This window comes from Manis pentadactyla, chromosome 9 (assembly GCF_030020395.1).
Source record: "Manis pentadactyla isolate mManPen7 chromosome 9, mManPen7.hap1, whole genome shotgun sequence".
Classification (NCBI taxonomy): Eukaryota; Metazoa; Chordata; class Mammalia; order Pholidota; family Manidae; genus Manis; species Manis pentadactyla.
In genome coordinates this window covers 22850192-23131278 of record NC_080027.1, presented here as the reverse complement: position 1 = coordinate 23131278, position 281087 = coordinate 22850192, and the positions used below count along the sequence as shown (strand labels likewise).

The 281087-nt window shown below is 42.3% G+C and overlaps 3 protein-coding genes and 1 long non-coding RNA gene across 7 annotated transcripts; 3 read left to right on the top strand and 1 right to left on the bottom strand.

Annotated features, from left to right (window-relative positions):
* Positions 1-47515: 47515 nt before the first annotated feature.
* LOC130684857 (uncharacterized) lies at positions 47516-181682 on the bottom strand. The gene is made up of 3 exons (XR_008999176.1): positions 181120-181682; positions 160787-160908; positions 47516-47833 (listed from the first exon to the last, which is right to left on the bottom strand). It is a non-coding gene; the product is annotated as an uncharacterized LOC130684857 (long non-coding RNA).
* HEPHL1 (hephaestin like 1) lies at positions 94240-171901 on the top strand. Of its 3 annotated transcripts, XM_036923303.2 has the most exons (20): positions 94240-94431; positions 113973-114217; positions 125561-125773; positions 126437-126616; positions 127656-127910; positions 130398-130566; positions 132804-132943; positions 133096-133227; positions 134779-134990; positions 140257-140407; positions 144366-144578; positions 146804-147026; positions 151622-151761; positions 154258-154398; positions 157691-157797; positions 163337-163559; positions 164797-164936; positions 169171-169333; positions 169804-169872; positions 169968-171901. In XM_036923303.2, the coding sequence occupies exons 1-20, from the start codon at positions 94262-94264 to the stop codon at positions 170168-170170; spliced, it is 3489 nt and encodes a 1162-aa protein (XP_036779198.2). In that variant the 5' UTR covers positions 94240-94261; the 3' UTR covers positions 170171-171901. The 3 variants fall into 3 exon arrangements, with proteins under 3 accessions (XP_036779198.2, XP_057363092.1, XP_057363091.1); XM_057507109.1 differs by lacking the exons at positions 94240-94431; positions 113973-114217 and adding an exon at positions 114943-115150; XM_057507108.1 differs by lacking the exons at positions 94240-94431; positions 113973-114217 and adding an exon at positions 120119-120143.
* A 119-nt stretch (positions 181683-181801) lies between the features above and the next one.
* Positions 181802-217330, top strand: PANX1 (pannexin 1). 2 transcript variants are annotated; one of them, XM_036923305.2, is made up of 6 exons: positions 182128-182240; positions 201372-201430; positions 203318-203457; positions 211183-211406; positions 212452-213110; positions 213667-217330. In XM_036923305.2, exons 2-6 carry the CDS (start codon positions 201400-201402, stop codon positions 213744-213746), a joined length of 1134 nt encoding a protein of 377 aa, XP_036779200.1. In that variant the 5' UTR covers positions 182128-182240; positions 201372-201399; the 3' UTR covers positions 213747-217330. The 2 variants fall into 2 exon arrangements, with proteins under 2 accessions (XP_036779199.1, XP_036779200.1); XM_036923304.2 differs by lacking the exon at positions 201372-201430 and having other exon boundaries at positions 181802-182240.
* Positions 217331-268894: 51564 nt separating this feature from the next.
* On the top strand, positions 268895-273493 carry IZUMO1R (IZUMO1 receptor, JUNO). The gene is made up of 6 exons (XM_057508187.1): positions 268895-268967; positions 270291-270586; positions 271049-271189; positions 271944-272132; positions 272567-272699; positions 272840-273493. The coding sequence occupies exons 1-6, from the start codon at positions 268895-268897 to the stop codon at positions 273106-273108; spliced, it is 1101 nt and encodes a 366-aa protein (XP_057364170.1). The 3' UTR covers positions 273109-273493.
* Positions 273494-281087: the final 7594 nt, after the last annotated feature.

Here is a 281087-nt window from a genome sequence, read left to right as displayed (position 1 = left end):
GGGGCCAATGTGAGGTAAACGTCCGGGTGAGAGACAAGGCAATAAAACTTGACACCTGGGCGGATGAGTGAGGGCCCTCCAGCCTCTGTTCTGCTGAGAGCAGAGTCAGGCAGTCCCCCAGCCCAGGCAGCGTGGCCAGCAAGAAAGGCATACAGAGCCAGGTGTGACCCCAGAGGGGCTGCATGCGAGGGAAGGAGGAGAACGAAATGGGTGGAAGTGGAGAGGCCCCCAAACCACACCATGCTGATTCATTTTACCCACTGTTGGTCCTGTTCATGCTCCCTGCATGATGCAAAAAGTTCTCCCATTGGGAACTTTTATTACATCCATACCTTCTCAGGCTTATGAATTTCATGGAACTCTAAAATTTTTAGAAATTAGGTAACATAAGGTCAGCAATATTTTATTTTGCTGAGAAAGGACAAAACAACAACAAAGCATCAAACCCTAACATCCAGAAGAGTTTTAAGGACTTCTAACACCAATAGCTGGGAAGGAGTGATAACAAAATAGCCACACACATTGACTGTATTTAGCTGAATGGACATTAATGCAGTGTCCTTATTTTCCTCATATTTTTGTGGATCGGTGGAGACTCCTGTGAATGGGTGTTTGGGAGTCTCTGCATGAGATGATTTCCCTTAGAAAGATTACTGAGCTCCACTTTAAACGGTCCATGCAATCCATTCATTTGATTGACACATGATGTGATTTAAACATGGAAGACACTTAGGCTAAAAAGGATCCTTCCAGAACATGTGCAGTTAAAGGCAAGTCCTTCTTTTGGGTAACACCTCCACTCAGCTCCGCCATGGAAAAGTGGTGGAGACAAGTAACATTTATCACATTTCCCAGATGATGAACACCACCCATTCTGCTCCCAGGTGCAGCTTTAAAACATGAAAGATTCCAGAACAAGCTTAAGAAAAAATACACTCAAACAAATGTGACTGAAGCTTTTTTAATGGCCCCCATAATCCGAGGCCTGGACTTGCGATTAAAGTAGGCGGATTGAGCACACCTATTCATGTCTGCTCCCTCTTGAAAAATCTACTTAATGGGGTTTCCCAGTAAAGAGGGGAAGGAGCCTCCTGCTTGCTCCCTGTTGCTTATTGTAAAATGTGGGAGGATGGTTAAGCAAAAAGAAGCCAAGATTGTTTGGAATATTTCGTCTCCCCAGATGGCAAACTGTGCTAAAATTAAGAAATGGCTTCCAAGCCAAAAATCCAGGACACTGCCAGGAAACCCGAAGACAAAGCCAAGGGTGTGATGTAAAACCTTTTGTTAAGATCTTGGAAATACCAACGACGCTGCCTCCGAGCACCTCGAGTCTCCATCTGCAGCCCAGACTCTGACCTCCGGAGCCCCGTCCCCGAGGCCCCCGGAGCCTCCGCGCGGTGCCCTGCACGCGTCTCAGCGTTAACAGGGCTCAGCTGAGCTGTCTCGTTTCACCCACTGGTCTCCTCCCAGGCTTTCAGAACACAAACTATCCCAAAAATAAGGACTGGATTGTGCTTTTCCACAGCTCCCCGCTCTGCAATGCTGTCCTTCTGTAAAATTCTTTACCTTGGCTCTTCCCGCTCACGCGGTCCGGGTGCTGTCCGTAAGGAGCTCCCTGCGTCCGCACACACACACCGTCTCCCCTCTGGACTCCGTGCTGAAATACTCCCTCCTCCTTCCCTCTGCTGGCGCTCTCATGCCCTTCCTTAGGGCTCCCCCAGGTCCCCAAGACTAGGTCAGACATCCTAGCTACGTGCACCTGCGGGCCGGGCACTGGGGAAGGGAGAGCAGTAGGCAAAGGGGACACACTTGGAGAAGACGGAGAGGTGGTTGGTCATAGGGAGGACCCGCCGCCGCCCAGATTGACTTTAAGACTCGACAGTGCGACTGTTGAAAGGAGGGTCTTGGTCAGGGCCCAGGGAGGCTGATCACAGCCTCAGTCATCCTGAACATCTCCCTCTGTCACTGGCCACATCTGTCCTAAGGCACGATGCCCAGGGCATGAGATATTCTGCCTTCATGCTTTCTGTACAGAGAAAGCATACTTTTTTCTATTTTTAAGATCCTGGGCTAAGAGTATCAGTTCCAATGGCCCCTAGAGGCGGATCACATCAGCATCTTTGCCTCTCCCAGAGCCCAGTATTTCAGAGAGAAGTGCCGACAGGAAGAGCAACCCTGGCGCCGGGACCCGGGGGGCAGGAATTGCTTGCTCTGCCACTGGCTTATGTGTGGCCCCAGATAATTCACTTCTCCTCCCCTGGTAGTCCTTTATTCACCTATAAAATGGGCATAATAGTTTTTTACCTACCTTAGAGGTGTGTTGGGAGGCATAATTAATGGTGGTTAAAATACTTTGAAAGGCATAGATGAAAGGCCTCGTACAAGTATACCTCATTATTATGATTAATGGTATTTTTCTTCTTCGAACACACTGGGAGACAGCCCTCCTAATGTAAGTCATTTAACTGCGTCTCAGCTCCCCATTCAGACAGGAGACAGTACACCCTCCAGGCTGGCCACACAAGACAACTTTAATGCTTTGGAAATCTACAGACTTTGGAAATCCCCCAAATAATTTGAATCTCTCTTATCTACCATCTTTTGATAATCCCCTGAAATGATCTGACTTGAAAGGTGGCAGTTTTATGCATCATGGATATTCTCTTTAACCCAAAACATTTCACCAAGTGTGAAGAGAAGAGGGGAAATGCTCACCATTGTTAATTAATAAGCCCTGATCAACCCAGCATTGGCTCAAGCTTTTCCCAGACCACAGGGGAAACCCAGACGTCTGTGAGCCAGCGAGGGGCCAGTTTCCCAGGGTGGGAACAAAAGTCACATATTAGGAGGACTCTGCTAGGTGCTCCTGGGGTTCTGCAATTTGGGACCCCTGCTTTGTGGTCCCCCCCAGACGTCCAGCCCACCCTGCAGAGCATGATGTTTACTGGTGGGACTGTCAGAGGGCCGTGCAGGCTGGGCAGCCAGGCCTGGATTCTCATTCCCCCACCTGCTGCGAATTAGCGGCATGGCCTCGGGCCGGTTCCACAACCACCCCATGCTCTTGAGGACGACCCACGTCCCTCAGAAGGTGGTGAGGGGACAAAGAGAGAGGAGGCATGTGAAACACCTGGTGCCTGGCACTTAATAGGTGCTCAACACGTTCCCCTTCCCCTCAGGGGGCCTCAAGAGGGCTGAATCTGCTTTTAGGAAGCAGCTGGGCAAAGGCCCAGGATATCTGGCCGCAAGGCAGGCTTCCAGGAGAGGCTGAGTCCTGCTGCTGCCCTATCTGTGCAAGGACTGTGTATCACGATGCAGGGCAGGTCTACCTCCAACCGTAACCCAGTGCAGAGGAACATCTTTTTTGTGTGTCCAAGCTTGGACACAGGGGCAACTCTTGCAGTGGCCCTTAGACCCAGTTTGAACTGCTGCAGCATTCGTAGCACTAAGTGAAATGGAAGGCACAGAGGAGTTCAGGAGGGTAAGGATCAGCCATGTGTTTTTTGAGTATTTAAAAATGCTTTTCATCATTTAACAGACTTATAAACATCCAGTAGATATTTATAGGCACATATTCAGACATGAACTCAGCAACTGTACCCACGAAGATACATCGAGATGGCATTAGCTGTATTTGTAACCCAGTCCATAACTGGGAGGGATTCATTTTGCTCCTCTTTTTTCTAGGCCAGAACATGTCCTGGAATGCAGGGCTCGGCTCTAGATGGCACACTTTTAAGAGGAACACAGATAAAATTGTAATGAGTTTGGAGGTGACGCTCACCTGGTAGAAGGAATCACACAGCTGAGAGCTTGAAGGCAGGCAGGCTGGGGAAGACATGATCATTGTCTTCAAGCATCTGAAGGTGAAGATAAAGGCAGACAAAACCCAGGGGTCAAACCCGGAGCCCGCAGAGAGAGCTCTTGGCTCTTTGGAAGGAGATCTTTCTGTTTGGCTGCCTGACATGGAATGGATGGCCTTGGAGACGGATACCCATCAATTACTGTCTCAGTGAATAACTGATGGATGGTGAGCAAAGGTTCCAAGCAGTGGGGAGGTGTGACTTAAATCCAAAGGTCTCTTTCAGATGTCCAAAATTTATGTTTCTGATTCTCGAATTTGTCTAAATTAACAATCCGTGTACAGAACATAGGGCAGCTTTCTATTAACCAGAATATTTGCTTAGTGGGAGCAGTCCTTTTCAATACTTTGTTATGTAAGGTTTGCTGTAATTTTTAAAGTTCTGAAAACATAGTTTCTGCCTTGTACTAAATACTACTGAACATGGGAGCATCAGCTTTAGTAGAAGCTACCCCACCAGGCCCTACAAAGTTGGGAAATGGGGCCACCATGGAAACTCTTTAGCAATCCACAGTCCCCTTGACTACTTTGGTCAGTGTAGGTGGGAAATGCTGAAATAATTTGACCAAATTACTTGGTTTAGTGATGCTGGCAACATTACCTCTGAGGGTTCACAGGCTCCTGGGGAAATGCTTTAGAAGCGAGTACACCCAGCAAGCCACAAGCCAGTGGAAGCCCAGGGATGGGTGTGGACACTGGAGAACACCTCAGGCCATGGTAGGGTCCCGTCGGCCTTCAGGGCCAAGGGGCAAGCAGCTTGTACATTAAGAGATGGGACCCACACAGGCAGTAGCACGGTTGGGAATGTGACTCTGGGGCCAGGTTCCATGGCAGATGACTTCACTTCTTTGCATCTCAGTTTCCTGATCTGTGAAATGGATGATAATAGTACTTGATTTATGGGATTACTGTAAGGGTAAAAGGAGTTGATTGGGATGTTCCAAATATCTTAATGTGGTTTTAAGCCATATTGTCTCCAGAAAGATAAATGTTACAAACTTACAAAAAACATCATTTTAAATGAAATCAAATGAATGTCATTAAAGCACTGTAGAACTAGAGTGCCTGGTATATAGTAAGTGGGATTCACACTTGGGAAAACCCTAGTTTGCTGAGAAGCCAACCCTGAAATCTCAGAGATGGTTTTCATTGCATTTGCTAGATGGTTTAAAGGTGCATGAGGAAAAAGAAAAGAAAACTGGGGTTCCAGGAGCTAGTTTCTCACAGCACCTGAATTTTCCCTTCTCAGATGTTTTCAGGTGATGTGGGTACTGCTGATCTTGGGACCCCATTTTGAGAACCACTGTTCTGGAGGACTAGGTAGAGGAAACTGATCTAATCTTCAGTTTACCTCATCTTTCCTGGGGAAGGAGAGGATCAGGCCAGGCCAGGGCAGGTTTTTCCCCATACATAGCAATCTGTGGGTGGGTGATAAGACACCATGGGAAATTCCTAAAGGCATGACATGAACATTGGTGGCTGAGGCTGGAATGAGCACCCAGAGGTGGACTTAGCAGGGGAAATGGTGACCACCTAAGGCAAATTCTGGTAACAAATCTGAGAAACACACTTGCGAAGGTTAATTTTATGTGTCAACTTGGCTAGGCTATAGTACACAGATATTTGGTCAAACATTACTCTAGATGTTTCTGTGAAGATCTTTTTTAGATGAGACTGACATTTAAACCAGTAGATTTTGAGTAAAGCAGATTACCCTCCATAATGTGGGTGGGCCTCATCCGATCAGGTGAAGGCCTTAATAGAAAAGAGTGATTTCCCTGAGAGAAGGGGAAATTCTGCCAGCAGGTGGCCTTTGGGCCTGAACCATAACTCTTCTCTGGTTCTTCAGCCTGACAGCCTACCCTACAGATTTTGGATTTACCAAACCTCTATAATCACATGAGCCAATTCTCTTTCAATATATGTATCGGGTTGGTTCTGTCTCTCTGGAGAATGCCGACTTAATACAACACTCACTGGGATGTAGCCCCTGGCATGTTAGGAATATATATGTAATCTCTTACTATTGTCAAGAATTTGAAAGCACATTTTGTCAAAATAGTTGTTTGAAATGTTCTTTTCCTCCCTGGGCTGGAGGTAGGGGTGGGTGGCAGTGTGTCATCTATTGTGGTGTAATTTGAACTGACCTCACTCAGCATGAGTCAAAGAAGGGAAGCTGGTGCTGTGGGGGCCACATCCCTGGTAAAGGGGCAGGCACTGTTTTTCTTCTAACAAATGATTTCCCTTTTATTTTCTATTTTGGGAAACTTACTCAGCACTTTCAGCTTCAAAGGGCTCTGCAGAGAGTAATTAATACATCCTTACAACAGTCCTTGGAAACAGTGGGTGTTATTCCCATTTTATGTCTGGTAAGACTGAGGTAGTAAGATTGCAACACATCTGAAGATGTGGACAGAGATGAAACTTGGGACTCCCTGATATCCAGGTCTGTGTTTTCTTTCTCTCTAAAGAGAGTCACAGTTTGGGGATCAAAATTATTCCTATTAACAATAACAGCAGCCATGTATTGACAGCTATCATGTGGCAAGTGCCATATGAAATACTCTGCATACACCACTTCATTCACTTTTCTCAGCAGCTCCTTGTAGCTTCTGAGATGACCATTCATACTTCACAGATGAGAAGCCAAGACTCAGGTCAAGACATTTGTTCAAGGTAGCTCAGTCAGGGAGCGGAAGTGCTGGGGTGGGCACTAAGATCTCATTGGCTCCAAGTCCCACACCTATGCCACCACACCCTAATGCCTTGTATGAATCCTGAGGACGTGCTGGAGACCAAGAGCTTTGAGGCCAGTGATTTGAGCATCGAGATTCTGAGCACCATGGGACTGTAAACAACACAAGAGTGGGGTTGGCTTTTTCACTACTGCGACCCCAGGGCTGAGCATAGATGCTGATACCCAGTGGGCACTCAGGAAACGTTTGTGGAATGAACAAATGAACAGTAGATGGCTTTGGGAATTTTCTGGAGACACGCATTGAAAATAAATAAGGCAGCTTCTTCAAGCTCTGTTAGAAGTTGCAAATATCATTTTGGTGCCCCAAGAATGAGGGAACCCCCAGAGATATCCATGGAGGTTTAATGTGGGAAAAGGGACGGCACGCAAGGACTTATGTTGACTACATCTGGGAATTCTCACATAGCCTGTTTCAGTTTTCTGGTGGCTCAGTAACCCAAATATCTTTTCCTAAACTCAACACCAGCTTAAAAGGATGAGAGGGCATTGAGTGGGCTGTGGACAAGTGGGAAAGTGTATAGATGTTGTCAGTTGGCCAGCTTCTGCTCGTCCACCTCGGTCCTTCAACAGAAGGCTCTGATGCGCCTTCTCATGCTTCCTTTTGGATTGGATGTGGCGCATGGTGTTTATGACTTCTTCTGGACAATCTTTTGGTTGGAGGGATTACCATGTTTTATCTCCCAGAAGAGCTGGAGGAAATGTATTGGGATTCAAGATGTCATGCCACTAGGACGGGATGATGTCACAGCAGTCTGTGACAAAGAATTAGACTCTTTTAATAGTGCTTCTCCCCTGTTTCTGTCCATCAGAGCAAAACCAGCTGTGCACCTGCCCCCACTTCCCATCAGCTTGTTCTCTAGAATTCAGCAGCTCGTCTCCCATTGCCTTATTCCTTCCTAAGACCCAGGGACTGGACAGGAGGTCTAATCATTATTGGCTCAACCAGTTACTTTACTAGGTAGGGATGAATTGACTACAATTATTTTAAATGAATGAAGTACTTGAATTAACAATATATTTTTAATTATGCACTTTTGTTATTGTGGTAAAATATACATAACATGCTATTTCCCACTTTAAGTGTACAGTTCAGTGAGACTAAGTGCTTGCACACTGGTGTGCAAGCATCTCCACCATCCATGTCCAGAACTTCTTCACCATCCCAAACTGAAAATCCGTACTTATTAAGCAATAAGCCCCATAACTGCCTCTCCCCAACCTCTGATAAACACTATTCTACCTTCGGTCTCCATGCATTTGTCTTTAGTTAATTTTCTCTCTCTTTTATCTTTGAATGGAAACTAGGAAGTGCCAGCCCCAGGTGACTGATCATGAAGATCACCCATCCTGCAGAGACATGGGATGATGTTTTTCTCCTGTTATCTGGGAGGAAAGAGTGAGATGACAGAGGAGGGAAAGGAGAAAATAAGACACACCAAGCAACTTCCCTAGCCTGGGGTATCCAGCCCCCACAGAGGGACTAGTGCCAGCTTCATCTTACGAGGGAGAACTAGGGCTCAGAATGGTGGGGTGACTTGCCCAAGGTCCTAAGTGCAGAGCTGGGATCTGAGCTCAGGTCTGATGCTTAGTCTAGTGCCTTTTCCTGATATCTTTTTTTTTTTTCAAAACAGCTTTGCTATATAGCATAAAAAATATCCTTTAAAATATAAAATCACTATATTGTATACTCACAGTGTGCAATTATCACTAATTTTAGAATACTTTTATCACTCTAAAAAGAAACCCCGTACCTATTAGAATGGTGGTGTGTCAATCCCCACTCCTCTCTCCCCACTAGTGTCTGACAAACACTAACCTACTTTGTCTCTAAAGATTTTTCTTTTCTGAACATTTTATATAAATGGAATCATACAATATGTGGTGTTGGTGACGGGCTTCTTTCACCTAACATGTTTTCAAGATTCATCCATGTTGTAGCACATATCAGTATTTCATTCCTTTTTATTGCTGAATAATATTTAATTATATGGATAGATCACATTAAAAAATTTATTAATTGGACATTTGAGTTGTTTCCACTTTTTGGCCATTAGGAATAATGCTGCATTTATGCACAAGTTTCTGTGTGGGCATGTCTTTATTTCTCTTGGTTATACACCTAGGAGTAGAATTGCCATGTGTCATATTTGTGGAACTGCCAAACTGTTTTCCAGAATTTCTCACCTGCAGTGTATGGAGGTTCCAATCTCTCCACCTTCCTGTGAATGCTTGTTATTATTTGTCATTTCGACGTTAGCCATCCTAGAGGCTGTGAAGTGGTTTTGTTTTGCATTTTCCCTAATAGTTGATGGCACTGAACATCTTTTAATGTGCCTTTTTTGAGAACTGTCTATGCAAATCCTTCGCACATTTTAAAACTAGATTATTTGTCTTTTTATTGTTGTGTTGTAAGGTTCTTTACATATTCTGGATACAAGTTCCTTATCACGTATGGTTTGCAAATATTTTCTCCCATTCTGAGGGCTTTCTTTTCACTTTCTTGACAGTGTCCTTTGAAGCACAAAACTTTTTAATTTTGAATGAGTTCAATTTATCTATTTTTTTTTTGTTGTTTCCCACGCTTTTGGTGTCATATCTAGTTAACCATTCTTTAACTCAAGACTACAAAATTAGCTTCTGTGTCTTTTTCTAGTAGTTTTTTTTAGTTCTATTTCTTGTATTTAGGTCTATGATCCATTTTGGATTTTTTAAAATGTATTGTGTGAGGTAGGGGCCTGGCTTTACTCTTTTGCATGTGGATGGCGCCATTTGTTGAAATAGGGCTATTCCATTGTCCCAGCACCATTTACTGAAAAGAATATTCTTTCCTCATTGAATCATCTTAGCACCCTTGTTGAAAATTAACTGACCATACATGTAAGAGGTTAATTCTGAATTGCCAATTTTGTTCCACTGATCTGTGTATATGGCAGTACTACAATGTCTTGATAATTATAGTTTTTATAGTAAGTTTTGAAATTGGGAAGTGAGTTCTCCAGCTTTGTTCTTTTTCAAGATTGCCTTGTCTATTCTGGGTTCCTTGCATTTCTGTGTGAATTTGAGGGCCAGCTTGCCTATTTCTGCAAAAAACACAGCTGGGATTTTGATAGGGATTGTGTTGGATCTGCAAATCAATTTTGGTTATATGACTGTACCAACATTAAGTCTTCTAATCCATGAACATGGACTATCTTTCCATTTATCTAGACCTTTAATTTCTTTTAACAATGTTTTGTAGTTTACAGTGTACAAGTTTTATGCTTCTTTTGTTAAATTCATTATTTTATATTTTTTGATGCTAGTGTAGATGAAATTACTTTCTTAATTTTATTTTTGATCGTTCATTACTAGTGTGTAGAAATTCAATTAGATTCTAATGATTGATCTTGTACCCTCCAATCTGCTGAATTCACTTATTAGTTCTAATAGTTTATTAATGAATTCTTTAGGATTTTCTAAATATAATATCATGTCACTAGCTAATAGAGAGTTTAACTTCTTCCTTTCTAATCTGGAAGTGTTAATTTTTTTCTCTAATTAGCTTGGCTAGAAGCTAATACAATGTTGAACAGAAGTAGAGAGAATGGATATCCTTGTCCTGACCTTAGGCGGACAGCTTTCAGTCTTTCACCATTAAGTGTGATGTTAACTGTGGGTTTTTGGTAGATGCTTCTTATCAGGTTGAGGAAGTTCTCTTCTATTTCTATTTTGTTGAGTGTCTTTATAATGAAAGGGTGTTGCTTTTTTGTCAAATGTTTTTTCTCTATTGAGATGAGCATATGGGTTTTTTCCTTTATTTTATGAATATGGAATGTTACATCAACTGATTTTAGAAACAAAACTAACCCTGCCTTCCTGGGATAAGTCCCACTTGGTTAAGGTGTAGAATCCTTTGTGCATGTTTCTGGAGTCACCAGAAGCTGGTGGTCTTCCATCGACCACAGCCGCATCTCTCTTACAGGCCCCTTCTCCTTCTCAAGCTAACCTCCTGCGTTGGTGCTGGGTCACATCTCTGATCTTCAACACTGTTGAACAGCAAATGCCAACCTGCATGCTGGACACTAGTCAGCTGGATTCCTCGGGGGACCCCTGGGCTTGATGAGACCAGCCACCCGGAGCCCGGGAAGCACTGCAGTGCTGCTGTCTTCTTTTTTGGGCATGTGGGAGAGGCATGCTGGTGAACTAACTGTCTGTGTGTTTAGGGAGCAGATGGACCAGATCTCCTGTGATTACCTCATTTTCAAATATTCTGCAGTCTGGCATCAGACCACATGTCCAACCATTTGGCCTGGAAAGCATGGCTTCTGTTTGCCATTATAGCCAAGCCTCCAGATCTCAAGCCCAGACGGCAGCACTGTTCTGTAATGTGGACCAAATCACCCAGGGCTACAATGTGGGAAAGGGTCTCGCTCCAAGCAGATGTTCCTCCATCTCAGACTCTCAATTTTCATACTTGGTCAAGCTTTTTAATTTTGTTTGCTTTTTAAATCCTACAAAAATTTTAAAAGACTCTGAAACTAAGAGATGAACAATTATTATAGCCAGAAGCTGGTGGCATATTTAGCTAATTACATCACACAACCCAAAATATACTCGCAGTAAAGAAAAAATAGTAAACCATCTTGGAGCAAACTAATAGATGTAATCATAGGAGAAAAATAGCTTTAGATTTGGAATTAAATCATGCTGAGTCCTCTGGGCTTTCTGTGCTAAGCACCATTATTATTATTATTATTTTTAAATTTTTTATTAAGGTATGATTGATATACACTCTTATGAAGGTTTCACATGAAAAAACAATGTGGTTACTACATCCACCCATATTATCAAGTCTCCACCCATACCCCAATGCAGTCGCTGTCCATCAGGCTAAGCACCATTATTATGCATTATTTTTATTTGCTAGATAAAGGCAGAAGGATACAAATCCTGAGTCCTGCATGGAATTTATGGGCCTTGAGGCTCTCGTCCCAGCGCCCTGGCGCCTCTTCACTCCTCTAGGAGTGTCCAAGAGGCTGGTTTTAGGTGACAGGTTTTATCCATCTTCCTGATGAGCTTTGAAGATAGCTTCACATCTGGTCATAAAACGGTGTTGTGAATACTCTTCTCTTGACAGTCTGAGCTGATCCTGCCCCAGTGTTCGAAGAAAAAATCCAAATGGCTGCAGGATGTCCAGAACTTGCCATGCCCATCGGTAAATGGGCTCTCCCCAAGCCTTCCCGGGTCAATGTGGTGTGGGAGGCGGGGTGGGCAAGGCCACAGTTACACGTTCCCTGCCCCCTACCAGGTGGTGACTTTGGTTGGTTTACCTTAGTGAGAGACTGAACTTCTGTTTTCTTCTCTGTAAAATTAAACGTGCCCCTCTGGAGTGTTGTGATGATTAAATTAATATATGCAAGACACAGAAGGAGTTCTGGGAAGGTTGATTTGCTGCTTTTTCTCCTTTGGTTGGGATAAGAACACGTTCTGCAGCTATAGACCCAGAAAAGAGTCAATAGTGCCTGGTGGCTGTGGGGCTGGAGCCATGAAACCAGGCACAGCCGTGTCATGACGAGGTAAGGGTCCTGGCTCTGCTACTTACCAATTATGTGGCTTCATGCAGGTCACCTAACCCCTCTGCTCCCCAGTCTCCTCATTGTACTAAAGGGGTGATGGTAAGATTTCAGGCCGAGGCACTTGTTCACTTGCTGTTGCTTTGATACTTACATATGAGGCTTGAGTTTCATGCCTGGGCCACCCAAGTCTTCCGACCTTTACTTCTCCATCTCTGCTCTGCCCAGAGTGCTCCTGTGCGCTTCTGCCACATGGCCGGGTGGGGATGGTGACCACGAGCCCCTGGTTGTGGCTGTGACCCACCCCACACTTGGCGGAGGTTACCAGCACAGGGTGTGTTTCAGGAACACCTCCTTTGAGTCTGGGCTCTGCTACTTAAAATTGGTGACCTTGGTAAATGCCTTTATTTCTGCATCTTCACTTCTTCATTTATAAGAATGATGTCTAATACTAGTTTTGTGAGGGAGTGGTGAACTTTAACATTGGCTAATATTTCCCGAGCATTTAATCTGTGCAGGGCATGTGCTACGTGCTTCACATGAGTTTCCTCATCTAAGTTTCACAATGACTCTGTGAGGCTGATACTATTATGATCATTCCCATATTAAAGATGGGGAAACTGAGGCTCCAAGGGTACTTTCTCTTGTTCGAGGTCACATAGTTATGTGACAAACATGGATCTACACCCACATCTTTCTGATTCCGGAGGTACTCTCTTGGCCAGATGATGAGATGATGTGTGTAAAGCTCGAGAACACAGCGGACACTCAAAATAAGCTACTTGCTGTGATAAATAGAATATACAGAATGTGAGGAGCTTCTTTAGCATTTGGGGGTGACCAAAGAACAGAAGCCAGGGACGCCGCTCAAGCCCACCATCCTCTCTGGCTGCGTCTGCTCTCCCAGTGCTCATCCTACACACCTTAGAAGGAAGGAGGCCGCCCTGCAGCACCACAGCTGTGTCCTCTAAAGACCGCACCTAGCTAGCTCCCTGAATGCTGAGTGAAAGAAGTAAGGGAGTAAAGCAAAATGGTTAATTCATCGGACCCTACTAGAGAAAGGGGACTGTGTGAGGCTAGGCTGGAAGAGACAGAGGTCGAGTTCAGCTTCTGGTGAACTTGGCTTTCCCATCCACTGCCTGTGGAATGAGGCTGGGCCTAATGAATGTTTGCAAAGGGTCTTTGAAATTTCCGAGATGAAAGGCCGTGCCCTATTTTCCAAGGAGCTTTGCTAGTTCTCATTGATGTATTTGTTTTTTTAGTGGGGATGGAGGGCAATTAAACAATCTGTGATCATGAAAGATGCATTACACCATTTTGCATCCCCATCACCTAACTCAGTGGCCCCTGGATACAATGGGAGTGCTATAAATGTCTTCTTTCATTAATGAAGATGCTGGCCCTCTGGCTTCCTTACTGGCTGTGGTTTTCTCCCCTCGGCTGATCCCCTCTTCTGTTAATTGGGTATGCAGTTATCAGGTGTTCCGTATGCTTATGTAAGGAGTGGGAGGGATGGAGGTGACAAAAGGGAGAGAAATGGAATATTCTTTTCCTTTTCTGCATGCCAATCAAAGCATATAATGGTCAATGCATGAGTGTGCCTCACACTAGGGGTATGTGTGTGTATTGTCAGGGTATGTAATTAACACCAAATGCAAAGCAACAATATAATTCCCAACTCTGAAGAAAGCAGAATGCACTGTAATAGTGAAAGCTTGCTAGAAAGGCCTATGAAGCTGAGCTAGGCATTGGGACCACAGTGGTATTCTCAAGAGCCCAGGTCTGGGGATGGGTCTGTCCCTCTGAGGCAGGGCCTGGGAAGCTTCCATGCTCCTCTCAGAAGCCATGGCATTTATCCACCCAAGGTAGGCCCCAGGTTAGGCTAATTATAAGTCATTGTCATTATTTCTACTGTTTCTAACACTGAGCAATGTCATCGTTGATAGAAAGAATCCCGGTGTTCCAAGCTCTCATTTCTGGCAGTTCTCAGACCTGTTTTATCGTGAACATTCATGAGGCTCTCCATTGTCCTTTTGCTGTTGTCAGGCCGCCCAGCGTGTCCTCCTGGCAGTGTTCCAGGCGAGATGCTGTCTGTGTTCCGTCAAGTGAGATGACTGAGCTGGTTGGGTGTAATGATGTGGGGCTACAGGTGATCTGTGCCTGCTTAGAGACAGTATGGAATAATTTCTGAATTTTCCCCAGAAGGTCGATACCACCAGCCAGTCTGGTAAACTAATCCATGCAGAGGATATCCTGGTGTGGAGGGCAGAGCCCTGGATTTTAAATTAGAAGACTTGGGTGCTAATAATGGCTCAGCTACTTACAAAGCTGTGTGTAAACTGGTTACCTCTCTGACTCTTTCTCTCTTCACTTAGTGACATGGGTATATTCATAACTCTCTCTGTGTCCTCAGGTTTGGAGATCAGTGGGACAATGAATGCTGAGTGGTAAGAGACCACATGGAGGAAGGGTTTGTGAGTGGTGTTGAGGGAGGGTTAGAGGACTAACCACCATGCCAGGGCACATCTACATTTTGATCATGTTTTCTGGAGAAAATACTCTTTCCTACATTGTCCAGCTCAGAGAAACTCCATTCAGGTGACTCTCGAATCACATAGCTAAGAATCTAGGCACTCAAACATTAGTTGACTGAGTGACAGAATAACTGGATGTGTAATGGAATGTGATATGTAGATACCTTCTGGGTATTGTGGGAGCATTTATTCACAGGCCTTAAAAGCATACCTTTAAGTATAGGAACTCAGATTCATTTTAAAAAAAGGAAGCTCTACCTTGCTAAATAGAGAACTATAAAAATACTGCATTATGTATTACAGGTTAAAAAACCAGTATTGTTTCAAGCAGTTTCAAATAGCTGAGAGTGTCAGTTATTAAACTGTCCATCAGCTTCAAATTCACCCTTCTGTGCTTGGGTCTGGAGCTTGGAGCTCTGCTTTGCCAGCTCTCCCTGGTAGTGCCAGCAGGGGGAGCCAGAGGAACGTGGAAGAGGAAAAAGGGGCATGGACATGGCCTTACCTGCTGGCTTAGTGCTTCTCAGCATCACCCCGGCAATACCTTGGCAGGCGTATAACCAGTAGTCTGTGTATCATCTCCTTCCCCAGGGATGCCAATCAGAAACTTGGCATAGACATTCCTGAAACCAAACTTTTCATCTCCCCCATGCCCCCAATTCCTAAGCTTGGTTGTTGTTCCCCAGGGTTCTCCATCTCTGAAAATAGTACCATAATTCACCTAGCTGATCATGTCAGAAAATCTAGGAATCATCCTTGATTCTTCTCTTTCCTTCACCTACACATATAATTCATAGGCAAACTCTATGGATTCTACCTTCAAAATATATCCAGAGTCTAACTTCTCGCTTCCTCCATTGCTCCACCCTACCCTTACCCAGACTACTTTAGTAGTCTCCTAATTGGTCTCATGTTTCCAGTTTTGCTCTTTTTCAGTCTTTTAAGTGTCTGTTCAAATACTGCCTCCTCAGAGAAGCCTTCCCCGATATACAAAATTTTCCTTGCTGCCAATCTCAATTCCCCCATCCTGCTATTTTTTCTGATTCATAGCATTTGGTCATTACATTATATGTCTTATATTCTGATATGTCTTTGTCTTGAAAAGTCTTGTATAAAGTATATACTCAATAAACACATTGAACGATTGAATGAATGAATATAATATTTTAGTTCCCTTTGGATAAGGCTAGGTTTCCAGTAAATGCCACCAGGATTTTCTATTTTATATATAGTCTGGCTTTACCTAGTTAAATTTGTACAACCTTATGAAGGTAGTATTATTAAATTCATTTACAAATACTGCTGATTATTTATTCAACAAGCATTTATTGAGTGCCTACTGTGTAACATATGCAGATATAGATAGAGTAATATGCACAGTGTGGCAAGCTAAGGTCGGGCCTACTACCTTGAAAGCTTGCTTTCATGTAATAATGGCTTCTTAGAACCGTGGTGCAGTGAGACACTGCAAACCCAACATGCAGACATCCGGCCCAGTGATGGGATCTTGCATGGCACTTATCCTTGCCCTAAAATTATATTAAAGGCAGCAAATTCTCATTTATGGGATTTCTTAACCTAGTGAATTTCTCCCTCCTCACAGTCTGCTCAGACTCTGGAACTTTCAACTGAATTGATCTTTTCTCACAGACTTCTATTTTCTGGGTCACCCCTGGTTAGTGTCACCTCCAGCCAACTCCTTCCTCAGCCTTGCTCCCACATTCTTCCGCCTTACATTCTCTCAGATCTCTCCCGTTCTCTCCAAGCCACAGCTGCGGCCTTAGTTTAGGCTGTTATACTCTCTCACCTAGGAAATTAACCTCTTATTCCTCTAACTCATCTCCTGACTTTGGTCTCACTCCTTATCATCAGTTCTGACCCTCTAATTGTGTGTGCAAAACTGCTAACTTCACTGTCCCTTCCTACAAGTATTCTCTCTTTAGAATAAAGGCAAAAGTCCTTAGCATCACTGAGCAGAGGATGGCACTGCGTTGCACTTTCTCTGCATTGTTAGCTGGCTGAAGTGCTGGGAAATCAGAATAAAAGCACAACTCCTTGTGAGTCTAGGCTGCCATTCTCTCTAGTCCTTGAATCTGGGCTCATTCCTGTGGTCTGGTTAAACTAAACTGTCTAGAGGGGAGGATTGCCAGGCAAACAATGACAGCACAAAGCAGTAAATGCCCTCACAAAAGCTGATGCTAAATGTTTGTAGGAAGCAAAGAAGATGCTTGACTATATGAGACTGGCTGGAGGAGGTCTGAGAAAATGATACTTTAGCTGAATCTTAAGGGATGAGTCGGAGTGTTACAGGTGGTCAAGATGAGAAAGGGCATTAGGCTGACATACAGCACGGCCCAGGGCCAAGGGGTCCAATGATAAAGGGTTTGATAGGTCTGCTTGTGAGTCTGGACATACCCTGGCAGAGGAATCACTGGAGGGTTTTAGAATCAGATCTGTGTGTTTGGCAACAATGTGTAGGATGCATTTAGGTGGGGACTGGAGGCTGGAAACCAGCTAACATACCACTGCAATAGTCCAGGCAAGAGATAGGGGTAGAAATAACACCACTCACTCACATCTTTTCAGTGCTTACTGCGTTCCAGGCACACAGGAGGCTCTCATCTTACCTCATTTTATCCTAACAACATTCCTATGAGGTGGGGAAACTGTGGCAGTTTTCCCAGGGTCACACATTCAGTGGCAAAGCAGAGAGACAGACACACAGCGGCCCCAGAGCTCATTTCTACAACAGAGGGGATGCGCTCTAAGAGTCTTTTAGGATATTGAGTAATTAAGGGATAAGTTCCCATTTTTCTCCAGTAACAGTCCAACTCGTAGTGCTTGGTTTGGCCTGTGGGAGGGTCACAAGAGGCCAGCCCCAAGTGCCCTGGGCACGGAGGATGTGAGTCAGGCCATGCCGCCTGGCAGCCGAGCAGGTTTGTATTTCCTCTGAGCTTTGCTTGCTCTGCATCTGTCTCATCACATGATGCTACTGGATTTGAGTTACGAGACTTACCATGGCCGCCTGGTGCTAGCATGATGCCTGACACACACGCTTTCCAAACGGTAAGGAATGTTTCCTGTGGGCTGAGTTTAGGGCACGTGTGGCTCACCTCATCAGAAGGTCCAGAAAAGGCCAGCATTTGAGATTTGTCAGCAGCCTCTGTAAGGGAAGGCAGACGTCTCTGTGAAGGACTAACAGAAGTTCACGAATTCCCAACACTTACTGCTCACCAACAAGGGAGATTTTGAAGACCAAAGTGACAGAAAGTGTTTAGGTTTGTATTTCCCAGACCATTTCTACCTCACAGAAATGGGAGTTAATTTCTAAGATTTGAAATCAGACATACTCACCATCTGTCAGTGATGACTATGTTGTCATGCATCTTTTGCCAAAATAGACCTCTTTTGGATCCTGGCACTTAGAGGAAATAGAGCCAGCAGGAAACTTGCCTCGAGACTCTCTGAGTGTGTGAGAGAAACTCCATCAGCTCTGGGGCACCCACGACTGGCTGGCAAGTCTCTTTGATGTGTTCCCGGGCACTTTGAACCTACTGGACTCTCTGCATCTTGCGGTCTCAGTACACCGCTATAAAATAAGCAAAAAGGTTTAAAAATTTAAATATTAATAAGTTAAAATTTTACAATTTCATCAGGTTTAAACTTGTAGATCTCACAGAATCATGCCTTTACTTCCATGAGGTCTCTGATCTAAGTCACCTTGTCTGAGAGGTCTTCCTGACCACTGATGGGAAGGAGGAAAAACGTTCCTCTCCCGGTCAAGGTTCTTCCAGCTGGTCTGAGAATCAAACCGACATCACGCAGATTAACAGGAGAAAAAAGTCAAAGTTGAATTATGTGTGCACAGAGTCCCAATAATGAAATTGAGTCCCAAAGAAATGATCGACACAGGTTTGTAAAAAACTAGATTTGTTTGTGCAGCCATCCTGATAAGGATGTCTCTCTACCTCTTGGTACAGGGAAGGTACCTATCACCCGGGGGATTTATTTCCTCCTTTCAGGGGGTGACACAAGAGGGTCAAAACACCCCTCTTGCACTGTTTCTCCAGCTGCTTTACTACAAAGTAATAATTTGTCAAAGTGGCACATTTTGGGGAGGCGTGCCCTTGGCCCCTACAGCCCTGACTATAAATACCAACATTCCTTTGCCCTGCATATACCAATTCCCCTAACCCGGTCGCCCTGACTTATTTTCCTCCATGAAGCTTATCAGCACGCAGTATCGTTTGCCATGCATTTCTCATTACTAACAAAAGGCTCTGTGAGGACTTGTTTCTGTTCACGGCTCTCTCTCTGGAAGAGTTCTGGGCACATAGTCTTTGGGCTCAGCAAATATGTACAGAATGACTGGATACATGACATCTAGCCTACTTTTAATTACATCAGCCTAACCCTTATTCGGAGTTCCTGCTGATCTGCAAGCTGGGTCCACTAAAACTTTCAACATCCCTTTTCCTCATATTTTCCTGGCTGCTATACATTTGCAGTTTAATACTCCTCACACGTGGCAGAATTTTCTTGGATTTGAGAATCATTCCTATTGTCAAAGGCCTCAGTCATTAGAAAGTGCAATATTATTATCATTTTTTGCCCCCTTTTAAATCTCGACTTTTTTTCTCACTGAAAGGGTGCTCCTTTTTAAAATAATCTTAGTAAAGCCTTAAAACTATCTGAGCATAACCAGGTGCCCCCGCAACACTGTTGGAGGGCAAAATGCCAGGAACACCATGTCTGGTCAAGGGCATTTGCGCTCTGGAGCTCAGCTTTGGTTTTGTGTGAAAGTTCATATACCACAAGTTCATAAACAGAAGGGCTTCTTTATTCCCAGTTAGGCAGAGCATTGTGCCTCTGTCCCTGTCGTCTGCGTCTCGAGGCCCTGAGAAGCCCTGCTTCCATCCTTTGCTCCTTCTGGGCCCCATGGCCCGGAATGGCCTCTCCTTTCCGCCTGCCCAGGGCAAGCTCCTCTCCTCCCAAGGCCTCCCTTCCTGCTCCAGCCCAGAGCACGATGTCTTCTGGTTCTTTGCTCTGCACTGGCCTTCTCTCTCCCCTGAGCTATGAGGAGCTAGAGTCCATGGAAAAAATCCTTGGACTCGGAGTCAGAAGTTCAGCTTTGGGGCTCAGATCTGCTTCATCTCGGGCAGCCACCTCTGAGTTTCCTCCTTAGTAAAATGCTGGTAACCATCTGTCCCTGGACAATGTATGACATGACTTTTTTTGGGTCAGATACAATCATGTATAAAAAGAGCTTTGGAAATGATTCAACCTTTGCCAAGATCCCACACATTATTGTTATAGGATGCAACTCAATTCTGATGCTGTTAACCTGGCGACAGCATCACATCCCACAGGTCTTCAAGAGCTTAGTCTCACAAGAGTGCTCCCCCTCCCCACTTCAGTCACCAATTTCAAGTCCATGCTGCTAGCTCTGCATTTGGCTGACTGGCTGTAAACTGGAGGTTCCCACGACCACATCCTCTGATTCAGTAAATTTACCAGATTGCCTCACGAATTCAGGTAACAAGTTTACTTACTGGATAACCAGTTTATTATAGAGGCTCTAACTCAGGAGCAGCCAGATGCAAGATATCTGTAGGGCAAAAGTATGGGGGAAGTACTGGGAACACCACCCGCCCAGTACTTTCATGAGGTCACCAACCCAGAAGCTCTTCCAACCCCATCCTTTAGGGTTTTTAATGGAGGCTTCATTACAGGCACAATTGATTAAATGATTGATCACTGACCATTACTCTCAATCTCCAGACCCTCTCCCTTCCCCAGAGGCAGGGGTAGGGTAGTAGGTCTGAAAGTTCCAAAGCTTTAATCACAAAGGGTGTGTTCTCCTGGCAATCAGCCCTCCAGCCTTAGGGGCTTTCCAAAAGCCACCTCATCAATGTAAATCCCAGGGTGGTTTGGAAGGGGCTTGCTGTGAATAATAACAGACATGTGATCTCTCTTATCTCTTAGGAAATTCCAAGGGTTTTAGGAGCTCTAGATAAAGACCAAAATATGTATTTCTAGTTATAAACCACAATAGCATACATAATGCTGCATCTAGAAATTTTGGCCCATCCTAAGAACTTCATATAAACCTCAGCTGATGGTGGTGGCAAGTGACAGAGCATATTTTAACTACAGTTGTAAAATGGTACTCTGCTCGGAACTGGCTTTGTTTCTTCTAGGAACTTCCACCTTTGGGCAGGGATGATGAAAGGGAGAAAGAGTCAAAGAAGAAAGCTGACTCTTTAAAGAGCTGTACATTCACTCTGTACAAACTACTTTGTATAATTACATTTCCTGCACCCTTTTGCATGTTTGGAACATGCCCATATTCATTTTTACATTTATTCATTCACTAAGCATTTATTGAGAGCCTATTATGCCCTGGGCAAGGGAGACAGAGATGAATAAGGTATATCCTCATCACAGCTCTGTGTCGAGGGATCTGGCATGTTAACATGACAGGTGCAGTGAAGGAAACATGTCCAGGGAATGGAGGGGTCACCTGGCTAAACCAGGAGGCTACAGATTATTCTCAGAGTATTGTTTGCATGGAGGGGAAGAGCATACGATGTGCATGTGACAGCACATGGTGGTGGGGCAAGGAAACCTCCTAAATACAAAGGAATCACCCAGCTGTATTGTATTAACTCATGTTTTCAGTTACTTCAAGGCCTGAACTTGAAGTATTTCAGGACCAGGTGGATTGGGTGTTGCAGACCCACTCTCAGCATACTGCCTTGGAGGAAGAGGTCAAATCAGGGTGCCTAGGTAAGAGGCCCCATATCTCTCAACTGTGTTTACTCATGTTAACCACCTGTGGGTAAGGCCGCTGCTCAGGCAATCATACTCAGGCACAAGAAGAACTAGTTGAGTCCATCTCTAATTTCAGATAATTTGGGATTTTTCTAGACTGATGCTTGGGTAGATTGGGAAATCAATTTTCCTCTTCCTCTTTTCTTTTTAATAACTCAACAAATTTAATAAAATTTTAAATTTAAAACAGTAAGTTATTTAAAAATAAATAAAAATGAGCACTGGTGAAACCATGCAGGTATGTATCTCCCCTTGGAGAGGCCCCACAGACTTCTCAAGTCCCTCAATTATGTCCTGATTAATTAAGCAGAGATTCAGGAATGTGGAGGTTGCTATAACAAGGTAAAGCAAACATGAGAGACATAAATTAGTCACGGGACTCCTGGTTCTCCCCACCAAAGGTGCAGATAAACTCTTAACATGTGTATCCACGAGATATCTTACAGGAACTTAGACCCCTCCCCTCCCCATCAGACGGACCACCTGCTGACCACAGCCAGAGACGGGAGAAAGTAAGAGCCAGAAGACAGAGAGGTAAGATTCCTGAAATAAGCCCCATAACCTCACCACCAACCAGTGAGAAGACTGTGTGTGAGCTGATCGTGCACTTTGCAACACTTACTCATAATTTTGCCCTTAAAAACCCTTGCTCGTAACCCAGTGGGGAGTTAAGAACTTAGTGCATTACCTGCCAGATTTCCTTCCTTGGTATCTTGAAATAAAACAGCCCCCTTTCCCTCACTACACCCTGGTGTCAGTGTTCGGCTTGCTGCTCACCCGGTGAGCAGACCCAAGACTTGGTTTGATTAATACTGGTGTAGTCATTGCTCCTGGCGGGCCATTGCTTCTAACTCTCTGAGCCGACATCCCTGGGAAACATGTATACACAGCAACCGTACATAAAACACAGCTGTATTTCTCTGCATATCTATCTGCATCCATATTAAGTGAAATATGAGTTTATACTGCTGTCTCTTTTTATTTTAGAATAGTTTTAGAATTCCAGAAAAATTGCATGGACAGTACAGAGAGTTCCCATATACTCCTCACGTGGTTTCCCCTATTGTGAACATTTTACATTTCCATGGTACATTTGTCACAGTTAAGAAATCGATGTTGGTACGTTTCTATTCACCAATCTCTACATTTTATTCAAATTCCACTCCTTTTCCCACTGATGTTCTTTTCCTCTTCCAGGATCCCATCCAGGGTCCTACATTACATTTAGTCGTCATGTCTCCTTCAGCTCCTCTTGGCTGTGACAGGTTCTTAGATTTTTCTTGTTTTTGATGACCTTGACAGTTTTGAGGAGGGTCAGTCAGATGTTTTGTAGAATGTCCCTCAGTTTGAGTTTGTTGGATATTTTCTCAGTATTACAATTGGCTTATGGGTCTTTGGGAGGAAGAGACGAAGTGCCCTTCTCATCAGTCATATCAGGAGGGCATGCCAGCAATGTGACTGATGATAGTAACCTTGATCACCTGGCAAAAGAAGCATCCTCTAGTTTTCTCCCCTGTAGAATTACTTCCTCCTCCATACTTCCATACTCCCTACTTTGGAAGCACTCAAAGGGGTGGAGGATTAAATTCTATTTCCTAGAGAGAGGAGTATCTGCATAAATTTCTCGCCATTCTTCTCTACGGGAAATTTGTCTCTTCTTTTATTTATTTGTGTATGCAGTCATGCACATGTATCAGTGCAGACTTGGGGATTTTTATTTTACGCTTGGGTTCTAATCCAATACTATGTTATTAATTTTGTTTTGCTTAAATTGTTTCTGTTTTGGCCACTGGGAGCCATTTCAGGTGAGTTCCCATGTCCCTTTTTTTTTTGCTTGTTTTCATATCCTTATCCTTTTGCTTTTTGAGCACTTTACTTCCTGGTACAAGAATGTGTTCCAGGTTCAGCTTTATTTTTCAGCCCCATGCCTAGGGTCAGTCATTTCTTCAAGGAGCCCTAGCAGCATTAGAAACCAAGACCTTGACACTGGGTGTGCTCATTGCTCCTGGGGTGTCACTGCTTCTAGCTCTCAGCAGAGTCAGGAGATATGTATATGAATAATAAAACATGCATGTGCACATATTTACACTTTGGTATCTGTTGGTCTGTGTCTGTATTAAACTAACCACAAATTTATACTGACGTCCTCAATTCTAATCTAGTACCATATGGATCATTCTAGCTTTCCCTCTTTGCTTATCTGTAACTTCTTCCTCCAATGGTGCCTCCCACCACCCACCACTGTGTGTAGCAGTTTCAAAATTGTTAACTCATACCTCTGTGAGAAAAAACTTTAGAGAATAGTATATATGTACAATTTTCTTTGTCTCCAGCCTTGACAGTTTCTAGCCAAAACAACTTTTCCCCAATTTCCCAAGCTATTTAGGTTAGCTTCATTCCATCCCCTGCCCTTACCCCACCTCACAAAGTGCACCTCCCTTTTAAAATTTATTTTCTGCACATTTGACTTGGGAGAAGTACTGGATATTGGTTTGTCAGTGAACCTTTGAATCATGACATTTGTGTAAAATCAGTGTTAGGACTTCAAGTGCAGTTTCACCAGACATGACAGACAGGTGAGTCTTTTAGATGGTTTTACAAATGGTAAAATCAATTTTCCACATGTATTTATAAGAGTTACCCTTGCTTATTCTGGAAAATGTGAAAACTTTTATACTATAGCAAAATGTAAAGAATTAAAATGGAAACAATTTCTAAACTCACTATGGAGAGCTATTTTCTTCATATTTCCAATAACATGTGCATCATATTATAAAAATGTATGTTGAAGTAAAAACTATTGTAAACATCCAGAATATGAGTCTGAAAAAAAGAAGTCAGTCAACTGTGGTCAGGAAAACATGTGGCTTCTCTTGAGAGAGTAAGGAGTTTTAAAAGATGAGCTATGCTTTAACACAGAGCTTCATCTAAAAATTACAGCCTCCCCATTTCTGTCTCACATCTGGGTGGTTTGCACTGACATTTTTTCCCCTCTGCTTACTTAAGCCATTTCTTCCAGAACTAAGAGCCCTTCCATCCTCTTTTCTGCAGACATTTTTGCTTTGCACATGGTAGGATCTCAGGAAATAACTGTGGAGTAGCTGAAGAGGGACCTAAGTCGGCCTTAGGAAATCAACTGTTTCTACTTAATTTTGGAGAGCTATTTTCTATTTGGCAATAAACACTTTTTTTAGTGGATAAATTAGGAATTACTTTATGGTTGGCCCCACATTTAAACTGGTGGTACTCCCCACCCTCCAAAGCTCTAGAGGAAGGAGATTAGCAGGGCCCTGCAGGCCCTTACAAGCTGGGGCCCCGCCTAAGGAAGGCTCATTGACCACTCTGCCCACTTTATGTTTGTACTTTGGTGTCTTTGCCAGCAAGTTCTTTTTACTGGCCAAAGGAAGAACCACAAGAGGGACTTTTGTCAGAGGCAGAAAATCCTTCTCCTCCCTTGCTTCAAATCCATCATTTTACACAGAGGGAGTTTTAATGAGGAAAAGCTAATACAGTTTTTGCTTTGGATTATTTTTCCTCCTGCCAGGGAAACAGTGTTCAGCCCATCTAGAGCCATTCTATCTGGAGGACCAACTCTCCTACAGACTTCCCCTCCCTAAGCCCAGTTTCCTCGCCAAGGATGATAACCTCCCAGAGTTCTCAGGGCTAAGGGAACAACCTCAGTGCTGGCCAGTGCCAGGCTCACTGCAGGGGGCTTAGTGCCTCTCCTGGAGCTTGCGCGTAGGGCTTGGTGTCACTGGGAGAGCCAACAGGAAGCTGAAGGGGCAGCCTGGTCAGCAGGGCAGCCGTATGCTCACAGCATCAGGAGGGTCACCCTGCTCAGCTGAGTAAGTAGGTTGCTTCTGCACAAGGGAGCCTGTCCAGGTGATGAGTGAGCCACTGAGATCCTGCCTGCATCCTGCTCGCAGGTGCTTGGTTTGGGGCTATATACGTGTTCCCCAGCCTTACCAGACTACCATCAACTGGGTGGCTTAAAACAACAGAAACTTATTCTCTTGCACATCTGAAGGCCAGAAGCCTGAAATCAAGATGTCAGCTGGCTTCTGGAGGCTCAGAAAGAGCATCCGTTCCTTAGCTCTCTCCTCGCTTCTGATGGTTGCCGGCAATCTTTGGCTTTCCTTGGTTTGTGGCAATGTAACTGAAACCTCTGCTTCATCTTCACATGGCCTTCTTTGTGTGTGTGTTTCTTATTTTCTTGTAAGGACACTGGTCATATTGGACTTAGGGTCCACCCAGTATGACCTCATCTTAACTAACTACATCTACAAAGACTCTATTTCTAAATAAGTTCCTGTTAAACATGAATTTTGAGGGGACAATATTCAACCAAGGATAAACTATATCCACCAGGAGGAGAAGGTGCCTTTTAAAAATTTGCTGTTGTCCCTGTCTTCTTGCTAAGCTGTATCCTTTGCCCTTTTTCTAATGTGTACAAAGGTGCCATATGGGCTAACAGGGGTCCTGGCTATTGTCTGTGGAAGCCAGTCAGCTATGCATGATCCATCAGTTTGCAAGCTTCCTGAAGCAGAGCCCCCATCCGATGCCTCTCTGGGAACTGCCATGGCTGGTATGGTAGACTGAGTTCTCAAAAATGTTTGTGGTAATGACCGGAAAGAAGACTGAAAAGAAAACTTCTGATTTCAGCTATTAAACACAGTTGAGTAATCCTTAACCTCTTTCATTCATCCCATGTTCCTCTGCTTCTCTGGTTATTTGGAAAAGTCCCTTGGATTCTAATGGGTTAAGTGAGGTAGGTGCTACCTCAGCACTGAGTTATGCAGTATTTCTCAAAGTGTGCTCTGTAGAATATTATCTCATAAAATTGTTACAGGTGAAAAGGGATTTGTGGTCAAATAAGACTGGGGAATTGTGCATTAGCTATGCTCTTTCTGGAATTTAGCAATGCACACTGGCTTAGTAAGGGTCCTGACAAGTCTTTTAGTAGAGAACCCTATTAAATTTTGTTTAATCCAGTGTATCTCAAATTAATTTGACCACAGAGTCCCTCCACCCCTAGTTTATGAATGAGTAACACCTATTACAATCCGTGGAACTAAGTGTCTAAACAGTAAACTCAGAACCACCGGAGAGTGGTCAAGAACATAAGTGTTATTATATACAATGGAGTATTACTCAGCCATAAAAAAAGATGAGATGTTGCCATTTGCAACAACATGGATGGACCTAGAGGGTATTGTGCTAAGTCAAGTAAGTCACTTAGAGAAAGACAAATACATCATGATTTCACCTATATGAAGAATCTAAAAAAATTAAGCAGATGAATGAATGAACAAACAGAAATAGATTCATAAACACAGAGAACAAACAGGTAGTTGCCATAGGGGAGGAGGAAGGAGGAGTAGGTAAAACAGGTGAAGGAGATAAAGAGGCACAAACTTCCAATTATAAAATAAATATATCACAGGATGAAAGTAGAGCATAGTCAATAATGTAATAACTTTTTATGGTGACATGGTAACTACACTTATCATGGGGAGCATTTTATAATCAATCTAATTGTCAAATCACTATATTGTATACCTGAAACTAATATAATATTGTATATCAACTATACTTCAATTAAAAAAAAGAGAATGTGAGTGTTGGAAGCAGACTTTCAAAACTTAGATTCATTGACTTTGGACAAATAACTGAACCTCTCTGAGCCTGAGTTTTCTCATCTTAAAATAGCATTATAATCTCACTTGCTTTATAGGATTAATTGAAATAATGGAGGTGAACTGCTCAGCACAGGGCCTGGGATATAGTAACAACTGAATAAATTTAAGCATCTATTATGATTATATTATTTGTTTATTCCTGTTATTGTACAGCCCTATGTCTTCTTATGTCATTCTTAGAGATCAGTTGGGGGAAATGACAATCTTGATTTTAACAAAGAAGATGAAGTTTTCAAAACTATGGTCCTTTTATAAAAACCTACTCTGGTAAGAAGGTTGAGGGCTTTTTCCAAAGACTCTCAGAACTCTGGGGGATTATCCTTCCATTTTAGAAAAACCTACTCTGTCATCCAGTGGTGACTTGGCTAAGGCAAAGCACAGCTTCAACGACACTGATCCCCAGGAGCATGGAGAGCAAAACCACGTTCCAGAGGACGATATGCTCAGGCTCTTGGCAGGCGGCCCAAGTGGACTGGCTGAATAAGTAGCTGTGCTGTCTCTGCCACGACAGAGGAGAAAGCTAGTCTGCTCCGAGAGACAGTAAATGGAGGGAGCTTTCCAGGCATGCCTGATAACGCTAGTATAACAGGAGATTACAAAGCTTAGGGTCTTCATTGCTCTCATCCTCATAGAGACAGAGTTATTACTGCCCGTTGGTGGCAGGGCTGACCACACCATCTTGCCCTCTAATAGCGCAACATCTGAGCAAGGCACTGGGGATACAGACAGAGCTGCACAAGAGAACAAATGAAGAAGTGGGGAAGTCACGTGATTATAAGATTTTAATTGCTGTACGTATCTCAGAGGCAGTAAGGGGTGATTAAGAGTTTGAGCTCCAAAGACTTACAGACCCATGTCCTAATTCCAGCTCCCTCATTAAGAGGTTCTGGATAACTTTCCTAAATGTTTCTGCCCATCAGACTCTTTTTTGTGTACCATGGGGTTAAAAAGAGCGTCCACAACAGACAGTGGTTGGGAGGATTAGATATTAGCACAGAGCTTGCCATGCACAGGCAATATATTTTAGTTCTGGCATAATTATTATTATAGAAAGGGAAGATCTGAGTGATCTAGAGTGTCTGGAAAAGCCTTTATGGGGAAAGCTGGAGTCACCTGGCCTTGAAGGAGGAAGCAACAGAGAAGAAAGCCATGAACTGCAAGAAGAAATAGCATGTAAGCAAAAATTGTAAGGGGGATTTAGAATCAGAGAGTACTAGCTAGACAAAGAGAAATGGAATAGGTTTTCAGGCCATATTTGATAGGGCTGTATATTATTTGATATCTGCCTCTATCTCTGTCTTTACCATTGTCCATATCCATATGAGTATCTGAGTTCCCAATGAGATTGCAAGGTTCTTAAGTGTAAGGATTTCTGGGCCTTATCAGCACTTTTACATTTTACAAAGACTTCCTTGACTATTATATGGCAAAAAGATGGACGGTCAAAATGGAACTGGGATACCTGTTGGTGGGCTCTCATAGGAGCAGATGCAAGGCGTGATGGAGATTTGGGATGGGGTGACACCAGGTGAAGAGTGATGGTCTGATTCAAGATGTGCTGTGTGGGAAGAACTGACAGGAGTCGGTGGTTGATTGCATGTGGGCAGTGAGGAGGGAGAATGAAGCTGACTCACAGGTTTGAGGTGCCATCTAATTGGCTGGAGATGACTGAGAAAGGAGGTTTTTGGGGGAACATCAAAGGTTTTGCACATATTAAAATTGAAATGCTATGAGATGTTCAAGGAAACTTTAAGAAGGTATTTAGATATTTGGGTTAGGAATTCAGAAGAAAGATCTAGACAAGAGATAGAAATTTGGGGATTGTTTACATATATAGGATGGATGGATGAGATTTGCTGGTGAGAGAACATGAAATGAGAAGAGCAAGAGGATCTTTTTCAATCACTGGTGTTGGGTTTCTTTCCATATCTCTTTAGGTATTATTTTCAAATGTGCATCAGAGGGTCCAGTCACTGCAGGATATTCGTACAGCCCAGATTTGGTAACACAGTCTCCCCAATTAGACTGTGAGCTCATGCAAACGGGCAAGCTGTCTTACCGCTCCTTTGCACTCCCTTCTCTTATCCTGGTGCCTGGCCAGTACGGCAGCAGGGCCTCAGCACATCCTCAGCTGGGGATGATCAAGTCAAGATCTTGTATTGAATACTGTGTCGGCTGCTTGGTTCATGGGCACAGCAGGGCTCCTTGCCTTGGCCAATCACCGCCTAGAGACTGTTGATTTGGGAGCAGGTGTGGAGAGAGGAACAAGACACAGGTATGAAGGGAATTCCCTGGCCACATTACTGGATAGTTGATTCTGAGGGTACTCGCTCTTTGTAGGCATCAGCTGTATCCTCTCTAGATGTTTGACACTGACCCATGAATTTACTCACTTGAGAGTGTTATTCCTGAAAGGGTAGGTGTAGTTTCCACGGTTCATGTCACATATGGGGCCACCGAGCAAACCCAGTGAAGAAATGACCATGCAGTATATGGCCCCCATAGTGCCTAGTATGGCCAGAAGTAAAGGCAACAACATCTGCAATGGAACAGAGACAGAAATTCAGGTCCACAATGGGGAGGGAGGTGGTGGTGCTTTTTAAAGATGCGTCCCTTGAGTTTCCTGACCAATGGAAGAGGGTCCCAATCTTCTTTGAGAGATGCCAGACCAGGTAGGTGTCCTCATTTTGCTTCCCAAATGCACAAAAATGGGGCCTTAGGGCTGAGAAGCCCTCACCCCTTCTTCTGCCCCAGCTGCAATTCTAAGGAATGGAATCATCCATTACAAATGGTGAGTGGGAAATGGGACTTTTTTGCCATTGAACTCCCAGTGCCTACATGCTGCCTGGCACATAAAGTAAGAACGCTGCCAGGCTCCTCTTTCACACTCACGGCAGACATCAGTAATCGATCTCAGCACTCTTCCCCCACAACCCCAGATGAAGCCTCCCGATCCTCAAAACAAGTGACCAATACACTGGCACTGGAACTCTGAATGAAACCTATTCACCATGCTGGAGGCGGGTGTTCAGTGAAGGTTTGTCATACAATTGGTGAGCAAATGAATAATTATTTTTCTTATGTTTGAGTCAGTGACCCACACAGGGCTCATCCTGCATACAAACTCCGTAAACATGTGTGGACTGGATGGGTGGGTGAGTGTGACAGTGAGGTAAGTGTCAAGGAAAGGTGACCTCCTGGCATGTTAGTGTATTCCCGAATTGGGGCAAAGATGGTTTGTTTGCTTCAAGCATGAGCTTTTATTCTGGATACACCCATGAAGCCTTTCCTACCACAGTGACTGAGGGAGGGGACAGACGGAGCTGAATGGACTGACTCAGGGGGTGACCTGAAGATGGCTCTCGGGCCACGCCAGGGCTAAGTTCCCTGCGGAAGGTCTCCCTGGGGGCTGCAAGGGTATGGGAGAGACTTTGGAGCAGAAAAGAGAAGAGAGGAATTAGGAATAAAAGAGTGGCAGACAGCTTGCTGTGCTCAGGGATGTTGGCAAGCAGTTTTGTAGGTGGGAAAGACTGTGATTCTGAGTCAGGAGACAGACTGATTGGCCAGTCCCAGCCCGGCCAGCCTGGCCTTCACTCGGCACGTCCCGAGAGCCAGCTGTGTGTCGGGCACCTGGGGGATATAAACGACAAGACATGGGCTTTGTCCTGAAGAAAGGAGCATCCACTCTATTTGGGTTTAGATAAGCAGTCTTAAACATCCTTTCTGGCTTTAAAATTACAGCTATGCAAGTCTGGGCAGGCCACTCAGCCTCTCTGGGCTTTTCCTTTCCTATTCATCAAGTGGGAACAAGTTTATAAAACTTGTGGTGACATTTCCATGGGTTTCTTCTAGCCATGTTGGATAGGAGAAAGGGCAGTGGTATAAGAGGGCTGTGGGTCAGGAACAGGGCCTAAATTCATAATGGATGGACTTATAGAGGGTCAGCCTCCTGTCTGTGAAGGTTTTTGAGAATACGATGACCAATGTCCCTTCTTGCTGGAATCCCAGTCCTACAATGTGTTACTCCATTGACTGCTGGGGAAATACAAAAACCAGAGGATGGGAAGTTCCTAAACCTTCCCACAAATGGACAGATGGATAGAAACAAACAGCCAGCCAAACCCAGCAGGCTGGTCCCCAGAGCTGGTAGACTCCGTGTCTGACACAGGTAGCTCTCCTCACGCCCTCTCTCCAGGCCCATTTTTCCAAGGATCTTGCACAGCAGTCCCTTACCCCCCCCATCTCTGTTGGCTCGAGCCCTGTACAATGTCACTGTGCTTTCAAAGGAGGGGTTACAAGTACTAGACATTGGCCACAGAGAGAGACGTGCACATCCTTGGGAATAAGCCCTTTTGGGTTGGGATGGGTGAGAAGTTAACCCTTCCGTGGACCCCTCAGTACTCACCCCACATCGGTGGGCCCAGCAGTCCCCTCCACGGCCTCTCAGAAGCATTAGTGCTGGCACCACAACCTGTGGCAAAACCAGGAAGGAAATGTTAACGTTTTGGAACAAAGTCTTGACCATGTCTCTGTTAGGCAGGAAAACAGATATGAACTAGGTGGAAAGAGAATAAGGCCAGGAAAGCCCAGAAGAAGGGACTCAAAGAATTAACCAGTTAAAACCAGAAATCCAGAGAAGAATCAGAGTTAAAGAGTTAATCAATTAAAGCTCAACTGCCAGGAGCAATTTGGCTTGGAATGTTTGAATACTCCTCAGATAAAGAAAAGTATCTCAGCATAGCCTATGTTTCATTGTGTCAATTAGATCATGCCATTGCAAGATTTACTTTGGCCTGCTAAAAGGCTCAGCTTATTCAGGAAGAATTCCATTTTAAAGCTAAGATTGTATTTTAAACAAATAACTCAGCCTGCCTTGGAGACAGGGCAGGTGGTCTTAATTGGTATGCTCCCTGACAGAAACTGCTATCCTGGGAAGGAATCAGAGCAGTAAATTTGTTTTAAGTTAAGAGAAGAAACTTAATATCTTATCAAAGATAAACATTTTGGGACCACTTAACAAATCTACATCCCCAGCCCTTTGTCATATTCCTAAAAATCCTTAACCACCTATAAAACCCCAGACCCTAAACCCTTAGGGGCGCACCTCTCTCTGAAGTTGCCCACACTTTCTAAGCACATAGCCTTTTCCCAACCTTTCAGTGCACCTCTTCTCTGAGGTAGCTCACGCTCCCCTTTCTCCAAATGTGCACCTTTTTGCTTTAGATAAACTTCTCACTGCTCAAATTATAACGTTTTATTTCTGCACTTTGCCAGTGGTAAGTGTCTTTGTTACTTTTCTTTGTCATTCTAATTCTCCAGATTTAAGCTCAAACCTTCACTCCCTCTGTTCTATTTCAGATAAGCAAGCAGGGCCTGCTGAGAGCTCAGATCTGGGTTTGCAAATTACCATCGCCTGAGTGACCTGGATGGAACTGCAGCTGACGGTCATGCTCTTTAGTAGCCTGCCTGAAAGTCTCCTTTCTTTGTCTCTAGGAAGTTCACAGAACATAACCTCACTCCATCCAGTGTTCTGAGGATCCCCCAAATCCTGGGGTGGTAGGGACTCAGTTCCCACACCATGCAGATCCAAGCGGACAGTGGATGCCAGGTGATGCTGGCTTAAGGAGTTAGCAGGGGATGTGCCCCATGCTGAGTAGCAGTTCAATGAACTTTATTATTCTGATCTGTCATTCCCTGACACTCCCGCTTTAATAAACTCCTTCCTTACCTTGTACTCCGACTTCCCTGCGGAAAATAAACAAGGCTCTCCTATCATCTCTAGCTATTTAAACGTGTCTAATGATTGATTCCTCATTGACTGCAGGACACAAACAGGCCCTGGACATTGTACCTGAGCCCTTCATGGCCCGATCTTTCCCTGCTACCTGAGCCTCACCTCTGCTCCATCACTGAGAGCTCCTGACACACCAGCTCATGGGTTCCCAGGACAGACCAGGACTTTCCTGCCTCTGCATCTCAGAACATGCCCTTCACCCTCTGCCACCAGGTAAGCTTCTGTTCACCCTCCAAGGGCCAGTTCAAATGTCAGCACCTGTGGCAGGCAGAACAAATGCCCCCCAAAGATATATTCACTTCCTAATCCCAGGATCTGTGACTATTACCTTATGACAAAAGATGTAATTAAGTTGGTGCAATATAATGAGTCATAAGAAATACATATTTGGTCATTCAAATAACCAAATATGTATTTCCCAGGTATATCAGGTCCCAGGAACACACAGTTCCTGAAACACTGCAGAGCCTCAGAGGTGAAATGGGTGTTTTGTCATATTAATGAGAGACAGCTGGACACCACCCAAGGGCAGGGGTTGGAGGTTGAATCAGCCGATGGCCAGTGATTTAGTCAATCATGACTGTGCAATGAAGCCCTCACAAGACCCCAAGAGAAGAGCACCTCTCTCTTGGATCCTGCCTCTCTGTCGGACAGAGCTTCCATGCTTGGGGAACCAGAAAACTTCCACATGTCACGGAGCCAGGCCCCCAGCTCCATGAGGAAAGAAGCTCCATTATATGGGACCTTGCTCTACATATCTCTTCATCTGGCTGTTCACTTGTATCCTTTACTAAACTGGTAAAAGTGTTTTCCTGAGTTCTGTGAGCCGCTCTAGCAAATGAATACAACCTAAGGGGGAGGTCATGGGAATCTGCAATCTGTGGGTGGTAGGTCAGAAGCACAGGTAAGCCTGGGGCTTGCAACTGGCATCTGGAATTGGGGATGGGGGGCAGTCTGGTAGGACTGGGCCCTTAACTTGGGGAATCTAGTGCTGTCTCTGGCAGATAGCATCAGAATTGAGTTGAGTTCTCAGCACCCTGCTGGTGTTTGAGAATTGCTTGGTGTTGTGTGTGTGGGAATTGGGTCCAGGAACCCGGAAGAAGTAGCACTAATACTGCTGTGTATACTATTCTTGTCGTATATGAAAAAATGCAGTTGGGATCATAATAGGAGGAGTTTGGTCTGGGTAATCTGAGTGGGTCCTAAATATAATGACACGCATCCATGTAAGAGAGGCAGTAGGAATTTTGAGAGACAGACATGAGGAGGCAAAGGCAATGTGGAGATGGAGGCGGAGATGGGAGTCCCACGGTCACAAGCCAAAGACGCCAACAGCCACCAGGAGCTGGATGAGGCCGGGAATGGATTTTCCCTTAAAGCCCAGAACACGGGGCCCTGCCAACACATTTACTTAGAGCTTCTGGCCTCTAAAACTGTGAGAGCATGAATTTCTGGTGTTTTCAGCCACCAAGTTTATGGTAATACATTATAGCAGCTTTGGGAAACCTTACATCTCCTCTTTGTGCTTTCCAGTGACCCCTGCCAGGCAAAAACGAATGATCCTTTCCTTCCTGCCTCCCAGTCCGTCCTGCGGCACTCAGCACACTGCATTCCCCTTCCACCAGGCACGGAGCCGTGGGTCAGCGGCTCTTACCACAGTGCTCAACACAGATTCAGGACCCAAGGATATGGTGGAAATATTTGTGATGCCATTTCTCTGTTTCTTCTGGCACTGTGGAGTAGGAGAAAGAACAGTGGCACGATAGAGCCACGGGCCAGAAACGGGAAATAAATGCACTGTGGGTGAACTTAACTTTATCAGAAAAATCACCTTACTCTGAGAGATGGCTGGTAAATATGTTTGCTGATGTAAGCACCTGGGAAATCCCCACTGGGCCACCAAGGTGACTGAGATGTCCCCTGGGGAATGTATGATTGATATGCAGCCATTGCTCAAGATGTTGTTACCTACTACATGTATTCTTTCACCTGATTGTCTGAGCTAGGGGGTGCAAGCTCATGTGCCTTTAGAGGCTAGGCAGGTAATTTTAGGCAAGAAAATATGTCTTGATAAAGCATAGTAGGTAGTAGTGGGGACTGCAATCTTTATGCTCCTGCTCAAGCCCCTGAGTGATTGATCCCAAACTACACCACTAACTAATCTTAAGCTGTCCCTCCAAATGGTCTTTGTGCCTGTGAATAATATTGCTGGAAAAAATTACCAGTAGTTACATATGAAAAGAAAAGAAACCAGGACTCTTGTTTCTCAACTCCTAGAGGACCCGACTCCATTTATTTTATGCTTGCTTTAAGAGCCCCGTTGAACACAGAAGCCTGCCAGTTCTGCACTGGCCTGCAGCTCCATGAAAACAGCTTTTATTCTTGATTTTGGCTGAGACAACAACCTTGCGGGTATCACGACCTGCCTTCCAGCAATAATAGGGAGAGGCTGCAGGGAATGTCCCTCCCAAGGAGCTGGTGCGTTGCTGGACACGGCCATGTCTGACTGATGGGGGGACTCAGCCCCCTCATGTCTGCCTCCCTGGCCAGGAGGGTGGGGGGTTGGTGACTCACAAGACCCTATTTTTCTGTTTCATCTGAAACGCAGCATGGTCTTGAGCAGCCCTCCCGGGCACCAAAAGTCCTGTTTCACCAGGAGCTGGCGTGGAAAAGGACCTCTGCTGGCCTGTCCTCATGCATGCCCTCTTTCTCTGTGTCCTGTGTTGTGTGTGCACATGTACAGCAGATGGTGGAGAAATGGAGAGATAACAGGCTGGGGACCCAGATGGGTGTTTAAGTCCCATTTCTGCCCTAAGCCAGCTGTGTAGCCATATCAAATGGTTTAATCTGCTTGGGTCTCATTTCCTCACCTGTAAGACAAAGTTGTGGGAGCAAGTGAAATAATACATGTGCAAGTATTTAATAACTCTAACCTTCATGCAAATGCCTGTCAGAATTATCATCAAGGCGCAGGAACTGTGAATTCTGGTTTTATCCCCTACAAATCCGTAAGCAGTGTTCTTCATGGAGCTGATGCCTAGTTAGTGGCTGTGCTTGTTACACTGCCAGCAGTGTCCCTTGTGGCCCCTGAGGTCTTGTTCAGGCCTTCCCTGCACCAGGAAGACAGCTCAGCCTCCTGCCCTCCCTTCCCCCGTCCTGGGTTCCTCTCCTGCACTCATTCCTCAGCACTCTGCAGTCTGGAGTCCCCACGCGGCCCCAGGCCTGCTCTAGCCAAGGACCACTGGGCACCTTGCTATGCATGGGACGTTTCTGAGGTCCCGCCTTAGGTCCTTCCACTACAGCCGACCCTGAGGTTTTCTTCTTCACTTTCCTCCTTCCTGCTCTGCCCCTGGCTTCCGGGCTGTTACTTCTCCATCCCCTTCCATGCTTCCTTCCTCTGCATGCCTCTCAGTGTGCAGGGATCCCTGACATTTTGACCTCAGTTCCTTTCTTCTCTCCTGTTCACAAACCCTGGACAAAGCCAGTGAGCCCAGGATCTCACATCACCTCTCCACAGTGGTTTTCAGTGTTGTCTCTCTCCTGATCTCTGGTCCCTCTGATCCCTCAGCGGGGACTGGAATACAGCCCAACCTCTGCCCCCCTCCCCACCCCACCCCTGAGGCCCCTGCCCCAGGGAATGCCAGCACCGTCTCCCCAGGTTCCCCCAGGAGAGGATGCCGGAGCCAACCTGACTGCTCCTTGCTGCCTCCCGCCCCACCCACCTCATCTGCCTTCACATCCTGCCACTCAACCTTTAATACGGCTCAGTTGCACCCCCTCTCTCCAATGCCATGGCCACTGACAGACAGGCACATGTGAGGCAGAGAGTGGACGCCAAAGCTTGACTGAACAAGGGAAGATTGTAGAAAAAGGAAGAGACAAGGAAAAGAAGAGGAAAGAAAAGAAAAAGTAGGACTGGCTCATTAGTTTTTACTTTGTCTAACTTCCTGGACAAAGTCCTGTTTGTTTTGTCCCCACTTCACTGTGAGTATACACAAATGTAACCATCTTTCTAGGAGGCCCCTGGAGGTTTTGCTGGGAAGCTAGAGGGAGTGTTGGGCAAGCTGGCTGGCAGGGAGGGACGCTATGGAGACAGTGTCTGGGCCCGAAGAGCCGGGCTCGGCTCTGCTTCCCTGGGGGCCATGGTGTACTTCCCTCTGGGTCCCACTTTTTCAATAACCATTCTGAGACTTTGCTATTAGGAAAACTCAACTTCCACAAGCTGCTCTACTCCTTTCAATAGTCACTGCATTTGCTCATTTATATTTGGTGAAAAGTTGGGTGTTGATGTTCCTATGTATTCTGTAGAGGAGGAGAGTGAGGCCAAGGGGGAGTTTAGTGATTGCTTGGCAGTGGAGCTGAGAAGTGCAAATCTGTGCTGCAGAAATAAGCAAGGTGCACCAGAGGCAGCAGCAAGGTGCTTGGCTGGGTCCTCGGAGGAGGAGGTGTGGTGGAGGAGCCAGTAATCTGAGCCAGGGAACAGGACAGATTGCATTTTACTGGCTGCCAGGCTTGTGCGGGGCCTCTGTGTACCTTAGCTCATCCTGTTCTCCACCTCCCCTTGAGATGCTGTGATTCTTTTTTCACTGAAGCTCAGGGAGGTTGCAGGGCAACTTAGGGCGGACTTGGGATTTGAGCAAGCTCTGTTAGAAGCCTAGGTCTGTGCTACCTCTTAGGAAGTGCTCTGAGCAAGGACACAGACCACCTTGGCTGAGGGACTGCTGATTTAAATGTTCTCTTGTGCAGGAAGGCCCAGCCTCTGCCATGATGGGAGGGGTGGGGGTGGGTCACTAGATGCAACTTGAGACACCACATCTCCTACTTCTGTGTGGGGAGAAGCCGCAGGAAGCTAGGCAGTCACCTTTTTCTGAGAGTTCTTTATGCCCCATGCGTTCATCCAGCCATTTGCTGAGTACCTACTCAATGCCTGACACTGGGGTCTCACATAAACAAATGGTCTTTTCATAAGGGGACACTGGATACTTGGGAAAGGACGAACCAAATGAAAACAAAGGTGGAAAGGAAGGAAACGCTCCATGTCAGGGGCAACAGACTACAACCTACGGGCTAAATCCAGCAGGTTCCCTGTTCATAAATAAGACTTCACTGGAACATAGCTACACCTGTGTTGTCTGTGGCTGCTTTTGCTCTATGACTGCAGAGTTGAGGAGTTAAGACAAGAGGCCACCTGGGTGCAAAGCTTGAAATATTTACTACCTGGCTTTTTACAGAAAAAGTTGTCAAACCCATAATTTTTCCTAAGGAAGCCTTGATGGCAGCTACATGATTTATTTTTCAAGATAGTCATCTTGAAACCTGATGAACCTGACCAATACTCAGTTACTGTGCTTTTTATAGTGTATCTTTTGTGCAATTAACAACCATGTACTAAGCTCCAGTCTAAGCCAGCACTTTGCTAGGCAGGCCCTTAGAGGGCAAAGGTGAATGAGGCTTGGGCTTTGTTCCTGAGGAGCTCACAGCCTAAGGGGGAGGAGGGCCTATAAACACATGCCTGCGGAATGATGTGGAGAGCGTTTATGTATTACATATTGTGGGGTGCCTACGAGGAGCAGCTGGCCATGTTCTGGGGGTCCGGGGAAGGTGGTTGCAATGGGAGATGATTTGTCTGTGACTTGAAGATGCTTAGGGGCACCCTTCAGCTGGAGGAGGTAAGGTAGCTGAATCTCATTCTTATCAAGAGTCCAGCTCCAAGAAAGCCCTGGAAAAACCAGACCAGGTCTGTGATCTTGGCAGGCTCCAGCACCTGCCCGTTAGGAAAGTACAGCAGGAGGTTGGCAATGATGGCTGTGGTGGCCAAGGCCCAGAGCAGGATGCCCGTGTACCTGGAGCCTGTCTCAGAGCACATGGTGAGGCCTTCCTGGAAGAGAGAGCGAACAGCCAATACCAGGAAGCCACCTCCTCCAGCCACGAGCGATCGGGAGACAGCGCGTCAGCCTTGGAGCCCCAAACAAGGTGCCCACCTCTGCCGCTGGTGCGTGATGGGGAACTGGGGAGCCACCTCACCTCTCCGAGCCTCAGTTTCCCAGTAAAGCAGAGAAAATACTGACCTCATAGACAATGTATAAACTAAAGGAAATAAATGTGAAAGCACCTGGCTCATGGTAGGTGTCCAACAGACTTTCTTTAAAGGTTTGGGGGAACTGAGGTCACATTTAGGAAGCTGCTGTGACCTGTTCTGGTTCTTTTATCCATGTTTGGGGGGATTCCCTGGTGATTATGAACTGGGTCCTGGGGCCAAACCCTGGCTCTGTCACTGAACAGCTGCACAAACGTAGGCAAGTTATTTTACATCTCTCACCTCGATTTCCCCATCTGCAAAATGGGGCTGACGACAGCACTTGCTCTGTGAGATTGCTGAAAGGATGAAAATAAGAGTACATTCAAAATACTCTCAGATGAGGCTCTCAATGTGTGACAGCCAGAGAATAAACAATTACGAGGATCTGAATTACCTTGGCCTCTCATTTATGGGGAAAATTTTTCTTGCTTTCTTGGCCAGCCGCGTTTCCTGAGGCTGGAGGTTTGAGAAGCCAGGATGGAGGACGTGTTAGGAGCGAGAGGTTTTGCCCCTTGTTTTTCTTCTCTGCACTTGCTACTCCAGGGCATAAACGAGATGGGCAGGAACTCAGTATCCCTTTGGCTGAGCCAGGTTGGCTGGAGAAGCACACGACACTGGTGCTTGGCGCTGAGGCCACTCCTCCGACCCTGGGAACTGGGAACGGGCCTCTGCACCCCAGGGAGGGTTCCTGTTCCAATTACAGGCACTCTCCTAACATCTCCGTGTCCATTCTGGGCGCAGATTCATGCTGAGATTGTTAACTGGCTCATGACTAGCTGCTCATTCATTCCCTCATCCCCAGGCCTGATGCCGAGACTGGCCCTTCCCACAGGGACAACCTGGAGCAATTTGCAGAACCAGGGCCCTCTCTTTGGGGATAAAACTGAGAACCGTCCCATCTTAGCTTTCTACTCCCATGAAGAGCCAAAGTTATTAATGAACAATGGCTTAAGCAGGATGATAATGCCTGGGGTCTTATTTCTACCTGATACCCAAATTCAGGGCTGCAGAAAGCTGATGCCTGAATGGGGTGCTGCCTCTGGCTCCTTTGTTGGGATGAAGGAGACTGAAACTGCTGACCTCACTCTCCATTATGGTCACTAACAGGAGTGATAATGAAAATTTCACCCTCAAGGGGAAACAGCACTTTACCATCAGCAACAACGACTTGTACAACACTGCTCCTCGCTCTCAGTGCGTTCTGGACAGGATCTCATTTAATCCTCAGAACATCCCCATGAAGTAAAGGCCCCAGAGCTCCATGAGGAAACGGGTTTACAGAAGTTAAACAAGATCCCAGGCTCTCCCAGCTTGTGAGTGACAGATCCGATACTCAACTGTTAGGTCTGCTTGTTTCCACCTGCAGCTATTCCCAGTTAGGTTACAGAGCAGGGACTGGGAGCATGGGGAGTTCAGGCTGCTGAGCCTTCTTCCATCCCATACAAGGGTACAAAGCCAACAGCCCATGTGCTCCATAACACCTGGAGGCCAGAGCTCTTGCTGCAATGTACCTAGTTGTGCTCACTCTCCAGGAAATTTGCATATCTTCTTAAGAGAGAAGGGAGGATGGGTGGAGACAGGGCCACATTTGGAAGGGAGGACCACGTAGCATTCAAGGCAGGCACTGAATTAGACTGTGAGAAATGGATCATCCTCTTGGGACATGGCAGAGAATGCTGGAGCTGCTTAGGACTCTTGGAAATCCAGTCCCTTCATTTCCGAGGAAGCGTAGCCCCAGGGAACTGAAATCAGTTATTCAAGGCTGTACAGCTAGGCTGTTTGGAAATAACAGCAAAAAGTCTCAGTCATGTTCACAGGCATTATGCATTCAATTCTTCAATAGTAGAGTGACAGGGATATCAATATTATACCTATTGTATTTCTATGCTGCTGGACATTCCGAGGCTCAGAGAGGCTAAGAAACTTGCCTGAGGTCAGACAGCTTGTAATGGGGCAGCTTGTCTTCTTAGTCTATCTAGTTCCCACAGCTCTTGACCTCAATATGCTCAGCAGGCACATAGAAATCAGAAATCCTTCAGTCCTGTGAGCACAGATGTCATATCAAATAATTTGCTCCCCATATATTCATATTCATACTTGCCAGACAATTACACCCTAAATTTGGGTTTGGCCAGCAAGGTTGCTGCACTGAGGCTTTTAGACCCAGGCTGTGGGGTTGCTTTTAACACCAGTCCCACCTGCCCTCAAGCACAAACACACAGACATATCCCTCAACACAGTACCTGGTCAGTGAGGGCACACCAGGTCGCCTCCCCTGGACAAGGCACCCTGAGCCCAGCCAGGCCAGTGGCAGAGAAGGGGCCCTTAGGCCGAGTTGCAGGTCAGAGAATCTTCTAGCTCAGCCGCTGGACCCTTCCACCTTTCGGGAGGCACAAGGTGAACACTCAACAGATGTTGGACAGCAGTAAGTCCCGTCCCCCCCCTTCGCTGTACTGTGTAGGCTTCTAACCACAGCTGTCTACTCTTCCTGAAGCTCCTCAGTGGCAAAGCCCCTCGTCTCTGTGGCCGCTGAAGCCCAGGCCTTTCCAGGCCTCTGTGAGGCTGCTCAGTACAGGGCCCTGCTGGACTCTGAGGCATGGGGCCCCCCCGCTTCCTGTCTGGCCCCACCTCTCTCCTGCTCCCCCGAGGCCGGGCAGAGTGGCTGAGAGCCCCCGTAAGAGCCATCACTGCCTCCCCTGCCAGGTGGTGCCCTGGGAAGGGGCCGGGCACCTTGCTGCAAAGGCACTTGGGCTTACTGTGCCGCTCCTCTCAGGATCACTCCTGATAACCTCTGAAGTTTCCCTGGCGGATGTGTTTCCACCGAGCAGAGAGCAAGGAGGGTGTGGGGGGATGTGGCTGCTCTGTACATTCCTGATATGAATGTATGTGGGAAAGGCCCAGGCTGCTGGTGAGGGGTTGGAGCATCACTGGCCACTTCGTCCTCTCTCAGCTGCCCGGCTCAGGTCCCTGGGACTCCTGACTAGTCACGCCTCACGTAATGGGCAATAGGGCCTCCTGGCTGTGCTTAGGTTTTGTAGCTGGACTTACCTCTCAGCCAGCCAAGGAAGGGACATAGAGTGTCAAGAGGGCCCTCTCTCCCATCTCACCATCCCTTCCAGCCCCCGATGCAGTGAGGTCAATGTGACAAGAGAAGGATGCAGTGCACCCCCCTGGGGCATGGGGCCAGGCATTGGGTCACCAGTCACTGGCCGGGATGGGCCCCGGGTGGCTCTGCTCTGCATCTCCCTCAGCTTTCCCAGAATTCCCTCTTTGTCTGTGGTCTCACTGCCACCCCTTCCTGCCCATGGAACACATTTTCCTTCAGTGATCTGCCGAGTGTTATTTTTCCTACACAGTGACAAAGAGTGTGTTGCTGAACCTCTGAGAAAGTAGAACCAAATGATTCTATAATCAGACAGCTGGCTCCCAGGGCCTAACTGTATCATAATTTGTAACCTATGCTGTGCTTAGACTGTCTTCTCAGCAACCCCAAGCAGCTGTCAGGATGATGTTGTTTATTCCTTATTATCCAGAAGGGGAAACAAGATTCTCCCATTGATGCCATATAGGTTCAGTTCTAGGTAGTAGCATTTGAGTAGAGAGAATAGACTTAATGTGGAACCGGACTGGCTGATTTCTTATCTCAGCTCTGTTACTTCATTGCTGAGTGATCAGGGTCAGTTACAAGCCTCTCTGGGACTCAGTTTTCTCATCTGTAAAATGGGGATGATAATAATAATATCTACCTCACAAGGATTCTATGGATTAAATGAGTTTATATATATATAAAGTACTTAAAACCATGTCAGGCACAGAATAAACAATGTGCAAACACTATGCAATTCATATTAAACACACAAAGTAAGCCCCCAGAGAAGTTATGGTTTATGACTATGAAGGATCTACTATTCAGTGAGCACCCTGTAACAGGGCACTGGGAAGGTATAACTGAAACGAAAGTGATACGTTCCTCGTTCCTCGCTTGAGCTTTGTAACTTGCTCCATCAATCAGAAGGGTTTTAGCCTGTGCTGAAACTGCTGTGTGATCACTAAATCCTGTTCCCTTTTCCTTCTGGACACAGACCTAGACTACCTTTCTCAGACTCCTTTGCAGGTAGGTGTGGCCACATGATTCCACTCTGGCCAGTGGCATACAGGCTGGTGTGATGTGTGTGGCCCATGGGACTTTCTCATGTGTGACTTTCCATCCTTGCATCCTTGTCTGCTGGGTGGCTGCAGAGATCCTAGGGTATTCTTGAACCACAAGATGTTTTCAGCTCTATCCTGTACCTCCACTTTCCAAACCAGAGAACTCTAGTTGCTGAGTCTCTCCCGGTTGGAGGGCTGCACTCCATGGGATTCATGGGGTCCTACTCTGCAGACATGCGGAGTTCAGTTTCCTGCCTCCTGATTATATTAGGTACCACATTTGCATTTGCTTTCTATCTTCCCAAAATACATTGACATTTTCTACTCTGTGATCTCATCTCCTATTCTTTTGTCCTTTTCAATTACTTTACTGCATTTTTTGGTGGTGGCAGAGACAAACACAGGCACAATTCTTCATGATTAAACACCAGTCCTGTATGGGCATCTTCAGAATTGACCCTGGAGATACAAAATTTAAAATAACTTCAGAAATAGTGATTTTGCTTTTCTTTGTTATTGTTTGGGATTTTAAAGCATAAGCCACACATCTGTAATTCATTTGCCTTTAATAAACTAGATAACTAGCTAAACAGGAAATTAAGAATACATACAGTTCCTTTTCTTTTTTCCTTGTTGAAAAGGCTAATGGGATCTTTCTCTCCAGTTGTGTCCCATGAACAGCAGAGGAAAAATTTTCCTCTATCCTTCAAGGTTCTTAGAGTTGATCTGAGAATCAAACTGACATGAGACAGATTAACAGGAGAAAAAAAAAACCAGAACTTCATTACTTATGTTTGAAGGCCTGATAATGAAACTGAGACCCAAAGAAATGACCTAGGCAGGTAGATTTTATCCATTTTAGTCAGAGACAATAAATCTGTGAAGAATTAGGACAAAAGAAACTATGTTTGGGAGCTTCAATTAGTAAGGAATTCTAAACAGCATTCGGGCTGGGGTAGTGAATTAGTAAAACCATAACAGTATTTGTTTCTGAAGCCTTCTTGGCTCAGAATTCCCTGTCTCTGGTGATAAGAATGTCGCTCTAGTCGCTCTACGTTTTGGTACAAAGAGGGTATTCTTCATCTGGGAGATTTATTTCCTGGGCTCAGGAAGGGCAACAAAGGGGGTCAGAGTAATTCTCCTGCGCCAGTCACTTTAATTCAAAGTAATCCGTATGCCAAAGTGGCACATTTTGGTGGCCTACCCTTGGCCCCTTTGGCAGCCAGCTTGTTTACTGTCCTCACCACTTGGACCTATACCTAGCTGGGTCCAAGAGGCTGGCATGCTTCCTTGGCAGGATGTAGTAGAGGAAATGGAAGATCAAGTGGAAAGTTGAACTAGGTGAATGTCAGACTCTCTTATACCTCTGAGTCTAACATCTGACATCCATTTGTAATTTCATGGCTTTTCCGATTCAAGCATGAAAGTCTTATCATTTCAACATTTGTACTGAAGTTACTGAAAAGCTTTCATGTGTGTTTTAAAATTTTATTTTAGCTCCCTTTCCAAAGATCCATCAAGAGAAATTTGAATTGAGCTTTACCTTTTTTGGGCTTTATTGTTCACAAATATCAGAAGGCACCACAGAATCAGAGAAGCCACATCCTATTGCTTGCTGCCCTATGTCCCACGAGAGGACAGATCAGACCAGGTTTCTATGTGAACTTGAGGAACTCCTTTGTAACCAAGTATGACCATTAGGGGGAGTCTAAACCTTGTGAGAGCATAAAACTCGTGAGGAAAGGAGAAACTGTATGAAAAGAGTAGCAGAGCACAGATTCTCTTCTTCAGGGTTTAATTTTGCTAATTAAAAAAAATGTTATGCCCAGGAAACGATACGCCTATTTCCTGAGAGTTCATGGAATTAGCCCTACGGGGGTTCCTATGAAACATAGTTAAACTGACTCCTCTAAGTAATGACTATATTTATGCTGATTTTAATAACATAGTTAGAATGAGTAGATCACTTACTAGTAATAACTCAGTTATTATCAGTAATATCAATCATGTTTCTATGAAAGCAGAGAGATATGTGCAACAGGCTATGTCTGGGGACACCAGGAGAACAGGGTGTGCTTTGCAGAAGAGACAGGAGGTGATTCTGAGGAGTCAAGCCAACCTGGGCTCAGCTGCCCTCTCTGGGCTCCCTGGGTTTGAGGGGGCTGGGGGCTGCGCCCCAGTGCTCATCAAAGGCTCTGCATGGGCTGCAGGTCTGCTGATTTTTACTTAGCTTTGTCTTGAGTGATGAGGAGAGTGTTTCTGAGTTTAGCTCGTTACCCTTAAATGAATGGACAGAACGGGCATGGAGAAGCTGGGGAAGCCGACAGCTTTGAGGACTGGCCCAGCATAGAGAACCCACTGAGTTATGTTGCATCACATGCCACCTATTGCTCTTGTTCCAGAAAAAGAGAGAGCAGGGACCCATTTCCTTTCAATAAAACAATGCAGTTGAAAAAATGACTGTTCAAGCCATTCCTCACCTTACTTTCCCCTAAGACCTTATTTCACTTGCTGTTCTGTTTCTACCTCCCAGTGCAGGCTCGTTTCCATATGTTTCAACATGCATATTTAGGAATCCAAGTAAATGATAAACTACTGATCAGTGGGCATTAATTCTATTCTTCCTTGAATTCCTCCAGGCATCAAGCATAGAACTCAGAACCTAGCAAGGGGCATTGTAAATACTATGTGATCTATTTAGTGAATGGCAATTCTCTGCCCACAATGAACTAGGTCTTTCTTTCTCATTTCTCCCCATCCTCACCCATTCTCTGTGACTTCCTTCCTCCTCCCATGGCTCTACCCTTCCTTCGCCCCAGGCCAAAAGAGGGAAAAGAGGAAGCTCATGATTTAGCCCACTTCCAAGTGTTTTCAGAAAGAACCCTCTTTAAGACTTTAAAAAACCAGGTTAAAATCTCCCAGAATCCTTTACAAGGGTCCTGAGGCTCAACAAAATTATCCCCTTAATTTTGAGTGATAGAACCAACCTAGCAGGTTGGTTATGAGAGCTCTTTGCCTCAGTTTCCCCATATGTATAATGGGGTGAAGAGCACCTGCCTCAAAACTTCTCCACAGTAATATGGTGAGATAATGTTGTAGCATGCACTGCAGTCCTCAGATGAAAGGTACCATATAAATGACAAATGCTATTAAAATCCCTTGACTTATGCAAGGTCATGGAAGCTTCATTGCTTGCGATGTTCAAAGCAAGATAGGTGAAAGGACAGGGGGCTGCACCTAAGGGCTTCTTGGCACTGGGACCTGGCAGCTGCTCATGAGAATTCAGATCTGTATGTGAAGCAAGGTCCTAAAAGTAATTCAGCACTGGTCCCAGAGGATGTTTTAAAATGCTTTAAAAATCAAAAAAATAAATTTATAAAATAATGGACCTTGGTCACTAAATCCAATAGTATAGAACTCTGGTAATAAGGCCACATTCTTGCCTCACCCGTTCCTAACTCCTGTCCCTTTTTCCTAGGGCAGCCACTTGTAATCTTTTTACTGTTTCTTTTGGGGTTACTTCTCATATCTCTAAATAAAATGTTCCTTCTCCTGTTTTTTGATTGATTAATCTTAGAAATCAGTTATGGAATTCCTGCCTTCAATCAATTATAATTTTATCACCCTCCATCCCCATTCCCTGAACCTTTCGATTTTGCCATACTGCCATTCCATTTCTTTGATCCTTTGAAACTTAGCCATAAATTCACGACTCTACTTCTGGTGCAGTCAGAGACACTTTGTCCACCTGGCAAATGGGACATCTGCATCCTGGACTCTTCCTTTCCACTCTCTTTCCTGCCTCCCACTTCCAGGCTTCTATCATTTGAACTTCTACATTGTCAAGATTGATAACACGTTCTGCTCTGAAACTATAACTGTATTCTGTGCTTTGGTTATGGGCTTAGTTTAAGAGTGGAAGATCATTTTAACTGTCGAGTGCAGAGTCTGATTTTGTACTTTGATTATATATATTTTCTCCTTGGCCTTTTCCTATAGTCTCTGATTCTTTTCTTTTTCTGATGCTGTTTGCTTTCATTACATCTTCAGTCGTTTTTAAATACTTGATCCGAATAGGTATTCTATTAAACACACTCCATCGGTGTCCCCTCCTGGGCCCTCCATCCTCTGACTCAATGCTCTCCGGATGCTGCCCAGTCATCCCCCGGGATGGCTCACTGCTTTGGTGAGCCCATCTCTCTCTGGTTCTTGGTTTACACTTGTTTGCTGGAGCATAGCTTCAATAGCTCCCCGCAAAAGACATATTAAAAATACTTAAATGCCTAGAAATGTTTTTATTTTATCAACGTAAGTGATACTTTGGGTAGAGAATTCAAGGTTGAATACGTGTTTCCTAAAACTTTGAGGGCATTATTGCACTGTCTTCTAGTTCCAACATAACTAGTATCCTTATGTAAAAAGGAAATTTGGACACACACAGAGACACACCAGAGATGCGCGCACAGAAGAAAGACTGTGTGAGGACCCGGTGAGAAGGCAGCCATCCGCCAGCTGAGCCCAGCCTCGGGAGAAACCGATCCTGCCAACATCTCAATCTTGGGTTTCTGGCCTCCAGAACTGTAAGAGAATAAAATTTTTTTTTTTTTTTAGATAATTATTTTTTATTGAAGGGTAGTTGACACACAGTATTACATTACATTAGTTTCAGGTGTACAACACAGTGATTCAACATTTATATACATGATAATTCTAAGTACCAGCTATCACCATACCAAGTTGTTACAATATTTTGACTATATTCCTTATGCTATACATTACATCCCGGTTGCTTATTTATTTTACAATTGGAAGTGTGTACTTTTTCTTGGTTGTTGTTGTTAGGGCATCTCTCATATTTATTGATCAAATGGTTGTTAACAACAATAAAATTCTGTATAGGGGAGTCAATGCTCAATGCACAATCATTAATCCACCCCAAGCCTAATTTTCGTCAGTCTCCAATCTTCTGAAGCATAACGAACAAGTTCTTACATGGAGAACAAATTCTTACATAGTGAATAAGTTACATGGTGAACAGTACAAGGGCAGTCATCACAGAAACTTTTGGTTTTGCTCATGCATTATGAACTATAAACAGTCAGTTCAAATATGAATACACATTTGATTTTTATACTTGATTTATATGTGGATACCACATTTCTCTCTTTATTATTTTTAATAAGATGCTGAAGTGGTAGGTAGATACAAGATAAAGGTAGAAAACATAGTTTAGTGTTGTAAGAGAGCAAATGTAGATGATCAGGTGTGTGCCTGTAGACTATGTGTTAATCCAAGCTAGACAAGGGCAATAAAACATCCACATATGCAGAAGATTTCTCTCAGAACAGGGGGGGTGAGGTTCTAAGCCTCACCTCTGTTGATCCCCAATTTCTCACCTGATGACCCCCCTGCGACTGTGCCTGTCTTAGGTTGTTCCTCCCTTGAGGAATCTTACCCGTCTCTGACTAACCAGTCATCTTCCAGGGCCATACAGGGAAATGTAAAGTTGGTAAGTGAGAGAGAAGCCTTATTGTTTGAAATGGTTAGCTTTTTATTTCTTTGCATATTTATGCCCTGTGGCTTCTATGCCCAGCATTTGTCTTGAGGTATCTTTACCACTTGGAGGAGTTATGATACTCGGTAAATTTGATATGAGGCACGAATTCTATTTAAGAATTCGTTGTAATTAGGAAGAAAGAAGAAAAGCTATAGAAGTAGCAGGCGGGAGAAAACATGGGAAGATTGATTATTTCTTTGACATATCTTCTTGTAGAGTAACTTCAGCATGTATAGATTTTAAGCTACTACTTAAATTGCGCACACACATTAACGTAATAGGAGTATAGTTACATAACCAAAGCATACCTGTAATTACCAGCCATCTCCAGTGAAACCAAGAAAACCAGTTAGGCACCCTAGGCATTTGTGAAAACTTATCAATGATATGATGGTTATTATCTAACTGAATTTGAGTAGTTTGAGAAAAATCAGACAAATTAAAACAACCCATTCCTGGGCACTGTTCACATCCCATATGTTCTTTTAACAGTAAATAGTCTGTAGTTGTAAGATTTTGGAGCGCTACAATTTGCACTTCTCCTAATTCTTGGTTGAGTTCCAACAGTATTGATCCAGTCAAATTTGTTGTTTTACTGTATGCACAGGCCAGCTTAGATATCTCCTTCATTCCCATGGCAAGTCCAGGAGCTGGTGGGATGAGTGCATCTACAGCTGTAGCAGTGCGTGGATCTTTGTTGGGGTTTTTTGATGATCATCTTCTGGCATGAGTCTTCCCGAGAGTGCTGATGTTGGAAGTTCTCTTTCATATCGTTTCTTAGTTCATTTTCGGGGTAGCCAAATTAGGCTTTGATCCTCTGTATAAACACAAACAGACCCTTTGCCTACACTTTTATATGCCCTTTATACCCTTGTGTAGAACTCGTTGGAGGTTACCACACAGGAACTGCCCTTTTTTTTTTTTTTTTTTTTTTTGCTATCACTAATCTACACTTACATGATGAATATTATGTTTACTAGGCTCTCCCCTATACCAGGTCTCCCCTATAAACCCCTTTACAGTCACTGTCCATCAGCATAGCAAAATGTTGTAGAATCACTACTTGCCTTCTCTGTGTTGTACAGCCCTCCCTTTTCTCCTACCCCCCCATGCATGTTAATCTTAATACCCCCCTACTTCTCCCCCCCTTATCCCTCCCTACCCACCCATCCTCCCCAGTCCCTTTCCCTTTGGTACCTGTTAGTCCATTCTTGAGTTCTGTGATTCTGCTGCTGTTTTGTTCCTTCAGTTTTTCCTTTGTTCTTATATTCCACAGATGAGTGAAATCATTTGGTATTTCTCTTTCTCTGCTTGGCTTGTTTCACTGAGCAAAATACCCTCCAGCTCCATCCATGTTGCTGCAAATGGTTGGATTTGCCCTTTTCTTATGGCTGAGTAGTATTCCATTGTGTATATGTACCCCATCTTCTTTATCCATTCATCTATCGATGGACATTTAGGTTGCTTCCAATTCTTGGCTATTGTAAATAGTGCTGCGATAAACATAGGGGTGCACTGATCTTTCTCATACTTGATTGCTGCATTCTTAGGGTAAATTCCTAGGAGTGCAATTCCTGGGTCAAATGGTAAGTCTGTTTTGAGCATTTTGATGTACCTCCATACTGCTTTCCACAATGGTTGAACAAGTTTACATTCCCACCAGCAGTGTAGGAGGATTCCCCTTTCTCCACAGCCTCGCCAACATTTGTTGTTGTTTGTCTTTTGGATGGCAGCCATCCTTACTGGTGTGAGGTGATACCTCATTGTAGTTTTAATTTGCATTTCTCTGATAATTAGCGATGTGGAGCATCTTTTCATGTGTCTGTTGGCCATCTGTATTTCTTTTTTGGAGAACCGTCTGTTCAGTTCCTTTGCCCATTTTTTAATTGGGTTATTTGTTTTTTGTTTGTTGAGGCGTGTGAGCTCTTTATATATTCTGGACGTCAAGCCTTTATCGGATGTGTCATTTTCAAAGATATTCTCCCATACTGTAGGGTTTCTTTTTGTTCTATTGATGGTGTCTTTTGCTGTACAGAAGCTTTTCAGCTTAATATAGTCCCACTTGCTCATTTTTGCTGTTGTTTTCCTTGCCCGGGGAGATATGTTCAAGAAGAGGTCACTCATGTTTATGTCTAAGAGGTTTGTGCCTATGTTTTCTTCCAAGAGTTTAATGGTTTCATGACTTACATTCAGGTCTTTGATCCATTTTGAGTTTACTTTTGTATATGGGGTTAGACGATGGTCCAGTTTCATTCTCCTACATGTAGCTGTCCAGTTTTGCCAGCACCATCTGTTGAAGAGACTGTCATTTCGCCATTGTATGTCCATGGCTCCTTTATCAAATATTAATTGACCATATATGTCTGAGTTAATGTCTGGATTCTCTAGTCTGTTCCATTGGTCTGTGGCTCTGTTCTTGTGCCAGTACCAAATTGTCTTGATTACTATGGCTTTATAATAGAGCTTGAAGTTGGGGAGTGAGATCCCCCCTACTTTATTCTTCTTTCTCAGGATTGCTTTGGCTATTCGGGGTCTTTGGTGGTTCCATATGAATTTTTGAATTATTTGATCCAGTTCATTGAAGAATGTTGCTGGTAGTTTCATAGGGATTGCATCAAATCTGTATATTGCTTTGGGCAGGATGGCCATTTTGACGATATTAATTCTTCCTAGCCATGAGCATGGGATGCGTTTCCATCTGTTAGTGTCCCCTTTAATTTCTTTTAAGAGTGACTTGTAGTTTTCAGAATATAAGTCTTTCACTTCTTTGGTTAGGTTTATTCCTAGGTATTTTATTTTTTTTGATGCAATTGTGAATGGAGTTGTTTTCCTGATTTCTCTTTCTGTTGGTTCATTGTTGGTATATAGGAAAGCCACAGATTTCTGTGTGTTGATTTTGTATCCTGCAACTTTGCTGTATTCTGATATCAGTTCTAGTAGTTCTGGGGTGGAGTCTTTAGGGTTTTTTATGTACAGTATCATGTCATCTGCAAATAGTGACAGTTTGACTTCTTCTTTGCCAATCTGGATTCCTTGTATTTTTTTGTTTTGTCTGATTGCCGTGGCTAGGACCTCTAGTACAATGTTAAATAACAGTGGGGAGAGTGGGCATCCCTGTCTAGTTCCCGATCTCAGCGGAAATGCTTTCAGCTTCTCGCTATTCAATATAATGTTGGCTGTGGGTTTTTCATAGATGGCCTTTATTATGTTGAGGTACTTGCCCTCTATTCCCATTTTGCTGAGAGTTTTTATCATGAATGGATGTTGAACTTTGTCAAATGCTTTTTCAGCATCTATGGAGATGATCATGTGGTTTTTGTCTTTCTTTTTGTTGATGTGGTGGATGATATTGATGGACTTTCGAATGTTGTGCCATCCTTGCATCCCTGGGATGAATCCCACTTGGTCATGGTGTACGATGGTTTTGATGTATTTTTGAATTCGGTTTGCTAAAATTTTGTTGAGTATTTTTGCGTCTACGTTCATCAGGGATATTGGTCTATAGTTTTCTTTTTTGGTGGTGTCTTTGCCTGGTTTTGGTATTAGGGTGATGTTAGCTTCATAGAATGAGTTTGGGAGTATCCCCTCCTCTTCTATTTCTTGGAAAACTTTAAGGAGAATGGGTATTATGTCTTCCCTGTATGTCTGATAAAATTCCGAGGTAAATCCATCTGGCCCGGGGGTTTTGTTCTTTGGTAGTTTTTTGATTACCGCTTCAATTTCGTTGCTGGTAATTGGTCTGTTTAGATTTTCTGTTTCTTTTTGGGTCAGTCTTGGAAGGTTGTATTTTTCTAGGAAGTTGTCCATTTCTCCTAGGTTTCCCAGCTTGTTAGCATATAGGTTTTCATAGTAGTCTCTAATAATTCTTTGTATTTCTGCGGGATCTGTTCTGATTTTTCCTTTCTCATTTCTGATACTGTTGATTTGTGTTGACTCTCTTTTCCTCTTAATAAGTCTGGCTAGAGGCTTATCTATTTTGTTTATTTTCTCGAAGAACCAGCTCTTGGTTTCATTGATTTTTGCTATTGTTTTATTCTTCTCAATTTTATTTATTTCTTCTCTGATCTTTATTATGTCCCTCCTTCTGCTGACCTTAGGCCTCATTTGTTCTTCTTTTTCCAATTTTGATCGTTGTGACATTAGACCGTTCATTTGGGATTGCTCTTCCTTTTTTAAATATGCTTGGAGTGCTATATACTTTCCTCTTAAGACTGCTTTCGCTGCGTCCCACAGAAGTTGGGGCTTAGTGTTGTTGTTGTCATTTGTTTCCATATATTGCTGGATCTCCATTTTGATTTGGTCATTGATCCATTGATTATTTAGGAGCGTGTTGTTTAGCCTCCATGTGTTTGTGAGCCTTTTTGCTTTCTTTGAACAGTTTATTTCTAGTTTAATGCCTTTGTGGTCTGAAAAGTTGGTTGGTAGGATTTCAATCTTTTGGAATTTACTGAGGCTCTTTTTGTGTCCTAGTATGTGGTCTATTCTGGAGAATGTTCCATGTGCACTTGAGAAGAACGTGTATCCTGTTGCTTTTGGATGTAGAGTTCTGTAGATGTCTATTAGGTCCATCTGTTCTAGTGTGTTGTTCAGTGCCTCTGTGTCCTTACTTATTTTCTGTCTGGTGGATCTATCCTTTGGAGTGAGTGGTGTGTTGAAGTCTCCTAGAATGAATGCATTGCATTCTATTTCCTCCTTTAGTTCTGTTAATATTTGTTTCAGGTATGTTGGTGCTCCTGTATTGGGTGCATATATATTTATAATGGTTATATCCTCTTGATGGACTGAGCCCTTTATCATTATGTAATGTCCTTCTTTGTCTTTTGTTACTTTCTTTATTTTGAAGTCTGTTTTGTCTGATACCAGAATTGCAACACCTGCTTTCTTCTCTCTGTTGTTTGCTTGAAATATCTTTTTCCATCCCTTGACTTTAAGTCTGTGCGCGTCTTTGGGTTTGAGGTGAGTCTCTTGTAAGCAGCATATGGATGGATCTTGCTTTTTTATCCATTCTATTACTCTGTGTCTTTTGATTGGTGCATTCAGTCCATTTACATTTAGGGTGATTATTGAAAGGTATGAATTTATTGCCATTGCAGGCTTTAAGTTTGTGGTTACCAAAGGTTTAGGGTTAGCTTCTTTACTGTCTTACTGTCTAACTTAACTCGCTTGTTGAGCTATTATAAACACAATCTGATGATTCTTTATTTCTCTCCCTTCTTATTCCTCCTCCTCCCTTCTTCATATGTTGGGTGTTTTGTTGTGTGCTCTTTTTAGGAGTGCTCCCATCTAGAGCAGTCCCTGTAGGATGCCCTGTAGAGGTGGTTTGTGGGAGGCAAATTCCCTCAACTTTTGCTTGTCTGGGAATTGTTTAATCCCTCCTTCATATTTAAATGATATTCGTGCTGGATACAGTAGTCTTGGTTCGAGGCCCTTCTGTTTCATTGCATTAAGTATATCATGCCATTCTCTTCTGGCCTGTAGGGTTTCTGTTGAGAAGTCTGATGATAGCCTGATGGGTTTTCCTTTGTAGGTAACCTTTTTTTTCTCTCTGGCTGCTTGTAATACTTTGTCCTTGTCTTTGATCTTTGCCATTTTAATTATTATGTGTCTTGGTGTTGCCCTCCTTGGATCCCTTGTCATGGGAGTTCTGTGTACCTCTGTGGTCTGAGAGGCCATTTCTTCCCCTAGTTTGGGGAAATTTTCAGCAATTATTTCTTCAAAGACATTTTCTATCCCCTTTTCTCTCTCTACTTCTTCTGGAATGCCTATGATTCTTATATTATTCCTTTTAGATTGATCACTCAGCTCTCTTAAAATTCTTTCATTCCTGGAGATCCTTTTATCTCTCTCTGCATCAGCTTCTCTGCATTCCTGTTCTCTGTTTTCTAGTCCATTAATGGTCTCTTGCATCTCGTCCATTCTGTTTTGAAGTCCTTCCAGAGCTTGTTTTATTTCTGAATTCTCCTTCCTTAGTTCTTGCATATTTCTCTGCAAGTCCATCAGCATGGTTATGACTTTTGTTTTGAATTCTTTTTCAGGAAGAGTGGCTAAATCTATCTCCCCAGATTCCTTCTCAGGGGAAGATGTAGCAGATGCCAAAGCTGTCTGGGTTAGTCTTGTCTGGATCATATTTTTTTGCCTTTTCATGTTGACAGGTGCTATTGACTGTCAGCTGGGAGGGCCAAAATTTTCACTTACTACTGGCCTTTCTTTACTGGGGCAACTGCGACCCCTAGTGGCTTGTGTTGGGTAATTGCGTGTAGAGTGGGTCTTTGTGTCTTGCCCGGCCGGGAGGGAGAGATTTCCCTTTCTGTGGGCGGAATTTGTCTCAGGCTGCTTCTCTGCTTTCGCAGCGCCCGGTGGGGTGATGGATGGGGGGGCTGCTTGACTGTTTGCCTCCGTGAGGGGTCTCAGAGCTGTTGCCCAGGGGGTTAGTGCGCCCGGTTTTCCCTGTAATTTCCAGCTGCTGTACTGTGACCTGGGTTTTTTCCGTCAAGCTGTTAAGTCCCTGTCCCTTTAAGACTTTCAAAAAGCCCCCGCTTTTCTTTGTCACAGGGGCATCAGCTTCGGCACCCGCTCAGAGGTCTTACTCCCTGTTCTCCCAGTATCCAGGGCCCCCTGGGCCTGTACTGTGTCTGCGCTCTGGCCCGGATGGCTGGGGCTGGGTGTTCGGCAGTCCTGGGCTCCGTCTCCCTCCCGCTCTGCCTATTGTTCTCCCGCCGGGAGCTGGGGGGAGGGGCGCTCGGGTCCCGCCGGGCCGGGGCTTGTATCTCACCCCTTTCACCAGTCGCTGGGTTCTCGCTGGTGTAGCTGCAGTCTGGCCACTGTCCTGCGTCTTCTGGTCTCTCTTTTAGGGCTAGTTGTGTTTGTTGTATTTTCAAAAGTATATATGTTTTTGGGAGGAGATTCCCACTGTCCTACTCACGCCGCCATGTTGGCTCCGCCTCCGAGAATAAAATTTTTACTGTTTAAGCCACCTAGTGTGTTACAACAGCCCTAGCAGACTAATACACTGGTCCAGTTCAAGGGCCAAATATAGAAATAAACAAATTTGAATTGGCTCCTTTTACTAAGGAGAATTTATGGGATCACTTAACTAACAGTCAAGGGCGGTAGGCTGCCTTTGGCCACGGCTGAATTCAGGGAGCCAGCTCTAGAAAAAGTCTTCTTGTTCTTTATTGGCCTCCTTTGAATGACATGTTCTGAGGCAGTCGGTGAGGCTAGGGACATGTGGTGCTCTGATAATCTAGTCCTGTTATCATATCCCCCAAATTGCATGAGTAAGGAGGGAAAAGGGGTGATTGTCTCCTCAGAGGTAATAAATGTGGGGGAGCTAAATGACAGCAAAGGTTTATACATGCTAGGTTAAATTGTAAATTTTGATTCTGTGTCTGGCAGCAGAGGCCTAGCCATTCTGTTAACATAATTTAATAGCGGGATAGTGGTGAGCGGCAGTAGGATTTAATCTAATTCATATTTAATGAGCATTTATTATGTACCTTGAAGATACATAATGATGACAAGGACCATTTTTTATCTTTAGTGAGTGTGTAAGTGGTCAGTGACGAGGGCAGAGTTTTGATCTGTGGCTGGGCGGGTCATCCTAGAGCACTTTTCCCTGAGCTCTGTCTTTGTTGTGGGAAGGGGGGTTATGGCTCCTCTTGTTCATCAGCCCTCCAAGGCTCCATGAGAAAGCTCTGGGAAGAGAAACTCATTTCAGAGAGTTTATTCATCACTAGTCCTCATAGCCTTAACATTTTGATTCTAATACCACTATAGTCAGTGGACATGCCCATATGTTTTCCTTTGGTGGCTCTCAAACTGATAGAGAGGGCAGAGAAAGTGGGACCCTTTCTTGTTCCAAAATCTCCTAAGACTTGAGGTCTGAACACCCTTTCTAACTATCCTCAGGAAACCCATTTCTGGGTGTGGTTCCAGGTTCTACTGCTGACTGACTGCATAGCCTCTGGTCTGCAATTCCGTGGCTCAGTGTCTCCGTTTCCCCATTTGAGAAGCCCCAACAAGACCTATTTCCTTCTCTAAGATGTTGAGAAATATAATTAGAGTCTTACTTGTCATCTTCTCCTAAATTAATTTTTTTCCCACAAGCTGTCCTCACTGATCTCAGTTAGAAGGGAGGTGACAAGAATAACAAGAACAAGGATAATAAGAAAATACCAACAATAACAACAGTAATAATAACACACCTATTGAATGCTTTTTTCATATCAAAAACTCTAAGTGATCATGTGTAGTATGCACAGCCCTTTGTAGTAAGTGTTCTCATTACATGATCCTCATGTAACCTATGAGGAAACTGAGACATAGAGGGGCTATTCTGGGTTTGCCTCACTCTGGAGCCACTGTTTGCACCTGTCAGATGCCACTGCCTTCCTCAACAGCATGGAGTCAAAGGGCTTATGGACCAACATTTTGCTCTAGCCCAGGACTGCCCAACTTCAGCAGCCAGAGAACCAGAACTACTTGGGGGGTTAAGAAAGAACTTTGAGGTCCTGGAGCCTAACACTCAGTCCACAGAGGAGGAAATCAAGATAAAGAAATGGAGTGACTTGCTCAAGTTCACCCCTAACAGGACCTCTTTGTCAACAATGATTTCAAAACACCTTTCAAGTCAGTATCAGAACTCACTCATTGTTGGTTAACAAAACGTTCTGCTTCCATGACATTGGTTTTCAGTGACAAATAGAAAAGCTGCAAGCACTTCTTTCTGATATGGGTGCTTCCCATTTCAAACACCAAGTCATACCCTTCATGCCAGTATGTTTCATCCAACACTTAAGCAGAATTTCCACTGGTTTGCACACAGCCTGGTCACTGCTCTTGCATGGTGGATGTTGTTTATGTCACCTGATGCCAACAGTGTCATCTGATGTAGGAATTTTGTCATTAGCTCCTCGACTTTCTCGTTAAGTGTCATATTGTTTTTCTGAACTTTGGGGTTGGTTTTAGAAGCTTTTGGAAATACCTAGTTTATTGATTTATCTTTGTCATGAGGAGCACAAGTTTGAGCCTTCTCTGTAGGCTTTTTCTCTTCTCTGATGACTAGGTCAATCAATTTATTTAAAAACAAGACCACTGGGCTTTGCTTGAGCATGGAACAAGAGCATCAGATGGCTTTGTATTTGAGAAGTTGCATAACAGATCAGTGGATTGCCCATCATTAAATCAACTTTTCAGGTTGGTGATGCTGGTATTTCACATGGGTCATTTTTCACCTGCTGTGGAAAATCATCCCATTCAGAGATCCACTTATCACAGTCTCTATTTATACTGGCTTCCTTTTCACTCTCTATACTGATGATTTTATTTTGAAAGGTAGTACTGCTTTTGCTATTTTGATCAGGACTTATACTTCAGTGAATTATATTTGAGGTCTCAATTCAATTTTCAAATTGGCAAAATATAACACCATAGTTAAAGTAAAAAATACTAAAAATTTAACAATCATGAACAATGACATGCAAATGGAAAATACTGAAACAAACCAATTTCTCTTAATTGAATGCTGGTCCAGACAGGGCAATACAGTCCCTGAAGAGCATGAACAAACTTGAAAAATGTAACTGTTATTGGAAATGATGTGAGATTTCTGTGACAATAATGATCAATCCTGAATTTTCAAGTCTGCAAAATTATAAACATTTTAAAATTCATTGATTTCTCCCTGAAATTACCAAGGCACCTGAAGCCAGCTTGACACGGCACTGGCCAACCCCTGTGGCTGGGGGGACCCACTTGGAGAAACAATACTCAGAGGGTTTATTCTGGGAGAATCTTTTGTCTTCTGGGAATTCAACCATAAAAGTTAGGTTCACACAAAACATTCTTGTGGTCTTTCACAAAGCCATCTGAATTCAAGTAGAAACTGAAATCACCCCTTTCACAGCAAGATGGCCTTTGGTACCCATGTGGACCAGTATAGCCCAAAGGAGAACAAAACACTCTTGCATCTGGCTGGCTTGGGTCCTGAAGATTCCACAGGATGTGCATCGCTTTCACCATTGGCTATGGGCTGATCTGTGTCACCCCAAAGCTCATATGTTGAAGTCCTAACTCTGAGTACCTCAGCATGTATCTGGAGACAGAGGCTTTAGAGAAGTAACTGAGTTGAAATGAGGTCATGAGGGTGGGTCTTAATCCAATATGACTGGTGACCTTATCAAGGAGGAGATTAGGACACAGACATACAGAGGGAAGACCATGGGAAGCTCCAGAGAGAAGACAGCCCTCAACAAGCTAAAAAGAGGCATCAGAAGAGAGCAGCCCTGCTGACTCCTTGTGTTTAGACCTCTAGGCTCCTGAATGGGGAGAAAATTAATTTCTGTTGTTTAAGCCACCCAGTCTGTGGTACTTTGTTATGGCAGCCTGAGCAAACTAATACACCCTTCAAGGATTTCACTTTGCAGTGGACCTGATGCCTAGAGGAAAACGGCAGTGTCTGGCCAAGGGGCTCATTGTTGAGCCCTGGAAATGTGGATGAGGTGCCTTCATGCAGCTTCTAAGGTACCAGGACCTCAGAAGTTGACATCAGCAAAGCACAGGCTAGGGAGAAAGACGGATAGAACAGAGGATTTATGCAGTAGCTGGACAGGGCATGCTCATGAGCATGGAGGAGACATAATCTGGGAACCCCCAGATACTTGGTGAGGGCTTTGTGGGAGGCTGGGACCCTGTATTTGCACATGTGAATAGGATACTGTAAAGCTCAGTATAAAATCATGACTAATATGATACATTAGGAAAAGTGGCATCTCATAATTGTTAAAATTTGCATTTATTTGGTAATTGGATTTGTAGTTTTTCTTTTTTCCAAACTGCTTCCTAATTATGGCTTGCATTTTGTGTGGCTTTTTGAGTAAAGTATCACATATTTTTAGGAATCTGCTTATTTTATTTCTTTGCCTTTATGCTTATTGTATTCTTTTGTTTAATAGTTACACACACACACACACACACACACAATGAACACTTACTAAACTTTGATTCTGCTTAACACTTTTATATACAACATCTTAGAAACTGGCATAATATAATAATAAATTATTATTTATTATAACAAATATAATAGGCTCTCTTCACTCCTTTTCCCTAAGTCAAACTATTACTTCCTTCAAGATACAGCTCATGCACTACTTCCTCTACCAGGTATCAGTGGTGATAGTTATTCATCGAGCATTTATTGTGCTAAGTGTCTCTTACCCTGAGGTATACATTTTCCACCCTTTCACAAATGAGGGAACTCAAAGATAGACTGACTATAAATTGTTAAGATTACACTGCCGTAACCAACTCTCCATTGTTGTGCTTTTAGATACTTTGCTAATTTTTCCAAACTGGTAAGTAATAAAATTAGGATTAAAAAAATAACATATATTAAGCACTTACTCTGTGCCAGGGATTGTGCTAAATGCTTTACAAGGATTATTTCATGTAATTCTCACAACCCAATAAAATATTGTATCTCTTTTACGGATGAGGAGACTAAGGTTCAGAAAGCTTAAATAAATTGCCTAAGATGGTGGAATTGGGATCAAACTCTGATCTCTCCTTGACCATGTCCCCTCACTCTAACCTGAAACGATTATTTTCTTTATTCTGAAGTCCTGTGTCATTTGCATACCTACCATCTGATTTCATCCTATATGTGTGTGTTTCATTTTCTCATCTAGATTGTAAACTGTTTAAAGCTAAAGTATACAAGTGTTTTGTTCTGTCCCCAGCAGGATGCCTAACAAAGAGCTGGTGGACACCTATCTCTTGGTCAGTTGCATTGGATGGATGAATGGTGGGTGGATGGGTGCATGGATCGGTGGCTAGAGCACTTTTCGTTAGTAGATTTGGCAATAGTAGGCAGTTCAGTGGAATCCCTGAAGTGCCCATGGCTCCTGCAGAAAATTTAGGTCATTTTCACAAAACAGAGCAAGAGGCCGAGAACCTTGGGGAAGTTTTATGACAATAGAATTAAATCTTAGTGAATGTTCCATGTGTACTTGGAAAGAACGTATACTCGGCAGCTGTTAGGTGTAGAGTCCTGCAACTATCAGTTAATTGTAGTGGGTTGCTAGGGTTGTTCACAATTTTGTATGCTTACTGATTCTTGTCTCCTTATTCTACAGTTACTGAGAATAAAATAATGTATTTATTTATTTTATGATAAGAACTCCAACTATGATTATGGGTTTGTCTATTTTCCCTTTTAGTTTTGTCAGTTTTTACTTTATTTTGAAGCTTTTCTATTACATGCATATACATTTATACATTTTTCAGTTGATGTGATGTGTCTTCCTGATGAATTGGCCCTTGTATTATTATGAAAATCCTCTTCATTTATGTGATACTTTTTGCCCTGCAGTCTATTTTGTTTGAAAGTAATACAGCCACACCAGCTTCCTAAACATTTACTGGTTGCATGTTATGTTTTTCCCATTCTTTTATTTTTAACCTACTTATGTATTTATTTTTAAAGTGCATTTCAAGAAAATAAAGGGAATTTCTTGTAGAATTCCTAGAGTTGGGTTGTGCTTTAAAAAAAAAAATCCTGACAATCTAATTTAATCAAAGTTAATTGTTTCATTTACATTTAATGTAATTATCCATAGTTTATAGTCTTCCAGCTTGTTATTTGTGTTCTATTTTCCCTTCTGTTTTTTGTTCTTCTATTGCTCATTTCCTGTCTTCTTTTGAGTTAATGGAGTATTTTTTGTATTCCATTTAATTTCCTCTTTTGGCTTCTTAGCTGTACCTAATTTAATTTACTTCATTTCACTTTCTGTGGCTGCTCTAGCAGAAGTACTATGTATCATTAACTTATCAAGACTGTTAAAGTCAATATTTCACACCTTCACATTTCCTGCTTTTTCTTTACTCTTTGCATTTCAGTACTTCACTTCTTTCCTGACACTTTTTACTACACAAATATAATTATTATATCTGTATTATTTGATTTACTTGCTCTCATCCTTTGCTTTATTTTTGTCCTGACTTTCAGTTGCATATGTATTATAACGTTATTATTTTCACTTTTAATAGTTGTCTTTTAAGGAAATGATAAGAGAAAAACCTATAGTATTTTATATTTATTCCCCAATTTGTGGTGTTCTTATTTCCTTTCTGTAGAATCAAGTTTCTATCTGATATTATCTCCCTTAGCCTGAGGAACATCCTTTAGCATTTTTTGTAGTGTGGTACACTGGTGACAAATTCTCTCAGCTAACTTTTATCCCGAAGTTTCTTTATTTCATCCTTATCTTTGAAGGCTATATTTATTGTTTGTGTGCAATAGAGGTTGGGAAGAATGTTTCTGGACAGAAATTTACAGGGAAATTTTCTTCTAAGATTCTATTAGTTCAATACTTGTGTTCAAAAGCAAATTACTAAAACTCTCAATAGTGAGAACCAGTGATTTTGACAGAGCACTAGGGCTATCTAGTAAAAGGTCACTTTTGACATTGAGAAATGTTAAGTAATCTTTTAAATAGAATACTAACAACTCTGCCTATACAATGCCTGCTTTAAAACGCAGTGGCCTTTATTGTAAAACGCTTTGGTCAGATGAAGCCTTTGATGAAGGTGTGTCCCTTCCACAAATGACATGAAAGGTGGCATACCAGATGTGGTCTCACACCACATAAAACACATCTGTGAGAAGAAGTATCAGTACATGAAAACCCTATTCTCTGTCAATACGCCTCTTTCATTAGGGTTTATTACAGTGTAAGCTGTTCATTCATAAGCACTTATTAAACACTGCAGAAGGTGTTGTTGGGGGATATAAAACTGAGGAAGCATAGCTTCTATTCTGCAGAAACTCGTTGAATAGCTGGGGACACAAGTCATGGACACAGGGTGGTTTGCACAAGAACTACAGCTCAGCAGTCAGAATCCCTGGCAAGAGCACCCTGCTGTGGCAGGACGTAAAGGCTCAAGTGATCTCAGATGTGAGGCAAACGGAAAAGGGCTGATGTTACTATGGGAAATATTTCTGGAGGAGCTGGATTTTGATATATACCTTGAAGGAGATGGGCGTGGTGGCTTAAAGAGAAATAATGGTATTTGAGGAAAGGGATATTGGGGAAAGGAATAAAAGTGTCAAAACACTAAAATGGACTTGGTAAAACATTTTTTTGGTGAGACCATAGACATGCCTTGACAACAAACAGAGAGGTTATAATTTGATACGGCAGGTAACCTGAAGGCACTAAATGGAAAACTGCCATACGAAAAATACAGTTTGGGAAGGGACTTTATGGCACAGAGAGATGAAAGAGCAAAGCTTGGAGTCCCTGGAAGTTGGAGTCAAACTAGGGCTGAATCATTTTAGAGCAGTGCCATCCAGTAGAAATGTGATGTGCATCACATCTCATAGACACATTGATAAAGTTAAAAAGTGAAATTAACTTCAATAATATACTTATTACCCTGATATATCAAAATTTGACAGTTCAACATATAATCAGTATATGAATTATTTACTAACTATTTAATAGTTTTTTTCACACTGCATCTTTGAATTCTAGTGTGTATTTTTACTTATGGCACATCTCAGTTTGGATGTTAAATTTGCATTGGAAATATTTGATCTGTACTTGGATTTTATAAGAGTTTCAGTTTTAAAAGTTGATTCACATACTCAAGTTGTTCCAAACATATAAACACTTCCCAATAACTGACCTGAACACTGGTTATTAAATTAAATTAAAATTAAAGTAAAAGTTCCTCCATTGTACCAGACATGTTTTAAGTGCTTGGTGGCCTCCAGTGGGTAGTGGCCACTCTTCTGGTCAGCACTGGTGTAGAGGCTTGTCCTGGGGAGACAGGAGGACTAGAAGCTTGAGTGGAGAGGGTTTTCATCAGAACTGTGCTTATCTTGATGCACCAAAGAGCACAGGCGCAAATCAATTTCTTTCTTCCAAAAGACAGAATAGAGAGGACCTCCTTGTGTCTCAAAATGGTACACTGTGAAATCCCTGAACACAGGGACACACAGTTCTGCTCACTTTTCTTTTTATTCTCACCTAGTTCAGCAATACAAGATAAATGCTCGTTAAATACTCACTGAAGAAACCACTTCAACCTAAATCCTGAATTCTTTTAGCCTTCTCAGAACATGATGATTTGTTCCTATTTGCCTGAATTTACAAGCCCCTATTCACCTTCCAGTCATTATCAGCATCTGGTTGCAGAGAGGGGACACAGAAGCATGTTTCTGCCTGCCTCGCAGGGGCTCTGAGTTAGCGAGCACTGAGCAGCAATTCAGAAAAGCAAGCTGAGCAGGGTACGATCTCGGTATTAGTTCCTTTTTTCTTCTTTTCTAGCCCTTCTTCCCTCCCCACCACTGTTTTTAATGCCTGCATAAGGATTAATCTCCGAAATGAACACAGAAAGTTGTTCCATAGCATTATACAAATCTGGGGACTTCTGACCTCGTCCTGTGATTTTTGTGGAAAGCCTTAGTGAACATTCTGTGAAGGGGTCTGAAATCGAGGTGCCCTGACTCTCATTTCAGTGAAGACAGTGTGAGTGGGTAGCAGTGATACTACCTGCAAGGCTATTCCCATCACTGTTGGGACCAACTGAATCCCTCTGCTACCTGAGGACGAGGACTCACTAGCTGGTTTCCAAAGCAGCCTTTGGGGGTGAGACATGTATATTTTTGTAGACCTTTTTCTTTTAGTATGGTTTTGGGTTCACAGAATAATTGAACAGATAGTACACAGAGTTCCATCCATCCACCTCCCTGACTCATCACTGTGGGTACAATGTCTTCTGTACACATTGGATTAGTGTTATACACCTGCTAAAATTAATAAACTAGTGTGAATACATTTTTATTCACAAACATTCATAGTTTACCTTGGGGTTTACTTTTTGTATTGTACACTCTATGGGCTGTGAGGAATGCATAATGATGTGTAGCTACCATTACAATATCATACAGAAGAGTGTCACTGCCCTATAAGTTCCCTGTGCTTCATTTATTTAAGATACTAAAAGGACAATAATATTCTGTGACATAAAATTATGTGAAAGTCAAATTGCAATGTCCATAAATAAAGTCTTATTGTGACTTGATCACACTCGGTTGCTTACCTATTATTTGTGGCTGTTTTTGCTCTACAGCAGAGATGAGTAGTTGCCACAGGGACATCTGACCTGCAAAGCTGACAATATTTACTATCTGGCTCTTTACAGAAAATGTTGGGTGACCCCTCATCTAGGTGATAAATATTGGTTGTTATGCTTTGAATAAAACTATGCCTCTCGCTAGAAATGATGTGTTTCAGATCTGAAAAGTGCCCTTTAGAGAATCTACACGCATTTTTTTTAAGTGACAGAAAAAGTATTAACATTCACTAAAATGCAGCCCCAAGATGATAGGGATCCTGTCTTTTGTTAATGGGATCCTCACTTTATTCATAGCGTCTATCCTAGAATAGACTTGGGCACAAGATAGGCACTAAGTGTGTATATGAATGAGTGAATAGTAGTACTTATGATATACTGAGCATAGACTCCTTTCACAAATTATGTCATTTCTTCCTCACAATAAGATGGGAGTACTCATTAATTCCTATCCTGCTGGTGGCTCATCTGATGCTTAAATAACTTGCTAGGCTAACAGACTTACATGGTAAAGCTTAGGCTAACACTTTCCTTGTACCTTCTTGTGGCCAGTTGTCATTCTTGCCTGTACTCTGGAGGCTTTAGGGTGTGTGGGCATTTGACAGGCTTGTCTTTCTTGGCACAGGAGGGCAACTGGACAAGGGCAGGCAAAGGTCCATGCAGGAAATAGTCAAAGGCTGAAGAGTCTTTGTAGCAGCACTGAGCCCACATGCACTCCACGGGGACCATTTGTAAGAATGCCACAGGTATTTAGCATAGTAACACAGCTGGGCGATTCTCTACTTACTCTCAGACCCATCCTCTACATTTCACAAACTCTCTTGTCGACTGGCTTCTGGGTGGTGAGGCCAACAGGATGCATTAGCAGAGAGCAAAAGCCAAGATAATTCTGCCTTTGCTGATCTGCTTGGTGGCACTTCCGGCAGTGGCTGTCTCCTCTGAATCCCAGCTTCTGCAAGACTGCCTCTTCCCTTGTGGTCCTACCTCTCGCTGGCAGCAACCCCGGTGGTTCTAACTCCAGCCACATCCAGCAGCATCCTGTTGTCACTAATCATGGGCTTGCCTCACCATCTCTTGTTTGCTTCTGAGCTCTTACACCTTTTGTGTAACCAATTCCTTATAATAAATTCTCTCTGTTGAAAGACGTAAGAGTTTTTTCTGTTCCCAGATTGGATGGACCTGTCTGAAATGCAGTTAAATCTCCATGTTTTGAAGACTTACAGATTCATTTTTTTTATGTGTTTAAAATTCAATTTGATGTTCACTGGACAGCCTTCTACATAGCTGAGGGTCCAGGGTCCATCTCCTTTGTGACTCTGCCTTTCCTGAGGGCCTTGGAGATCTCTTTTGGGTGCTCTGACAGCAGAGGGGAGAGTCAAGAATCACACATGGGAGGGTTTAGGGCCAATCTTGGAAGTGGCAGATAATACTACTGTCCACGTTCCACTGGCCAGAACTTCAGAGGAAATCCTCTGGTTGAGGGTCCAGGAGGAGAAGGAGACAGGTTAGATGATCAGTTAGTCAGCCTTTACTCTATGGGATGCAGAGAAGACTTTCTGAATATCTGGTTGAGTTGGCCTGTGTGTGTGTTCAGACGGCTCGCCACTGCTTCTCTCCCCATTCACTCTTCTCTTGTTCATACACAGTTCATTTCATACATAGTTCAGGTGAAAGACCCTTATTGAAATATAGCACAAGGTGATGCCTGCTCTCTGGGGGTAAGGATGAAGTGTGTATAAGCCAACCAGTCAGACCACAACATGCCCCTTCAGGTCCCAGAAATTGGTGCCAGGAAATAGCCTTGGGCAGACTGGTGGTAGCCAAACATTATTTCATATACACTCCACTGATGAGGGCAAAACTTTGCTCCCCTGTGCATTAGTGTGGTGTACACTTTGCTACTTACAGAGTGGATCCCACCCATCAAAAGCATCAGCAGCCTCTGGGAGTTTGTGAGAAATGCAGAATTTCAGGCTCCTGCCCAGCTTTACTGAATCAGAACCTGCAATTTAACAAGATCCCCAGGTGATTCGTATGCACATTAAATTTGGGAAGCACCAGTGTAATTCATAAAGTTAATACTTTGCTCAGCTGGTATCACAGGCTTCGGTGTGGGACTTCTACATGTGGGACACATTCAGCTGTGCTCGTCCCTGGCTTAGGGATGTCTCGTCTGAGCAACCTGGAGTGAGTTCATCTTGCTTTACCTCTCAGGCAAGCTAAGACATTGGACAGAAAGGAGGAAAGGAAGGAAGAGAGGGAGGAAGATGGGAGGGAAGAAAGGCCAAGTTTACCTAGCCTGAGTGGGATCTGGGCCATAAACGCCCAGACTGCCCTGGGGTAGAACTCATTGGGCAGCTGCTCAGCTCTGAGATCAGCCGTTCCCCTAAAGCTAGTGTGGGCTCTGAGCCATGTGCAACAGCAGTGTAAAACTGCCTCTCTCATCAGATTTGGGCAGTGGGCAACAGGCCAACTCTTAGCAATCTCTGAAACAGTCAAATTTTGATTTTAATTCCTTCTTGCCTTCCCTGTCTGAATGTGAAGTCCTATTTATCCTTAAAACTGAGCTTAAATGCCATCTCTTCTGTAACTCCCTGAAGCCAAAGCTTAACCCAGGCCTTTGATAATCCTTCTAGATGGACCTTCTAGGGCATGAAACTATGATAACTCTGCCACTGCCAGCTTCCTTTGCACATTCTTATGATCCAGGCTGGCCTCCTACCCTCTCCTCTCTTCCCAAGGAACATCGTGCCAACTAGATCATCGTGTAAATATATCCTGATTAGCTGCTGTGCGGAGAGCATAAGTGTGATCCAGGGGTTTTAACAGAGAACTTCTGGAGTCCTTAATGAAGTCCAGTAAGTTCTTGAAGGAAGGCTTCTGTCCAGGTAGAAAGAAACAGTAAGAAGAGAAGCAAAGGACTCCATTTTTTTTTTTTGCTGCTGGGGCAGCCACATTGCTGCCTGCATGCAAGATTTGGCTGTGCAAAATTAATTCGGCAAAGATGGTACTTTCTTGCTGGGTCTTTCCCAGGCAACTCAGGGCAATAATACATTTATCCTGTAGCTTGGTGCATCAAGGGTGGGGACAGTTCTGTGTAGCTCTCAACCCAGGGGCTGGGGTGGAGTTGAGACAGCTCTGTGTGTGTTTGTGTGTGTGTGTACAAATCTAATGGGCTGGGCAGAAGGACTTAAGCGTTTGTATGTTTTTAGAAAGATTCCTTGGTATTTCTAAATCATTTACCCATTGTTAACTGCCTGAAATAAATCAGTTTTTCTCATTCATTGATTCATTCATATGGTGAACATTATGAGCTGCTGCACATACAGAGATCAATAATGCAGTCCCCCCCTGTAAGTGCTCACACTCCTGCTTGCTCTGATTTCACCTCTTTGTAAATGAATCCAATCCTTGCCTGTCCCGCCTCCATCCCACTTATACTCTGTTAAGATTCTACAGCCCCCTTTCCTTCTTTTTTAATTGATAGACTTTTTTTTGAGTACTTTTAGATTAACAGAAAAATTGAGAAGTGTAGATTTCCCATATACCCCTCATTCCACCCAGTCTTTCCTATTATTAACATCTAGCATTATTGCAGTACATTTGTTATACAAGTGATAAGCCAATATTAATACTCATTATTAACTAAAGTCCCCTTACAAGAAGGGTTCAATCTTGGTTTCATTTCAAGGGTTCATTCTATGGGTTTGGACTCATGTTAAACGACATGTATCCACCATTATAATCTCATACAGAATAGTTTCACTGCCCTAAAAATACCCTCATCTGTAGCCCCTTTGCTCATCCGTCTTACCCTTCTTGGGGTCTGTCCCCATGTGTCCTCTGCCCTTGCAACAAGGTAAGCTTATGCTCACTTGGGTTGAAATCGAGGTGCCATATTTATCAGGTTACCTTGCCCCACCCCAGGACCTTGGCTGACTAACCACCCACATACCTGTAAATCTCCACATAACATGACAGGAAATTCCCCCGGCCTAACCCAGTGGAAAGGTGCAAAATGAGATTAGAAGAGGCTGTGTCCCTAGGCTTAGGCAATTAAAGAACCCATCTGGCTAGCAGGGCAAATTTAATTTCCTGCTAGGGAGCCTTAGGGAATTTTCTAAGAAACACCAGGATTTTAGAAATGGCTTTTCTTTAATCTTAATGGCTCTTTCCTCATGAGTCAGACCAGCCCTTAAATGGAAATTTTTGCAGATATAATTTTAGTGGTACGACAATGTGTCTAATGAAGTGATAATTTATGGATGCGCAGGGTATAGGATGCAGCAGTGGGACTAGTTTGGAGGGCATGGAAGCCTAGGAATCAATCCGACTGAGAAGCTGCTCATTTCCCAGGCCCCACTGGCTGTGGCACCTTGAGTGCTGGGAAACTTGTGCTTGGGAAGGACTCTGACAATGCATTTTATGTTTTATCTTCAAAATCATTGTTCCAGGAAGGCATCAGGGCAGACGGTAGTCATTCCATTTTGCAAGATTATATATCCATCTGCTGGTGACAGCTTCTGCAGCGGCTGGGAGCTGTGAAGTTCCCCCTTAGAAGGACCCTGACTTTGGAAGGCAATAATGAAATAAGTCTCCTTATGGTCTGCAGGCCACCCCATGCCACAGTCTAGGAGGCCAGGACTGTCCCCGGCTCTCTTCCAAGTGCTCCTCATGATGTTGCTCCCCATTCCAGATTCCAGGGAGCTGCCATCTGACCCTGCCTGGTAGCTCTGCCACATGCTCCTCCACCCCACCCCACCCCTGCCTTCTAAGGAACTCGTTATCAACTATTGTCACTGTCTCCTTATTGTCCATAAGCCTCACTGGACAGTAAAATCCTTATTTACTCACTGAGGTCTGGACAGCAAGGTCAGCACAGTACACAGGTTAGTTGAATAAATGGGTGAATTGAAGCGATGTGGTGGCTCTTTACCTCCACTAATGGCATCTCTGTGTTATAAAACAGAGGTTTGTTCATTAAGAAAGGAGGTGGAACTGAAATAAAAGAAAAGTACCTCTTTGGGGCCTCAGAATTGCAATTTGGGGAACACAGATTCCAGTATCAACCCAAACTGTTCTCCCACTAGGGAACAAAAGTTAGGGTTCTTACAATGAAAGGGAATGTTTATATACATTTTTTACAAAAAATTTCTGTTGGTGTGGGGAGCGGAAGCTGATCTGGACTGAGTAGAACTGGTTGCTGAGGCTGTCGCTAAGCAAAGTCTCTTACTGTAGCAACTTGCAGGGGTTTGGACTGAGCGAGTCCTTGGAATATTTGTGGTTTGGCCCAGTTCACAAGTTCACGGTTCCACCTGGTGAGGACGTGCACAGGGCCCACGTCCTTAATGGGCTCTTGCCTCTGTTTAAAAACCTCTTTATATGAGTGTCTTGATTTTTATTTCACCTTCACAAGCCTCAGTACTATTTTCACTTCCTTTTTCAGCCTGTGCTCATTCCATTTGGTGACCAAGTCCTATCAGTTTTAATCCTAAAACATCTCTGGAATCCTCTTCGTTTCTTTGTCCCTACCTGAGCATCTCCTGATGGGGCTGCCACATAAAATATAGGATGCCCAGTTACATTTGAATGTCAGAAAAACAACAAATAATTTTTTTTAAGTATGACCCAAATATTGCATGTGACATACTTATGCCAAAATATTATGCATTATCTATGTGAATTTCAAGTGTAATTGGGTGACCTTGTATTTTTAAAAAATGTATCGTGATAAAATGTACATAAAATTCTCCCTTTTAGCCATTTTCAAATATACAGTTCAGTGGCATTAAGTACATTCACTACGTGCAACCATCCCCACTGTGCATTTCCAGAACGTTTTCAACCTCCCAAACAGAAACTGTATCCATTATGAAATAACTCCTCACTCCTTCCTCCCCATATTCCCTAGTAATATCTATTGTACTTACTGTCTCTACAAATTTGTCTATTCTAGGACATTACATAAGTGATTCATACAATGTTTGTCATTTTGTGTCTTATTTCACTGAGCATAATATTTTCAAGGTTCATCTACATTGTATCATATACCAGAGTTTCATTCCTTTTAAGGCTGAATAATATTTCATTGTATGTACTATCACATTTTGTTTACCCATTCATTCATCTGTTGAACATTTGCGATTTTCCATCTTTTCTCTATTGTTAATAATGCTGCAAAGGAACATTGGTGTATAAGTGTGTGTGAGTCCCTGCTTTCAGTACTCTTGGGCTTGTACCCACAAGAGGAATTGCTAGATCATAGGGTAATTCTGTGTTTAACTTTGTGAGGAACCATGAAACTATTTCCACAGCAGCCACATCAGTCTATAGTCCCACCAGCAATACACAAGAATTCTACTTTCTTCATATCTTTAGCAACACTTGTTCTTTTCTAGCCATCCTAGTGAGTGTGAAGTAATGTCTCACTGTGTTTTTTTCTGTTTTATTATTGTCTAAATTGTAGTAAGAACAATTAACATGAGATCTACTGTCTTAACAAATTTCTAAGTGCAAAGTACAGTGCTGTTAACAATGGGCACAAGTTGTACAGCAAATCTGTAGAACTTACTCCTCTTGCAAAGCTGAAACTTTACACTTGTTGAACAGCAACTCCCCATTTCCCCCTCCTTCTAGCCCCTGGGAATCACCATTCTACTCTCTGCTTCTGTGAATTTGACTATTTTGAATTCCTCATATAAGTGAATCATGCAGGATCCATCCTTCTGTGACTGGCTCATTCTCATTTTTACATGACGTTCTCAAGGTTCATTCACATTGGTATATATTGCAGAATTTACTTCTTTTGTAAAGACTAACATTCTGTGTTATGTATATACCATATTTTCTTTATACATTCATCCATCATAGATTTTTCAGTTATTTTTACATCTTGGCTGTTGTGAATAATGCCACAATGAACACGGGAGTGCTACTATCTCAAGATCCTGATTTCAAGTCTTTGGATAAATGCCTCTAAGTGGGATTTCTGGGTCACATGGTAGTTCTATTTTTATTTTTTGGAGGAATCTCCATAACGTTTTCCACTAGGAGCTACATTTTACATTTCCACCAATAGTGTACAGGGGTTCTGATTTCTTTATGCCTTTGCCAACATTTATTGATTGATTGATAGTGGTCATCCTAACAGGTGTGAGGTGATACCTTGTAGTTTTGATTTGCATTTCCCTGATGATTAATGGTTTTGAGTATCTTTTCATATAACTGTTGGCCATTTGTATGTCTTCTTTGAAGAAATGTCTATTCAAGTCGTTTACTCATTTTTTAATTGAGTTATTTGTTTCTTTGCTATTGAATTGTTGGATTTCCTTACTATTTTGGCTATTACCCCTTATCAGATACATGGCTTGAAAATATTTTCTCTCATTCCAATGATTGTCTTTTTATGCTTCATTGTGGTTTTGATTTGCAATTCCCTAATGAATCATGATGCTGAACAGATTTTTTAATGTCCTTATTGGCCATTTATATGTGTTCTTTGGAGAAATGTCCTTTTCAAGTCCTTTGCATTTTTGAATTGGGGTTTTTTGTTGTTGAGTTGTAGAAGTGCTTTATATATTCAGGAAATTAATCCCTGATATATATATCAGATGAATGATTTGCAAATATTTTCTCCCACTTTGTGGGTGGTCTTTTCAGGGATCCTGTAGTTTTATTTGCTAAATCTGGCAACTCTATGTGTGTAAGAGTTCCTATATACCAGTTGTTTGCAACAAGGGGTGATTTTGCCCCACATGAACATCTGGAAGTATCCAGAGACATTTTTGGATGTCAAAACTGGGGGAGGAGTGCTATTAGCATCTAGTGGATTGAGGCCAGGGATGTTGCTAAATAGCTTATACCACCCAAGATAGCCCCCAGTAACTGTCCAAGGTATCCAGTCCAAGATGTCAATGGGGCCATGGTTGAGAAACTGAATGCTGCTGTTTTTCAGGCTCATCACCTTCCAGGACACTTGGAAGTAGAAGCTCCAATGATGACACCACTCTTGGAGCCTTTCTCAGGGTCCTCTGAGACTTAGTTCTGTCGTTATTGGTAGAGAAGGAGAAACTGGCAGTGAAGGGAACCAGATCATAGCTATGAACTAATTTCCTTAACTCTCACGGACCAGATCAAGTCCAATTCCTGATACAAAGCATCCCAGACAAAATAAGTACAGTAGATCCCTCTTATCTAAGGAGGATACATTTTAAGACCCCCAGTGGATGCCTAAAATCACAGATAGTACCAAATCCTATATATAGTGTGTTTTCTTAAACATACATACCTATGATAAAATTTATGAATTAGGCACAGTAAGAGATTAACAACAGACAGTAATAAAATAGAACACTTATAATATACTGTAATAAAAATTACATGAATGTTGTCTCAAAATATCTTACTGTGCTGTACTCTCCCTTCTCCTTGTGATGATGTGAGCTGATAAAACGCCTACATGACGAGATGAAGTGAAGGGAATGATGTAGGCACTGTGATGTGGTGTTGGGCTACTACTGACCTTCTGACAATACATCAGAAGGAGAATCATGATCTGCTTCTGCACTGGAGTTGATTGAAACTGTGGTAAATGAAACCACAGATAAGGCCAGGCCAGGGAGTCTACTGTATTTCCTGAGCACCTATTTCATGCACCAGGTACTGTCCTAGGCATTTTGACAGAATTATTTAGTTTAATCCTCACAATGATCTTGGGAAATAGGTGTCATTTCCATTTATATATGAATAAATTAAGTTTTGGAAAGGTTCTATCTTTGTTAAGTGCACCTTAGGTTGGATTGTATTTTTTTCATTTGTGTATCCCCCATTTCTAGCTCATAGATTGAAGAATAATAGAAACATAATAAATATTTGTCAAATAGGTGAAAATTAAGCAGAGGAGCGAGGATTTGCCTTTCTAGCTTAATTGTAGGAACTCTGAGAGCTGGGATCATTTGCTATAATCTTTAAATATACTTTGAATACCTAGCATACTGCTAAGAATATAATGAATATTCTATAAATGCTTCTTTGAGAAAGTCTGAACGCTGCTGCTTTTCAGCTCATCACTTCCCAGAATACTTGGAAGTGGAATCTTTGAACTAAAGTGAACTGAGTACCATTTATGGAGCAAATGCATCTCTTTGGAACCTGAATGTTTGTTTTGTATGGGGCTTCCATAGATTCATAGGTTCTCAGAGCTGGAAAACACCTTGGAAATCACCTAGTATAACATCCAGTCCAACGGCACAATTTCTCTTTAATAGGGTTTCTTCAAGTGTGCTCCCTGGATTAGCAACACAAGCAGCCTTGGGAATTTGTTAGAAAAGCAAATTATCTGGCCCCACCCTTGACCTGCTGAATCAGAAGTTCTGGGATGGAGGTGAGCAATTTGTGGTCTAACAAGATTTCCAGGTGTTTCTGATGCACAGAAAGTTTGAGAACTGCTCTATTGCAATCCTGGAGGTGTGATCTGCTCCTTTCTTGGACATGCCCACTAATGGGTTTCCCCACATTACCAGGTTGTCCACTCCATATTTGTATTACTTTGATTGTAGAAACTTTCTCCTTTTTTTGAGTCAAAATCTGCCGCAGTTACAACATATTGGCCTGCTTCTGTATTATGGAGCTAGACTGAATAAGGTTTACTATACTAAAATTTTCTATATATAAAGATAGGCCTTTTTTATGAAATACAAATGTGGCAGTAGAGAGATGGGTGTGGTGTGGCCAGCGAGGGCTTAAGTTGCAGCTCCTTACGGATGATTTGGAAATTGGTCCAGTCCCCTGAGGACCACCAAGGACTAGATCAAGGCTCCACAATCACAGCCATGAATAAATTACCAGCCTCATAGCCTCTTCTTTATCATCCTACTCCACCTGACTTAGGTCTCTCTAACCAAGCAGTTGGTAAGGATCTCTCAAGGGGATTTCCTCACCACTGGCCACAAACATAATACAACTGACATAACCTTTCAAGGATGGGGGCTTCAACTTCAAGCAGTCCAGAGAAACTCATCTTGATGCTCTTTGCCTCTGGATTTTATAGAATCTTGTATTCATAATGCTGGCAAGAATCTTAGGAGTCATCAAATACATCTTACAAATATAAAAACAGAGGCTGAGGTTACCAAACTAGCAATTTATCCTGGGATCTCTGGTTCTGACTGGTTTTATTTCTCACTATGAAGGCTAACACTTACTATTAAGATTTTTAAAAACAGCCATAGTAAGATATAATTCACTTACTTAAAATGCATAATTCAATGGTTTTTGACATATTACATCATTAATTTTTTTAAATTGTAGTAAACATACATAACAAAACTTGCCATTTTAACCATTTTAAGTGTATAATTCAATGGCATTAATTACATTACAATGTGTGCAACCATAACCACTATTTCTAAAACAATTCTATGGCACCAAACAGACACTGTAACTGTTAAATAGTAACTCCCCATTAGCTTTCCCTCAAGCTTTGATAACCTTTAATCTAATTTTTGTCTCTATGAATTTGCCTGTTCTAGATATTTCATATAAATGGATCATACAGTATTTGTCCTTTTGTGTCTGGCTTGTTTAACTTTGTATAATATTTTCAAGGTTTATGTATGTTGCATAATGAATCAAAACTTCATTTTTGCTGGCTGAATAATATTCCACTGTATTTTAGTGCCATATTTAAAAAACGCAACCCCAAATTACTTCTATTATTATTATTATTATTTCAGTCAATCAATGCCTGATCAGATTTATCCATTTTTTCTTTTACTTTGAGTCTTACATCACATTCCTTCTATCTGAATTAAATTCCTTTATTGCTGAAATACATATGTTAGTAGTTCTTATTTATCTGAGTATGTTTTAACTTTATCCTTATATAATAATTTATCTGGGGCTAGTATACTAGGTTGACAAGTATTTTCTCTCAGTATTTTGAAGGTATAATTTTTCTAGCTTCTATTATTGTTTTTAGGAAGTATGCTTTCAGTCTAATTACCATTCCTTTGTGGTGATCTGTCTGTTTTCTCTGGCTAATTTTAAAATCTTTATGAATTTGATGTTTGGTTTCAATACAATATGCCAAGATGTGGAGTTTTAAAATTCTATTTGGGTATGTCATACTCTTTGTGGATTTATGTCTTTCATTAGTTATGGAAAATTTCAACTTTTATAATTCAAATATTTTTATTTCTTTCCTTCTGGAATGTCCATTAGATATATATTAGATCTTATCTTTCTATCCCAACCACTTTTTCATATTTTTCATTTCACTGTCTCTTTGTATTTTGCTCATTATTTGTTAATTATTTTTATTTCTAACTTTCTTATTCCTTTAATATCTTCACAAAAAGACTCTCCAAAGGTCAAAAAACCTTTGAAAAATAATAGTTTCATATTATTTATATTTCACATGGGTACTAGTTTTAATATAATACTATGTAAGAAACATAGCATGAGGGTATGACGCAAATCACTACCTCCTAAATAGCAAAGGGTAATGGATATTCTCTTATAGTCCAACTATCTGTGTTGCTATCCTGATACATAACTATTAGGACCCTAAGAGATGGAGAACTTTACTGAACATCAACATCAATACCTTCTGTTTTATGTTTGATATTATTTATTTTCAAAATTTGCTGCATTTTAAATCTCTTTATAGATTTTCTTTATTCATAGCTAAACTTCCTTTATTCTGTCATTATCCTAAGCAATCACATATTAACCATATGTGCTATTAATGTCCACATATGTAAAAATCAAGCATAAAACTGTTTAGTCAAGTTGTGTGGGATATATATTTAAGCTGCAAATTTCCCTATTGCATTGTGAACGATTTAAACTCTGCTTAAAGAAAGGTGATAATTTCAATTTCCAGGCTCTGGACTATTATTTTTTAGAAAAATGTATTTTAAAATGATTGACAATAATCAGAATAATTGTTATCTTGTAAATTAATCAAGAACCACAAAATTTTTAAAAACCCTCTATGCTCTGGTTCTATTTGTATTTAAAAATATATTGGAAATTGTGCAAATGCCCATGAGAAAGTTTATTTTCAATCCACACTACTTCAATTTTGATGACATGGTTTGTACTGACAGGTCCTTTTTCAAGCTAAACACCAAAATGGAAAACTCCTACTAATTTCCAACTAGCTCTGGTGCCAGTGATGTGGACTGCTTCTTCCCTAATCATGATGGATGATTTTCATCTACATTTTTTCACCTGAGCAGCATTCTGACCACAATGATATAGTGACTGGAAGCTGATGCAGTATGCTGCAAGATGTGAAACACCACAGTATCTGAAGATAAATACTGTCAGCATAACTGAAAACCAGACCTGCCAGGGAAGCTGCCACCAAGATTAACTGGACTGCTCTGTTCACCTTGCTAATGAATGTTGGTTTTAATTTCACAGTGGCCCAGCAAGGATTGAAATACTTAGTAAGTGTTCTCAGTGTTGGAAGACTTCAATACCTGATGTAAAAATGGTAGCAATCAACATTACATTTTTTGGAATTATCCTATAAATAAGTGCAACTGGAGTAAGATCTGCATAGGTCAAACTAATATCTAAGGCACTGATAGGTATGTGATCAGCAAGTGGACCAAGAACACTTCCCAAAGCTGATTTAAATCATCCTGATTTCAAGCAATAAATCCATCCAACAAATTGGTTATCCCAGTACACCTCGCCAGTGTGGATGCTTGAACTCATTCTCCCAGGATCCCTGCTGCTTGAGAGACCCGGGCCCTGCCACTGCTTCACCTGCAAGGGACGCCAGTTTGGAAGGAAGAGTGTGAGCAGACGGTATAGCTCCAACCGCCTGGCAAGCTTGAGGCAGAGGCTTCCAGCTCTTTGGAGGCAGGAGCAGAGTGTCGGATGCCCAGGACATGCATTGCCTGGAGACTCTAGGGTCTGACCAGGCTAAGTGGTGGTGACTGTAGTGTTTTCTAGAGCAGCCTCTGATGCCCCCATGATGTATGGGCCATTATCCCTCGATGCGTGGCTTCCCAGCCCCTTCTGTCTCACACCCCAGAGGTTCTGTAAGTTTCCTAATGTCCTTTAATAAATTTCCTCCCTACCTAAATTTACCAAAGTGGATTCTGTTGTTTCCACTAAAAATAACATAGATTATTTCCTCATGGTATAAAAAACAAAGATTACGATCTCAAAGAATATGTTACTTAAATAGAGGCTCTGCTACATATTTTCACATTTTCTTTCAAAAGGGTTAGGCCAATTGATAATATTACCAGAAATATATCATGCTAAATTTAATACCATTTTCTAACATAGATTTTCAGTAATTCTTTCTAATTTAATAGATATGAAACAATGTCCCACTGTCATTTTAACTCATACTGACTTCCTTATTTCTTCAACTCTACAAGATTTTCCTTTCAGCTCTCTCTTTTCCTTTATATCCTTGTGGTCTTCCTTCCCCCTACTTCCCTCTCCAAAACATGTTCTCCATTCCTCTCCCTCCTCAGCAACTGGAAAAGCATAAAATAGGAGTTGTTTAAAAGCAAATGATCTTCTGCTAATAAGGTATTCCCTAATAGGAGTCTTTAATGTTATTTAATCTGACAAAATAGAAACTGCTTCTCAATAGAACTTTAGTGATATCATCCTTTTTTCTATTGCTATGAATTTTATTTCCATAAATACAAAATTACAGAAATTTGCCAATGAGTAAATTTCATCATAGAAAATATAACTTTCATTATGTGGTAATATTCACCTGAGAATCTCAAAATACATGCCTGGTCACTACAAGAAAATCCTTAATATGTGTGAACCTGGGGGACATTATGCTCAGTGAAATAAGCCAGCCACAGAAGGACAAATTCTGCATGATTCCACATATATGAGGTGTCTGAAAATATCTAAAATCAAACCCATAGAAACAGGGAGTAGAATGGCGGGTTGCCAAGGTTGTGGGAAGGTGCAGATGGGAGTTGCTGCTTAGTGGGTACAGAGTTTCAGTTACGTAAGATGAGGAAGTTCTAGAGATCTGCTCTACCACATTGTGCATAGTTTTATCTAGAAATTTAATTTGATGAGCAACACTTACCATTTACTTTAGAAAGTGATCGTTTCCTTCACATCTTATACCTTATTCTTGTCTAATATTTATTGACCATTTTTATAATACTTCATTAGACAGGACTGGTAATAATGGTTAGGTCAGTTGAAACTGACTTATAAGGTAAATCTTAAAAATTCTTTGTCCAGTAAGTAAAATGCAACTTCTCTAAATAAATATTATTTATTTGGCAGCAAACAGTTTAGCGGCAGTATCTCAGGTTATCAAGTAAAATCTTGACTTATCAGGCATCCTTCAAAATGAATATAGATGGATACTGCTTAACAATTTTAGGTAATTCCAGTGACCTGGCTCTACCTATAATTTAGAGAGCAGGGCACTTTTACAACTAAGATTCTCACCTGACAGTGAGTTCTATCTGAATGGGAATGGCAGATACTGGAGGCAAGGACTAAATACAGGTGAAAGCAGGCTGAGCAGCCTTACTTAGTGCCTTTGTTAATTAAGGCCAAGTTAAAACAGAAACCAGCTTAGGGTGGGCATCAGCATGGCTGGCCCTTTAACAGATCCTGCAACTAGGAAACTAGTGATAAGGGGCTGTCACAAGAATGTGGTCAGGTGCTTCAGGAATGGCAAGCAGGAATGTGGGCCCTTTTTAAGTGTGGCTTGGTGTGCTTATATGTACAGCATGGCTCCTGGGCACTAGGCATGCATATACTCATATTTAATGGATTTCAGTCAATAATCAGTGAATCCCTGCTATGGGCCAAGCACTGTGCAATGGGGTGGGGATACCAAGATCACCAAGAGTCCTCTCCTGATCTCAGAGACCACAATGTCATCACTGACCCTGCTAGTGGCTGGAAACAGAGTGTTGCTCAAGTAAAAGACTTCTCCTAGTGGGCAATGGTTCCAAGATCCTTCATGTGATCCTTTCAATAGCCTGATGAGATACATTATTATTCCCATCTTGCAACTAAAAAACACCAACACATATTTTATGCCAGGGGTTGCAAGCTCAAATGACTCCAGGTGTCAGGCAAGGAACAAAAATGAGATAAGCCGGCCAAGTACAAAATGGCAGGAACTAGCGGATTGTAGAGAACTGGTGTAAGTGTGCTTTACCTGAAGACATTTGAAGTTGAAACAAACCAAAATAAAAGCAGCCGTATCAGCTAAATGGAACAAGACTGTAGGGGCAGGTGGGGCAGCCAGTTTCTGAGGCCTGCTCTGTACCAGCCCAGCCATCCAAATTCTGAGGATAGGAAAGAAACGGAAGGCTCCCTGACCACTCCAGTTCCCAGGAAGAAATGGGGGCAAAAGCATCAAAGCCATTTTAGATGAGTGATGACATGTCACTCATGTTAATAATAGATCGTACAGTGTGCTATAAAGTAACAGTGATTGAAACCATATAACTGGGGTTTAAAAGATTCCTCAGTGCAGTAGAACAAACATTTCAGAAATTCAGAATTGTGGAGAAATATGTAACATCCCAGAAACAGTATCAAAATAGGGAAAAGAATGAACTCAGAGTTGCATGCTTGAATAGATTCTCTTTAAGTCAAAGAATGAACTATTTAAAGATAACCTGTCAAAAAAAAGGAGCTTGAAGTAAATGGTCAGCATAATCTAATACCCTCAAAGACTGTCATGGGACACCTGGAGTGTCAGTATCAGTATCACTGGGGTGACTGACTCCAGGGGCGCTATTCATGTACAGAACTGTGGTAGCAGAAGGTGTTGTAAAATATCTATTTAAGAGAAGAGGCATAGACTGGGGAAATTTTATATATGAAGAAGTATAAATATTTGATAGAAATATGTATGTTTTTATTTGGATTCCACTTTGAATGCTGTAAAAAATGAATAGATGTTTTGTGGGTGATGGGAAAAAACACAGTATTTCACCATATGATAAAATGCCCATCCTTGCTAGTGATTAAAAACAGGCAAATAAAAACAACTCAGAAATACTATTATACCCCCATTAAAGTAGCACTAAATTCAGTGCTAACAAGTTTAGGGAAAAATACGTTCATGAGAAATTATATATTAGCCTGGTGTCTTTGGAGGTCAGTTTGGTGATTACTCTCAAGGGCTATAAAAGTGTTGATATGTTTTGGCCAAATAATTGCTGCCACAAGGAAATATTTGTTTTTGAATGTCAAAGATGTTTATAAAAAATCAATTTTAAAATATAGGAAAATAAAGACACATATATATGGCTATTAACAAGGGCAAAGCATGGATAATGTAAAGTGAAAGACCAGAATGTGGAATATTGTTCTCTCTTGACTATTATGATATAGAGCTATATATATATGTACACTGATAGATAATAGAATTTTGAGTGCTATCAACAGTTACTTCAGTTTATAGAGTGCTTGCTAACAACCAGGAGGTCTGCTAAGTTCTTGGAGACAAAGAAAAAAAGACAAAGTTATAGATACCCAGATAAATGCACAGATATTTTCCCTGAGCTAAGTGCTACCACAGTAAATATAACAGCTAGCATGTAGGAGGTGACTGATCTGTCCCAGGCATTATTCTAAGCATTTTACATAAATCTCAACACTGTGAGGTTGAAACATGATTATTCTATTTTACAGGCGAAGAAACTGAGATGAGAGAGGTCAGGTCCTGTGCTCAGGGTCTGATAGAGGGCAGCCTAAGGTTCCAAGGGAGCTTCAAGGTGAAGCAGCCGACTCAGGCTGAGGAAGAGCAGAGCGTTCTCAGAGAAGGTGACGTCCACTCTGAGTACGGCAGGAAGAGGAAGGAGTTGGATGGGGCGAGGTCACTCCCGGAAGAGAACTGAGTGAGAGCAGAGACAAGAGACAGTGTGGCACGATGCATCCAAGGGATCCCCAGCAAGGTAAGTGCTGGAACACAGTGTCACAGGGAGAGCGGCAGGTTTCAGATGCGCGCAGGGGTCAGATCAGTGGGGCTTTAAAGTCATGCTGGCAACGCTGGACTTAGTTTTGTCAAGTTTGACTGTAATGATGGAGGGAGAAGAACTAGCACTGTTCACTACCATGTGACGACCCTCTTTTAGGTGCTTGACATGGATTACATCAACAGATTATCTTTCTATAAAATTTCCTCTATTAAAAAAGAACTAGGGATCACAGGTTACTTTAATCAGCCAACAGGCTCCATGACAGCCTATCCCATTTTATGCTGACACTATAAGATGCTACCAGATGCACCCTCACATTAAACCCGGATCCTAACTCTAACTGTAACCCTGATGGTGCAGAGAAGTACTGTTTTTAATGAGGAGGTGATGAGAATTATATCCATGCATTATTATACTAGATAAAGACTTTGTAAGTATCACATTATTAACCTTAAAGTGACAGAACCAATTAACCATAAACCAGTTTATTAGAATCACACAGCATCTCAATCTCCCCCTGTGACTCCATTTTAAGGAGAAACAAGCAAAAAACAAGAAAATGGTTGCTATTAAATGTATATTAAAAGGAAAAACAACTTATAGGTCAAGTTCTAAGGTTATGAACATCGAATAACCATGAAAAGCATTTTGCAATCTGGTCCCTGTGGACCAAGCAGCCTCACCACTTCACACACCTCTTGCCAATTTTATCCTCCACCAGGATGAACTTGTATGTCTTCAAACCTGCCATGCACAGAGACCTCAGGGCCTTTGCACATGGGGTTTGTGGTTAACCATAACTAATGGTATGAACATTCATTCCAGCTTACTGTCTCTAACCTGCAGAGTGTACAATGAGGGCTGGTGTCTGCTGACCTGGCAGGAAGGCAACTGTCAATTCAAGTCATTATGCTATGCTTAATAAGGCAGGGAAATTTAACAGAATCACAAAATGATTTTTTCAAATAATGGATTAATTGGTTTACTTTAAGAAACATTTATTGTGTGATTATTTTTGTACAGGGCCTTTCCAGGAGCCCAGGTTTCCTCCAAAAGGGAGTTCTTGAGCTGAGACTTGAGGTATGGAGTTTGTCAAGTAGACAAGCAGGAAGTATATTGCAGAGAAGGAACTCCAAACCACATGTGCAAAGACCCTGAGGTCCTACTGTGCAAGGCCAGTGTGGAGACATACAATAAATTCTCCATGGTGGAGGATAAAGTTGGCAAGAGGTGTGTGAAGTGGTGAGGCTGCTTGGTCCACAGGAGCCAGATTACAAAGAGCTTTTTATGCTACAAAGAAGGCTGAGCAGGATGGATCACGGTCAGGTTTGCACAGTTCAAAGGTTAGTCTGGAGGCAGTGTGGAGCTACTGTGGATGGGACACACAGGGCCCTGAGACTGGTGAAGACATGAGGGCCATCTCGAAGCATGAGATAATGACTGTCTCAGCAGTGAAGAGGAATGGTACAGGAATTCTTCAAGGAGATGGCAATGGTCAGGGTGCCTGAAAACTAGAGGAGAGGGCCTAAGGGGCATCCAGGTTTCTGGCCAAAAGCTCCTGGTGATGGTGGTGTGTGTCACTAAGACGGAAGGAGAAGCAGGTTTGGGGACTGAGATATAAATCCATAATTCAGCAGCCCTAAGTTCATACCTTGATACCCACAGGGCCAGGGTTATTCCTCTCAGTGTTCAGTGGTGGAATTGCTCGAGTTGGATTGATTCTTGACATAAATGAAGGAGTCGTGGGGCCAACCACACTGCAATTTTCCTATTTCCAATTTTTAAGAAGCAAAAATAGAGAAGCTATTCAGTTTTTCCTTTTTAAAAAAATTTTATACAACTTACATGTGATGTCTGTTGGAAAAATTCAAGTATTATACTTTACCTTCACTAGGGTTTATCAGATTCGATCAGCAGTCCTCAAAGTTTTGAACTCAGGGACTCTATTTGCTTAAAAATTATTGAAGACCCCCAAAACTATAGTTTATGTGAATTATATGTACTGGTATTTACCACACTAGAAATTAAAGTTGAGAAATTTTAAAACTATTTAGTAATTCATTTTAAAGAATAATAGATGTCCACACAAAACCCATTAACTGTTAATGCAAGTGACATATTTTTAAATAAAAATATATTTTCCAAAATAATACTCAGTGAGAAGACTGGCATAGTTACACAGTTATGCAAATCTGTTCAATGACAGGCTTAATATTCTCCTATCTGTTTCCGCCTTCAACCTGTTACAATTGCCACATAGCATATACCTCCACCAAACTGCAATATATTTTTAAGAGAGAATGAAAGTAACAAAAGCAAATAATAGCTTTGTGTCTCAGATCTCCTGAAAGCATTCTGGGACCCCAGAGGCCCCTAGATTACACTTTGAGAATCACTGAACTTGGCACACAAGAGGAGTGTCACCATCAGAGTGTAATTGGATTTCAGTGAGGTGCTTGACAGGCTCAGGTGAGACAGCCACACAGGGCCACCCAGCTTGTCAATAAATGCAGCTCTGCCTTGGAGCAGCTCTGTGGTGTGATGCAAGTCACGCAGCTCTCTGGACCTCATTCTCAATTGCATCACCTGTGAAATGAACTGGTGAGACTAGAACATCTCCAAGGACTCGTCCTGCTCTAAGATTCTATGCCTTTATAAGCCTGCTTGTAGTAGGTGCTCAGTACCTATTTTTTGAATGAATATATGAAGAAATGGAAGAACAAAAGCACACAACGTTGTTGAAGAGGTTTTTGCATTGAGTGGAAAATTGGACTAGAATTCAGAGGTCACAAATACACATATCTGGGGGCCAAGTGTTCTGAACAGACAATAAACAGATGGGAGACAGTGAGGAGGGGTGGTGGGGTTTATGATGAACTGGAGGGCTCATATCCTGCTTAAAGATTTCTGTATTAGACACTATTCTAGATCCACAACACAGGTTGCACTTCACCTGCGGGCTGTGAGTTGGGCCTTGTGAATCAGACAGTCACTTGGGTTTCTGTTGACTCAAACCAGAGCCTTACTGGACCACTTCCTGGAAGACCAAGTGCTTCATCTTCTCTTCCTCCTCCCAATGTAAACCTATTCATGAGAAAGGATCTAATAAATTCACTCATTGAAGGCAACCGCAACCAGCGAGACTAACACCATGAGATTTTTGCATTTTTACAGGGTGAGTCTTCAGCCCAGATCAGGAAGCTGATTGTGGAATCTGTGCATCAGTGATCAGGCCAGAGCAGGGAGCCATGGCTGTGAGCCTGAATCCACGCCACACGTGTCTACGTGCCCAAACCTGGAAGCGGAAGCACTATCTATAAAGACCTTTATGGAATCACCAGAGTGATTCCATAGATCATCAGAAGCACTTCTCCTGAGAATCTACGTCCCAGGGAGGTCTTAGCTGTGGCAGAACCCACCTGGTACCTGGGCTCTCCTTTCTAACAGGAATTCCTTTCCTGTAGCCACCCACACCCAGAAACTTGCTACAGTTAACCAGCATCCTTGCTGCCATGAAACAGGGCTTCCTGGAGAGCTCTGCCCCTCAGGTGGGGTTTTATTTAGAAGTGGTGAGATGAGCAGCCTGGTACCCTCTCAGGGAGCAGGTTGGGAAGTTGGGAAACCCCTTTCCTAGTGCCCTGCCCTGCTCCTCTGCATTCCACAGGTCCGGGTCATGGGGGTATACTAAGGACAGTCCTGTTGAGCCATTACAGAAAGAACCACACAAGCACGGGATAAGGAGGAGAGACCCTTCCATCTCCTAAGAAGTGGGGCATCTAGAGTCTGGATTGACCTTCAACCAACCAGCCTTATACTGTACTGTCCTGATTTGCCAAATACTACACATGGGTGTCACTCTGAAACCCTGGGGCCTCAGACAAGAGAACTCTAAATCTCTGAGACTTCTGGTCACTAATAGTAAAGGGAAATGAAGCTTTCTCCACTAGTGCACATCAGTGCTATTAGAACCAAGGTCATTACAAAACAAGCTTCAAGGATCAGGCGGGACCCACCTATTTTGAGTATTTTGGATACATACAAAAAATTCTAGGTTCCACATAAGAACCCTGAGAGTTCTGTTGCAATGGAATCTAATTTTCACTGACCACTCTCAGACCATTGCCTTCTTTGCTTCTGAACTATGAACACACAGGGAGTCTCAAGAACATTTAGTGACTGGGTTTAGAAGTTACAGTCATATGCCATGACTCCAAGTTACGACTCAGCCGGCTGTGAGATTTGAGCATGGAAGAGAGAAAGGCATAGTTAGGATGTGACAGAGATTGTGAAGGGTAATCCCTGTCCTATGAGGTGTGAATGAATGCCTTACCCTTTAGTTATGGAAACAGATAGGGGTGGGGTGGGTCTCTTCCAGCTCTTTGCTCTGATTTCTCTCTTTGAGAAACAGAGTATTACCCTAAAGGGTCTAGAAGTAACACTAAGGAGTTGCATGGAAAAACCCTATGTGCAATAGGCAGATTGTTCCCCTCCACACACACACATACGCACACACTGGAGCTGGAAGGACAGCTGAACCCAGGACTGTCCTTAGACCTGGGCAACGGGGCCCCTGCTCTGAGCCCTAGCCCTTAGGAGACCCACATGTTTGGAGTGATTTCCTCAAAAATGGTTCCCCTTTGGTGTCTGGGCCTATCTGAGCCTAGAAGTACCATCTGGACAGGCTATCTTGAACCCAGACAGGAACCTGCACTGGCTTTGGTCTCTGGTCCCATTTGTCCCCTTCAGGGCATCCTCCAGCTGTCTAGCTGGTGTGTGGGGTTGACTAGGTGCCTGTAGGAGCTTTAGGACTTGTGCTTCTGTGGCTGTCCCAGGGCCACGTAGTCAGTTCCGGTTCTGGGAGGGTGACCTGGTGGGCGTATTGTTCCTGTGAGCAGGCATGATGTTTCTTATGCGGGATTGTGTAAGACTGGCTTCTAGAATGTTGCTAACACTCTGACGGTTTATCCTGACCTCCTCCCTACCCTGCCACATACACCCAAGGGGTGGCTCTACCTGAGCCCATCAAGACCCATACATCAACAAGGTCTCAGGGGCTTGAATCACCTCGCACAGCCTTGTTGGTCTGTGTGGAAGGAGGAGAAGACAGAGGAATTGGAGGGAGTCCATTTCCTCTGCTCTTCCTTTTACTACATCTGATTGAAGGCTGCTCTCTTGAGTCTCTGGCACTGGGTTTGCCTCAGGCGTGTGGGTAGTGAGGCACTGCCAGGCTCTTGTCCAGTGGGGGAGCAAATGAGCTTGAAAGTGGAAGTCCCCACTGCGCAGGGAATTGGCCCATTAACTTTCCGCACAGAACTCAACCGGTGTCTCTCAGCCCAATCTTAGTTTCTCTTTTTATTTATTTTTGTTTTCTGATGGGCAGTGGATGGGGTTTCAAGGGATGGGACTTTAAGATGCTCTATTTCACTCCATAAATTATAAGCAGAACAAGTTTCTGCTTCAGAACAAGTTGCTGGGCCACCTCCCCAAACACCTCAGACATTTCCTGGGTGTGGTCCTGACGTTCTACCCACGCCAGTCACATTGGGTTTAACTTGAACGTCACTGAACTCATCACGCTGTTCAGTTAATATTTTTGACTAATATTGTAAAACTTGTTTATTGTTTGCAATCCATTTCCCTCACTAGAATACACCTTCTTTGAGGGCAGGACCATGTGTGTCTCATTCTCAAATGACAAGAACAGTTAATAAGGTAGATGGTCAGCTACCATCTACCAAATATTTTCAAATGGTTGAATGAATGATTTATCACTGGATTTTTGTTTGCTGGGCTGATTGCCCATGTGCAGCCTACATTCTGTTGCTTTTAAATTCTTAGGTCATGCTTATGTTTGAAGGAACTTCTTGTTTCCTTCCTTTACATCATTTCCTACTCTGCCCTTGGCTTTCAATTTAGATAATCTACCAATATCTATTGAATGTGGCAGCTTGGAATGTAGGATTGCAAATCAGACAGACCTGGTCTTGAATCCTGACTTCATTATTTGCTAGCTGTGTGACCATGGGGAAGTTATTAACCTTCCCAAACCTTAGCTGCCCCAACTGCAATTCAAAGACAAAAAATATATACCTCATACAGTATTACAGTTGCAAGGAGTAAGAGATGGTGTAAAATAGTACACTGCTAGGCATATCGTAAATGCTTCAGCTGTTAATGTTGCCTTTTCTCCAGTGCCTACTGCTAACTACTGGCTCTGCATTAACCACTGAGGATACAGAGGAGAATAAGATGCTTTCCAAATCTCCCAATCCAGATGAGACATGGCCTAAACACCAGATCTGGGCATGAAGATGAGGCAGGACTGGATCTCAGAGCTCAGACCTTGGAGCAGAGTAAAATACAGGAAGGCAGGAGGGAGGAAAGGAAGGGTGCCAGGGGACCAAAACCTCAAGCCAGGTGAGTGGATGGTCCAAAAAAGGATGGGCAGGAGTGAGACCCTTGGAAGAGGGAGAGTCCAGAGACTGGGGACCCAAGGGAGGCAAGTAAGTAAAGCCTGGAGCAGTCCCTGAGCTGCAGGTTCTTTTAATAAAGACTCAGGACCTCAGAGGTGTTGGGGGCTGGCCAGACACTGTTTCTAAGGAGTTTAGAGTTCAGCAAGGGAGACTGACATGTAAGAGACAATAATATAAACAGGGGTAAGTGTGTGGGCAAAATCCAGAGGAAGCACAGAGGGGCGGCCACTGCTGTGGTGTGGTGAGTGTGCAGGAACCAAGGAAGGCTTTGGCCAGAAAGATAACCTTTGAGGATTTGGGAGGATGAGAAGGAATTTAGTGGTGAAGAGGCTTAGGGTGGGTGGGCAGTCAGGACTCAGAATGGAGGAATGAAACAGAATGGGGTGTTTGGGTGTTTCCAGGGTTCTGTAATGATTAGGGCTTTACCTGGGTACTCAAGGATGTATGGGCTGGGCTGGGGGGTGAGTTCTGGGATCCTCGCCCAATGGACAGGTCCTTGAACAGCCCTGGCTCCTATTTCTTTACAGAGAGTGGGTCCCACTCAGCATAAAGCAGGCAACCGTGACCTCTGGGGCCATCATTTCCTGCAGTTCAGGTGGGCTGGGTAGGAATGTTGGCTTCAGAGTCTCACAGAAGTCTACCACTTACCAGTGGTGGGGCACAAAGAAAATCATCTAACCTCTCTAAACTTACAGTATCCTCATCTGTAAAACAGGGATGAAAATGACACACACTTGAGAGGGTTGTGGTAATAATTGTGATAATGCATAAAGGGCTTAGCATAGAAACCACTACATAATATGCAGTTGGTACATATTGGTCAACACCTAATACCAATTCATGCACTCATTCACACATACATTGGCTCACCATTCAACGTCAGACACTGGGAACACAGGGAGGAACAAGGCCCAGGCCCTGCCCATCAGAAGCCTGTGTTGAGTGTTTGTGTGGGAGGGCAGACAAACCAACAGGGGGCTCCTGAGCCCTGTGGTAAGTGTTATAGCGAAGGTGCACACAAAGGGATGACGGGAGCGCAGACAAAGGGCGTCCTGGTTGCTAGGATAATGATGAGGGTCAGAGCATGGACTAAATGCTGAGGAGAGGTCCTCAGTCCCCAGGACACAGATCAGGACCAGGCTTGAAAGTCAAGCCACAGCTGTCAGCTCTTCTCCTACAGCCCGTGGGGAACTACTGAAATATCTCAAGCAGCAGAGAGACCTAGTCCTATCTGTGGTCAGAAACTGCGCCTGGCCCAGTGTGAATCCTGTAGGACTCCAGGTGAGAAACAACAGGTACCATCAAGGAACTCATGGGTCCCAGGGAAGTCAGGAGCCATGACCTACTGCAGCAGGGCAGTGAGAGAGCTGGACTGACGGGAATTTTTAATCAGAGTTTACGATGTCAAGAATCTCTTAAGGAATGTTTAATATATCTCTTAAAACTCACAAAAAAGTGTAAAGACTGAAACAGCTAATTTCATCATTATTTATAATGACACCTCAGGTAAGGTTAGCTAGAATACTATTTCTCTGAATTGGCTTCTTCCACTACAAATTTTATTGTTTGAATATCCTGTACTATGTTTCAGAGAAATATGATTGGATCTAAGATTATCTTTCTCTTGTCTTGACACATGACATCAAATTTAGCACATGTCAGACCTGGTGAATACATTGAGGAGATAATGGAGTGAATATCTTGGACCGTCCATCCCACATAGTAGGTGCTCTATAAATGTTGGACTTCTCTGCTTATTTGTCTGAATCATGTCCAGTGGGTTTGAAAGTATTCATGTTATTCCTCAAAGATTCCCTGATACAATTTTAGATCTTGTCAGTCATGTCTTGTAGTGAACTGTGGGCTTTCAGGAATGACTGTCATAGAAACACCACATGTACTTGCACCAGTTTCTTTTCTTTTCTTTGGCTTTTATGTAATTCAGATGTTTGTGGAACATTTTTATTGTCCTAGAGTAAGGAAGATTTTCAGAGAGTTTTCCAGAACACTATTTCGTTACTTTTAGTAAGCTCTGTCCCCAACACTTGGGTCCCTCAACAGCCACATTCTCAGCTCCGAATGGACTGAAGGCACTGATCTCATTTCTGCAGCCCATGTGGTTCTTTTGGTCTCTCTCCTCCTGTGGGCCTCGGTTTGAACAGAGGGTTCAGAGATTCCTTCCTTAGGGTTCTGTTATATGCATTTGATCTCCTGGGTTAGGAAAGTCTCTTCTATGTTTTTGACCTGTGCCATTTATACCTTGGTTTCTCCAATCCAAAAGAATTTGGGCAAAATACATCCTAATGAATTTTTGATACCACATCACTCCTGTTTGGTGCCAAATAGCCTGCTTCTCTGGGGTGTTAACCAAATGCTGTTTGGTCTGGGATATTTCCAAATTCCAAAAGCTCTTAAAGGCCTACTTCTTTTGAGGCCATGCTCAGGTTCACCCTGTGAGCTCTTCCTTTCACAAACTCACACAAAGCTTCCAAACCCATGTTGAAGAGGTTTGAGTTAAAGGGAAATGTGCTACGGCAGTTACCCTACAAGTGTCCTGACATAAACGCAAATTGATAAATCAAAGATGTTAAGTGCCTGGCTATGAGGCAGGGTATTCAAGCATGTATTTTATTAGCCAAGATGGGCACAAATTCAAAACTCATGTTATGGCACATCTTTAGAGTATCTACAATTTAAAGAAAAAGAACTCTTACTAGAGGCTGGTGGGAGGTGTGGTAGATGGGACTTTGGGAAGAAAAGCCGGAGAATGTGGTAGGGAGGCAAGCCTGCCATCACACAGTTGGTGGAGAGTCTGTCTTACAGGGTACAGATGGGGAAGGAGGATTTAATGTCTATTGCACACCTACTCTGTGTTGGGAGCTATGGTAGGCATTTTGCAGACATTGTCTTTTTAAATCTTTCTTCAAAATAGATGTACTTTTTAGAGCAGTTTTAGGTTCAGAGCAGATATTATTGAGCAGAAGGTAGTTTTTCCACACAGACCTCCTGCTCCCCTATTATCAACCTCCCCAACCAGAGTGGTAATGTATTACAATCAATGAACCTACATTGATACATCATTGCCACCCAAAGCCACAGTTTGCATTAGGGTTCACTCTTGGTGTTGTATATCCTGTGGGTTTGGACAAACATATAATGACATATATCCAACATAAAAATCCTCTATGCTCTGCCTATTCATCCTTGCCTCCTCACAAAGCCCTGATAACCCCTGATCTTTTTACTACCTCCAGAGTTTTGTCTTTTCCAACATGTCATTTAGTTGGAATCATACAATATGCAGATTTTCAGACTGGCCTCTTTTATTTAGTAATATGCATTCAAGTTTCCTCCATGTCTTTTCATTGCTTGATAGCTCATTTCCTTTCTGTGCTACTATTTCATTATCTGGATATACCACAGTTTATTTACTAATTAACCTACTGAAGGACATTTGGTGGCTTCCAAATTTCAGCAATTAAAAATAAAGCTGCTATAGCACTATTTACAATAGCCAAGATATGGAAGCAACCTAAGTGTCCATCAGTAGATGAATGGATAAAGAAGATGTGGTACTATTGGTACACAATGGAATACTATTCAGCCATAAGAGAGAAACAAATTCTGCCATTTGCAACAACATGGATGGAGCTGGAGGATATCATGCTCAGTGAAGTAAGTCAGGCAGAGAAAGAGAAATACCAAATGATTTCCCTCATTTGTGGAGTATAACAACAAGGCAAAATTGAAGGAACAAAATAGCAGCAGACTCAGAGACTCCAAGAAGGGACTAGCAGTTACCAAAGCGCAGGGGTTAGGGAGGGAGAAGGGGATTGTGGAGTATCATGATTAGTGCACACGGTGTGTGTGGGGTCATGGGGAAGACAGTGTAGCACAGAGAAGACAAGTAGGGACTCTGTGGCTACACTGATAGACAGTGACTGCAATGGGGCATGGGGGGGACTCAATAATAAGGGTGAATGTAGTAACCACATTGTTTTTCATGTGAAACCTTCATAAGAGTGTATGTCAATGGTACCTTAATTAAAAAAAAAAAGAAAAAGAGCTGCTATAAGCATCCATGTGGGGACATGTTTTCAAGTCCTTTGGGTAAATACCAAAGAACATGATTGCTATATCATATAGTAAAAGTATGTGGTTTTTCTTAGTTTTATTGAGGTATATATATATATAACTATTACATTGTAAGATGATTAACATATATGGTATGTTTAGTTTTGAAAGAAACTGCAAATTTGTCTGCCAAAACAGCCACTGCCATTCTGCATTCCCACCAGCAATGAATGAAAGTTCCCACTGCTACATTCCCTCACCAGCATTTGGTGTTGGCAGTGTTCCAGATTTTGGTCATTCTAGTAGGTGTGTAGTGGTATCTCACTGTGGTTTTAATTTGCATTTCCCTGATGACATATGATGTGGAGCATCTTTTCATAAGCTTATTTTCCATCTGTGTATCTTCTTTGATGAGGTGTCAGTTTTGGTCTTTTGCCCATTTTTAAATCACGTTGTTTATTTTCTTATTTTTGAGTTTTACGAGTTCTTTGTATATTCTGGATAACAGTCCTTTACCAGATGAGTCTTGTGCAAGTATTTTCTCCCAGTCTGTGGCTTCTCTTCTCATTCTCTTGACATTGCTTTTCACAGAGCAGAAAATTTTAACGTTTTTGAAGTCCAACTTATCGAGTAGTTCTTTCACAGATTGTGTCTTTGGTGTTGTATCTAAAAAGTTATCATCAAATCCAGAGTCATCTAGATTTACTCCTACACCATCTTTCACATCCTCACAATCCCTCCATCCCTGGCTTCCAGACCCAGGCACAGAGAGGTCCTGAGATTCCTCAATGCCACGAAGTTAGTAAGTGATGGGACTGGATTCAAGCACCTATCTGTCCGACCTCAAAGCTCAGGCAGTAGGCTGTTTCCTTCATTCCACAGCTGTTGCCTTAAAAGCAACCCTGCCTGGAAATGAGACTGGCTGTCTTTCAGGGTTGCATGAGGTCTCTTTCAACACCAAGATTCTAGGTCACAGATTAGAGCACACAGAAGACTGGCGCTCCCTTCACCTTCATGACCCAAAGACCTGCTACTGAATTTTATCTTCATGAGCCTGCAGGGCTCCTCCTGTGTCTTCCTCATCCATCCTCAGAAAGGCAGCTCGCTGGGGGTGGTGACCTCTAAAATTCTGGCTGGACTATGCCGTTGAGCTCATTCTTGCTGGTAGGATTAGAGAGAATTTAGGGAGGTTGGTGCATGAGCAACTAGAGAATTAGTGTGGCTTTACAATGTTATTATGAACTTTATGATGTGAGTTGATTGTTTCATGTAGCCTCATAAAACAAGCTGGAGATGGCGGAGGGTGATTAAATCACTCCCTCTGCCCTCCCAACCAAGACGAAGCCTTCTTTAACACTTGGAATATTTCCTGGTGCCCCCGGTCAGGCCAGCCAAGTTTTTGGATTTTCATATGTTTCAGTAATAGGTGGGGAGAAAAAAAGAGGAAGAAAGGAGAAAATCCATCAGCCCAACTTACTGCATTGCCATTCTTGGCAAAGATGAATAACTAATGCGAGAACAGAGCACCAGAACTTAGAGACACACGCCTGTTTGGCTTGGGCAGTACATAAATAAGACAGTTACACATTTCTTAGATGGCCGGCAAAAGTTTTGTTGTCATAGCAACTCCCCATCGAAGTTGCTGTGCTTCCAAGCTGTCAGCCTCTGTCCCAACCCCAGGCTACCTGAGGAGGAGGAGCTGGGCCTTGTTCATTCCTTATTCATAACTGGCTCTGAGTGAGGGGGAGGGACAGGCAGGGCTGCCTCCTGCGCAGGCTGCTTGCCTGAGTTAGATCCACAAATGCCTCGGAAGCAGCACGTTGACCACATCCTTCTCTTCACTTTCCTGGGTCTGTCTGGGCTGGCTGGCGCAGTTACCAGAACATACCACATAGGGATTGTGGAGGAGTACTGGAACTATGTACCCCAAGGGAAGAACGTTATTACTGGGAAAAGTTTTGAAGGAGACAAGTGAGTAAACGCGGGGTCCCCACAGACTCCCAGGTTCAGCTTCCTGTCAACTTTGCATGGGGAAGATTGTATTTCTTGGGTGGTTATAATGTGGGCGAGTTGATTGAAATCCACAGGAGGGGTTCTGTGTTTGTTTGGAGGACCCGAGCAAGGGTGGGTGTGCAATTTGAAAAAGACATTCTTAACTTTTCCTATTCATTGAGCCACCTCTTCACCGCCTTGTATGGGAAGGGCCATATACACAACCAGGTGTTTTGAATAATGGCTTACTCTACAAAGGACACTTTTCACTAGGTACCACCAGGAATTTCCAGGGAGTTCTGGATTCAGTTTGTTAAAAAAAAACTAAAATAATGGCAACCCTTGGGAAGAACATTGAACGTTTTCAAGAATTCTTCACTGTTAAAACAGTATTTTGTTAGTTTTTATTTTTGGAATCAAACATCATAATAGGAGATACATATGCTGTAGGTAGTTATGTTTTGTTTTGTTTTGCAATGTTTAAAAAAGACAGGCAGTTACAATAGATTGGGCTTGTATTTTAAGAATTTCCTTGAGTTACTTAGAAATGGCCTTTGCACTGGTGAGAGGTTTGTTTCAGCCCCGACGCATGCAGTCTGAGGGCAAATCCTAGCTCCAGAGCCCATGGCATAGCTGGGTGAGATGGTGACAGAATGTTCTATGCCTCTGATTTTTTATTTTGGCTGAATAACACTTGTTCCCCTTCTCCCCCTCGGGGTCCAGTATCTTATATCTCTTACTTGTTACCTGGAGCTCCATCCAAAGTCCAGAAGCTTCCATGCATATTTTCAACTCTGTGGTTCTTAGAAGATTATTTGAGATGTTCCAGCAACCACTCGTGGATATTTGGATACCGGCTTCTTTTCTGAAAGGCAGAACCCAGTACATTCAACATCCGAGTTCCATTTTCTAAAGATGAGGCAAATTGCTAAGATGCAGGAACACCACAGGGTCTGCCAACAAGTTGGTAAGAGCCAGGTCCCCCTGCCCTGGGGACGGACCAAGACCCAGTTGGCTTGGACACACAGCTTCTGGGTTTTCTAACAACACAAAGGTGGCATAGTCATGGTTTGTTTATTAAAGAAAGGTAGTGCTTGTGCCAGCCAGGCTGCCAAGAAAGATGTTTCCTTAAGCTTTGTACTAGGAAATTAAATGTCCAGGGGGCTGTTTCCAAAGAAAGTTCTTGACATCTTTCAATCTCACATCTGCTGACCATTGGTGATGGTAGTTTTTACTGTGACAAACCGATGTGGGATTGAAAGGCTGCTCTAACTGCAAGGAACTCTCCCTAAAAATAGAGCTCTGCTGTCCTCAGCAAAGGCTCAAGACAAAATGGTCATTATGAGCAGCAATTGGAGGGGAGACTATTCAAGATGTGTACATGAAGTGTAGTGAGTTTTGTCTTTAATCTCAATGATATTGGACTGCATTTCCATATGGCTGAGTAAGAAGCACAGAATTTTATCTTTCTCCTAAAATGCCTATATCAGTGCAGCTGTTTGTGAGCATTTATTCTGACCCAGTAATCCCACTTTCAATTTGATACTGCTTGCAGAAGTTACCCTCATTTTACAAACCCAGAACTGAGGTTCTGAGTTGAAGTACCTATCAGGGTTTATCAAGAAAAAGCAGCACCAAATGCGGTGCTTGGCTCCAGAGCCCATATTTTTTCACCACACAACTTGTTTCTTGGCAAAGGTGAGCCTTTCCCACTGAATTAAACTCAGATTTGATAGAAACCAGGGATTCCAGTAATAAGAACTCTCTAGAAAGTTCCAATTTTTACCAAAGACAGGTTTAGTCTCAGTTGTCATGCTTCTCAGAAAAACACTGACAATGATCACTGGTGTCAGCGACCAAACCAGTTACCTAGGATCATTAAAAAACCCGAAGTACTTTAAATACCCCAAAACTAGAATGCTCTTTCAACAAAGCTGGATGTAGGAAGAAGTAAGGGGTTCTTTATTAATCATTTCATCCAGAAGATGATGCTTTGAAGGATGTATAATAAAATGTATAAGAACAGTTATGGTAAAAAAAAAAAAAGCGTGGTGATGGAAAGAAAGCAGGTGTGAGTGAAACAGAGTTTGGTATCAGATTCAAGTGAAGTGGTTTAACATATGGTAGGACTCTTGCTCTGTAGGAGCAGCTGGCATCCTAGATGTGCCTGGAATGCCCAGGTCCCCAAATGGTTCCTCCTGATGTGTAAAGAGATAGCATGTGTGCAGGGCTGAACTGACTCTTGAAAAGGGGAGCATGGATGAGTACACAATGCATATTGGTTCTTATCAGCAATCCCATCAGGATGTACTACTGGTGTGGCAGGTGGCTCAGGGCACATCCTAGGAAGGCACAGTTGTGGTATCCTGCTGACCCTTGTTTGAAGACCACAGAACACATATCACAGGTGCTATGATTCACATGTGAAGATGTCACAGCTGTGGGACATATATGGACTTCAATATGTGTATTCTGCATTGTGCTATTTTCCCAGTAGCAAGAGTCATCTTGGATGATGTGACCATGCCTCTCACTTAGCTTCCTGTATTTCTGAGGACAGGCTGCTGTTTAGGATATTCAGACCAGACAAATGCCTGACATGCAGAGGTCCAAGAGAGCCAAGTGGATAGTCCTCCACTATGAGTGGAAAGAGCCTGAAACGGGAATCAGGACACCTGACTTCTCATCCTTGCTCTGCCCCCAATTTGCTGTGTAAACTTGAACATAATGTGTTACATAATCTTTCTGCACATTAATTTCCTTAATATAACCACAGAGTTGAAATATAATTCCTAAAGTCACTTGCGAAGTATAATTCAAGGTATCAGAAGTCATTTCTGAAACTGAATGAAAAACATCTTAACTCGACTTGCCAGTTCTGTAAAAATTTTTGTAATGGTGAATGAAAGGAGAGAGATGATGTGTAAAGTTCAGTCTAGGAATCAGAGTCAAAGAGGGCTGGAGAGTGAGGATATGTGAATATTTTTTAAGTATTCTCTATATTTATTCACCTATCCACTCTTTCCCCCCTGTTCTTTAAGAACTCTCGCTAATTCTTTAGTTCATGCACAAAGCTTTTTCCCATAACCCTGGCCTGTTCTGACCTGTTTCCTGGAGCTTGGTATCTTTCCCAGGCTTTGGACACAGCATTTTCTTCTACTTGCATTGCTCCCTAGTTGTTTGATGTAGACCAGGAACCTCTGCAGCTGGAGGATAAATGTCATGATGACAGAGAGGAAGGCCCAGCATTATATATTTAATAATCCTCTTTCCTTACACAGAGCGACAATAATCCATATAAGACGGAGCACAAGGCTATTCATTTAGAATCACTAAAATAAAAACCAATCACTTTGTCAACTTCATTCCAGTTGCTTTACATTGAATAAGGGGAATAGGCAAGAATGAGGGGAACAGAATAGTGGATGCTGAAGTTTTAGTGATGGAAAAACCTTCGAAGTCAAAATTAGGCAGTGCCAAGAGCCTAATAAATCCTGATTCATAAGAATGAGGTAGGAAATAAATTGAAGTCATTTTGCCAAGACTCTACAGCAGTCAGATGGTGCAATACAATTTTCCAACTTGGTATCTCTCCTTGATCATAGGATTCCAGAGATACAATTCAGACTATAAGCACTAACATTTCCTAGAAAATATAGGACTTAGGAATTCTATTTAGAAATAGCCTCTCTAGATGTATACATTCTTCCTTTATTCCACTGGGCTTAATGGGGACACTGGGCTTCTTTGATTTGCCTGGGGATGGTGTCAGCATTTGATCCATTCATGCCTGTCCTGCTCAGGCTCATAAAGCACTTAATTAACATGAGCCTGTGCTTCCCTGGTAGAGCCTGGTCTTTAATGGAACCAGAGTGGGGTCACCTTGTTGAAAGCCACAATTCTCACCAAAGACCTCATTAGGCAACCAAGACATATACACACATACAGGTTATTTCTTCCCAGTGAAATGTGGGGATTTTTGTGCATGCTAACTTACAGGCAGAACGACCTTTGGATATAAGTGAGGCCAACCACTGCCCAAACCCCAAAGTTGTAGGATCTGAAAGGGTATTTATCTGACCACATCACTGTGTCAGCCCCACTGATGGCAAAGGGTTTTGAGTGCCCCTTAGGAGCAGGTGCTTGGGTAGGTGTGAGGGAGAGACATATCTGAAAAAAGGGCCCCAGAACTGAAGCAGGTAGGGGAAGGGGAGTCTTTTGTAAGCTTTGGAATAAAGGGAAGGATATAACATCATTTAGGTTTGGTCTTAGACAGACAGTGACTTTCAAATCTCAACTTTTATCATTGGACCTGGTGCCTTGTGAATCTTTTGGGGCTGTTTTATTCCCTTTATTAGGTAGTGGTTGCTTTTGGCTGCCAGTAGAGGCCAGAATAAAATGGCTTAAACAAACTAGGGTTTTGTCGTCTCTTACAAAAGAAATCCAAAGTGGACAGTCCAAGCAGGTAGGACACCTAGTATGACAGGATTTCAGTGGCATTCTATATTTCTGACCCATGATCCTTAGCAGGTGACTTCATTCCTCAAGGAAGTTCATGGTCACAAGATGGCTGCTAGAACTCCAGCCCTCATGTCTGTGTTCCAGGGCAGAAGGGAGGAAGAGTAAAGGTAGAAGGGGCACAATTTCTGCTGCATGAGACCTTTTAAGGGCTCTCATGGAAACCCCACCCAGCCAGTTCTGTTTACATCTCACTGGCTACTCAAAACTCACAAATGGGGCTTGGAAATAGAGTCTTTTAGTTATGTGCTTTTCTGGCTCAGTAAAACCAGGATTTGATCTTGTTACTGAGAGAGAAGGAGGTTATGTGTATTGCCAAGGCAGTTAGCAGTCCCTGCCACCCTCCCTGCCTTGGTTCTGCCTGTTCTCCATCCTTCATGAACACCTTCTTAGGCCCCCTCTTCCCCTTCCCACATCCAGGTAGTGGGGCACCAAGGCCTGGTTAGTGGGACTTGAGAGAACTCACAGACGCACAGTAGCTATCACTGTCTCCTTACTACATTCCAGGCATTGTCATAAAAGCTTTCCACACCATGCAGAGGTGATAGGTCTCCTGTGCCTGATCAGGCAGACCAGGTAGCTCAGGGCAGGTCTCCTCAGCCAGGTGCAGCCCAGCAGCGGTCTAGCAGAGAAGCCTAGGCAGCCTGGTTTACTGGGGAAGTGTGGAGCTCAGGCACCAACTGACAATCTTAGAATTTTTGCTCTACTAACTGAGTAAATAACTGAATCTCTCTTTCTCTCAATGTTCTGATTAGTAAAATGGGATGACAGTACTTGCTCTGGGGGGTGCGTTAGTTTTGTGTGGCTGCTGTAACAAATTACCGCAAACTGGGTGGCTTAAAACAATAGAAATGTATTTTCTCCCTCTTCTGGAGGCCAGAAGTCTAAAATGAAGGTGTTGGCAGGGCCACACTCTCTCTCTGGAGGCTCTAGAGGAGAATCTAATCTATCCATTGCCTCTTCCAGCTTCTGATGACTATAACCATCTCACACATTTGCTCTGACTGTATCCTCTGCAGATGTTACTTTGCCACGTATCTTCACTGTTTTCTCCCCACAACACATGCTCATTCGGGCTCTGTATGGTGTAGCTGTCCCTTAATGTAGAAAACAGGATGTTGCTATTTATTCTCCAACTTCTCCAATGTCTACATTTTGTTTTCCCAACCAGATGGTAAATCTCTTGAGTGCAGGTACTGACATTCATATATCTTGGCCCAAGTTTCTAGTTTAATGTCCTTTATACAGTAGAGGTTCAACAAATGCTCAATGGTTGAATGGATAGGGGGAAAATCCCATGAAAAGACCCAGGTTGCAGAGGATGGTGGTCTTGGTGAGCAGCGCACCCTCTCTGAGCTACCAACTTCTCGAAATCTATCCTGGAATTCCACTCTGCATGGGTTAGATGATTCCCACGGGCAGATTTAGCCTGACAATGATTAATCTCACCGGCTCTTGCAAGGTGTTTCCCTTCCCAGAATTGGCCCCAGGCTTGGCAATGTGAATGTTCTATACCCCCATTTTGTCTAAAGCAGTTGCTAACATGAAACTTCCCAGCCCAACTGGATTCCTTCACAGCAGACAGCAGACACCTCTTCAGCTTGAGGCAAGGTGTGAGAATGTTGGCCAGAGTAGTGACCGCTCAGTTCCTCATAGTGGGGCTACCCTGTGGCTACACTATAAGTAACTCAGAGCCCACCAACACAGGCATTCTAGCTATCCTGAGTGTACCCTCTGTATATTCTAGCTATATATAGAGAGAGAGTGCACCCTACCTGTATGGGAGGCTGCTTCCTGTGGCTGGCTCCCTTGAAGACACCCACTTGCGTAGTTTCTGGAGCAAGATTTGCATCTTCTAGGACTCATAAGAGCTGGAGCTCTCTGTCCTATTGTTATGAATGCATTACATGTTCTTATGGGTGATTTGCTGCAGAGACACTAAAAAGACTGCTTTCTCTCTTATTTCCACCCCTCCCCTATCTTTTCTACTTTGGACAGTTCCAATGCTTTCATATCGTTCTGATGTTTCAGGTTCAAATAGCTATTGAGGTTTTGTTTTGTGCTGAGTACCAGAGAATTGTTTTCCCAACTTGCATGCACATCAGAATTGTACCAGTCAGAGTAAGTCAGGTTGTTCTCTAACAACAATCTCAAACCTCAGGGGCTTGACACCACAGAGGGGTATTTCTCACCCACTTGGGTCCACGGACTCCAGGACAACTGTTTTCCTTGGGCAAGTTAGCAAGCCACGCTGCTTAGATCTTGAGGCCTCACTATCTTCACTCCAGTTTTCCTCTGCAGCAGAGGGAGTGAGAGGGTCTTGCAATGGTAATTAAATGCCCCGGCCCAGAAGTGACACATGTTATATCCACTCAGCCCATTTTCCAGAATCTCATGGTCCTACCTAACTTCAAAAGCTCTTGGCTCTCCCTTTCAGCTGGGAGGAAAGAAGAATCAGAATGAGCAAGCACTGAAGGGTTCTACCACAAGAATCCTCTGGTGAATGTAGGAAAAATATAGATGTCAGGGCCCTGCCACCACAAAGTCTGGTTCAACTGCCCTGAAAAGGGGCCTGAGGACTTACATTTCTGGCAAATGTCCCAGATAATTCTGATACAGTTGGTCCATGAGTAGACATTTGGGAACCACTGCCTTAAAAAACTAAATCCCCTCTTGGTAACTATTGGCTATTGACATGGTAAAAACTGACATCCAGGAATGTACAAAGCACATCAATATATAACTCACTGCTAAAATATGCAGCATATTCAATAAGTGCTGTAGGAAGTCAGTGAATATCGATGCTTTGTTTCATCTCTTGTTTGGGTTTTTCTCCCAGACAACTCATGGTAAAGAACTTTTCCTCAGCATGCATTTGCATGTGTGTGTATACTTTTTGTGGTGTGTGTGTGTGTGTGTGTGTGTGTGTGTGTGTGTGTGTGTGTGCGCATGCATGCACACTAGGAGTCCAGAGTAGAGAAGTGAGGAGGTCACATGTCCATCTTCCCCTGCAGGGTCTGTGGAATGACAGGCCCTCCCTGTGCATAACCTCATTATGGCTTTTTAACCTATCAGATGAGCCAAGAGAGGACACCAGGGACTCTGAATCTATCTTTGCTCTGTCACTGCCTTACTGGGTGACCCAATGCGGGCTGCAAAGCCAGGCAACTCCATACATTGGGGCTAATTAGTCAGACTACGGATGACTCAACTCTTCCTCTACTTTTTCCTCCTTCTACTGAACACTCTGTTCAATTAGTACTTGTATCAGCTGCTAGTTAAGAAGCCTGAAAAACACTGGCTTAAATATACTGGAGGGTTGTTTTTCTGCTTACACAAAAGAGTTCCAGAGGTTGGCAATCTACAGGGCTCTAGGTTCCTTTTGACTTTCCACTTGACCATCCCCAGGGTGTGATCCTCTTCCTCATTCTCACAAAATGGCTGCTGAAGCTCCAGTCACCTTATCTTCATATCAGGGATGAATACAGGGAAGAGGACGTACAAAAGGGGTCTCTGCCCACTAAGTCCAGAGAGGTACCATTGAATGACACCTGCTTCCATCTCATTGCCTAGAACTATGCCATATGATGACCTAAGCTGCAAGTGAGGCTGAGAAATGTAAGAGCTCAATAGAAATCATAAAGCCCCAGTGTCAGGCATCTGGACTTTTTATCCTATTCCCAAGATATTCTGGGTCATGGAACAGAAAAGGGTAATCTCTTGCCCCTGGGCAGACACATGCAGGCTTGGTGGATATGATGGGGCCGAAGACCTAGTGTGCACAGAACAGTGTGGCCGAGACCTCAGTCCCAAAGCCTGAGAGAGTGGACTTGTCAAGCCAGAGGCTGAGCAGGGATTCTCTTCTCTCCGACTCAGGGTGCAGGCACTGTGCTCCCTGAACACGAGGCCAGTCACGCCACAGACAAGGATTACTCATTCTAACAACACACTTTGTGGTGGCAGCTATGTTCAGAAGTAGAAGGCACACAGAAGAGAAATTTGGCCCATCAATAGCCAAACAGCCTGGACCCTTTTTTCTAAATAAAAATGCAGGCTTGTTTTGATTATGAAAGTAAATACACAGGTACAGAGTAAAACACTCCCACAGTACAGAGGAGGGTGAATGAAAGTAAACCTCTCATTCTTTCCCGCTCCTGCTCACCGACTCAGTCCCATGGCCCAGAGGCTATACTTTCATGGTTTTCCTGGCCTCCTTCGAATGTTTGCTTGCATGTATGTATGTGTACATTGTTCAAAAACCACACCAATCAGATCATACTTTACATGTCATTCTGCAATTGTTCTTTCACATAGTATCTCAGTGATCATGCCATTTTGCCACCTGTAGAACCATCTTATTCTTTTGTATGGCTATATGGTGTGATGTGACTGTGCCATAATTTATTTACCCAGTCACCAGTTGAAGAACATTCTGGTCTTTCCAGGCTGTTGCTACCAAAAGCATTATTGTAATTCTCTGACCCTTTTGTCAGGATTCCTGCCCCACTGGTCCATTATCTGGATCAAAAGCTGAGCATGGCAGCTGGAGGAGAGGAGCTTTCGGGCCTCAGGGAGGGACTAGCCCTATTTCCTGGCATACAGACCTTTCCCCATCTAGGCCCATCCCTGGCCCCTCTATGGGGGACCCAAACCCATGGCTTCCTCCTTTGTCCCAGGAATCCCACCCCCTTACCAACTCTACACCCAGGTCAGGGCAGGGTTGACATTTGTGAAGGCTCTGGGAAAATTAGTAATATGAAGCTCCCTTAACTGATATCTGCAAAAATACTTGCTCAACTCTTATTTGGAGGAAAGGCTGAGTGCTAAGGAGGCAAAGGTGGACCGGTGATGGCAGTTTCAATCCTCTCCTTGGCTGCAAGAAGAAAGAGCCTACTCTATGGTGGGCCAGTCCTCCTTGGAAGGGATTTAGGTAACCACGTGTTATTACTAAAGCACATGCCCTGGGGTCTTCTTCTTCCACCTCCCAAACCCCATTCTAAGAAGTGGCTTCTTTCTGATCATGGGCAATACTGGGGCAGGTAGGAGGCCTTAGCTGATTAGAGTGAGGAAGTGATAAGGCTGTGAAGAAATTACTTCTTAACTTGACTTTAAAGCTGCGTTATGGTCGAGGCGGAGCCAACATGGCGGCGTGAGTAGGACAGTGGGAATCTCCTCCCAAAAACATATACACTTTTGAAAATACAACAAACACAACTAGCCCTAAAAGAGACACCAGAAGACGCAGGACAGTGGCCAGACTGCAGCTACACCAGCGAGAACCCAGCGACTGGTGAAAGGGGTAAGATACAAGCCCCGGCCCGGCAGGACCCGAGCGCCCCTCCCCCCAGCTCCCGGCGGGAGAAGAGCAGGCAGAGCGGGAGGGAGACGGAGCCCAGGACTGCCGAGCACCCAGCCCCAGCCATCCGGGCCAGAGCGCAGACACAGTACGTGCCCAGGGGGCCCTGGATACTGGGGGAACAGGGAGTAAGACCTCTGAGCGGGTGCCGAAGCTGATGCCCCTGTGACAAAGAAAAGCGGGGGCTTTTTGAAAGTCTTAAAGGGACAGGGACTTAACAGCTTGACGGAAACAACCCAGGTCACAGTACAGCAGCTGGAAATTACAGGGAAAACCGGGTGCACTAACCTCCTGGGCAACAGCTCTGAGACCCCTCACGGAGGCAAACAGTCAAGCAGCCCCCCCATCCATTACCCCACCGGGCGCTGCGAAAGCAGAGAAGCAGCCTGAGACAAATTCCGCCCACAGAAAGGGAAATTTCTCCCTCCCGGCCAGGCAAGACACAAAGACCCACTCTACACGCAATTACCCAACACAAGCCACTAGGGGTCGCAGTTGTCCCAGTAAAGAAAGGCCAGGAGCAAGTGAAAAGTTTGGCCCTCCCAGCTGACAGTCAATAGCACCTGTCAACATGAAAAGGCAAAAAAATATGATCCAGACAAGACTAACCCAGACAGCTTTGGCATCTGCTACATCTTCCCCTGAGAAGGAATCTGGGGAGATAGATTTAGCCACTCTTCCTGAAAAAGAATTCAAAACAAAAGTCATAACCATGCTGATGGACTTGCAGAGAAATATGCAAGAACTAAGGAAGGAGAATTCAGAAATAAAACAAGCTCTGGAAGGACTTCAAAACAGAATGGACGAGATGCAAGAGACCATTAATGGACTAGAAAACAGAGAACAGGAACGCAGAGAAGCTGATGCAGAGAGAGATAAAAGGATCTCCAGGAATGAAAGAATTTTAAGAGAGCTGAGTGGTCAATCAAAAAGGAATAATATAAGAATCATAGGTATTCCAGAAGAAGTAGAGAGAGAAAAGGGGATAGAAAATGTCTTTGAAGAAATAATTGCTGAAAATTTCCCCAAACTAGGGGAAGAAATGGCCTCTCAGACCACAGAGGTACACAGAACTCCCATGACAAGGGATCCAAGGAGGGCAACACCAAGACACATAATAATTAAAATGGCAAAGATCAAAGACAAGGACAAAGTATTACAGGCAGCCAGAGAGAAAAAAAAGGTTACCTACAAAGGAAAACCCATCAGGCTATCATCAGACTTCTCAAGAGAAACCCTACAGGTCAGAAGAGAATGGCATGATATACTTAATGCAATGAAACAGAAGGGCCTCGAACCAAGACTACTGTATCCAGCACGAATATCATTTAAATATGAAGGAGGGATTAAACAATTCCCAGACAAGCAAAAGTTGAGGGAATTTGCCTCCCACAAACCACCTCTACAGGGCATCCTACAGGGACTGCTCTAGATGGGAGCACTCCTAAAAAGAGCACACAACAAAACACCCAACATATGAAGAAGGGAGGAGGAGGAATAAGAAGGGAGAGAAATAAAGAATCATCAGACTGTGTTTGTAATAGCTCAACAAGCGAGTTAAGTTAGACAGTAAGATAGTAAAGAAGCTAACCCTAAACCTTTGGTAACCACAAACTTAAAGCCTGCAATGGCAATAAATTCATACCTTTCAATAATCACCCTAAATGTAAATGGACTGAATGCACCAATCAAAAGACACAGAGTAATAGAATGGATAAAAAAGCAAGATCCATCCACATGCTGCTTACAAGAGACTCACCTCAAACCCAAAGACACGCACAGACTTAAAGTCAAGGGATGGAAAAAGATATTTCAAGCAAACAACAGAGAGAAGAAAGCAGGTGTTGCAATTCTGGTATCAGACAAAACAGACTTCAAAATAAAGAAAGTAACAAAAGACAAAGAAGGACATTACATAATGATAAAGGGCTCAGTCCATCAAGAGGATATAACCATTATAAATATATATGTACCCAATACAGGAGCACCAACATACCTGAAACAAATATTAATAGAACTAAAGGAGGAAATAGAATGCAATGCATTCATTCTAGGAGACTTCAACACACCACTCACTCCAAAGGACAGATCCACCAGACAGAAAATAAGTAAGGACACAGAGGCACTGAAAAACACACTAGAACAGATGGACCTAATAGACATCTACAGAACTCTACATCCAAAAGCAACAGGATACACATTCTTCTCAAGTGCACATGGAACATTCTCCAGAATAGACCACATACTAGGACACAAAAAGAGCCTCAGTAAATTCCAAAAGATTGAAACCCTACCAACCAACTTTTCAGACCACAAAGGCATTAAACTAGAAATAAACTGTTCAAAGAAAGCAAAAAGGCTCACAAACAAATGGATGCTAAACAACACGCTCCTAAATAATCAATGGATCAATGACCAAATCAAAATGGAGATCCAGCAATATATGGAAACAAATGACAACAACAACACTAAGCCCCAACTTCTGTGGGACACAGCAAAAGCAGTCTTAAGAGGAAAGTATATAGCAATCCAAGCATATTTAAAAAAGGAAGAGCAATCCCAAATGAACGGTCTAATGTCACAACTATCGAAATTGGAAAAAGAAGAACAAATGAGGCCTAAGGTCAGCAGAAGGAGGGACATAACAAAGATCAGAGAAGAAATAAATAAAATTGAGAAGAATAAAACAATAGCAAAAATCAATGAAACCAAGAGCTGGTTCTTCGAGAAAATAAACAAAATAGATAAGCCTCTAGCCAGACTTATTAAGAGGAAAAGAGAGTCAACACAAATCAACAGTATCAGAAATGAGAACGGAAAAATCACGACGGACCCCGCAGAAATACAAAGAATTATTAGAGACTACTATGAAAACCTATATGCTAACAAGCTGGGAAACCTAGGAGAAATGGACAACTTCCTAGAAAAATACAACCTTCCAAGACTGACCCAAAAAGAAACAGAAAATCTAAACAGACCAATTACCAGCAACGAAATTGAAGCGGTAATCAAAAAACGACCAAAGAACAAAACCCCCGGGCCAGATGGATTTACCTCGGAATTTTATCAGACATACAGGGAAGACATAATACCCATTCTCCTTAAAGTTTTCCAAGAAATAGAAGAGGAGGGGATACTCCCAAACTCATTCTATGAAGCTAACATCACCCTAATACCAAAACCAGGCAAAGACACCACCAAAAAAGAAAACTACAGACCAATATCCCTGATGAACGTAGACGCAAAAATACTCAACAAAATTTTACCAAACTGAATTCAAAAATACATCAAAACCATCGTACACCATGACCAAGTGGGATTCATCCCAGGGATGCAAGGATGGCACAACATTCGAAAGTCCATCAATATCATCCACCACATCAACAAAAAGAAAGACAAAAACCACATGATCATCTCCATAGATGCTGAAAAAGCATTTGACAAAGTTCAACATCCATTCATGATAAAAACTCTCAGCAAAATGGGAATAGAGGGCAAGTACCTCAACATAATAAAGGCCATCTATGAAAAACCCACAGCCAACATTATATTGAATAGCAAGAAGCTGAAAGCATTTCCGCTGAGATCGGGAACTAGACAGGGATGCCCACTCTCCCCACTGTTATTTAACATAGTACTGGAGGTCCTAGCCACGGCAATCAGACAAAACAAAAAAATACAAGGAATCCAGATTGGCAAAGAAGAAGTCAAACTGTCACTATTTGCAGATGACATGATACTGTACATAAAAAACCCTAAAGACTCCACCCCAGAACTACTAGAACTGATATCAGAATACAGCAAAGTTGCAGGATACAAAATCAACACACAGAAATCTGTGGCTTTCCTATATACCAACAATGAACCAACAGAAAGAGAAATCAGGAAAACAACTCCATTCACAATTGCATCAAAAAAAAAAATACCTAGGAATAAACCTAACCAAAGAAGTGAAAGACTTATATTCTGAAAACTACAAGTCACTCTTAAAAGAAATTAAAGGGGACACTAACAGATGGAAACGCATCCCATGCTCATGGCTAGGAAGAATTAATATCGTCAAAATGGCTATCCTGCCCAAAGCAATATACAGATTTGATGCAATCCCTATGAAACTACCAGCAACATTCTTCAATGAACTGGAACAAATAATTCAAAAATTCATATGGAAACACCAAAGACCCCGAATAGCCAAAGCAATCCTGAGAAAGAAGAATAAAGTAGGGGGATCTCACTCCCCAACTTCAAGCTCTATTATAAAGCCATAGTAATCAAGACAATTTGGTACTGGCACAAGAACAGAGCCACAGACCAATGGAACAGACTAGAGAATCCAGACATTAACCCAGACATATATGGTCAATTAATATTTGATAAAGGAGCCATGGACATACAATGGCGAAATGACAGTCTCTTCAACAGATGGTGCTGGCAAAACTGGACAGCTACATGTAGGAGAATGAAACTGGACCATTGTCTAACCCCATATACAAAAGTAAACTCAAAATGGATCAAAGACCTGAATGTAAGTCACGAAACCATTAAACTCTTGGAAGAAAACATAGGCACAAACCTCTTAGACATAAACATGAGTGACCTCTTCTTGAACATATCTCCCCGGGCAAGGAAAACAACAGCAAAAATGAACAAGTGGGACTATATTAAGCTGAAAAGCTTCTGTACAGCAAAAGACACCATCAATAGAACGAAAAGGATCCCTACAGTATGGGAGAATATCTTTGAAAATGACACATCCGATAAAGGCTTGACGTCCAGAATATATAAAGAGCTCACACGCCTCAACAAACAAAAAACAAATAACCCAATTAAAAAATGGGCAAAGGAACTGAACAGACGGTTCTCCAAAAAAGAAATACAGATGGCCAACAGACACATGAAAAGATGCTCCACATCGCTAATTATCAGAGAAATGCAAATTAAAACTACAATGAGGTATCACCTCACACCAGTAAGGATGGCTGCCATCCAAAAGACAAACAACAACAAATGTTGGCGAGGCTGTGGAGAAAGGGGAACCCTCCTACACTGCTGGTGGGAATTTAAGTTAGTTCAACCATTGTGGAAAGCAGTATGGAGGTACATCAAAATGCTCAAAACAGACTTACCATTTGACCCAGGAATTCCACTCCTAGGAATTTACCCTAAGAACGCAGCAATCAAGTTTGGGAAAGACAGATGCACCCCTATGTTTATTGCAGCACTATTTACAATAGCCAAGAATTGGAAGCAACCTAAATGTCCATCAATAGATGAATGGATAAAGAAGATGTGGTACATATACACAATGGAATACTACTCAGCCATAAGAAAAGGGCAAATCCAATCATTTGCATCAACATGGATGGAGCTGGAGGGTATTATGCTCAGTGAAACAAGCCAAGCGGAGAAAGAGAAATACCAAATGATTTCACTTATCTGTGGAATATAAGAACAAAGGAAAAACTGAAGGAACAAAACAGCAGCAGAATCACAGAACTCAAGAATGGACTAACAGGTACCAAAGGGAAAGGGACTGGGGAGGATGGGTGGGTAGGGAGGGATAAGGGGGGGAGAAGTAGGGGGGTATTAAGATTAACATGCATGGGGGGGTAGGAGAAAAGGGAGGGCTGTACAACACAGAGAAGGCAAGTAGTGATTCTACAACATTTTGCTATGCTGATGGACAGTGACTGTAAAGGGGTTTATAGGGGAGACCTGGTATAGGGGAGAGCCTAGTAAACATAATATTTGTCATGTAAGTGTAGATTAGTGATACCAAAAACAAAGAAAAAAAAAAAAGGGCAGTTCCTGTGTGGTAACCTCCAACGAGTTCTACACAAGGGTATAAAGGGCATATAAAAGTGTAGGCAAAGGGTCTGTTTGTGTTTATACAGAGGATCAAAGCCTAATTGGGCTACCCTGAAAATGAACTAAGATACGATATGAAAAAGAACTTCCAACATCTGCACTCTCTGGAAGACTCATGCCAGAAGATGATCATCAAAAAACCCCAACAAAGATCCACGCACTGCTACAGCTGTAGATGCACTCATCCCACCAGTTCCTGGACTTGCCATGGGAATGAGGAAGGAGATATCTAAGCTGGCCTGTGCATACAGTAAAACAACAAATTTGACTGGATCTATACTGTTGGAACTCAACCAAGAATTTGGGGAAGTGCAAATTGTAGCGCTCCAAAGTCTTACAACTACAGACTATTTACTGTTAAAAGAACATATGGCATGTGAACAGTCCCCAGGAATGGGTTCTTTTAATTTGTCTGATTTCTCTCATACTGTTCAAGTTCAGTTGGACAATATCCACCATGTCATAGATAAGTTTTCACAAATGCCTAAGGTGCCTAACTGGTTTACTTGGTTTCACTGGAGATGGCTGGTAATTACAGGGGTATGCTTTGGTTAGGTAACTATATTCCTATTATGTTAATGTGTGTGCACAATTTAATTAGTAGTTTAAAACCTATCCATGCTGAAGTTACTCTACAAGAAGATATGTCAAAGAAATAATCAATCTTCCCAGGTTTTCTTCTGCCTGCTTCTTCTATAGCTTTTCTTCTTCCTACCTAATCACAACCTTTAAATAGAAGTCGTGCCACATGTCGAATTTTCCGAGTATCATAATTCTTCCAAGTGGTAAAGATACCTCAAGACAAATGCTGGGCATAGAAGCCACAGGGCATAAATATGCAAAGAACTAAAAAGCTAACCTTTTCAAACAATAAGGCTTCTCTCTCACTTACCAACTTAACATTTCCCTGTATGGCCCCGGAAGATGACTGGTTAGCCAGAGACGGGTTAGATCCCTCAAGGGAGGAACAACCTAAGACAGGCACAGTCGCAGGGGGCCATCTGGTGAGAAAATGGGGAGCAGCAGAGGTGAGGCTTAAAACCTCCCCCCTCATGTTCTGAGAGAAATCTTCTGCATACATGGATGTTTATTGCCCTCGTCTAGCTTGGATTAGCACATAGTCTACAGGCACACACCTAATCATCTACATTTGCTCTCTTACAACACTAAACTCTGTTTTCTACCTTTATCTCGTATCTACCTACCACTTCAGCATTTTATTAAAAAAAATAATAATAGAGAAATGTGGTATCCACATATAAATCAAGTTTAAAAATCAAATGAATATTCATATTTGAACTGACTGTGTATAGTTCATAATGCATGAACAAAACCGAAAGCTTCTGTGATGACTGCCCTTGCACTGTTCACCATGTAACTTATTCACTATGTAAGAATTTTTTCTCCATGTAAGAATTTGTTCGTTATGCATCAGAAGATTGGAGACTGACGAAAATTAGGCTTGGGGTGGATTAAAGATTGTGCATTGAGTATTGACCCCCCTATACAGAAATTTATTGTGGTTAACAACTATTTTATCAATAAATATGAGAGATGCCCTCACAAAATATATATATATATATATATATTTAAACACACTTCCAATTGTAAAATAAATAGGTAACCGGGATATAATGTATAGCATAAGGAATATAGTCAAAATATTGTAACAACTTGGTATGGTGATACCTGGTACCTAGAATTATCATGTATATAAATGTTGAATCAATGTGTTGTACACCTGAAACTAATGTAATGCAATACTGTTGTCAACTACCCTTCATATAAAAAAAAAAAAAAAAAGCTGCGTTATGTTCTTTTTAAATGCTTTTCTTTTTAACTTCGTTGTATTATAAGCTTCAGTTCATAGCTTATGAAAAGGCAAGGTGGCTATAAACTCTATTTGCTAGCAAGCCCCTGGGAGAAAGAAAACAGTCTTTGGAAGGCAGGCCCAACAAACCAGACTCATAAGGTCACATGTCAGGTTTCTGAAAAGAAGTTCACTATTTTCTTGTGGCCACAAACTCTATCCTGGGCCCAGGCATCATGATATAGTGCCTCATGTATTTTGGTTCCAAAGGAGACCTGGCAAGTGAGTAGACCACTCCCTAACTATTGCTGCTCTAAGAAGATAACTCAGTGAATGTTCTGCTAGTAGTGATATTATGACATCATCCAGCTGTAAAGGAGGCCGTACCCCAAGATCTGGAGTATTATGTTACCTGGCTGTCTGTGTAGAGCAAGGGGAGCAACTATGTACCCCACAGGCCTCCCACACCACATTCCCAGGAGACATCTTGAGTGGATCACAGCACTTCTTTCCTCTGGTTGAACTCAGCCTTGACTTCTTTTCTAAGCAGTCACTGCCAATTCCATGCATATGGCATACAAGTTAAAACCTATTTGCCATCCTGAGTCGAGAGGATATTCAGAGTCAAATAAGACAATAAACACTTTCTTACAAATACAGTTTGCAAAACCATCCCAGCTTTGATTTGCCAATCTGGGGAAAAATTCAAGGTTTTTAAAATTTTATTTTATTCCAAAGCCATTAAGCACCAGCTCCTCCAGGCAATTGCTAAGCATGGTAAGTAAAAAGATATTTGAAGGATTTTTATCCTCAATGAGCTCACAAACCAGAGGTGTATGTACCTTACTGTAATACATTTTGGTAAGTGTGTTATTTGTGCATGAACTGAGCCCTGTGTGTATACAGAGGGGGAAAAGAGGAAGAGTTTGAACTGACTTTGAAGGATGCTTGGCAGGTGGAGGATGAGAAAGACCACTCAGACTTAAGAAAAAAATGTGTGGAAGTCTTGGAATGCTGAAAGGACACAGTGCATTCTGGGAAGGGTGATCCTCAGAGCTGGCAGACGCATGAGGGCATAGGAATTGGGCAAAAAGGGAGGAAGTACGGATTGAGAGGAAAAGCCGGACTGGTTGCATCCAAGAAGACATCTCCTGCTTTGACTTAAGCCACTGGATCCATCTCTGCAGGTTGATTCAGGTGCCCTCTCCTCCATCTTCCTTTATCTCCAATCTTTTCTGCTCCATGGCAGGATGGATGCCTGGCTACTCAACACAGTAATCTCTGACTCCATCATCCTCAAAAGCCTGTAGACTAAGCAAAACTACCATTCATGCTAGAGACTGCTGGGGACCTCTGTGATAGGAACCACTTAGGAGCTTGTATCTGAGTCACTGGCATACAAACATTTCATAATCTCTTTGAGGAAATAAAGATGAAGCCCTGAAAATATCTCTTCTTCAGCTTTTTGATCTATAGTGCTTTTCCCAACTTTAACAAAGCTCATACAAATCCATCAGTTAATATGGAAGCTATCAGACCTGGTGAGACTCCATCAATACAACTGGCATTTATTCATATACTGCTCTATGCAGTTATTTAATTTTTCCATTATTAGATCATAAACTTTTTTGTATCCCTTTATAGCACCTAACAAAGTTCCGGGAATGCAGTAAGTGCATACTAAGTGTTCTTTAAATGAAAAAGTGAAGAGGGGCATGCTGAATGAAAGGAGCAAATGGACAACATGACTTTATTGTGATTTTGCCTTAGTTTTGTTGTGAATACTATTTGTGCCTCAGTTTCCTCACCAGTAAATTGAAGTGAATCTTATCAGCTCTACAGAGGTTACAGGGTTATGTTCAAACACCAAGTAAGAAATCATTTATGTAAATTCTCTGTGAACTAAGATAATCTATTAAGATTTCTCTTTTAATTTCAATTGTAAAATATTTTCCTTCTTACTTTTAGACTTGCAACCTTATTTCTGGAGAGAGGGCCCAACAGGATAGGCAGTCTTTACAAAAAGGCTATTTACAAACACTACACAGATGAGACCTATTCCACGGAGATCCCCAAACCTCCCTGGCTTGGATTCCTGGGCCCTATCATGAGGGCTGAAGTGGGTGATGTGATTGTTGTCCATTTAAAGAACTTTGCTTCCCGACCTTACTCTTTGCATCCACATGGCGTTTTCTACAACAAAGATTCAGAAGGTAAGTATCAGTCCTGCGTTACTGGTTTCTTGGCTGTATTTCATAAGTAAGGCAACTGCCAGTTACAGTTCAGGGGATTCTAAGACAGTGACTGTGCAAGCTCATCTGTCTTCTCCCCATCTCCTTCTGCGACTCCTGCTCACTCTCTTCTTCCTTTCCCTTTCCCTTTCCCTGTTTCCTTCCCCCTTCTTTCTCTCTCTTCTTTAAGTTGATATACAACCTGGTGCTGGACTCCCTTGGCACACGCTCCACCACGCCCCTGGAAGCCACTCACTTTCTTCCCTGTTAATCAGCGGTACCTGGGCAGCACACTGGACAAAGAGCCACACACAACAATGGGTTCCAGCGCCCTATCACCAGGAACAGCCTTGGCTGGAGGGACAGTGTCTCAGTGTACGCTGATCCCAGCTTCCCTGCTTCAGGCTGTATCTTTGGTGCCTCCCTTCTGAAGCAGCCCTGTCTTCTTGGGAGTACTTCAAAAGCTTCAACAGCAGTTTTTCCAGTCCTCCCTAATTAAAACATTTTTTAAAAAACAATACTCTTAGGCTCTTGAGCAAGAAGTATGCCTCAGAAGTATTTTTTGCATCCCTGTTGCATTCCTGCTCATGACCACACAGAATGGGTCAAATGGTGTGACACCTGCTACCGCACTGGCTCTGGGGAAGGTGTCAGGCATAGTGCCATTAACTCTGATGAGGCTCACTTCATCAACAAGGAGGAGCTTCTGGGTGTACTAACGTCCCAAGGCAGCCGAACTTGCTACGGTTGCCACAGCCGGCTCCCTCTAAGCAGACAGAGGAGAGACCTCTGCTGAGGAGCACACGATTGGGATTGCCTTTTGTCCTTGGCCCTTTTCCTCTACCCGAAGAGAAGCAAAGCTCCCAGATCTGGAAGTTCTTAGTTGCTGAGGATGAGCATACAAAACTGTGCCAGGTAAACTTTAAGGACTTTTGTAAATATAAGGGATAATCATTGATGCATTTTCTTTAATATAGTTATGTAAAAGTGTTATTTATGCTTCAGGTAAAAAAGTAAAGATGTCTGTGCCTTATTAAATATGGAGAAAATAGGGATGTCTATAAATCTTTAATTTTTATCTTCACTAGTTCATGTTTCTGGGAAGTATACATTAATAAAGCTCATCATATCCTGAGAGATCACCTAATGATTCTAAAGCTCTATAAGGTTCCAGAACCTTTTTTTAAAAACTGTGGCAAAATACACATAATATAAAATTTACCATGTTAGCCATTTTTCAGTGTACAGTTCAATGTCATTAAGCACATTCATAGTATTATGTAATATTCACTACTATCCATTTCAGTACCTTTTCATCATTCCTAACTGAAGCTTTGTACCCATTAAAAAGTGGCTCCTATATCTGCCTTCCCCGCAGTTCCTGGTAGCATCTGTTCTACTTTCTCCATGAATTTGCCTACTCTAGGTACTTCACATAAGTGGAATCATACAATATTTGTCCTTTTGTGACTGGCTTATTTCACTCAGCATAATTTTTCAGGGTTCCATATTATATATAGCATGTATTAAACACTCATTCCTTTTTAATGCCAAGTAATATTTAATTGTATGTATAGTCTACATTTTGTTTATCCATTCATCTGTTAATGGACATGTGGGTTGCTTCTTCCTTCTGTTGTGAATAGTGCTGCTATGAACATGAGTGTATCACAGAGCATTTTGAGAGTTTTATCAAAACCATGAGGCCTTGCATCAGAAAAAATATTTTGTACACAGAATTTTGAACTCAATTTTAAAGAGTGAGCCCTTGAAACTTTTAAGCGTTGAAGTTGAGAGCACCCAGGAAACCTTCTCTACACTCTTGTCTTAATAGGTCTCTTCCATCTCAGGAGTCTGTTGGTTTTCCTCATCGCACTTACCAAATTTGCACAGTATAAGTGTGCTTTTCTGTGTGCTTCCTCATTTGTGTCTGTCTCTACCTTAAAGTGCAGGCTTCCCAGGAGCAGGGACTGGGCTGGGTTCTGCTGGGCACTGTTCCCCACTGCTTGGCATGGGGCAATTGCTCTGTCAACACTTTTTGAATGCCTCCCAGATCTAGACCCATATTATCACTTTGTAAATCAGACATCAGAGAGGAAATGTGCCTGGAACAAATTCTCACAGCTGGTTGGGAGCTGAGCTGTGACAGACCAAGTCTCCTGTCTCCCATCCCAGGGCTCTCCCATCACTCCACACTCTCCTGAGCCTTATGCAGACAGCCAGGCAGCACTTCCCCTTCCTGTGTGCAAACCTCAGCAGGCCCCCACGAGGCCCTAGCTTGCCAGAGGGGCTCTTGGTAAAGTTTGGGGCAAAGGCCAGGTCCCTAATTCATGTATGTTAGATCCTCAACTCACTTCTTCTCACTGACAATATATAGTTTTAAATGTTTTACCTTCTTTCATAAACCTTCCATTGAACACCTACTAGGTGCCAGACATGGACTCTGGGTCCTGAGAATAAAAGATGAATGAATCAGAGGCTATAGTCAAAAATTAACGATTATAAGTAATCAGGATTATTTTGGAGCTCTCAATCTATACCACTGTTCTATATATTATCCTTGCACCAATGCTCTACTATCTTTCTTACTGTGGATTTATAGTAAGTTTTGAAATTGATAGTGTAAATTCCCCCAACTTTGTTCTTCCTTTCCAGGCTTTTTAGCTATTCTAGGTCCTCTGCATTTCCATATAAATTTCATATCAGCTTGTTAATTTTTACCAAAAAAAAGCTAGCTGGAATTTTGATGAGATTACACTAAGGTTTACTCATCACCTGGGGGGAGACTGCCATCTGCATCTTAATGATGAATTGCTATCTTGACAATACTGAATCTTCCAATCAATGAATATGGAATATAAATCTTTAATTTCTATTAACAGTCTTCTAGTTTTTATTGTACCAGATTTGCATTTCTTCCGTTAAATTTATTTCAAAGTATTTTAGTCTTGATGACATTATAAATGGAACTTTTCTTAATTTCATTTTTGCATTGTTTGTTGCTAGTGTATAAAAATACAATTGATTTTTATACATTTATTTTATATTCTACTAACTTGTTAAACTTGTTTATTAGTAGATGTTTAGAGGATGCCTTGAAATTTTCTATATACCGAATCATTATTATTGTGAACAAAGACAGTTTTACTCCTTCCTTACCAATTCGTAAACCCTTAATTTTTTTCTTGTGCCTTATTGCACTGGCTATAACATTCAGGACAATATTTAATAAAGGTTGTGAGAGAAGGCATTCTTGCCTTGTTCCCAGTCTTAGGAGGAAAGCATTCATTCTCCCTCCCATTAAACATGACATTAGCTGTGGGTTTTTCTTTGATGCATTTGATCAGGATGAGGAAGTTTCTATGTATTTCTAGTTTGTTGAAAGTTTTTAATTGGGTAAGTACCAGATTTTGTTAAATGCCTTTCTGTACCTTTTCATGTGATAATGTGCTTTTGTCCTTTATTAATATGTTGTATTACATAATTTATTTTTGAATGTTAAACCAACTTTGCTGGAGTTGGTCTGTGAATATTTTGTTAAGAATTTTTGTGTCTACATTCATGAGAAATATTGGTCTGTAGTTTTCTTGTGATACCTTTACCTGGCTTTGGGATCATAGTAATGTTTGCCTTATAGGATGAATTCAGAGGTATTCCCTCCTCTATTTTCTTAAAGATTGTGTAAAGGATTGGCATTATTTCTCTTTTTAGTATTTGATAGAATTTATACATGAAACCATCTGAGTCTGAGTTTTTCTTTGAGGGAAGATTTTTAATTACTATCTCCACTTCTTTATGTATTATAGGTGTGTTCCAATTTTTTATTTATTCTTGAGTCAGGTTTGGTCATTTGTGTCCTTCTAGGAATCTGTCAGTTTCATTGAAGTTGTCTAATATTTTGGCATAAAATTGTTTAGAACGTTACCTTGGGGTCCTTTTAATTTCTTTATGGTCAGAGTGATGTCCCATCTTTCATTCCTGCTTTTGGTAATTTGTGCCCTTTCTCTTTCTTGGACATTCTAGATAACATTTTCTCAATTTTGTTCATTTTTTTAAAGAACGATTTCTGGTTTCGTCTATTTTTTTATTGTTTTTTTCTCCTTTGTTGAATTTCTGCTCCAATCTTTATCATTTCTTTTTTTCTACTTACTTTCGGTTTAGTTTTCTCTTTGTTTTCTAGTTTCTTACAGTGGAAGCTTATGTTACTAATCTAAGACTTTTCTCCTCTTTTGACATAACTGTTTAAAGATTCATTTTAAGGACTGCTTTAGCTGTATGCCATAAATTTTGATATGTTTTGTCTCCATTTTTATTCAATTCAAAATATTTACAACTTACCTTGTGATTTCTTCTTTGACTGATGGGTTGTTTAGATGTGTGTTGTTTATTTCCAAATATTTGTAGCATTTGCAAGATTTTTGTTAGTTGCTATCAAATTGGATCCCATTGTGATGGGCAGATATACTCTGCATTCTATCAGTCCTTTAAAATTTATTTAGATTTATTCTATGTATAGCCAATTACCTATCATGAGGAATGTTCCATGTGCTGTATATAAAGCAGCTGTATTCTGTAGTCATTAGGTGGAATATTCTATTGATGTCAGTTGGCCAAGTTGGTTGACAATGTTTAAGTCTTCTATACTCTTGTTGATTTTGTTTATTTGTTCTATCAGTTACTAAAAGTGAGGTCTTGAAATTTCCAACAATTATTGAGTTGTGTATTTATCCTTCAGTTATATTAGTTTTTGCATTATGTGTTTTGAGACTCTTTTGTTAGATAGGAATACATTTATAATTGTTATATCTTCCTGATAGATTAACTCTTTTATCATTACAAAATCTTTGTCCCTAATAACATTTCTTATCTTAAAATCTAGTTTGTCTATTATTGAGAGCCACGTTATCTGTCATATTGTTACTTGCATTCTTTTGCTCTCAACCTGTCTGTGTCTTTGAATCTGACACACAGATTGCATATAATTGGATGTCACTTTTTTGTCTAGTTAGGCAATCTTTGCATCTTTGCATATTGATTGGGATATTTAAGCCATTCACATTTAATGTAATTATTAGTTGGTTTAATCTACACGTGCCATTTTGCTACTTATTTTCTTTATGCCTTCTGTGTTTTTTGTTCCTCTAACTCTCCTTTATGCTCTCCTTGGTTGTTAAATATTTTTTATATGTACTACTTATATTCCTATGTTGATCTTTAACTATATATTTTTGAACTATTTTCTTATTGGTTGGCCTAGGGATTGTAATATTCATTTTAACTTATTACAGCATATTTCATATTTTTACCAACTTAGTTATGGCACTATATAGAAACTTTGCTCCAATAAAACTCCATTCTCTTCCCCTCTTTTGTGCTATTATTGTCATATTGTCATTACATCTCTTTCTATATAAACTCAATAATGTGCTATTATATGGAGTACTTTATATTACCTTATGACTTAATGAAGAGAAGAAAGGAAAAATATATTTATAAAATCTTTTATATTAACTTAAATATTTCCCATTTCTGGTTCTTTTGATTTGTCCTGTGGATTCAAGTTACTCTCTGGTGCCATTTCTTTTTAGTCTGAAAGGCTTCCTTTAGTATTCCTTGTAAGACAGGTCTGCAAGCAACAAACTATTCAGTCTTTGTTTATTTAGAACATCTTTATTTTGCCTTCTTTTTTTTTGAGGGATAGTCTTGCTGAATATAGTATTCTTGGTTGGCATTTTCCCCCAGCATTTTGCATATGTCATCCTACTATTTTCTCATCACCAATGTTAAGATGGAAAGTCAACAGTTAATTATGTTAATGCTTCCATGTATGTGATGAGTCATTTTCCCATTTTCAATTATTTCCTCTTTGCCTTTTTTTTTTTCAACAGCTTGACAACAATGTGTCAAGGTATGCATTCGTTGTATTTATCCTACTTATGGTTCTTTATGCTTCTTTGATGTGTGGATTCATGTTTTTCATCATTTGGAAAAATTTCAACCATTATTTATTCAAATGTTTTTCTGCCCCCTTTGGCACACTATTATACATATGTTAATACATCTCGTGTTGTCCTACAGATCTCTGAGTTCTGTTTATTTTCTTCATTTTCTCCTCTCTTTTTCAGATAGGATAGTTCTATCCATCTTCAAGTTAGTGAACTTTATTCTTTTGTCATCTTGAATCAACTGCTGAGCCCCTCTAGTGAGTGTTCTTCTTCATTATTGTACTTTTCAATGCCAAAACTCCAACTTGATTCTTTTTTATAATTTCTATTTCCTTATTCAGAGTCTCCATTTGCTGAATCATTTTGCTCTACATTCCTATAATTATTTAAACAGTTTCTTTTAGTTGCTTGAAAATGTTTATAATAGATGCTTTAAAGTCTTTGTCTGCTAAATTCAACATCTAGAGACACTTAGAGATAGTTTCTATTGGCCTCCCTTTACTGGGTCATATTTTCTTGTTTCTTTGAACATCTCATTTTGTTGTTGAAAACTGGACATTTTGGAGAGTATATTACAGCAACTGTGGATTCATATCTCTCCATTATCCAAGGCTGTTTCTGTTGTTTGTTTGCTTTTTTGTTTAGTAACTTGCCTAGGCTAAATCTGCCAAGTCTGTCTTCCCTATAGTGTGTGGCTCTGAAGTTTCTGCTCTTTTTATTTTATGTTTTTATTTTTAAACCTGGCTGCTAAGGGGTTGCCTCTCTATCTGCTTAGCTTTGAGGTCAGGAAATGATTGATCAGAGGTTGTGCTTATATGTCAGTAAGTCTTGTGTTTCCTGCCATTGGATCTGTGGCTGGATGGGGAACACACTCAAAGTTTAGGTGGTTTTTGTCTGCCTTGGCTTTTACTTTATGCTGGGCCCTTGGCCTCTCCTCTTTACATGCGCACAATATTGGAGTCAGTCGTAAGTATGCAAATAACCAACAGTCAGCCGTTTTTCAAGCATAAACATTGCTGGATACCTTTATTTAACTTCCAAAGCACTGAAATGGTCATCTTTTTATTTTTAAATGAGTTCCATCTACTTTTATAGTTCCATTTGCAGGGAGAGGATTTGCTGACCTCCTCACTCTCTTAGTAATTTTTTTTATCTTGGCAATAGTTGAAAGGTTGCTCGCCTTAGAGTCTTTGCTCAATCCAACTTAGTATTTACTGTGAACTAGACACAATACTGGACACTGGGGGCCACAAAAATGAGTAAATACATTGTTGTTGCCCCCAAGATATTCATCAAGGGAGACACAGAGAATGAAACTTAGAAGTGGGTGCGTAGGTGGAACTAACATTAATTGAGCAATTACTACATGCCAAAGTCCATGGTAGAGCTCTTACACACATTATTTTATTTAATAATAGGATTAACTAGTACTTTCTTGATCTCCATGTGAAACAAAATTAAGTAATTAAGACTATTTAAAAATATTTTTTTTAATATAGAAAAGCATAAAAAAAGAGGAAAATATTCTATAGTCTGATTCTGTATATATCCACTAAAGTTGTTTCAGGGCAAAAAATTACACAAAAAGTAGTATATGAATATGGTTAGTAATTTTCAAAAGTACAAAAAGATATAAAAAGAAAAGTGAATATCCTGCTTCACTTGTTTCTTACCTGAAAGTCAATCACCTTTAAAAATTTCTTTTAAATTTCTCTTAGAGATTTTTTTTACATATATTGGCATTTGTGTGCCTATGGTTATGTCTGTTTATATATTTGCTCAATTATGCTAAAAAGATTATATTATAATGCTATTATGTACTTTGTTTTCCACTTTTTACTTCATCTTGGAGATTTTCTTGTATCAGTACATGTAGAAAGACTTCCTTTAAAGTTGTACAATATTCTACTGTATAAACATGCCAGTTTGGTATTACTTAGGTTGCTTTCAGTTTTAGATTGATACCAGCAATTCTACAATGAATATTCCAGTTCATGTATTTTGAAAAATATATTCAAGTATGTTTCTGGGGCAAATTCTTAAAAGTGAAATTACTGGTTATATCCATACATTTTTTTAATAGGAATTGGCAAGTTGTCCTCCAAAAAATGCACATTTACTCTTCTAACATTTGTTTATGAGCTAGCCTGTTTCCTCCACTACCCCATCAATCCTCAATAATCTCAAATCTAATGGGTGGATATTTGTATATTACAATTTCTAAAAGCCCATATATCCTAGAATACATACAACCAATGAATGTTTTTTAAATACTCTTAAATTGTTTATGCTAGCACTGTTAAAAATCTTTATCAAACTCCTTCTTGGGAATGAGTTTAAGAACAATTCAGTAAGTTACCCACCCCAAAATCACTTCTTACTTAATATTCCATTTAATTTGGATCACAAATGATATTCCTTACCTTCAGTGGTCACCCCGAGGATTAGTTTGGGGACTTTGACCCCTCCTTTCAGTAATAGCTATCAACCACTCTATAATAAGCTAAAGAAAAGATAGTAAGTAAACTGTGAATAAAAGAATCTCTGGAAAAATTTCTATTTGTAATGATTTGTATCATATAGTCAAAACCAAATGAACAATCTCAGTTCAAGCTTCAAAACAAGACTACTACCTGCTCACCCTCCCTCAATTCCTGATCACCAACCTCTCCATATATAAATTCAGAAGGTTCAATTCCTGATCATCAACCTCTCCATATATAAATTCAGAAGGTTCAATTCCTGATCACCAACCTCTCCATATATAAAATCAGAAGGTTCAATTCATGATCATCAACCTCTCCATATATAAATTCAGAAGGTTCCAAGTCAAGAATTTTATTCATAGGGCTTTGGATAAAGACAGTGTATGGTAATGCCACTCATTCATTATTTTATTCAACAGATATGCATTGAGCAGCCACCATACCAAATACTGGGGTGGATCTTGCACATGTAATTATTAACAAAAAGAAACCTGGTTTTCATGGAGCTTATAGTCTAACATGAGAGACAGGCATTAAGCAATTATACACACAATACATGTACATAATTAAAAACTTAAGCAAATGCCATGAATAAATAATAGCTAATGTTTATTGCATGCTGACTATACAGTAGGTGCTATGATAAATGTTTTATAGACATTATGTCATATGAGCTTCAACAACTCTGAGGTACATATTATAATTATTATAATTATAATTATTATCATCTTCCATGTAAGACTCAAAAAAAAGGGATGAAAATTCCCCAAGTCACAGCTAACAAGTGATGGAGGTATGTTCTGATTCCAGGCAATCTAACTTCAATGGCTGTGAACCTAACCACTGACATTACTACCCTTTTCTCTGTGTGAATGCGCTTTAGAAAACTGACCTAATACAGGGAGTTCAGAATTGCCTGAGGCAGACCATGTTGGGACTTGCAATCCATGTTCAACACATTTGAACTTCATCCCCAAGAGTGTCAGGAAGGTATGGAATGATTTTAAGGAGAGAAAAATATAATCAGATTTGAGAGTTGAAAAGATCATTCTCGGAAATGGATTAGAGAGGCAAGTGATGCAGTGAAGCCAGCGAGGAGGTTACTGCAGAGGTCTGCGTGAGAGAGAATGCTGTTGGGACTAGGTTCATGATGGTAGAGATGGACAAAGTGGATGAACCTGAGAAGAAGCAAGGACAGGAAGACGAAGAAGATAAAAATGCTTCCTTTGTATCTGGCTTTGAATACTGGCGATACCTTTCATTGAGAAAGGAGGAAATGGCTGAGGACCAGGTTTGGGAGAGGAGAGCTAGGGTTCTATGAAATCATTTTGAGATTCCCAAGTGGAGTTGTCCAATAGATAGTAGGATATCAGTGTAAAGTTCAGAGGTCAGGTCCAGGTTAGACATGAGTGGGAGTGACTGGCATGTAGCTGGTTGGGCTGCTGTGGGGAAGGCGACATCAACCAGGGAGGGAGCTCTGGCATGGATGGAAAGAAGCCATTCTACCGTGAGGATTTCTGACAATGAATGGCAGTTAGAGGAGAATAAACTGGAAAATTAGACTGAAAAAAAAACCGCCAAAAAGTGCAATGTACAGGAGCCAAGGGAGAAGAATTATTTTAAGAGGGAGTGAAATGACAGTATGATCAAATGCTGCTGAGAGGTTAGGTAACACAGGAATTTTTTTTAAATGTCATTTAGATTTCATGGATAGTGGTGGCACTCTGGGATTTTTCTATTCCTCTATCATGTTGTACCAATTATCAAATTAGAAACAGTAAACTACATTTAGTTTAACGTTGAGTAAAAATGGTTTTGTCAAGTACTTTTTAGTTATATTCTTAGCTTGTATTGAGAGACAATGTATGAAATTATTTTTAAAAATAACATTTTTGCCTCCTGTGGAAACCATTCTTGAACACATCAAAGACATAATTCATTATGTTATTCAATAATTTGTATACAATGATTTTCTTGAAAATATTCCCTTAGAATTTAGTGCCAGCAAAAAGTTCCTCTCTCTTAAGGAACTGGCAAGTTTCCTTTTATTGGACAAAGAAACAATATAACCTCATTATATTACTGATAATATTAAATCTACCTATAACAATATCTAGATCTAGATATAACCAGGAAATTCAGAGCTATACTTAATATTGAAGAGCTCTAACTAAGTTTAGTCAATTAATTAACTAATTAATATCCTGCTTCCTTTATATAGGTTTTGCTCTCTGACTTTATCTTTTGGATATTTTAGAGCATAGGGGTTTAATTTATAAAATGATTCATGTTCTTTTCAGAATAAAAGTAATTAAAAATGAACATGGAAAATAAAGTTTTATATAAATATATACATAAAAAGAAAGTATGCAAAAATAAAGTGAAAAAAGATTTAATATAAATAGTCTGTCCACTATATTCCCAGTAAATTGTGGGGAGGTATCAGTGTAGTGGGAAGTCAGACACAATTAGGTTGAAATCTGGCCCCACCACATGCTAGCAGTGTTACCGTGACTTAATCTAAAAGTAGATATTAGTACTTACTGAATGGGGTTGCTTCGAAGAATGAGGTAAAATACCTAGTGCATCTGCTGGCATGTGATTGATATCCCATACAGGTTTGTTGAATGAATTTGTGAACAAATGTAAGCATCTGGCTTTGTGCAGGACACTTCAGATACATTGTGCCATCTTGTTCTCACATCCCTGAGGGGTAGATATCAACATTCCAGCTTTACGGATAGAAAACCAATGCATTGAGAATTTAAGTACCTTGCCTCAATCCTACAGGAAATAAATTTTACTTCATATGTGTTTGATTTCAAAGCTTTGGCCCTGTCCGTGTTGGTATGTGACCTCTGTGTTTTAACTATGTCTTATCTTTTCTTGGATAGGAGCTCTGTACCCAGATGGGACATCTGGAAGGAACAAGGATGATGATATGGTTCCTCCTGGGAAAAACTACACCTATGTCTGGCCAGTGAGAGAAGAATATGCCCCTGCTGAAGCAGACACCAACTGCCTGACCTGGGTGTACCATTCGCACATTGATGCCCCTAAAGATATCTGCACTGGGCTAATTGGCCCACTACTGGTGTGCAAGGAAGGTAAAGAGGCTCTTCCCACTGCCATCTTCCAGGGGGGACCTGTACCCAGGTGTGTTAAAAAGTCTATATAAACTTCAGGTCTTGTTTTGCCTGCCTCTTGTGCCCTTGCTCCCTTTCTGTAAGATTAGAGAAATTCTTCTAACATAGAAGATCAACCTGACACCCTAGTAGGAACAATAATTTTAGACTTCTGTCTAAGAACTGTCATAGCAATCTGAAACTTACATGCTTTTTTTTTTTAAAGAACATTCTATATTAAGAGCTGTTCATATCACAATTATGCCACACTTAGGAAAGTGAAAAATGTAGTCAAATGACCAGGGGTGGTTTTGCTTCATTATTTCACCTGCAAAATCACGTGTCTATTTTATTCCCTACTCATTGATTTAGTGTGTCCGTGCTCTGTCAATAAAGTTGACTTCCTTTAGAGATAGCTAGGTTTTCACGTCTGTAGCTATGAAGACTGCTGTTCTATGACTTTCCTCTTCTACAGTTCTGTCATTTCCATTAAAGTCCTTCACTGCTTTTATGTTGCAGTTACTCTTGTACATATAGATATTTGACAAACTTCAAACCTATCTGATACCACTGGCTGAAAGCAAAGCTTACCTTGATTTACTTTACTTTGGACTTTTTTCTCTGATTTTTTTGAATGTTTGGTAGGTATCCTGAATACATATTCAGGGACAAGGACTGATGTGGACCGAGAGTTCATTATAATGTTTACTCTGGTGGATGAGAATCAAAGCTGGTACCTTGATGAAAATATCAGACATTTCTGCACTGACCCTGACTCAGTGAACAAAGAAGATGCCGTTTTCCAGAGGAGCAACAAAATGCACTGTGAGTGTCTCCCACATTATCAAATACACACTGAGTGCCTTCTGTGTATCTGATACTATGAGGGAGGAGTGATTGAATAGATATCAGAACCTAAAACAACTGGAGAAGGGACAATAGACATAAGCTAAATTGGGTAGGACAAAGGTATGGCACAGAAAATGGAAGAATTAGTGTTATAATCAGGAAAGAATCAGGAGGTAAGCCCAGAGGATGAAGGGTGGTTTAGACTGAAAGGAGAAATAAGAATGAATCATTAACAATCCTGTAGTTTGCAACCTCTTGTTTATCCAGTAACCATTTTCTGAGGTGTATTTCAGGAACTACTCTGTGTGTGGGGTGCAAATACACACTTGTGAATTTGATGTTTCCCAGACTTTCTTTAAACCAACAACATTTACTGAGCATTCACTGTGTACCAGGCCCTGGGTTTATTGAAAGCAATGAATTTCTATAGTTATGCTGTCCACTGAGACAGAACACTTACCCATGCCTGTTTTGCAGAGTAGTGGCTTAAAGAAGAATTTTAGGAAGTGGGGATTAATAAACATTCCCCTCCTTCCTGAACATAAAGGACATCTTCAATATCAACAAACACCCCTGTCATTCATTCATTGACAAATTTCCTTCATCTTTGCCTGTCTCTCCAAGTCATCCTAACCAAGGCAGCAGCAATATAGTCATAAACTCATAGGAAAGAGGGAAGGAGTTGAAGATCATCTGACCTTTCCCAGTTTACAGATGGAGAAATTGAGGTCCAGAGACTATCAGTGACTTGCCTAAGGTCAAAGTGATAAGGGCCAGAGTCACCTGAGAGAACCTGAGGGAGAAGTCCCACAGCAAATCAATCGTCATTTGGTTATGTTTGGTTTCTTCCTGGGACTACATTTCATGAAAGGTGCCATGCTTTTCTGCACAAAAACATTACAGGCAGTGACCTGCACTACATCGTGACCTGTCCTGGGGTAGGGACTGCCCTTGTTTCTGGTCTGGCTCACCTGTGCAGGGGAGTCCCCTCCACTCATGTGTTTCTCTTTTGCAGCCCTCAATGGATACGTCTTTGGAAACTTCCCTGAGCCTGAAATGTGTGTGGGTGAATCTGTGTCCTGGCACCTCTTTGGGATGGGGAATGAGATAGACATCCATTCCATCTATTTTTATGGTAACACCTTCATCAGCCGAGGACGTCGGACTGATGTCGTCAACTTGTTCCCAGCCACCCTCCTCACGATAGACATGATAGCTGAGAATTCTGGGAAGTGGATGATAACCTGCCAAGTTAATGATCACCTACAAGGTAAAAAAAGAAAAAAAAAAAAGACAAAGACCAGTGTGGAGATGCCTAGAATGCCACAATTAAACCACACAATCGATGAGGCTCATTCAGTGTCTGCTGTTAGATTCTTATATATATTATATCTAAATATTAATTATATAGGAAAATGTGCAATGCTAATTTATTTACCATCCTATCAACAGATATTTATTGAGCACTTCCCTATGAACAAGGCAGGAAGTGATGGAAAGAAGTGATAAGATTTTCAAGGGGCCTACAACCTAGTACTGAGACATAGGTAGACATCTACAAAATGAATAAAAATTTGAAACAGAATGATAAGTGCTCTTTGGGTGCTATAATCACTTTTCTGGAGCAATCAGAGAGGCTTCCTGAGGAATTGGCTCCTCACCTGACCCTTGAAACATGGGTAGGAATTGAACAGATGAAGAAAGGAAGAAAGGCTTGCCAGGTAGAGGAAGTAATATAAACTGAGAAAAGGACATGTTCTATGGGAGCAACTGTAAATGGAATAATGAATTTTTAACCTTGGAAAGTAATTTATACATAATGTGGATCAAACCCTCATTCAATTCCTGAATTTCCTTTGTAATCTCTCTCAAGTAACTGTAGCAGTCCATTTCATTTCTGGGGTGCTCTGTTAGGATGTTCCTCCTTACACTGAGACAAGGTCCATTTAGTTTCAAAATCCTATGATAGGTGCACGATAAACATTTGCTGACTTAAATGCCTGTTGAATGACTTAGCCCTGGTTCCCTGGGACCATACAGACCAGGTCTTTACTCCGCCGGACCCTGGGCTAATGGCAGAGGAACAATGAGAGAAAAATCTAGAGAGGCAGACTGGGTTCCCGTAGCAAGAGCTTTAAATGGCAAGGCTGAGGAGGTGGGACTGTGTCTGGAAGGCAACAGTGAGTCCTTCTAGATCGTTAGGCCACAGCAGTGACATAATCAGTGCAGCAATTTAGGAAGATAAATATGATACCCATGTGCAGAAAAGATTCAGTGGAGAGACTGTGGCCATTGGACACTAGTTAAGAAGTACTGGCAGATTTGAGTAATGACATTATAAAAGGTCTGGCCTAAATGGTGAAAACAAGAAAAGAAAAAGAAAAAGAAAAGAAAATCACACATTTTTTTCTTCAGTGAAAACTGAAGAAAAAAATGTGTGATTAAATTTGGATACTGACAAACAACACGCAGTCACTAACAGTTACAAGGATGCAACTTTTCAGGGTTTCTTTGATACCACATTCTTGTTCCCACCAAGCTTAAACAGCTCATCTTAGCACTAGTCAGCTGAGTTATTCCAGTGAAATTCAACTCAGCACATGATCAGTTAATATGTACCAGATTCTGTTCTGGGAAGACAAAGATGAAAAGGGAAAGTTCCTATTCTCCCCGCCCACCCCAGTTTAACTGCTGTATAATCAACAGATAGGAATTGTATATAGTTAAGATGTGCAACTTAATGTTTGGAGGTATGTATTCATATCAAACTGAACACTCCAGCTAATTAACACATCCATCACCTGCATAGTTTCCATTTTGTGTGTGTGTTTGTGGGAAGACCACTTGAGGTCTCAATGGGTACAAAGTTCCCATTATGCAAGATGAATGAGTTCTGGAGATCTCATGTACAGTATAGTGACTGTAGCCAATATTGCATGATGCAATTGAAATTTCCTAAGAGGGTAGATCTTAAGTGTTCTCGCAACAAGATCCCTATTCGTGCAGGGTCCCATGCTGTTAAATGTGGGAAGAAACTACTTTTAAAATAATTAGCACCTTAGAAACAGTGAAATTGCTAAGGTTGCAGAGTAGTTGTGGATATAACCTGATGTTTATACATTACTGTATATAAACGGTCCAAACTCTCAGAAACAATTACTGTAAAAAAATTTGAAAGTACATATATTTGATTTTGAAAATCAGTAATTCCATTTTGAGATAATAGTGTCACATTTTCCTTTTCAAAAATTTATGATTTATATTTATTAATCTTATATAAATTAGATTTATTTTGCTGTATATCCTTCCTCACCATTTTCTAGATTTTTTCACATAAATGCAAGTTATTTATAAAATGAAATCAATCTATTAATTACTATCCTGTAGCTTATTTTCTTTTACTTATTAATATATCAGAAATATATTTTCATGTCTGTGAACATAAAGCTACTTCAGCATTGCTAATCCTTCCAGTTTCCTTGATAAGGAGATTAGTACGATTTACTTAACCAATACTCTACTGCTTAACACTTATATTTTCCCCCATTTTCTCTTGCTGTGATAAACGGTATTGTTTATAAACATCAATTTATAGATACTTTTATATTTCTGTCTGACAGTTGAAGGAAAACTTCTAGATTCAGAATTCCTGGGTCCAAAAATTTAAATGTTCATAAAGTCAAATCTTTCAGTCTTTTCTGTGTGATTTCTTTCTGAGCATTTGTATCTTGGCTTATGATTTTCCTCTGTTCGGCAGCTGGTATGCTGGGACAATACAATGTCGGTAACTGCAAAGGTGATATTTCTCACCCCAAGATGAAGGGTCAAGAGAGGCACTACTTTATAGCAGCTGAAAAAATTCTTTGGGATTATGGTCCTCAAGGCTATAACAAGTTCAGTGGTCTTCCCCTAAATGTCTCTGGCAGGTAAGCACTTTGCTTAAGCCTCTCATAAGAGATGCATCTCTTAGTCTTCTCCCTGTGACCTCATTTGTCCTCCAGGCACTGCTCCTGTGAGCACACACTGCAAAGATGGCATAATGACACCACTTCGGAGTTCGGAGCCCCATAATGTATACACTGCTGAGAACTGGTAGTGTGTATATTGTTTCATAATTTACTGGCTAAGTCAAAGCCATAGTCATTTCATTCATTTATCAAACATTTCTTGAGCACCTACAACATGCAAACTGCTGTACTAAGTGCCATGGGAATTAACAAACTGATGGAGACTAGAATAAGGCCTTTGCACATATGGAGCAGACAGTTTTGACACAAGGTTCTCTTTCAATGGAGATGAACTAGCCAAGGAAAGTTACACTTTTCAGTTTAAGGTCAGCCTGATGTATGTTATACCCCTCTACTGAAAATGTCCTTTTCCTCTCTGGCTAGTAAAATTCCATCTTCTCTTCAAGATCTAATTCAAATGTCACATCTTAAGTGAAGTTTCCCTGACTCCTGAGTCATTGTTCGTCATTTTCTTCTGGGCTCCCAAAACATAGTATTTTTTTAATTGAGCCTAACAATTCATTAAGTAGATGTGGACTCCTGCATCTTGTTATTATAGAATCATATACAATGATATCTATGAAAGCATTTAAAAGTGTATAGTACAATATCATAAATGATTGCAATTACCCTATGATTTTTTTTATGTTTGAGGGAATGTTTTAAAATTCTCTTTGTGATTAGTAAGACACACTTTGTTGCTTTCATTGTAAATTTCATTAATTCATTCTTCCACAAAATGGATGCACTTGAACGTTGCCTAAAAAATCTGTGTAAGCCATATATGAAAAACTCTTGGAGAGCAACATTCTTTATTGACCAGTATTTCTCCATGAACAGAATGAGAATTAGCAATCAATGTCTTAGAAGCCTTCTAGAATTCTGAAGCACCTTATAAAACATGAAATGTAAAATTAAATTCAACTAATATTTAATGTGATACATGAAAGCACTATGTTACTATGAGACATGAGGGATGCAAGGTCTAAAACAATGTTTCCACCCTGAGGTGGAGAAAAAAGCTGTATGCAGAGAAGAAAAGTAACTTTGCAAGTTACAAATAAGACTAAGATGAATCACTAAGAGAACCAGGCAATACTTGCCAGAGAAAGTTGGACTTCAGCAGAGTCCTGAAAAATGACAGAATTCATGTGAGTGAGTAGTAAGGAGAAGGGAATTTAGATGTATGGGTTACTCTTCAGATCAGAATTACAGGTTGGGGATTTGCATAGGGCGTCTGTATAGGGCAATAGGCAGAGAAGTGGGGTACACTGGATATCAATTGCAGAAGTCCTATATTCCTTCCAAAGTTTATTTGTGTACGCTGAGAAACAAATGGGGTGCGCCAATGTTAAGACAGAGGAAGCAGTGTGTGCAGCTAGAGGCTGATATAATGGTCCAAACGCATGGTGAGGAGGGCATGTACTGGGTTTGTGGCAATCGGAAGAAAAGAAAGGAAGAGATGCAAAATGGGCACAGAAAAAGGAAGGGTGCATAAAAAGGCTACAAAGTAAGGCTGGACAAGGTAGGAGGATGAGGTAGAAAAAGAAGTCAAAAAGCTTGTGTGCCGGCAAGAGTGATGGTGCCATTGACAGAGACAGGGTAGGCTAGAGACAGTACTGGTCAGAATTTATGTTATTGTTTTTTACAAGTTCAAGTGTGGTATTTCATGCTTTTGGTTTATATGATAACTCTCCATTAATTAAACCATCTGATTAACTAGACACTCCACTCCTTAATCATGCCAGATATCAGAGTTTACTCTATGCAGAGACTATTCATATTGACATCAGCAAGAGATAGAGGGATGCTTATTCTGCAAAGAAACCAGTTAGCTCTTTGTTACTTTGTAGGACACCTTTCTGGGACTCCAATACTGGTAAGTAAGGTGTTTACCTGTGCTTTCTTTGGTTGATGGACCTCTGGGGAAGACAGTACAAAGGCTAAGACAGAAATGAGCTTGAGCAACATCCAGCTTCAGAAGACTTTTAAAGCTGGGTGACTTTTCCAGGGAACTTTGCTGAAGATTGTGCTGTTTTTTTCCTGGGGAAATGGGTGGGCAAATGGCTAAAGATGATAAAATGAAGCTCCATAATTAAGGCATTTGCTGAATATGTAGAGATGTATTCTCAGTCAGGTTCCTATTTTTTCCACAGTGACTCGGAGCCCTATTTCACACAAGGGGACACCAGGATTGGAGGAAAATATTGGAAGGCTCAGTATAAGGAGTATGTCGATGCAACTTTTACTCAAAGAAAGAGACTCTCTGAGGCAGAAGCTCATCTTGGAATCCTTGGTAGAGTAACACCATCAGTCATGTTTTGAATGGATAGGGGGAGTTGTCGTAGTGGGGCATATACACCTGGGTTGCCTCTTCTTCTCCTGCCCACATTCACTTTTCTCTGCTTCTTTTCATCTCTTCTCCCTCCTCCTTTTGATATTTTTCAGGCCCCGTCATCAGGGCAGAGGTGGGTGACACCCTGTTAGTGACTTTTGCTAACAAAGCCAACCATGTCTACAGCATTTTGCCCCATGGTGTGGTCTATGACAAGGCCTCTGATGCAGCCCCAAACATAGATGGTAAGTCTCAGCCTGGGCTTTGGGAAGAAACAGGATGAGTAAGCAAAGGGCTTAGAACTAGACAGACCTGGTTCAAATCCTGGTGCCTTCACTGACTAGCCTTGTGAGCTTGGGTAATTACTGCAACTTTCTGAACCTTATATTCTTCTCTATGCACCTTAAGCAGGGCATGCAGGGCTTTAGGAAACCTGAGAGAATTCAGGGCAGGGTCTGGGCCACAGTAGGTACCTAGGAAATGTTAATTCCTTTCCTTTTCCCTCAGTTATGTAATAAATCTCAAAGCAAGCTATGTTCACAGTCATCCCCCTTCTCTAGGATGGAGAGCTTTTCCGCTACAGAATGGGATGTCGGAGGTGAAGGCTGAGGGGAAACTCTGACTTCCAATGTTTTGTTGACATCAAAATCTTACACATGGTCTTTGCTCTATATCTGCCAACAAGTATGTATTTAAAACCAGCATTATGTGTTTACCACTATGTATGGTCTCTCCCCAGCACAGAGTAGGTGGTAAAGACTCTCTACATGTAAGAAAGGCAGCTTCTGCCCAGTAACTGCAGGAACTATCCCTCCATTCATGATACTGCTCCTGGGAAACTCCTGGTCTCCTTGGAAGCCTTCCCTATCACTGCAACAGACACCGTGACTGCCTGGCATATTTCTTCATGCCCAAGTATGAGGCTAGGCCCAGGGCCAGAGCAGGCTTTGCGGTGATGGTGAGGGGACAGAGAAGGAAGGAATGAATGAATGGAGGGAGGATTGCCCCTCCCCAAGTCCACCCTCCCCATCCACAGCTACCACAACACCTCCTGTACCTGCATTCTGTTTCTTGGTCAAAATGCTCACAATGGCTTTCTGTGGCTTGCTGAAGTGACAGTCCAAAAGTCTATGTTTTCTTTTGTTTAACTCAGAAAACTTATTGGGCACCTTTTTTGCAAAGCTCTTGGCAAGATGCAGAGTCTCTGTCCTCGATCTGGAGATTTAATGTGTTCATTGGTGGTATAATGTGAGGGTTAAGTGCAGTCTTTGGAATCAGGCAGCCCTGAGTTAGAATCTCAGATCTGCCATTTATCACTTTGTAACCTTGGACATTCACTTATCCTCTCTATCTTGCAGTTATTTGGGTTATTTCCTAGTTCAGCCTTCTAGATTTCAAACTCTTTGAAAATAGGTTTCTTGCTTAACTTTTTAGGGTATCCTCTGCAGGCTATATCCCATATAGAAGGCACTCAGTGACATTTTATGGATTTGTATTTCATTGTTAAATGGCAGTTGTCACTCTTTTAATATTTGCTAACCCTAGTATTTGAGTAACAAATAGTATCTATGAAGATATTAAATGTAATCTAAGAAGAAGATAATTCTTTGATATAAGCTTCTATCCCATAAAACAACAGCCTGGCAGTGGCCTCACTGGTAGGATACATAAGCAAAAACATCTGTACTTCCATAAAATACAACATCAGAGAAGACAGGCAGGGCTGGAAGACTCTGTCTGATAAGTTTAATGTTCTTGGTTATTACTTTCATTAATTGTTTCATTTATCTCTTCAGGATTTCTGAAGCCAGGTGCACAAGTTAAGCCAGGTGAAACCTTCACATACAGGTGGACAGTGCCTGAAAGTGTAAGCCCAACAGCTGATGATCCCCACTGTCTGACCTACCTTTACTTCTCAGCAGTTGAGGCAATCCAGGACACCAGCGCTGGCCTTGTAGGGCCTTTGCTAATCTGTAAAAAGGGCGTCCTCAATGCTGATGGGACACAGGTAGGCCACTGAAAGTCACCAAATTCTTTTCAGGATTGCATGTTGGAGAAATCAGTAATATGTCTAGAGATTAAATATTAAGAGTCAGTAACAAAAGGCAAATTTTTCCTTCTTTCTCTTGAAATTGACATAATGAGAAATTTATTTTATTTTTTATGAATGTAAGATCTGAATTTAAATTCAATTTTAATATAAATTTAAGATCTGGAAGTTATAGATGTCTACCCAGAAACTCAGGATTTCTGCCTGTTGTGGCTGGAATTTCGTGAACCTCTTTCCCTGTGCATTGCTTTGATTCTAGAATCTTCGGCATCTACAGGGAGAATGTGAATTGGAAGCCTTTCTTCTTGGACAAGGTTTTTCAAATGTGGCTACACATTAGAATGATATAGGGACCTTTTAAATAACCTTTATTCAGGTGCTCCAAAACAATTAAATCAGAATTTCAGGTGATTACAGTACGCAACCAATGTTGAGAACCACTATAACACACCACTGTAAACTGAAAGTTAATCGTTTTGGCAGAAGAAACAAGAAAGTACGTAGATAACTTCACTTAAGAGTCTGTGGATGGCTGCCTTGATTAGTGTGACAAGGCATAACATTTCAAGCTATGACTACATGACATTAAACACACTGATGAAAAGAGGAAAATCCAGTCATTTAACCATTTTGAATTACTTCACCGATAGAAATTACAAGGTTATTTATTTAAATGGTATATTTTATAATGTTTGGACTGTATGCACCCACTTCTGGGCACAAAGGAGTTTCTAGATAGAGGATGCAAACTATCTTGGTCCACCTCAGATTTTCCTTTCCCTGCACAAGGACCCATCCTGAAAATGTCTAAAGAGGCTTAGCATGTCCTTGCCCTCAATAATGCATGTGCAGTAAGACCAAGTAGTTATACTATAACCACAACAATCATATGAGGCAAAGCAGAATGACTATCCTTATTCTACAGCTAAAGAAACTGAGGCATTGAGGCAGTGAAGTGATACCCCAGGAAACACACCTACTAAGTAGTGAAAGTCAGCAATAGAACACAGGACTCTGAGCTTCCAACTTTGTTCTTCTAATATACTAAATACCTGCTTCCCATAGCTAAATACCTGGTAAAGGAATTGAGTGCTATAAAACTTTTTAAAGATAGTTCTCATATTGCCCCTATTGCATACACTTAATGGGAACTTTGAGGTTTGCTAGAAGGACCTCACAGCATGTGGGGGTTTTTGCCTGAGTCAAATACCGCTCTTGGTCACTACACTTACACAAAATTCATGAAAAAAAAAAACAATCTGAAACACCCATTCCCGGGATTTGGCTGAGAGAGGCATCCCTTTGGTCAGACAGAAAGCTATTTATGCAAGAAATATCTAAGAAATACATACGAAACCAGGCCCTCTATAGGTAAAAACTTAGGGCTCTTCTAAACTTAGGCAGTTGAAGAGATGAACATGTAAAGAAGTGTTTGTATCTCCTTCCAGTTAATTGCTAAAAATTCTTCCAGGGATGAATAGATGTCAGAGAATACAATGAGGGGATGTAAGTCCCTTTTCTAACACCTCTGACCTTCCACAATAACTATTTGATCAGACTCCCTACTTCCACACTATCACCTATCTATCCATCCACCCATCCATCTATCCATTCATCTTCATCATTCTGACACTTTTAATTTTGAATAATTTCAGACCTGTGGAAAAGCTGCAAAATAAACTACAAAGAATTCCCATATATCCTTCACCCAGATTCCCCAAATAAAAACATTTACTTCATTTGCTTTATTATTCTACTTTTATATGTTGCTTTTTTTTCTTAACTGTTTGAGAGTAGATTGCAGACATGATGTCTCTTCAATGTATGTTTCCTAAACACAAGGTCACTGTCTGACGTAAATACAGTGTAATGATCTAAGTCAGGAAATTTACCTTGATCAAACCACTTCTGTGTTTAATACTCTCCAGTAGTTCCCTATCACACTTAGAATAAAAATCTACTCTTCTAGCTTAGGCCCTCTGTGCCCCAGCCTCTGACTCTGTTCTTGATAGCTTTCACCATAGTCCCTCATGCCTACTTACACTCCATCCATACAAGCCTTCCTGTTCCTTGAATGAGCCATGCTTACGCTTGGCTTAGGGCCTCTCTACTAGGCTCCCTCTGCCAGGAATGCCTTCCCGGACTTTTGCATGGCTGGCTTTTCTTCTCACTTCTTAAGAAAAGTCTTCCCTAATCACCAAGCTAAAGTCATTCTCTATCACATGACCTGATTTTAACATAACTTACCATCATAGGACATTTTACTTATTTCCTTGTTTAATGTGCATAGTTTATTTCCTCCAACTAGAATGTAAGTACCATGAGCAGAGACTTTGTCTGTCTTATCATCATTTGCCAGATCCATGCCTGGTGTATTACTGATACTCAACAAATATTTATGGTTGAATAAATGAAATACAGGGTAAGCATCCTTACCCTGCAACTCATATTAATAAGTTTAGTTAACAGAAAATGCTGTATTACACACACTCAAACATTAAGTGTGTGGCCTGCAAATAGACACTGAAAATTCCAAGACAACCTCATTTGCAAAATTTATTTATCTACATTTAAGCAGTCAGAGAGTTGTGAGATAGATTAGCGTTCAGACCTCCCAGCTTCCTTGCTGCTGCTGGAGCCTAGAATGTATGAATAGGATGCTCTTCACAAAATAGCTTTGTGCTGGATCACTCAGATGTATTCCATGGGCAAGTGTCAGGGTGGATCAGTCTGTGATGTCCAGGACACAGAACCATTAGGATGTATAGATAGATAGAAAGAGATTCATTATAAGGAGTTGGCTCACATGATTATGTAGGCTGACAAGTTCTAAGATTTGCCGGGTGAATCAGTAAGCAGGACCCAAGAGACCCAAAAGGCCATCAGGTTCAAGAACCAGGAAGAGCCTGTGTTTCAGTTTGAGTCTGAAGGCAGGCAAAAGCAGGTGTTTCATTTCAAAGGCAAGAGGAATTCCTTTCTACTGTGGAAGGGTCAGACCTTTTGTTCCATTGAGGCCTTCAACTGATTAGATGAAACTCACCCACATTTGGGAGGGCAATCTGCTCTACTCAGTCTACTGATTCAAATGTTAATCTCATCAAAACACAGTATCATAGAAACACCCAGAATAATGTTTAACCAAACATCTGAACACCCTATAGCAAAGTGAAGTTGATATAAAATTAACCATCACACAGTGATTGCAATGGGGCGTGGAGGGGGCCTTGATAATATGGGTAAATGTAATAACCACAATGTTGCTCATGTGAAACCTTCCTAAGATTGTATACCAATGATACCTTAATAAAATAAATAAATAACCATCACCCAAGGTCCTATCACTGACCTTCTGTTTCCTGGATTCAGTTCCCATACTCATAGACCCAGTTACCTTCCAAATGACTCTTGGGTGATGAGGTTCTTCAACTCACTTCTTTTTAAGGGTTCCTTCTCATTCTATGAACAGTTGTAATCACAGCTAATAATAAGTTTACATTGACTACTTAGTATTTGCCAGATGTTGTCTAGAGTTCTTTACCTATATTATCTAATTTAAACTTCACCAAAAAATACATGAGATGGGGACTATTCTTATCCACATTTTGCGGATGAGGGAATTAGGGCTCAGAAAGGATAAATCACTTGCCCCAGCATTCACGGTGGATAAGCAGAATGGCATGAGAACCTAGGTCTGCTTCCTATGATCTTTTAAAATATATTTTAAAAGTTCAAACGTCCATGATCTTTTAAAATATGTTTCACTCCTTATTTTCCACCAATTTTTTAATGTTTTATTTTGAAACCTTGCAAGCTGCACTGTTTCTTTCCATAGCCCATCATCTTAAATTGACCATGTGATAAAAGCAGAGAGTGTACACAAGGTATATTAGAAGCATAAAACAAAGAGTTCCCAGAATGTCAATGAAGTTAGAAAAAAAGTAGCACAGATGTGGGACAGCTAAGTGGCCCTTGAGGTTGGCAGACCATCAGAATTGAAGGGATACAAGCATGAAGGACAGAGACCTGTAGAACAAAAGTTCAGATTGCTACAAGGAGCTTGGTCTTGCTTCAAAGTACCAGGAGGGCAGGGCCATGAAGGGCCATGAAAGGAGGCTTTACAGGTAGTCAGGAACCAGATCACCATGACTTTAGATTGCATTGTCCAGTTTAAGGAGAGATGGGATAAGATGGCATTGCTGAGGATCCCACTGGAGCAGACAGCAGGATAAAGACTGGACTGGAGGGGAGCATGTCAAAGAATAGAAGACAGTTAAGGACAGAAAATACAGTTACCTCTCTGCTTCAGCTTTAAAGAAAAGCATATTTTAGCAACTCAGGATGCTGTGGTCAGACATGCTCAAATAGATGGACTAGCAGTATACACAGTGGGAAATAATCCATAGTCCCCTCATTATCAACTCAAGTTAACATAATTTAGCAAAGTCATGAATACATTATTTCACTCAAACATGTATTGAGTGCCTGCTTTTCCAGGCATCTCTCTTAGAACCAAGGAAACAGAGGAAAAAAACATCCCTACCTTCGCAAGGCTACATTGCAGTGCAACAACAGTCAAAAAATATAAATTCATAAGTAAAGTATAATTTCAGGTGGAGTTAAGTACTGTGAAGAAGAGTAAAGAGTGAGTTTGCAGGCTGGGTGGAAGATGAGTGACTGTTTTAAACATGGTAGTCAGGGAAGGAACCTCTGAGGAGGTAACATTTATGCAGAGAATTGCATGGTGTAAGGGACTGAGACAGGAAAAATCAGGGAGAACCTTCTAGGCAATAGGAACAGGACATGAAAAGGTCCTGCAGCAGGAATGAACTTGGTGTGTTCAGAGGAGAGAAAAAGGCCAGAGTGGCTTGAGTAAGCTAGGAGATGAGTAAGAGGATATGGGTCAGAGAGAGAGAGAGAGGCCAAGGCCAGGACACGGAAGCCACCGTACAAGAATAAGATAGTGATGACCAACCTGACACCAGGAACACCACAGAGCAGGAAAGCTTGTGAGCAGGAACTTAGTTCCTCTGAGGAAGTCACATGGGGTGGAGAAGGATATAATGAGAAAGATGAATTTCTGGAGTGTAGAATGAGTTTACATGAACCTTGATTTACGAAATGACCCAGTAAATCTATGGCTGATGTTGATCCTCATTTACTTTGGGTTAACTTTGAAAGTTAAGTATGGTTAAGAATTCCTCATTCATTTCTTTCTTCTCTGTAGAAGGGAATAGACAAGGAATTTTACCTGCTATTCACAGTCTTTGATGAGAATCTGAGCTGGTATATTGATGAAAACATTCAGAAGTTTACCTGGCGTCCCTTCAGTGTTGACAAAGAAGACAAAGAGTTTGTGAAGTCTAACCGTATGCATGGTATGAAAAATGATTTTCCTTCGTATAAAGAAAAGATGTAATTGCATTCGAGGTGAAAATGTTTGGAATGCTTTAAATGTATTAATTTTGGTTTCTTGGGTTTTGCTCTTGGTTGTGAGTAAATTATTTCATGACTTCAGCCTCACAAAGTATGATGAAACCTCTCTATCTTCCAGAGCTGTTGTGAAACTTAATTAATACTTCCAAAGCCCTTTATGAATGTTAGATGAAGCAACACAAAATTTGAACTAGCGAAGATTACAGTACATTATAAATACAGAAAATTACTGACAAAATGCCCTCCCTTGGGTTCACAATAACATCATTAAGTCTGATAACCCGAGTCATAATTGGAGAGAGTCATTATACAGCAAAGGATGTCTTCTCAAGTCATATAAGTGACTGTCTAAAGTGTCAATTTGTAAAATACCAGTCATTCCTATCCCAGATCTTCATTTAGAGGAATTACTTAATTCTCCTTCTATGTCTCTTTTACATCAGTTGTTAACAATAGCAAGTTACCTTGTAATTGGTCTAACACAGGATTCTTATTAGTCTTGGGCACATCACCAAAGGTAGCGGAGTGATGTACAAGTGCCCAAACTCATATGCCTGCAAGACGGTGTGGTCAGCAAAAGTTCCTGAAGCAAACACTGTCAGATAGGTGCTACACTGCTTGTTTTAGGAACCTCTCTCTATTGCTTTTGAAACATTACGGGAAAATAACAAAATAGCCCTTAAGCTTCTCAACCCACAGAGAAGTTCACAGAAGTCCAATGTCCCAAGTGACCCCAGCAACCAGCTCACAGACTGCATGATCCTGAATTCTCTGTTCCAACAGAATCCTTTCTTGGAAGGATGGAAAACCCAGAATAACACTTTTCAGTGTCATCTTCTACAAAAAGCTTTGTTACAACTGAGTATGAAATTTGTTTCCAGTCTTCCTAGTAGCCAATAAAGAAGGGAAACTGAACTAGAAATTAGGAAACATAGTAATTCCTTAGTGGAGAAACTAAGTTGCAAAGGAAATTTACCATAAGAGAGAGCTCTTATGTCTCAAAAATATTAAACAACCTAATGGACCATGTCAAATCCAGCCCCATCCTGATTTGGCAATGCGAAATACATTTTCATATTTTGGACATGCAGAATATGTCATTTTTCAAGCAAAAATCAAGGAAATTAATGTATTTTCATTTAAATTTCACATTAACTATAAATCAAATTCTACATCTATTCTCGTTTGCATGGAGTAGGAGGAAAAAAATAGCAACAAGAGCAGAGACACAGTGCTCACGTGTATATGATACTTTGCATTAAACCTATTATGTAATCTATAATCAAAGGTGTTTGTTGAAAGAATGAATGTTCCAGAAAGACAGGCTTTAGAGTTTCAAAGCAAGAGAAGGTTCTCCACCAGCCAGTCAAGTACCAAATTATTAGCACCTCTATTATAATCTTATCTAAAAAGAAATCCTGCCATTTGCAACAACATGGATGGATCTAGAGGGTATTATGTTCAGTAAAATAAGTCAGGTGGAAAAAGACAAATACCATATGATTTCACTCATTTGTGGAGTATAAAAACAAAGCAAAACAGAAGGGGCAAAACAACATTAGACTCATCAACACTGAGAAGTGACTAGTGGTTACCAAGGGGGAGGGGGAGGAGTGGGGGAGCGGGACTGTTGAACCACTGTGATGTACATTTGGTAATAATAAAAAATATATTTATAATGTTATCTTTTTAACATTTAATGGCCCACATTTAGATAATAATTTATTTGCAACAGCATTACCAAAGAAATTTTTTTTTTTTCAGAAAATGTGATGTTCTCAGAAGCCCCAGGGCTTCTTGGAATTTGTACTAATAATCCCAGATATTTGAGTAAAGTTACCAAGCACCACTGGTTCTGCAGATACAGAAATAAAAAGTAATTTTATTTGATAATGGGATTATAACAGAAGATCATTCGTGTGTATGATAGCTGTTCTTTCCTTTCGGGCATTAGTAAGGAGTAGGGGCTGGGACAGAGTCTTTATCTCTCTAAGAGACATCAGGCATGAGCCATAGTTATGGGCAGTCACCCCTCAGACAGTGCTGTCCAGTCATGGCATTCATCCCACACAGGGTGGGTAGGTAGTTTCCAAATTCTTCTCAAGGCACTGCTCCAGATAGCACAACCAATCGATGAGGCTGATGTAAAAGATGAAAACAATTTGTATTTCTAGAGATACAGGGGGCCTTCATGTCTAAGTAATCCCTATTCAAAGTCCCTTCAGTTAGTTTATTGAAATAGGGAAATAAAAGTTATGAAAGGCAAAATTATTTACCCAAAGACTAACCTCATAAACCTAGCATCCCTCTCCCCCTGCAAAATCCTTCTCTACTGCCCAGGCATGCAAAGATAATGTCAATCAATTGCAAATCTTTTAAATGATGCAGGATTCATGAAATCAGTAGATGGATGTCTGATAATTTCTAGACTCAAATGCAAAGCTATTGGCAAATGAAGATCTGATGAAATTCAGTGAATTAATAACCAAGGAAGGGACACTTTGCAAGGGAGATTACAGGATGAGAACCGAAAAAGAAAATGATTTTCATATCAAGAGCATTACAGAAGATTTTGGGGAAATTGGTGACATCCATAAATATTTTTACAAGATTGACGTCCTTTACACACTGTACAACTGAAATGTGAAATGAAGGGTTTTTTCATATTATGCCATCAAAAAATTTAGTCAGAAAAACTTACTCCAGAAAACACCCTGAATTTTTCTTTATTGATCCTTAGAATTCATGCCCTTATGTATCCATTGTTTATGACATCTCACAATTTTAGTACATATTTTTTGTTGTTGTTGTTGTTATCATTAATCTACAATTACATGAAGAACATTATGTTTACTAGGCTCCCCCACTTCACCAAGTCCCCCCCACAAACCCCATTACAGTCACTGTCCATTAGCGTAGTAAGATGCTATAGAATCACTACTTGTCTTCTCTGTGTTGTACAGCCCTCCCCATGCCCCGCCCCACATTATACATGCTAATCGTAATGCCCCTTTTCTTTTTCCCCACCCTTATCCCTCCCTTCCCTCCCATCATCCCCAGTCCCTTTCCCTTTGGTAACTGTTAGTCCATTCTTGGGTTCTCTGATTCTGCTGCTGTTTTGTTCCTTCAGTTTTTCTTTGTTCTTATACTCCACATATGAGTGAAATCATTTGATACTTGTCTTTCTCCACCTGGCTTACTTCACTGAGCATAATACCCTCTAGCTCCATCCATGTTGTTGCAAATGGTAGGATTTGTTTTCTTCTTATGGCTGAATAATATTCCATTGTGTATATGTCCCACATCTTCTTTATCCATTCATCTACTGATGGACACTTAGGTTGCTTCCATTTCTTGGCTATTGTAAATAGTGCTATGATAAACATAGGGGTGCATATGTCTTTTTCAAACTGGGCTGCTGCATTCTTAGGGTAAATTCCTAGAAGTGGAATTCCTGGGTCAAATGGTATTTCTATTTTGAGCTTTTTGAGGAACCTCCATACTGCTTTCCACAATGGTTGAACTAATTTACATTCCCACCAGCAGTGTAGGAGGGTTCCCCTTTCTCCACAACCTCACCAACATTTGTTGTTCTTTGTCTTTTGGATTGTGGCGATCCTTACTGGTGTGAGGTGATATCTCACTGTGGTTTTAATTTGCATTTCTCTGCTGACTATATATTTGTTATTCATTGTTAATTTTGGTCTCCATTCTAAATTGATTCACTGTATGACCTTTCCCCAGTATTATTTACTCTCTGATAATAAGGATTGTCTGCAAATAATTTGAGCTTGAACACCCCCATTCCCAGACACCTTTCTAATCTTTCACTAAGATGATGTACTTCCAGTATGTCTATAAAATTGTACAGTCTCTAACTATCTTTTTCCTTCCATTTAGCTATTAATGGCTATATGTATGGCAACCAGCCAGGCCTAACCATGTGCAAAAAGGACAGAGTTTCTTGGCATATGATTGGAATGGGCACTGATACCGACATGCACGGTGTTTATTTTCAAGGGAACACCATTCACTTCCAAGGGACTCACCATGACACCCTGGCCCTGTTTCCCCACATCTCCAAAACAGTGTTCATGCAGCCAGACCATGCAGGTAAACTTGGCCGGGCCATCTCAGGTGACTTTCGGCATGTACTCTTAAGGTTCTCCCCCAGAAGAAATTAGTCAAATTCGGGCACTTTATGGCATATAGAAAGAGAGACAGTCTTGATTAGAATCAGACAATCTTAAGTATTTGATTCCAAATACCTAGTATAAAGGACAGGGGAGAAGCATCTAAAAATAATATCAGGAAGTAGAGTGAGAGTCCGCATCCACCAGGCATGGACATCCCCGTGTATGCTTCCATGTTATGGATGTGGCCTGGTTTCTCTTCTCTAGAAACTGATAGTGGCCTCCTGATAAGTTATTTGGGGACCTCTCAATTTTCGTTCTGTTGGGCACCCCTGGTTTCCCCAGAGTGCAAGCTGCACTGGGTCTGAAGTCCATGGAGGACCCACTGAAGAGCCAGTACCTGTCTCTTCTTTTAGAGAGTGCTGTGCTAATTAGATCATTGTGGCATTTTTATAAAAGATACAGAGCAACACCTGGCAGCAGATGGTAACTATCACATGAAAAATCAGGATAACAAATACTATGGGCATTCAACATGTTCCTCCAACGCAACTGCTTCATTAGTCTTAAAAACAAACCAACGGCTACCCAAGATGAGTACTTGCCAACTGCCTCCTTTATGAATGGATGTCTCCTTCTTTACTTCCCACTGGAACTGCAGTTTAGATCCCCCTCAGTGTCACAGGTTAAGGATTTGAGAACTTTTGTCCAACAACTGGCTAAGACCAGGAGCTCTATCATCCTTGCCTTATGCACTTCAAATGTTCAACCTTCCCACATTAGTGTAATTGATCAGTGATGAATCACCCAAACCAAGGGATGCCTTGCACACAATGATTTTTGTTTTTTTTAAAATACATTCTTCAAGACCAAAGAGGGGAGGGCAGGGAAACAGCCAAATAGTTTTAATCCATAGAAACAGTCATTCAAAGCTAGAGTTGGCTGGGATACTTTTGCAGACTAACCTACTTATTCTAGGGCCTTGAGTATGACACCGATGCCCTATAGCCTCCTACAGAGTTTCATAACAATGTTCTCTGGCTTATGTTTGGTGGCGATTATAAATCTGTGACTTCTTGAAACTTGGTCGCTTCACCAGTTCTTGTCCCATATCTATAAGCCAAAAAGAGTGCCCATAACAAGGGTGGACTGTAGGCTGCAACTCAAATATTTTCTCTTTATTTTTTTTTGAATGACTTTATTGAGATATGACTGATATATAAGAATCTGTGCCTATTTAACTTATACAAATTGATGGGCTTGGAGATATACCTGTGAAAACAATCCCATAAATCATGGCCTTAAACTCCTCTTTGTTCTTAAAGGAGATAGTTCCTCAACTATTGGAGAACATGATGAACACATAATTTGCTGCCTGGAAAAAAAAATTGTATCTCTGTGCATTACCCTAATCACCTCTAAGAGCAGAGTCTACTAGAGGAAGGGAAGATTTATTGACCTGATGATTTTACTAGAGTTTATATCTTTCAATAATTTTATTTTATATGATTTTATGGTGAGTTCAATTAAAATATATGTACCCGATTCCAAAGCATCTACAAAATTCAGTTTAAAAATTACATAATTCTGTTAAACACGCTGTTGCTTTATGTAGAGAAATCTAGTTGATTTCTTTCCTTTTTACTTTTCATCTGGCCTAATGTAGCTACTGGTAATGAGAACCTCCTTTGCTCAAAGGCTTGATGAAGTAATACCTTTGGCTTTAATACACCTTATATGTGTATTGCATTTTATAGTTTATGAAACCCTTTAGGGCAAAATACATGACTTCAGAAATGTGGCCTAATTTGAACTTTGTCTAAGATATTAATCTTACAAGTAATTACTTCTTTTTAAACTGGGATCGGCTAAGAAATCATACCATCAGTAGTTTTCCAGGAGTGACTACCTTCCCATAGGTATGTGTAATAGGGAAAACCCAGAGGAATAATTTCTTGGCAGCAACTTCGCAAGTTTTGTTTTTTCATTACAAATGAATTTCGGATGCCAATTTTTACCTGTAAGTAAATCCATTCAAAGTAGTTTATTCTCCTTAATGTCTGGTTTTCAAGTACTATATAAAAATGATTTTTAAAAATCCACCATATCAGTTATTTACTTTGGAATAAAATATATAGGTTCGCTAGCAAACCAACCCCCAAAAAATCGAGTGCCATAAACAATGCAACATCATTTCTCTTCCAGGTATTTTCAGGGTGTTTTGTTCCACTCTGCACCACTTCAACAGAGGCATGAATCAGATATATGAGGTCAACAGCTGTGGCAACAAGGACCCTTCTGAGCAGCCTTATGGGATGATAAGAACCTTTTACATCGCTGCTGAAGAGGTAGAATGGGATTATGCCCCTAACAAAAACTGGGAGTTCGAAAAGCAGCACGTGGACGCAGGAGGGGAAAGCTACCACAGGTGAAGCCGCCAAGTCTCTCGGGTGGGATTGCTCATGCTCTGTAGGTATTTATCAAATGTGGGAGCCTAAAAAGGCCTTGGTTTTGCCAGCACAATTCTGGCGGGTAGAGACTTTACTATGAGCACCAAAGACTCGGAAAGTTGCCCGTCTGGATCCCGGGAAGGGAGTCTGAAGTTATTTTGAGGGCATTCCCACTGCAGGCTCAGTGCACGCCTGCTGGCAGTGGCTGGTTCCCAGTGTAACCATAGAAAGAATGTATGTGTTTTTGAGTGAGTGCCGAGGGTTTTAGGGAAAGAGGCTGATCCCACAGTGACAGTGGGACTGTGAAGCCAAAACGGTGCAGAGGGAGGCAGAGATGCTGCACAGATCTGGGATGAGAAGATGGGCTGCCGGAGCCTGAGGACAGCAGGGCAGGGAACTGTTGGCAGAGCTCTGATCTGGGTGGGGACTACCAAGGAACAGGTAGGAGGCACTGTCTTGAAAGAGATCCCAAGCTGGGATAGGAAAAACAGGTCTCTCCACTAGGCCCTGCACCCAGAAAGTCTGCAAGATTGGTCCTCCCATGGAAGCTCTGTCAGCCAGGGCTAAGCACCACAGCATCGGCATGCCTCAAGCCGTGGGCAGGCTTGTAGGCATGGAGCCCCTATGCCCCTAAGCAGCCCCCCGCCCAGGGCACACTGGGATAGAGTCAAACAAGGTAGGTACTCACCTGCAGACCTCCTCCCCAAAGTCCGCACCCTCCACTTCACAACGACCCCTGCCTGGGTATCACTGTTCCCATATGCAGAACAGGAGACTGGGTGCAGGGTTAAGTCTTCCCATTAGTCATTGGCAGAGTTGAGCAGACTCTTTGAAGGTCAAATTCATATTCTCACTACCAAGCCCTGTGGATTTTTGTGCCCTTGCTGCTCTTTGTTCTTTGTCATCACTCTCCCTCCGCCCTCCCCAGACTAACCATCTCTGGCCATGGCACACACCAGCTCCTCCAGACCTGAATGTTCCTGATCTTAACATGATTTTTCTTCTCTTCTTACTTGTCTCTGTTTTGAGGGTTCCAACTCCTGGACAAGAGAGTATAACAGTGCCACCTTATGGATAGATGAAGAAACAAAATGACTCCTCATTTTTAAAAAGATTTGTCTCAAGGACAGGATGATTTAAAATTCATTCCATTATTCACTGACCCTTCTGTTAAACCAGACACCTCCCCTCCTACAAAGTATATGCTGCCAATAGAAGCTAAAGACTGATACTGGTACAGTGAAAGATGAAACGAAGAGTAATTTGGCCTTTGCTAAAATGATTATTTCATTAAAAGGCTGCTATAGCGAAATAAATAGTTGTATAATAATTTTGTCATGTGTAGAATCTTAGCCCTTGAGTGTTTAAGAAATAGAGCCTTCATGATTTTCTTGGAACTTGATTTTGAGCCCTCCATTCACCTGGGCTGCCAGGGAGCTCTAGCTTCAGTCTTCTGGGATTGTGTCCCAAGTTGCATAGAAAGATAGAGGGTGCTGGGTATGTTTGCACCCTGCCCCTGACACTCTGCATATTTCCCATAAATAGGTAGAAGCAAGGTAAAATGAGAGCATGTTCACATAAACGGAGTACAACACATTTGTAGATAGTAATGCAGTACGGAACTGAAATGACCAGTTCTCCTAGAGTCACATCTGAGTGACCTCTGTAGATAGGAGCCAAGAGACAAAGGCCCATCCTGCACCCCAATTGTTATGCCTCTCCCTTTTGACCCCATGGGGCACATCTGGTTTTTCAACCACCTGTTGGTAGAGGTTATCCCTGAGACATTTACTGTCCTCGTAAACACTGCCTCACCTTGACACCCTTATCTTTCCCTGGGGCCTCCTAAGAACACACTGGGAAGGCCTCAGGATCCCAGAAAGGCAGCAAATGGGACCATCAGCACAATGCCAGGGTTTGGGCAGTAGGAGGGAATTCAAAACGATAGCTTAAGCTGCTATGGAGAAACAAAGCTGTGTTCCTAGTACTCCTGAGCCTGCAGACTGATAGGCGTGTAATGTAACTAACCTGGGACATGAGATAATAACACTGCCATCTATTGAGACCTGCCATGCGCCAGACATTTTGCTAGGGTTTTCACAAATCCCGTCTGATATGACCCTCCAACACGCATATGATCTGCTTGGACCCAGCACCTCCATGAGGTCTTAATAAGATGATGATAGAATACATGCTTACATGGTGCTCAGTATGTGCCTGACATAGTGCTTTACAGATTTTAACCCAAACCCTCACACCAGTCCTGGGAGGAGGAAAGCTGGGGGACAGGAAAGTGGGGCTCCAGAGGCTTCTCACTACTGCACAGGTTACTAGGACTCCTGGAAAATCCCAGTGGAAGAACAATTCTCTTCCCTTGGAAAGCATACAGTCTAAGGTTGAAAGTGAAATGCCTACTGTGTGCTAGGCATTGTACAAAGCGCTGGTGCAACAGTGCTGAGAAGGGCAGATGAGATCCCTTCCAACACAGAATTTCTGTTTCATGGGGAAGCCATTAGAACAAGTGTGTTGAGTGGGACAAGTGCTCTTCAGGGGAAGTGGAGGGTGCAGCAGGAGCTCAGGGCAGGCACACAGAGCCCCCTCTGGGGAAAAGGAGGCGAGAGGGCAGGCAGTCAGGGAAAGCTTCCTGGAGGAGTGGTCTTTGTCCTGGGACTTGAGGAATAGGCCAGTTGAAGAGGTGGCAAGTGTGCTCTTGGCACAGGGAGTGGCACATGGAAGGCCTTGAGGCGGGAGGGCACATGGTGCTCAAGGGAGTGAATGTGTAGAATGACCGTAGCATAGAGTGTGTGAGTGCCGGGGATGGGAAACGGGCTTGGGAAGTTGGTAGAGGCAGAGAGTGAAGGGTGTGAGAGCTAAACCGAGGACTTGGGCACTGCGGAGCCATGAAAAAGGTTTTCAACAAGACCAACTTGGCTGAATTTACAGTTTGGGGTCACTCTGCCTTGAGTGTAGAGGGAAGGGGGGAGCACAGGTTGCAGGGAGAATGATTAGGAACAGTTCTAGTTGATACAGATAAGGGATGGAGGTGGCTTAGATTAAATTACAGGCAGTTTAACAGAAGGAAATGGAAGTATGAGAGAGACTCTATTTTGGAAATAAAATTGATAGATTTTTCTGTCTTTCATTGTGATCTATACTGGTGATCGATTAAACATATGGTAGAGCCTCATTATTCACAGACTCCGTATTTGTGGATTTGCCTACTTGCAGAAATGTGTTTTAACCCTCAAATCAATTTGCTCCTTAGGGAGCAAACATGTTAGATAAGCTTTGTTCAGACATGTGTTATCGTACTATTACCGGCCATAAGTTCAGCATTAATTAGCAATATATATTAAATAATGTGTCTTTAAACAGAAATAGGTTACATATTTATTTTATCTGTTGATGAAAGAATTGTAACCAGAGGTTCAAAGTAGTGTGAGGGAGGAAAATTTTTCCACTACCTGCCAGACTTCCGGTTGGCCTAAGAATCAAATTGATATGAGACAGACAAGTGATAGATCAAATTGAATTATGTACATATGGAATCCACATAAACATGAGAGATTTCAAAGACAGTCAGGGAGATTAAGGTATGTACGTCACCCTGAACCAAGGAGAAGGGGGTAGGGGTCTGAGACTTCAAAGGGAAAGAAAGCAATTCACAGAAATACGGAAAAGGGTAAATATTTGGCAAACAAATGTTTGTTGAGCTCCACAGAAATAATGGGACACAGAGAGAAATTTTAACAAACAGAATTTGCTAAATTTCTCCCTATCTGCCACTCCTAGGTCACATTATAATGTGGTTATCTATGGTGGCAGCTCTCTTCTGGAGCAGTTCCATCTAAGTTCTTTTAGGCATTTGGGAGGAAGGTCAGAGTTTCTTCCTGAGTCTTTGGGACTTGTTTTCAGCTCAAAATAATCTGTATACCAAAGTGGCACAGCTTAGGCAATTCATCCAGAACCCCTACAGAACCTAACCCTGTATTTCCCCTAGGAACAACTGTTCAGCATTTGTTAGTTCAGTGTTCAAGGTGACTTTCTAGAACATGTCTCCTGCGAACAACAAGAATCACCTGTACCTATATATTTGTATATGGGTATATGTGCAATATACAACCCATAGGCTTTCTTGAGATTTTAAAAGTGGAAAAGCATAACAAGGTACAGAATGATACATATGAAATCTGGAGAAATTCAGGGTGGTAGGGTGTATGCGTGTGTGCTTGCATGTGAGGTTAGTTAGTTGAAAGAAGAGATGTGCAACCTCAAGGGCCTTTAGAGGACTCTAACTAAGGCGGCCCCACTCAGCACCCACCAGGGCCTTACAGCAATGGTTCCCAAGAAGTAAGCCATGAGCTAGTGCCGGGCCACTCACACCAGAATCTCCTGAAATGCTTCTGAAAGCAGATTCCCGGCCCCACTCCCAGAAAGCCTGGTGCAAAGGCCAGCTTCTGATCTCAGTCAGGTTTGGGAAGCACTGCTCGGGGAGTACTCCCATATCACCCAGAAACACTCAAGGTGTTTCTATCTTCTGACATCTTTGATATCTGATGCTTCTGATTTGCAGACATGGAGATATATTCATGAACCACACTGAAAACTGGATTGGCTCTCAGTACAAAAAGGTGGTTTACAGAGAGTACACCAATGGAGAATTTGTGGAGCTCAAAGCCCGACCGCCACGGGAAGAGCACTTAGCACTGCTGGGTATGGCACAGACGGAGGCCAGGCACTGCCAGCCCCAAGCGCGTGTGCACATGCGCACACACACACACACACACACACACACACACACACCTATGTCTGGTTACACTCACTCCTGAGGGAGCAGATAAGGGGAGAGCAGCCAACCGCACTCATCCAAGAGTGCCACCTTCCTGCTCTCCCATTATGTGGGAGCATGTTGTGTGCTCAGCTCATCCACGTAAGTCATACTGAGACTACCAGACAGTGCGCAAACAAGAAACCATCTCATCAGGCAGCCTAGCCAGCATCTGCTGCCCTGAAGTTCCTGCCCTAAACCTCTGCTGAGCCAGGACATTTTATTTGAGAGAACTTGATGCTTGCAGAGTGTTTGCAGAGCTTATTCAAGGTTCTAGATTGTCCAGGCACAAAGCCATAACAGCACACCATGAAAATAAGGCTGACCAAAGAGGAGCCCTTTATGGGAAAGGCATGCGAAGGGCAGAAGGCATGGTTCCAGCTCGGGAGGCCCTAAGTCATGGCCTCAGAATCTATGGGGCCTGCCATGTCCTGGGCTGCTGGACCTAGCGATGAGATAAGCCCTTCCTGCTTTCCTTCCCCACTTTCTTCACCTGGGAGTCACCAAACCTGACCTCAGCGTGAAGGTGAGATCTTAAGGCAGAGGGCTAATCTAGATGACTTCCTGAAATCCATTCTCATTTTTAAATGCACAAGGTAACCTATATAAACTGTATGATTTTACACAATGCTGCTTAATATAACATTAGGTACCAAGACTGCTAGCTTGATAAGTTATTAAATGTCCCACCCACCATCTCCCCACATCTTTACCATCTATTAGCATCAGCACTCCAGTCTGTCACACTAACTAAATCAGCCCCATGAGAACATTCCTTCTTTTGACCAGTGTGAGCTCTGAAGAAAAGGTACTGATCCTGCTGACAGGCAGGTAGCCCCTCAGAGAGGCCTGGTGTCAGTTGCTCAGTAAAATGACACAATCAAGTGACCCCATCAGAGGTAAGTTCAGAGCTTGAGGTCCAGCCACTCATTTTCTGCAGCTTAGGTAAAGCCCTGTGCTCCTGCTGCTGTAAGGAGCAAGAGCAGCCATCAGACACACCTGTTACTGCTCCCTGTGACCCAGCAGGCCGTAAATCAGAAGGTTTTCACTCTTACCTGTACAGCAAGGCATGTGCGATTTCAGTGATGAGGAATTACACGTAATGATTTTTATATACATGCACATGCACCTATCTGTAACTGTGCCCGAATTTACTGTTTAAAAACATGCACAGAATTTTCTTTTCTAGCTTTACAATTTTAAACAAGTTCGTATTGGTCAGATACTTCCTGATTCACACCAAGTATTTTCTTCCAAAGTTAATAATAGTCCAACAAACTTTAGATATATTTAGGACATTAGTGGCTTGTCTCAGGAAAACAATTAGAACCATTGTTTGTATCACTGGAGAATGGATATAAATGTAGGATGCAACAGATACCCAAGAATGCAAATAAACATCCAGAACCTAGGGATTAGGCCTGAGGTGCTTCCAAAACGGGCATCCGTTTCCATCCTCCTCGAAGCCGCGCCTCACAAAGACCACTGCCTGTATGATGCTCTGTCGGTGCGGGGCGGGTGCCTGGCAAGCTGCATTTATGCCACATTCTGGGAACTGACAGATGAGAGAAACTTGACATGAGTGAAGGGCATCCCACAGCCACAGGCCTCCCTAGGGGGTGTGGGCCGATTTCCACGGGCATCCAGGCTGGTTGCTTCTGACAGAAATGCGCACATGTGAGCAGCTCTGACAGAAGAGTGCACATCTCCTCAGGGTATCCGAGTATTGAGAGACGGTGCTGGACGTGCCTTAGTGAAATCACCGTATTGATCATAAATCAATACATAAAAGCTTTCATTTTGTTCTTACCTTTCAAATTCCTTTTTACATATTATTTAATTGGATCCTCATAATCATTGTTATTATTATATCCATTTACCAGATAATGAGCAATTTCAGATTTACCAAAGACATCTGAACCCACACAGTGGGATTACCATTGAAAGTCACCATATCATGTGGATACAGCTTTTTCTGGAGATTATGTCTCAGCAATAGTAAAAATATAAGCATTTAAATATTGTGTTTCATTGTACTAAAATAAGCACCTTACCTACATTATCATATTTAATCCTTACTATACCTTTATGAGAAAGGTGCTATTAAACCCATTTGACAGATGAGGAAATTGAGATTCAAGAAGGTTCCTAGACTTACCCAAGGCCTGTCTAATCAGTGAAGGAGGCAGAATTGGAACCCAGGTTGGTCCAGCTGCCAAACATTACATGAATATTTAATACTACTATATTGCCCTCTAAAGGAAGTACACTAATGAAGAAGCTAAACTCTATTTTATTTTGCCAACTACTACCTACATGTAAATTTCATCAGGGTTGAAAAGAGCAACGATAATGCACACAGGCCTGTGTTTTGCCTTTAGGCCCGATGATTCATGCTGAGGTGGGCGACTCCATTCTGATTGTATTTAAGAACAAAGCCAACCGGCCCTTCTCCATCTCAGCCCAGGGTGTGGAGAACATGGATAGCGGGAAGCAACTCCAAGTGCCCATCACAAAGCCAGGTAAGTTATATCAGAAATCTGCTTCTTCCTGGGGAGAGCACCAGACTCAGGTATTTTCTAATCTTTTCTGATCTCTCAAGAGCCTTGGAGAACTAATCGTACTATCAGTGGATTCCAGCCATCACCTAGTCACTCCTAATGGGGAGACCCAGGGACCAAGTGTTTATGGAGGGCCTAGGCTCTACTCCAGGCCTTAAAAAGTAGAAAGATAAAATAATAGCTAACACATATTGAATGTTAACCTTGTGCAGGTGCTCGGCTCTATTCTTTTAAAAACTAGCAATCTCATGTATCCTTAAAATAACCCAGCAAGGTAGACACTGGCATATTTCATTGACTCTGATACCATTGATTATGATATATATCATTATTTTATGTTACTAAAAAAAGAAGAAAATAAAACCACGGCCAATTAAACTTTAACATGCTACTGATTGAGAAATGCATCCTGATTTCAGTTATGTGAATGTAAAAAATGTGCATCCTATAATTGATGAAATATGGTAATGTTATGTGAGTTTAACAGAAGACTGAAGCACAGAGGGGAAAAGAACAGGACTAGGTCATACATAAGCAATGGTGGAGCCCCAGTTTTTTTTACTTCAGACCCTAAGCTCTTAACCTCACATTTCTCTCCAGATACTTGAAAAAAGTTTGGAAGAAAAGAGACAAATAAGATGAATCATTTCAGTAGTAATGTAGATTACACATAATGAAATTCTAAGTGGTGAAGAAATTTCAAAACTAAGTCTGGGAACATTTATGAAAGTTTCACAAAAGGAAAATCCATGAAGACTGGTTAAGTAGGAGCAATCAGGGAAAGACATAATTAGAGAAAGCTTTAGAAAGGAGGCAGAAGTCCATTGGGTTTTTAAAGATGCACTGAAGGGAGAGAAGATCTCATAACTTACAGGGTTTCTCATAACATTCAGCAGCTGAAGTGTGGCTGTAATAAATGTCAAGGGCTCCTGGAACCTTCCATTATAAAATCAATAGCATTCACAGACATAATTATGGGGAGTTATATTGTTTTACCTCTTATGTATGATGATATTATAATACTTAACACTATAGTAATTACAATAAAGGTCATAAAAAATGTAAGATGCATAGAAGGAAGAAAACTAATGGTATCACTAGAAAAGTTAGCAGGATACCTGTACAAGGATGGGCTTGAAGGAAGGAAAATTTTCGTTGGCCATTATTCCAACTTCTCCTGCCACTCCCCACACCACCCCATCCCCCAAATCAGAGGCCTGCATTTTTCTGCTTTAAGAAAACACTCATGAACATCCTAAATGTCTATCTACAGAAAAACTGATAAGTCAATTTTGGAATATCTTTACGATGAACTATTAGCAGCCATTGAGTGATATTTAAGGTTTTTAATGACCTAGGAAAGACTTGGGCTATCATTTAATCAAAATACAAGTATAGAAAAAAGGCTAGACGGGAAATAAGCCAGAATGTCAGTAATGGTTGGGTCTTCAGGGTAATATTTTAAGTAGTAGTTAGGGTGCTACTCTTATCTCCTGTTTGTACTTCCCAGATAGTTCTATAATGGATGTGTCTTGCTTTGACGAAGAGGTAAATGGTTTAAAATGGTCATAAAAGCAGTTAAAATTATTCACTTTGGGGCTGAAAGCAACTCTAGAGGGAGGAGGAGAGGTGCCATTGTGGGGGGCTCTGGGAGGGCTGTGGGTAAGCTGGGGTGGCCCATCACAGGCGGACTGGTGATGGACACAGTTCCTTTATACTGACTGACCTTCCGAAAGTCCTTGATGTGAGGCCTGTGGGGTGGGGGTAGAACGATTAGAACAGCAAAAGAGCCTTTTTCCTACTAGAACTCAGAGGGAGAGGATCCCCAAAAGGGTCTCTGATAGGGCTGAAAGGTTTGGGAGTGCCCAGAGATTAGTTTCCCGGGAGAAACTACCTTTGAGCAGGAAGTCTGGACAAGTTGGGGAAGAAATAAATGTTAACCCTGGTATGCATGTGATAAGAAGAGCCAACCAGCTTCACAACAAGAGTAAGCAGCTCCTATCACATTTCTTCTTGTTCCTTTCTTAAATTAAACTCCACAAACATTTACAAATACATAAGCATCTTTTTGTTTAGCACTGTGCTCCCTACTGGGGTGAACATGGATTGTCCCACCTTTAAAAATACCACTCCTATAGCCACTTGCCTTTAGAAAGGTAAATATCAGCTGTTTATCTTGCAAGTAACAAGGCATTAGGGGCTATAATAAAATGTACCGGGAACTATATACAAAGTTACATGCTAACCAACTGGTGTATGAGTCAACATGAAGAAAGTTACATGTAAACATTACGTTTGTTTTGTTGTGGAGATCTCATTCAGCTATAGGTAGTTTGTCTTGATGGGGTGGGAATGAACACAGTTCAAAAGGAGATGGTGATTTAAATGGGGATTTTATTTGAGACTTTTACAGTGTGATTATCTTGCTAATTTCTGTCAGTTTATTTATGACTCCTCTGTAAGCCTCTAGGTCAGCCACAAGGGATACACAGATATGGTGCCTGGTGACAGGGGCATATATTCATTATCATTATACATACAAATTAACATTTATTGACTGCCTTCAATATGAGACACTATCCCAAATGTTTTATTTCACTTAATCTTCCCAACAATCTGTAAACTGGGATGACTAACCTATTTCACAAATATGGAAACTAAAGGTCAGTGAAGTTAAGTAGCTTGTCAAAGGTTGGGTAAATAGGAATGCATAGGGTTGAGATTTGGAACTAGGTCCTCTGATTCTGTGTTTCTAACTAGATCTCACCTGTCTGCATATTAGAATTGCCTGAAAAACAAAAAATGCTGATGCCCTGGTCCCAGACCCCAGATACTCTAATTTCAATGGTTTGGGATGAGCCGTGAACATCCCAGCAATTCCTTAAGAAGCCAAGGCTGAGTCCTTCAGTAACTCAGGTGTGCTCAAGCATAACTCTTGAGAGGGAGGTATGAAATGTGAGGAGAAAAAACAGTGAAATACAACATAAATCCTCATATCCTGAACAAATGTCAATTGCTAATAGAAAGGGCAAATTGGAGGTAAGGCTGTAATTTGAAATGAAAAATAAGCCATTTTGAAACTGCTTGAAAATCAAGATGTGTTTAATGGCAACATTTCTAGTGAATGGGTCATTCTTCCCAGTAATAACCATTACGTAAAATATATAAAGATCTGTATGTATTTCTTTAGGTAAGTCACCTGGAATGGAGGTAACACTAATAAATTCTTTCTATTTCTTCTCATTTGTTTCAGGAGAAATAAAAACTTACAGATGGAATGTCCCTAAAAGGTCTGGTCCAGGGCCATCTGACCCAAATTGTATTCCATGGGTTTACTATTCAACAGTAAATTTTGTGAAGGTAAGGTGGAAAAATCAACTGAAATGCTTAAAGTACTGTGGCTTTAAGTTGACTACTGAAATTTCACAACTCCGGTGAGTATATGTGAAGGGGTGCAATGGTTTAGAGCAGGCGTCTCAAACTATGGCCATGTCCATCTGTTAACATTGCCAGTAGTTGAGTTGTAGTATTAAAAAAACAAAATTCAACTGGGTAAATTTTAAAGGCTTAATGTAGTGATTCATGAATCAGGCAGGCTGCATCACAACCAGCTGATGGAAAGGAACCCAAAAGAGTTACACAAAATGCAAGACTTACAGGAATAATAGGATAAGACAAGGAAATTACAGCAAAGTAGGGATTGTCCATAACATGGTTACCTTGCTTTAGGGCATGGCAGAGGTCTATCAAGCAGAATACCTCACTAGTGCTGACAAGGTCATTCTAGGTTGACTGGTTTTAAAACCACTGCTGGGAATGTTGAAACTGTGATTAAGTTAGGTGTTAAGTCTGGTAAGTCTGGTGACTAGAGCTTAGTACAAGTGACTCTACCTTGAGCCTGTTATCTTTCTCTTTTTTTTTAAACAGTTCCCCCCTTTTGATCAGACTCTCAGCTTAACTTTCACACTAGAGTGCTGTGGATTGGCAAATTTATAAACATATTTCACAACTTCTAGAAATATATTCTTCCTCATAGTAAATTTTTCACTGTGGCACAAAATATGTGCACTTAGGAACCCAAATATCTTAAGTTTCTTGGTAATATGAAACCAAACAGAAAGTATGCAAACCTATTTTCTGTAATTAATGCTTCAGCATTTTATTTTATTTGGAAATAATGTAGACATTTAATGGCTACCCATCATTTAATTTCATCTAACAAAACTCGTAAAGTTTTAAGTTACCAAAAAGATTTGGGGAGACTAAGTAGATTTACCAAAATATATAATTATTTCTGACAAGTTCACCTAAGCACTCTTATCCCCCCTACATATATTTAAATCACTTGTTTCAAACATTATGCTTATAACAGTTACGAAAATTTCATCATACCAAGTTGTTTTTCTTGCTGACAAATTTTGTTACAGAGATAACATGAATTTATTTGACTAATAAACCCTGGTATAACAAAAGTTGTATGTCTGCATTATACTTAATGTTGCTAACTCTAAAGACATGTCTATTTTAATTAAACCAACAAACTTAAATAAGCTTCAATACCAAATATTTTTGAGATTATGCAAACCCAAAAAGCATTCAGGTTAGTCTCTATTATTTTTTAGAATTTTATGAACTCATATAAGTGCTTAATTTTCTTTAAGTCAATTAGATAGAGCTCTTTGACAAATTAATTTTGGCAATACCATCTGGGATAGAAAATATCACACATCTATAACACATTATAGAGACACTCATAAACATACAGTCATAAACAGAAAGCTTATAGCTGCTGTTCTAAAATTTTAGCCAAAAATCAAGTACAAAAATACAAAACCCAAAAAGCATTTAATAATTATAAAAGAAGGTGGATCCAAATTATGCTCCTGTCAGATGGAACAAGTTAAGGTTACCTCCTCAAATGGCTAAAACTTTTTAATTAATACTTGTGGAGAAGACACTTCAGATTTTTCATTTGCCCAAGTACCAAATAACCTTTCCTTCTTTTGTTTTTATTCTGATAAGAACCACCTCCCTAAAATTTGTATTTCAAACAAATGGTCTAGATAAAAAGAGTTCCTGGAAAAGACAAAGTAGAACATTTACATTTCAGAGGCACAGGGAAAGAAGGCAAGCTCCTCCAAGAAGGCCTTCTGTTCCCTAAGGACAGAATTTTTATAATACTTATAAGCATGTTAAGATAAATAAGGGAGGTTTGGGGATTGGTAAAAATAATAGGTAGACTTTGAATTATTTATATAGCTGCATTTCTAGTTTTTTAAAGAATTGTAAATTAAAAACTCCAAAGAATTGGGTTGCAGCCTAAATGATACCTTTCTGCCCACTGACCACATTATCTTCTTTTTGTTTTTTTTATGTCAGGGAGAGAATTTCCAACCAGGATAAAAATCAAAAGATTGCTATGTTTTGGATTTAGAGCTGTTTGTCTTTGAAATATTTTAATAAATCCTTCTGCAAAGGCTCTAGAAGTTTTGTCTTTCCCTCTGGATATATATTTCCATTTCTGCTTAGAGAAGGAGGCCTTCAAAAAAAGTTCCTATCAGGCTCTGAGTACCAGCTTCCAATTTGGCAAACTTCTGACCACAGGGCTACTTTAAAAGTTCTTATGAGTGTCTTGTCAGTTTTCAGCCAGGACAAACAGTAAATATCTCTGGCTGTATTGAACAACCCCTTGCCTTGGATGTAAGAGGGGTCCCCAAAGAGGGCGCAAAGGATAATACCTTCTCAAGAACCAGAGTCATTCCCAAAGACAGTCACACAAAAGAACCAACAACCTGTATGTCCCAGGCAGGCAGAAAATCAAGCCAAGTTCTTAGGACACAAAATAACACAAGCGAGAAGGCAACAGCTATCTATGGGAGAGAAAGGATCAATAGCAACGGGTGTGAATTTGGAAAGGAAGGGACAATGTGAAATTTTATTTTCCCCTCTTAACTGGACATTAGAGATTCAGGAGAGCTGATTCTCATAAGAATTCTTATTCTTCACTGCTTTCTGCCAGTTTTCCCAGATCCCCTCTACAGGCACTAGTTATCTATCAGAATTTGGCAAGGTTTTGCAGTCATTTTAATTTTAGTTCTCCTTGGCTGTTTAAGGGAATAATGTAGCAATTCACTAGAATATCCATCAGACTCTCATTGACTCTGCAAGTGGCCCATATGGGCTTCCAAACAAATGGGGAACTGCAGACTGAACCACCAGCAGATCCCAGCATGCACTCTGGGTAATGAATCAAGGGTTGGGGACTCCAATCAAATAGGGAACTGTGGAAAGCAAATTAGATCAGGATCTCAACACAAAGATATGGAGCTCAGAACCGAGACGAACTTACCCACAGCCTTGGAAACAGTGAGAAAGACAGAGAACTCAAAGAGTTCACAGGGTATCATGTCTGTGTTGGTCATCTGCAAAGCCATCAGAAGTGTCCTTTGGAGCCCACTGCTGCCACCAAAGCTGTTAAAAAAAAATTCAGTTGAGTAAAATAAAAAGATCGTATTGACTTTATCAATGACTCATAAAACAGGCAGCATCCCATCGAGCAGACAGAAAGGAACTCCAAAGAGCTGCCCAAAAATCAAGTGTTTCACAGGCAAAAGGGGTGGGACAAAGAGTAGATGATGTGTGGCAATATCACCTTCCTTTAGTCGATAGCAGAGTTCTATCAGGTGCTGACCAGGTAATTTCAGATTGATTGGTTTAAGATTCCACTCCTGGGAGAGGCTAAAACTGTAATTAAGTTAGTATTAAGTCCTGGTGGTACACTTGTGACTCCATTTTGAGCCTGGTTTTTTTTTTAACAGTAGTTGTGACAGAAATGGTATGGCTAACAAAGTAAAAAATATTACTATCTGTCACTTTACCAAAAGAGTTTCTGCATCTGACACTGTACAAAAAAAGAGTCTGCTGAACCTTGGTCCAAAGTATGGGGGAAAAAAACCAAAATCCCAGTTTCCATTATCAAATTTATAATTTACAAGGTAGTTGTTTGAAATAAATAACTATCTTAACTTTCCTCTTAAATATTAGATGGCTGCATTAATGTCTTTGAGTTGTACTGGGCAATGCAAGAACTCAGGAGAGGCACGCAAGGCACTTGAAAGATATACTTACATATTGGAATTATGGGAAACCCACATTTATTTATTCCTTTGTGCATCCCAACAAGTATTTATTGAGCACTTGTGATGTGCAAAGGGCACCTACCAAGTATTCTGAGAGATGCACATATTCTTGTCCTGAAGGAATTTATAATCTTTGCAGAAAATAATACATTACACACCCTTAATTATAATACAACTCTGAATCTGGTGAGTTCTTTGGCAGTGCAGAACTATCTAGGAGGCATTGGAAAGAGTTTGGGAAGAGAGAACATTATAAACAAAGTTGAATAGGAAAAGTAGAAGGTATATTTGGGAAATGTTGAGAGTCCCATTTTGCTATCATATAAGGTACAGAAAGAAAACAGTGGGGAAACTTAAGCTAGAAAAGTTCATGGGGGAGCATATGACAGACTTAAGGACCTATCAAGGATTTATATTTTATTCAGTAGTAATATCACTGGAAAATCACTTAAACAGTTCTAGATATGGGAGAATGAGATTAATCTGATAGTGGTCAACAGGATGGGTTGAAGGTGAGGTTAGTGAGACTAGTGAGGAACCAATTTCTAGTCCAGGGTGAGGTATGAAGATTCTACACTGTAAGGTGGCAGATGGAATGGGAAGTAAGTCACAGAATAGAGAGGCACAGTGAAGGGAAAAGAAAAGGAAGATTTGACAACAGATGAGATGGGACAAAGTGAGGAAAAAGAAGAGTTAACATTTAAAATAGAGTTTTCTGACCTTAATGGCAAGGAATAGCATGATGCTGTTAACACAGAATTCAGGAGAAGGAAATGGTTTGAGGGAAATAATAAAATCCACTTAGCAGATTGAATGGTTTCAGGAAAGCACACCCAGATGAAATATCTCAATAGACAGTTAGAAATATGGGAATTTTCCTTCAAGGGAAGGTTCAGGGCTGTACAATTTGACATGGAGGTCATCCATGGTCCCGCATCACTTACTAATTGCCCAGTTCACTTGTACCCAAGGAAAGTATAAGCATGTACATACACTGGCACAAACGATCACAACAAAACAAATATAACAATCATGCAAGTCAAATGAACTTTTGGTTTCCCAATGTATATGAAAGTTATGTTTACACTATACTGTAGTCTATTAAATGTGCAATAGCATCATGTCTTAAAAAAAAGTAAATACCATAACTAAAAAATATTGCTAAGAAATGGTATCTGAGCTTTTAGTGAGTCATAATCACTGATCACCAATCACGATAACAAATATGGTAATGAAAGTTTGAAATAATTGTAGGATTTCCAAAATATGACACAGAAACATGAATTAAGCAAACGCCAGTGGAAAAATGGCACTGACTGACTTACTTGACATGGGGTTGCCCCAAACCTTCAATTTGTAAAAAGCACAATATCTCGGAAGTGCAATAGAGCAAAGCTCAATAAAACAAGGTTTGCCTATAGATATAAATAAAGTCTCACTTGGAGAGCAACCAGGAAAATAGACATAAGCATTAATTTATTTAACAAATATTTGTTGAGCACCTCCTACATACTATGCACTGGACTATGCCCTGGAAATTCAGTGATGAGTGAAGGACACAGCCTCTAGCCCTCAAAGAGCTCACTCGGCAGCAAATTTTTAGGAATACTCCTACATTTTCCTAAAGATCACTCTGATTCTTCAGAACTTCTTAGGACTTATTTGGTGGTCAGTAGTCTTTTTAAAAAGACTTTCTTACACTTGATCTTTATCATTAAATTATTTAAAGGTTCTTCTAATTCGGTTTATTTTTCTTTCAGGATACATATAGTGGTTTGATGGGCCCTCTGATTACATGCAGAGAAGGAGTGTTGAATGACAAGGGACGAAGAAGTGATGTTGATTATGAATTTGTTCTCTTGTTTTTGATATTTAATGAGAATGAGTCTTGGTATCTGGATGATAATATTAAGAAGTACCTCAATAAAGACCCACGGGATTTTAAGCGCACTGATGATTTTGAAGAGAGCAACAAAATGCATGGTACATCTGAGGTTTAAAGAGAAGACCCTGTTGAGATAAGCTCATAGAAATTACTGTAACTGTAGGACGTCCCCCACCTTCTTCTCTGAACCCTTGTCCATTCCCAGAGGCACCTGGGCTGAAGAAAGTCCCCTAAAGCTTTCTTTCAAAGGGAACCAGTCTAGCCATTGGTTGAGTGCTAGCAAGGTCCAGTGAAACTTTGGACCATCAGTTTAGGGAGCCTGTACCTGAATGCTGGGATCCCTAAACTATAAGACTGAAGTAACTCTTAAAACATGAATCATCGCTTATTGGTCTATTTCTGTAAGAATACACCATAACTTCTAGCTGATCAAATATAAGGGCATGGTTTAAGTGTCCCTGGGACATGAGACGCCATCACCAAGTTTCTGTTTTAATGTGACTATTAGGTAGTTTTTTTCCTTAAGTGGGAGTCATGTGTTCTAATGAACACATCCACACTCCCACCAAGATTTACTTTTGACCAACAGTGTACAAAAAGAAAAACCTAGCCCAAGATCACAAAGGTAGTTAGTTGCTAACATTAAAATACAGTATCCCGATTTCTGATTTAAGCTACTCTTGATGCTACAATGTTGCTTCCCTCTCCCAAAAGTTTCTTCATATGCTTTCTCTTTTTAATGACTATAACTCACTTGGTTGTGCCACGATGCACCGAATAAATAGTTAACAGAAAGCAGAGGCGTTGGGAACCCCCATCACCTCAACGCATCTTCAGCTTGCTTTGGTCCCTGTGAGTCATGGGCTCAGCCCTGTCAAAGCTTTCCTTCTTTTGGTGATTCGACCAGGCTTAGGAACTTGCCCCAGGCTGGTTCTCAGAAAGTGAAATATTAAGGAAACGGCTTCTAATCCCTTCAATTTTAATTTATATAAACTGAATTCTCTATGCTTTAGTCCACCTCTTTGTAAAACGGTATACATCTGGCTACCTCAAAAATGAACCTGTAATCCACTCCATCAAGATCCACTGCTACCCAAAATGTAGCTTTTCAAAATACACTGCTATTTCTCTTTTCTGACCCTCTTTTATAAGGATTTCTTATTAATCTGAATTTTGGGTCTCCAAGGGTAGAAACACTGGTAAGTGTGAATGAGATTGTTACATGTTTATCAGGTAAGAGAAAATATTGGTAACCTAAAGATCTCCTTAAACTATTTCTAAAACCAGATTAAGTAATGATCACTAATCAAAGGCTATTTTCTTTCACCTTCTTAGCTATTAACGGAAAGATTTTTGGGAATCTCCATGGCCTCATCATGAATGAAGATTCAATGACAAACTGGTATTTGTTAGGAATAGGAAGTGAAGTGGACATACACACTGTCCATTATCATGCTGAGAGCTTTCTTTTCAAAGTAAGTAAAAGGAAAAAGCTTTGAGGAAGACTTTTTAAATGAAAAGATTCAATGCATTTCTACTGTGAAAAAAGAGGGTTATTTGGCATTTAAGCTTGTGAGTGGTGGTGGTTCATATTAGAGAATGGAATAGAATAATGTGATTATACCCTTCTCCTGGTAGGTATTTCTTATTATGTACATATATCTTATTGTGCTTGTAAAATGCTTCCAAACCTCAGATCAGAGTTTTCTTATCAGTTATATATACTGTGATAATCTTTACCACTGATCATTATGCTCTTAATATTGAATATGAAAGCCCCTGTAGTGTTTTTGTCCTTGTTTTCCTTTCTTATCTATGTGATCAGCCAATAGAATAGCCCTACCCAGTTAAGGAGGTATTTCCAGCGCTGGTGTGGGCCCCAAAACTTTATCTTGACTTTTGCTCTGGTGGTACAGCATCAAGCTGTGCCATATGTGTGGTATTGGCTGTACAGAATCACCTGGGGGACTGTTTGATTGCCAGGCCCCACCCAAACCTGATGAATCAGAATCTCAGGGGTAAATTCCAGCCCATCATTCAACAATCTATGAGGAAGTAAAATAGAAAGAATAATCACATCTAATCTGTGGGGAAAACCTGCACTAGTTCTTTTATAGTTATAAAGGAATAATGAACAGTAACTTTAATAAAACATCTAATATCTTCTTCCCTCTGTGTATTTATCCAACATAGTTTAAGACACCAAGTATTAGCCTACAATCATCACAGTTTCACATAGTGAATGGCTATGCTGCTTTTCAGAGCTGGCTTTTTCAACCCATATTTTTAAATGATATTAAAAACTTTAAAAATTTATGAAATTACAAAAAGTATGTAAAAATTATTTATATTTTTAATGTTTTATATACATATATAAACTTTGAAAATTAAGGTATGATTCACATTGAATAAAATTCAGCCTATTTGGTGGACAGTTCTGTTTTCAAAGAACACTGTATGTGGTGTGATCAACACTAATGAAAACACGGAACATGTCTATCACCCCCTAAAATGCCCGTTGCACCCTCTACAGTTAGCTACTTCTCTACACTTAACCCCTGGCAACCACTGATCTATTTTCTGTCTCTATAGCTTGTAGCATTTTGAGTCTGGCTTGTTTCATTGAGAATAGGCATTTGAATTGCATTCATCTTGTGTGTATCAGTAGTTTGTTCCATTCGATCGCTGAGTAGTATTCCATTGTATGGATCTATTGCCATTTCTTTATCCACTCTCCTATTGAGGGACACTCGGGTTGATTCCAGTTTTTGATTATTATAAATAAAGTCATTATACATATTTGTGCACATGTTTTTGTGTGAACATAAGTTTTCATTTCTCTTAAGAAACTACCTAGGAGTAGGGATTGCTAGGCCATGTGGTAAGTGTATGCTTAACCTTATAATAATGTCAAACTGTTTTCCACAGAGGCAGTACTATTTTGCATTCTCGCCAGAAATAAATGAAGCACCATTTGTTTCACATCCATCCTAGTACTTCGTATCTTCCATTTTATTTTATTTTTTTCCTTACCATCCTATTATGTGTGTAATGGTATTTCATTATTTTTATTTAGTCTTTTTTTTGTGACTAATGACAGAGCATGTTTTCATGTGTTTATTTACTATCTGCCATCTGTAAATCTTCTTTGGTGAAAAGTCCAAATTTTATGCCCATTTGTTAATTGGGTTGTTTCCTTATTGTTGAGTTTGAGAGCTTTAAATATTCTAGATACAAACTCTTTTGGCAGATATGTGATTGCAAATATTTGCTCCCAATCTGTGGTTTATCTTTCAATCCCTGAACATTATCTTTCAAAGAGCAAAGAAATTCTTAATTTTGATGAAGTCCAATTTATCTTTTTTTTTTTAATGAATCATGTTTTTGGTGTCATATCTAAGAAATCTCTGCCTAACTCAAGGTCAAAGGTTTTCTTCAAGAAGAAAGATTCTCTTCTTCTAGTTACAGGTTTTATATTTAGGTCTCTGATCCACTTTAATTTTCACATATGGTTTGAGGCTTAATTTTTGCATATAGATGTCCAAATGTTTCATTATTCATTGAAAAGATTCTTTCTCCCACTTTGTCAAAATAATATTGATCATTATATATGGGTCTTTTTCTAGGCTATTCTGTTACACTGATCTATGTATCTGTCCTTTCTTGAATTCCACACTGTCTTGATTACTTTAGTGTAACAGTAAGTCTTGAAATCAGGTAGTGATTATTTGGCTATTCTAGATCTTTGCCTCCCACATAAATATTAGAAACAGCTTGTTGACTTCTATTTAAAAAAATCTACTGGGCTTTTTATCAGATTTGCACTGAATCTGTACATTGATTTGGGCAGAATTGATACCTTAGTAATATTGAGTCTTTCAATCCATGAACATAGCATATTTCTCTATTTACATCTCCTTTGATTTCATTCATTAGTGTTTTATAGTTTTCAGCATACAGAATTTGCATATATTTTGTTAGATTATTACATAAGTATGTTATGGGTTTGGTGATAGTATAAATGACATTGTTTTTATTTCACCTTCAAATTGTTCATTGCCAATATATAGGAATATAAGTGATTTTTTTGTATAATTGACCTTGTATCCTGCAACTTTACTAAACCATTTCCAGTAGCCTTTTTGTAAACTTTGGGAGGATGATTTCCAGCATAGGCAATTATGTTGTCTGTGAATAGAGATGGGTTTATTTATTTTCAATCTTTATGCCTTTTACTACTTTTCTTGCTTTTTTGCACTGGCTAAGGTCTCTAGTATAATGTTGAATATGAATGGTAAGTGAATATCCTTAATTCTTAATCCTAGGGTTAAAGCATTTAGTCATTCACTATGGAATATAAGGTGAGCTGTAGGTTTTTTATAATCTTCATATAATCCTCAATCAAGTTGAGGCAATTTCCTTTTATTCTTAGTTTGCTGAGGGTTTTTATCATAAGCAGATGTTAAATTCTATCAAATGTATTTTCTGCATCTATTGAGATATTTTCTTCTGTAATCTATTGATGATTTTTTTAGTAATTGGTGAATTACATTAACTGATGTTTAAATGTTGAACCAATTTTCATTCCAAGGATAAACTTTATCACAAAGCATTATCATTTTTATGTATTGCTAGATTCAATTTGCTAGTGTTTTAAGGATTTTTGCATTTATATTCATGAAGAAAATTGGTTGTAGCTTTATTTTTTTGTAAAGTATTTGCCTGGTTTTGGGTAATTCTGACTTCTAAAATGAGTTGGAAGTGTTCCGTCCTCTTCTGTTTTCTGGAAGGGTTTGTTAGAATTGGTATCATTTCTTCTTTAAATATTCGGTATAATTTGCCAGTGAAGCCAACTGGACCTGGAATTTAATTAGTTATAAGGTCTTAATATAATTTCAGTTTCTTTACTAGATAGCCTGAATAGTGATCTTGAGTAGTTTCCATTTTAAGGAATTTGTCCCTACTGTCTAAACAGTACAATTCATGGACAGTTGTCCATAATATTTATTATTCTTTTCAAGGTGTATAACATCTTAGTTATGTCTTCTTTTTCATTCCTGTTATTTGTAATTTGTGTTTTTTCTTGGTCAGTTTTTCTAGAGGTTTGTATTAGTTACCTATTTATTGCTATAACACAAATCATTCCAAAACTTAGTGGCCTAAAATAGTTAACACTTTTTATCTCATAAATTCTCTGAATCAGAAACCTGGTAGTAGTTTGCCTAGTTGGTTCTGATTTAGCATCTCTCATGAGACTGCAATCAAGACGTCAGCTGGAGCGCAGTCATCAGGTTTGACTGGGGTTGGAGGACCTACTTCCAAACTCACTCCCAAGGCGTAAACTAGAGTCTTCCATTCCTCACCATGTGGGTATGGCATGGAAGCTGGCATGGGATCACAGGCCAGTGATTCAAGTGGAGAGCAAGACAGAAGGTCTAAGACTCTCAGAAGCCTTCACTCCTGCCATATGCTACTGTTCTCACAGACCAACCCTCACACAATGTAGGAGGGGACTTTTACAAGGGTTATGGATACCAGGAGGCAGGGATCACTGGGGGCCATCATGGAGTTGGCTACCACAGGTTTACCAATTTTATTGATCTGTACAAAGAACCGGCTTTGGGTTTATTTGATTTATCTTTATTATTTTTCTATTCTCAATTTTTATTGACTTCTGCTCTTATCTTTATTATTTCCTTCTTTTTGAAGATAGATAAATCTTACCGAGGAGACGTGTATGATCTCTTCCCTGGGACATTCCAGACCATCGAATTATTTGCAGATCACCCAGGGACATGGCTGTTACATTGTCATGTGACTGATCACATCTATGCTGGCATGGAGACAACCTATACTATCCTTCAGAACATAGGTACTGTTTTCTGTCAGTGATTCCAAGTGATAGTACCAGGCTTCTTGTAGACCCTGAGCACAGAGGGCATCAGAGGCTGCAAGGAGCTCAGGGTCCAGTAAGAGGGAAAGACATGTCAATAGCAACTGTAATAGAATATGATACATGCCAAAAGAGAGTACAGAATACAGGGTTCAGTGGCAGCTGTAGGAAGCATTGAAAACAGTTTGGGGATATGAGCCAGGTTCCACAGAGGTCGTAGTGCTTCAGATGGACCTTAACAGGTGAGCAGAAGCTTGAAAAGTAGATGGGGTAGGAACAACATGTGCACTGGCATGAATCAGTACAGTGAGACTCCAAGAAAGACTTGCAGGTACTGATGGGATAAAGTCCTCATTGGTGGAATGACAAGACTCTTGAAAGAACTCATGTCATGCAAAGTTATCTACTTCTGTTGCTTATAAAACAATCAACTTGTCTTCTTTGTCCAGACAACAGGATTCCTTACTCCACCAAGTCTCCTGGGGGAGCATCCCACCCAGTCACAATGCCTTCCACCGGTAATAATACCCTCCCCGAATCCTGCCTATGAACGGTCGGTGTTCACTCCCCAGGGAAAGGCAGCAGCCTGACACCTCATTTTTCTTTTTCACAGGAGAACCCGGCAAGGAGCAGCTCTACTTCTTCGGCAAGAATCTAGGACCTAGAGGAGCCAAACAAGCCTTGGTCATCCTTTTTATCATCGGCCTCTTCCTCCTGATCTCCACGGTGATTCTTTCCCTTAGACTGCGCTCTGGGAGGAAGCAGGTGGCATATCAGCAAGTCCAGTCCTGTGCACTCCCCACGGATGCTCTGTGAACCTGCTGGCTTTCCTTAGCAGGGAAGCCAAACAAGGCATCATTCGCCGAGGGAGGTTGACACTGTATCCTGGATCAGGGTCTGATACTCAGGAATACAATCAAAGCAATTTGCTTTTATTTATTTGTTTTTTAATGGGCTGTGAATAATCCTCAGGTATAAAATACAGAAAGAGGAGAAAGGGTGTGACTGAAAGGACAAACTCAGTCTGTTCTCTGAGTGAATTTGCTGAAGTGGGGAGACCCTCTCAAAGATATCTTTATTTTCCATTGTTCAGGATTCTTAGATTAGAGAGCGCTTTCTTAGCTAACCATCAAAGCTTCTGTAAGATGGACTACTTTGGGAAAGAATTATACTGCCTCAGACATCTAACTGGAATGGCACCAATTTTTCAGCACTGTTATGTAAGACACTCTCTTAGTTGGTCCAGGAAAAATAACTTTGTGAGTTCATGGAAATGTCTGAGTCAGTATCTGCTGATAGAATTTGACCAGATGAATTTTTTGGAGGCTTTAGCCAGCTCTCCTGGCCTTTTCCACTTTACTATAAATAGCCTGTGCACTGTCTGCTACAAAACGCAAAGTTATGAGCATTTTTTAAAAATTGCTGTTTTTATGCAAACCTGTAGACATACTTGAATGTTTATAACTCACTTCATGTTAGATGTTTTTGTCATGTTTCCATGGCGACATCTGTAGTTTTCAAAACAGATCCCAAAGAGTGTAATGGGAGCTCCCAAGAGAGAGGGAAACTTTTCAGGAAGCAAGTCTGGGCTTGAGTCTCGAGTCTCATTTTCATTCACCTAGGGAGATCTTCCCAGGTCTCCATCTTCTAGGAAATAAAAACAGTTTCATCATGCGAGAAGCAACAGGAAGGATCTGTCGATGCAGCTGACTGCTTGGGAAGAGAAGGGATCTCACAAAATCCTTGATCCCATGCCTCTTAAAGACCAGAGACCTTAAAGGGAGAGAAAATAAAAAAGAAAGAAAGAAATGGAAAGTCTAGAAAAAGAGAAGCCCACTGACAAGTTTTTAAACCATTAAATTGGCTTTGAAAATATCTACCACAGTTTTCAAGGCTCATATGCAAAAACAGAATATTGAACAACTAAATTCAACCCATTACAAGGCAATCCGTACTCTCTGTATGTGTGCCTAAAGGTTAGGCATAAGATTAATAAAAGCAACATTGTTTACACTAGGGGGAGAAATTGCCCTTAGCTCCAGGCAAGATGCCCTGTGATGCCCATGTCTATGCCAGATGAGTGATATCAGTTCATCTGTCTTAGGAATGGATCATTTGGATGTCCAGGCGAACAAGGAACACCTAATATATACTCTGGTGGAGGGACCTTTCATACTTTTTCATCTTCATCTTTGGTGAGGGGAAATGGATAATTTGATAGAAGCTATAGTCTTACATTAAACAGGATGCAAATGCTAATAGTTCTGTTCATAGTTTGCTTGACTATGATTATGAAACAGGATACCAAAGGATTTGAATTCCAGCCTGCTAACCAATGATGTGATTTTGTAGTATGTTTTCTACGGTTTTCATGGGTAGGCTGTATCATTTCATTATAATTATGATAAATGCCTTATTTATAATTCACCTAGATAACAAATTATTTAGTTGTAAGTTTTTTCCTTTTCTCTTAGTTTATTTTTTTAATGAAAATGAAACCATAAAATAGTTGATTATATCATTTCTCTAATAAAGTTTCACATATTATGATGGCTATTTGCTTTTTTCCCCACTAAAATTGTCACTAGACCTGAGGCAGGGACCTGGTTAAAAGAGAATTATATTTTATATACTTAGCAACTATCCTAGTTATATAACAGTACATCTCCACAAATAATATGACTCTCCTTAAACACTGTTTCCTCAAATGTACCACATTTCTTCATTCTCAACCTCACTCCTTTGAGAAAATCAGCCACGTTTACACACATTTTTTCTGTTATGGTGAAAGAAGTGTCCCTGATTCTAGGAGGGCTAGTCTCTCACTTGACTGGATCTCATTCCTTCTTGCTTTCTCAAAGACTCCATTCCCTCAACTATCACTTCTCTCTCCTGCATGAAGTTATCAGGCAATAGGCACCATAAAAACAGAAAACAAAGAGTCACTGTGCTTAACTTCATAACCCTTCCAACGCAGTTTCTCTGTTCTTTAAAGCACTGTCCACACTTGCTGTCTGTACCATCTCGCTCCATGCATTCCTTGTCCCATCCCACAGCCTTCCAATCCACTGGGCCTTGTCCCCCACAGTGCAAACTGCTGTCATTAAATCTACAACCTTGATGCCATTTCCACTGACTTCTTCCCCAGCCTTACCTTACTTAACCTCTCGGCCACAACTGACAGCCCCTTCCTTCTAAACACCTTCTAGACCCTTGGTTCTGACCCCCAACCAGCCTTCCTTCTTCCTCCACTGCTATTCCTTCTCAGTCTCTTGTTAGTTCCTCTTACTCTGTATGACTTAAATGTTAGCTTGTCTCAGGACCTGTGGACCCTTTTCTCTCTTGTGCCCCCTGGGACAGGGTGAATAATGTCCCTAAAGATTCCATGTCATAATGCCCAAACCTGTGAATGTTAACTTTTATGGCCAAAAGGGCTTTGCAGGTAATGAGCAAGTTAATGATCTTGAGAAGGGGAGTTTATACTAGATTACCAAGATTGGCCATAAATGAATCACAACTGTGCTTCTAAAAGAGAGGCAGATGGAGATTTGACTACAAAAGGCAGTGTGACAACTGAAGTAAGGTGCTCTGCTACTGCTTTTGGAGATGGATGAAGAGGCCACAAGCCAAAGAATGCTGCTCTAAAAGCTAGAAAGCAAGAGAGCAGGTTCTCCCCTAGGGCCTCTGGAGGGAGCTTGTTTGGCTCCTTGATCTATTTCAGTGACACTGATTCTGGACTTCAGACTTCCAGAACTGTTAGACAATAAACATGTGCTAAGTTTTTGATACTTTGTTACATACAGCCTTCTCCATAGGTTATTTCACCCAATCTCATGGATCTGAAAACCATCTTTATGTGAACACATTGATAATTAATTACTATTAATTATTTAATTAATAATAAATGAACCATGAGTTTCTCCTTAGGCTGCAGACCACAAATCATGCTCAAGCAGGATCACTACCTCAGTCCCCTAACCAACCTGTCCACTGCAACGCCCACTCCTTCTAACCACTCGAGAGCTGCAGCAGTGTCCTTCCAAATCTGATCATGTCCCCTCCCTGCTCAAGAGCCTTTAATGTCCTTCCACTTAACTTTTAGCAACACCCAAACTCGTTACTTAGTCTATAAGGCCCAGCATGATCTGATCCAGGCCTGCCTCTCCAACTTCATCTCTGACTCTTCTCTGCTCCAGCTCTTCTCCAGTTCTTCACTACTCCTTTTTTGCCTAAGGGCCTTTGCACATGCTGCTCTCTAGGCCTGGAATGCCTGTCCTCTCCAGCACCTTCACCCCCTTTCCTACCTTTCCTAGTTCAGCTTTGAGGTCCCTGGACTGCCCTCCCTAAGGCAGGTGCCACACCCTGTTATTTCCTATCTCCATTTTTCTCCTTTGCAGCTCTAATACAAGACAGAATCATTTTATACGTTTGCTAGTTTGTTTTTTTCCTGCCTCTTTGACTGGAATGTAGGCTCCATGGAGGAAAGGACTGGAGATATGTTTTGTTCATTTCTGTATCCCTAGCACAGACTATAGTACAAATATATAATAGTTGTCTAGCAAATATTGCTTGAATAAAAAAATACTGAAACAGAACAGACAGTATAGTGGGCCTGACTATTTTGACTTTGATTGTTTTCATTGTAAAAGGTCTCAGACAGATTCAAATGTCAAATGTCAAAGGTTTCAAACAAACAAATAGTTGTGGATCAGCGGTTGTGAGTCCCAAACTGTTTTGGCAAATGACACTGGGGCAAGGGGTGGGGATGACTTGGTAGATGTGTGCTGTTCAATCCATAAATGCACCTTACAATTATAAAAAAACAGTGTCATAAAAAATAAGGCAAGTCTAAGAAATTGTCATGGCTAAAAGAGGCTAAGAAGACATGACAGTTAAATATAATGGTTTTATATACTGGATGGGATCCTGGAACAGAAAATGGATTCTAGGTAAAAATTAATCTGAATAGAAAAAGATTAAAGATGGTGGCATGACAGGTGAGAGAGAAACCTCCTCCCAAAACCACATATAATATGAAAATATAGCAAATACATCAAATCCTGAAAGAGCAACAGGAAAAAAGTCTGCAGTGGACTGTCTATACCCGGGGAAACCAGCAGACCTCAAGGAAAAGGGTAACATACCAAAGCTGTGATACAGAGGGACCCAAGCCCTTCCCCCACCCCAGCTCAACAGAGGGAGGAAGAGAAATGGAGCGGGGAAGGGGCGGAGGCCTAGGACTGCTGAACACCCAGCACTGGAGATATGCTCTGGGAGCACGAACCTACATTACATGGTGCTCTGGAGATTAGTGGGGTTGAAAGCTAAGTCAGTCAGAATACTTGGAGAGATGGAGATTTCAGCCACTTGACGAAAACAGGGATCCACATCTGGCCACTCGGGGATGAAAGAAAGTCGGGCAGTCTGAGAGACTTTTAACAGAGACAGGGCTGCTAAAGGGGCAAGGATTGCACAGAGCTTGCTGCTCAGGAGAAAAAAACAGTGGACAAAATTGTCCGGGCGCACTCTGCCCAGCAGATTGGGAGCTTAAACTATCTTCAGGCGCTCCATCCCCCTGGCTAGCTACAAGCTCTAAGGCCCCCCCACCATGATATGCAGCCTGCTGCACCTTCCTCCCAGCCAGCACCAGCTCGCAAACCAGATGCCCCTGCTATTGTGCCAGGACAGTCAGAAGGCAGCCCTGCCAATGGCAGCTACAAGTACAAAGCATAGAGGCTTCTCTCTGTGAACTTGACCCACTGGCCCTGGCAGTGGAGACAGGCACTGCGGCCAGGAAAAAGGAAGGACCTCTTTCCTCCCAAAAAGCACCATCGCTGATCCCCTGTGACTCCTGTCATCACTCCAGAGACCGAGCAGCTCCAGAGAGTAGAGCTTCTGGGCACTAGAGGGTGCTACATGAAAATATGAAATGTTAAAGGAAACTGGTTCAAACCAAAATCCCACAAACACCAGAAAGAGGGCCAAGTGAAACTGAACTCATCAATCTTCCTGAGATTTCAAAATAAAATTCATAAACATGCTCTTGGTGGTACAGAAAAATATTCAAGAGCTAAGGGACAAATTCAGGAATGAGATACAAACATTCAAGAATATAGTATATAGTATCTGAAATGAAACATAAATGGAGGGATTTGAAAGCAGACTAGATGAAATAGAGGGGACTGTAAATGAAATAGAAATTAGAGAACAGGAATACAAAGAAGCTGAAGCACAGAGAGAAAAAAAGATCTCTAGGGATGAAAGAATATTGAGAGAACTGTGTGACCAATCCGAATGGAACAATATTCACATTATAAGGATACCAGAAGACAGAGAAAGGGGGATAGAAAATGTCTTTGAGGAGGTAACTGCTGAAAACTTCCCCAATCTGGAGAAGGACATAGTCCCTTAGGCCATGGAGGTGCACAGATCTCCCAACACAAGGGACCCAAGGAAGACAACACCAAGACATATAGTAATTAAAATGGCAAATATCAAGGACAAAGACAGAGTATTAAAAGCAGCCAGAGAGAGAAAAAGGTCACCTACAAAGGAAAACCCATCAGGCTATCATCAGACTTCTCAACAGAAACCTTACAGGCCAGAAGGGAGTGGCATGATATATTTAATGCATGAAGCAGAAGGGCCTCAAACCAAGAATACTCTCTCTGGCAAGATTATCATTTAAATTTGAAGGAGGAATTAAACAATTTCCAGATAAGCAAAAGTTGAGGGAATTTGCCTCCCACAAACCACCTCTACACAGTATGTTAAAGGGACTGCTCTAGATGGAAGTACTCCTAAAGCTAAATAGATGTCACCAGAGAAAATAAAATCACAGCAAAGAAAGCAGACCGACTAAATACTAACTAAAGGCAAAAATAAAATCAGCTATCCACAAAAACAGTTAAGGGAAACACAAAAGAGTACAGAATAAAATACCTAAAATATAAAGAATGGAGGAGGAAGAATAAGAAGGGAGAGAAATAAAGAATCATCAGACTGTGTTTATAATAGCATAATAAGTGAGTTAAAGTTAGACAGTTAGATAGTAAAGAAGCTACCCTTGAAGCTTTGGTAACCACGAGTCCAAAGCCTGCAACGGCAGTAAGTACATACCTATCGATAATCACCCTAAATGTAAATGGTCTGAATGTACCACTCAAAAGACATAGAGTCACTGAATTGATAAAAAAAAAACAAGACCTGTCTATATGCTGTCTACAAGAGACTCACTTCAAACCCAAGGACATGCACAGACTAAAAGTGAAGGGATGGAAAAAGATATTTCATGCAACTAATAGGGAGAAAAAAGCAGGAGTTGCAGTACTTATATCAGACAAAATAGACTTCAAAAAAAGAAAGTAACAAGAAACAAAGAAGGACATTACATAGTGATAAAGGGGTCAGTCCAACAAGAAGATATAACCATTATAAATATCTATGCACCCAACACAGGAGCACCTACATATGTGAAACAAATGCTAACAGAATTAAAGAGGGAAATAGAAAGCAAAACATTCATTTTAGGAGACTTCAACACACCACTCATTCCAAAGGACAGTTCAACCAGACAGAAAATAAGTAAGGAGACAGAGACACTGAACAACACATTAGAATAGATGGACCTAGGAGACATCTACAGAACACCCCAACCAAAACCAGCAGGATACACATTCTTCTCAAGTGCACATAGAACATTTTCAAAAATAGATCATATACTAGTCCACAAAAAGAGCCTCAGTAAAATCAAAAACATTGAAATTGTACCAACCAGCTCACAGACCACAAAGATATGAAACTAGAAATAAATTACGCAAAGAAAACAAAAAAACCCACAAAAAAATGGAGGCTTCACAACATAATCCTAAATAATCAACAGATTAATGACAAATAAAAAACAGAGATCAAGCAATATATGGAGACAAATGACAATAATAACTCAACACTGCAAAATCTGTGGGACACAGAGAAAGCCGTGCTGAGAGGAAAGTATATTGTAATACAGGCCTACCTCAGGAATGAAGAACAATCCCATATGGACAGTCTAAACTCACAATTAATGAAACTAGAAAAAGAAGAACAAATAAGGCCCAAAGTCAGTAGAAGGAGGGACATAATAAAGATTAAAGCAGAAATAAATAAAATCGAGAAGAATAAAACAATAGAGAGAATCAATGAAAGCAGGAGCCTGGTTCTTCAAGAAAATAAACAAAATAGACAAACTCATAACCAGACTTATTAAGAAAAAAAAGAGAGTCTACACCCATAAACAAAATCAGAAATGAGAAAGGAAAAATCACTACAGACACCACAGAAATACAAAGAATTATTAGAGAATACTATGAAAAATTATATGGTAACAAACTGGATAACCTAGAAGAAATGGACAACTTTCTAGAAAAATACAACCTTCCAAGGTTGACCAAGGAAGAAACAGAAAATTTGAACACACCAATTACCAGCAACAAAATTGAACTGGTAATCAAAAAACTACCTGAGAACAAAAACACCTGGACCAGATGGCTTCAACACTGAATTTTATCAAACATTTAGTGAAGACCTACTATCCATCCTCCTTAAAGTTTTCCAAAAAGTAGAAGAGGAGGGAATACTTCCAAACTCATTCTATGAGGCCAGCATCACACAATACCAAAACCAGGAAAAGACACCACAAAAAAAGAAAATTACAGACCAATATTCCTGATGAACCTAGATGCAAAAATACTCAACAAAATATTAGCAAACTGAATTCAAAAATATACATCAAAAAGATCATCCATCATGATCAAGTAGGATTTATTCCAGGAATGCAAGGATGGTACAATATTTGAAAATCCATCAACATCATCCACCACATCAACAAAAAGGACAAAAACCAAATGATCATCTCCATAGATGCTGAAAAAGCATTTGACAAAATTCAACATCCATTCTTGATAAAAACGCTCAACAAAATGGGTATAGAGGGCAATTACCTCAACATAACGAAGGCCATATATGACAAACCCACAGCCAACATCATACTTAACAGTGATAAGGTGAAAGCTTTTCTTTTAAGATCGGGAAGAAGACAAGGATGTCCACTCTCCCCACTTTAGTTCTGGAGGTCTTAGCCATGGCAATCAGACAACACAAAGAAATAAAAGGCATCCAGATTAGTAAAGGAGTTAAACTGTCATTGTTTGTAGATGACATGATATTGTTCACAAAAAACCCTAAAGAATCCACCCCAAAACTACTAGAACTAATAACTGAATTCAGCAAAGTTGCAGGATACAAAATTAATATACAGAAATCTGTTGCATTCCTATACATTAATGATGAACTAGGAGGAAGAGAAATCAGGAAAACAATTCCATTCACAATTGCATCAAAAAGAATAAAATACCTAGGAATAAGCCTAACCAAGCAAGTGAAAGACCTACAGTCTGAAAACTACAGGACACTCATGAAAGAAATTAAAGAAGACACCAATAAATGGAAACACATCCTGTGCTCATGGATAGGAAGATTTAATATTGTCAAAATGGCCATCCTGCCTAAAGCAATCTACAGATTCAATGTAATTCCTATCAAAATACCAATGGCATTTTTCAATGAACTAGAGCAAATAGTTCTAAAATTCATATGGAATCACAAAAGACGCCAAATAGCCAAAGCAATCCTGAGTATGAAGAATAAAGCTGGGGGAATTACGCTCCCCGACTTCAAGCTCTACTACAAAGCCACAGTAATCAAGTCAATTTGGTACTGGCACAAAAACAGACCCATATATCAATAGAACAGGATGGAGAGCCCAGATATAAACCCAAGAATAAATGGTCAATTAATATACAATACAGGAGCCATGGATATACATTGGGAAACAACAGCCTTTTCAACAACTGGTGTTGGCAAACCTGGACAGCTACATTCAAGAGAATGAAACTGGATTATTGTTTAACCCATACACAAAAGTAAACTTGAAAAGGAACAAAGACCTGAATGTAAGTCATGAAACCATACAACTCTTAGAAGATAACATAGGCAAAAATCTCCTGAATATAAGCATGAGCAACTTCTTCCTGAATGCATCTGATCAAGCAAGGGAAACAAAGCAAAAATGAACTCATGGGACTACATCAAACTAAAAAGTTTCTGTATGGCAAAGAACATCATCAACAGAACAAAAAAGCATCCTACAGTATGGGAGAATATATTTGTATATGACGTATCTCACAAGGGGTTAACATCCAAAATATATAAAGAACTTACATGCCTCAACACCCAAAAAGCAAATAACCCGATTGAAAAATAGGCAGAGGATATGAAGAGACAGTTATCCAAAGAAGAAATTCATATGGCCAACAGATACATGAAAAGATGCTCCACATCACTTATCATCAGGGAAGTGCAAATTAAAACCACAGTGAGATATCACCTCACACCAGTAAGGATGGCCAGAATCGAAAAGACTAAAAACAACAAATGCTGGCAAGGATGTGGAGAAAGGGGAACCCTCCTACACTGCTGGTGGGAGTGTAAGCTAGTTCTATCATTGTGGAAAGCAATATGGAGGCTCCTCAAAAAACTAAAAATAGAAATACCATTTGACCCGGGAATTCCATTCCTTGGAATTTACCCAAAGGATACAACTTCTCAGATTCAAAAAGACATATGCACCCCTATGTTTATTGCAGCACTTTTTACAATAGCCAAGATATGGAAGCAACCTAAGTGTTCATCAGCAGATGAATGGATAAAGAACATGTGGTACATATACACAATGGAATACCATTCAGCCGTAAGAAAGAAAGAAATCCTAGAATTTGCAACAACACGGATGGAGCAGGAGGATATTATGCTCAGTGAAATAAGCCAGGTGGAGAAAGACAAGTGCCAAATGATTTCCCTCATTTGTGGAGTGTATCAGCGAAGCAAAACTGAAGGAACAAAACAGCAGCCTACTCAGACTCCAAGAAGGGACTACCGATTACCAAAGGGGGGGGGGGGAAGGTGCGTCAGGAGGGAGGGAGAAGGGGATTGAGGGGTATTATGATTGGTACACATGGTGTGGGGGGGGATCACAGGGAAGACAGTGTAGCACAGAGAAGTCAAGCAGTGGCTCTGTGGCATCTTGTTACACTGATGGACAGTGACTGCAGTGCGGGATGGGGGGACTTGATAATATGGTGAATGTAGTAACCATAATGTTTTTCATGTGAAACCTTCATAAGAGTGTATATCAATGATATCTTAATAAAAAAACAATCAGATTGTCTATTTTTAGGAGAGATAGGCAAGAGAATTTGGAAATTGAGTATGGCAGCTAGCTAGGAGAGATGGAGACAGTAAAGACTGCATTCCCGGTGTCTGGCTTGGTTGTATGGGTGGATGGTAGTGCATTTGGCAAGACAGATAAGACTGCAGTTCAGGCTGAGAGGAAGATGAGGGTCGCAGTCCTGGCCATTATGAGTCTGAAGTCCTGTGAGCGATCCACGTGGAGGTTTGTATAAACCGTTGGCTAAGAGGTCAGAGGACAGGCCAGGGTGGAGATGTACACGTGCGAGTTGAGGGAATTTAGAGGAGGCCTGCGTGCAAAGGACCCACCCGCGTACAAAGAGTAGATAGGGAAGCGCAGCCCAGCCCCAAGGAGCCCACACGCTTAAAGGTCCTGTCTGCTCCAAACGGAGCTGTTTAGAGCATCTCCCCCTATTTCTCGTCCTTCACTCTCTGAAAGTGGTTCAGCAGCAGCTCTCCTCAGCCCCCACAAACCCACTCACCAGCGGACTGCTGGCTCCTGGACCAAGGCTCTCCGCTTGGAAAAGCAGGAGCAGAAGCGCAGACCAAACAGCGATCATTTTAGCCTGAGACCTTGTCACACGCAGGGCTCACCACGGACCGCGCGCCTCCCTGTCCTGCAGGGCTCCCGAAAGGGTCCGGGGTCTTCTCTTCACACTCGCTCAGTCCACCCAGCTCCACAGGCTTTTATGGCACCGTTGCTCTCGGAAACGTTTGTTGCTCCTTTCGATGCCACGAAACAGAAATGTTGGGGATGGGCGTACAAGGGGGCCCTTTCAGAAATGATTTCAAAAATCCCGGGAGCCAGGAAGCGGGGAAGATGAGTATGGGAGGCGCGAGAATTCTCCGAGGTATCTGGATGGGTAGCTCCCAGCGCCGAGGGATGCAGCCGCGCCCATCTCGCCCCGCGTCCCCGCCGCCCGGAAACTCCTCGCCCCTGGGTATTCGGCCCCACGTCGTTCCGGAGAAGCGCCCGGGCCGGCCCGAAGGCAATTTCGCAGAGACCAAGAAGCGCTTAGGGAGCTGGTTGATTTTCGCGCCCGTGGGCGCGTCAGGGAGTCGCGGAGCACGGGAGGCGCGCGCGCGCGCGCGGCCTGTGTGGGGCGGGGGCGGGGGCGTGGCTGGCCGGGGACGGAAAAGGGGCAGGTCCGGGGGAGGGGAAGGCCCGGTTCGGGGGCGCGCCCGGCCCGCCGCAGGGGAGCGAGCGCTAGGCTCGCGTGCCCGGGCGCCCAGCTCTGGAAACCGCGTCGCCGCGCATCGTCGGTGCCGGGGGCTCCCCGACACAAAGGCTGGTGGGATGTGGAAGCAACTGGGGAACCGACAAAGGGAAACCGAAAGCCGCGGGCCTGGCTGATGACGGAGTGAAGGCGCCGCGCAGCTCTCCCGACGCTGGCGGTACCCGGGCCTGCTGGTGCCGCAGCCATGGCCATTGCCCACCTGGCCACCGAGTACGTGTTCTCGGACTTCTTGCTGAAGGAGCCTTCGGAGCCCAAGTTCAAGGGGCTGCGGCTGGAGCTGGCCGTGGACAAGATGGTCACGTGCATCGCCGTGGGACTGCCTCTGCTGCTCATCTCGCTGGCCTTCGCGCAGGAAATCTCGATCGGTAAGGCCCGGGCTGGCGGGTGAGGTTGGTGTGATCAGAGGTGTCCGGGTCTGGGGAGAAATGATTTTACTGTGCTCCCCGGCAGTGCTTGAAGCTGCGATGAGCGTGAACGCTGGAAAGAAAGGCAGCCCCAGTTTGTTCTCTGAAGCATTCTTTGTTGTCCACGTGCTTCATTCATACCCCTGTAGGCCTTGCTCGCATCTGTGCACCTCCGTTCTCTGTCCTCTGCTCCCCACTGATCCCGACTGTGACTTAACGTTCACGTCCCCCTCGTAGGACCAGCACCCTTGTCGCCAGATTTGCCAAGAACCAATTGTGTCCCACCCTTCTCCCTCCACATGTGTGCAGTCATCTAAAACCTTGTACCAGAGAAGCTCCTGAGTGGCTAAATGGAGGGTGTAAAGTGCTCCAGGAAAAGTGTATTCTCTGTTCAACTGATACTGAGACTTTAGCTCTGCAGGGATGTGGATGGGAAATAACTGCACTTGGCACCTTAGAGGGATACCAAAATGTTCCACCTGGATGGGTTTATTATGAATGTGAGAGGGACAAGACCTTTTCATGTGACTTCTCATCTGACCATCCGTAACAGTTCTGGGAGATTCAGAAGTCTGATGGTTTGGGTAGGATCACATGGCTCATAAGTGTCTAGTCTTCCTCAGCAGCTGTTCTGACTTTCGCCACAGGAGACAGCGTTTATGAGTCAATAGGAAGGCAGTGCATGACAGCTGGAGACAGTTCTGTGGGGAGAAAGGGAAAGGCCAGAGGGGCTGGGCCTTGGGGAAAGTTTATACGAGGGGGTGGGCTGGCGCTGAGCCCTAGAATGTGTGTGGGATTTGGAGCAGAGGTGAGGCCTTTGCCAAGATTGTGAGGTGGCAGAGGATGTTACATGTCCTCAGAGAGAGACAATGACTGTCCTAGCTGAAGCAGGGTGATTTTTCAGGGTTGCTGGAATAGGAGTGGACAGGGGCCTGGGTCGGTGAGAACAGAGGAGTACAGACTTGATGGTTTAAAAAGTGTGAAATAATTTGGGCAGAGGATGGACCAGTTGGAAACAGCACTTCATAAGTAATGGTGTGATGATAGCAGCAGGTACAGTCTGTGAAGATGGGAGTTAGAGCTGGGAAGGCCAAGACTGAAAGGCAAAGGGTAGGAAGGCGTGATTTCTGAGAGATCGAGGAGCTATAAGCAGCCCTTGTTCTCTAGTTTTTAATAGACCATGAAGGGCAGAGACTGCTTGGAGTTGTCGAAAACTGCAGGCCTGGGTGACTGGAGGATGGTGGTGGTGACGGAAATAATGAACTTCAAGGAAGAGTTAGTTAGAAAAAGGGTTACCCTGAGTTTAATTTTGTGATTTACAACATTAAGTTGTTCAGCTTTGCAGGAAGTTGCCAAGCCCATTGTGGAAAGTACGTGCTCAGTTTTCCTTGTCTTTGGGCAGGCATAGCCATCGGGTTCCCTTCCGCCTGATGGCCAGGAGTTGAGGCTTCCAGTAGAAAGGAAAACCTTCAAGTGGCATGGGTCCTGGAGATAACTCTCCCTTCACCAAATATTCCTTGAGTACTAGCTGTGGGCTGGACCTGGTGAGTGAATGGAACATGGTCCCTGTCATGGAGGAGCAACCCTCTCCTTGGGCATCTGGTGACAAGAGCGAGAAATTGGTTCCCTTCTGTAGTCAAACTTCACCTTAAGCCCACATGTTAGAGGGACTCCTAAGGCACCTGCTCCAGTAGTGCTCTAGACACATCCAAACTGATGGACTGTCTGAGAGCCATTTGGCTGGTATTGGGTGTCAGTTTACCCAGCAGGAGTCAGCGTCTGCTGTGTGTTGAGGGGCCCATGAAAGGCATTTGAGGCATGGTTCTCTCCTGCCTTCAGGGAATTATCACCCAGATGGGCTCCAGGTCAGATGTACTGGCAGGTAACATCATTGAGCATGGTGTGATTCAGTGAAAAGAGTACCCAGCTCTAAGCACTGGGCAGGTGAAGGGTGGCAGGGTCTCAGGTGAAGCTGTAAACAGACTCCCATGTCTTCTCAAGTGCTTCAGGACTTCCTTGGAGAGGACAGGCATGGGGGATGAAGCCAGCAGGACCAGGGGAGACCTATCAGGTTGGTACACATTAGATAAAGCCAGAAGAAAGACTTTAGAGAGGAGAGGAGAGGTACATAAATTAGTACATGGAAATGGTACAATGGTGTCACATCCTGCAGCATTTAGTTTTGTGCAAATTCAGCTTTTGTTCAAAAACACAAGCAAAACAATAAAGAGAACAGCAACAGTGAAGAGAGAGAAGAGTAATTTTAGTGGGGCAGGCAGGCACTTTGCCCACCACTTCTTTCCGTGAGCACTGACCCCAGAAGGAATGTGAGATGGGTCTGCAAACGTAAAACATGGCTTCATCCTCCCTCCCCTGAGAAGTACTCCCTGCCTCTCTGGTGCCTGGAATCCTCTTTCTTGTCGTACTTCACACATTGCATTATAACCTGTCATATGAGTGTCTCACCTACCAGATTCTTCATCTTGTATTGATCCACAGAAACTGGTTCTTGCATGGCACATTGAAACTGCTGTATAACGTTTGTTGAGTGAATGAGAGGTAATAGCTGTTGGCATTACACAGTTATTATACATGGTACTGTTCTTGGCAATCGGGTGTCACACACAGGTAAGACAGAGAAGCGCGATCAGGCTTCCTGCAGGAAGCAGGATTGAGCAGAGAAGATGTATGCATAACCCTCCTCATACAGGATTCAAGGAACCTGGGCAGTGTCAGAGGTGTGTACTAAAGCCAGGTGCAGTGAAAAGCAGAGGGAGGGGGTGCTTCTGACTCACAGGAACAGCCAGGGCTTCTGGGTAGAGAAGAGTTTGAATTGAAGAGGCAGGATTCCAAGTATATGGAGTAGTGTGAGCCGAGACAGGAAGTGTGAGACAGGGTATGGCCATGGGAGTTGACGTGCAGTCAGACAGAGAAGTGGGGATCAGGTCAGCCTAGACAGGGTTTCATAGGGAAGAGGGAGCTGTAAATCTCATTGTCTTCCCATAAAATTGGAAATGAGAAAATCACCTCTAATGTTACACAGATCAATTTTCTTCTTTCCCCCTTGTATTGATACACTAGTATATACAAAAATTTAGCAATTGTGATATAAAATTCTCTCAAGCATTAAATAAATTTTATTTTCCAGTTTCTGAAAATGAAATTATCCATGAACTGGTATTCTGTACGGCAGTATCCTAGTTATAACTGGGTGACAGTTTTTACTTTAGGGAAACATTTTTACTTTAAAGAAAAGATCCCAGTAAATCTGAAAATTTGCATAGACTTTTTTAGAATTAAGAGAGGGTCCTGCATGTGTTTATGGAGGATGGTGTGTCAGAGGTCAGAGCGAGAATGTCCTTGTAGATAAAACGTACTGGGCATCACAGTAAAGGCTTCTGCTGAGTCTTTGGCCCATTTTCTCACTAGTTCAACACTCTGGGCTCCTCTCAGAAAAGAGGGGCAGACCCTGCCTGGGCCATCTGTCCCCAGATGCCTCGACAGGTAACACATTTCACCCTGAGATAGATGTACACACACACACACACACACACACACACACACACACACACACGAAGAGAGAGGTTGGGGGAAGGGAGAGACACACACACACACACACACACACATACACACACACACACACACACACACACGAAGAGAGAGGTTGGGGGAAGGGAGAGAGGGAGATTTAGGAAATAGCTGCTTGACAACTGTGTGGAGAACCCTATAGAGCCACGGAGGGCCTGAGGCCGAGCTGCCCCTTGGGGATTACTTTGATTCCCTGATGCCTCTGAGACCCCATCTCCTGCCAGGATGTGTCTTGCCCCAGCCAGGCTGGCTGGACAAGATGAGCTGTGGGGGCAGCCAGTGGACCCCTGGGACAGGGTATCTTGTCTGCCCAGGGAGCTTTCTCTCCCTGTTGCCTTCCTAGTGGGTAGCCACAGTTCTAGGCAGAGGCCTTGGTCCCTCCGGGTTAGCCCTGCTCTGCTGCTGTCACTACAGGGCAGGCATGCCAGCTCCAGTGAACCAAAGGACATTTATAACTGCAGCTGCTTCCAACACTATTAGCTCACAGTCCTCCTTCTGTTTCCTCCAACCGAGTTGGCAGCCTGGTGGCTGAAGTCATCTGCTCAGTTGTGGCTGAATTTAGGCTCATCTTTGGGAATATGTTCAGGCCACTTTGCAGCTTGTACTAGGTGTCAACGGTGATTGATGGATTCTTTTCAGGGGTGTCTGTAAGAATGGGCTAACACTGAGGGTCTCAGAACATATGCTCCATACAGCATATCCTCAACTCACCCTTAAACCCAAATCTCCAAGTGAGCTCCTGGTCCCCTTCCAGAAAGATGCCTGCTACCCAGAGAGGCTACTGATGTGTACATGTTTTTCTTTGTTAACACATTTTGGATTTTTATTGTACCTAAAGGATTCATAAACCTCCTTTACCATGTGCTAGAGGTAACCACTGTGGACATTTTATACAGCCTATAAGTCCCCTTTCTCTGTATTAATATAACAATTTTAAAAAATCAAATCGAGTCATACCATAGCGGTTTGCATTTTCCCATTTAATATGTTTTGGAGAGCATCGCATGTCAGCACATAGGTGTGACCTCACTGTTTTTTAATAGGCAGGAAGAATAATATTCTGTAGCGTAGTATATTATAATTCACGTAAGCACTCCCCAACTGATGTACATTTAGGTTCTTTGAAATATTCTACTCTTACCCATAAGGCTTTTTTGTACATAAATCTTTGTAAACACTCTTCCCCTCCCAACATTGAAAGGAGACCAGTATCAGTTTCCAGAAGGATGAAATCATTTTCCAGGATAGTTTTGCATTCCTGCGTTCTTGTTTCAAATAAGTAGGAAAAAAAGTTGCCTTATCTACCTTCCACCTTTAACTTCCTCCCTCTAACTGTGACTCTGTCAGAAGATTGTAAGAGGCAGGTTGATGTGCTCCTGGTTTTAAAGAAATAGCTTCTTTCAGGGGTAACTTTAGTTGTATTCCTGATGTGTTCTCATTAACACACTACAACTTTCCTTCCTAATATTTCACAAGTTGCAGTTAGGTAATTATTTATATAAGTGTTTGTTGAATGCTGTCTCCCACCAGACTAAGTTCATTGGGGGCAAGGACCATCTGTCTTCTGTCCCTTTGACTGCTCTGTCCATATCTTCCAGCACAACAATTGATAGACAGTAAGCATTCAGTAGAGTGTGTAAATTAACAGAATGCAATTCTGTGTATCTTTAGCTAGAATTAGTGTTAAAAAATACCATCAAAAATATTTAAAACCCTATGTGTTTAAAGTGTTACTGCAGCAGACTAGAATAATAGTAATAGATAATAGAGGAAATAATAGGAATTGACAGGTAATATGCAACCATTTAGTAATGATGAGATCAATTTTTAAAATATACTAGAACTTACCCAAATAGTATCTGTTCTGTTTCAGTGAGTACTCTTCCCTGACTTCGAGAACCAGTAAATTAGAAGATCCATATTTAGTTATTTACTAACCCCTTTCTCTGTGTCTTCCATCCCTCCACAAAAAAAGGAAGAAAAGAAAATGAGGCTGTGGAAAAAAATCTATTCTTTCAAAATAGATGGAATTCTCACCCCCAGCAAAAACTGCACACACATCTTGGAATTAAATTTGGTTTAGCAACATCCTTAAAAAAAACTTGGAAGCACTACCCTTCCTCTGCAGATTGCTTTCTTGGATTGCTTTTTCCTCAAACCCCTGAGACAGTGAGTTCGGTTCAGAGTGGAGAAGGGGAGGCACTTTCGGAGCATTGTGTCTTGGCTGAGTGAGGCGGGCACAGCCGTGTGCCTTTGGGTCACTGAGGGCAGCGTGGAGATGTAGGTTGCCAGGGAGAAGGGACCTAGAAAAATCTGTATGGTACTAAGGCAAGCCTGGCTCTGTGTGGGGTACAAGGTGTGGATGGGGGGGAAGGAGGGTTCTTCTCATTTCCATGATTCATTCTCTCTGAAGCTTGCGCTCCTTTTCTGTACCGTATTTGTACATATTTATCTGTTTTTAAAGATAAGGCTTACTGTAGAAAATAAGGAAAAATGAGGAAGAGAAAACAGCTGTAATTCCATCACCTGAGATAACCACTGTCAGATCTTGGTGTATTTCCCCCCAGACTTTGTTATATATACATAACATAACTGACAACTGGTATTCTACTTTTAAAAACCAAACACTAAATCTGGGCTATTTTACCATGTTTTTAAATCTTGTAAACTTACTTTTGTAGGCTATGAAATTGCATGTTGAATAGGTATATCAAAATTTAACCCTTCCATAGTTTTCTGGCTAATAAAAATAGCATTGTGAAGAACACACCTGAACACAAACCTCTTCACTATGAAGATCTCAGTATTTCAGTAAATTGTGTAAGTCTAATTATGAGGTCAAAGTGTACGAACATTTCCAGGACTCCTGATTTGCGTGGTGGGTTGCCTTCCAGAAGGATTCTTCCATCGACACTCCCACCAGCAGTTAGGAGAGTGCCCTTCTGACCAGCATCAGCAGCATTCAGTGATTATGTTTAATAGATGAATAACAGTATACTGTTGTTTTAAGTGGCATTTATTTAATCACTGTGAACATTTTTCCCTGTGTATTTTTACCATTTATATAATTCCATGGATTTTGTCTTTTGTTTATCTTTCAAAGGAGATGTTGGTCTCTCCATGTTGGATTTTATTATATGCAAATAATGTAGTTTCATATACTTTTTCGTTGTACTTTATTGCTGATACTTTCCTTCCCAGTTGTCAGTTACCTTTGAATTATGGTTATGGTACATTTTGATGAGTGGAAGTTATTTTAAAACATCAAAACTGTCCATCTTTTATTTTTTTATTTCTTCAATTCTGTTATGATTAGATTGATGTAGCTCATCTTTAGGAGTTAAATGCCCATTTTTTTCTAATTATCTCCAACAATTTTATTTAAACATTCACCTCTTCATTCTGTTTTGTTCTTTTGATGGTGTAAATCAAGACTCTAGCTGATAATTCCCCCATTGTTATTTATTGAGGAACCCATTCCTTATCCATTGATCTATGATGATTTCCTTATCTTGTAGTAAATTCTTATGCGAGTGAGTCTATTTTAGGGCTATGTGTATTATTCCACTGGTCTACTAATTCTCATAAAATACCAGACCATTCTGTTACTGCTTTCATACTGGCTTGTGTCTGGATGCAAGGAGAAACCTGAGTTAATTAAGTAAGTCATAGAATATTGGAGCCACAAGCAAGCAAACTGAAGCTCAGGGGTCAAAGTGACTGACTGACTTGCCAAGCACAAATTGTTGCATCTTTAGGTATAAATTCCTTGCAGTACATTAAATATTTAAAATATCACTGAATTAGAAGAAGAGGTTCATTATCAGGAGGTCCTTATTAGAAACTTGTCAAGTTATCCAGTTATTGGACCTTTTTAATAGTTATGAGAACCACTATGTCTACATTTTGGCATGTCATGAAGGTTTTCTTTTCATTTAGATCACTGCCCTTACTACTGTCTTTGTGGTGGCAGGGAGTTGTACCAGATTCACATGGGCTAAATAAAGTGGAAATGCTTTGAGAAATATTGCAGCTTCCAAATTGGTTTGGGAAGTGGTGAATATATTCAGGATAAAGGATGAATAGGCTGTACTTGGATTCATTGTTTTAGCTGATGAGAGGCTGTGGGCAGTAAGATTGCCTTGAGATGCTAGTCACTGCACCAGCTCTGGTCGGTCCCCCTGCCATGCTGCTGGTGTGGCAATGGATGGAATTTTCCAGGTACATCATTTTAATTTGCCAAATACCTGTATGTCCGTGTCATGTTAAAGTTCAGACAGTGAGAGAAAATGAAAGCTTTGCCCTTTTTTTTTGGACACACCCAATCTTGGTCTCTTTCCCAGAGGCAACTATAGTTGATTCTTGAATAGTGCAGGGATTAGGGGTGCTGATCCCCTGTACAATTGAAAATCTGTGTATAACTTTAGACTCCCCCAAAACTTAACTACTAATAGCCTACTGTTGACTTGAAGCCTTACCGATCACATAAAGTCAGTTAATGTATGTTTGGTATATTATGTGTACTATGTACTGTATTCATCCTATAAAGTAAGGTAAAGAAAAGTAAATGTTGCTAAGAAAGTCTTAAGAAAGAGAAAACACATTTACAATACTGTACTGTATTTATCAATACCCTAAGATTATATCTTGTTTACAAAATGAATCATCTGTCAGTACTTACATCAATATAGTCGTATATAACACAAAACACAGATGTTACACATATAACTAACACTAGATATCAAAAATGAAAAGATAATGTGAAAAAAGAAATCCACATTTACTTACAGGTACTGTGTATTTATTGAAAATATCCACACATAAGCAAATCTGCACAGCTCAAACCTGTGTTGTCCAAGGGTCAGCTATACTCTTACTCTTTAGTGTAAATCCTTTTATGCTGTATATTCCTATGGAAAAACATGATTTTATTCGCATTTTATTATTTTTAAGTCTTTAACAACAAAATATTATGCCTCGTATTAGGACTTTGCAATTTGCTAATATAACTGCTATCTGTCCTGGAGTTATTTTCATGTCAGTGCATGTAGCTCTGCCACATTCTCTTAGGTGTGGCATAATTTTCCATAGTATTACTGTCTCCTAGTTCACTTAACCATTCTGTTAACGGACATGTAGGTTCATTCCACTTTCTCCACTATACACAGTGGTTCAGTGAACATCCTTGGATGGGCTTACTCATGCAAAACGTGTTTCTCTAGAGCAGTGGTTCTAGAACTTTTTGGTCTTAGGACCTCTTTACATTTTATATTCTTAAATTTTATTGAGGATTCCAAAGAGCTTTTGTGTGTGGGTTATATCTAATGGTATTTATCATTTTAAAAATTTTTAAAAAATTCATCAACTTTAAATAATAAGAAGCCCATTATATGTTAATATACTTGTTTTTATTTAAAAATACCTTCAAAAACTTCAGAGAAGTGGCATTGTTTTCCATTTGTGCAAATCTCCTTAATGTCTGGCTTAATTGAAGATCACTGCATTCTCCTCTCTGCTTCTCCATCATATGTTGCAATATCTCATGTCAGTAGCTTTTGGAAACTGACTGTATACATTCATGAGAGAATGAGAATAAGAAAGCAACTGACAATTTAGTATTAATGTGAAAATAGGTTTAAAATCACAAACCTCCTAAAACCTCAGGTTCCAGATGATGCTTCGAGAACCATTGCTCTGGGGTTAAACTTAAGGGTGGAGTTCAGTTAGAGGGTCACTAAGTGTCCACACTCCAAATTTTAAAGGTATTTCCAGCTGCCTTCCAGAAAACCAACTTACAATCCTATTAGCATTGTAGGGGAGCTGCGCTTTCCCTACTTCCTTACTGCTGCTTATTATGTCAGTTTTCAATTTGCCATTCTTAGATGGAAGTGGCATCTCACTGGGTCAGCTAGTAGTCCGTGTTTGCATGGGGATGTCACAAGACAGTTCCAGGCTTTGCTATGATGCTTGGCAGTGTGTTAGGAACCGCTCTCCTCCAGCTACTTACCATGGCCTTTTAACCTGGGGTATTTGATCCTAGAGACTGCTGGGTCTCAATTTCCTTTTGAAATCAGCCTTCCACCCCACCCTGATCTATCTTAAATCTTTTTTATCTTTTTTTATTTTTTAACTTTAAAAAAAAAGTTTCCCTTCTGAGCCCTCTGTTCCCTGTTTAAGTTTCATCAACTAGCAACACTAGCAAACATCATTTTTAGGAAATGTAACGATGCCTTTCAAACGTCTCTTTAAATTTTTTTAAACCTCTTCCACATTTGATGAGCATGTGTAAGGGTTCTTTAATCTTTCAGAAAGCAAAGATAGACATTCTTACTTAGCTGTACCTTGCTTGGTGAGGTTCACCTGACCTGTCTGGCCAAGATTTTTCTTATTTTCAAAACAGATAATGACACCTATTAAATGAGATAATCATGGAGAAAGCTCTGACACATGGTCTGTATTCAGTACCTGCTGGCTGACTCTGAAACCAGTGTGCATTAAGCTCCTGCCATCTGATGGTACTATGCAAGACTGTGAGCAGTCAGCAAAGCTGAGACTAGGCTCCTTGCGCTTCTCTCCAGCTCTCACTCACCTTTAGGTGCCATTCAGATGGGCACTAGAGGCTCAGCTCAGATGAGTCTGGGTGCTGGTAACTATGACTGGCCTTCCATCCCTTCTTCAGTGTCCCTTGGAGGGAGGAAAGTCCAGAGGCCAACGGTCTTGACAGTCTTCCTTGTAGAGCTTCATTGCTTTTAAGTCTCAGTAAACACACTAAGCCTTTATGTTCTCGGTCTGTTGCACACATCACATGAACACTGGAACAGAAAAATGATGCCCACTGAAGAACTGAAGGAGTGCTTTTATCACACTGCTTAACAGTGAGAGCAGCTGTGTGGATCGTAGGTGACCAGAAGGTACTTCACCTTAGAGTCCATTTCACTCCTTGCACATGAGGACATTGGACTAAAATTACTTATCGGATGCACGCCAGTACCCTTCTGACTCTGGCATGATGGTTCGTGCTCTGCTTTATGGCAATTATTCTTTTTCACCTTGTGTCTCCATTTATTCATGTTCTCATTCATTTGACGCTTGCCAGCACTGCACTGTGCACCAGCACCTATCAGTGACGAAGGCGGACTTGGTCCTGGGAGCTCTCGGCCTGACAGGGGAGATGGCTTCCCAGGAGGTACAGAATTCTGGCTGAGATAAGTCCTTTGGAACAGAGGCCATGTGGGGAGCGTCACAGTCGGGGACACTGGGGAGGGCTCTCTGAGGAAGTGGTCCTTGGGCTGAGTTATCCAACAGCATGTGTGAGGCCTCTTAGGGGAGAACAGATGTGGTTTCTCACCAGTGTTCTGGGACTTGTTGAGCAAGGGGGCAGAGTGAGTGGTATAAAGAGATTAGAGAGGTGTGCAAGGGTCTGATCATGGAGAGCCTTGTGAAGCTTGGATTTTAGAGTCCATCCAGAGCAGTCAGGGATGTAAGTCAGGATGTAAGTAACGATCAGATTTGCATCTTAAAATCTCACCTCACTTACTTTGTAAGAACAGATTGGAGGTAGGGAAGGACTAGTTAGGGGCTACTGCAGTTAAGTTGGGCTCAGTGACTGTGCACTTAAGGACAGGGGCTGTCATATACATCTCAGACTCCACTGTGGTACTTGGTATGGGGCAGATATTTCATAAAAGTTTACCAGGGGCCATCCCAGAGTGGGGCCCTTCCTGCTTTGCCAGCATGCAGAGCCCTGGGTGCTTCCAAGGGTGCTGGAGCTGATTTGGGAAGGACTCACACTGGTCACACTCAGTGGCTCTCGGGGCTTCATGGTCGCTTTGGAAGCCTGGCCTGGCACAGGGATGGTGGGAAAGAAGGTTGTGCCAGGCAGGAGTGGGCCAGACCCAGTGTGGAAGCCTGGTCCTGGCACAGGGATGGTGGGAAAGAAGGTTGTGCCAGGCAGGAGTGGGCCAGACCCAGTGTGGAAGCCTGGTCCTGGTGGGCCCAGCAGTTGACTCTCATCAGCCGGCAGAGCAGGAAGCCCTGTCCAGGGGGCGGGGTGGGGGGGGTGCCTGTGAAAAGCTGCAGCTTGTGGGAACCTGGCCCAGGCCCTGGACGTGAAGAGCTGAGGGGATCGGTGTCCTGAGGGGAAACGAGGCAACTCGCCTCTGCACTTGGACATATGTTCCTGATGCCTTCCTTCTCCTGCTGTCCTCAGGACCAGTACTAACAGCTACTCTGTGTGTGCATACACATATTCATTTTTTCCTAAGACTTAACTTTTTTAGAGCACTTTTGGGTTCACTAAAAATTGAGGGGGAAGGTACAGAGATTTGCCATATACTCCCTGACCCCACACATGCAAAGTTTTTCTCCATTATCTACATCCCCTGCCAGAGTCGCACTTTCTGTGGGCTTAGATACATGTATAGTGACACTTCTCCATCATTATGGCATTGTACAGAGTACTTTCACTGCCCTAAAAATCCTCTGTGCCCACCTATTAAACCTGGCAACCACTGACCTTTTCAAAGTCTCTATAGAGTTGCCTTTTTCACAATATCATATAGCTGGAATCATACAGGATGTATGTAGCCTTTTGAGATTGACTTCTTTCACTTAGTGATATGCATTTAAGGTTCTTCTGTGGCTTTTCATGTCTTGATAGCTCACACTTAATAGCTTTTCACACTGAATAATATTCCATCGTCTGGATGTACCACAGTTTATCCATTCATCTATTGAAGGACATCTTGGTTGCTCCCAAGTTTTGGCAGTTATGAATAAAGCTGCTATAATCAGCCATATGCAGTTTTCTGTGTGTGGACATGAGTTTTGCAATCCTTTGGGTCAAAAAAAAGGAACATGATCACTGCATCGTGTGGTAAGAGTATGTTTAGTTTTCTAAGAAACCACCAAACTGTCTTCCAAAGTGGCATCTATTTTGCATTCTCAACAGTAGTTAATGAGAATTCCTGTTGCTCCACATCCTCACCAACATTTGGTGTTGTCAGTGTTCTGGAATTTGGCCAGTCTATGAGGTGTGTGGTGATAACTCATTTTAATTTGCATTTCTCTGGTGACTTATGATGTGGGGCACCTTTTCATATGCTTAATTTCCATCTGCATATCTTCTTGGGTGAGGGGTCTGTTGAGGTCTTTGGCCCTGCTGGGGCACTGCTGTGTATTCTGCCCATTAGCTGTCTTGTGTATGAGGGACACAGACTTAGAGTGCAGCAAGCGTGCTCCTTAGAACAGCATCTGCAGATTTGCTCTGTGTCTCAGTCCCTGTTGCCATGGGATCATCTTCCCCACTCCTTGCCTTCCTGCTGGGGAAGGTGCCTGTCCTGTTAGTCAAGGCCAGACCCATCCTCCGTCTAGCACTGCAGCCTCAGGGGCCTCAGGACCAGGAAGGAAGGGATTACAGCCTCAAGGACATTAAAACACAGCTTCCCAACTCCATCCTGTCAAGCTCTCCTCGCCATTATCATAGAATCAAGTCTAGACTGCCCAACATGTCATCCCAGGACATCTCCAGTTGGACCCTGTTCCAGGCACAATGGTCTGCAACCCTCTGTGATGTGCTGTGAACTCTAAAGACTCCAAGCGTTCCTGTGTTGTGTTCTCTGTTGTTTCCCCAGCCTGGGGTCTCTCCTCTCCTCTCCTTGAATATGAACATCTGCCATGGCTCAGCTGTTACCCTTAAGCAGTGTTTTTGGTCTTTTACCATTAGTGGTTCATATCCTTGGCCTTCTCCACTCGACTGTAAGCTTTTGGGGGATGGGGACCAGGCCTTCTTTATCTTTGAATCCTCTCTATCTCATGTGGTATCTTTCATATTCCTAGTGAGTATGTGCCCTATCAATGTTTTTTGGTTTGGGCTCAACACATTGAGTTCTGAGTACCTTAAGGGGAACATCTGTGCTCTGTCTTATGATAATAGAGACAGAAAGAACAGAGCCCTTAGGAAGAGCAAGGCCCTTGGTTCTCTCTGGTATGCTGCTGGTACAAAAGCCCTCTGGCAGTAAATACCCAGCTCTGATGAACTTGGATGTCTCTTTTTCTTTTGAGGTTCTTGAGGAAAAAACATTTGCCATTTCAGCATTTCTGTCATGTGAAACTCATGATGATCTATTTTTTTTTTTTAATTTTTTTTGTGAACAGGGTCTCTCCATTTATTTAGGTCTTCTTTGACTTTTTTTTTTTTGAGAGGGCATCTCTCATATTTATTGATCAAATGGTTTTTAACAACAATAAAATTCTGTATAGGGGACTCAATGCACAATCATTAATCAACCCCAAGCCTAATTCTCAACAGTCTCCAATCTTCTGAAGCATAATGAACAAGTTCTTATATTGTGAACAAATTCTTACATAGTGAATAAGTTCTTACATGGTGAACAGTGCAAGGGCAGTCACATGATGATCTATTTAGAATGTGTATTTGCAAAGATATCTCATGACCCACTGTCTAGATAATGGTACCAGTTGTTGTAAGTTCTGCTCATATTATTGGAGTCAACTAATCTTTGATTCACTACCATATTTAGACTCTCAAGGCCTTCTACACAATAGGGTTTCTTTGTTGCAGGAACTACAAAAGCTAGCTTTTAAAAGGCATCTTTGAAGGAGAGATGATGCAAAAAGGCTTGGCAAAGTTGGGTCTAGTTTCAGGTTGTGGCTCCATTTAATCTAAGATGCCAGTTATCCAAGGTCTGCTTTCACAGTTTATATGCTTGAGAGTTGTAGCAGATGAGATAAACAAGTAAATCGGTTAAGTACAGGTGAAGTCAAACAATTATAAATGCACTAAAGAAAATAACACAGGATGTGACAAAGGAACCCTATGTCTTTGTATCTCTGGCACTTACCATGGTGCCTGATGCGTAGACATAAAAATAATAGTTACCATTTATTGGTTTCTGTGTGCTGGCCCTGTGGCAGACTCCATTTAATCCTTATAGGAATTCTATGAAGTTTTGCAAATGAGAAATAGGTTCAGAGAGGCTAAATAACTTGCTACTAAGTTAAAGAAAAAATTCAGTGCCTTTTGGATATAATAAGATCTTTTTAAAAGCAATATTCAGGAATAAAGATTCCAGAACCTTTTTTTGTAAATTTACCTAATTATATTCCATTAGGCTAAAATCCCTTCGCCACATCTAACTGGGCTTCCATATTGTTTCATACAAATTAAGCCTCTTTGTCAGTGAAGACCCACATGACATTTTTGATGATGTGCTTGATTTGATCAGGCCCTTCACTTCCGTGGGTCCGGCCTTCATCCCTCCTGGGGGAACTCCATGCCTGTGATCCTCTCCACCCTGCCACCCGTCTTTCTGAGTCCACACAGAGTAACCCTGGGTGTTCTGGGGAAGGTCTTCACAGCCCAGCCGTCGACCACACGGCGGCTCTTGTTGCCTCTGTGATGTTTGCTGACATTTTCTAATGAACTTGGGCCTCAGGTTCAGGACCAGGCTGCTGGGGAGATTGAGGTGGCTTTGCGTCTCCCGGTGCCTGGCCTTCTCCATCTGCCCTGCCTCCACCTCCTGTCCTTCCTGGTCATTCATTCCCAGAGTGTCATCACACTGGGGAGAGAGTAGGGCCACACACTTGGGATTGTATCACACCTCTCCCCAGTATTATTGGTCTGACTATGGAAGTTACTTAACCTCTCTGAGCCTCATTTCCTCATCTAAGGAATGGGACTGAATTATAACTAGTCCACAGGTTCTTGTACTGGATTGAATAAGAACATCTCATTCCTACCTAACTGTAGTATTTAGTAAATGGCATCGGTTTTCCTTTAGTAAGTGATTCTGTTATGGGAAGTAGCTTACGTGTGATTAGGATATAGGAGAATACCGGGGTAATGTGGGGGTCACAGTCGTTCACAGGCCTTTTTTCCAGCATGTAAATAACTTGTGCCACCAAGTAAAAATATCTGGATGAAGCAAGCTACAGAGGCATATGGTACGTACCCATTGCCTGTTCACCCCATGCTCTTTCTCTTGACTTTATTTACTCACGTGTCCGCACTGAAGTGCTGTCAGGTGGTTCCCTCTGGCCCTTTTGTATTTTGCTTTTATACTTGGGTGCATAACTCAGCAGTCGTCCTTATACACCCCTTTGTTACACTCGTATGTTTTTATCAGGATTGTTACTGTACCATTAGTGCTCCAGGTACAAGCTCTGTGGAGATTTTGAGCACTCTGCCCCCATCCCATATGCTAGACAAGATCTGTATTTTAGCGATTGTGCAGAACACTATTTAAAATAACATATAAATAGAATTATAGCAAGACCGTCCACCTGACTTTTTGCATTAATATTCATTTCATGGAACCAAAGCATCTGTCCTGGTCCAGGGTGTACTTAGAGGTTTTGCGGGAGACTTCAGGACACATGTGCTGTGACTAGTCTTCATGCTTCCTCTTATCTGGACTTTGTGATAGATTCCTGACTGACCTCTCCTTCTATTCTTGATCCTTGATGACCAGTTATTGACATAGTATCCAGAGTGAACCTTTTCAAATGAAAATCAAAAGATATCTTTGCTTAAACAGTATTAGACTCATAGACACTGGGAAGTGACTAGTGGTTACCAACAAGGGGGAGGGGAGTGGGCAGGGGTCAGGCGGAGGGTGACTATTGAACAACTGTGATGTACATTCGAAAAAATAAAAATTTTTTAATTTAAAAAGATCACTTTAAAAATTCTGAAATTATTTAATGTCATTTTTAGGATTGAGCAAATGAATCACTATGTTGATATATTTGGGAGGTAGGGGTCTCACTATAAAAGAAAAAAGTTACAGGCATGGAATGGGGAAGGCAAGGAGGAACCCGTTGGTGTTGGACTGGAATTAGAAGTCTTATATAAACTCACACACATACGCCAATTTCCTGGCTGCTTCTGCTGAAAGGGCCTAGGAGCAATGCCATCCCAGCAGCTATGAGCATCCAACTCTTGGTTTTAAAATTTTATTATCCACTAAAAGAAACCAAAAGCTCCTTGGAGAAGGGGCAGGGAAAGCCCAAGATAAGCCCAGAATATCTTGTGCCAGGAAGTGTGGAAGTGCTCAGACAGGAGCGTGTCAAAGAAACACAAGAGCTAGTTTGACTGAAACAGTCTGAGCATCAAAATGAGTAACAGTAGTGAACTGTAAAATACTGGGAGACAAGAGGTTACATGAGTCCATACAAATACTGAAAAACAAGTAAATGGGGAAGAGGAAGTTCCTTTCTATACAGAATTGCCAATTAATAAATGTAAAGGAAGGATAAAGTTGGAAAATCTTCATTTTGCAACCACAGATGAAGTATTCGATTCAGCACTGGGTGAAAGTTTGTTGGGGAGCAGAGTACTTACCCAGTCTCAGTGCGTCTCCCCACAGACCTCTAGTTTCTCAGGGAAAAAGGCACTTTGACAGAAGAGCCCTGGCAGACAGCACCTTAGTCGAGTGTCTGCTATAGGTGACATCCCCTGTCATGGGGAAAACAGTTGTCAGATGCATCTCTGATGTTCTGTGCAGGATCCGCAGTCCTCCTGTGGGATTCCTGTCACTAATGCAGAACCTTGATTGAGCCTGGAGAAACAATCAGATGAATACAAATTGAGGGGTGTTGCACAAAATGGAGGGCCCATGCTTTTCGCATGTTTGGGTCACAAATGACAGAGAAAGGCTGGAACCTCCCAGGATAGAGTGACTGGAGAGACATGAGATCTAAATGCATGGCAGGTGGAACAGGACTGGATCCTGATTTAGGGGGCAGAAAGGTTGCTATAAAGGACAGTTTGGGAAATACCCAAATATAGAATCTGTATTGTATCAGTTATTTTTTAATTTGGTAATTCCACTTAATTGGTAATTTAGGTTATATAAGAAATGTCTTGTTCTTAGAAGAGACATTTATGAGAGGAAATGGTCATGATCTCAAGTGGTTCAGGGAAAAAAAAAAGTATTATATCTACATATATACAGAGAGAGGATGTGGCAGAATTTTGACAGTGGTTAAATCTAAATGCCAAGTTATATGGGATTTCATTGTAATATTCTTTTTTTTATAGTGATACTGTATTTTATGCATGCAAAATTTTTTCATTTTATTGAGCTATAGTTGACATATAACACTTTGTATGTTTAAGATATGCAATGTAATTATTTAATATATCTATACATAGTTGACTTTTTGAACAACGTGGGTTTGAACTGCACAGGTCCACTTATAGATGGATTTTTAAAATAAATATATTGAAAAAATTGTTGGAGATTTGCAGCAATTTGAAAAATCATTTTGTTTTCTCTGGCTTACTTTATTGTAAGTATATAGTATATAATGTAAACAACACAAAATTTGTGTTAATTAGCTATTTATGTTATCAGTAAGTCTTCCAGTCAACAGTACGCTATATTTGTATTAAATTTTGGAGGAGTCAGAAGTTACATGTAGACAGACTTTCAATGTGCCAGGGGCCAGGGCCCCTAACCCCTGCATTGTTCAAGGGTCAGCTCTATTGTGAGATGATTATCACACACATTTAATTGACATCCATCACTTCACATGGTTCATTTTTTTTCTTGCAGGGAGAACTTTTAAGACCTACTTGCTTATAAGCAGCTTTCAGATATACAATACAGTATTGTTAACTATAGTCATTATGCTGTAATCATATCTCCAGGACTTATAACTGGAAGTTTATACCTTTAGACTACCTTCACGCATTTCCCATACCCCGTGCACCCCACCTCTGGTAACCACCAAACTCTTCTCTGTTTCTGTGAGTTCATTTGTATTAGATGGAGCATGTAAGTGAGGTCATATAGCTGAGCACCCCGACAGGGCGCCTTTAAGCCCAGGCTGAGCTACTGGGCCCTGGGTGAAGGTGCAGGGCTGCACAGCACAGCCCCTGCTGTCCCCTCTGCACCCTTTTACTTTGCTCTTCTTTCTTTTTATTGAGGTACATACTAAAAAAATGTAGTGTACAGCTTGATGAATTTTGACATGTGTGTACACTCATGTGACTATCACCCAGATCAAGACATCAAACATGCTAATTTATTTCCCCCTTCACTTATTTCTTGCATTGGTTTTGCTCCTGTTTTTACATGTGCCCTTCAATCCATTTTGGCCCCTGCCACTGCCTGGCTCTTGACCCGCTTTGTTTCCCATTTCTGGCCTGAGAACACCTAATAACGGGGGCTTGATCTAGTTCTTTCCCCGGGTTCGTCCCTGACTCTTCCCAGGAAGCTCTGCTCCTCCTGGTCATGTGGAGGAACAGCTTGTTCACATCACCCCCAGCAGAAACAGAGCCTGCAGCAGGCCTCCAGGGCGACCTCGCTGGAGTGCCTGACCGAGCCAGGAGTGTTCCCAGAGACGGACAGTTGGGCGCAGATTCAAATTCTGGTGCTACATTTACTAGCTTGGGTGGGGGAGTCACTGAACTACTTTGAGCTTCAGTTTCCTCCAGGATAAAATGAAGATAAGATTTCTCTCGACCTTCCATTCTAGATGAAGAACATTTACTTATGAGCTCAGCATGTCCTCAATCTCCGTCTCTCTAGACTCAGGTATACAACCGATCTTCCTCTTCTGCAAAAGTTTTCGTATAAAGAGGTTAGTTATTTATGCTCCAACAGCTTCCACACTGCCTTAGGGGAGGTCCCAAGAAGAACTTGAAGCACATTTTCCTGTAAGAAGCATGTTACTACACATTGGCTACACGCACTACAAGGCAAAGGGGCCAGACAGGTTTTCTTGAAATCTAACAGCATTATCTGTTTTCACGAGAGAGTCTTTGGACAGATGTTGCCAAGCAAGAAATTGCCAGAAACCGTCCATTTATGACCTGGGGCCTGCTTGTCCGTCTTGCATGTCTGTTGTTATGCTTAGTAAGCCTTGGTGGGTGGGACCGAGTAGGAAGCATTTTACAAAGTCATGCTGATGTCAGAGTAAATGTGACATTAGCCCTGCAGTCCTGTGTTTTCCTGACTACTCTATTTTTATAAAACGTAAGAACTCAGGTTTAATGGGATAAGAGCTGGAAGGGACCTTGGAATACCATACCTACCCAAACCATATTTAAGCCATTCCTTGCTGGCATGAACTGACCCTGCCGCAGGCTACTTTCTGATGGTGTGCGATTTTCACAATGACCTCCAAGGGCTCTTGCTGAGCAGTACTTTCTTGATGTCTGTGGGCACCAGATGAGGACGAGGGGCTGCTCTGGGCCTTGCTTGCCCACTGCATGCACCCCTCCCACCCCACCCCCCAAGACCCTCCTCTCTGGATAACATCCCCATCACTGTCCCCTTCTGCCACAACTATAAAGACCATCCCGTCCCCAGGGGAAGGCTGCCTTTGAGGTTCTTATGTCTCAGGGTCTAAGGGAGTCCAGCTTGGTGTCATGCTACCATCCCTGTCCCCTCTCCACAGGGTGGGAAGAGAGAATGGTGGGCACACCTCAGTCTTTAAAGCTGTAACAGAACCTGCTTGTTACTTTGTATGGAAAAATGTAATACTTCCTGAGTAACTACTGGGAACCAGGCACTAGCAAAGGATGTAGACATTAATGGCGTCACCTTTTTGGAGATTCCTGGCTTTGGATGGTTAAGCGACCTGAGGTCACCCCACCCAGCTCTGAGTGGCAGAGTTAAGCAGAACTAACGTCAGAGCCCAGAGCACTTAGCACTCTCTTCACACTGCATAAGATGGGGGAGGGAATGTGCCAGCTTTCAGCCTCAGTGGGCCTGTGACACACACCTTCCTGTACATACGTGCTCAGTGGGGACAGGGGAGTGGGACTCAGGACCCCCGACTCCCCACCCAGGGCCCATCTGCCTGTCTGGAAGTCCGCAGTCTTGCATACCTGCCTTCCACATGTAACTGCTTGGGCCACAGCTTCAGCCTGTCACTTCTTTTTTGGGGGGGGGGGGAGATAGAAACCTGCTGACTGGCCATGCAGCCCATCCAGTGATCTGTCACCAGACATTCCCTCAGCCTCTCTTCCTCGGTCTAGAAGCCCTGTGTTCCTTTGTTCTTTGGACTTGAAGACTCCTCATTAGTCCAGTTTCCTGGTGGACCCCCTTCCTCCCACCGCCTGCCCTGTGATCCCCCTCCCTTCTCTGAGTCCTCACCCCAAACTAAACCCATGCTGACATGTCCCCTGGTATGGTTCGGCCCAAGTTCTCCTGCTCACTTTTCCCTTTTATAGTGGTTTCACTTCTTTCAGAAATTTCCCCAGCCTAGCCCAAGCCGCTGTTGTGACTAGTGTTACCAAAAACCTCTCGGATGCTCAGCTTTAATACGAACTTGGGTGTTTGGTTTTGTGCTGCCCTGTGCTGTCGTGGGGCTCCAGGACTGAGCTAACACTAGTGAACCTGAGGCAGAAGGAGAGGTGGGTGGGTGGGAAGGGTCCAGAACTGCACTTTCATTTATTTATCTGTTTTGCTTCTCAGGTACACAAATAAGCTGTTTCTCCCCAAGTTCTTTCTCCTGGCGCCAGGCTGCCTTTGTGGATTCTTATTGTTGGGCTGCCGTCCAGCAGAGGGACTCCTTGCAGGGAGATTCTGGAAATCTTCCACTGTGGCTGCATAAGGTAACTGGGGACATTTTCATATCTCACCTGTTTGCTCTATAGATGTGGGAACTGAGGCTCAGTCCATGGCCACACGGATCCACATGGCCAACGAGGGGCATAACTCAGACCTTACAACCACAGTCCCTTAAAGTCAAAGGGAACCTCAGAGATTACTTGGTCCAGCACCTTCATGTAGCTGATGGAGAAACCGAGGTAGCCTGTGGATTTTAGCTGCATAACGGCAGGTGCTTTGTGTGTCTTAGCCACTGTTCTTTCCTTGCTGCCCGGCAGAGTGTCTGGCCTGTAGCAGGTTCTCAGTGCATTGTGATGGCCTGAATGAGCACTGGGAGATGGTGGCAGAGCTGGGGCTCAGACACAGCTCTGGTCAGTGCCTTCTGCACCACACAGAGGGGCTCTTGGGACAAGTACGGACCAACAGAGGGTTCCGTGGTGTCTAGGCATCGCGTCATCACATAGTGAGGACTCCTTCTAGGGATGTGGCTGCAGCCCAGCTTTTGGAATAGATTCCTTTGCTTTCTGATGGGTCCAGATACTGCAGGGGAAGGGGAGACGTGACACAGGTGACACCAGTGTCCCATAGAGAGGAGGTGTGGGTCAGGAGCCCTGTGGTTAGGGAAGTGGCAGAGGTGGGGGTGCACAGAGGCTGGACAGTGAGGGGCTCGGGCCAGAGTGCGCAAGTTTGTGCAGAAGAACATTCTCTGCGTGATGAAGTGGCTCCATTGAGTCTTCCCTGTGCTTATGAAAGTAGGACTTTGTTTCAGCCTCTCATTATTCTCAACCACTGGTTCTTTTGTCCATTAAGAAAGCAAGTAAAATCCTTGCGTATCTTCTGGTACTGTCCTCTCATGAGGAAAGTGTGGTATCTTAGGTTCCGAAGAGCCAAAGGCTGAAGTTTCTTTAACCCGCTCCTGCCTTGACCTGTTGCCAAACACAGTCAGCATACTTTTCTCTAAAAACAATGTTTTTAGAACCTCTTCGCTGTGCCTCAGGCCTGTTCCCGTCACGTGCACGCACTGCGTGCCACCAGGCTGAGCGCGGCCTCCAAGGCAACACCTTTCTCCTTCAGGGCTGGGCTTTTCTCTTTGACTCTCAGCCTCAGTGTCACCTGGGTCCTCACTGTCTTTGTGTGGCTTCTCTCTGACAGCCAGTCCTGTGAGCCGTGCCCTCCTGCAGAAGCGCACTTGACTCTCGGGGCAGAGTGTCCTTGGCAAACCCTTCCTTGTTTATCCATCCTGAGAAGCTGGGGCTCCTCAGAGCTCTGTCCTAGCCTCGTCCTTCTCTCAGGCTGCTGGGTCATCTCATCCACTCCCTTGGTCCAGCTGCCCCCCATGTGCCATTAGCAGCCTGGCCTTTATCTCCAGCGCAGCCTGCCCTCCTGAACTCCAGGTCCATACACCCCCAGCCATATCCTGGATTTGAACACTCAAAAGGTCTAGCATATGGCTCCAGCACATGTTCCAAGCCGAACTCTGTCCCTGCCTGTCCCTGCCGTGATTCTGACTCAGTAGCTGACCTCACTCCCTACCCTGTTACATTAGCCCAAGATCTCAGAGCCAGTCTGACTTTTTCTCTTTCACACCCACATCTTCTTAGTCACCAAGTCCTGTCACTTCTGCTTTCTTGAATAGCTTGTTGCTTTCATTTCTACACAATGTCTACCCACTTCCACATAATCACAGGTGGTCTTTGGGGCCTCTCCGGCTGTTACTTCCCTAAACAAAACTCCCCAGTGTCCCTAGGAAACGTCTCCATTTCTTTTGAGAAATGACCTACTGTGGCTGACAAGGCTCACTCTCCCTCTGGCCCTGGGAGCACCCCAGCCTCACCTCTAGACCCACCCTAATGAGCCCCTCTGCCCCGGGGACCCTGACTTCCCGCAGGTCTCACGTTTCTTGGCTCTTTCACACGCACCCTGCTTTGAAGACACCGCTCCCCACCCTCAGTCTGGCTAATTGCTAAGGTATTCTGGTTTCAGCTTCAATGTCATTTCCACCTAGAAGCTTCCTCTGAACCTCTAGACTGGGGGTCATTGCCAAGTCAAATCATTTTAAGGAACAGGTATGTCAACATGGGGCCTCCAGGAATAAGACAGTGGACACTGGACTGTGCACGCTGCCCATGACAGACCTAAAAATTGGGCACTAGCTGAGCAAAACATCTGCTGCCCCTCACCCTGTGTGGCTTGGTCGTGCATTTCCTGGAACCTCCTGGGGTATGGCAATTACTTGCCTTCCTTCTACTTGATTCTTTATTTCTAAGGCTGTAAGCTCCATGCAGAGACCATGCCCAGGCTGCATTCATCAGTTCACCCCGGGACAGTGCATAGCCCCTAGTGGGGGCTCAGAACACGTATGCGGAGGGCAGGAGAGGAGTGAGGTAGCGTGTGTGTCCCAGACTTAGTTCTCCAGCATTCTGAGTAGGGCTGTGGATGAGGGGAGTAGAGGCACAGGGCTTATATAACACTGCTTAGTTTAGTTCTGATGACAGACTTACAACCATGAGACCCAAATCTCCCCCAAAGAAATTACTCAGTATAACACTGAATGAATATAAGTGTAGAGTTCACAGCACTGGTATAATTAATGCTGTAGCTTCTGCCCACCTGCCTCCTCCATTTCTCCTTTCCTCGTCCTCCGCCTGTTCTCTGCCACTCCATTTAGTTCTCTTGGCCTTTAGAACCTATGTGTGCATTCAAGGGGACCGGCAGATGGCGCCCTAAGACTATTTGATAACTGGCCTTTTTTTTTGACCGTTGGTTCTCTTCGTTTAAGTTCATGATGTGGGCTACTGTTAGGCAAGATTTCTTTCTGAAACAGAAAAGCAGAGTTTTGACTGAAAAAACAAACAAAAAAAACACAGCAAGAACAAGAAAATAGAATTAACAGAGTGGTATCTCTCAAGTGGATTCGCAAAAACTGAGTTTGGAGGGGTCCTCTGAGGCTCCCCACCTCAAAACTTACCATTACCCAGGGAGGCTTGTGAAAATACAAGTCCCGAGCCCCAGCCAGACCACTAGGTCGGCACCTGTGGGGTGAAGGCCAGCACTATGGTTTTTATCAGCTTCCCAGCAGATTCTGATGCTGCTGGTCCAACTTGGGCTCCACTCATCCATCCAGACCAGTGTTTCCCCAATTCTGTGTGCATGCAAGTCACCTAGGGATCTTGTAGACTTAGATTCAGTAGGTCTGACGGGAGCCTGCATTCTGTCTTTCTCACAAACTCCCAGGTGATACTAAAGTTTTTGGTGTGCGGACCACTCTTTGAGAAGCAGGGATCCAGAGCACAGGTTGACAAACTAGGACATACATGCCACAGCCAAATCTAGCCCATCCCGTGGCTGCAAATAGTTTTATTGTAACACAGCCCTGCCCACTCATCTACACATTATCCGTGTCTGCTTTTATACTGTAACAGAGTTGAATAGTTGCAATAGAGGCTGTATGACTCACAAACGTTTACCGTCTGACCCTTTGCAGGAAAGTTTGCCCACCCTGATCTAGAGTTTGAAAGCCCTCCCAGGTGATCCGCTGGAAGGGAACTCTTGCCTCACTGACAGTTCGTTCCATTTTCATACAGGGTTTCAGGCAAGTTTTTCCTTGCTTCATGGTGATTTGGGCCTACTTCTGTTGACAGGGGTCTTTTCCCTCTTCACGCAAATACTTTACTGTCTTCTCTTCTCCATGTCTCTCATGTTAGGTCCCTCCCAGAATGTCATGAATCATGGAGCCTGCCACCTTGACTTCTCTTCTCTTGAGTACAGATTAGAATGGCCTACTACCTTTCTTCTCTGTCATCTGTAAGCTGCTCATGGAATACGTTAGCCTTCCTGGGTAGCCCTACCCTCTTGACTTTCCATATTTGGGATTATCATTAAATTGGTTACTGTACAAACCACACATAGCCAAGAACAAGCATCTTTCATGTGTCTTTTTATATCATTTCCTTAATGCAGTGTGTTCTTGGTTTACCTGCTTCCTGCTTTCTGACCATTCCCTCCCATTTCTTCCACGATTCTCTTTTTGCGGGACCCTTACATGTTAGGGTCTCACATCCCTCCCTGGTCCTCTTGTCTCCTTCTACACATTGTCCTTGGATAATCTGAGCCTTGCTGATGGCCCTAACCATCCTGAATTGTAAGGCCAGCCAGGTTTTCTTCCTCTATGTTCAGTTATCTTTTATACATCTCCACCAGGCTGGTCTTGATGACAGGTACCTTGTGTGCAAAGTTTCTCATCTTCTTAGGTCTCTGTCTCCCACCTCACTCCCCTCTGTTCTGAATCTGTTCCTCTTTGTTTCTTTATTTCAACTGATGGGATCACCATCCTTACCCTGGCATAGCCTAGACACCCAGAATCTGCCTCAGCTCCTCCCCTTCTCCATCCCTTGCCTCCATGTAGGCACTGCCAGGCGTGTTGCCCCTCGACAGCACTCAAATCTGTCTTCCCTGTTCCCACTGCTGCTGCCTCAGTCTCGGGCTGATCGCCTCCCACCTCTGCTGCAGGAGCCTCCTACCGCGTCTGCTCCTCTCCAGCGTGTTCCCTTCTCCACTGCTCTAGTAATCTTTCTAAAAGAAATTTTCATCACGCCCTCCACCAGTGGCTTCCCATTGTGTATAATGTGGGAAGCCAAGGGCTTTATAATTTCGTCCCTGCTTCTCTTTGTATGAGTTTCCTAGGACTGCTGTAACAGATTACCACAAACGTAGTAGCATGGAACAATACAAATTTATATTCTCTCATAGTTCTGGAAGCCAGGAGCCAGAAATCAAGGTGTCATCAGGCAGGTTCCTTCTTGGGGACTCAGAGGGGGCCTCCCTTCTAGTTTCGGGTGGTTGCCAGTGACCTGCGGTGTTCCTGGGCTTGTTCAGTCTCTGCCTCTGTCTTCACATGGCTCCTACCCTGTGTGGCCTTCTTAGAGGGGCACCCTTCACTGGGTGAGGGCCCGGATTTAGTGTGACTCATCTTACCTAATTACATCTGCAAAGATTCTGTTTCCAAAGAATCGCACATCCTGAGTTTGTGAGTGGACATGAGTTTGGGGGGATATCATTCAACCTAGTACCCTTCCAGCCTCAGCTCTTATGGCCTCTTCACTGTGGGCTTTTTCCTCTGGTGCCCTGGATGGGTGAGAATCCACCAGGCCAACAAGGAGAAAGGATTCTAGGCAGAGGGAAGAAGATGTCTGGTGGGCCACAGAGCAGGTGCAATTTAAGCTGAGTCAACGTAATAATGGCTTTATTTTATGTTCCTTTTTTGCCTCACTGCACTGTAACACATAGTTCAGATGGAACCTCTTTTACAAAACCTTCCCTGACCTCCCCAAGGACATTTCTACGCCCTGAGTACTTAGTACCTACCTATTTTGTGGCCATCACATCTGTGCTTTGATTATTTAATTATTCATTTGTGTTCCCCCTTGGCCTGTGTGGTCCTGGAGCAGACCCTGCATTTCATCTGTGGGGGCCATGCTTCCAGCCCACTGCCTGATGCCCAAGAGATGTTTTTGAATGCATTTACCCATCTGCCTTTCATCTCAGAAGACATGATCACACACATTTCAGGGGAGGCACTGTTCAGTCCTCACTGGACACTCCTTTGCCTTGGATGAGGTAGAGGGGATTTGAACTTGGAGGGAGGTGGGACCAGATCCCCTCCAGTGTTCCTTCCACCTGGAGGTTCTGTTGTTCTAAATACACTTCTAGAAACAACACAAATTTTTAAGGCAAATGGACTGAAAATTGCACCAAGTCCTTAGTTCCACTTTGCTTTGAGAAGCTTCACTATCCGTGGAAGAGCTCAGTGCTAATGTGGACATTGTACGGAGCTGTGCAATCAGAGCTTTGAGAGATGCTGAGCTTCTTGACCTGATTTGGAGTAGACGGAGCTTATGAACAAAGCTGTTCCCATCCAGCAGATGCACTCACAGAGCTCAGCAGTTTGTGCATGTGCCTTAGACAAAAGGATTTTAAAGACTATAATTTAACATTTTATTGGATTCCTGTTTCATTGAGCTGATTTTAATGCCACCTTGTTGCTGATTCACCAGAAGTTGCCTTTTTATTTTTGATAAAAAAGAGGTTTAACTGTGGGGAATATCAAGAAATGGGGCCTTTAACTACATTCCTACAGAGGTGATCAAGGTATAAGGTTGTATTTTAGGAGAAAGCAAACACCCAGTATGCAATACCTTTAAATGTTCATTTTTCTAATTATACTAAGCTATGCTGAACCACTCATTGGTACTCATTATTGCACCATGTGGGCATGTTAGAAAAATTGCAAAAGACTGTAAACAGTCACTTTTTAATTCAGGAAAACAGTTTGAGGTAAACTGCTATTTCAAAGCTATTTGAAACAAAAGTGACTTATAAAAACATTTCACAGCCCCAGGTTAGAAAGAGCCTTCCTCTGTGGTTCACAAAGAAAATGCATGGCTCTCTTGGTTATCGAAGCCGCACACACTCTGTGTCATGCAGTTACATTTTATGCCAAAGGGCACCCTCCAGAGTGGGCAAGGACTGAAGGAACAAACTTTCTCACTGCAGCAGCCAGTGATGAATTATGTAGCCAAAATACAGCCTGCTGTATGTGTCATTTGTGTAGCCGCCCTTTGCAAGTTGGGGTAATAGTTTTGAGAGACCACATCCTATGCCAGAACCCCAAAGAGAAGCAGCTGTATTGGTGAGAGTGCTTGGCAAAGGTTCAGAGCTGTGTGCGCTATTTCTCTCTTCCTTCAGGGGCAGGGATTCCTAACATGGCTCCCTGATAGCATTGGGACGTCCGCGAACTGGGATAGGAAAACAAGACAGCTTTATTCCATATGTGCTTCTAACTAAAGTCTTAACAAAACTATGTATGAACATAGCTGCAGTCCATAGTGGTAGGAATGGGACCTGTGGCTTTGTCATCCACAGAAATCACAGCTATCTTGGAATACTATGTACTCTTCACTGCTTCAGCGTTACTGTTGTGAGACCGTCTGTTAGATGGCCGGCCTCTGCGTCCCTTCACATTAGTGTTGCATATACATCCACATCTGGACGCTGCCCTCTTGACTGTGTTCCACTGTGCTTGGCCGCTCCGGACTTGAGATCATCCAGCTATAAAGTGAGGGTTCTCAGGTCTGTCCCAGCGCGGGAGGTCCCTTCCGCATCCTGTGAATTTTAACTATTCAGCTCTTCACTGGAGGTGATGACTGCATCCCTGAAACCACAATATTTCTAACTTGTTTTGAGTACAGTTATTTGTTTTGACTTTGTCGTTCCCCCAGATTTCTGAGAAGGAATAAAAAACAACAGCAGAGCTGTAAGCCTTAGTGACCTCCTAAAACCACAGTAATTAAAAAACCCAGCAGAGACCAGTGACATTTGCCTGTTCCTTAATTGGGGTTTTATTGACAGATTACTCTGAAATTCGTGGGAGTAATTTTCTTTTTCTTTTCCTTCTGATTAGAGAGGAGACACCATCTGCCACCACGTAGTCGCCAGTTACTTCACATTACTTCACAGTCCGTTGAAGGGGGAGAAAAATGGTAGTTACTGGTATCAGATAGCTGAGCAGGTGAATTTAGCCATGGGAAGTGGTTATTAGATAAGGCACTTGGTGACCGTAAGTGACAGAGGCGCACACGTCCAAATGAGGAAACCGAGAGCAGCACCTAGTGCGGTCGGGTCGCTTCAGTGGGGAGTCTCTTGACCCCCCGATTCCCTGTCTTGTTTTTCAGTTCTTCCCCTACATCCTGCTGCTGGTTGCGATCCTCCTGTACCTGCCCTTTCTTTTCTGGCGTTTCACAGCTGCTCCTCACCTCTGCTCAGATCTGAAGTTTATCATGGAAGAACTTGACAAAGTTTACAACCGTGCAATTAAAGCCGCAAAGAGTGTGCGTGACCTGGACGTGACCGACGGTGCCTGCCCGGGTCCGGGTGTTAGCGAGAACGTAGGGCAAAGGTAACTTGGCCCCCAGCAGGTGTCTCGTCAGGTGTCAGGGTGTGAGCTCTCAGCCCTTGTCCGGCCTGGCTGAGCTTAGGGTTCCCACACCCCCCTAGAGGCACTCTCAGGGAGAGCCAGGAAGACCCCTCTCCCAGTCTCACCCCCGCCTGCCTGCCCCAGCCCCTGTCCTCACATCAAGGGTCCTTCCCTTGTGGAGTGAAATGCCACTGTCTTCCATTCTAAACTGCAGCCCTAGTAGGGGTGACAGGCCAGGCGTGGCTGGCTGGCTTTGACGACTCCGTAACAGAGGACTTGGAGAATCATGAGGCTCCTGAGCTTAGAGCACTGCTGTAGAGAAGGCGGGACAGTTGGACAAGGCCTCCTCCACAGTCTTCCTCTGGTTCTTGTTATCAACACTACTACTAATAATATGAATAGCTCTTAAATAGAAATTCTTAACAAATCCCAGGCACTGATGAGTTCTCTCAGTATATTATCTCATTTAACCATGAGCACATCGTTATGACTGTGTTTATTATCCCCCCAACCTTTTTTTCCCACATAAAAATGCACAGTACCCTAATGCTACCAGTGGGAGAGCTGGGACCTGAGCCCATACCCACTGAGCTGTCTGCTTCCCACCACCCACCTACAGGAGACATAAGTGTTCTAATTGGGCTGGAAATTTCTTCTTTGTTCTGCACTCTTGAGGAGAAAATTACAGCTTTTTAAAAACACAGAATAAGAACTACCAAATTCATTTAACAAACATTTAACATTTACTAGGTGCCAGGTGTTCCAAAAATCTTTTTTTTTAAAACTCATATAACTGACCAGACCTTTAAAATATTAAAGGGGAAAGTGTTTTATTCTTGCTTTTCTTTCCTCTTTTTTTTTTTTTTAACTTGGTTTTATTCTCTGATCTGCTAATGAAGTTATAAGTAGAAAACGATGGGTAGGAAGGCCTTGGAGATTTTTAGTGTGATGTCGCATTGTTTATGTCTTTAATATTTGATGGTCTTGGTAAGGGCTTAAATTATTTTTGTTTCTCTCTGTTTTTTAGTCTGTGGGAGATATCTGAAAGCCACTTCAAGTACCCCATTGTGGAGCAGTACTTGAAGACAAAGAAAAACTCCAATAATTTAATTGTCAAGTACATCAGCTGCCGGGTGCTAACACTCACGGTTATACTGTTAGCATGCACGTACCTGGGCTATTACTTTAGTCTCTCCTCCCTCTCAGATGAATTTGTCTGCAGCATCAAATCAGGGATCCTGAGAAATGACAGCACCGTCCCTGATCGGTTCCAGTGCAAACTCATTGCAGTCGGCATCTTCCAGTTGCTCAGCTTCATTAACCTCATGGTTTATGTTCTGCTGGCTCCCGTGGTTGTCTACACGCTGTTTGTCCCATTCCGACAGAAGACGGATGTTCTCAAAGCATATGAAATCCTGCCCACGTTTGATGTCCTGCATTTCAAGTCTGAAGGGTACAATGACTTGAGTCTCTACAATCTTTTCTTGGAGGAGAATATAAGTGAGCTCAAGTCATACAGGTGTCTTAAGGTACTGGAGAACATTAAAAGCAGTGGTCAGGGCATCGACCCAATGCTTTTCCTGACCAACCTTGGCATGATCAAGACGGATGTTGTCGATGGCAAAAAACCCAAGCCTGCAGACACGACGGGAGAGGAGCCAGGGAACCAAATGGCAGAGCTCAAAGGTAGGCTTAGCGGTCAGGGTAGAGGCTGAGGAAGCCCACAGAGAGCCTTGGTAGCTGCCGCTTATGAATGATTGACAGTCTTTACCTGCCCAGCATTGTTAAACCAGTTGTTCCAGTGTGGGCTTGGGTGAAAGCCCTCAGTACTGGAAGAGAGAGGGAAAGAATTGCTGCTTCCCTGAAGCTCCCAAGAAGGAAAGCGTCCGTGCTTTCTTGGGACTTTTCCCTCCCTTTTCTGCTCAATCTCTTTGTTGCGCCCTCCACCTCCTGCTCAAGCTATTCCTCCTTGCTGTCATTCTTGCATATTTTTGTCTTATTTGCTGGCTTTTCTCCCTGTACTTCTGATCCTCTTGTCTGTTGTCCTGTCTTTCGAAGAGGACTGAGAGTTTATTGATTTAATTGCTGCCCTCACCGGACTTCGCTGTGCTCTGAAATTTGGCTAAGAACCAAATGCTGGATAGGCAGAGAACAAGAGGTCACCTTATAGCAGAAGCTGACTCGTGCTGGTGGTTCCTGCTGTGTGACTTCTCTTGTAAATACTTGTTTTCCATTTTGACAGATTTGAATGTACATAATGAAACTAAAAGAAATAACGGTGAGAAGAATGCTCGACAGAGACTTCTAGATTCTTCTTGCTGATGACTTTTTTCCTTGAACCTCAGACCTGTGACCTCAGTGACACGGGATTCATTTTGGTGAAGCACCTCTGTCGGTTCCCAGCCAGTGTGGTGTGCAGCAGGTGGTCCTTGGGAGAGAGATGATCATATCCTGCTGAGTCCCTGATGCAAGTGATGGTCAGCAACACGTTGTGGAAGGACGTGTTGGAAGAAGAACAGCGTGCTTCGTGATCTTGCTATGCGATGGGTGAACCACGGCATCTGTCTGCGGAAGTCCTCATCAAGTGAAAAGTGGGAAGACTCATCAGGCCTCTTTAGTGCCTCACAGGAACATGGGGTCTGTGGAGATGGTGGGATGGAACTCAGAGCTACTAGAGAGCAAGGACTTCAGATTTTTCTGTTTTATGAAATAATCACAAACATATCAGGACACAATTTAATATGAATCTCTATGTGTCCTCAATGACTGATGGACAAAAAAAGCCTACACTGGCTGACTGTGGACCCAGTGGACCAGCTCTTGACGGCGCCTTAAATGGGGAACAGTGCTGGTGCCTCGGTTCACGTTCACCTAGACTCTCCGCACTGCTGCCTGTCGGCTTTGGTTCACTGAAATCCTCCAACCACTATTTGTCGTACTCTGCTGTGAAGGGCAGCATGCCCAGGCTCTGCCCTGCTGAAAATTTAGTTGAGATAGAGTCTAACAGTTATTTAATTGTGATCTCTGTTCAGGAAAGTTTGCTTCCAAAAGCGCCCAGTAGAGAAATCTGAACATACAACAGATTAATGCAGACACTTTCCAAGAGATTTTCTGTAGGGCATTCCCTGGTTATCAAAAGCACTTGAAACAGGACATTAATTAAACAAATTAACAGAACACAAGATGCTTAAAGTGAGGGGCATTTTGCCTATTATGATGAGAATGTGTAAATGACATCTGCCATATGGTGCACTTGGAATCAGAACAAGTTAGCTGTTTATTTATGTTTAAGCATGTCTTTCAAAAATCCATTTTAATTTAGAACCCTATGATGTCAAAATTGAGGCCATGGGGGAAGAATGTTCTAGCATGGATAGAAAATTATAGAATAAATGTTACAAATACCCAAGCATTATATCATAAACATTTAAGACCAACTCTGAATCATATAAAAAAACTTTTCCCAATTCTGACCATGTAAATAGATCCTAACTATGTTTACATTTTATGCAAAATTCTTTAAAATTGTATCTGTGGACCTCCTTGTTTTTATTCTTAAAAAATTAACAAATTGCAAAAGAGTAATCCTCAGGAACGTCAAAATTTACCTTTGCCTACTGGGGAGAGGTGTTTTACCTAATCTAATTACTGTTTCATGAAGAACAAGTTATATAAGCTGTTTTCTGCTTTTTCAAAATTTCAACAGACTTTTCAACAGAAGCAGATTTTTTTGTGCCTCTGTGATGGTTTCTGCTATAGAAAGCTAATGATAAATATCAAGGATGCTATCAGTACTTTATTCTTACTACATGATATTTATTACCATTGAATAACAGTGTGACTTTGAAATGGCAGTAATCTAATCAGTCTTGCTACATATTTATATCGCTGCATCTAAGAAGTTCCATCACAAGTCTCTACACTGGTTTCTTTTCACAATTTGAGAAGATATTCTAAAATATATTTTTCTATGATAATGCTTCTCCCCCCCCCAAAAAAGCCCTGTATTCTCTGTAGATTACCCCTAATTTGTATTTTGAAGTGGTAAAAGTCGATACCTTCTTTTAGGACATCAGGAACTCGCTAAGCCCTGTCATGTGCCATCCTTTTAAAAGAATTAGGTAATTGGAGTCTTTGGCTCTATTCATTTCCTTATCCCTACTCTGAGCTCCAGTAGGGGCTGTGATGTCCCAGACATCACACTAGTCACTGGCTGTGGGGCTGGGAATAATGTGGCAGGTTGGTGTCTTTGCAGAGTTCAGAGTTTAGTAAAAACAATGGCAGCTACCGGGAGGAAGAGTAGCCACAATTAAGTCCCTTCCAGGAAACTCCCTGCAAATGCTCTTTTGTCTTTGGACACACTCTGTCCCATACTTTTGAGAGTCTAGTTGCAGTTTTCCCCAGAGGTTCTTTAGCCACAAATCCCCCAGGCTGAACCTTGGACAGAGCAGTAACATAGATAATGATTTTAAATAGCAAGAGCTCTGATGGCCTTTTGTACCTTACCTCACACGGGGTGGGGAGGACAAGCCCACAACAGCGTGAAATTGCTTGTGAACAATAGTCAATGGTGCTAAAAGGCTGACCGGGATGCCTGGTCGCAGCACATTTTGACTTAGGAAAAAGTGTTAGAGGATTGTTAACTCATGCATTCATAAAGGACTAGTTTGGAGAGGCCAGTTTCCTGAGGCTGAAGAGTCATTCATTGCTTTTTAAAAGAGACAAAGTAATCCTAAACAACCACACCAAGGTTTGATTTTAAAAGGCAAATGGTCCTCCACAGGAGAGGGGAGGAATGGCTCATTTAGCCTCTTGGTAGAGAGAGGGGTGTTTCAGCAAAAGAACAGGCTTCCACATATAAGTAGTCACCGTTCTTTGCTTTTTAATTGTGGAATGAGTCGTGACCGCTTTTCAGGTTTAATGCAAGTTCAGTGTTGTAGCGCAATGATTAGAAAAACTGGTTTTAAAGGTCCTGGTCTCGGTAATTTCCCAAGAAAAACCTCTTGAAAAGGGACACCGATTGAAATGTGCAATTACCAGTAACTGAGGTTTCATCTGAGGGCATTGAGATGAATTTGCTCCTTCTGGGCCATCCTGGGCATTTTGGCCCTGTTTTTCACAAGTAAAGTGAAACCTTTAAAAAAAAGGTTGACACAGATTGCATTGTGTCATTTGTGGAGTGTAATAGATTTTAGTTCATGATTCTTCTGTGCTGCCTGCTTTAAATGAAATGTATTATGTTTCCAGGTTTCTTTCAGCTGTAAAAATAGTTGCCACTTAAAGCATGTGGCTTGACCAGTAATTGCTCTTCGAGTTCTTGAAAGCTCCTCAGGCAAGTGCTTCCCCTGCCCACCCGAGGGGGAGAATCCTTGTAGAATTCTAGTTGTCACAAGCATTCCCTGCAAAAACTGACGCCATCAGCTCCTCTTTCACAAGTTGACTTTTTTAAAGCCCCATAATGATAATTTATCAGTGTTCTCACAAGTGGTGCTCTAATTGTAATTTAAATTCTTTTTAATGACTAAATTTCCTCCAGACTTTTAAAGAAAAATGCATGTTCTTTGTGCTGTGTCGTTCAGCAAGAATGACTGGTTTCTAATACCACAGAGACTGAAGGGTGAGAACATATCATGGTGTTAGAAAATGGCCTTTAAAAAAGCACAAGGATCTTGAAAGCTCTGCATTTTGGTGGTCATCACTATTACCTTTCATACTTCTGTTATCACTATCACATCACCTATTTGCATAAGTCACTTTTTCAAGTTCTGCATTCTGATCATGCTGACCTCCATGTAAATAGGCATGAAAGGCTGAAAAACCAAGGCTGTTGTGTCTACAGATAAAAGGTGAAACACGGTTTCGGTCCTGCACTGCTGTATCCACCTAAATAAAACTTCTCCATAGTGAAAAATGTGTCTTAATATTTCTTACTTTCTCTTCAGGGAAGATGTAACAGAAGATGAGTCATGAAGTGTCTTGAGGCTCCTTCCTCTCTGCTGGATCATAAAATTCAGTAGCTCCATGGCACTTACTAGAATCCAGCTGACAGAAACTAAAGGAAGAAAAGTCCTTGATTAAGGGCCAAGAGATTCTAGAATTTCCAAAGCAGGAATCACGTGCTTTCTGATTGGGGATTGTTTGCCTGGGCTTGGAGGGGAAGGAATAGACATTATATGTGGCTAAACATGGATTGGCCTGCCCACCCCTCTCAAGAGGGGGGACTCCCTTGTACAATGGTCAATTAACACAATTTACTCTTGTGGGTAATAAATCAGAGTCATTCAAAATCTTAGTACAGTGCCTGGCTTATGTAAGTAATCCATAAATTGTTCACTGTGGTTATGATTACCCTCCTCCTGCTCCCAGCTCTTTCCAGGGTGGCACCTGCAGGATCCATAGAAGTTGTATTCGTTTTCTGTTGTTCCATGACAAATTACCACAACCGTAGCAACTTAAAGCAACACATACTTATTATGCACAGTTTCCTGGGTCAGGAGTCTGGGCATGGCTGAGCTGAGCTCTCAGGGTGTGGAAATGGGCTGCATGCTCATTAGGAGCCTCAACTGGGAAAGGAGCCACTTCTAAGCTCCCTCAGGCTGTTGGCAGAATTCATTTTCTTGTTACTGTCTGACTGCAGGCTGGAGGACACCCACAGTTCCTAGCCACATGGGTTTCTCAACATGACTGCTTACATTACCAAGCCTATAGGATTGTCTTTCACCTCAGGGAGGGCCCAGTCCCTCTTTTTAAGTGTCTTTACCTGACTAAGGCCACCGAGGGTACTCTGTTTTGATGAACTCAGAATCAACTGCTTTGGGAGCTTAATTATATCTTCAAAATCTCTTCACTTTTGCCATATTCTGTTGCCTGGAAGCAAGTCACAGGTCCTGCCCACACTCAAAGGGAGAAGACTGTACAGGGCACAGACATCAGGAGAATCATGGGGGTCACCTTAGGGTTTGCCTGCTGTGGAAGTAACCCTAAGTCCCAGCCTGTCTCTGACCCTGAATTTGAATCTCCTCAGCATCCTCTGAGACCTCTCTCCTCTCCTAGGGCTGTCTCTCAGGCCCTTGTCACTTCCTGAATCCCTCTAATTGCCTTACCATGTTCAACCCATCTTCTACCTTCCTGAAGTGGGCTTTTTAGAATGCAAATCTGATTATGCCAACCTTTCCTCCCAGCCCGCCTCACCATTTTAAATCTCTTAGGACTCTTCATGGATTTGGGGATAAACAAGCTTGTGATAAAAGTTACACAAGGCCCCACCTCCTGCCTACTTCTTCAGGTGCATCCCCTACAAGCACCCCTCCTGCCTCTGGTGCAAGTTTCCTTAAAGGCCTCTCTGTTTTCAGGTGCTCTTTTCTGTCCTCACCTACCTCTTCCCCTCCATTCAAAAGTCAGCTCCATGTTGGTGGGAGTGTAAAGTGGCACAGTCACTATGGCAAACAGCATGACAGGTCCTCAAAAAATTAAACAAGTACCACATGACAGCAATTCCATTTCTGGATATGTATTAAGTCAACTCAGGGCTTCCATAGCAGAACGCTAGCCTGGGTGGCTTAACAGAAATGACTTCTTACAGTTCTGGATGCTAGAAGTCCAAGGGCAAGGTTCTTGCCCATTCAGTCTCTGGTAAAGACTCTTCCTGGCTTGCTGATAGCCACGGCCTTCTTATGTCTTCACATGGCTTTTCATTGATTCATGGGGTTAGTGGTCGAGAGGGTATATCTCTCTTTCTCTTCTTGTAAGTCTACCAGTCCTGTGGGATTAGGATCCTACCCTTATGACTTCATTTAACCTTAATTACTACCTAAAGACTCTTATCTCCAAACACAGTCGAATTGAGGGTTAGGGCTTCACCACACACATTTTACGGGGGACACAGTTAAGTCCATAACAGGATACATACCCAGAAGAACTGAAAGTAGGATCTTGAAGAGGTATTTGTACACCCATGCTCATAGCACCATTATTCACAACAGCCAAAAGGTGGAAGCAACCAAAATGTCCATCAATTGATCAACAGATGAAGAAAATGTGTACACACACACACACACACACACACGCCCTCCTTAAAAAGAAAGGAAATTCTGACACAAGCTACAGCATGGATGAACCTTGGGGACATAATGATCAGTGAAATAAACCTGTCACAAAAAGATGAATACGAATGATTCCACTTTATGCAGTACCCAGAGCAGTGAAACTCAGAGAGACAGAATGTTAGTTCCCAAGGACTGGGGAGAGGGGAGAATAGAGTACTGCTATTTAATGGGTATGAAATTCGGTTTTGCAAAATGAAGGATTTTGGAGACTCATATATGCACAACAATGTGAATATACTTAACATTCCTCAACTGTACATCTAAAAATGGGTAAGATGGTAAATGCTGTGTATTTTACCACATTAAAAAAGCAAAGTTCCAGCATCTGCTACAGGAAGTTCTCTGGGACCTCACCCTTCTCTAACCAGAGTCAGATGTCCCTCCCTGCTCACAGTTACATTTTGCCTCAGGCTTAGCACACGCCCACCACAGCCACCCTGCCGCGGCCACCACCCAGAGCTGAGGACCAGGAGGGAGGGAGGCGGAGCTGGAGGCAGCTGACAGGGCAGCTCTGTGTGCCTCCTGCTGAAACCGAATTAGAGCAACTAAACTGCAGAATGGAGAATGCGCTGACTCAGGTCCTACTTCCTCTCCCTTCCAGTGCAGTGTGTTCTGGGTTCCCTGTCATCTGAGTGGGACAAACAGGTGCAAACAGGTGCAGGTGCTGACAGAGTTGAGTATGTGCACAAGTCAGCGCTCCTGTCCCACAGTGGGGACCCTGCACCCCTTCCCAGCCTTGCCGGGGTGGCCCAGAGTGAAGCCCCCAAACAGACTACTGCTCCTCTGTTTACTCCCCCTTTCTCTTTCGGCCTTTATTTTTAATTTAAAAAATGAAGCTGTTACAAGCTAGTCATGATTGCATATTCATTTCTAAAAAAAAGAAAAATCAGACAATATGGAAACACGTGGAATCAAAGTCCTACGTTCACTGCTACCTGTCCTAAGCCCTGGCCCCGTGCCCAGCGAGAGCCACAGTCATGGCCTGGGTGTCTGTCACCTCCTCACTCATCTTGGGGGCAACATCCCCCTGAGCTGTGTCTTTCCACAGTCACCTGCCTTGCTCTGCCCACTGAATGATTTTAGGACTGAATTGTTCAGGAAGACGAAGAGTGTCATAATTTTCTAGCATATATATTTTCCTATCAACCTATAACATTTCAGTCAAGCATTGCTCCTGGAGAGGAATTCTTGTTCCAGTGGACTTAAGGAGGGTGGGCTCTGAAGGCTGGCAGACTGGCTCCTAGGGTGGTTTTGCTGCATGACTTAAAGCGGTTCCTTGACCTCGGTACAATATTGAACCGAATGACGGGGATAAAAGACCATGGGGAGGGTTAAACGAGGGAACACACATACAGAGCTTCTGCGTCCGGCACTGGGGAAGCCTGTGTGAGTTCTCATTATTTAAGATGTTGTGTTGACTTTGCAATTTAACCCTCTGGCTTCTGCTGTATGTTCAGGTTCTCAGTGGTCACCTCACAACAGGAATCTGCCTAATTTATAGACTACCAAGAGAGCCTGGTGAGTTTAGGCTTCTGCTGATTCCAGAATCCACACCCAGAGGAGCTGGATCTGGTAGGCAGGGCTTCCCAGCACATGCGTATGTGTTTTCCCAGTTAGAACAATAATAGATGTTCATGGGGGGGAATTTGGAGAGTACACACAAAAAATAACATGAAAATCAACCATAATGTGTATGGCTTGAGCAGGCCACTTAACAAGAGTTATGGTTATTTGGGATTTACCACATGACAGGCACCGTGCCAAATACTTTACAGACACTGACTCACTTAATGACTGTGACACAACAGAAAATATATATACTGGTCTGTGCCCCCAGCATCTCATGCAGAGCTTCTGAATCACTTGGAATTTCCTGAGTGATAAGGGCACGAGGCACATCTCTTGTTCTAATATTTGGTCGTGGGCCGCGGTTCCCAACATCGGGCTCCTGAAACCCTTGTAATTTCCTGGGTGATAGGAGTATCTTTGTTCTAATGAGGCAACTCTGGGTGGGCTCCTGAATGGCTCCTATTTGGGGGATAGTTACTGAAAGGCCAGGCCATCATTAGAAGCTTGGAATTTTCACCCATCCTGCAGAAAGGGGGGCAGGTAGCTAACTAATCAGGCCTACATGAGGAAGCCTCCATAAAATCCCAATAGCTTAAGGGTTCAGAGAGGTTCCAGGTGGGTGACCACATCCATGCCCCCAACTCCACAGGGGCAGAAGCTCCTATGCTCAGGACCCTCCAAGGTGTCGCCCTCTGTATCTCTTTACCTGGCTCTTCACCCTTTATCATAGCCTTTAATAAACTGGTAAACATAAGTAAGCATTTCACTGAGGTCTGCGAGCCAGTCTAGCAAATAACTGAATCCAACGGAGAGGAGGTCATTAGAATCTCCAATTTATAGCCAAGTGTGATAGAAACCATGGACAACCTGGAGACCTGTACTTGCAGTTAGCATCTGAAGTGGGGGGCGGGGGCAGCCCCGTGGGACTGAGCCCTTAACCTGTGTGATCTGGCACTGTCTTTGACACAAAGAATTTGAATGTAGGACATCCAGCTGGTGTCACAGAGAAATGCTTGTTGGTGGGGAACAATCCCCAGATATCTGGTGACCAGAAGTGTCAGAAGCAAAGCATTTCGTGTGAAAATAAAGGAGACTCACAGGAAGAAAACCAGGTGGTTTTCCTAACACAATGTCCATAACCACTGTAGGAGGCAGACACTGTCCATCCCGATTATACTTAAGTGGAAAGTGAAATGTATAGAGGTGAATTCACCCCAAACCAAACAGCTTTTAAGGAGGAAATGGAATTTGAATTCCAAAGGCACACATCCCGATTTGACCTGCCATGGAGAGTGGGAGAGCTAGTGACCAGCATATAGGTGGTCACTGTGTGGATAAATAGCAGGGCCCAGCTCCTGCAGGGCAGGACTCAGAAGCACTAGCAGAGAAGGGACTCCCAAAATGATACCCTGATCATCTACTGGTCAGACATTTCCAAAAGCCTCCTCTGTGCCAAGCACTGCCCATATGTCACTTCTAATCCTCATGGTCACAGCACCATCTGGCCTGTGGTGGCTGGAGACCTGGAGAAGGGTTACCTGCAGCCTCCAGAGCTGCTCTGCCACTGAGGTAAGGCACAGAGTCAGGGTCTGCAAACCTGAGTACCAGTCCCCCCACCCCCTGCCCCACCGACTGGCTGCAGAGCATGGTGGCAGGCTGTGAAGCAGTCAGCACTCTGTGGCTGCAGTGGGCAAAGACTCTGCCCTTTGGAGCCCACAGGGAGAAAGTTGCCTTCATGGCTGACATGACATCACAGCTGACATGGCATCTGTGACTAAGGAAGTAACCAAGCCACAAAGAAATGCTGTGGCTCAGTGGGTATAAAAGAAGACCAGGGCCCAGCCTTTCAGGCTGAGAACTGTACCCTTTGTCCAGTGAGAAAGACCTGAAGATGACATCAGAGTCACTCTGTAGTTAGGTACATTTCAATTTTTAAAAATTTATATTTAAGCTATAAGTATATAAAATTTATCATTTCTTAGAGTGTACTCAAATCTCCTCAATCTTTGCTCTGCCTGTAAGATCTTCAGTGAAAGACACAGTGATGTGAGCTTAATAGATCTTTAGTAAATACTTTTTTGGAGGGTGGGGGGTAGCTTAGTCCTCCATAATCTTCATCAGACGCATCTGGCAGCCACCCCACATTTACCCGCAATTCAAGTCAAAGCCAATATGCTTGGTATTTACAGTTTCATGACAAAACCTCTAGCCTATGCCCATGCCCATTATATGGCTGCCCCATTACCTCTTCTATAGAAGTTCAGGAGCTACCAGGGTTCCTGTGAAAACACCTGATGACAGTGGACCACCCAGTGGACCGTCCAGTGTGGTGAGTGGTAGCTCACAGCCATGCTTGTCTGGCCCTCTGAATCACAGCCAGCCTGCCTGCTCCCTGGGACTAGCCACCTGACAGCACAGCTCAGCCTGCGGCCCAAGCCTATTTCTCCTCCGCACTCCTCAGCTGCAGTCAGTCGCAACACTGAGCTGAGTTATGGGTGACACTCAACAGTTTATTGTTGATTGGCTGATTAATTCTGTTGCTAAGGGAACCTCCAGATTCTAGTGCAAACATGGGACTCCTTCCTGGCTTTGTGCTCAACAGCATGCTCTCTGGACTGGCTGCTCCCCGTGTGCCACCCCCACCTGGGTGAGGAGGAGCATTGAGAGCAGCAACTCCAAGAGAAAGGTGAGAATGCTGGTAAACCTGAGTGGAAAAAAGCAGGGAGGAGAGGACTGAGTGCTGGGATATGGAAAATTCTGTTTGAAGCAGCCTACGCAGTGATTATTGGTATTGGGGTTTTAGGTTCAACATAGATCTGGGTTCAAATTACAGTTCTTCCACTTACCAGGCCAAAGTTTAATTAAGCTTCCATTTCTTTATTTGAAAAATGGGCATAAAAATATCTGTGTCTTAGGTTGCTTTGAGATATCAATTAATGACGCAGATAAGGTAGAAGGCAGTGTGCCTAGTACCTAAGGGAACTTGCCCAGATCCAGACAGGCTCATGTTACTCCACTTTTTAATACTTAGATTTTTGGATAGAACATGACTAGAAAAACAATATTACATAAACTGAGGAAGAGCTTAAATGTGTACATTTAATGAAGATCACTTTTTGCAAAAAAAGTAAAGGAATTCTGGAAAATATTAATTCAAGAGGCCTAAGGAATCTGTCTAGAAATTAGACACATGTGTATATAATGAATATCCTATTCTCAGAGAATTTCTGTGATTGTATTTATGACCTTTTCAGATATAACATCAATAGTCTAAATATGGGGTCTTTTGTGAATGAACCACTCAGGTGACCCTTCTGTCTGCAATAAACCTCCCTGGGCACAGAGTAAGTGCTTCTACAAACATCAGTGATTTTAAGTGTCATTATAACGTCTGCAGGGATGTTGACCACACCTTGCTGATAGAGTTAGGCTGCTGCACACAGCAGACTGGTGAGGACCCTGGGGCACCTTCAGGTAGCACAAAAGTGACTGACCACTGCAGAATGAAGCCTAAGTCTTGGCCTCCTAGACCCTGTGCATCAGTGTGACAAGTGTTTGCATCTCATGACTCAGTGCACGTGGCAGCTCTGCTCTGAATAGACCCCCAACTACTGGCGCAGAGTTAGTAATACCCTCGTTCATGCTCCCCAGTACAATTTGTTCAGACGGCTGGGGAGCAAAACTTTTCCTCTACCCTTCATGTATTTTCCTGCTGGTCTAAGAGTTAAATTGGCATAAGACAGATTAACAGGAGAAAGTCAAATTTCATTATGTATGTACAAGGAATCCACACAGACATGTGATTCCAAAGATAGTCAGGGACAAGGAAGTATATAGTCATCCTCAACTAGGAAGATGGGGTAGGAGTCTGGGACTTCAAACAGAAGGAAAGCAATTCACGGGAAGATGAAAAAGGGTAAAAGTTTGTTAAAAATAAAAATGTTTGCTGAGCCACACAGAAAATATGGGACACAGAGAGGAATTTTAACAAACAGATTTTGCTAAGTTCCTCCCTATTTTCCACCCCTAAGGTCATATTATAATGCAGTTATGTATGGTGATAGCTCTCTTCCTGGAGCAGGTCTTCTATCTATATTCTTTTGGGCACTTAGAGGGGAGGTCAAAGCTGCTCTCTGAGTCTTTTGGGACTTGACTGTGTTCAGCTTGACATACTCTGCACGGCAAAGTGGCCTACCTGGGGGTGGCCTGCCCTTGGCCCCTCTTAGCAATAGCCATTAGTACTGTTCACCAGATGTTTCCAGTTCTCCCTCTACCCCCTTGCTGTTAAATTCCTCTCGGCCCCCTTCGAATTAAATATGGCCGTGTGACTTTGACTCATCAAATTAAGTGGAAGTGATGTGTTCCTTAGGAGCTAATGAGTAGTGTTCCAGAATCCCTTTCCCTCTGGCACAGCAACCAGAAATGTCCTGGACACCAGCTTCTATGTCAGCCTGGGCCCTGGATTCAGAACAACATGAGTAGGTCATGGATATGCAGCATGAGTTCTTTCAATTAATGACACTGAAATTGGTGGTTCTTTGTTACTGCAGCATTAGCTGGCCTGTACTGATTAAGATAATTCTATTTTAGATTCATTATCATGTAATAATTTTGTTTATATTTTCATGTGTCCTCCTGACCATGAACTTTTGAAGGGCAAAGTCTATGTCATACTCATATCTGATGTCTAGAGCTCTGAGCACAGTGGTAGCATGTACTCTGATCCTTATTAATAAGTGTTGACTGAATGAATAAATCTTACATTTGGTCTGAGACAATGCTAAATTCATTGATGGCTTCCTGACATTGGCCCATTCATGCCTTTTTGCAATAAGGTCTTTATATTCTTTCTCTCTTCTCATGGTCCTTTGACACAAGAGATCATCTGCCACCATATCCTGGATTTTTCCACATCTTCAGCAACTCTCCCGATTGTTTGAAACATTTGTTGATCCCTTCACTAATACATATGTTCATTTATCCCTTAAATATTGTCTGAGTATCCACTATGTGCCAGTCACTGAGCAATAGACTGGGAATATGGAATTGCAGAAAATGTGTATCTCAGTCTAATGGGGGAAAACAGACAAGAGGCAGATATGAACAATGCATCACAAAAAACATTTATGTCAACACTAGGGGTCTTTAATTTTTTTCTTATGAATGAAAGAAAACCTTCAGGTTTGAAAAATACTGCAATAGTCTAATCCCTAAAGAGATAAAAAATATACAGAAGAACCAATCAGAGAAGAAGAATACAATAGACAGAATGAAAAATACACTATAGGGATTCAACAGCAGATTAGAGGATGCAGAAGAATGGATCAGCAATTTGGAAGACAGTAACAGAAAGCACTCAACACAAGCTAAATAGCAGAAAGAAAAAAAATAAATAAAAAGAAATAAGGATAGGTTAAGGGACCAATGGGACAATATCAGATGTCCTAACATTTGCATTATAGGTGCCCCAGAAGGAGAACAGAAAGAGAGAAAAGGGTGGAAAACTTATTTGAATAAATAACAACTGAAAACTTCTGCAACTTAGGGGAAAAAACAGACTACCAGGACCAGGATGTACAGAAAGCCCCCAACAAGATGAATCCAAGGCAGTGCACACCAAGACACATAATTATTGAAATTTCAAAGATGAAAGACAAAGAGAGAACCTTAAAGCAGTGAGAGAAAAGCTACAAGTTACCTACGAGGAAACATCATAAGGCTATCAGCTGATTTTTCAGCAGAAACTCTTTAGGCCAGAAAGGAGTAGAATGATATATTCAAAATACTAACAGGAAAAAAACCTTCAACTAAGAATACTCTACCCAGCAACGTTATCATTCAGAACTGAAGGAGAGACTAAATGAGCTTCTCAGATAAACACAGGTTAAAGGAGTTCACCACCTCTAAACCAGCCTTACAAAAAGTGTTAAAGAGACTTATTTTAAGAGGAAAAGAAAAGACCATAAACTAGAAGCAAGAAATTCATGGAAAGAAGTACTTTCACTGGTAAAAGGAGACAGCAAAGGCAGTAGATCAATCACTTAAAAGTTAGTATAAAGGCTAAAAGCAGTAAAATGAACTACTTCTAAAATTAAGCTAAAGGATTCACTAAATAAAAAGGTGTCAAAGAAGTCATCACATACATAAAATGAGGAGGAGGAATAAAAAATGTAGTGCTGTTAGAATGTGTTTGAACTTAAGGGACCATCAATTTCACATAGATTGCTTTATGTGTAAGGTATCATACATAAAGCACATGTCTGTGTGGATTCCTTGTACATAAAATCTATAGCAGATACATAGAAAATAAAGAGAAAAGAATCCAACCATAACACTAAAGGAAGTCTTCACACACAAGGGAAGAGAGCAAGAGAAGAAGGAACGATCATGGAGCAACCCAAACAACCAGAAAACATGTAACAAAATGGCAACAAGTACATACCTATAATAATTACTTTAAATATAAATGGAATAAATCGTCCAACCAAAAGATAAAGGGTGACTGAAGGGATTAAAAAGCAAGACCTAATCTATATGCTGTCTATAAAAGACTCAATTCAGACCTAAAGACACACACAAACTGAAACTGAAGGGATGGAAAAAGATATTCCATGCAAATAGAAAAGAAAAAAAGCTGGAGTAGTAGTACTCTCATCAGACAAAATAGACTTTAAAATAAAGACTGTAAAAAGAGACAAAGAAGGACATTATATACTAATTAAGGACTCAATCCAGCAATAAGATATAACAGTTGTAAATATCTACACACCCACCAGAGGAGGACTTAAATACATAAAGCAAATACTAACAGACATAATGGTTTTTGAAACAAATTGACAGTAATACAATAATAGTAGGGGATTTAACCCTCTTACATAAATAGATCATTCAGACAGAAAAATCAATAAGGAAACAATTGCTTTGAATGACACATTAGACCAAATAGACTTAATAGATATATACAGAACATTACATCTCAAAACAGCAGAACACTGATTCTTTTAAAGTGCACATGCAACATTCTCTAGGATAGATCCCATGTTAGGCCACAAAAGAGTCTTAATAAATTTAAGAAGACTGAAATCATACCAAGCATCTTTCCAACCACAACAATATGAAAATGGAAATCAATTACAAGAAAAAAATGGAAAAAAACACAAACATGGGGAGGCCAAACAACATGCCACTAAACAAATGATGACTCAACAAAGAAATCAAAGAGGAAATCAAAAGATACCTGGAAAATAATGAAAATAGAAACACAACAATACAAAATCTTTGGGTTGCAGCAATAGTTGTAAAAGGGAATTTTATAGCATTACAGGCTTACCTTAAGAAACAAGAAAAATTTCAAATAAATAATATAACACTACACCTAAAGTAACTAGAAAAATAAGAACAAATAAAGCTCAAAGTTAGTAGAAGGAAGGAAGTAAAGATCAGAGTAGAAATAAACGAAAAGAGAGTTAAAAATAGTCAATCAATGAAGGTAAGAACTAGTTCTTTCAAAAGCTAAAATTGATCAACCTTTAGCTAGACTCGTCAGGAAAAAAAGGACTAAAAAAAAATCAGATATGAAAGAAGAAAAGTTACAACTGACATTATAGAAGCACAATTATAAGAGATTACCATAAAAATTATATGCCAAAAATTGGACAACCTAGAAGAAATAGATAAATTCCTGGAAACATGCAATCACTCAAGACTAAACCAGTAAGAAATAGAAAATCTGAACACACTAATTACTAGTAATAAAATTGAAGCAGTGATTTAAAAACTCCTAACAAACAAATGCCATGTCCAGATGGTTTCACAACCTAATTCTACCATTTAAAGAAGCTAATACTCATCCTTCTTAGAAAAGTATTCCAAAAAGTAGAAGAGGAGGGACTATTTCCAAACTCATTCTATGCAGCTGGCATCTCTCTAATACCAAAATCAGACAAAGAAATTACAAAAACATTAAATTATAGACCAATATCCCTGATGAACATAGATGCAAAAATCCTCAAAAAAATATTTGCAAATCAAATTTTAAAATACTTCAAAAGGATCATTTACCATGACCAAATGGGCATTATTTTAGGGATGAAAGGATGGTTCAGTATCCACAAATCAATCAATGTGATACACCACTTTAACAAAATGAAGGATAAAAACCATGTCCATCTCAATAGATGCTGAAAAAAATCTTTGACAAAATTCAGCATCACTCATGACAAAAACTCTTAAAATGAGTATAGAGGGAATATATCTCAACAAAATAAAGGCCATACATAAAAAACCCACAGGTAACATCCTACTCAATGGGGGAAAGCTAAAAGCTTTTCCTCTAAGATACAGAACAAAATAAGGATTCCCATTCTCATCACTTTTGTTCAACATAGTACTGGAAGCCCTAGCCATAGCAATCAGGCAATAAAAAGAAATAAAAGGCACCCAAATTTGTAAGGCAGAAGTAAAATTATCATTATTTGCAGATGACATGGTACTATATGCAGAAAACCTAAAGACTTCACCAAAAAACTGTAATAATTAATAAATGAATTCACTATAGTTTTATGGATACAAAATCAATATCTGTCACATTGCTGTATACAATAATGAACTAAAAGAAAGAAAAATTAAGAAAATCCCATTTATATTGCATCAAAAAGAATAAATACCTAGGATAAATTTAACCAAGGAGGTGAAAGACATTTACTCGGTAAACTACAAGATACTGATGAAAAATCTCAAGGAGATACAAATAAATGAAGAGCTATTCCATGCCTATAAATAGGAAGAATTAATATTGTTAAAAGACCATACTGTCTGAAGCAATCTACAGATTCAATGCAATTCCTATTGAAATACCAATGGCATTTTTCACAGAACTAGAACAAATAATCATAAAATTTGTATGGGATCACAAAAGACCCCAAACATCCAAAGCAATCTTGAAGAAGAAGAACAAAACTAGGAGTATCATGCTTCCTGACTTCAACTATACTACAAAGCTATGGTCATCAAAACAGTGTGGTATTGGTGCATTGGTGCAAGAACAGACCCAAAGATCAATGGAACAGAATAGAAAGCCCAGAAATAAACCCACACCTATATGGTCAGTTAATATATGACAATAGAGGCAAGAATATATAGTGGGAAAAAGGCAGTCCCCTCAATAAATGGTGTTGCAAAAACTGAACAGTTAAGTGCAAAAGAATGAAACTGGATCACTGTCTTATACCATGTACAAAAATAAATTCAAAATGGATTAAATACCTAAAGATAAAACCTGAAGCCATGAAACTCCTAAAAGAAAACATAGGCAGGAATCTCTTGAACATCAGCATGAGTAATTTTTTCTGGAGATGTCTCCCCAGACAAGGGAAACAAAAGAAAAAATAAACAAGTGAGACTACATTAAACTAAAAACTTCTGCACAGCAAAAGAAACCATCAACAAAATGAAAAGACAACCTACTGTATGGGAGAAGATATTTGAAATGATATATCTGATAAGGGGCTAATCCAAAATATATGAAGAAATCATTCAACTCAACACCAAAAAACTCTGTAAGTAATCCAATTTAAAAAATGGGCAGAGGACCTGAACAGAAATTTTTCCAAAGATGTACGGATGACCAACAGACACAAGAAAAGATGTTCAACATCACTAATCATCAGGGGAATGTAAATCAAATCCACAATGAGATGATGTCTTACACCAGTCAGAACAGTTAATATCAACAAGACAAGAAATAACAAGTGTTGATGAGGATATGGAGAAAAAAGGAACCCTCATACACTGTTGGTGGGAATACAAATTGGTTCAGCCACTGTAAAAAGTAGTATGGAAATTTCTCAGAAAACTAAAAATACAAATACCATATGACCCAGCAACTCCACACTGGGAATTTACCCAAAGAAAACAAAATCACTAATTCAAAAAGATATATGCACTCCTATGTTTATCACAGCATTATTTACAATAGTCAAAATATGGAAACAATATAAATGTCCATTGACAGATGAATGGACAGAGGATGTGATATATATATGTTTATACACACACACAGATAATAGAATATTACTCAGCCACAAAAAAGAATGAAATCTTGCCAATTGTGAGAACATGGATGGACCTCGGGACTATTATGCTATGTGAAGTAAGTCAGACAGAGAAGGGTTTCAGTTACATGTGTAATCTAAAAAACAAAACAAATAAGCAAAAATAGAAAGAAACTCATAAACACAGAGAACAGACTGCTGGTTGCTGTAAGGGAGGGTGGTGGGTAAAATAGGTGAAGGGGGAAAAATTAGTAAAAGTGTTTGATATTTTGATCTGGGTGATGGTTATGCAAGTGTATACACATGTCAAAATTCAATAAGCTGTACACTAAGATTTGTGCATTTTATTATATGCACTTCAATATAAATTTTTTTAAATGCATAGAAAAAAATGAGTTGTTGAGAAGAGCCTCTGGATAATCTGTGTAAAGCACAAAAGCCCATGGAAATCCACACATATGACAGATGTTATTATTCCCAATGTCATGGTTAAATCAAATAACATATACAAATTGCCTTGGCCAGAAGATGCTCAAGTAAGTTAGCCATTACTTTCATTATCAATATTACATACAGAGCATGACATTTCTTATGATACCAACTTTGGATTTGAATATGCCCAAATCAATACCCAAAAACAGAATTGTTTTCCTGTGGATAACTTTATGTCCATTTTTCCTTGTAGGACTTGAAGCTAGGGAGACAGAGGGCATGGCTCAATGCTCATTGCAGATTCTGGTCGATTTCGTTTGGCTGCTACTTGGCTTCAGCAAAAGACATAGATTGCAGCCAGGCACCCCATGTGAACAGTCAAATGGAGCCCATTAAAACAGAAAAATACTAAAATCTAATGCAAAAAGTCTTGTGTGTTTCACCCAGAGTTTTATAAGGTTCTGAAGCCAAAACTGCCCACTGAAATCACTTTTTGTGACCCCAATGTGACCGATCGAAAGGATGTGATGAAGACAGATTTCAGGCAGTACTGAACTAAAGCCAGGGAGACTGGGTGCCATAAGCCATTTCTCAGCTTTTAAGACATATATAGCCATCAAATGAACATAACTTCCAGCAACAATCTTGCCAGAAATCAGAAACTTTCTGTAGGAGTAAAGAATTGCAAGTTGTTTGACAAGTGAAGACATTTAAAATCTCTTTGGTTCTCAGATCCCAGTCTCCATCATGTCAGGGGCAGGGCAGGTAGAGACTGATGGTGGATGGAAACTCCATGTGCACCTGGGCCAGCCTGGGCCCAGGTGTGCTCATGACTGGAAGGCTCAGGGAAAGCTGAGAACCAGGATGAGGCATGGAGAAGATAATCAGGAGGATGCACGCTCTCCAGTGGGAGTCAGAAGCAGGCATCCAAAGCAAGAGGACATGGGCAACTTCTCACCTCAGGATTTCCTAGAGCTGTTATCTTCTCAATTCACAGAAACATGTGACTACCTCTCAAAATGTCCTGCCATGAGCTAAATGCAGTCCTCCACTTGTACTGTGAAAGAGCAGAGGTCCAGAGGGATTGTTAATTCTCATGATCTGAAAAGCAATGATCTCGTAGCCTTTAAGGGTACTGTGTTTGCCCCAATCTAAGTCCTTTTCAAAAGTTTTGAATTTGACTGTTAAATTATACAGGTATGCATCCATCCCTTCATCAACAAACATGTATTACTACAACCCTTGTTTCCCACTTCCATCCATATTGTGACACGTTCCTCTTCCATTCTTCATGTTAACTCCTCCTTTTCTGCCTAGGAAATTTCCTTATTAATGGCAATAATTATGGAATAATTTATGCAATATCTATGGTCTGTGTGGTGGGCTACATGGGGTTTTTTTCAGATCTTTATTTGTTTTTGCAATGTATAAATGAGTATTATGTAGACAAAAAAGCCAGAGACCTGAATTTGAAGGCTTAGTAATGCTGCAGGCCGAATACCATTAACTGCCTGTTCCTAGGGCCCACAGGGGGATCCTTGTTATATCCTTTAAACCAACATTAGAAACATGCTGCTCTGTCAACCGCCTCCTCTCCCAAGCCTTTCTGCCCCACTGCCCAGTGCATCAACTTTTCTGATTCTCTGTATATCCTCTCCAATTCCCTGTATATCCCCTCCAATCCCTTGTCTGCCTGAATGAAAACAGAGAATGGAGAATGTGAACAGCTGAGCGAGTGGTTCTCAGCATTTAATCCCTAGACCACCAGCGGCAGTATCTGGCACCTTGTTAGACATGCAAATCCTTGGTCTGCGCCCCAGGCCTATTGAATCAGAAACTCTGGGGTGAAGCCAACTACCTTTTTTTTTTTATTAAGGTATCATTGCTATACAATCTTATGAAGGTTTCACATGAGCAACATTGTGGTTACTACACTCACCCATATTATCAAGTCCCCCACCACCACCACCACACCCCACTGCAGTCACTATCCATCAGCATAGTAAGATGCTACAGAGTCACTACTTGCCTTCTCGGTACTATACTTTCTTACCTGTACCCCTCCTATATTATGTGTGCTAATCATAATGGCCCTTAATCCCCTCCTCCCTACCTCCCCACCTGCCCTCTCCCACCCCTCCCCTTTGTAACCACTAGTCCCTTCTTGAAGTCTGTGAGTCTGCTGCTGTTTTGTTCCTTCAGTTTTGCTTTGTTGTTGTTATACACCACAGATGAGTGTATCATTTGGTCCTTGTCTTTCTCTGCTTGACTTATTTCACTGAGCATAATACCCTCTAGCTCCATTCATGTTGTTGCAAATTCTAGGATTTGTTTTCTTATGGATGAATAGTATTCCATTGTGTATATGTACCACATCTTCTTTATCCATTCATCTACTGATGGACACTTAGGTTGCTTCCATTTCTTGGCTATTGTAAATAGTGCTGCAATAAACACAGAGGTGCAGATGTCTTTTTGAACCTGAGAACTTGTTTTCTTTGGGTAAATTCCTAGGAGTGGAATTCCTGGGTCAAATGGCATTTCTATTTTTAGTTTTTGAGGAGCCTCCATATTGCTTTCCATAATGGTTGAACTAATTTATATTCCACCAACAGCATAGAGGGTTCCCCTTTCTCTGCATCCTCTTGAAGCCAACTATCTTAACCAACTATTTTAACAACCATCCAAGTGGTCCTGAAGCTTGAAAACAACTGATTCAAACCACCGCATAGGATGGAAGGCACCAACTTTTGGTAATAAATTAAGTACCTATGTAAAGTGTCTGCTTAGCCCAGTCTAAGCTGGTAAGGACTGGAGGATTTTAATTTCCTTGAAAGTGATCCCAGTGGGTTACTGCTGCCTTTGTCCTGCCTTCTAGTTTTCCAGAAGCTCCCAAAAGAGGTAAGTCCTTCAGAGGAGAGAATACCAGCCCCGTTCTCCATATTCTCACCCCTGCCACTTCCAGTGTCCTTGGGGACATCAGCAATTGTGTGCCCTCTGTGTGAGACCCCTCTGTATTCCTACGTCTGTGAGGAAATTAACATCAGTTTCTTCCCACAAAGAGATGAGGATGTGATTCACATTAACAGTGAAGTCTTTAAAAAATCTGCCTTGAGACACTGCATAACCATCTCATGATATTAACTGAGAGGGAGAGGGAGAAAATGAAGCACTTTTGTTCATAAGACATAAAGCCCTGAAAGGTTAGCATACACCCATCTGTGTCTTCAAGGTGGGCCCACCACATCCTGGGAGGAGATCTCAAAGCTCAGTCAAGGTCAGCCCCTCAGGAGCCTTACTTGTCTAACTTCCTCTTTCACAAGCAGAACTGAGTCAGGGGCAGGATGCTAAGGTGAGTCTGATTGACAGCGACCGCTGGAGAGTCAACAGAAATGGCAAGTGAGGAAGTGATGCGGACCGCTCCCCCCCTGCAGCAACAAAACGTGTTCCCAAATAAATGCCAACAGCACAGAAACCATAGGGGTTGTTTATCTCTCTTTTTCCCTTTAAAATAACTGCAACTTTTAAATGTCAAAAAAGAGAAAAAATCCATCAAAAGCCTAACCTAATGGATACTGTAGATTTTTGCACAGCTTCTTGGTCTCAGGTTATTCGTGCTCTTGTGCTAATGCATGCCTGGTGTTTAGCAGGTGGCCTTTTCTCTTTATCATTGATGCATTCTTCCCAGGTCGTTGCCAGGCAAATTCTGCAATCTAACCAGAAGATTGCTCTAGAATTAGAGAACATCAGAGCTATCGTGGACTTTGATCATCTTCTCATGGAATTCTTAACTAGCTCTTCAGAGATGGGCTTCAGGCAGTTTGGGTCATTCCTGAAATTACTTGCAGAATTCTGCCATAAGCATGCACATCTTTCTAGGCATAGTGATATTGCTGTCTTTCATCAAATCCATAAAGCAGTTTAGACCCCTGAAAGGTTATCTATTCTTTCTACAAGGGTCCTTATGTGGAGCCCTTCAGGCATTGCTTTGCATAACTCTGCGCATGTGGCAGGGGGACTCACATAGACTATAACACCCTGTAGAGTTGTGCAATGTACACCTGCACACCTATGGATGATGGGGCTGCATTCTATTCTATACCTATTTTTTAGGTAGCACAAAAGAGCTGAGAAGCAACTTGCCCTTTCCCTGCTTCCATGGCTCCCTGCAGCCTACGTCAGTTTTGTTACTAACAAAAGCAATATTTTATTCATCCTGAGTCTGACTTCTATTTTTCAGTTAGTTCACAAATGGCAGAGGTTGAGAGGCAGTATGGTGCTTACTGTCCCCTAAGGCTTAAACATGTTCATGAAGAGTCAGTCAACAATTCATGAGAAAAAGAAGTGTAAAAAATAACTGTAAGAAGCAGGAAGAACTAAGGACCCAATGAAAAATTCATCCCTAATCCTAGCTGTTAGAAATAGTTCCCCTGAGGATATTTTTGCATTTGGTTGTTTCTCTACTTAGAAACCTCAGCACCCTTTTCTGTTAAATCTTTCAAGGACTTTATTAATTTTAACAATTAATAGCTAACGCTTAAAGTTTGCAAAACTCTTGCAGTTATATTAGTTCATTTGAGTTTCAACAGGAAGAACACATGCCATCTTCATTTTACACAAGGAGAAGAAATGGCTTAGGGAGATGGAATGACTTGTCCCTGTGAATGGCAGAGCTGGGATTCAAAAAGAAGGTGTGTCTGATTTGAAATTCATTATGCCAAGGCCCCATGCTGGGCAGTGTGGTAGGCTAGACAAATGATTACCAATGTCTCAGTCTCCTCTGCTACTAGGTAAACAGAGGATTGTGCTTCCCCGCCCCTTGAAGTTGGACATGGCTGTCCTTATTGGCCAATAAAATGAGAACAGAAGGGATTTGTATTGCTTTTGGACGAAAGCATTTAATTCTTGGTGGTCAACTCACCAGCCCTCTGCCTTTCCTAGGTAACAGCTTCCAACACACAGAAGCAAGTTTTGATGTGAGAGTGCCATAAGATCAGAGCAGCCTGGAATGAGAAGCCAACACATAGAGGACATTTGCTCTGGTGAGCCACCTGTCCTGTAGCTGACTTTGCTAGACCAAGAACTGAACTTTTACTGTGGCTTGATAAGAAGCTTTGGGGTTGTTTGTTACCACAGCATAACCTGGCCTATCCTGGTTAGCACTGGCAAACTCCATATGGGTCTGGGCTTTTCTCCTTTAGAGCTCAGACTGGTGCTCAGAAAGGCACATGCAGGCATGTCCAACTCTACTCCCCTCCCTCAATGCATCAGTCCTCTTGGTGCCTTGAGCCTTTAGTTACCACATTTTAAGCCATGGATACAGTAGGAGATACAGTCCAGAGGAGGAGAGTTTGGAAGGGGCATATTCCTACATGGCTGAGAGCCAAGACACCCTCAGGTATGATAAATGTTCTGGGCTGGGTCATTTCCCATGATTGGTTGAAATGGCCTAATGAGATGAAGTCAAGATCATGGTTCCAAGACCAGTAAGAAAGGAAGAGATGAGCAGCAGACATCAGGACCTAGAGAGGAGGTGGCCTGTCTGGCTTAGAGCCTATTCAGCACCACAGACAGATCCCGTGGGTCTGTCCTCCTCCTGATTATTTCTCCTGGTGGCTCAATCTTTCTTAGTTAGTCTTTCCCTTGGAATGTCCTTGTATATCTTCAAATGCCTCCCAAGTAAGACCTGTACTTCCCTCCTTGTCATGCCTTAGACAAGGGATCATAACCTTATTCATTTAGTGTCATGCTCCCCAACTTCTTTTTCTCCATTTTATGTCATACATGAGAATATTTACCTGGCACTTGGGATAAATGCTCAAGGCTGCTCTGGCTGGAGGTGTCAAACATGCAGCTATCTTAGGCCCTGCCCGATGAGCTTAGGGGTTCAAAAAATCCAGCACACTTGTAATCTGCCCAAGAGAAGCTCTGATCCAGTGATCCCTTTCTCACCCTCCCCTTGTCAGAGGCTTGGCTATGTCTTTCAGGCGCTCTGTAGGCCAAGCTGGGTCTGGGTCTTCCATCACTTGATTCTGGCTCATTTGGATCCTCTTCCAAAATCTTAGACTGGTAGCCAGGCCAGGGGCCAGAAGACCAAGAGAAAGCACCCTGGGCTGCCTACTCCCTCCTGTACTCTTCCATTCACTTGGCAAATACTGAGCACCTGCCATGAGTTGGGTTTATATTAGCATCTGGGAATAGATGCTAGAGAACAAGATTAATATGGTCCCTGCCCACCCAGAGCTGACAGTCCATCAGGAAAGCCTAACAGTCAACCAGAAATTACAAGAAAGTGACCAGCGTTATGACAGGGGAGGTACAGAGATGCTATGGGATTGCCTAGCCGAGGGGGGATGGGAGGGTGAGTCCGGGGAGGACTTTTGAAAGGCTCTGGTCCCCTTTTGAACTTTCCCTTCATATGTATCTAACTCTATATAACTGTGGGGAGTTAGGGGCGGCATGTACTATTGATTTTCCATGATTTTAAATTCCATGAACATTTTCCAGGCACTGCATTGGATGTCTGCCCTTGCATTACCTCACAGCAGCCCTGAGGTACAGGGTTCTGTGTTGTCTTGTTTTCCTTGCAGCTCAGAGAGGTCCCACAGCTACTATGTAATGGATGCACAGGCTGCACTCTTTCCCATGCTACACTGAGCCTGTGTAAGCCTCCCTCACCCTTAGTCCTCCTACTGGGAACACATCTTCCAAATTCTGGAAGCTCAGGTCCTCCTGCCCTTGAAGTCTTCTACACAGAAGCAGTATCCAAGCCAGCTGCCATTTCTTCAAGGTGTTTGGCTGCTTCAAAGAAGTGTTCACTGTGCCTTACAGCAGCAAGGGGACTGCCTTCAGCTCTCCTGCAGTCAGGTATGGCTGTGTGACTGAGCGCTGGACAATGAAATATAGCTCGAAGTGATGTGTGTCATTTCGGGGCAGAAGCAGGTAAAAAACAGGTGTCCCTTACCTACAGTCTCTGTCACCATCTACCAGTTGAATGAGAAAATCTCTGATCCCCGTAAGGAGAGCAGGGCCACAGATAGAAAGAGCCTGCTCCCTGAGGGCTGATCTGCCAGCACAGCAGACAGAGTCACAGGGAGAGGCAATCCTATGTTATGTCAGGCCACTGAGACTGCAGAGATCAGCTGTTACAGCAGCTAGCGTCACCTTAACTAAAATAGATGGGATAAACGGGCTTCCTTTCTCTTCCACCCACTTTCCTCTGCCAAGGCGCCCACAAACATTCCAAAATTTCATCTGCAACCTCACCCAGCAAAATAGAAAATATTCTACCAGAGGAAGGCAGGAAGTCACATAGATGAATTCTGAGTTCTCTTATGACCTTTTTTTTCTCCTAGATGCCTCCACCCTCTGACTTACAGAACTTGGTTCTTTCTAATCTGACAACTATTCATTCTCAAGAAACTGAAGCACAGTAGGATTGGGGAAGTTCTGCATTCTCTCTGTACTGGCAACCCTGCAACACCTGGGAGCTGGAGTTTCCTTTGATGGCGAAACACAAAGCATGTGTCCTTCCCCCTGCGAGTGGCAGACCAAGCTGCCCACGTGGCACACTGTCCCAGGCAGCAGGTCCTAACAGTCTTCTCGAAAGAGCCAGGCAGAAAATGAAAAGAGGAGACGGCGCCAACCCCAGCTAGTCATCTTCCACAGAGTAAGCTCAGCACTGGTCTGGCATGAGGTCCACAGGCATGGCTGATGGATCCCCTTGTATCACACCATTGGTACTCTGAGTGCCTCGGATGCTATTGTTTTCTGGTAGGTCATGTTGATACAATAGTCTTGTGATAACTGACCTTGAAATACTTGCCGGGCCAAACGTTCATTTCCTGAGCAGAGACTGAAGTTAGTAGCTGATGGGTGAAGCCAATCACTCAGCACTTCCACATTACCACGTTAAGAGTTCTGAGTCTCCCAGTCGCTTTGGGCACTTGCTAGAATCTACGAGAAGCCCTGGCTGGGAAGACCCAATACCCATGCTTCAGCTGGTCCGACAATAGCCACTGTTCGCGGGGCATGCTCTGTGCTCCAGATCATTTTGGCACTTTGTATGCATATTCTCAAATATCTCCTTTGAAATAGGATATACTTGCCTGTCTATACTTTTTATAGATGTCCCCACTCTACAGCTAATTTTACAAATATCCCCGTTTTACAGATGAAGACATTGAGGTTCTGTCCCCTGAATGCTCAACTGTATGCTCTTTCCTCTTGATTTTGAGGAGTTTAAAATCTCTTTAAGGAAGTTTAAAATCTCTGGAAATAATTTGAGAATGTTATACAATAGCATACAAAGCTGAGTGAGTCTTTCTCTGCTCAAAGCTACATGGAGACTGAAGGTCCTGGTTAGAGTATGTGCGTGTGTGTTGGGGCTGAGAGTCATGCCCAGCCAGGAGGCATGGGAGGCCAGGATGGCAGGATAAAAGCAGCCCAGTCCCAGGGAACTGGATGGTCCAACACCAGTTGCTGAGGGGGAGGAAGGCCAGCACTGAGGTGCAGGTAGGGAGCATAGCAGATACTGGGCCGGGAGAGAGGAGGTGGGGTACCCAGGAGGAAGCTCAGAATGGCCTGTTCTGATGCTCTTGAGCAGCTGGCCCCGGTATGCCCTCAGAGTGGTGATTCATAACCTTGTCTGCCCCTAAAAGATGCTCAGGGGAGCTTTTGAAACTACTGATGTCTGGGCCAATGTCTCTCTCCTTACCTCTTAAGGCAACTACAAAATGAAATATCCAAACAGACAATGGCCAAAGCACATATTAAAATAGAATTCTACCCTCTTACAGCACTAAACTATGTTTTCTACCTTTATCTTGCATGTACCTACCACTTCAGCATTTTATTAGAAATAATAATAATAACAATAAGGGAGAAATGTGAGATTCACATATAAATCAAGTATAAAAATCAAACGAATATTCATATTTGACCTGATTGTTTATAGTTCATGATGCGTGATCAAAACCGAAAGTTTCTGTGATGACTGCCCTTGCACTGTTCACCATGTAAGAACTTATTCACTATGTAAGAATTTGTTCACCATGTAAGAACTTGTTCGTTATGCTTCAGAAGATGGAAGACTGTTGAGAACTAGGCTTGGGGTTGATTAATGATTGTGCATTGACTCCCCTATACAGAATTATATTGTTGTTAACAACCATTTGATCAATAAATATGAGAGATGCCCTCTCAAAAAAAAAAAAAAACAATAGAACTCTGACCCACAGCCTGCAGCAGCAACCAGCCTTGGAAGCCAAACCAAAGTCTGCAGCAATCAGTCCACAAAATCAAACCGTAACCTGTAGCAATTAGGCCTCAAATGATCAGGGCTCAACCAGTCACTGACAGCTCCCCTAAGTGGTGCCCCCGTGCCAACAACCTCGATCAGGGCACACCAAAGGACTTCCCTTTTATGTCCTAGAGAGCTTTCCCACTTCCTTTGATTGCTTTGGGAACTCTGCCAAAATACGAGACACTGACTTGTCGTTTGCAGTTCGCTGTTTGTTAGAGTGAGTTCTGATTAAATAGCCTTTACTTGTTCTCATGTGGGCGGTCTTTGTTTATTTCACATAACTGAGTATTTTGGAAGAACAAGAATTAAAATCAGACTGAATGATTCCATTTATATGAAGCCCATAGATGGGTAAAGTGAATCTATGGTGATAGAAATAACAAAGGGGTTGGCGGAGTCTGGGGATGTGTGGGTATGGCTGATAGTGGGGGGAATTGACTAGAAAGGGTCATCAGGACACACTCTAGAGGGATGGAAATGTTCCATTTTATTTTGAGTGATGCTTAGATGGCACATACAGTTGTCAGAATTCCTTGACTGAAGTCCTCAAGATCTGTGCATTTTATTGCAATAAAATTATACCTGTGGCACACAGCTGCTAAGATGATCCTTTATTCCTGGAATTCATACCCTTGTGCAATGCCCTCCCCTGGAGTGTGGGCTGGACCAAGTGACCCACTCCTAACAAATAGATAAGATAAAGTGATGGATTGTTATTTCTGAGGTTAGGTTACAAAAAGACTGGCTTTCAGGCTATTCACTTGTTCTCCTCATGCTGTTGTTTGCTCAGTCTGGGAGAGACCAGCTGCCATGTCATGGGTTCGCCCTGTGGAGATGCCCACATGGCAAGGAACTGATGCTTCTTACCCCCAGCCAGTAAGGACCTGAGCCTGGCAACAATCAATGAACTGAAAAGCAGATCCTCCTCCAGTCAAGCCTTGAGATGAAACCAGAGTCCTTGCTGACATCTTAATTGAAGACCCTGATTCAGAATCACCCAGCTTAGCTGTACCTGGACTCCTGACCCACAGAAACTGTGAGATTATAAACATTTAATATTTTAAGCTGCTAAGTTTGGGGGTAATTTGTCATGCAGCAATAGACGATGAATACACAGATGGAATCTGTATCAATTTTTTAAGAGAACACTTGCTAAAAAGAAAGGGAAGCACAGTATCTGGAAGTGAAGCACAGGCTTCTATTCTTTCCTTAACTTAGGGGATCTGCTCAGCTTACCATGATTCACTCAGCTGACTACTGCAATACTTTCCCTGGAAAGCCTTCTCCCAGAAGAGCAGCTTTGCAATATAAAAATAAGTAGGACATACAGACATATTCATAGCAGACCTTGTCCAAGGCACAGAGAGAGAGATTCTCTTCATTCTGTTATGGGAACATCCTAGGTCTGAGGAGCTCGAGCACTTCAAACATCCTGACACCCAGAAACGTTCACAGAGGAAGGATGGTAGGAGGAGAGGCTCTCTCTCCCCTCAGATGGACGGCCTTTACCTTGGAGCTCTCCCTCCCTCCTCCCCCTCCCTTAGCCAGTGAGGACAGGGAGAGACACAGCCTCCTTGTCCAGAATCCCTTTTGCTGGAGGGATGGTGGAGAGAAGGTGGGTTTTGGAACCACGTGAACCTGGAACCACGGACCACATTCACGAACTAGGTGAGCTTTAGTGCATTCAAGGAGTCCAGGACGTGTCACCCCAAAACATGCTATGTATCAGTTGTTTTGAGCTGTAGGCACTTGAAAAACAGCAGATGCAGCTAGAGACTTTTTCTGCACACACCTTATCTGCCTAAAGACAGAACCTCCAGAAGGAACTCAATTATCAAAAATCCCCTCCCCTGGGGTTTCATCAACCAGGGGAGGTTGACCCTTATCACAGGAGAGGAGACTAGAAGGTGACTTTGTCAGGCAAACGTTATCACCAACTATTATACCTCCCATTTGTTTTTCTAAGGACTTAGCCATCTTTCCTAAAACTCATTAACTCTTTCTTAAGTTGCCTACATTCTCCCTTGCTTCTCCTATTAAGACAGCATGTAATTTCTCAAATCTTACTGCTTTTGGGGTGTTCACTTCTTTCTGTGTGAGGCCCTGTGTACATATATATTAAAAATGCATACGTGTATACCTTTTCTCCTATGAATCTGCCTGTTGTCAGTTCATTTCATAGAGCTGGATGAGAAGGGCAGAGGGAACGTCCTTCCTCTCCTACAGTACTGGGACTCCTTTTTGAGCCTCAGGAACCTTATCTATGAAATTAAGATAACTCCTACCTTGAGGAATTATTGTAAGAACCAATACCACCACCATGAATGAATTTCAAATCCATAAGACTAAGGGGGAAGAGCCAGATTCAAAAGGCCACATTACATGACATTCTGGAAGGGGCAAAAATATAGGGACAGAGAACGAATCAGTGGATGCCAGAGGAGAGGAGGAGTGGGAGGGAGGGGTGGACTACGAAGGGGCACAAGGGAATTGTAGGGAATGACACAACGATTCTGTATCTTGATTACAGTGATCACTGCATGATGGTCAACATTCACAGAATTGTACATAAAAATGATGAACTTTAATGCATGTAAATTATACCTCAATAAACCTGCTTTGAGAAATAATGGAAGAAGTAAAAGACACAGACACAGTCGTTCTCCCACCTAGCCCACCGAGATAGTTGCACAGGCTCAGGTCATACTTCTGAGCTGGCTGAGGTCAGTCAAGGTGCCACAGAAGCCAAGCCTGTCTTTCCCGTACTTCCCTCCCCGCCCTCTAAGGCTGCCTACCGACTCCTTTCTGCCTTGGGGGATTTGTCATTTGGGGGCACATAGACTCTGTCCTGGGGTACCCCAGACTCAGCGGGGCTGTGTGTGATCAAGAGAAGTATTTGGGCCACTCGGGACCAGCATGACCATCTATGCCCATTGATAAGCAAAGACAGCATCCTATCCTGTTCTTTGGTTCCGATCAGCTAACAAGCGGATGCTGAGAATCAGAACAACTTCATCTGTCATCTGAATCTGTACAAGCCATATATTTTGCTCCAAGGACCGATACGATTTTGACACAAGCATAAAGCAGTGCCTACAATTCAAACATACATGCTACATGTAACCTACTAACACAGTGATGAGTTCCCCCTCCCTCATACCAGAGAGATAAAGAGCTGGAATTGTGAGTTTTTAATCAAACCAGAAAGTGAGAAATAAAAAGAATGTGGCAATGGTGTCCATTAATCTCCTAAAAGTTTCCACAGGGATGGGCCCAGCCAGGAGCCCTCATTTCTATGGAAACTACAAAAGGAAGTTTGGACAAAGGAAATGAAACCAGGAAAGGGAAGAGACTGACTGTGTTCCAAGGAATACTGAGTTCTAAGGTTGGTCCCCCAAAAGGCAGTGTCAGGGTCAGGGGGCAAATCCCTGTGTTATATCCAACACTGGCGAAGGCAGGTTGCCATCTGGGAGCACTGGTAGGAAACCAGGTGTCCAGCTTCTTTAGTCCTCATGGCTTCTAAGGAAATCCAGGGAGGCTTCTGTGGGTACAGAGCAAAAGCACAGGTAGCAAACAAAATAGAAATCCACTCATAAACACAAAGAATAGACTGGCAGTTGCCATAGGGGAGGGGTTAAGGGAATGGGTGAAATAACTGTTTAAGTTTAAATAAACTTTAAAAAAGCTTTTTTATTTAAAAAAAATTTCTAATTGAAATATAGTTTATAAACATTATATTGATTGCGGGTGTAGAACATAGTGATTGGCGATTACATACATTCCTAAATGCTCACCAGCCAGTGTAACTGCCATCTGTTAGCATGCAAAGATATAACAGTATTATTGACTCTATTTCCTAAGCTGTCCTTTCATCCCTGTAATGAATTTATTCCATAACTGGATGTTTGTATGTCTTTATCCCCTTCAGTTATTTCACCTATCCCCTTAACCCCTCCCCTATGGCAACTGACAGCCTGTTCTTTGTGTTTATGAGTTGATTTCTATTTTGTTTGCTTGTTGTGTATTTTAGATTTCACATATAAATGAAATCCCCCAGTGTTTGTCTTTCTTTCTGACTTATTTCACTGAGCATAATACCCTCATGGTCCATCTGTGTTGTTGCAAATGGCAAGATTTCATTCTTTTTTATGGCTGAGTAATTTTCCATTGTGTATATGCACCCTATCTTTGTAATCCATTCATCTATCAGTGGAAATTTTGGTTGTTTCCATATCTTATAAATATTGCTGTTGTAAATGATGCTGTTGAGTTATATGTAAATGTAAGCATATGAGTGTATATATCTTTTTGAATTAGTGATTTTGTTTTCTTTGGGTAAATACCCAGAAGTGGAATTACTGGATTATAAAGTATTTCTATTTTTAGTTTTTTGAGAAACCTCCATGCTACTTTCTACAGTGGCTGCACCAATTTATATTCTTACCAACAGTGTATGAGGGTTCCTTTTCCTCCATATCCTCACCAACACTTATTTCTTGTCTTGTTGATATTAACTATTCTGACTTATGTAAGACATTATCTCACTGTGGATTTGATTTGCATTTCCCTGGTGATTAGTGATGTTGAGCATCTTTTCATGTGTCTGCTGGCTATCTGTATGTTTTCTTTGGAAAAATGTCTATTCAAGTCCTCTGCCCATTTTTTAATAGGATTATTTTGGTTTCTTTGGTGTTGAGTTCTATGAGTTCTTTACATATTTTGGATATTAGCCCTTATCAGAGATATCATTTGCAAATATCTTCTCCCATTCAGTAGGTTGTCTTTTCATTTTGTTGATGGTTTCCTTTGCTCTGCAGAAGCTTTTTAGGTTGATGTAGTTCCACTTGTTTATTTTTGCTATTGTTTTCCTAGCCTGGGGAGACATATCCAGGAAAAACTTACCAAGCTGATGTTCAAGAGTTTATTGCCTATGTTTTTTTTCCAAGAGTTTTATGGTTTCCTGTCTTATATTTAGGTCTTCAATCCATTTTGAGTTTATTTTTGTGTATGGTGTCAGACAATCATCCAGTTTCATCCTTTTGCATGTAGCAAGGGGGCCACCAAATAATGCTAATTGATGTGAATGAACTTGTTGCACAAACACATTTCTCTTCTCAGTGGATAATTTTCACCCTTAAACCTCTTTTCAAGGTAAAAAATTCTCTACAGTGATCACATCTGAATTAGAATTTCAGCCTGTCATTCTTTATCAATACCTAAATTCTTCTATCTGAAAGCTTCTTGGATATCTCTACCTAAATATCCCACTGACATCTTAAATACATTTGCAGACTGAACCTATCTCTTTAGTTCAAAATGTTTCCTGTTTCTAAATGTACCCATCTCAGTTAACGACATCACTGCTGACACAACCCAACTCAATTCCACTGAGTTTTGTTCCCTAAAAAGATAGGAAGACCTAAGCCCTGATACCTGTGAATGTAACCTTATCTTGCAATACAGTATTTACATATGTAGTCCAGATGAGGTCACTAGGGCAGGCACTAATCCACTATCACTGGTGTCTTTATAAAAAGAGGAAGACACCATGAGGAGTGCACAGCCAGCTACAGTGGGAGCACGCCATGTGATGATGGAGGCAGAGACTGCAATGGCGCAGCTGTAAGCCGCGATGTGTCGAGGATTGATGGACAGCAGCATTCGTTAGGAAAAGCCAAGAAAGGATTATCCCTTGTAGGTTTCAAGGGAGCATGGCCTGCCAACATCTTAATTTTGGATTTCTAGCCTCCAGAACTGTGAGAGAATAAATTTGTTGTTTTAAGCCACCAAGTTTGTGGTCTTTGGCACAGCTATCCTAGGAAACCGGTATATTTACATTTTCACTGTCTATTGAATTTTTTTTCTCTTTCTCTCCAACCACTGCCTTATCATTTCTAATATGCCCTTTAAAACCACAATAAACTTTCTAAAATCAAATCTAAACACTTACCTCAGCTTAATATCATTCAATGGCTCCCTTCTGACTAAAGGATAAAGTCTGAACTCCTTAGCTTGGCCTTCAAGGTCCTACATGATGTAGATATTACTGTCCCTTTCCCGCCACATCCTTTGCTCCTTCCCCATGTGTACATCACATATCAGCCTTTTCAAGTTCTTACCCCAGGACCTTTTATGCTCTAGGCCTTTTGCATGTCATATTTCCGCATGAGATGCTCCCTACGTATTGTTCACCCAATGAGCTCTGACTCTTTGGTCAACACTCAGTTCAGATGTGACCTTGCCTAGAAGTCTTTCCTAGCTCTCTGTCTTCAACTGAGGCAAAATTAGTCATTTCCTTCACTGTGCTTCCACAGCACCTGTACACACATCGCTTTTAGCAATCCATGATGCACTGTAGGGCTGCTTTACGTGTGTCAGCCTCCCCAGACTATGAAACCCTTGAAGACATAGGTGTACCTCATCCACTTCAATATCCTCAGGGCCTAGCACTTGGTTCATGTTAGGTATTTAATAAATATTTGTTAAGTGAGTGAATACATGAAAGAATAAAAAAGTGATATTCCTGGAGTAATCAAAGAAATCCACGTTCAAGAAAAGGTTTGCATGAGATACCAGTTTACTTTCCACCTGGGATCATGTAAAACTGGGTTTTAAACCTTGTAAAAAATTTAAATTTATGTTGGATATAGGTAAGTAGTGATGATAAAAATTAAACCCAATTTCAACCACAGATCCTAATCTCTTGAATAATATAAATGAACGATTCCTACCCACCTGTGATATTCCAGAATGATCCTAATCTTGGTATATAATCTGTTTGGAAATTTCCAGAACCAAAGAGAGGTAACTAAGCATGATTTCACTCATTCAGCATTAGTTGGATGTTTAGTATGTATAATTCATAAGCAAATTAGACATGGCTCTACCTTCAAAGAAGGAAGTGTGTTTAGCATTGTATAATATCTGGAAGCATTCCACATTAACAGCTGGCTGTGGCATTCTTGCTCACTGTGTAGAACTGAACTTGTTCCAGGCCAACACAAAAGAGGCTATATTTTTCCTGGGTTTTTTCATAGAAATTAGGTTGATGGTGCTTTTAGATGTAATTAAGTACTTATTCCTTAATAATTTTCAATATTTTTCATAATTTGCTTACCCAACCATGGAGTCATCTGACATGGGAAAAATATTTTCTTTTCAGTAACAAATTTCCCAACAAAGGAAAAAAATAGGTCTTGATGTTTGTGTATGGCAGGCACTTTGGGGGCCTCAAGACATTCTGACGTCAAATTCTAATACGCCTTTTAGGTGACTTTTCCATTTATGAATTGAGGACAACCTTTTTTTTTAGCCTATTTCTTTCACATCTGCCTGTAAGTCTGGTCTGACCACTCCAGGATGGTGAGGCTAAGATATCACGTGATACTCCCCCCAGCTCACATGCACCAGCATTCTAGTCAGCAGCTCTGCACTGTACCACCTGGACCCTTTGCTTCCTGGTCGCTGCCGTCCACAGCCAGTTTTGACTTCTCCTGTCAAATCCTGGCTCTGAGACCTTCCTTCATTCCCACAGTTTGGTAGACCTCTGATTCTCTCTCAGTTTCTCAGACAGTTCCTGGCACAGTTTATTTCCTTGTTTCTGACCTCAAGAGAAAAGTGCCCTGCTCTAAACCAAACTCTGTGGAACCCACTGGCAGGGTGTGACCTTAGCATACCACCACTTTTCCCTGCCTCCCGTACCTCTCAGGAAGGGCACCCGGTTGGTGTCCTCAGAGAATGGTTGGTGTTGTGGGCAACCCCCACCCCACACACATTGGAATTAAGTCTCAGAAACCATCTTACAAAGTAAGAGGTAGGTATGGCTAATGGGTAGTTAACCAATGGGATTTGGTTTGACAAAGGGTTGTATTTGGTATTTAATAATATTTGTAAAGTGCTTAGCATAATGCTGGATTTATAAGTAGTATTTAATAAATTATATCCATTATTATCAATAAAACAAATTGTCAAAGTTGGTTGGCCATGCCCAATATGTGATTAAATATAGTACCTACAGAATTATAAAACTGATAACAGAATTCAGCTCTACTGATTTCTTAGCATGTCCCCCACCTGCTCTCTTTCAATCTTTCATGGCACATTTACTAAGTGCAAACTTTGAACCAGGTGCAAGGCCCGGTAAAAGTAATAAGCCTTCTCCCTGACTTCACAGAGTTTCCAGGCCTCAGAAATTTAATTTCTATGCCTTTTATGCCTTTATTTTTCCCCTGCTGGATCACCAGGCCTGAGCTCCAGCAGACCCACAAATCTGCTTGTTTTTCCACAAAATAAGAAACAAGGAGGATGGTTTTAACTTGGTTAAGGACAGCACAGTCAACTGTGGCCATGTCCACAACTTCCTTTTTTGTATTGTGAGATCACCCAGACTTAAACATGAATCATGCAGACATCCAAAGAGCTAGTAGGGAACTCTTCACCAAGCTCACATTTCTCAGGGGTACCAGACCAAGAGCTGCCCCAGATTCTGTCATCTCATCATAACTGAAAACAAACATTTGCTGAGCATGGGTTGCATGCAAGCTGATGTTGTGCTACATCCCAAGAACACTTGACAGTTATAGAGCCTGTTTCAAACATGTCCTCATTCTCAGCAGCAATGAGGTCAAGACAGGCCTCATTATCCTCAATTTATTAGAAAAGGCCTTAGAATCCATACAGGAAGCCATTCACAGGGCCAGGTCCTGTGCTAGGCCAGTTATGTACATTCTTCCATCTAATCCTCACACACTGCCAGGGAGGAAATACTATCTCTAGTTTACAGATGAGAAATTCAAGGCCCAGAAATGGTAAATTACCTAAGGCCCCACGGAGAGTCAGTTGCAAAGCCACATCTGGAACCCAACCCGCTAATCCCAAACACCCCATCCTGGGCTGTGCGGACCCTCACTACATGCATTCTCTCGGATAAGGTACCTGAGATGAAACTTTTATTCAGTCTGTGTGAAAAGGTTTTAGGGAAAGATAGTATTACTTAAGCTATGACTATGGATTTCAATTGCTTATATTTTCTGTAATCACATTTATAGAAATTACAAAATTGTGTGAGTGCCTTACTTGGACTACACTTATGGTTTCCTTCCCTCCCCTTTTCCCTGCCAACTTACACCTCACCACCTTCGTCATCATTTTGTGCTCCTTTCTGCCATGGGAGAGGGAGCTACTGGAGGTGACCTGGAAACAAGCTTAACAATAGAAATGCAAAGAACTGGTATTTCTGAAATGCTTAGCAGAATGCTGGACTTGTAAGTAGTAGTTAGTAAATTATAGTCATTATTATGAATAAAACATAAATTACCAAAGTTGATTGGCCACACCCAATATGCTTCCCCCAAAATTAAGGAAAAAAAAACAAATTTACAGATATTGAGTGGTATTAGCATTTGTCCCAAAGTGCTCCTGGCTGACTCATCTCAACTCTCTCCACAGGGAAGAGACCCTGTAAGTACCAAGGACACATCAAGAAAGATATTGTGGAAAGAAGTAAAGACTAAGGATGGAAATTGCCAATACGCTGAACAATGGCCGAGAGTCAAATCCTAAATTAGGTAAATATTAAGAGGAAGTGAAACAAAATACATCCTGCAATGGAGACAGGGCAGACCCATTTCCCTTCTCCTTGTTCTGATGCTGATATTACAAAATAGGAGCAGGAATCCTTTGGAGCCTTGGAGGCCTAGAGGAGCCAGTGAGCGGGGACAGAGGAAGGGGAACCAATTCACTGAGTACTTATTCAAGTTCCAGGCATTTATTTTATAGAAGTAAGCATTAATTCATAGAATCCTTAATTTTTCAAGGCTAGTATAATTAGCCAAATGTGAGAAAAACTGAGGCTGCCTAGCAATTTTCCCCATTTGCCCCGTGCTTTAAGGGTGGAATGGAATTCAAATCAAGCAGGTCTGACCCCAGTCCAGCTCTCTGAATTGCTAATAATACATAGCCTCGGTGGTAGAGTTGCTAGTTGGATCTAAAAGTAGGACTTTCCATCGACCCCTCTTACATTTTATTTTGTTGGATTCAGTATGTCAAGGTAGTTTTTGATGAGGCTTGGCAGTCATGGGGACATCTCTACATCCTAGATTTGCAACTTCTGCAGATTTTATAAATAACAATAAATGAATGCAGGGATACACTTGATAGCTGACAGGGTACCCTGATACACAATTGTTGACAATCCTCCTTTTTCACCCCTTGTGCTAGGGGGTCATTTCCTCCTTGGTGGTTGAAAGAAACACGAAAAGGTACTTGAGTAGAGCAATAAATTGTCACAACTGCGACAATCCAAGCTCACTGTGTACTGTGCTCAAGTGAATTGCTGCTAAAACTATTTCGGTCAGACCAAACTGCAAGCATGGCTTCCTTCTACTTTCAGAGCATTGGGAAAACTGAAGGGAGCCCCCGCACAGGTCACTCATGGAAGTTTTCCCAAGTTATGTACTGCACACTGTCTCCTCCAGTGCACTTCATGTCAATGCCATGTTAGGAAAACAGAGCTTACCTGAGCCTCACAGAGCAGAAATGCCCAGCAGGAAAATGTTACTCTATGGCCAGCCTCACATGAAAATTCTCTCCATTTGAAATTTGAGTCTAACAGTTCTTGCAAGGAAATTCAGTCCTGTCACTCTTGAATGTCCCTGCCTTCCAGTGACTGTCCTCCAGGACAATGCCAGGACCTACTGACAGCATCAGCTTTCTCTACGACAGATGGATGTGTCTCTGCTGTTTGTCCTGGAGAAGGGAAGCAGAGGAGCAGACCTCTTGGCCACAGAGGGCTTCAGCAGGGTCACAAAGCCCAGGAAACACAGCCACAAGCGGAGAATCCTATTTTTGGTGTGTGTGTGTAGGAGGCAGATGGAGGCCAATGCACAATGACCAACAGTATTCTTAATTTGAAAGAGATTAGAACAGAGTAGACCTGTGTTTGGGTGAAGTATGATCAATGGAAAACCAAAGACTGTGGAGAGGGACGTGGCTGTTTGGTTCATTCCAGCACCAGTAACTCACTTACTGGTTCATTCACTTCTCATCCATTCATTCACTGACTCATGCTGCAGTCATGATTGTGTGCCCACCATATCCTGAGAGACAAGGCAGGCAGCAGAAGAGCCAAGCATGTGAACACAGTCTCCCCACTTCATGATAAAAATCTAAAGGAATCCACAAAGGGTTTGTCTTCTGGATGCCCTTTCTGCTTTGTCTCTCTCATGCACCCTGGCAGAGGTTTGAGTTCTTAGGATTTATCTGAGCTTTATTCCTCACTCTCTAGAGCTCTCAAAATGCCATCCCAAGCACCATTTTAAAAAAAGAATGATAATGATAATAATATACAGCACTTACAGAATGCTTTTTATGTTAAGCAATGTTCTAAGCATTTTAAATAAATCATCTTATTTCTTCCATACATACTATTAATAGGCTCATTCTTCAGATAAGAAAGACAATGCATAAAGAAATCAAGCAACTTCTGCAATGTTACACTGCTAATATGAGAGTGGGCATTTAGATCCAGGCCGTGGAACTCCAAGGGCACCATTCTTAGCCATTACACTATCTGTGTAATGGATGATGTGCTGACCTTAGAGAAAACAGAAAGCTTCTTTGTGGACACTAATGGTATGATTTTAAACACCCTATGCGGTTGCTAGTGGAAACTGTTAGAAGCCTTCTCAGCACTAAGGCCAGTCATTAGTGGCCACTCCTGAAGCTGGGCTCTGCTCAGTCCCCCACCAGCAGGGAAGGAACAGATTTTACCAAGAAGAGAGATGAAGGTGCAGCCTCTGGTAACGGCTGCTGGATACTCTGGGAAGGAACTGGATCATGGAAGGTGAGGGTGAGGGCTCGGCAGACGCTGAGGGAGATGCTGGGGTCAGCTGCTCTGGAGCAGACCAGGAGAGAGTGAGTGGGGGATGTTCAGGCCGAGGAAATGAGAAGATGGGTAAAAACAGGTGGTTGCGTGCCAAGGCCAAGAACTGGAGCTGAGAGGTAGTCTTAAACTAGAGGTAAGAGGGGAACAAAGAAGACATCTTTCAAAGCAGCACACAGGTTTGAAAGAAAGAAAGGAACATGGAACAGAAACATGTAGATCTGTCCTAAAAATGTTTCTGTGTGTACGTGACATGTTTTAAAAATAGTTTTATTCTGAATTGCATCAGATTTGAAAGATCAGCACAGTAAGTGAAGAAGGAACACACATCCACGGAGCACACCCACTAATGGCCGGGGGCCACACATGCAGATGGAGGCTTATGGAGCAGTTACCACTGTGTATATTTGCAGAGGAGGCAATGGAAACCCAGTGAGACTGAGGAAGATGTTGAAGTCACACAGCTAATGAACTGTGGGGCCAAGATTCAAGGCTGAGTCTATCCCATAGTCTTGCATAAGTGTTTACTGAGCAATGAATGAGTACATAAATAAAATGGAAAAGCAAGTAGACAGGCAGGCCCGTCTAGCTCCCAAATCCCTGCTCATCCTCTGTATTGGTGGCTTTAAGTCATGTGCCCCACGAGCCTCGGGCAAGGCAAGGAGGGGTAACGTGAGGTAGTGCCTGCAGAGTGGAGCTCCAGACGTCCTGACCCTGCTCCAACCCGAACATCTCTGCTCCTATATGTGTTAGACAGGGAGCGTTCACATAGGTCTCATTTGAAGAAACAGCCCTTCTAGTATTTCGTATCTCCTGCCTTGTACTACATTGCCTCCTACATATGAACACAAATCTTTGAGGGAGTTAACTTTAAAAAAAGTCATATATAAACACAAAGTTGGCATTTAAACTAGTTTCTGAATCCCGGTAACAGCCCCCATTTTCCTGGTAACCTAAGCCAGCTGTCTATAATATACAGCTTATCTCAGAGGCAGTTCATAACAGAAGAGCCACCCCTCCAGCACCCTACAGCCAGCAGCCCAGACTTCCACTTCAAATGCTTAGATCTAACCTGGCTTCTGCCATTACCTAGCTGTGGGCCCTTGGGTAAGTGACTTGACCTCTCTGTGCTTTAGTGTACTCATCTATAAAATGTGACACCTGTCTTATGGTGTAGAGAAACTGTGGGGCATCCATAAGTGTAACCAGATGCACTGAGTTACCTTAAATCCATGCTTTCACTCATACTGGTTCCTAGCTGAGAGTGGCCTTTCCACTTCTCATTTGACTGCACAAATTCCAGCCAATCAAAATGCCGATACCCATCCCTCTCAACAAATGTGGCTTCTCTGGGGTCACCAGGGCAACACAGTAAGAGACATGTCAGTCTAGTCTGAGACATGTTAGGAGAATTGCAGTTTTACCCCAGAGCTCCTGCTGCATGGGAGTAGGTTACAGGGAAATGTCGTGTCACTGTCTGGGATCTAAATCACTAATGGACTAACAGTGGCTCTGTTCTTTGACAGATAAAACTTGTATCTAAGATGCACAATGTGATGTTTTGATGTATGTATACACTGTGAAATGATTACTGTGAACTAATTAACATATCCATCATTCCCTATAGTTACCTTTTTTTGTGCATAAGGTGAAAACACTTGAGATTTACTCTTAGAAAATTTCAAATATACATTATTAACAACTATAGTCATCATGCTGTACATTAGGTCTCCAGAACTGGTTCATCTTACAACTGAATCCCTATCAGCACCGCAGGGTAGAGATTGTGCAACCATGGTGCCATCAAATCATATCAAAGTGCTATGCATTGCTCTGCCTTTATTTTCTACAAAGATGATATGTTTGCAATTTTTCTATCATCATAAACAAAAGGAACCATTACTGTTTCAAAACTGATAGATCTGATTCCATAGACATTTGTGGCTCTCTGCTGAATCTGAGAATGGGATGTTATTTCTCAAGGAAGAGGGAAGAGAAGTAGGGTACATGCCACCTTCTTTCCCCTGACCCAGGGACTACATTTATGCCTTTCTTTCTTTATCAGATTCTTGCTATATACTGGTTTACAAGGCTAACTGTGACTCATATCAACCCAAGCGACTCTTATATTAGTATCTGGAGGTATGGGGATTACTCTCACCCAAATGTCTGGCTCTCCGTGTGCCCAGCATGGGATTTTGTACATTGGGAATCGTGGAACACTCTTCTCTCAGATTGTCACAGAACTGAGTCCTTCAAATCATTAAGCTCAAATATTTCCTGAGAGAGGCATCTTTGTTAGGAGGGCATTGTTTATTTTTGATGAGCGACATTAAGTTTCTTCTCTTATCAGTCCTCCAGGTAATTCTGCAAAATTAACACAAGAAATTCACTGATCCGATTCCTCCCCAGGATAGCAGCTTCCCTCTAGGAACATACGACCTCTTGCCCTGCTCCCAAGGTGGACCGAGTTATTGTCTATTTGCTAAAGAGTATGTTAAGAATCTTACTTCTTAACTTCTTGGGTTTTAAAATGCAATTTAGTTTTACAATAGACTCTTTCCTGTTTTTACTGTGCTGTTTATTGCTGGGCTTGTTTGCTAAATTGATCATGATGCTCCTCTCCTGCCCAGGTTGCAGATTACTTGATTAAGGGCTGGAGGAGGAAAAAACAGCATATAGGTTAAGTTAAAGAATCAGCTAGGCCTTTAGCAGGCCAAAGTAAATCTCACATGGTGGGCCCTGTAGCACCTTGCTTTGCCTATAACAGCTCATCAGTGGTTGGAACAAACAACAGGCTTGTTATTTAGCAGGTAATTATTCAGGCCAGGGAGAAACAACTCCACATCATTTATATTCCTAAAAGACCTAGTTGGGCAAGGGAATAGCCCCCAAGATCTGTGGGGCTATGATGTTCCCCTTTTCAATAGTTTTGCCTGGCTTAGTATGAGAAGATCAGTTTATAAAGCTGCTGAAAGAGGTTTTGTGTTTGTTTCTTTTTAAAAAGAGCCATGTTCTGGTGCTGTGTGGGGGGGGCAGCATTGTGTATTTTCCTCGGTTATTGTTTCTACCACAACAAAGAATGGAAGGGCAGAGACACAGCAGTGAAGCAGTGTAAAAGTTTTATTTGAAGTTACTTAGAGAAAAAATGAAGGTGACCTCGGAGAGAGAGGAGCGCCCTGAAAGGTTGGGAAAAAATTAAAGTTATACACTCAGAAAGTATGGGCAACCTCAGAGGGAGGTACACACCAAGAGTTGGGGTTTCCCCCTTTTAAAGATTCTTCAGGAATGTGACAAAGGACTAGGGGTGTGGACTTGTTAAGTGGTCTCAGTCCTCCTGGTAGTTCTGTAAAATTAGCTTAACACAGGAAATTTACTGCTCTGGTTCCCTCCCAGGATAGCAGCTTCCTGGTATGGGAGCATAACAAGCAAGACCACCTGCCCTTCCTCCAAGGAGGGCTGAGTTATTGTCTGTTTGTTAAAGAATAAGTTAAGAATCTTGCTTCTTAACTTCCTGGGTATTAAAATGCAATCTTATCTTTAAGATGGAATCCCTCCTGCATTTTACTATGCTGTTTACAGCTGGGCCTGAATGCTAAGTTAGTTGCCCAGGCTGCAAATTACTTGATTAGGACTGAAGGGTTAAAAACAGCATATAGGTAAGTAAAAAAAAATCTGGGCCTGCAGATTAACACAATAAAGACATGGGCTATGCTGAGGTATTTTCCTTTATCTGGGGAATAAAAACATTCCAGGCCAAGTTACTCCTGGCTTTTTTAGCTTTAATTGATTAACTCATTAACTCTGGGTCTCTTTTAGTGGGCTTTCCTGGCCTTATTCTCTTTCCACCCTGCTCCTATCTATTTTCCTGCCTAATGCTGGGTTTATGTTTATGGTGGGAAAGCTGATTCTTAACAGATCTGAACTCAAGATGGAGGCCTGGGTCCCAGCTGATAGAATTTGGACAGGAGTGCCACCTTTTTGAATAAGCCCACCCACCATCCGAGAGAGACCTAGGTTTCATCTTACTTGGGCTACAAGCAAGCATTCTCCAGGGAACACGTCAGCAAGCCATAAGCTCACCTTTCCCCTGACCCATCTCCTCAAAAAACCCACCAAAAACCTGGCCAGAAAAAGCCTCTTGGCCTGTTAGAGACCCCTTTTTTCCTTTGTTCTGCTGGCCAGAACAGAGGGGTCCCTCTCAGGTTTAGCAATAAAACTGCTTGGACTGTCGAGTTTGCACAACCTCCTTTCCTTTCACCAGCTCGTTCATACGGCAAGCCATGCAGACAGATCGTCAGTGACTGGGTACTGGCCCCTTCTTCCACACCTCCACCCACCAGGGGGGGTTCTGTTCTGCCAGCTCGCTCCTGGAACATTATTATTCAGATCAGAATGATGGATAGTGAGAATAACTAGACAAGCTGGATAGGCCTAACGGCTTTACCTCTGAACCGGCATAGAGTCATGGCAAGGGAGGGCACAAAGGATGGAGTACGAAACAAAAAAAGATGAACAGGAAAAAAGCAGCATGAGTAGGTTGAATTTATAACTTGGGAGACTTCAGAGTGAGAGATGAGAGACTTTGAGAGAAGCTGCCACACAGGATGGATATTGAGAAGGAAGTAGAATGGAGAAAAAGGAGATGTTTAATATATTTTTTTCTGGACATTTTGTTACAAAGATGTTGAATAAAGCTTGAACTGCAGTTGACCCTTGAACAATGCAAGAGTTAGGGGTGCCGACCCCTTGTACTGTTGAAAACCCATATATGACTTTTGAATTCCCCAAAACTTAATTACAGTGGCCCACTGTTGACTAGAAGCCTTACTGACAACATGAACAGTCGGTGAACACACATTTTGTTGTTATATATATTATACACTGTATTTTTACAATAAAGTAAGCTAGAGAAAAGACAATATTTTTCCAAATTGTTGCAAATCTCCAAAAAATTTTCCAACATATTTATTGAAAAAATTTCACATGTAACTGGACCTGCATAGTTCAAGCCTATAATGTTGAAGGATCAAACTGTGATTTAATTCATTTTGGAATTATGGGCTTCTGTTTCTTTATGTGTGACTCCAAACCAAGGGGAGGCAGTTGAGCTTCAAAAAGGAGGATCCGAATTTAGTCTAGGACAGAGGACATGATGCAGTCTTCAATAAACAATTGTTAAATGCAATCTCCCTCCAGCTAGAAGTTATATTGAGCACAGAAGATCTATTTCTTCTCTTCATCTCAAGTTTCCTAATGCCTTAGCTCTAGAGACAAAAGGTCAGCTGATAGCCCACCTGAGAGAGAAGCAAGTGCCCTTCAAGCTGAGCTACTTATGCTACCACTTAAAACAATTTCTTGCCTTTCTCTTACCAGTGGGTGCATGAACTCCAACTCTTAGGAAAAGAGGTAATCATACAACCATGCTGAGACAAAAATATCAAAGAAAGTTTGTATGTTAGGAATCCTTGGTATGCAAATGGCAGCAATCCAACTTGAAATAGAGTAAGCCCAAAAGACAGTGTATCTGAAAGTATTGGGTGTCCCAGAACGATTCGGAAAGTTGTGGGTGCTGCTGGGCGTTTTCTTCCCAAATCATACCAGTGCTTTGCTCTGCACATCGGCTCCATTCCCCATCATTGAGATTTAAATTTCCCTATGTGGCTGAAGATGTAAGCTGTGTGTTTTATTAGTGTTAGCCATGGCAGAGAGATTAACCTGATAGGTTTGATCTCATGTCTAAAGATCCAGAGAAGGGTCTCAGTGGTCCTATCCCTGTAAACCAACCAGCTGCCATAGCAAGGAGTGGATGCCAAAAGAACAGAGAAAATCTTCCACATGAAGGGAGTTAAGACAGGAGCAGTCATCTGAAGAAGGGTGTTTTGTTAAAAAAGAAAGAAGAAAGCCCAAAATGGAGTTACTTGTCCCCCAAGACAACAAACCAAGATTAATTGCAGGAATGTGATCTTTAAACAGTCAACCTGGAATTTCCTGACCAGCACTAGTAAGACGATCTGCATGATAACCCTTCCCCTAAAAGAAGATGATCTTGCCTAAAACAATCCCTTCTTTTCTTCTGCTATTGACTTCTTTGACCCACCCCTTTGCTGCCAACAAAACTGCCATTTTGTTTAGCTCCTCAGAGCTCCCTTCTACTTACTGTAGGGGATGCTTCCCGGTTAATGAGTCATTGGATATAGCCAATTAGATCTTCAAATTGACTTGGCTGCATTTTGTTTTTTAGTAAGGGGATGCCCAAACCCAGAAGCAGGGAGTATGTGGGCGTGTAAGGTGACAGGAAAAGTGAAAGAGGGTCTGGCACTAGTCCTCCCCCTTGCTTCACAGACTGAGAAACCAGGGCCCATGGAGGTGGATTAGAAGAGAGGGAACTTCTGGCTTTTCAGCAAGGGAATCATACATATTAATGAAACAGTATCTGAATATTAAAAATTCTCATTCAAACCCTCACCAATAATAATAGCATTCATTGAGAGGGAAAAGATAAGAGGGCCATGAGAGTGGGGAGAAGGTAAGCCTTGACTAATTCACATCTGTTATCTGGGATGGTTCTCTAGACTTTCATGATCCTAAGAATCATGGAGAGAAGCCTATTAAAAAAATTGACCTTCCTGGGCCCTGCCCAGACTTGGTGAATCAGAATCTGAGGGGTAGAATCCAGGAACCGTCATTTAAATAGTGTCTCAGGTGATGCTGATGAAGTGGTTCTTTATCTAGAGAAACGCTGCTCCAGAAAGACCTCTCCTCTCCCAAGAGCTGGCTGGCTTTTTTCCATTTAGTTGTGGAGTTTGGTAAACAGATACTTTGAAGACCAAGAGGCATTAAAATGGAATCAAGAACAAAAGGATGGATAGATAGATGTCAGACAGATAAACAGGTAAAAGAAAACTTACAAAAGCCCAATTAAAAAAAAAATAAGCAAAAGACACAATTTGCAAACTAACAATAAAAATAATAAGAGCCACTATAATGCTTATTATGCACCAGGTATTATCCTGAGTACTTCTTACATATTAATTCTTTTAATCTCAAAATAACATTATGAGGTAGATACTAGAAAGTATTAATTCAAACATGAATTATTATTTAAATATACTACATTTAAATATATTTAAGTATATAAAATTATTTAAATATACTATATTTCCAATGTTGTATCAGCAAAGGTTTAAGAATGTTAATACGTCCTGTCAGGAAGGTTTTGCTATGATCATCCAACCAGTACTGATAGGAATATAATTGTTTCAAAAATGTCTAAAGAATTTTAAAAAGTTGACTTGATGTTTTCACTTCTAGGAATCCTCAAAAACCGAAGACTTGCATAAAATAATGCTTATGAGTTTTATTTAGAAAAGCAGAAAATTGGAAAGAACTGGAAGGTCATCCCTATGGAAATGATTGAAAAATTATAGTATACATTCATATGTTAGAATATGATGCAACATTAAAAGTGACTGGAAAAATAGACACTATTATAAAAGGATAAAAACATGGACATGGTCTAAAATTAAGGGCTTTCTCCAAACCTTCCAATGGACTCCAAAATCTTGGGGACTCATGAAATCACAGAATCCAAGTTTTAAAAAAACCTAAATGCCTATTTCTTTAAATGCCTGGGGCCAAAAAAAAAAAAAACAACAGAAAATGCTTTGCAGTATTTTCACTTTTTACAGATCGTTTCTGAGCAGGATTACTTTATTGCTTAGCCAGACCACCAACAACTCTGTATTAACTCTTACCTCCTGTTACATGTTTTTTAAAAAACTTGGAGGACCAATATCACCAAAAAGAGCAGACTAGGAAGCTCCAAGCATCCATCCTTCCACTGAAGAAAACATTAAGCTGACAAAAATGGTCAGACTTGAGACTGTAATTTAAAATCTTACAACTGGGAGCGCTAATGAGAAAGAGCCTGCTAAATGTCAGTGAGAGAGTATATGGTGCTTTTGCTCACCCACCTACCATCCCCCACTCCCCAGCTTGGCCAGTGGTCATGGTGTTAGTGGTTCACGTTCCCAACTTGCTGGTACCCAAGGCAGCAATGCAGATCTTGTTATCAAAATATTGTAGTTGTGCATTTTGTCATGTCTGGTGGTTCCTCGAGGCTTGCCTTTGCTTGTGCTGCCTCCTGACCCCACCTACCTCAGAATTCTCTCAGAACTGGAATGGTCTCCTGGGAAGCATTTGTTAAAGCATTTAAGAGCATTATACTACTGACTTTTATCTTGAACAAGGTATGGAAAATAAGACATGCAGTATACAGATGAAAAATCCTGAGTAGAGAGGTCTGAGGAGGAAGATACATAAGGGAGTAAAGGCTGTGAAGTGTTCCCAGGTGTACTAGGGAATCTGGAGGGCCATGCACATGCCCAAGCTTCTAATGCACACTCAGAAAAAACCTAAGCATGCACCTCTGGCTGATCTTCGGGCTCCATGTAACAGGAGGTAAGAGTTAATACAGAGTTGGTGGTGGTCTGGCTAAACAAAAAGTAATCCTGCTCAGAAACTATCTGTAAAGAGTGAAAATAATGCAAAGCATTTTCTGTTTTGTTTTCTTTTTTGACCCCAGGTATTTAAAGGAACAGGTCTCAATTCACTGGCTGACTGAGATGAGAGAGACATGCATGAGTACACATGACAAGAAATATAGTCTTTGCAAAATCACTTAGGAAAATCACTAAACCAACAGATGACTGCATCCCATAAGAAACAAAAAAATCCAGAGAAGGCAGGATGGGCATTCCAAGACTCTCTAGAAATATCTCATTATAATATTCAAAATGTTAAGTTTTCAACAAAAAATTATGAATATACAAAGAAACAGGAAAGTACAGCCCATTCTCAGGATAAAGAAAATAAATTGACAGAAACTGTTCTTGAAGAAACCCAGACAGTGGATTTACCAGACAAAGACTTTAAATCAACTAACTTAAACATGCTCAAACAACTGAAGGAAACCAGAAGAATGATGTCTCAACAAATAGGGAACATCAATACACAGAAAATATAAAAAGGAACCAAAAAGAAATTCTGTGCTGAAAAGGCAATAGCTAAAATGAAGAATTCACTAGAGAGGCTCAACAGATTTCACAGAAGAAAGAATCGGTAACTTGACAAGTTCATTAAAATTATCCAGTCTGAAAAATAGAAAGAAAATAAGAAAAATGAACAGAGAAGGGACTTGCAGAACACCATCACTCTGAGGTCATCTGTAAAATGGGTTTATAATACCTATGCAGGGTTATTTACTCATTCATTCAGCAATCATTTGTATCAATCAATATAAACTGTGTGTTGAGTTGGACCCAATCTTTGCCCTTGGATAGACACAAACAGTATTGAACTAGACACAATCTTTGCCCCCCCTGACTAGCAGACAATGCAGTAAGATGAGGTTTATCAAGGAATTTAGTACAGGACATGGAACAGTAATGCTTAAGAAACTTTGGTTGACTTGCCCTTTCTCCTGGAATGGAGAAGGTACAATTTTCAGAACACATTTATGGCCTTTGTCTCTTCACTCCAACCAAAAAACATTCATCCTGCAGTAGAAACAGCCCCAGGAAACTTCTTTCAGATCCAAAGAAACCACCTGCCAGGGGGTTTGGAGGAGATAAAGAATTTCCACATTTCTAGAGATAGGTGCAGTACTTGACATTTAAGGACAATATAGTAAGATGACTCAACGGTTCCTCTTAAGCCCCAGTATCCATGGCAATCAGACATTCCACAAGCTTTGATCTAAAACAGAATCATCAAGTCAAGCATGAGGAGACACTTAGCAAGTTAAAAATCTAGTTTTGTGAAGTGGAATCATTGAATGTTCACAACCATTTTCCAGACAATTAAGTCTTAACTTAAAACATAAACATAAAACATTCAAGAGCATCACATAACATTATACCATGTTGGTTTATAATAGAGGTCGCTGAAATATCACAAAATTCACTTTTCTAGAAATGGCAACTGCTTAATCATTGCATTGCCAGAAGGCAGTTTTACCCACAGCCTCTAGGAAAATTGATTCTTCCCCTCTCTGTATTTTCATTGTAGGCACAAAGGCATAAGGTGCCAAATATCTGCCACATTAAACTGTTTTCTTTCTATCACTTTATTTCCATAAACCACAAAATACAATTTAGATCTTCCAACCCTTCTGTGCATTTTCTCAAGACATTTTCAATGTAAGACAAAGACATAAAGACTAAAACAAATACAGAAAGATGTATTTTTTTCTTTAGTCTATGAAATAAACTAATCCAATTCCATTCTTTAAGCTTGAAAATGAATGCATGCCTAAGAGAAAAACAATTCACCAGCCACATCTGCTAAGCCTGACAGTTAACGGAGCATGGGGAGTCAGGAAGATGGGCAAGAAGAGATCTTCCAAACACAGGCCACTGACTAATAAGTGAGAGGGTAATGAAGGACAGAAGAACGATTTTTTTTTTAAAAGGTAGAAATCCACAAGCCTGCACATCATGTAAACACAACACCTGTAACTTTGACCATACACTGAACCTCTAGGTTTCCCAGAATTTTTCCTGGTCAGCATCTTAGTAAAAATGAATCATGAGAGATTCTTTCTTAAAAAACAAAACAAAACAAAACGTGTTCAGTTAACAAATACCTACTGAGTGTCTACTGTGTCCCAGGCATGGTATGACACCTGTGAAACTGACAGACACAGTCTCTACTGGTCCAGGAGCTTTCAGCCAAGTAGGGAACACGTAAGCCAGCAGGCAATTCCAGGACGGCGTGGCATCCTCACAGAGGTAACCCAAGGGCCGGGAGAGCACAGGAGGGACACCTAACCTCCTTGAATGTGGACTGTTCCAAATCAAGGACTGAAATAAACCAATGAAGGGCAGGTACTAAGAGTGCTGAGGAGAGGGAAGAGGTTCCAGGTGAAAGGGAGGGCACGTGCAAAGGCCTGGAGCAAGAGCATTGAAAGTATTAAAGATAATTCAGTCTGTCTGTCCCTCTCCCCAGGAAGGATAGGATGGTTCTAGCTCTAAGACTAACGCCAGCATTGGCTCACATCCTGTGTGGGGATGGGGAAGTGGCGGGAAGACACAGCGGTGCTGAGGGTCATGCAGTAAGCAGCTGCGCCTGGATGGGGCCACTGGACCATATGTATTCTAACCACACAAAATTGTCCCACTCTAAAAGAACATGTGTTTCAAGGCCCTCACAGAGGAGGTACTGATAGGTTTGTGTCTATTTAAACATACTAGACTGGCAGGATGGGCTATTCAACAAATGGGTGCTAAACATTGGATGATGAGGCAAGACTCATATGCTCAGAAAGACTGGGTTCTATATAGAGGTTCAGGCCGCTGTGGATTGTCAGACCTGGCGCATAGCACTCACGTGTTCATTCAGCTCTTACATGCACCATAAAATGTCCTAGGAGCTAGTTACAAAAAGATAAAAAGTCCTCACCCTCAGGGAACTCAGAATCTAAATGGGGGGGGGGCAGCCATGTGCAGAAGATTCTATTACCTCGTAATAAATGCAATACTAACTAGTACAGAAAGTATGGGAGCCCACTGGAGGGCCCCTAGCCCAGGGAAGGGTGAAGGCAGGCTTTCTAGAGCTGATGATGCCTGGGTAGAGCCTTACAGGATTAGCAGCTGAGTGCAAAGGCAGAGAAAGGCCTTCCTGGCTGATGGAGCTGCAGGGAAAGGTTCAGGGCAGCGGCCCATTCAGAGAGCAGCAAATAGCTGGGCCTTCGGATGCAGGGTGAGGATGGGGACGGGAGGAAGAGCAGTTACTGCAGTAACCAACGGCCAAACCATAAAGAGCTTTGCATGTCATGTTCAAGTATTTAGATGAGGTGGGAGAGAAAGAGGAGCCCAGGACAACTCCAGGTCTATGGCCTGGGTAACTAGAGGAATAGGGTCCCATTAAGCAGCATAGAAAAGCAGAGTGAATGGATACTGAGTATAAGGTAGCTGTGGGAAATCCAAGTAAAATATTACTGGAGATTTGAGGGGTGTGCGTATATTTATAAAACTGTGGAGATAAGCACACACACACACACACATAATTCTCCAGGTCAGAACTAGACAGATTTAGGGGCTCCCACATGTGGGTGATCACTGAAGCCACACTGGGGGGAGTTTGCACAGAGAGAGTACAGTAAGAAGAGGCCCAGGAAAGTAAGAAGAGCTCAAGAAAACACTTAAATGGCAGTTGGAGGAGACAGAGCCTTCCAGGGAGACTGAGAAGGAACAAGTTGAGATGTGGAAGAAAGCTAGGACAGAGTAGGAGCCCTGGGAATTGAGGAACAGGTGAGTTTCAAGACAGCAGGTGGGATTATCTTGGTCAAAGGCAGCCGAGAGGTCAAGCAGGATATGGCCTGGCCCTTCCCACTGGATACAACAGTTTGGAGGTTGCTGGTGAATTTGGCAAGTGTGGCTTCTATGGGGTGGTGAGAAGCTGACCAGCAACGGTTGGTAAATTAATTTGAGATGAGAAGAGAAGCAATAAACATACACAGATCTTTTAGGAGGCATGGGTGGGAAGAGAGAGACAGGTTTGTAGTGGGGATGGAACTGGGGTCAGGGACGGTTGGGAGGGAGGGATCTTCAAATGATTGCAAGAGAAAATGTATTGAGCTCTGTTGCACACTGTAAATCTGCATGCAAACCTTACTTATTTATTAACACTATCTGGGAGACCCAGCAGTAGCCTGGTTTGAATTAATAGTAGGACATTGGCACCAGAGAAACTTTGTGTTGAAGAGAGAAGGAGGTAGCAACCTAAGAGAAGCAAGCAGAAGAGTAAAGGTATGTGTTCGTGTTTACCTTTGTCTTGACTCTGATTTTCAGCTAATCTCTTTCCTGTAGGACTTTGATGTTTTTCTGTCTCCTTTTACTTGGTCTCTCTTCAACACCTGACAGGCTTCACACTCATGTCTTCTGTTGCAATTAGACCTAAAATGTGGCCTCCTTGGAGTGGTGATGGAAAGCCCCAGCATTAACACCCTGAGATCTCCCAGAAATCCTGATAAACTGAAGATGTTCTAGTGGGAAAGTCTGAGGGAGGGAGAGAACTGGGAAGGAGAGGGAAGGCCAAGGGGAAGAAGGGAAAGGAGAAAGAGGAAGAAGAGGGGAGAAAGATGGAAGGCCCGTTACACTAGAGGGGAGGGGAGACGGAGGGAGGGCAAGGAGACGGGTCGGTCAAGTTAAACTGGGGAGGGGTGTGAACTGAAACAATGTTTGTCAGAAATGCCATTTTATTCTGCTCAGGTATTTCTCCTCATTTACTCAACAAACAGGTATTAAATAGCCACTCTGGGCCAGGCCCTATGTTTGGTGCCATGAGCATTACTGAGCCGAGAGGCATTTACAAGGGTAGGAGGTCAATGCCATGGTGGCAGCAAGCTTAAGTGAGGCCCCAAGAGAACAACTCACCAAGCCTTGCGGGTCCATGCCAGTTTCCCCGAGGAGAAGTCATCTGTTCTGTGAGCCACGGGATCAGTAGTTGTTGCCTCTTCAGAGAGTGAGCCGTGATGTGAGAGATGCCACATGCGAGAACCACCCAGCAGAAGTGCAGGTGTAGGGGCGCAGCAGGGCAATTATAGACCATCAGGGGTAACGAACGCCTGCTGTGTAGATGAGAGAAAGGACAACAGATTAGCATGTAAAGTAAATAGGGACCAGATCAAACAGCATCCATTTACCATGTTAAGGATTTGAGATTTATTTTAGGTGTAGAGGGGTTTTAAACATGGGAATGTCATTACCATATTTACCTTTTAAGAATATCATTCTGAAAGGAAAATAAAACCCTGCAGTCAAACATTGAACTCTGATTAATGATATGCATGCACAAATTATTTAGGAGTTAGAGCACTGATTTACTTTGAAATGCATGAAAAATAAGAGGACAGGTGGATGACTAGATAGTTGGATAGTTGCATGACAAAAAATATACTAACATGGTGTCTTGCCAATGGGTTTCAGTCCCAGGCAAGTTTGCTATGGATTCAATGTCACCAAAGAAAAGGACAGGAAAATGTTCTTGGGGTGAAAGGGTTATACCCAATTTCATTTCCAGGTGGCAGGTCAGTCACTAGAATCCCATTCACTCAGAGTGAGTCTGCAAGCAGTGAGCCGGTCTCTGCCTCTGGGCCTCTCTGCCCGCACAGCCATCCCACACAGCCGTCCTCAGGGCCTCTCTGCACAGTTGTCCTGCACAGCCGTCCTCTGGGCCTCTGTCTTCAGCGCTGCCACCACTGCAGCTTCTGCTCTGCTCTCCTGCAGTCTTGCAGCCATGCCACAGTGGCGTGCCCAGAATACTGGGCAGAGCTCTTTACATAGAATCAACATCCATGTACTGCCCACAGGTGTGCAGTGAGCTAGTCAACCAGGGCCAGGTGAGAATCCTGGCCACAGGCACTCTCATTTTATCCACACATGGTAATGTTAAATGTAAGAGGTGGGTGAGAGAATTGTATAATTCAACTTTCCTTCTGTTTGAATTTTTTCATAATAAAACACTGGGAAAGTAGCTCATTCTGGCTTCTGCTTGGGTAAAGCTTTGAAGGAGCCGGGGGGGCAGTTAGGAGGCTGCTGCAGTGATTGAGGCCGAGACGACCATGGTCCAAATACCAGGGGGAGAGATGGGGATAAAATAATTTGATTTCAAGAGATATTTAGAAAGTTAAATTGACAGCTTTGGTGAGGGGATGGAAGTAGATGGTAGGAAGGGGTAGGGATAAACCACCCATTTCACCTGCTCTGGCTGCAAACCAATTAAGAGCTGAAACAAGGCTGGCCAGTGGATTTTGGGGTAAGAGGAAGGACTCAGAAAACCCACTAAGAGCTCTGAATCACTACCGTCCCCTCCAACTGGCCTCTGACTTCAGAGTCACATCAGGAGATTTCTGGCATTACTTCTTTGCTTTCTGCAACTGTCCTTGAACTCAGTGGGTCTCCACTGTGTGACGTCATGAGGAGAGGGGCAGTAGGAGTTCTTACCACCCCACATATGCTGTGGCCCCAAACCAGGGAGGCTGGGCCGCCCCTGCCTGACTCACCCTCCCTCAGAACTCTCTGAATGCTTCTGTAGCTCTGCTTCTGGCAATTTAAGTGCTCTGTTTTGTTTTTTCAGAAAAAAATTGTTTGACATCAGCAGCTTCAAATGGCTTTAAAACAGCTTGCTTTGGTTTACCAGCTTTCAGTCAAGAAAACAGATTTCTCTGGAAGACTAAATCACAATATGGCAAAAATGAGGTTTCCTCAAGGGCCAGAAACTGCCTCTTTGGGGAGCAGCTGTTGGCTTGATGGTTCTCTGAGTGACAGCCTCCTAACCCCTCCCTCCCTCCTTCCCTCCCCGACACCTGCGCTTCCTGTAATTTCAGCTCATTTCCTATAGCCTTGTCCTCGGGACTGTTAGCAAGTCCCTCATTGTCCTTCTTCCCTCCTGGTGAAGGACGTCTACCAGAGGACCTGTTTTCCATTTCAGTAATTACTCTTGTGCTTTGTTTCTGGATGCTTGTCCCTGTCCCTAAGGAGCCATCCGAAACTTCACATTAAACCCAAACTCCCTCACCTTGTCAAGGCTTAGAGTTTCCTGAATATTTGTGAGGACTCGAACAGAACATACACACCTGCTCTTCCCCTGCCAAGTGGGTGCCCTCGGGAAGAGACCGGTGCTCCAGAAATGCCATTGCCATTTGGTATCAGGCCCTGCCAGGGAACTCCTCATTCACTTAGGAGGCTGGGCTGGCCACTGGCACTGTTCCCAGATAAAACCAACATGTGCTTCCCAGAACACGATCTGATCACGGCATTTGATATGTTGCTTTTAAGCAGATTTCCCTTGAGGCCCGGACAGCATCTCCCCATTTGGTCCTGGAGGTCTCCCCTCACCTGGTCCTTAGGCATCGGATATGCAGTTGTGTCTACCTGAGTTCCCATCCTAGCTCTGCCACTCCCCAGCTGAGCCTCAGTTTCCCCACAGTTAAGACAGGGAGGGCATTCACGCTGAGGGTTGTTTCTGGGGTAAGCAGACCACATACAGAGGGCCCAGGTCCTCTGTGGTGCTCAGTACCCAGGACTGTGACCACCAAGGTGTGGAGAACGTCACTTCCCAGCATGACGGCCGCCGTCAGTGGCAGCGTCAGCTGCATCACTGAACCACACAGCCTGGGCTTCATTGTCTTCAACTGTAAAATGCTTTCATTGTTGGTTTTCATTTCCTGTATTGGTAACACTTCTGGGACTCTGGCTACTCTTCCTCTGGAGAAGGAACTTGTTACAATCAAGAGGCAAGGAAATGGGCTCCTTTTCCAGCGGTCCCGCACCTTTGGGACTCACCTGAGAGTCTCATCCCAGCCTCTCCTTAACTGGGAGCATTATGACTGCTGAGGACGCTTGTAGGATTTCACAGGACAGCGGTCCCTGTATGCTAGGGGAGGCTGTTTGGTGGGTTGTGGAGGGACTTTCTGGTTTTGTTTGTTTTGGCTTCAGTCTTACATTGAAATTCCTGCACCCCCAAGGCCCCACTTTATCTTGGCATGGCTGTGCTGCGGGGTCTGGTCTTCTGCAGGAAACCCAGCCCCTGTGGGCTGCCAGAGATCACTGTCACTCAAGCCACCGGGTGGCCCATCCCAAGTATCTGACCTAATGATGGGGCAGGCAGAGCTGTGGAACAGGGAGGGGAGAGAGAGGCTTCATGAGATCAAGGGTAAGAATTAAAACTGTGAAGACTTAATGTCAGGCACAATGCCAAGTTCTTTCCCTGAACTTTTCTTTCATTTCTTTTCCCAACAAGCCCTTTATAACAGCCCTTAATACAGGTAGGGAGACTGAGAGAATTCATCTTCTCAAGGTCATCCAGCTAGCAAGTCCCTGGCTGAGGAGCCACGCTCTTACCCACCCAGGGGATCTCTGCTTCCCCTAGAAAGCGAAACCCTCCTGGCTGTGCGCGCAGGAGGCCCCTGCACTTGGGCGAGATGGATGCTGTTTAACTGGGGCCAGCTGGCATTCCGCACCTGCAGCTGGCCTAGGAAGTGGAGTGGGTAATAAACGGGCGGATGGGAGAGGTCTTCACAGCCTCACAATCTCTGGAGGTGGGAGGGAGCAGCTCCTGCTTTAAAAGTGAGTGTGAAGAAAATGCCAGAAGGAGCAGCACCTTTCCACTTCTCACCTGACTCACCTGATTCTGTTGGAACACTCCACGGCCACGTCTGTGCTTGAAGCTGGTGCCCTGGAGAGAGGCCAGCTTGGAGGTAGAATTCAGAACATACTGGGGGCTTGGGAGGGGGAGCCGGGTCTCCAGCCCCAGCAAGCTTAAAGCTCTGCACCTGGGCCAGGCTGGTGGCTCTGTTCCCCTGTGATGGGCGCACGGCCGCTCCTGCATGGCTGGACTCCGGGGTGGGTGAAGGCCGAGGGACGCCTGGTTCCTGAAGTGCTGGGCATTTGAGACAGCGTGCTCTTTTGTCTCTTGTTTTCTTTGTGTTTTGGTCTCTCTTTCCACTCCTGTTACCAGCGCTCCCCAGAACAGAGCTGGAAACACGGTCTCAACGAACAGCGAGGGAGAAGTCGGCCTCCCCCTTCGTGGATCGGCGGAGATCGGGCTTGAGGTGGAAGGCTCTCCCATCCGACTCGGGCCCGGGCCCTCCCCTCCGCCTGGCTCTGAGATGGGCCGAGGCTGCTGGAGGCAGCACTACTGAGCTGGGGAAAGGACTCTGGCTACAGGGGACTGGGGAGGGCGCCAGCTGTTGGGGAGCTGCGGGCCCTGCGGGACCCCTCAAAGGGGTGGAGTCAGGGTTGGCACCCCACGAGGTGCATTTGTTACACTGCCCAGTCCCACTGTGCCCTCTGCCTCATGCACAACCTGGTTACTAAGCATTTGATCAGTTACCCAGGGTCAAAGCTCTAAATTCGCAGCCCATAGGTCACTGAATTAGAAAGGCTGCCCTGGCTGGAGACAGGCCAGGAAAAGTCCCCTCGGGGAGGGCTGGAACCTTTCTCCTCCCAACCCTCACCTTGGGGCTGGTCTCTTCCCTTCCCTGGGTTAGTTCTGCATGAACAGTCCTTGGGGGTGGTAGGCAGACTGAGAAGGTTCGTGCCCCGCCCTGCCCTGACATTTCATGACATGCCTGAGGTAGGGGTCCTGGGGCAGCCAGCATGTCATGGTCACTTGAGGGAGCCTCAGAGCCCATGCCCACCCCCAGGGAGAGCAGAGGGAACAGAGTGGGTGTGCTCTCTCTATCTCGCCATCACTCAGTCTCCTCTCCGCTGCAGGCCATGGACTCGTGTTGGCTGCTCCTGTTGGGGCTGTGGACGGTCACGCCCATCTGGGCTGGGGACGAGCAGCTTAATGTCTGCATGGATGCCAAGCACCACAAGCCAGAGCCTGGCCCAGAAGATAAGCTTTACGAGGAGGTACAGAGGCCAGGCCTGGCCCAGGGGAGGGAGGGGGGCTGCCTTGGTGAGTCAGGGGAGGACATAAATGCCAACGTGGTTTCTGAACCTCCATCAACCCTGACCAGTCTGGTTCCTTAGGTTGGGATTTGGACAAAGGCCACTGGAGGAACACTATGGGCTTTTAAGACCCTGACTGCCGAGTGATTCAGAGTTCTCATCTCTCAGTTGCCCGGCCACTTGGGGAGCAGGGGCAGACGGTCCTTCTGGGGGCCCATGTTGGTTCAGCATAGAGCCAGTCAGACAAGGTCCCCTTCTCTAGCCTTCCGACCCAGGCCCTGGGGAGACATATGACTTAACTGACCCCTCTCCAAGCACCTAAAGGTGACTGACTGATAGGGACATGGAAGGGACGGCAGAGCTGGCATGTACCTGTGAGCCCTTCTCAGCTATGGGGCCTCCCTCGCAGTGCAGCCCCACATTCCTCTGGGTGTCATGGGCTCCTCAGCTGCCCCTCAGAAGCTGAGACCCTAGAGGTCCTGTTTCAAGGGGCCTTCGGCAGCCTGTGGCAACGAGGTCAATTGTAGGTGTCCTTGGTGTGTGAATACTGACAAATCATCGGCACCCCTTCTATTCAGGGGGCTGCTGGCCCAAAACCACCCCACTTAGCCAGGTCTTCTAGGGGCCATGGTCACTTTCCTCCCCGAGCACTCGTCAGATCCCTGCCCCTTCCCTACCCCCACCCGCTGCCTTTGGCCTCTTCCTCCACCTGCAGTGCGTCCCATGGAAGGACAATGCCTGCTGCACGGCCAACACGAGCTGGGAGGCCCACCTGGATGTGTCCCTGCTCTACAACTTCAGCTTGGTTCACTGTGGATTGATGATGCCCGGCTGTCAGCAGCACTTCCTCCAGGCCGTCTGCTTCTACGAGTGCTCCCCGAACCTGGGACCTTGGATCCGGCAGGTGGGAGGCCTGGGCTGGGGAGGCAGGTCCCTGCAGAGCCCTGCTCCTAAGGGCCTGAGCTCCAGGATGCCAGGAGCAACAGGAGATGCTGTCCCCCCAGGAACAAGAGCAGAGTCAGAGGCGGCTGCTGGGGAAAGGGAAGGTGGTGGCAGCCTCCTCAGGCCCTGGGGGATGGCACTGGGGTGACTGGTCACGTGGGAACAACGGGATGAGGGACCGTTTGAATCCCATCTTCTGTATATAGGAACAGAAGCTGTGCAGCCTGGGCTAAACGATTTAACCTCTTAGCCTGGTTGTTCTTGTTTGCAAAATAATACTTAGAGACTTTGTAAGAGAATATCTGCAGGTGGTTCCTGGCACAAGTACCACTGTAGCTATTGATAGTCTTCAGATTGCTGCCATTAGTAGTCATCTCCTGCCATGCCTGTTCCCAGGTGGAAAATGGGCCAGGAGAGCGAATTCGGGATGTGCCGCTGTGCCGGGAGGACTGTGAGCAGTGGTGGGCCGACTGCCGCACATCTTACACTTGCAAATCCAACTGGCATGGTGGCTGGGACTGGAGTCGGGGTAAGTGGTGCCTAACAGGGAGATGGAGGCCCCCCACCTGGGGGGCAAGTGCAAGCCCCTCTGGTCCTCCAGGGCAAATACTAGGAATGTGAGGGTGGGAGTCAAGGTAGGTAAGTTGTCTGTGCGTCCATCTCCCGCAGGGAAGAACCGCTGCCCCGCGAGGGCATTCTGCCACCCTTTCCCCCATTACTTCCCCACCCCAGCTGACCTGTGCGAGAAGATCTGGAGTGGCTCCTTCAAGGCAAGCCCCGAGCACAGGAGCAGTGGGCGGTGTCTGCAGAAGTGGTTTGAGCCTGCCCAGGGAAACCCCAACGTGGCTGTCGCCCGCCTCTTTGCCAGCCCTGGTGCATCCCAGGAAGTCCCCTACACTCTCATGGCCTTCTCTCTGTTCCTGTCATTCCTTTCCTGAGAGCCCCTCAAGCCCCTCGCACTCCAACTCCCACGTTCCTCCAGCTTCGGCCCGGCCAAGCCATGGCAGCCCTTCTCAGGCCCTTCCTTGAACACAGCAGCCCAGGCTGGGGGTTTGTGGGACACTGAGGCTGCAGCAGCTGGTGTCTGAGCCTTGACATTTGGTTTTAGTTCCCCTCCACTGCTCTGCTCTGTCACTCCCTGCCTGGAAGGCAGCCACGGGCTGGGAGTGCCAAGGTGAAACCACTCCTGCCCTTAAGAACGGTGGGGCTCTGACATGGGGCTGCAGGCCCTTCTCATCCAGTGCACACCCACCCCTGCACTGGCAGAGCTGATGGTGACAGCCTGGCATCCTGTCCCACAGTGGTGCCTCCAATAAAGTGGTAGTTGGCCTTTCTTTTCTGCATGTCCCACTCTGTCCTAGCTCTACAGTCAGGGTTAAGCTGCACAAAGGAGCCAGTATTCCTGCTGCAATGACATCTCAAAGCTGGTTGTTACTTTCATAACGATGATGAACTAAACTCATGTCAGGCCCTCTCTTTATATCCTCAAAACACCCCCCTGATGGGAATACTTTCAGTATTTCAATATAAAGGAATACTCTCCCTCCTTTTTTTTTTTCAATAAATGATACACTGTACAAAAGACCCAAAGCCAGGGTGAGAATGGGGCCACACAGACCATCGGCTCTATTTTGGATACCAAGATTGAGGTAGCTACCTCAACTACTTCCGGCTTCCCTTCCTTTTAACCCCAGAACCATAACACACTGTTCTGGAATTTTGGAGGCCCAAGTTCTAATCTGACTTTATCACTTCCTATATGACTTTTGAAAAATCCTTCCACCTTTATTTTGAGACTCAGATTCCCTCTATACTGAGAGGAATGAGCTAGTTGGAGTATTATAATAACTGTCACTATTTATCAGATAATTTAACTTAGAAAAAGGAAAAAGCCAGGGCCATTGTTTTTTGGGATATAATCTGTGCTTCTCAGGCAGTGCCATGTCCTAAAGAACGAGACAGAAGAGTCACAGCTGGCTCTGAGGACACTCTGAGAGGACATGTCCCTGCTGTAAGGAGACTGGCAGGTGACCCCCTAACTCAGACCCTTCCAGAGCCTGAAGCCCAGCATCTTCCCAGCATATATGATGCTTACCCACAACCTTTTCTTCAACAAAGGAGGTTTCTAATAGGTCTTCTCCCAAGTTAGTTGGCTTTTCTGTCCCTCATTCTTGCCAGACACCAGCAAGCCCTGCTCATGGATTAAACTCCACCTCCAGTCCTCCCGTGGGCTCCATGAATGCTGCCCTTTACTGCGCAAAGTTTGTTACAGGAAGGGCACTTGAGTTCTAAAACCAATGAAGAGAGTCCTTCCCCCCCGGAAGTCTGGAGTAGGAAAAGGCACCAGTGTGGAGACAGACAGCTGCAGTGGTGACAAAGCATGGCACTGCAAGTCTGCAAGAACAGTGGATGGGCCAGGGATGGACCTCATAGTGAGACAGAGGAGGGGGAGGGCCTCTGGAAAAAGACAAAGCAGGATAACCATTGTGAGATTGGCTTTGGTTTGCTGGGGGCCCAGCTTATTTTTCTGACTTTACCCAAGGGCTCCTTTTTTACCTCCAGCCCTAAACAAATGATTTGTTGCAACTTGGGCAATGCAGCAAGCAAGCCCAAAACAACATAGTGAAAAAACAGGCAGGATTCCATCTTGAAACCCAATTAGTTAAAAAGTAAGACAATAACTCAGCCCACCTTGGGAGCAAAGCAGGCAGTCTTGAATGATATGCTCCCAGACCAGGAAGCTGCTGTCCTTGGAGGAAATTAGAGCAGTAAAATTCTTGTAAATAACCAGGAAGACTAATAAGAAACTTAATGTTTCTTCAAAGGTAATTGGGACCACTTAGCAGGTGTACATCCCTAGCCCTTTGTCTCTCAACTGCCTATTAAACCCCTAGACAACGCACCACCCCGGGACTCCCTTGTCCCCTCCTGGCTTGAGCCAGGAGCTCTGTCTTTTCGCTTTCTCTCTGCCTTGCTCTCCTACCTTGACTGTTCCCGAAGTTCATTCTTCAGCTCCGTGAACAAGAACCCCAGCATCAACAGGGTGAGGCTGGAGCCTTGGTGAAGGGGTCATTTTGTTAAGAACAGAAAGAAAATGCTAGACAAAACCCAGCAGAATCCCTAAGGCATGAACTATATGAAACAGAACTTTTAATTGCTCATAATCGATCAATAAATTGTGGCTTCAAGGATATATATGATATAGGTAAAATTTCCTAAGAATTCAGGACTTCAGTGTCTCAGCCAGTGTGCTTGGTAAGAAAACTGAGAGTATAATGACTTTTTAGAAGTATTTTTAGGTATAAGTATTAAAAAGTAGTCAAGTAGGGCTAAAATCGAGACAGACAAAATAAGACTAGTTCTGGGAGCCCTAATAACTGTCACTATTTACCAATCACTTTGTGTCTGGGGCTCTGCTAAACTCCTGACACATTAGCTCATCTGATCCTCATAAATGCCTTAAGAGGGACTCTTGTACCCCCATTTTCCAAATTAGGACCGAAGTGTATGTAGGTTTGAAAGCAGGTAAGTCTAACCCCACCATCCGACTCCTAAGGCTTACACAGAACATCCTGGTAAGTGGATGAGAGGGGCTGGAGCAGAGGTGGGGAGTGTAGGGAGAGGAGGCTAGCTCATGGCAGGTTATGGTCAGCGAAACAACCGAGCTGTCTCCCTGAATCCAGTTGGGAGGAGCTATGGGTTTAAATAGTAGAGTGGGACAGTCAGATCTGCAGATAAATTGTTTTAATCAGAGTGATCCATGTATGCAACTAGAACACAAAGGTCAGAGGGTCTCTAAAACCTATCAACAGAGGCAGCCAGGCAGCCCCTCAGCCCCAGGGTCCTTCCTAAAGGCACTCACTTCTAACCATTCCTGGATTCAGCTATGAAAAAGTTACAAAAGGTGGCTTATCTTTCCTGCCACACATTCAGACTATTTTCTACTCTCTATTCTTAGAGTTTCTCAACTTAATCTTCTAATCTTTAATTTTGGCAATCTACCTTTACTTTTCTGGAGACTTTTTTTTTTTAATTCCATTGTTCTTCACAGCCTGCTATTTTTGGTTTTAGGGATGTAATATTTTCTCAAATCTCACGGAAATTATAATTAAAATTTTTTTAAAGCCAGTTTCTAGTCTCTGATCTGTTTCCTCCAAGGTCACTCTGTTCTCTTTATCTTAATTTTTTCCTGCACACTGCTGGTGACCTTGGCTGGCTGTCCACATTTGAAAATGAGGGTGGGGTTGGGTTGATTTTTCTTAGGTAGCTGATATGACTGTCCTCTATGGTTATATCTGGGGGTTTACTCTCCTCTGACTACCAAAGTTGATGGGGAATTCTGGGTGTATGGGGAAGGTTTATTGACCAGAAGACTTTGCTTCGGAGTATGGAAACTGAGGAAGACCAACCAATGAGAACATGCAAAGGCTATTTATTCAGAGCTTGATGTAACAAGAGAGTCAGCCACCATCGCTGGCATTTTGGCAGAGACTCAAGGGCAGGCAGAGTAGGGGGAAAGCTTCAGGTGTGCCCTAATTGAGGCTGTTGGTCTGCGGAAGTTGTAGGTGTGCTAACTAGCAGCCGGGCATCCGATGTAATTGTTAGAGGTGCATGTTTGGCTTTCTCTAATTGATCCTCAGCTGGAAGCAGGGATGAAAATAAGCTATCAGTTATTAATCAAGTCCTTGCTATTTGGGGCAGAAAAGTAGGTTTCCTGGGTTGGTTGCTAGAGATAGTGGTCTAACTTCCTATAAGCCTGACTTAAAGATAGTAGGCTGGCTTTCTGGGCTGACTACTGCAGGGAATGGGTTAGAATTCTATTTTTATATACTTCCGGCCACTGTCCATTTGTAATGTGCAGTGTCTCAAGACTGAGTTGGCAGAAGCTATCCTGGAGCACAGACACCTCAAACATTAGAATAAGAATGGTTCTTTCTGGGGTGCCAATACCCTCTATTTTACCACATGGAAAACTTCAGCACTGAAACTTAGCTTTTTAGATGATCTCTTCAAAGTTTCCCCCACCTCAGGGGTTAAAGTCGAATTGCCCAAGCTCTAGATTTGGGCAAAGGACATGGGAGCAAGCATGTATATACTTTCTTTCTCTGCCCCCAACGCCTGCCAACCCCGAGCCCAGAGCCTCTCAGAGGTTCTGCCTACAAGATCCTTAGTTCACTACATCTACCTCCCTCACTGCCTGTGGCCACCCCTGTTCCCTCTGGCATTCATTCCTAACCTTGCCCTATCCTAAATACCTAGTGAAATCTCTTGTTCACTGGTGGTTTCCTTCACACTCTTTTGGCAAAGGAACACTTAGAAATAAACATTTTAGTGGGGTCCCAGTTATTCATTCTACCTCCTATAACCAGCAGCTACAGAGTTTAAAAAAGATATCATTGTGTAAAGAGTAGATTAAAGGAGGAGAAAACTGAAGATGAAGAGGCTGAGGACAAAGTGCAGGATGGATTTGCAGGAGGGGAATGAAATGAGAAACGCAGGTGAGAGGAACCTAATTGTGACTAATGTTCAGGGAGGCATTAAGTCAGGCGACAGGAAAAAGAGTGCATCAGAAAGGGGCAGATTCAGGAACTATTAGGAAGGTAGAACCTATAGAACTTTGGACTGTATTTTTTTATAAATGACACAAAATAGGTATCAGATGAAATGTTGGGAAGACAGGCAGATAGCAGAGGCATTCCTTCTATTGTATGCAACCCAGTCACTTTTTTACTATGGGAACATCAAACCCTTTTCAAGTCCTTCCCCTGAGAATGCTGGGAAGTCCTGGGTAGCAGGTGGAAAACAAAAACATTTATGTTCCCTTGCTTTAAGATTCCTTTCTGAGTAACTTTCCTCTGTAAGGCCTCTTACCTGCATTCACAGAATCAGAAGCCACTTTTAGAAGTGCTCTTGCCACAAATGACCCAAACAGAGAACTCTGGAGGAAGAGAAAGGACTTCCTAAGGAGGAGGGGCTGATGATAGGCTTAGAGATGCTGATGGGATGTCAGCATAGACATGTCTATGAAACAATGGACTTGGGCTGCACAGGAGAGGCCGAGGCTAGAGAAAAGAACTTTAGAATCACTTTTCTGGAAGTGTGTTTTGGAGGTGTGGAAGTATTCTAAGTTGTGCAGTTTTCCAAGAAAAATGTAGAGAGGAAAACGAAAAGCTTGCGGAGAGTCTCTAGCCTAGCTATGGTTAGGAGGTGACAGAGGATACGGAACTTGTGAAAACATGGAAACATAAGGTAGGGGTAGAAGAGAAAGAAAAGAACTGTGCCTCAGAGGGACAATGTCAAGTTCTGAGTTACCATTCATATATTAATTAATTCATAAATAACTATTGAGTTATTACTCTGTGCTAGACACTGTGCGGGTCCTGGGGGCTGAAGAACTGAACATACAAATGAACAATGATTAGACTGTATATAAAAATAGGAATCTGCCCCATGACCTCTAACAACCAGCCCAGGAAGCCAACCTACCTTCCACAGTAACAAGGCCAAGAGGTCAAACTACTATCTGTAACAACCAATCCAGGAAGCCAAATAACCCCTCTAACAACAGCCCCCAAATGGTCAGGACTTGATTAACTACTGACAACTTCTCTATTTGGGGCCTGTAACTCCAGCGGGAAAATATGTTCCCAGCCTAAGGGCAAATAACCTTTGAAGCTGAAATTAATCAAAGGGAGAAAGTAAAGCGAGAAAAATCTGTTCATTGCTTCCACTTCTGTTCACCAGTGTCTTTCGTGACCGGGCTGAAAAAAAGGACCTCACCAAACCTCTCTGGTCCAGATAAAATGATGAATGGAGCAAACATGGTTCCCATCCTCAGGGAACTTATATATTTATGAGGGATATGGTAAAAATGAGTAAATGGTAAAAACTGAAACTACCAATGAGACAATTGATAGAAAGGAACATACAAGGGACTCAGGGAAGCTTGAGGGAGGTGGGACTTTGTTGAGATACATACTTTAAAGGAGTAAACAGCTTGAGGGGCCTTTTTTAGGACTTGGGAGCATTTTTGTAGGATAAATGGAAAGGGCTGGTAGAGGTAAAGTTAAGAGCACAGAAGAGCTGACCTTGGCAAGGAGGTGGATACTTTTTCCCTGAGACAGGAGGAAAAGAGAAAATGTGAAAAAGTGATTTCAGAATTAAAATGCTTCAAATATAAAGCATGGATTCAATTAACATTAGGGTTTTGCCACCTGCTGGGAATTTGAAAGCTCAAACCACTGGGCTAATGGGAGCATTCTGGCTGAAATGTGGGGTCTGGGCAGCTGCTCGTGCCCAGCTTTCCAAATTCATGGACCAGACAGTTTGTCTATCCTTAGCCATATGGTTAGTGTAAATTTTCCAGAAGATCAAAATCCACCCAAGGGCGAGATTCAAAAAAACTGAGACAGGATTATCTTCAGGGTTAGGACATTTATGAATAGAGAGGCTAAGAATTGGCACCAGCCATGAAAAAGCAAAAAGTTTTAATCCATCCAGCCTTTCCTGAGCTCTGTATCTGTCCACAGACAGGAACTATGGCCCCAATTTCAGAACAGCCCCTGATTGTGGAGCTGCTGGGTTTAGGTCCTCTGGCTCCTGCTTCACAGAGGAAAAACCTAGACCTTACTGGGCTCTGATTACTTTGATTCAAATGTGAGCTTTGGAAGGAAGGAGCAATTTCCCTGGCATGGATCCTGGCGCCTTGGCAGAGAGCTCCAGAAAGCCAGGTCCCAGATGGGAACAAAGGGAGGCAGCCAGAAGGGGCCCATGTCTCACCAATTGCTAAGGTTAAAATAAAGTTTATCCTCTGTAGACATAAGTCAGCTGTGGCTTTCCCCACCTCCATGAGCATCAAAATAGCCACAGCAAGACATTAAATTTATGTTGCTATACCTTTATTATTTAAGTAAAAGATATAACATCATCCAGTTCTTAACCCATTTCCTAGCCTTGGTCCTTCCAGACAGGTTCAGAGGTAGAGTAGAAATACTTATCTTGCACATGGCTTAATAATTTTTTTAAATAACTGGAAATTGATGATGTTTGAAAGTAATGAGTAAGATGGAAATTTGGATGAATATTTTCATAATTTTAAGGAGAAGAACTTTCTTATACCAGTAACTATACAATAAAAGATTAATAGATTAACCAATATTTTTAAAAGGCAAATAGAAAGGAAAGGGAAAGGGATTTTTAAAAATACTATAAAGAGACAATGTAAGAGACAAAGGAAGGAAAGGGGGAAATATCTCCAACACATACATGTAGATGTTAATATTCTTAATACAACATGAGTTTTAAAAATCAATATAAAGATATGCCTGTTCTAGTTGAAATATGGGCAAAAGATTTATATAGGTCATTCACATTTAGAATAAAATCTAAACTCTTCACTGTGGCCTTATACAGTCCACAGATCTGCTACTGTCTAGCTCTCTGACCTCAGCTGCTAAGACTTTCTCACCTGCTTACCATTCTCTAACCACATGGGATTTCTTCTAGGCCTCAAAAAGACTAAACTCATTCCTGCTTCAGAACATTTGCACTTGCTATTTCCTATTCCTGTGATGTTTTTGCCCCATATCTTTGCATACCTAGCTTTTTCTCATAATTTGGGCTAGAAAGGAATGTAATGGCAGTGTATTATTATAAAGTTCTAATTCCAAAGTAAAGTGGTATAATATGACTTCACTGATTCTGGAACCAATTTCAATGTGTGTGTTTGAGTTTTCCTCATACCACCAAACAACCTCTAATAGCAGCTGGGTGTCCCACAGTTCAACTCAATTCTAGCATTGTCTCCCCAGAGATAGCATCAAATCCCCCAGAGGCTAAGGGCTCAGTCCTATAAAACTGCCCACACCAACACACACTTCAAATGCCCATCACAAGCCCAGCTTATCACTGTACTTCT

What these genes read in the sequence shown, in the direction of transcription:
- PANX1 (XM_036923304.2), top strand. Translation starts at nt 182,060, where the DNA reads ATGGCCATTGCCCACCTGGCCACCGAGTACGTGTTCTCGGACTTCTTG. An exon ending in CGCGCAGGAAATCTCGATCG is followed by an intron (nt 182,241 to 203,317) that starts GTAAGGCCCGGG and finishes TTTGCTTCTCAG; the next exon opens with GTACACAAATAAGCTGTTTC. An exon ending in CCAAATGGCAGAGCTCAAAG is followed by an intron (nt 213,111 to 213,666) that starts GTAGGCTTAGCG and finishes CCATTTTGACAG; the next exon opens with ATTTGAATGTACATAATGAA.
- HEPHL1 (XM_036923303.2), top strand. Translation starts at nt 94,262, where the DNA reads ATGCCTCGGAAGCAGCACGTTGACCACATCCTTCTCTTCACTTTCCTG. An exon ending in AGTTAATGATCACCTACAAG is followed by an intron (nt 127,911 to 130,397) that starts GTAAAAAAAGAA and finishes TCTGTTCGGCAG; the next exon opens with CTGGTATGCTGGGACAATAC. An exon ending in GAAGTCTAACCGTATGCATG is followed by an intron (nt 140,408 to 144,365) that starts GTATGAAAAATG and finishes CCTTCCATTTAG; the next exon opens with CTATTAATGGCTATATGTAT.
- IZUMO1R (XM_057508187.1), top strand. Translation starts at nt 268,895, where the DNA reads ATGACGGCCGCCGTCAGTGGCAGCGTCAGCTGCATCACTGAACCACAC. An exon ending in TGGGACCTTGGATCCGGCAG is followed by an intron (nt 272,133 to 272,566) that starts GTGGGAGGCCTG and finishes GCCTGTTCCCAG; the next exon opens with GTGGAAAATGGGCCAGGAGA. An exon ending in TGGCTGGGACTGGAGTCGGG is followed by an intron (nt 272,700 to 272,839) that starts GTAAGTGGTGCC and finishes CATCTCCCGCAG; the next exon opens with GGAAGAACCGCTGCCCCGCG.